The sequence below is a fragment of the Citrus sinensis genome, chromosome 6 (genome assembly GCF_022201045.2).
Source record: "Citrus sinensis cultivar Valencia sweet orange chromosome 6, DVS_A1.0, whole genome shotgun sequence".
NCBI classification, from domain to species: domain Eukaryota; kingdom Viridiplantae; phylum Streptophyta; class Magnoliopsida; order Sapindales; family Rutaceae; genus Citrus; species Citrus sinensis.
In genome coordinates, this window is record NC_068561.1 from 2,791,797 (window position 1) to 3,007,193 (window position 215,397).

General features: G+C 32.6%; 5 protein-coding genes, 3 long non-coding RNA genes, 1 other non-coding gene and 1 pseudogene across 22 annotated transcripts; 4 read left to right on the forward strand and 6 right to left on the reverse strand.

Annotated features, from left to right (window-relative positions):
* Positions 1-1,007: 1,007 nt before the first annotated feature.
* LOC102619410 (60S ribosomal protein L38) lies at positions 1,008-3,072 on the reverse strand. Its single transcript, XM_006480431.4, has 3 exons — positions 2,911-3,072; positions 1,782-1,965; positions 1,008-1,264 (listed from the first exon to the last, which is right to left on the reverse strand). The coding sequence occupies exons 1-3, from the start codon at positions 2,911-2,913 to the stop codon at positions 1,242-1,244; spliced, it is 210 nt and encodes a 69-aa protein (XP_006480494.1). The 5' UTR covers positions 2,914-3,072; the 3' UTR covers positions 1,008-1,241.
* Positions 3,073-14,453: 11,381 nt separating this feature from the next.
* On the forward strand, positions 14,454-85,823 carry LOC102617691 (endoribonuclease Dicer homolog 2). Of its 5 annotated transcripts, none has more exons than XM_052443031.1 (23): positions 14,454-14,701; positions 14,928-15,000; positions 15,173-15,350; positions 15,909-16,022; positions 74,941-75,075; positions 75,667-75,751; positions 75,841-75,905; positions 76,182-76,322; positions 77,276-77,404; positions 77,490-77,619; positions 77,716-77,815; positions 78,815-79,010; positions 79,081-79,241; positions 79,395-79,613; positions 79,750-79,976; positions 80,128-80,399; positions 80,508-80,923; positions 81,047-81,150; positions 82,023-82,219; positions 82,525-82,734; positions 83,776-84,186; positions 84,387-84,665; positions 85,298-85,823. In XM_052443031.1, the coding sequence occupies exons 2-23, from the start codon at positions 14,930-14,932 to the stop codon at positions 85,661-85,663; spliced, it is 4,206 nt and encodes a 1,401-aa protein (XP_052298991.1). In that variant the 5' UTR covers positions 14,454-14,701; positions 14,928-14,929; the 3' UTR covers positions 85,664-85,823. The 5 variants fall into 5 exon arrangements, with proteins under 5 accessions (XP_052298991.1, XP_006480490.1, XP_006480493.1 ...); XM_006480427.4 differs by lacking the exon at positions 15,909-16,022 and adding an exon at positions 74,267-74,380; XM_006480430.4 differs by lacking the exons at positions 74,941-75,075; positions 75,667-75,751; positions 75,841-75,905; ... (14 more) ...; positions 84,387-84,665; positions 85,298-85,823 and adding exons at positions 16,582-16,716; positions 17,330-17,414; positions 17,505-17,569; ... (14 more) ...; positions 26,097-26,375; positions 27,028-27,511 and having other exon boundaries at positions 14,455-14,701.
* On the forward strand, positions 40,197-42,584 carry LOC102618920 (uncharacterized). 2 transcript variants are annotated; one of them, XR_001508453.3, is made up of 3 exons: positions 40,197-40,517; positions 41,298-41,453; positions 42,434-42,584. It is a non-coding gene; the product is annotated as an uncharacterized LOC102618920 (long non-coding RNA). The 2 variants fall into 2 exon arrangements; XR_003065852.2 differs by having other exon boundaries at positions 41,324-41,453.
* Positions 43,087-43,640, forward strand: LOC107177342 (uncharacterized). Its single transcript, XR_001508454.3, has 2 exons — positions 43,087-43,154; positions 43,326-43,640. It is a non-coding gene; the product is annotated as an uncharacterized LOC107177342 (long non-coding RNA).
* A 1,567-nt stretch (positions 85,824-87,390) lies between the features above and the next one.
* On the reverse strand, positions 87,391-164,227 carry LOC102616593 (ATPase 11, plasma membrane-type-like). 6 transcript variants are annotated; one of them, XM_052443035.1, is made up of 23 exons: positions 164,080-164,199; positions 163,890-163,964; positions 98,403-98,522; positions 98,125-98,223; positions 97,834-97,971; positions 97,483-97,617; positions 97,217-97,396; positions 96,891-97,097; positions 96,685-96,804; positions 96,494-96,613; positions 96,158-96,280; positions 95,975-96,079; positions 95,715-95,859; positions 95,385-95,442; positions 90,266-90,339; positions 89,843-90,102; positions 89,357-89,389; positions 89,069-89,150; positions 88,781-88,944; positions 88,448-88,633; positions 88,188-88,370; positions 87,923-88,098; positions 87,391-87,806 (listed from the first exon to the last, which is right to left on the reverse strand). In XM_052443035.1, exons 2-23 carry the CDS (start codon positions 163,920-163,922, stop codon positions 87,710-87,712), a joined length of 2,838 nt encoding a protein of 945 aa, XP_052298995.1. In that variant the 5' UTR covers positions 163,923-163,964; positions 164,080-164,199; the 3' UTR covers positions 87,391-87,709. The 6 variants fall into 6 exon arrangements, 5 of the variants coding, with proteins under 5 accessions (XP_052298995.1, XP_024955527.2, XP_052298996.1 ...); XM_025099759.2 differs by lacking the exons at positions 163,890-163,964; positions 164,080-164,199 and adding exons at positions 98,899-98,982; positions 99,101-99,264; XM_052443036.1 differs by lacking the exons at positions 163,890-163,964; positions 164,080-164,199 and adding an exon at positions 98,878-98,980.
* On the reverse strand, positions 109,147-116,367 carry LOC102628545 (ATPase 4, plasma membrane-type-like; annotated as a pseudogene).
* LOC102616115 (uncharacterized) lies at positions 117,677-120,781 on the forward strand. Of its 2 annotated transcripts, none has more exons than XR_370920.4 (4): positions 117,677-118,510; positions 119,064-119,117; positions 119,814-119,968; positions 120,398-120,781. It is a non-coding gene; the product is annotated as an uncharacterized LOC102616115 (long non-coding RNA). The 2 variants fall into 2 exon arrangements; XR_008055602.1 differs by having other exon boundaries at positions 119,820-119,968.
* LOC112498738 (small nucleolar RNA R71) lies at positions 138,139-138,245 on the reverse strand. The gene has a single exon (XR_003066156.1). It is a non-coding gene; the product is annotated as a small nucleolar RNA R71 (small nucleolar RNA).
* Positions 164,228-174,308: 10,081 nt separating the features above from the next.
* Positions 174,309-175,076, reverse strand: LOC127903065 (uncharacterized). The gene has a single exon (XM_052443720.1). The coding sequence runs from the start codon at positions 175,074-175,076 to the stop codon at positions 174,309-174,311; it is 768 nt and encodes a 255-aa protein (XP_052299680.1).
* A 12,726-nt stretch (positions 175,077-187,802) lies between these two features.
* Positions 187,803-194,407, reverse strand: LOC102624115 (plasma membrane ATPase 1-like). Of its 3 annotated transcripts, XM_052443037.1 has the most exons (21): positions 194,245-194,406; positions 193,748-193,867; positions 193,472-193,570; positions 193,197-193,334; positions 192,846-192,980; positions 192,580-192,759; positions 192,277-192,483; positions 192,071-192,190; positions 191,880-191,999; positions 191,544-191,666; positions 191,356-191,460; positions 191,096-191,240; positions 190,659-190,823; positions 190,236-190,474; positions 189,750-189,782; positions 189,490-189,571; positions 189,202-189,365; positions 188,869-189,054; positions 188,609-188,791; positions 188,341-188,519; positions 187,803-188,224 (listed from the first exon to the last, which is right to left on the reverse strand). In XM_052443037.1, exons 1-21 carry the CDS (start codon positions 194,275-194,277, stop codon positions 188,128-188,130), a joined length of 2,853 nt encoding a protein of 950 aa, XP_052298997.1. In that variant the 5' UTR covers positions 194,278-194,406; the 3' UTR covers positions 187,803-188,127. The 3 variants fall into 3 exon arrangements, with proteins under 3 accessions (XP_052298997.1, XP_052298998.1, XP_052298999.1); XM_052443038.1 differs by lacking the exons at positions 187,803-188,224; positions 188,341-188,519; positions 188,609-188,791 and having other exon boundaries at positions 188,907-189,054; positions 189,152-189,365; positions 194,245-194,407; XM_052443039.1 differs by lacking the exons at positions 187,803-188,224; positions 188,341-188,519; positions 188,609-188,791 and having other exon boundaries at positions 188,936-189,084; positions 194,245-194,407.
* Positions 194,408-215,397: the final 20,990 nt, after the last annotated feature.

The window sequence follows — 215,397 nt, forward strand, 5'->3', positions numbered from 1 at the left end:
GTTAAAACAATATACATCCAGTTTCATTAGTTTTAGTTAATAAGACTCAATATACCGATAATGCCCTTGCTTACTAGATGAAAAGCCTAAAATGTGCCTGGGTCTTGATTAGAAAGACAAGGAAAAATGCTGTGTTTGGCTCGGGTGAAATGGTTGATTTGTCTTGTTAGTCAGAAAGTGAAAAGTGGATGCAGATACCGAAAGTACCCGAACACGGCATTGAGGCATCTAGAAGGATATTCTGGGGATCGTACTCGACGCGACAAATCAAATCGAAAAAGACTCGTGACAATAGACTTTTACAATTACAATACAAAATTTAGGGTAAAACTGTACCGTGCCACAGTTGCACCCAATCGTTGGATTTCTTATTTATTTAAATAGATCTCATTCGTTTGAGTGGATCTAATAATTGGTGCAACTGTAATACGGTACCACAGTTACACTGTAACCTGACCCCAAAATTTATAATAAATAATACAGTAACGTGGCAATTGAAAATAATTTTCCCGTTGAATATTTATTTTCAATTTTTTTCAGAATAATTAATTCTCTTTCAAGGAACTAGAAAAAAATATTTTTTAAGAGTTTTCAAGAATGAAAAATACTTATATTTTGAAGCTAAAAAAACGTCTCCAGACGATTTTAATGGTTCAAAATTTTTTCAAGATTTGCCGAAATTAGACAAAATGGATATGAACCCCAAAAGAAAATAATAAAATATATACACACACACACACCTTTTATTGCAGAGTTTAGAAACATAAATCATTTTGCAATTATAACATGATTGGTATACAAGTAATTATAAATTAAGAAGACACGTTGTAAAAAGAAAATTTAAAATAACTTATGATGAAGATTCTAAATTTGAAATTTTCCATCTATAAAATGTTCCTTTATACGATGATACTTGTACTTGTATCTGAAAAATACTCCTTTTTAAATGCGGGGGACTTGTGCTTAGATTACTAATAAATAAGAAATATAATAATTAGGCCACAAAATAAAAATAGACATGTTCCGACTTGATCGATAAAAAACCACTAAGGTGATATACAACTCAAACTCATTAGAACGAAATTTTTGGAGAAAATTCCCAAGAAAACTAATAAAAAAACAATAACATTTATCAAACTTGAGTCTTCATCAAAATTTGTAAGGCCTAACAATTTCGAGGTAGAAAGTGCGAAACAAATTTCATCAACTTCTGATCCCACCCAAGAGTTAGAAGATCTTCTTCACAGGTCCTGGACGCTCAAACCTGACATGAAAAAGAAAAAAACATTTAAGCAAACTGACATACACACACACCCAAACACGGCTAACATGCATGCCGGAATAGGCCCTTCTGCTTTCAACCATCTTACGGCCTCTTTGTTTCCGGCCAATGATCATTATTCAGTCTAGCAAATGCAAAAATATAGCTGCTCATGCATTCTCCCAATACTACAAGCAAAGAGCGGAGGGAAAGTTTTGGAATAAGCAGCACAATTACTTTTGCTTCAAGGGAACGAGTCACATGGGAATGGATCAAATCCACACTGACCAGATAATGAAGCACGCTAATGTTCCAATCAAATTAACTTGATTACCTTCGAGCATTTTAAGTAAAACAAGCACAACATATAAGAAACAATGTCACTTCTTGGGAACAGATCAATTTTAGAAATAATGTGAGTTCCACTCAACAGAAATAATCAGCACATGCAGAAAAATGACGACAATATACCAAAGAGGTATAACGTATTTAGTTTCAAAAAATCAAGAGATGCCTATACCTGGAGGAAGAGATTGCTTCAACTTGTCAGCTTTCTCAGAGTCAAAAACACAGAGTGTGTAAAGGTACTTTGAGCATCGAACCTTAAACTTAACAACATCCCTGCTCCTCTTGATTTTTACAGAACGGGCATCCTTCCTTCTTGCAGTAAGAAGGAAATCCTTGATCTCGTGGATCTGTTTAGGCTGTGGATCATAAATGATAAGTCAGAACTCTTAAGCATTCAAAAGCATTATACACAGATAACAGCAACAAAATGTCATGACATGCAAGTCAACTCAAGATCAATGGATAACGCAGCTAGCAGCATTATCAAGCATCCTAAACAGACGACAGATATGAAAAACTTATTAACCAAACTAGCTGTCCCTACATAGCAATCCACATTTAAGTCAATGGATCTGTTTAACTAACTAGACCAGTTCAGTGTCTTTGCCTAATTGCTAGGACCAAACAACAATTAGACCACATTCAGAAGCCTAAACAGAAACTAATGCAGCAAGTAACAAAATGTGTGACACAACACTACATACTCAAAGCCCAAACAAGAAGGAGAAAGACTTACGTGGTGCTGACACCACCACTTCATTGTAGCACCATATAATTAAAACCATGCATTACCCACATATACACGATTCAATTACATATAGTTACGAAATTTGAACAATAATTAAAACCATGCATCATTTAGTACAACAAACAATAAACCCTAGACCCACAAAGTGCTATAAAGTTAAAACAAACTTGTCCTGCCCAAATGGAGCAGATGCGAACTCAAATAGCATGAACACATCTGTAACGATGGACAGCATCAATTTCCCAGACGCGTAACTGTATCAAATACCACATATGAAGGTAGATACCTGACTTATGTCTGGTCATTAGCTACTTTAAGACAAAACCTACTGGAACCCGATAATTAATGATCGGTTAAATTTTCTCGGCAACTAAACAGAACCATATTATAAAATCATCTAAAGATCCAGTCTAACAAACCCCCCCAATCCAGAATCCTATAAGCAAATGATTTTCTTTTTTTTTTTTTTGTTATTCACAGAAAAGTTAAAGAAAATGAAATAACAGATAGAGAAGAAATAACAAATAATGCAAGCGCAGATGATGGCATTTACCATTTTGATTAAAGCAGCTTCTTCAAAAGAAAGGAGGAAGAGCAGCTTTGAGCTTCACGAGCTGCTTGAATGTGCGACCTGTGTCTTTATAGGCATGTTGGCTGGTAACCCTAGATTCTTGATTAAGTATGATTTTAAGATTTGGTTGATGGGTCTTGGGCTTTACAATAATGAGCCCAAGTTTATCCTATGATGGATGGTCACAGCTTTTAACACCCCACCACTAAACAATCCCCATTCACATGGCCTAATTGAAACACTTGTATAAACACCCACAGCAATTACAAAATTAGACCTTCGCTCTTCCTCCTTCCCCAAATGTAAACTCCTTAAGATGCCGTAATTACATCGATGAGCCAAACTCACCATTCCATTCATGTGGAATGGAAATTGGGTTAGAGAATGTGCACAACCAAATCACAAAATTTAGTCAAATAAATTAATTGTTGCAACTTGGGGAAATTAAAATTGATGCAAATGTTCAGTTTTTCAATTTTGTTTCTCGCAAATATAAACTATTAGAATTGTTTAATTGTCCAGAAATTTTTCTCTAATAAAAATTTTTTTGTTCAGGCAATTAAATTAATGAATTTGTTTGGAGATGAAATTGGGCCTTCAAGAAGACCAATTAAATTACGGTCTTTCTCTCATTTGTGTTTGAGTTACAAACTCCATTTTGTTGTTGTTATTATTGTAATACAAAGGGCAACCCAAATCTCTTTGGTCTCCCCACCCATGTAATCAGAGAGTTCAGCACAAGCCTCTTGTTTCTAACACAAGTAATTGTTTTAACCGAACAAGATCACACCCACTGACCCCCATGTTATAGAATATAAATGTTGGTAAATATTATTTTTATATAAAATGTCGTGGCATAATATAATTGACGGAATGAAAATATCATAGGCATGTTATAGATATAAATGTTTGTAAACATTATTTTTGTATAAAATGATGTGGGATAATATAATTAACCGAATGAAAACACAATAGGACACATGTTTATTTTTATTTTCAGTCAACAAATCATGATATGCCACATCAATTTACAAAAATGGTTTATACAAAATATTTTTAGCTATATCATTATAATGAGATCATCAAGGAGATACTTTTGCAGCTAAAAGTCAATGTAAAAAGGATAATTTTGAAATGAAATTAACACATTTTGAGTTGGAATTAATTTATAAGCTATATATATGTTGGAAAGATAATTGAGTCATCTTTTCAATGCATTTTACAAAGCTGGATTTGAATTTTTTAGAAGAAGCTATGGTCAATTCAATGCAACCTATGCAATTTTCAAGTCACAGAAACTAGTTCCAAATTTTGGAATTTCAACCTTATTTATGGTCTCTTTTACTGTATTTTAATTTTATCAACACTTTATTTAAGTCCAGTATTAATGTTGGCTGACCAGTCAAGAATTTAAAGCATCCCTTTTTACTAAACCTAGGTATGGAGTGTTGTTTCAATGTTTTCAAGTAAACCTCAGGATCTTGAATCTCTATTAGCATATAAAAATTCAACTAACATAGTTTGTAAAATCAATAATAAAGATAATTATTGTTATTTGAATTGAAAGATAATTCTTTCTTTGGTTCTATTCAAAACAAGTAAACTTATCAAATATTGTATTATTGTGGTAGTTTGAATCTAATTTATCACTCACCTTCTCGTCTATCTGGAGTGTGATGTCAGTATCATTTTTTTTATACCTCTAATTTATATTTAGTTAAAAAATGTTAGGTTGATAATTGTTTATCTGTGATTCGTGTCTTCTTAAACTTTGAATCAAGGTTTTCAAAATCTTTTTTAAAAAACAAAAATAAAGAAACTTATAAGTTACATCCATACTACTAATTTGAAATTTAGGGTTGGGAACTCCATGAGCACCTTTGTCTTGTATAAGAATAGATTTTACTATATTTAAGTGTAGACAACTAGACTTTGCTTTAAATGGGTCCACCTGGCTGGTTATGAAATTTAAGTTATGCAATAATGGAACTAATTTAGGTCAAGTTCTGATAATTGTTTATTTGTTTATACGAGATTCCTTTTAATTTTTAACAATAGTGTAGTGTCAGAAAGTTGATGGTGGCCTTGAGAGAGAGAATTATTGTTACTATTATTTTTTTCGATTTTCTTACCATTTTATTGTGAGTCTAATAAATTCACACGTATTTTGTTAAGCGTTGTGATTAGATTTCCTTGAAACTTTGCTTGCTCAAATCAACCTAAAGAAGAACTGAGAATATTTAGAACCTTATGTATTAATTCAATCTTTATTTTTTAACATGTAAAAAAAAAAAAAATTCTCTAAACGTAATTCCCATGTTAGAACTAACATTATTTTTTATGCAACATGCTAACTAGATGATCATTACTCCCTCTGAAAAAAAAAATGATCATTACTCAATATATACAGTTGAATCACGTAATATTGTGTTGCATCAAATATTTGATAAATACTAACAATTAAATATTTTTATTTTTAAAAGATAATGGGGTGAGCAAAATTGAAATCAAAATTTTAGCTACATACTTATCGAAAATTCAAATTTAAATGGCCAACAAAAAAGGGGAAAAAAAAATCTAAAAACCACTCGATCAAACTTCTGGGAACTAACTAGTAATTAAATATTTTATTAGTCAATCATAAGACGTTAGGCTATTATTAAAGAGTTAAACAGAAAGACAAAGTTATATACGTATTCTATGCTAATCTTAAATTTTTTTTGCTTATCTTATTTGTTACATTGGTTTTCTTATATCCCATTTTATCTATCAATTCAATTTCTATATCATGTCACTTGCGTTTCTAATCTATAACACTTTAATCTCCGTCCAAACACACTCATAATTATTTATTAAAAATTTTAATTTTATTATATCGTTAGACATTTTACTTACAATTTCTTTTTTCCATTCGGCCAATTGATTGAGGACTCAATTTGTTCTCTCTTTCTCTCAAAATGAAAAATAATAATCAAATACGTTATTTCATTTTTGGTTTTTGTAGAATTGGCAATCAGAAAGTCCCGATCAGGATTGGTCATTATCAGTCCCTATCGATTATTTAATTTGAATAAAAAATTGTAATGAATTCTATATCAATTTTTTAATCACGATAAAAAAAATGCATCGAGTCTCTACCGATCAAAATACAAATAATGTCATAATCGTTCACAATATAAATATACAAGATTTGAGCTTCTTGTCGAAATTCGGTTTCTTTTTACCAATCCTGGGTTCTTTGACCTTTTATAGAAAGGAAAATTGTGGTAAAAAAGCAAAGCGAGGGTCCACACGGAAACAATTTGTGATGAAAATAGATCACTTATGTACTCTCTTTTCCATTGATTGCAAAAAAAAAAAAAAAACTACTTTGGTAAATATTTTTGGCTCTTATTCATTCTTGTGGATATATTTCGAAGCCAAGATTGGAATGGACATGGTCACAAGATTTTTATAGCAAATAAATAAATAAAATTTTCTTTTATTTATTTGATTTCTTTTCTCCTTCTCTTTATCCTTTCACACGGATTAGACTTCAATGCACTTCAAAAAGTTGAAGGCAAATGGGCAATAGATACGAAACATCCTTTCACCATGATTTTTTTTTTAATATTGTATAAATAAATAAAAAAGTGACGTTACGTATCTCAAAATTCATCTTATTGTGTGTTCACTAATTGATAACTAAAATGCATTGAAATGGGAATAGACTGAAATCAAAATGAGCTTAAATTGAACTGTAGGAATCATAATCAAAATCAGAATAAACTGAATTCTCATTTATGCGTTTATTTAATCTTAAAATCATAATGAATTGTTATAAGTTATTAGAACACCTATTGTTAATTGTTGTACTTAGTATTATTTGTATCTATTATCATAATAACAATAATAAAGATGAAAATAATAATAATGACAATAATAATAAATAATAAATAAAATTAATAAATTTTAACAACAACAACAATAGTGACATTAATAAATAACAATAATAATTATTATAATTATAATATTATTATTATATTACTAATAATAAATAATGAAAGATCTATTTGTAAATATTACAAAACTTCTAGGTATTTTTGTATATTCAATAGAGATCAAAATGCAAAAGTGATTGGATTAAATTAAAAACAATTTAGAGATTATGACAATAGTCCAATCAAACTCTCATTCTCTAATCTCATTTTACTATAGACCACACTTAAATGATTCTCATTTCCACCCTTATTGTGTGAAGTCAACATTATCAATAATTTAGATTTCAGATTTCGATTTTTAAATCTAAAAAGTAGACACACCATTAAACTAGATGACACTTACAACGTGGATTATTAGTTAGAAAATAGTTATACATATTTTTCCGCACAAATTCCTATGGTCAGAATTTTATTGAAAGAAATTAAGAAAAAGAACATCTACATCCTTAAGTTTTAGGGAAATGATCTAGAAGGCTCCTAAGTCCTAAATCTTAAAAAAGGGACATCCTTTTGGCACTATTAACCTAGAAAAATTGATTCCAATGTTTTATAATAAATAAAATTATAATATATAAAATAAATGTGATAATATATACATTTTAGAATAATTTCGATATTTAAACATATTTTACAATGGATTTTTTTATTATATTAAAATAAATTTTATAATAAATAGAAACATTATTTATATTATATTTGTATTTATTAACATTCTTAAGTCAAATTTTTAGTTACTATATTCAAATTCAAAATTTGCTATGATTAAAAAGGGGTCTTGGTGTCTTTTTTTGAGAACTTGGGGTTTTGGTGACAATTTTTTCTACACCTTGAGAGTGTAAATGTCATTTTCTTGAGAAATTATTTATACCTTTAGTTATTTGAGTTATATACATAAAAAATTGAAATAAAAAAGACCATAGATATGATAATTTCAGGGACATAATAATCAAATCACTGTTTATTGCTTTTATTATTGCATGAGTATTAGTTGGTTCAACTAATAAAATCTTTTAAATTGATACAAGATTAATGTTGTTCGAATCCATTCTCAGGGATGGGGATGTGTTTGATTTTTATTCTTGCAATTCTTGAAATATCTATTGGATTTGTTATAAAATCAAATTTCACTTAAGAGAATAAATTGTAAATAATATGTTTCTTTGCAATTATACCGAAGATTGTGATAGCATAATTTTTCATTATTTAGTTACTATTCTTGCTGATTAGCCTGAAAGAAAGGACTTTAAATGTTGCAAAACAAATAATGGAATATTGAGCATTTAAAAGTGAGTTGGTAAATTAAAGAATAATAATGAGAGAATTGTGAGGTACATGTATTAGGGGTGGCCATGGGTTGGTTTGGGTTGGTTTTTAAGTCAATCCAAACCAAACCATAAAAATTTGGATCCAACCCAAACCAACCCAAATATTTTTAACCCAAACCAAACCAAACCATTTGGGTTTGGTTTGAATTTTATTATTAAAATAATTTTTATTTTAATAAAATTTAATTATATCAAAATTATAATAATTATTAATTGTTATTAATTATTAAATTGATATTAAAATATAAAAAAATATAGTGGATAAAAATTATAAATTTTACAATAACTTAATCCTTAAATTAAAGAATACTAGAAAATCAAAATAAAGTTTAATCACAAAAATTATTATTTCTCAATAAATAAGAACATACACTTTAATAATAAACTTTCACAAACATGACATTAACAATTTAATAATAAATTATTTTTAGCATATATTATTTTTCCCCCTTCTGCTTTTATAATGGCCAAAAACTCCTCTAATAGTATAAGTTTACAATATTACCCTTATTTTCAACTACTCTTTTATTTATATTTATTCTAAATTAAATAAATCATATGAATAGAAACTAAATAAAAAATAAAGCATTAAAAATAAGAAATATATGTTTTGATATGAACAAAAAAATTAATAATAAAATTTTTTTATACTTATTTATTTTGTGAAAATTTTCTTATAATAAATATATAAGAAAATTATTAGTCAAATGATAAAAAAATTTTATAAGAAAACTTGAATGACAAATAAAAATTTATTATAAGATAAATAATAAAATATTTTACCTATACTTTTTACATTTAATTTTAAAATATTACAAAATATTTATTGAAATACTAACTAGGCAACCCAAGAGGGGGGTGAATTGGGATTTTAAAAATTATCCTAGGCAAACCACACAACAATTTAATCTAATGCCTTAATAAATTCGAAAACAATAAATTCAATCAAGCACAATATTAAAAGAGTAAGGGAAGAGAAAACGAACACAAGGATTTTTACGTGGTTCGGCTATCCCCGCCTACGTCCACGCCTCCAAGCACACCGGGCTTGAGGATTTCACTAAGCTCGCCTCCCAAGGCTTCAACCGCTTACAATTGACTTCCAAGGTGTCAATGGACCTTTACAACAAGAGATTATCCCCAATCTCTTAACCCAAGTGTATCTCAACACTTACAATCTTTTAACTTGATTTTACAAAAAAAGATTACAAATGAATCTCTCACACACAATGTGTTTGATCACAAGTGAAAGCTCAATGTGTGAATGAATGAGATGAATACAAAGATTTAAAGCTCAATGAAAGTTGTATTCTCAATATTTTGCTCAATGATGATCATTGGAATTCTTCTTGTTTGAATTGGATTGAGCTTATTTATAGTTGGAGCTGAAAAACTAGCCGTTATAGATTGTCTGCACGAAAACGGTTCGCCGTTAACCATTAACGGTTAACCGTTTAGGCTGGTCAAAGTTACTGTTGGGCCAATTTTCAAATAAACGGTTAGCCGTTTAGGCTTACCCTTTCGCCGTTAATTTCCAGAGACCTGCGAAACAAATTTGGTTTAACCGTTCTTACTAAACGGTTCAAGGTTAGCAATATGGAAATAATCGGTTAACCGTTTTCAGTAAACGGTTCACCGTTAGTTTCCAGAATCATCATTTTAACAATACTTTGCAGAACATGCTTTCTGGAAATTATCGGTTAGCCGTTTTTAAATAAACGGTTAGCTGTTTGCTACAGTGATTGCTACAGTAACCTGCACAGTGCACTATTTTCCAAAATTACAGTTTGACCCTAAAACTTTACAAAACTATACTATAGCCCAAAACGTTATGAAACTTTGCAAATAGGTCCAATTTCAGAATTTCTAAGTAATGCTTTGTTAATCCCAAAACTTTCTGAAATTATGTTATAGCCCAAAATGCTATGACACTTTTCAAATAAGTCCTTCACCAAAATTTCAAGCAATACTTGTTTGTTTCAAAGTTTTCAAAATGCTTTCAATTAAACCATAAACTTTGAAAAACAACCAATTTCATAAAATCATTTTTCCATTAAATATGAAACATTTATAATATGAAAATAATGATTTATTATTTAAAAAGAATAAAAACAATCAATTTCATAAAATCATTTTTCCATTAAATACAAAACATTTATAATGTGAAAATAATGATTTATTTAAAAGAATATTAAATAATTTGAGCTTAAAAGATTAATCATTCTTAACTTTGTTTGTTATCATCAAAATCAATATTATGGAAACATATATGTTAACATTTATTATAAGAAAATGTTCACAAAATAAATAATTACAAGAAAAAATTTTATTATTAATTTTTCTGCTCATATCAAAACATATATTTCGTGTTTTAATACTTAATATGGGCATTACATTCAATTATTGACCAAAAATTAGCCGTCATCTAGCATATCGGACCCAGTCCAAGCCGAGTTATTATTGATCATTAGTAGAGTCTCCTGCTCTTTCTATGATGATCCTTCCATGTGGGAGGAATTATTTTTGTAAATAAGAAAAAAAATTATTTATGTTATTTACAATAATATTTATTTAATTTAAATTTATTTTTACTGTTATTTTCATTTTCTAACTGTTGACAATTGATCACGCCATAAAAAATTTAATGGTGGTCTTTCACTTATTTGTGTTCATTTATTTTGTTTTCATTTATTTCATTTGAAAAATTTGAGTGTTGGGGTTTTGTCAATAACCCATGGGTAAACCATACCCAAACCATAATGAAATGGTTTTCTACATAAAATTCATATCTACCCCATTTTCATAATTTACCCAACCCAAACCATTTAATTTGGTTTGAGTTTGGATAAACCCATGGGTTGTGGGTTTATGCCCACCCCTACATGTATATACACTCTTTTGTTGTCATGTTTATATTTATTTTTAATATCGAGTGGAAGTATATATTCACTTAGTTTGAGGCTTTAAAATTGAGATGCATACATGATAGAAATTCAGCAAGAGGAGGAATACGCATTGAAGTAATATGTATTTCTCTTAGCTTTCAGCTTGGATCCAGTAGTTTTTAAGCTTTAATAAAAAAAAATCCTCATGTAAAGTGTTGATTTTTCTTACTTTGTCATTGTGAGCGCACACATATTAAAAATCATTTGGTATCTTGAGCAAGTATTTTTAGTAATATCTAAGTGATGTGCAAGCCATCTATTCGTCCACAAAAAGGGTAATATGCAAGTGAAATTAGCAGACTTGAAAGCGGGAGTAAACTTATTTAGAATAAAAATGTAAAAATTAAAAAAAAAAAAAACATTTGGAGTTTTGTTAGATTTTTATGACATTTAAGCAATCTCCATGCGATCTATTCATGGTAAAGTAATATATAAGCAAGTTAGTATTCTATACTTTTTTTAAAAGCTGTGACATAATTTGTATATTCCTTAACTTGTTTCTCATTAGTTAGACGTTACATAATTGTTATGTTAATGATGATACATACATTATTAACAACTACTTAGTATTTGAAGTATTAGTTGGGATACAAAATTTATATGTTAAGATTATCCGGCTTCATAACTTAGATTGCGAGTTCCTTACCCCTGGACTTTCATAGATATCATGATCCCCATAAAGATCTTAATTTTTGGATTAGATATGACATGTACGAATCTATGACTCTCCGTTCTGTTATACCTTAACTTTGATTTAACTTGATGGGCACCCTAAGTATTAAAAAAAAAAAATTAAACCAATCATCATTAGATTTTCGATATTTACTATTTAATTTAGTTTCCATTTATGACTTGAGGAATGTTCGAATTTGGAGACAAGACTCAAGTTCCTTCCTTGATCCTTAAAATGAAATCTTTTCATGTTCCTTTCTTGTTACTTAAAATGCGAACCTTTGTTGTTCCTTTCTTAATCTTTAAAATGAAAATAATTAATTTATTGCATTCTTAATCTCATTGTTCCTTTCTTGATTTTTTAAATATCTATTTCTTTTTCAAGTATCTTTATGCATTTTTTAATTTTTAATTACATGAGATTATTGTTCATATTACAATTTATATTATATGAGAATATTACTAATATTTATAATCAAACAATTACTAGAACCAGTTCACATTAAATCTTATATATCTCTGTCCAAATTTTTATCATTTTTAATATTCGAGAGACGTTTACTCCACTCACATTTTGAAAGAGAGAATACTACCTTCACTCATAATTGAGAAAGAAACTAAATCTTCACAATATTTTTGTGAGAGTTCAAACTACTATTCTCACAATTACAAAAGAGTGGTTTTGGCCGAGTGATTCTTTATGCATTTCTTTTGCCTTAAGTTCTCTCTCATTATCATTTCTAAGCAACTTACTGGGTGAATAAAGAATAGAATAAAATTTTAGAGTCAACAATTTGATGATATTTCTTTTTTTTCGAGGAAAAATTGTTTTGTCCTTTTTATTTGTAAAAGCGGAATGCTATGTTTGAATCTTGATGTAAATCTCAATGACATTACATTCTAAAAAAATTATTATCATATTAGTAACACAGAAGTGGAAGTTGATAATATTTTTATTTTTTTTAAATTTAAATTTATATATCACACGTAGTTAAAATATACGTGACTCCTAGGGATGACAAAATCCTCCACGGTTTTGGGGCCCCATGGAGCCCGATCCCAAATGGGGAAAATTTTGAATAATTTTTAGGGAATGGGGTGGGGAGTGGGGGAAAAATAATCCCCAAATTCTTAATGGGGTGGGGTTTGGTTTTGTACTCCCCACCCCACCCCCACCCCAATCCCCATTAAATATAAATATGTTTTTAATTCTTGTTTAATAATTTTAATTTTATCAATTATAATGTCAATTAATATTTTTTTTAAATTTTTATGCAATATAAACAAGATATGAATGAAAGAAAATCTTATAATATTTTTCAACTCTGAAACATTGTTATATTTTCTTTTCTCTTTTAAGGTGATACGCTCTTTAAATATTTTTCACTTTTAATATTATTTTAAGATATTGTTTTAAACTTTTAGATTTTTTTAAAAATAATTTAAATACTTTATAATATGATGATGATTTTATTTTAAGTTTCTAATTTTTAACTTACTAAAATAATATATTTATACATATTATAAAATAGATAAATGGGGAATGGGGAAATCATTACCCACATGGGGATTCTCCACCCCCACCCCACCCCCACCCCACCCCCACCCCACCCCACCCCATTGCCATCCCTAGTGACTCCGAAAAATATATGTGACATTATCATCAAGTACTATAGAGTGACTTAAAAAAAAAAGAGGTTGATTTGTACTTGAAAGGGTGCGGATGTCACTTGGCCATTAATCAATGACATTTGTTTTTTTTTTTTTAATTCAAATCCATTACATCATTTTTAAAATTTTTTAATTATATTACTTCTTAAAGGTTTTCAAATTTAAAAAGTAAAAAAGATATTGTAGGTACAACAACTTAACTGAAGAGGGTTCAAATTTAATTTCTATTATTATGTGAGTAAAATAAAAAATAAAAAAATTGTTATTTACTTTTTTTTGTAAAAGCATAAACAAATGATATAAACTTTCATTTGTTTCATTTGAGTCCTTGTAGTGTTTTCGGATCCTGTTAAAAAACCTTTAATAAAAAGATCATGCTGTAGTTTAAGTGTTCGATGTAAATATTAGGTGCAAATATTAATTATTGAGTAAAAGTGATTAATTACTTTATTAAATATATATAATAACTGCTCTATCTTTTCCAAATTTAGTATATGCATATCCCACTTGTTAATATTAGTTATAAATCCTATTAAAAAAACCTTTCAATAAAAAAAAAAGCAACAATATTAAGTGTGCATTGTAAATATTAGTTGTGAATATTAGTTATTGAGTAAAAGTGATTATCTTACCAAATACATATCATAATTGCATATATACACAATTTACAGTAAGTCCTTGAATAAGTTGATTTCAGAGTTATCATAACTATAGAAGGACATTACTGATTGTATTTTATTAATTAACAAGTGACAATGAACTTTGACAAAGAGACTCACATAAGAACTTTCAAACTATACTTGCTATTGTGTTAAAAAATAGGGACTAAAATGTTATTATTCCCTAATTATGTAATTTTTTTTTTTAAAAAGTCCTACTTTTATGATCAATATTCCTCTATTTATGTCGCTGTCGCTCTTTACCAGTTTTTCGTCACTGTTCTGTCAAAGGCTTCCTTCACAAGTTCCTTCTCTTGCAAGTTCAAATAATTTTTTTCCACTGTTTCATGACTTCATCTGCTCTCTGTCACGCGCATACACTCTCTTATATATAGCAACGATCAGAGAGCAGTGATATTTGCTGCTTTACAAAAATACCAAAGCAAAACAACAGTACCCATTTGAGCTTTTACTGTCACTGTGTTCTTTGTTTCTCATTTTCACACTCATTGAATCTGTTAGTAAGTTCTTATTTGGATATTTGGGTTCTGGGTTAGTCTTGTGTTTTTCGCCCTTCTTTTGGTTAATATTTGATATTTAGTCGCTTATTAATTGAGTTTGATTTTGCTGCATTGTCTTGGTTTGGTCATAGATGGATATGTAAGTTTGTGTGTGAATGTAGTGCTAAGAAATAATTGTTTTTGTTGAATTTTGGTTGTAAAAGTGTTTGATGGATCACTTGAACAGCCATGGAGCCTGTTAGCATGGAATCGGACACAACTGAGGAAGTATCTGCTGACACCCTGCCCTTTGCCAGAAAGTGAGCTTGACAAAATGTTAATTTATTTAATGAAATTCTTGTTTTTTGATGATTTTTCTCACCGATCAACGAATGGATTGTTGATTATGCCATCAAACATTTGTTTTCCTTTTTTTTTTTTTTGATTTTTAGTTTGATGATTAGTGGGTTTCACTGTACTGTGTTGTTGCAGTTATCAGCTGGAAGCACTGGAGAATGCACTTAAGCAAAACACTATTGTGTTTCTGGAAACTGGGTCTGGCAAGACTCTAATTGCCATCATGCTGCTTCGAAGCTATGCTTATCTTCTGAGGAAGCCCTCGCCTTTCGTTGCTGTCTTCTTGGTTCCAAAAGTGGTTCTGGTACCTCAGGTATGCTCAGATATGTGTTTGTGGATTCATATCCAGTGGAACTCTTTTTTTCTTTTTTTCAAAATTCAGCCAGCAATTGCAGAGGGGGGAAAGATTGCCCCTTATTTAATAGAATTGAAAAGTTTTTTGCCATTAAGATTTTAAAATGCTTGATCTGGGTTAAAGATAAAAGAGATAAATATGACATTTCTTTGTATTTATACAAGTAGCTTCCAAACAAGCTTCATGAGTTTTAGATTTGTTTGTTGAAGCTTAAGTTTTTGAAATTCAGACTGGAACTAATGTGAAAATCATTATATTTCAAATTCAGATATTAGTTCTACCATCGAATTTCAGAACTTGTTAACACCAAAGAAGAAAATCTTACACATTTGACTTCTATTAATAACTCTTATTAAAACTTTTAGATTTGGTTTTTGTTTATGTCCAAAAGTTGTATATTGCCGACATTGTAGAATTAGTGGATGTTCCCTGGAGTTCAAATTCAAAAGTTTGACTTTTCATTGCTTTGATTTTGATTTTATATTTTATGCTTTAATTTTTTTTTTTTTAAACTAGCAAGCTGAAGCTATTAAAATGCACACCGACTTGAAAGTGGGTAAGTACTGGGGAGATATGGGAGTTGACTTCTGGGATGGTGCTACATGGAAGGAAGAAATGAGCAAACACGAGGTGAATTCTTACATATATAAAATAATAAAATCATTCATGAGTTATATGTACTCAATTCAAGTAATTACTTTGCTGACTTAATTCAATTAACTGGTTTGTTGACTCCATTATTTGAATTCAATGATCCCTTAGTTTTCTGTTCTTAAGGTTACTCATTGTCCTTGTTGCTTTCACTTTTTATTGACGACTGGCATGATTTTGTTTATTGCATTCTCTGTTGTTTGGTCTCGGTTTTCCTAAAGCTTTAGCCCACTTCCCAGAGAAAACTGCATCACAGCAGTCCTATAACGCATTTCATTATGTTTCTGAAAAATTATATGGAGTTTTAAATTCTTATCCTTTCTTAATGATTCATGGTAAAACTCACTTTTGAAGATGTCATGATGGGTTGTTAACATACGTATAATTGACTTTTGGAAGCTTTCTTCCATATCCATGAAAGGCTGCTACTTTTCTGTATAAGATCTCACATTCTTCTTCTTGTGACGGTGCTTTAACTTTATAAAATTTGAGGGACTTTGTACACAGTGAGTAGTAATTTCCAGTTGAATCCCTACAGGTACTTGTGATGACACCTCAGATTTTGCTTGATGGCTTGAGGCTCAGCTATTTTAAACTAAACATGATCAAGGTTTTAATACTTGATGAATGCCATCATGCCAGGGGTAAACACCAATATGCTTGTATCATGACGGTGAGTTTTCTTGACGTTTGTTGATATTGTTGTTTGCTTCTTTTATTTCTAGTTCAACCAATTGTTCCTTATGATAACATTTAAACGACAGACTAGAGTAAGAGAGATATCAGAATCTTATTAACAATTTCTAGTTTGACAGGTTGTTTCACAAATCATAGCTTCATCGTCATCATCTTCTTCTTATTCATTTTTTGATTACTACTACTAGTGCTGCTGCTGCTACTACTACTATTATTATCATTTTTAGCTTTTAATCTTTGTAACAATTGAGTGAAGTAGGAATTCTTAGGAAACTGTTGTTTGATAGAGCTAAGTTCATATTTCTTATGGAACTTTGCTTGTGACAGATTTGCAGAGTAACATGCTAGGGATTTTCTTTCTTTTTTTCCTTTTTTCTTTTGTCCGGCAACTGATCTACTGGAAAGTTTTGTGTATGTTAAAGTCTAAGATGTTGAAAGTCAGCTATAACCATGAATCTGCAAATGTGTAGTCACAATTATGTATCTGAAAGTTAATGTTTCTTGTTCATTTTGGTACATCATCATGAGGTATAACTGTTACATTGCTTGCCTTTTGCATTATATTACATTTTTTCCCCCCTCTTTTGCAGGAGTTCTATCACCGTCTATTAGAAACAGGTGACTCCAATCTTCCTAGGATTTTCGGGATGACCGCATCTCCCATAAAGTCAAAAGGTATTCAAAACTTGACAATATCTGATACAATGTTATTTCATTATGGGTATGGCATCTGAATCATTTTTGACTTATATCTTTTTGTTGTAGTTTCTAGTTCAGAACAAGACTATTGGCAAAAGATTCATGATCTTGAGACTCTTATGAATTCAAAGGTTTCTTCTTTTCTTTTATGTTTTAATATTTTCTTTTATTTTTTATGTTATGCCAACTATTTGGGAGAGACATAAATCAAGGTTAATTAGAAAATTTAAAAAGGTATCGTCTATTTTTTGAATAAAGAGGTATCACTGATTACGGCCTATAAATACGTACATACTTAATCTTGTAAGTCTGTATTCCAAATTTTTTGTAACGTTTGTTTCATTTTAGCATGGTCCAGCTTGGTGGTTCAGTTGATACTATTTAGTTGATTATTCTTACCTTCATTTTCTTGTACAATAGGTCTATACATGTGCCAGTGAATCCGTGCTCTCTAATTTCATACCATTTTCAACTGCAAAGTTCAAGTTTTACAAGTACGATGAGATTCCACATGCTTTGTATACCCACTTAGCTGATGAACTGGCAATGATAGAATTAAAGGTGAGTATTCTCAGAGTAAAAACTTAGATTGCAATGTTGAGATTATTGTTTTTCTGATCTTTGAAAAAATAATCATCTTATCCTGCTTGTAACATACAGACTGTCTGAACGAATGTAATACTTGACCCTTGAGATTCATATTTAGTATTAGAGTACTTCATTCTATGAAAAGAGAGTTATAGTAAGGGGAAAAGAAAGGGCTAAAGGGAAATGAGTTTTGCTGAAAATGATACAAATAATCTATGATTTAAGAATGTAATACGCTAATTTTTATTTTTTATTTAAAATTTGTATCTATCTAACTTCTGAATAGATGGTATTAAGAGGCAAACATATGTATGTGTGTGTGTGCGCAAAAAAAAGAAAAAAAAAAAAGAGAGAGAATATGGTAAGTCTAAATGAATGATTCTATACCATATGTTTGTCCATTTATTTTGATACATGAAAATAAGTGCTAACTTATTTTTGTATTATAGCAACTTTTCGAAAGAATTTGAAACCAAGAATTTGACATTTGTATCCTTATATTGTCAAATGTTAAAATGAGCAATAAACTATATTTGATGTCTAAAAAATTATGTTATACCAACAGTATCGGATAGCCATAAATCAAGTTCTTTAAATTGAGATAATAAGCTACAATTTCTATTGTTTTATCTAAATAATTTATTCTTCTAGGAATCCTGGAAACCTGCTGAGTCAACGCTATCAAGAGAGAATCAGAACTAAAAAAAGGGAAAAAGAAATCAAACTTTTGTTATCTGATCAAAATTTTTGAAAATCACCATTAACTCAGAACAGCAAACCATAAAAAAAATTTTTGAATAAGTTAAATGAAGATGTAGATGGACTTAAATCAGCAAAACAAACAACCCCTAAGTACGAAAATGGATGTACAAAATCTATTTAATGTGTTGACTGGCCTTTGCAACTTAGGATTTGATTTAATCTTACCCTTTTTTTAATTTGAAGAATGTATATTTCAGTACTTAATTTCTCTGAGAAATGTTGGAATTGATCATTAAATACAATAGTGATTGATGGCTGCTGACTAGATCTATTGTATTTCAGCATACTCGATCATTGGAAAATTTGGATCTGAATGAAGCTCAAGCGGAATTAATAAGGAAGAAAGTATCAAAAATAAATTCAACTTTGTTATATTGTTTAAGTGAGCTTGGTGTTTGGTTGGCATTGAAGGTATTTATCTAGCGTTTCTTCATTATTTTGCACTTCTATTCACCTGCATGTATTATTATAATTTACATGTGTGTTTCTGTAATAGGCTGCAGAGACCATATCATGCTATGAAAGTGACTTTTTTGCTTGGGAACAATTGGATGGGTTTGGTGAGACAATCATTAAAAAGTTCGGTTCAGATGCATCTCAGGCATTGGTGACTTATGTACCATCTGGTATTCTTCAATTTGCTGAGAGAATTGGAGACTTAATTGTGTTATCCTTACGCGCTAATGTTTGTCCTTTCTTTTTCTCCTTTTACTCTAAATTTAGGCGCAGAGTGGTCCATAGGTGATGATTCTAAATTTAACTTGGATTCTGGGCTTCTGACGGAGAAAATTGTTTGTCTTATCGAATCTCTTCTTGAGTACAGGTTGGCATGCCTGCATGATCATTGATTTTCATAAAATTAATTTTAAATAATTTATAAATTCCAATATGCTCTATAATTTTTAAGAATCGTTCTGTTAAGTAACAGCCCAACCTAAAAACTGAAGTTGACAGCTGTGGATCCAATAATAGTATTCAAACACAAAAATAATATCTAATATAACAACAAACATGAACTCAAATTTTTATAATATGACTAATAAAATAGGTTAGGATAACTGTACTTGATTAGACAAACTATGATATCATGTTAATTACCCAGTTAACTCAAAAGCTTGAACTGATAGACGCTGCCTAGTACTATTTCAGCTCTTAACACCTTGAATTTTGTTTCCAGGTCCCTTGAGAGTGAACACACCATATAGTGCATACAGTATTATTTTCAATAATATAGTTAAGACTCTTATAACTTTTCCACAGTATTTATTGTTTAGTTCAATCAATTATGCAGGTGGCTTACAGCAGCAAAATAGAACAGAAAAGGGGAAAGTATGTAGGAAAAAATAACTAGTTTGGAAGAATGTTGTAAATTAATTAGATTTTTGTTTTTTGTTTTTGTTTCTGTTTTTTATTTTTATTTTTAAACACTCACCCCTATTTCAAGTCAGGCCAGTTGTATTCAAAACTCTGATCAAGAACAATTAAGTTTAAATGCTTGATGAATTTACATAGGGGGATGAGTTCATCTTGAATTAAAAAATATAAATGGAGGTTCTTGCATGCAACCTTAACCTCAGGGAAAGCACCTGTTCTACATCTGTCCTAGTGTGAAGTGTTAACCACACACACACAATCACACAGAGGGAAGTGTTAGCCTTTTGGAAAATTGATGCCTGAAGAGGTGCTGAGTGTTTGCTTCATCGCATGATTAGATGGTTTCACCGGACAAACCATAATTCTAAAGTTGTATAATGTCGTGCATTTTGAATTATATTAGCCAGGTCCAGCTCATTCTGGATAATCAAAATAATTTGTATAAGATTTTTCTTTGTGTCAGTTTTAGATCGTAATATTTTTCTGATTTTTTTATTATTGTATAATGTCGTGCATTTTGAATTATATTAGCCAGGTCCAGCTCATTCTGGATAATCAAAATAATTTGTATAAGATTTTTCTTTGTGTCAGTTTTAGATTGTAATATTTTTCTGATTTTTTTATTATTGTGTAAACACAGGGGTGTGGAGGACATAAGATGTATAATTTTTGTAGAAAGGGTCATTACAGCCATTGTGCTTCAATCTCTGTTGAGTGAGCTGCTTCCAAGACACTGTACATGGAAGACTAAATATATTGCCGGAAATAACTCAGGGATACAATGCCAATCAAGGAAAAAACAGAATGAAATTGTGGAAGAATTTCGTAGAGGCTTGGTATGTTTATATGCGATTCCAGATTCCAAGTGATGTTCTTTTTTCTTTTGCTCCTAATTACCATCTGCAGGTGAACGTCATTGTTGCAACATCAATTCTGGAGGAGGGTTTAGATGTTCAAAGTTGCAACTTGGTTATTATGTTCGATCCTTCACGCACTGTTTGCAGTTTCATACAGTCTAGAGGTCGTGCTAGAATGCAGAATTCGGATTATTTACTAATGGTGAAGAGGTAATGCCTTTCGTTTCTCATAACAGTCAGATATTTATTACAGCCGTGGAATATTTTATATTGCATTTTTTTTATCTTCATTTGTTTAAAATTATTCAAATTGTTAAGTTTTCTGTGTCATTGCTAGAGTATTTTATTCTCTTTTTTGATAATTTATAGTGGGGATTCTACTACACAATCTCGGCTAGAGAACTATCTTGCTAGTGGGAACAAAATGAGAAAGGAAGTTCTTAGCCATGCATCTCTTCCCTGCTCCCCTCTTAATAATCATATGTATGGTGAGGATTTTTACCACGTTGAAAGCACAGGCACAATTGCAACTCTTAGCTCCAGCGTTAGTTTGATATACTTTTACTGCTCACGGCTCCCTTCTGATGGGTAAACCATTTTGGACTCATTCTTGCCGATAATGCTAAGCTCTTCGTTATGTATTTATTGTTTAACTCTTTTGTATTGTTTCCGTACTATGGCTTAATGCAGTGTTGCTTATTTCTGTTGGTTTTATTTTCTGTAGATATTTTAAGCCTACTCCAAAGTTTCATATAAACAAGGAGATGGGGATTTGCACACTGTATCTTCCCAACAACTGCCCTATACAAACTGTTATTGCACAGGGAAACATTAAAACTCTGAAGCAAGCTGCTTGTCTTGAAGCTTGCAAGAAGCTTCATCAGATTGGTGCTTTAACAGATAATCTTCTTCCTGATATTGTTGTCGAAAAACATGATGCACAAAAACGTGGTAACTTGCATAAGAAGCCTTTAGTTTTGTATAATATGAGTAGCTTGTAAAGTGTTGTTGTATTTTGAATGGTTGGAGAGCTATAACCATTCATTTTTTGGTTTCTTCTTTTAGATTTTTAAACCTTCTTTCGTGTTTCTTTAATGTGCAGGGAATGAACCTTATAATGCTGAACATCCCATTTACTTCCCTCCTGAACTCGTGAATCAGAGTCCACAAGATACGAAGATAACATACCATTGCTACTTAATCGAATTGAAGCAGCACTTTAACTATGATATTTCAGCTCGTAATATTGTGCTTGCTATGAGGACTGAACTTGAATCTGAAATTAAAAAAGTGAATTTTGATTTGGAAGTTGAAAGGGGTAGATTGACAGTCAATCTGAAACATCTTGGACGAATTCAGCTTATACCAAATCAGGTGTGATATCTGGTTTTTTGACTTCAACTTGATCAGAGGTGTGACATATACTTTTTAAGCTTTTTGTTTTGTAAACTTTATTTAATTTAAATTTTTCAACATGTTCCAGGTCCTTCTTTGTAGGAGGTTTCAGATAACTCTTTTCAGAGTTATTATGGATCATAATTTGGATAAATTGAATGAGATTTTGGATGGATTTGAGCTACGGGATAATCTTGAGATAGATTATCTTTTGCTTCCATCCACTGGACAGTTAATTGATTGGAAAACTGTCGCTACTGTGTTGTTTCCTCGTGACAATGGTTCAAAGCATAACATGAATTGTTCTACGATGTTTAATGCTCGTATTGTACATACCAAAAGCGGTCCGCTGTGCACATGCAAGATTCATAATTCTCTAGTCTGCACCCCTCACAATGGTCAGATATATTGTATCACGGGTGTTTTAGGCCATTTGAATGCAAATTCACTTTTTACGAGGAATAATGGAAGTGTTACCACATACAAGAAGCACTATGAAGAACGGTGTGTACTTAATACTACTTGTAGAATATATATAATTTTTTAAACCACATTTTAATGTGGATACGTCATATTTATGCTGTATATACATAACCTGAATGGCTGAATTTCATCTTGTACATTGCAGTTACGGTATCCAGTTGTGTTTTGATCGAGAACCATTGCTTAACGGGAGACGCATTTTCCATGTGCAAAATTACCTTAGTAAATGCAGACAACAAAAGCAGAAAGGTATCAATTACTCATTTAATTTGTTCTTTACAATTTGTTCTCTTTTGCGTGTGTTTGTGTGTGTGTGCGTGCTAATGTAAAGTTTTAGTGTTAGCGAAGCATGTTTGAGATGTCCCCCAAGTGTTTAGTTTATTTGAAGTGGTTAACTGTTTTCTGTTGCCCTGTTGGTTGTTATGCACTGTTTTCAAATCTGACAATTATGACACCAATTTTTTGATCTGTTATTGTTCTTGTGGGTAAGCAAGTCAGAAAATTTAAATAGTGGGTGCTAGTCAGTTCAACTAGTGAGATCTCTTGTGGTGGTACAAGAGGTTTGGGATTTGATCCTTGCTCGCATGGGTAGGGACGGGATTGGATTACCATCATGCACCTTAAATGGAAAAAAAGGCCAGAAAATTTGACCAAGTTTTTGACACAATTTCAATTTTTGCATTTTTTTTGGCAAATTATATCAGCAATGTTGGTATTTTCCAAATTATCTTTTGTCCAATTGTCAACTGAATTTTCACTTCTTGCAAAAGTTTACAAACATCAATTTCATGAAAATAATGGATGGACTGCAATGCATTGTTAAATGAGTCTATGTTTGAATTGCTTGTTAAGTGTTGTAATTATGTATATTTCCGAGATTTTGGTAGTCAGAATACTGAAGAGAAATGGTGTTATGACTGTAGAGTGAGTTTACAATCAATACATGGTTGGATCTATGCTCTTTTGGCATGTTGAGATTGGTTTATGAGTTTTGTGACTAACTGAATATCCTTTTGATCGACTTATTGCTAGGTCTAATCCTTTGAAGTATTACATTTATTTTGTGCGATTTGATCTTGTATCTGTTGTTTTCACAGAACTGTGAAAGCAATCATATATATTAGAAAGTTTTCAATCTATTCCTCATAATTTAAACCTGAGTCTTTTGTTGCAGAGCCGAGTAAGATATCTTTTGAACTGCCTCCTGAGTTGTGTTGGATAATCATGGCTCCTATATCACTCAGTACATTTTATTCTTTCACGTTCGTTCCATCAATTATGCATCGTCTTCAGTCTTTGCTTCTTGCTGTCAATTTGAAGAATATGCTTTTGGATCATTGCATGCAAAATGTTACCATTCCAACTATCAAGGTATTCTGCATGTAAATTTTATATGCATTATGTGCCAAAATAGTAGGATGTGCTTAATGATTTCAAGTTGCCCTAGGTACTTCACTTGTGAACAATTAAATGAATGGGATAATGCTTGTACGTACAATGTGATTAATGGATATATTATATCATGAAGTAAATACTTGACCCAACAGGTTAAACTTATAAGGGCCCTAGTGTTCAAAACTCTTAACATGCCCAACAAATGATATTACAACCAAAAGATATGAACTGAACAACTTAACATGATATAATTTAATTAATGCAATAAGAAGGTTTGAAACAAGAAATTGCTTGATCATAAAAAGTTCATAAATGAAGACTTTCTGCTCACTAATCAGTAAGTTGGTGAACAGGGCAGTCAAAACAAAATCATCACTACCTTTCTTGGTAGACCTCCTATAAGTATGTTGTTTATTGCGGGACTTATTTCATGCTGATGGCCTTTCCCATCCGTGCTCTGGTCCCCTTTGAACTTTTTGTTTGAATTTGCACTAACAGCGACTCTTCGTGTTAGGTGTTGGAAGCAATCACTACGAAGAAGTGCCAAGAGGATTTTCATCTAGAATCTCTAGAGACTCTTGGAGACTCCTTTCTTAAATATGCAGCTAGTCAGCAGCTATTTAAGACATATCAAAATAATCACGAAGGCCTTCTTAGTGTTAAGAAGGAACGAATAATATCAAATGCTGCACTTTGCAAGCTAGGGTGTGAGCAAAAACTCCCGGTAATTTTACTTTTCCAGCAATGGATCTAAATTTTTTTTCTGTCTTTTGTCCGTATGGATGTGTTCTTATGACTTTTTCTTCTATTTATATTTTATTCTTTTTTAAGCTGTAATGTATCTTCCATCTTGTGTCTGGAGTTGTATGTTTTTTCCTATAATTACTGGTTATTGATAACTATAACAGCATTGCCTCCTCTCTCATATAATGTTGGTTTTTAATTATATCGGACGAAATTCTTTGTATCAATTCTTCATTTGTTCCTCAAATTGATATCTTCGGTGCAATATTTCAGTCTTCTAGCTGTTTTTGAGTGCTAATCACAATTATTAGGCCAGAGAGGGGTTTCTGGAGATCCATTTCTTTTGCTCATAACATTGTTGATTGTCTTATTTATAATTATGTTGTTATACCAAGTAAATCAAATGAATGTCTTGTGACTTGCTTCTGTTACTTCTAAAATTGCAGGGATTTATCCGTACCGAGTCTTTTGATCCAAAAATGTGGATAATTCCTGGTGATAATTCAGGAAGCTATGAATTGAATGATGACTCACTTTTCAATGGAAGAAAAATTTATGTTACTGGAAGAAAGAAGGTTAAAAGTAAGACAGTTGCTGATGTAGTTGAGGCTCTAATTGGTGCATTCCTCAGCACAGGCGGGGAAAATGTGGGATTAATATTCCTGGATAGGATTGGTATAAAGGTGGATTTTGTGAATGTACCATATCAGCGGCAGTTCCAAGTACATGCAGAGAGGCTTGTTAACGTCCGCCATTTAGAGTCGCTCTTGAATTACTCATTTCGTGATCCATCTTTATTAGTCGAGGCCTTGACCCATGGTTCTTACATGCTTCCCGAGATTCCAAGATGTTATCAGGTAATTATAATAAAAATTCCAGTAAAGCATTTTTGTTTATGATAATAATTACAACAATAGATAGTTTCTGCCTCTCATACTATGTCCTAGTGATTTTACTGGCACTAAATGAGTACCATTATAGGATATATTTCCCTTTCCTTGAATGTTATGTTTTCTTAATGTTGGATAACTATAATGTGATACCTGCTTTGCAATTGCAGCGGCTGGAATTTCTTGGAGATGCAGTGTTAGATTATCTCATCACTGTTTACTTGTACAACAAGTATCCCGGACTTTCGCCAGGATACTTGACTGATATGAGATCTGCTTCTGTAAACAACGATTGTTATGCACTGTCTTCAGTCAAGCATGGGCTGCATAAGCATATTCTGCACGCTTCACATGAACTGTACAAGCGGATAAACATCACTGTTGACAGTTTTGAGAAATTATCTTTGGGATCTACTTTTGGATGGGAATCTGTGACATCTTTCCCTAAGGTTAGTTGTTTGTAAGACATGCAGTATAATTTTTATGCATGCTAAAATTTGGCTTATCATTGCTTTGTTGTATCCCTATTGGGGTTATCACTGCTTCATTTTCTGAAAGACACCTTCTGCCCAATGTTCATAAATCGAAGCATTTGTTAATTGAGGTTGAATGAGTTTCGGACGGGCAGTTTAATTCGATATGGCTAGCAGTTCAAGTGAGATTAGAGAACTACCGTAAAGTTGGAAATGATTCTTGACTTTAGTCCTTCACCAGTCACATTGTCAGTTTGCTATAATTTTGCAAGTAAAATGAAGAAATTTTATTTATTCTGTTCATCTACATACTAGTATGCATAAGACATTCATCTACTTTACTAGTATGCATAAGACATCCACAATACAAGAATGTTGGGCAATTTGTTGATGACTGAAGGAACAAGATCTTAAAACTCTTTGTTTGGTTTTTTTTCTTTTTCTGACATTGACTGAAAAAAAAAAAGGCCCAAATTCAAGTACATCATGATATCATTAGCGTTTAACCCATTTGTTGAATGTGTGCTTTCATTTTATTAACAACTGATTTGGCTGCTGAGTCACTTGTTTATTTCTCTTTTTATGATGTGCCTAAACATCCATTGAGCATCTTCCTAATTTTCTATAGGCACTGGGAGACATTATCGAATCCTTGGCTGGGGCAATATTCGTTGATTCTGGATGCAACAGGGAGGTAGTGTTTCAGAGTATAAGGCCACTTTTGGAGCCGATGATTACTCCTGAGACAATGAGATTCCACCCAGTAAGGGAGTTGACCGAGTACTGCCAAAAAAATCATTTCTCTATGAAAAAACCCGTGGCTTCACGGATCAGTGGTAAGGCTGCTGTTACCGTAGAAGTCCAGGCAAATGGTAGGTTGTTCGAACACACATTCTTAGATGCTGATAAGAAAACAGCTAAAAAAGTTGCATGCAAAGAAGTGTTGAAGTCCCTGAGGGCAAGCTTTCCTGGGACTTAGCTTCATTCGAGTTAAAAAGTTTTGGAAGATGTGAAGAGCTTGCATGTGCGGAGTTAAGGAAGAACAGCAGTTATTAAGCCATATGTATTAACATTTATATCAGAATTAAATGGAAATGAATCTATTGAGTCAAGCATGCTATTTTTTTTTCTTTAATTTCGTTCTTTTTCCTTTGAAACTATTCTCTTGATAACCCAAAAATTCTTAAAACCCACTTAGCGAACTTGAACTAGAAGGAAAAAAAAAATTGAGCAGTAATTGAAAACTATTTGAAGATAAAGAAATGACGTGTCCAATAATGATGATCTAGTTGTTTATTGGTATTTTTCAGAAAAGAAAATTAGCCAAAGCAATCAGACGAAACTGAACAATAAAAACTTTGGACTTGTTTAACATACTTAGTACAAAAGAAAAAAAATAAAAACAATTTAAAATACGACGAGTGTGTCAATTTATTCTTAAATGAGTCACATAAATAGATTGACAGATTATGATTATGTTTATGACACCACAAAAATAATTATCATATGGAGGTTTGCGAGTTGAGGTCTCATGAACATGAATGCGATATTGTTAATGAACAGAGTGATACGAATACGAAGACAACAAAATTATTAATGTCAATTTTTTGTCAATCCAACCATGACAAATTCTAGGAATATTTGTAGTATATTACCATCCCTAACTTTGCTCGAATTCTGGACCCATTTTGGTTAAGAATTCTAGGAAATTGGCAGAAATTTTTTTGTTTTTTTTTGGTATTGAATAGTTGTCATATTCTACACTTCTAGACCACTAAATTAGCAAAATTAACCTAAAAACTTAAAAATCAGTTTAGATGAACTATATTTATCCAAACACTAATCTTTCGTGCATATCATGTTCAAGTAAACAATAACATAATACTAAAAAAAAATTGATAAGTTTTTAGGAATATTGAGGACAATATACAACTTGTTATAAGTAGCTAGTAAGTTGAGGTTGACAAAATCTAAATTCGGATCAGGATGTAAGTGCACCCAGATTCAGATTCACATTTACATTTTTATATTCGGTTCCGCATCTAGATCCATAAAAAAATAAGCGGATCCAGATGTGAATAATATTCGCAATGGATGCAGGCGGATATTCCAGATATCCGGATATGCAAGTATTAGTATAAATAGGGAGGGGAAACACACCTCTACACTTTTTCTTCACTTCTTTCCCCTCAAATTTTTCTTCTCATCTCTCTTTATAATATATTTTCAATAAATAAAATTAATTTTCTTTCCAATTTTCAAATACCATTTTCTAATTATGTATTTTTCAATTTCAATAATTACTTTTATTTCAATTATGCAATTATGCTTAGCTAAATACCAATAGTTAGGGTAAGGTGAAACTCATAGTAGAGAAATATGATTTAATCAAAATTTATTTTTAATTATATAAATTAAATTATTTTCTATTTAATTTTATCCATACTTTGTATTTTAAAATTTTGATTTATTGTAAACAAACATGAGAGTTTGGCATGATGAATTCTTAATATTTTAGTATAAAGTATGGTAAAATGGTATTTTAACTTATTGTAGATAAGTTAAATTTTGGCATACTAAGTACTTAATCCATAATAAAATAAATGGGAAAATAATTGTAATTTATACAATGAATCTTTTAGGCAATAAAATAAAAGAAAAAGATTTGATTAAATTGTAATTACCACTAAGAGTGCATCCATAACCCTAACTAATTTAATTTCATAATTTTGCTTAAATTAAGTTGCATATATTTAAATTTTATTTTCATTTTTTTAGTAAACTAAAATAAAAAAATTAAACATTTTCTCTATAGATCGATCTCGGACTCAACGAGCTACAATATAACTAGGCACTCTTATATTTGAAAGTAAATTAAACACTTTTGAGTCGTGTCATGTATTATAACCTTTGTCGTGATAGTATGGCGGGTTAGTGTGTGTGTGTGGATGGTGGGTGGTGGGGCTTGCTTGTAGAAGGAGGCGACTAGGGTTAGCTATTATGGATAATTGGCAGGTGACGACAAAGGAGTTTAAGGCGGGCGAACTGACAATTATAGTTAGTATTTGTGAATGTTTGTAGTGGTGGCCAGGTTTTGTGAGTGGTACTGGTGGTGATTGTGATGGCGGTTGTGGTGATTGCTAGAGTTTGTAGATGGTGATAGTAAGGGGTTATGGATGGTGGCGGCGGCTGATGAAGGAAAAAATGTGGATATAAGTTAGAACATAATTGTATAATTTTTTTTAAGGAATTTACCACGGGCATGTTATGACACTTGGATATTAATTTAATTATCCCCTCATACTTAATAATTATCATGTTATGACTTTTGAGTTGAGTAATGTCCAAAATACCCTCAAATTAAAATTTGATTTCCAAATACACGACTATAATTGAGTATCTTTATAGATACACTACTACAGTCAAGTATCTTTATAAATACATGACTACTGTCGAGTATTTTTTTATATACACGGCTATAGTCGAGTAAATTAATATATACATGGTTGTAGTCGAAGTTCATAAATACACGATTGTAGTAGAGTAACTTTATATATATACGATTGTAGTAGAATAACTTCATAAATAGACGACTATAGTCGAGTAAGTAGACTGAGAATAAAAATTATCTAAAACACTCATTAGAATAATAACGCAATCAGCATAAGTTTCAATACATCAAACCTCAATACACCAAGTAACATAGATTTAATACATTCCAGAATCATAAATAAGTTTTAGGAGAATACGAGTTACCACTAAATTATCATAACTAATTTGGTTTACATGGATCCAACACAGAGGATAAAATGCCCAATCTGATACGACGTTTTGCTTCGTTGTGAACACTTTGTAATTTGGTTCTGAATACCCATTAATTTACTCTAAATACTCGGCAACCCCTGGTTCCTACCCTTTGAAAAGAACATAAGCCAGACAATCCAGCTTATCCAACTGTAAACAAAAAAAAAAAAACTTGTCAACTAACTATTACAAATATTAAAGAAATTAAGACAATTATATACTAAAACGGACAAGTATTATTTAGGCTTAAACCTTCGTATGCTCTACAGATTCTTACAGATAGACATATAGTCAAAAGCTAAGATAAATACAAAAAGAAAACCATCCAAGGGATATAATAGCATGTGGAATTGTTTGTCTAGTAACTTGCTAAAATACATGACTGCAATTCATTAATAGTTAGAGGACATATTTAATAAAACAATGCATTTTTTGTACTAGTAGCATGGAAGTGTGTCATAATAATTGGAACATTTTACTTACTTACCCGACAACAGTTACATAAATTTATGCATACACGACTGTAGTCATGTAAAACGGGTGCAGTACAACATTTTTTATTTTAAAATTTTGAGAGTAAAATAAGAGGTTTACAAATATTGTTTAAAAGTCCATTACCTACGGTGATATGATAAAAATGTAATGAAAATATAAATTGTTTTATTATTTATCACAAAGTAAACAAAACCTTTAAGAACAATATAATGTGAAGAAGATGAATAAATAACACATAAAATAAATGTAAAGTTTTAAAAACCCTTGTTAATTAGATGAATAATAATTGTAAACCAAAATCTCAACACATTGGTTGTCCATGAGTGATTTTGAGAGTGTCTTTGAGTGATTTTTTTGTAATGGAATGAGTGAAATAGTAAGAATGAAGGAAGTTTTAGTGTGGCTTTTATCTCTCTTAGGGGTATTTTAGTCAATACACAACCCAAAAATGCATATCTACATAATTATAAAGTATGGGATATAAGTAAATAAATATCCTTGTTTTGGGGTAATTTAATTAGAAACCCCCTTTTTTATACAAATTCCTATGGTTAGAATTTCATTAAAAGAAATTAGGAAAATATCATCTATACCCGAAGTTTAGGAAATTGATCACGAAGGCAATTGGATTTTCAAAAAATGGATATTGAGACTTCTCTTGACCACAATACCTTTGACTCTAATATTTTATAATAAATAGTAATATAATATTAAAATAAATAATGTATACATTTTAAAATATTTTATAATCTATTGGACATATTTTATTGTATTAAAATAATTTTTATAATAAATGGAACATAATATTAAAATAAATACGTTAAAATTTGAATGATATTGAATATTATGTAAAATAATAATTTCAACATTATTATTACGTGAGATTTTTGAATTGTAAAATGTATTTAGCCTAAATATTTATTTAAAATCTTTACAATAAATATAAATATATCACTGAAAATAAAAACTTGTTTTTAAAATAAATTTATTTATATGTTAAAATATTTTAATATTGTTAGAATTCTAGGCATATTATATTATTTATCTTATATTTGTAATTATTACTATATTTAAAATTAATTTTCTAGTTACTGTATACAAAAGACACTATAGTCAAAAAACGTTTTTGGGGTCTATTTTTGAGAACTTAAGAGCCTTTGTGATAATTTTTCCAAAAGTTGGCCCCATTAAATTATTGATAAAATTAGTTATTTGAGTAAAACCAAAAGTTGAAATAAAATGACCATGTATATGGTAATTTCAAGAGCATAATGATAAATGCTTATTTTTCATATAATTTGCTATTAATTTCTCCATTTTTTTCTTGTTTTGGTCTTAAATATTCTAGTTATTTTAGTTAATTTTTTATTTAGTAAATTATATTTTTATTTTTTTATTTTAGGTATTTTTTGGGATTAAAGAGATCGAAGCATTCAGGAAAGAAATCTGATTAAGAGAATCAGAACAGGAAAAGAATTGAAGATTGGAAGACAAAAGTGCACAAGAGATCAAGAATTGGAAAATGAAAGTAAAAAAGGAAGCCAAGCCAATTACAAGCTAAGCCATCACATGGAGCTAAAATTGGAAAAAGGAGATTGCCATCCAGAACGCGAGAGGAAGAAAAGAATAAAGCCTTTTGGCTTTAAGCATGGCCAATCAAAAGAGTTTGTGAATGAAGACGAAAAAGGAAGCAAATATTTTACATGACAATTTAAATGGCAAGCACGTTATGAAGTGGCGGTTTTGGCTTGGATTTAATTCTTTCCATGCAAGGATTTAAAAAGCCACAATTGAAGCATTATATAAGGGCCAAGCGGAAGCAACACAAGGGGGGATATTCGGCAACCACACATACAAAACAATTTGTAGCCGCAAAAGAGAAAAAAACATCAGCAGTCGAAGGGAATTAAAAAAAAAGGCATTCACTTGAATTAATTTCCATGATTGGTTTTATCAATTCTCTTATTCCCAATTTAATTATGTTAGGCTAGATTTTCTATTTGGTTGAGGGTGAATTCAAAACCCCAAACATGTTATATGATAGAATTGATATAGTATGTGTATGTTTGGTGGTGGCGAATGATCATTTAACCAATGTTTTTATCATTATTATTTCTTTCTCCTTTAATTAGAGTTTTTATTAAATTTTTGTTTTCATAGTTTAATTTCTTTATTTCTTGTTATTTAGTTAAAAATTCAAAAACTCCCATTTTATTTATAATTGACATTTTCTTTAGTTAGATTAATTTATATTAATTATTTCTATTATTATTTTATTTTAAGTCTTGCTTGAGAGTCGATAATAAATATAACTAGCATAATCTCTGTGGGATCGATCCTGACTCGTTCTGTACTAATTATTTATACTAGTAGTAAGGTTTTAAATTTGGTACACCCTAACGACACTACCAAATTTTTGGCACCGTTGCCAGGGATTAGCGTCTAGTTTTTTTTATTATCACTTGTTTTATTTTATTATTTTTATTTTTATTTTTATTTCTTTTCTCATTTTATTTATTTATTTTATTTTAATTAGTTATTTTTTGTTATATATTTAGATTTTCATGAGCATAGAGGACATTCGATTGAAACTTGAACAACTTAGAGCAACCTCATCATATTCAGAAGTCGATTTTGCCATCCACATTCCATTCTCGAAGACAGAGCCAGGCAGCCCAGAACCCGAACCAATGGCTCAGAACAACAACCGAACACTTTAAGACTTGGCAGCTCCTAACTTGGACCAGTAACCCTTATGTATTGAAAATCCAAACGCTCAGGTAAACTTTGAACTCAAGTCTGTGATGATTCATCTTCTTCCTACTTTTCATGGTCTTGCAGGAGAGGACCCAAATAAGCATTTGAAGGAGTTCCATGTGGTCTGCTCCACAATGAAACAAGCCAGAGTTTCTAAAGAGCAAGTTAAACTAATGACCTTCCCATTCTCTTTGGCAGATTCAACCAAGGAAGGTTGTACTATCTTCCCTCTGGTACTGTCACTACATGGAATGTGATGCGTCAGCTATTTTTGGAGAAATATTTCCCAGCATAAAAAACTGGCAGCATTTGAAAAGAAATTTGCGGAATCTAACAGTATAATGGAGAGTCGCTTTACGACTACTGGGAACGATTTAAAAAGTTATGTGCTAGTTGCCCCCACCATCAAATAAGTGAGCAGCTCCTTATTCAATACTTTTATGAGGCTGTACTCCCTATGGATAAGAGTATGATTGATGCCGCTAGTGGAGGAGCACTTATGGATAAGACACTAGAAGTAGCCCGAAATCTCATTGCTAACTTGGCTGCTAATTCTCAACAGTTCAACACCAGGAACGATCTACTGCCACCACCTAAGCGAGTCAATGAGGTAAGTATTACTTCCCTCGAATAACAAGTTTCAAATCTTACTTCTTTGGTGCAACAATTAGCCCTAGTGCAACAGGTGAGACCATGTGGCGTCTGTTCCATGGTCGGGCATGCGACTGATATCTGCCCTACTCTCCAAGAGAGTTCACATGAGCAGGCCAACGCAGTTGAGGGGTTCCTAGGCCAACCAAGACAAAGGTATGGCCCATATTCTAATTTTTACAATGAAGAGTGGAAGGATCACCCTAATTTTAGGTATGAGAACCAACAACAAGGCATTTCTAATATAGCACCGTCTCGACCACCGGGCTACCCCCAACAGCGGGTGCAACAACCTTACCAAGTTTGGCCACCTCCACCACCTCAAAATCAAGGTACGTTTTTGGAAGATCTTGTAAAAGCTCTCGCTACTAACTCTATGCAGTTCCAACAGACTACCCAGACACAACTCCAACATTTAGAGAATCAAATTGGCCAACTGGCCACATCTATGAGTATGATAGAGGCTAGAACTTCAGGAAAGTTATCTTCTCAACCAGAAATTAATCCAAAAGAGAATATTAGTACTATGTCTCTTAAAAACGAAAAGTAGTTGGAACCATTATTAGCTAAGCCATCAAAAGTGTCCACAATATCATCGCACTTTGTGACTAATCCCTCCTCCGAGCCTCTTCTTTTAACAAGGAAAGACGATTCCCACTCTACATTGCCAATCGACCCATCTGGCCAGGTAAATACCCCCTCACTTCAAATTAAGACTCTTTCCATTCCTCTACCATTTCCTAGCAGGTTTAAACAATCCAAGAAAGAGGAGTAAGAAAAGGAGATCCTTGAGACCTTTCGTAAAGTAGAGGTAAATATTCCTCTACTTGATGCTATTAAACAAGTGCTGCGTTATGCAAAGTTTTTGAAGGAATTATGCAACAACAAGTGAAAGTTAAGCGGTAACAAAAAGGTAAGTGTTGGAGAGAATGTTTCTGCTGTACTTCAAAGAAAACTTCCCCCTAAGTGCAAGGATCCAGGTACTTTCACTATCCCTTACACTATTGGCAATACCAGATTCGAAAGATGTATGCTAGATTTAGGGGCCGCAATTAATGTTATGCCATATTCGATTTATAACTCCTTGAATTTAGGTCCAATGGAAGAAACTAGTATAATTATTCAATTGACTGACAGATCTAATGCTTACCCAAAGGGGGTTGTGGAAGATGTTCTTGTGCAGGTCAACGAATTGGTCTTTCTAGCTGATTTTTATATCCTTGAAATGGAGGATAAGTCGTCGCCCAGTCCCACTCCTATTCTGTTGGGGCGACCTTTCCTTAAGACAGCCCGAACCAAGATTGATGTTCACGATGGAACTCTCACAATGGAATTCGATGGTGAAGTGATCCGTTTCAATATCTTTGAGGTAATGAGGTATCCCAGTGATGTTCATTATGTTTTTGCCATAGATGATATTAATACTTTGGTGCAAGATTTCTTTGAATTATTTGGTAATAACAATTTTGAAATTGCCATAAGCAAAAATCTTACGAAAGATGATTCTAAGGAACAAGCAAATTTGATAAAGTTGGATGATGAGGTAGAGGAAGCTATGGCGATCTTAGATGAAGCAGTCCCATTATGCACCAATGGGTATAATGTTTCTTACCTTGAATTGCCTTTATTAAACGAGAAACTTTTACCTTCAGTTATGCAAGCACCTACCTTAGAACTTAAGCCACTCCTAGAGCACCTACAATATATTTACTTGGGTGAGAATGAAACACTTTCAGTCATAATTGCTAAAACCCTCTGCCTAGTTCAACAAGAAAAGTTAATTAGGGTGCTTCGGGATCACAAGACGGCGATTGGCTGGACTATTGCCAACATTAAGGGAATTAGTCCTTCCATGTGTATGCATCGCATTTTGCTAGAGGAAGGGTCTAAACCAACGAGAAATGCACAATGCCGTCTTAATCCACCAATGATGGAAGTCGTAAAAAATGAGATACTGAAACTCCTTAATGTGAGGATTATTTATCCCATTTATGATAGTAAATGGGCGAGTCCCGTGCAGGTAGTTCCAAAAAAATCAGGCATCACAGTAGTCAAGAATGAAGTAAACGAGGCTGTGCCAACTCGAGTTCAAACTGGGTGGAGAGTTTGCATTGACTATCGTAAACTGAATGCAGCCACTCGCAAGGGTCATTTTCCTCTACCATTCATTGATCAAATGCTTGAAAGGTTAAATGGTCACTCTCATTATTGTTTTCTTGATGGTTACTCAGGTTGTAATCATATCGTTATCGCTCCGGAAGACCAAGAGAAAATGACCTTTACATGCCCCTTCAGAATATTTGCTTACCGACGCATGTCGTTTGGTCTCTGTAACGCTTCTGCCACTTTCATTTACTTTACCCACTTTATGTTGAATTTTGTTTGTGTGTCTCATCTCATTTCTCCATGTTTAATTCTGTCTTTTGTTAGCTTAGGCTTACATTGAAGACAATGTAAGAATTAAGTGTGGGGGGGTGGATTTCGAACTTAGTTTTTGTTGCTTTGTCTTTATCTTTTTACCCAAAAAAAAATATTGTTTTAAATATTAGCCAATGATAAGAATTTGATCGACAATGAATATGGTTCTTAGAAAGAGTTGAATATTACCTTAGTTTATACTTGATTCCTGTGTTGATTTCATCTTAATTGAGATTCTTTAAACCATGAGCACTAATATCAATTCTTTCATAGTTTTGACTTAGAATTTGAGATTGATGCAGCTTGAGTTGAGAATTTTAGATTGAGTAAATGACTATTTGTCTTGAATCTTATCTCCACAATATAGTGTCGTATACACAGGCACCATAGTCAGAAATAGCTACTTATAACCCTTAAGAGTGAAGCTATCCTTGAGTAATTTGGGCATATGTACCACTAGTATGTAGAGGATAATCTACCATGAGAAGAAGGTTACCTTAAGGGGTAGAGTGAAAGCTCTTGACTATGAAAAAAAAAACAAAAACAAAAAAAAAGAAAAAAAATCAAAAGAAAATGCACGCAAATGCCTGTGAGTGAAAAAAAAAATTTGGAGATCAAGATGATAAGATTAGTTTGACCTATTTTTTTCTTTGTCAAGGCAAAGGCTGTTGATATTGAAGATTTTGGGAATGAATTTTGATTGAATTGATTCACACACACACTAGGAGAATCAAAAGAGAGATGAGATTAACTATTGAATTGAAGTTAGAACTTCGATAATATTTGAAATTTTCTTTGAGCTATATGACTTATGCAATCTTTAAGGCTAGTTTTATTTTAAAGTCTTTTGTTTTTTTTTTCTACTATTAAAAAAATGATATTTGTGGGTATCATCGCTGAAGCCCTCACGAGACTATAACTCGTCCACTAGGGCCACCTAGGGGTTTAAAGGCTTGTTGCATACGCTAAATGCAATCGTGATTTCCTACGAAAGTGGACTAGTTTATGTTTTCTTTTTATTTTATTTTTATTCTAGGTTTGCTCGAGGACGAGCAAAGGGTAAGTGTGGGGGAATTTGATAAGTGCATATTTTTCATATATTTTACTATTAATTTCTCCATCTTTTTTTTGTTTTGGTCTTAAATACTCTAGTTATTTTAGTTATTTTAGTTAATTTTTAATTTAGTAAATTATATTTTTATTGTGTTAATTGTTATCTTAGTTTTTTTTTATTTTGTTATTTTAAGTATATTATGAGATTGAAGAGAAATTAAATCAGAGCATTCAAGAAATAAATCTAATTAAGAGAATCAGAATAGGAAAAGAATTGAAAATTGGGAGACAAAGTGCACAAGAGATCAAGAATTAGAAAATGAAAGTAAAAAAGGAAGCCAAGCCAATTACAAGCTAAGCCATCACATGGAGCTAAAATTGGAAAAAGGAGATTGCCATCCAGCACGTGAGAGGAAGAAAAAAATAAAGCCTTTTGGCTTTAAGCATGGCCAATCAAAAGAGTTTGTGAATGAAGACGAAAAAGGAAGCAAATATTTTGCATGACAATTTAAATGGCAAGCACGTTATGAAGTGGCGGTTTTGGCTTGGATTTAATTCTTTCCATGCAAGGATTTAAAAAGCCACAATTGAAGCATTATATAAGGGCCAAGCGGAAGCAACACAAGGGGGGATATTCGGCAGCCACACATACAAAACAATTTGGCTTGAATTAATTTCCATGACTGGTTTTATCAATTCTCTTATTCCCAATTTAATTATGTTAGGCTAGATTTTCTATTTGGTTGAGGGTGAATTCAAAACCCCAAACATGTCATATGATAGAATTGATATATTATGTGCATGTTTGGTGGTGGTGAATGATCCTTTAACCAAAGTTTTCATCATTATTATTTGTTTTTCCTTTAATTAGAGTTTTTATTAAATTTTTGTTTTCATAGTTTAATTTCTTTATTTCTTGCTATTTAGTTAAAAATTCAAAAACTCTCCTTTTATTTATAATTGGCATTTTCTTTAATTAGATTAATTTATATTAATTATTTCTATTATTATTATTTTATTTTAAGTCTTGCTTGAGAGTCGATAATAAATATAACTAACATAGTCTCTGTGGGATCGATCTTTACTCGTTCTGTACTAATTATTTATACTAGTAGTAAGATTTTAAATTTGGTGCACCCTAACGACACTACCACATAATAATCAAATCACTGGTTTTATTGATTTTATTATTGAATGATTATCAGTTGGTTCATCTAATAAAATTTTTTGAATTGATAAGATGAATGATATTTGAATCGATTCACATGGATGAGAATGTGTTTGATTCTCATTCTTACAATTCTTGAAATATATATTGGATTTGTTATAAAATCGTACTTCACAATAGGGACTCATATGAGGATAAATTTTAAATAATATATATTTTTTTTTCTATAATACCGGAGATTGTAGTAGTGTAATTTTTCATTATTTAGCTACTATTCTTGCTGATTAGCATGAAAGAAAGGACTTTAAATGCTGCAAAACTAATAATGGAATATTCGACATATAGAAGTGAGTTGGTAAATTCAAGAGCAGCTAACGAGAGATTTAGATTGTGAAATAAATACACATATGTACGCTCTCTTCTGTCGTATTCTTATCATGTTTATATCTATTTTTCATATCGAGTGGAAGTATATATATACATTCGCAGAGTTGAGGCTTTAAAATTGAGATGCACATATAACAAACTAAGCGATGTGCAAGCCATCTACTCGTTCACAAAAAAAAAAGTAATATGCAAGTGAAATCAGCAGACCTGAAAATGGGTGTGAACTTATCTAGAATAAAAATGTTAAAAAAAGAAGAAGATATCTAGAGTTTTGCTAGATTATTAATGTGACATTTAAGCAATATGCAAGTGATCTACTCATAGTAAAGTGCACAGTTAGTAATCTAAAATCTTTTGAAATTGCGATATAATTTGTACGATACTTAACGTGTCACTTATTAATTGATGTTACATAAGTATTATTAACAACTACTAAGCATTTAACGGTTCTTGATTGACGCTCTATTAATTAGGATAGAAATTCTGTATTTTAACTTTTTATGTCGACTGTCATTTGATTTTCGGTTTCCATTTAATTTGAATTTCATTTGTGACTTGAGGAATGTTTGAATTTGGAACCAAGACTTTTCATGCTCTTTGTTCGTGATCCTTAAAATGAAATCACTAATAATTTATTACATTCTTTATCTCATTGTCCCTTTCTTTCTTTATTATTTTTTTATCTCATGTCTTTGTTTTTTGACCTTTTGCTTCCAAGTATCTTTATGCATTTCTTTTGCCACCAAAATTTTATTCTTTTTTTTTTTTTTTTTTTCAGTTAGTCGGTTCTATTCTTTTCATCTTTTACTACTAAAAAATTGAGAAACGCTGATATTAAATTTTTGATACTAAATAAAAAAAATCGGCATTTGATAACCTAAATAATTTTTAACCCCTTTTATATATAAGTGTCAGTAATTGTTGATATTATAATATCATAATTAAGTATTGATACTAATTAAACAGGTATTTTAATTTTAATTTTAATTTTTTAATTTCCCTAAACCTAAACGGTGTCGTTCTTATTGCTAAAATGCTATCACGATAAATTAAACACTAGGAACTTTTTAGCTTCTCATTTCCCTCTCCTTCCAAAATCGATTTCCCCCTCTGTCTACTGAAACCCTAAATCTAAAATCAACTAACCAAACAAGACCCTCAATCCAAACCCACAGTTTCACCAAACCCTAAATCGAATTTGTTGAAGAACACAAAATTACACTCACTGCAGGTTCTGTCTGCGCCATTTGCTGCAGATTTCTTCTCCACCGCGCACTACAATCTCTCTTATCTGCAGCGCATTGAAGCTACTGTCCTTCGCTGTGCGCCGAAGTTTCTGTTTTCCACCAAGAATATATGGAAATGGTTTTTGATATGGTAAACAGGTAAAGCCAACCGCCTAATTTTGATTCCCAATTTCCTAATTATTCCAAGTAATACAAAAGCGGCCAAACAATACGTGTAAAATTTTTTTTTGACAAATATTTTGGATTCTTAAAAGAAAGATTTTGTACCTTCTAGATTTTGAGAGAGAGATTTTCCATTCTCAATTTTATTTCGATTTTTATCTCGAGATTTATGTAAATTTTCTTCCTTTCTAGGTTTATATAATGTTTAAGTCGCAGTTAAGTTCATATTCCAGCGCTTTAAATGGAAAATTATATACACTGGACTGCTCAAAATAATATCCAACTCTTTTAGTAAGCAATTATTAGTAGATTTAATAAAATTAATTTAGTTTTAGATTTCATAAACTATTTCTAATTTAAGAAGAAGTTTCAATTCTGCACTGGACCGAAGTCCTTCTCTCTAAAAGTTCTAATTGTTTCACTGTTCCTTAATTCTCCAAACCCTAAATCCTTCAATGCATGTAGATGATTTTCCATGATTATCCTATCGATCATATGTGGATTCAGTTTATTTCTAATTTAATAGGATAACTTATGTCCTTACTTATGTTTGGTACAATTTGATACATAATTGACATTTATAGTGGGCGCTCTTTTGTAAGCCATATTTGTCTTTTCATTTTTGTGTATTGTTTGGCTGTTGATTAGATGTTTCTCATGTAATTAGTTGCTCAAATTACAATTTTTTTCTTATGAAATTCAATTGCTTTTGTTCTGAATAGAATGAAAGACATTTGATGAACATTTTTGGTGCAGTTTAATTGAATTTTCTGGAAACACAGGGCTATTTTTCTGCAACCGAGCTACTGCTCATTGAATTGGGAAGTCACCTACTTCTATCAAAACTTTCCAGCTCATTCGATCTAGGTGTAGCTCCTGATTTTTGTGCACAATATTTTCAGCTTCTGTGGGGTAATTTTTTTTAAATATCTATAATTTCTAGTTTGAGTTCAATGCTTTAGGCTGATTTGAGAAAATTATTAATTAGTAAACAACAATTTGTTTTTTGGGTTTAAGAGTTTGATATAGATTTTGCATTATATGCTATGCATTGTTAAGTTAGCTTGTCAAGTAAGTTCTGGCTTCCTTGTTCAGAGTTTCTCTTCATATATTTACTTAAATTTTATAGTTCCTATCTATTCTTGCCTTTTTTTCTAGTGCTAGATAATTATTGTTAGTGGATGTTTGTACTTGATACTTGGATTTTTATTACTTTGCCTTTTATATAGCACTCAGTGATTGTATAAATGTTATATGGGTTAGCATTGGTGGGTGAATGCTAAGTTTTTGCTGAATGATTGTTGGAAAGGGATAAAGTAATGTTATTGATTCAAGACTGTATGTAGCGGGAACATAAAATGTTTGCTAATCTGGCTTCCACTTTTACGTGGTTGATATTAGAATTTTGTTCCCATTGTAGGATCTACAAATAGAATATATATGTAATCTATTTAGAATGGAAGCTAAACTGAACTTTCTTGGGGATAATCGACTTAGTTGATTGTGGATGAGTTTCAATTTCTAAAGCTTAAATCAGGATATAATATAAGCATAAGGAAACATATTTGTTTTACTTATCCTGTATTTAAAGTTAAGGGGTTTAGCTACCTGTCAGCTGGTGTTATATTTTGGCGTGAATGTTTAGGTATGAATTGGCAAAAGAATGTTATAATGATGATGATGCAATGTTATCTATCTTTCAGTTATGGAAGGGTGTAATGGAGGAGTTAAAAATTCATGATTTATTTGCAAAGTATAGTTTCGATTCTTGCCCAGTTAGGCCTTTTTGTTGAAAGTATGAAACTCATGGAATGTGTATGACACTGTATTATATATTTGTTATGCATTTACTTGATTTTCCAGTAACTTAATTGTCATTTTTTTCAATGCAGGTAGTAGCAACAACCACAATCTTGACTTGAGCCTTGGAATTTCTCTGTGTTCCAGTGCTAGTGGCCTTATTCATCACATTCATTGTGATGACTCTAAACTGCCCAACAAAGAAAGACCAGTGGCTAAATTACCTATGCTTTTCTCAGTGAGGCTAGTAACTACCCTTTTTGCTTATTCTTTATACACTTTCGATTTAACAAATTGATAGCTCTCAGTTTAAATTAATTTTTTTTTTCAGTTAATAATTATGCACAAATAATTTGTTAATTTAGTTTCATACCATTTAGATTTAGTAGTTGTGTACAAACTACAATTTTAAAGAAATTAGGAAATAATGTAGATTGCAGCATGTAAATTTTATAATTTTTTTCGTAAGCTTTTAGCTTGTTTGCTACTTGTCAATGCATTGTTTAATATATTCCTGGACCTTGTGGAGCATGCCATATGTTTTTCCATGCAATATATTGCACTTACAAGCTAGTTTAAGATATGCCTGCAACATGCTTAACTAAATAACTGAGAGAAATTCGGTTCAGCAGAGCATCTTCTTTTCTTGATATATTGATAAGGCTCTGTCTAAAGAATTGAATCATCCATGTTTTATTTCTAATTGCTTCATTCCTTCTACCCTTGGAATTGCACTTTCCATTCAATACAGTTACATCATGTGTGTGGACTATGGTGATGGGTTCAGTTCTCTAATGGTGAAGTTGTAATTGTGTAAGTAATACTTTAGTTAATTTTTTTTTTGTTTTAATTATATTTTCTAATAATTTTTTTTTATTATTATTATTAGTTAACAAAATATATTGTTATTGATTACTGGATCTAGTTCTACCAAGTATACAAATAACTATAGTTTTTTTATTGTTTATGTCTTGAATGGTGCAGGATGACTTGCAATAAACTAAAGCATGTATATGGGTCAAAACTAAATAATCAGAGCAAATGTCAAATTGGAACACGGAAACAATAATAGAAGACTTCATTTTGATTATCGAGAGAAAGAATCCGCAGAAGCAATAAACATGTGTTGGAAGATTGTGCTGTTACTATATCAGTTTATAAATTATTTGTAGTTGGTAAATGATGTAATAAGTTTCAAACAATGTAATAATTTTTAAATTGTTCATTGCAATGTAATAGTTTTCATGTGTGGGTGAATGTAAATTCCAATTCAAATGCCAATTGCAAATTTTCAATTTCTATTATATTGATTTTTATTTTTTTAAAAAAATTTTTCTCAAATAAGCATTGATACCAAAGTATCGTTATATTTGTTATGCCTTTGTATCAGTATTTGTTTGATGCCATAGACTCGTTGTTGATGTGACGTACAAGCATCAACATTTTTTTGATACTATGGTGACATAGATTTACTGACACAAAAAATTGTGGAAGTAAATTTGTTGCACCGTAATCAGTGACATTAAACTCGATGTCAGTTAAATGAGTTCCTAATATCAAAATAGTATCAGAGAATGTCATTTTTTGACTAGTGTTTATGCATTTCTTTTGCCTAAAGTTTCCTCTCATTATCTTTCCGTGAGCAACCGAATAACAGAGAAAAGAATAGAATAATATTTTAGAGTCAAGAATTTGATGAATTTTATTTTCTTTTTTAGGAAAAATTATTTTGATCTTTTTATTTGTAAAAGCGACATACTGAAAAAGGACACCTACACTCCCCAGGTTTAGATAAATGATTATAAAGATCCCCAAATTTTCAATAAGAGATACCATGACCCCTTTTTTGACCATAATGTCCTCTGACTTTATAAATAAAAAAACCTAAAATATAATAATAAATGGAAATATGGCATTAAAATAAATGTAATAATATTTACGTTTCAAAATAATTTTAATATTTAAAAATATTTTTATATTTTTCAATCTATTAGACCTATTTTATTATATTAAAGTAATTCTGAATAATAGATAGAAACATAATATTCAAATAATAAATTAAAATTATTTTGCATATTATGTAAAAGTTAATTTTAATTTTATTAATAGGGAGATTTTTTAATTGTAAAATCTATTTAATCCAAAGATTTATTTAAAATCTTTATAATATTACAAATATATTATTAAAATAAATATAATAATTTAAAATTTAAAAATTATTTTAAATGTCAAAAATAATTTAATATTATTAGTCTACTAGATAGATTATATTATTTATATTAAATTTTTTAATTAAAAATCTTTCAAATCAATTATCAAATTACTATATTCAAACGATATTATGGGCCAAAAAGGGTCTTGGTGTCCCTTTTTCAAAACTTGGGATTTTTATGAGTATTTTTCTAAACTTTGGGGGTGTAGGTGTCATTTATTCTATTATCATATTAGTAATATAAAAGTGGAAGTTGATAATATTTTTTTTTTACTTATTTAAGTATATATATCACCCGTTGTTGAAATTTATGTGATATTATCATCAGGTACTTTAGTGTGACGTAGCAAAATAAGGTTGTATTTGCACTCAAAAGGGTGCACGTGTCACTTGGACATTAATCAATGACATTTGTTTCTTAAAAAAGAAAATTATTCAAATTCATTATAGCGTTTTTTTTTTCTTTTAATTCGTCATTACTTTCCAAAGGATCACTAAGAATCTCTTCTTCCTACATTTTTTTCTTAAATTTCTTAAAGGTTTTCAAAATGAAAATATAAAAAGGACATTGTAGGTACCACAACTTAACTCTGGATGAGTCCCAATATTGTGGCAGTAAAAAGAAAAAAAAATTATACTTTACTTTTTTAGAAAATCATAAACAAAGGATATAATTTTGCATTTGTTTCATTTGAGTCCTTGTTGTGTTTTCAAGTTCTAGTAAAAAACATTTTAATGAAAAAAACCATGTTAAAATATGAAGTGCGCATTGTAAATATTAGTTGTACATATTACTTACTGAGTAAAACTGATTAACTATCTTACCAAATACATATAGTAATGACTATATCTTTTTCTAAATTTAATATAAAGGTATCGTGCATGTAAATGTTAGTTGTAAATCCTATTAAAATGTTATTATATTAAGTGTTTGTTGGAAATATTAGTTACGAAGTAAAAGTGATTATCCTACTAAATATTTATGCGTTCTTTCTCCAATTTAGTGTAGGTGCATCATGCACGCCGCGCGACAGACACACATGAAATGCAAATTATGCAACCCAAGAGGGGTGAATTGAGATTTTAAAACTTAAGATAAACAAACCACACAACAATTCAATCTATTGCCTTAATGAAATCAAAAACAATAATTTAATAAAGAATAATAATAAAAGAGTAAGAGAAGAGAGAGAAACATAATGATTTTTACGTGGTTCGACAATCCCCGCCTACGTCCACGCCTCCAAGCCAACCAAGCTAGATGATTTCACTATCCAAGCCTCCCAAAGCTTCAAGTTCTTTACAATTGACTTCCAAGGTATTAATAAACCTTTACAACTAAGAGATTATCTCACAATCTCTTCACTGAAGTGTTTCTCACACTTATACACTCACAAATTTGATGAGAAAATAAAGATTACAAAAAAGAAACTCTCTTTAAGAATGAAGTTTTACTATAACGACTAGTTTTTGGGATTTAGCTATAAAAACTCAACTCCAACTTCAATTTTAAGACTTTTGCAAGCATAAAAAAGTGCATACAACATATATTAAGCTTTAACTTTCTATAATTATACTACGGCCCAAATGTCATAAAACTTTACAAATAGGTCCAATTTTAGAATTTCTAAATAATACTTTTTGTTTCCAAAGCTTTATGAAATTGTGATATGACCCAATACATAATAATATTTTTCAAGGAAGTCCTTTTCAAAATTTAACAAAATACTTATAAATTTTGAAGTTCTCAAAACGTTTTCAATTTAGTGCAAAATTTGGAAATATGAAAATTTTCTCTGGCGGCTAGTTGCTAGTAGAGGTGGCAAAAATACCCGCTCGGTCCGGACCTGGACCGTACCCGGGTGTTGTGGGCCGAGTATTACTCGGCCCGGGTACGAAGCCAGGTCGGTCTTGGGCATCACTTGATAAACCCGGAACCCGGATTTTATTAAAAAAATATTATAAAATATATATTATTTTAAATATTTATATTTATTTGACTCATTTATTATACATATATAAAGTTTTAAACACTTAAAGTTTATATTTTCATGTCAAATTTTATTGAAATAAATTTAAAACTTATAAAATTACTAAAAAATAAAAAATATATATACATATAATATTAAAAAATATAAAATTCGGGTACCCGGATTAAAACCCGGACCGGACCCGAACCCGGACCGGTTGCATCTGGGCAGGGTCCGATCATTGCAATACCCGGACCCGGCCCGAGGTTTTGCCATCCCTAGTTGCTAGCCCCCAGGTAGTTAGTTGCTAACTCTCTGTTCGTTTCAATATTTATAGTCTGGCCCTCAAACTTTTAGAAATTATAGTATGACCCAAAATGTTTCAAATATTTGCAAATAAGTGCAACTCCAGAATTCAAAATAATACATATTAAAATCAAAGATTGCAAAACTTTTTCATTTTAGCCCACATCTTGAAAAATAACTAACTTCATAAAATACTTAGCTTATACTTGTAAAGCATTTGATTTATGAAAAAAAAAGATTTATTAAACAAAATTTTGAGTTTCTCAAATGCTAAACTATACATTTATTAAATCATACCGGTTTTACAAGAATTGTCGTAATAATGAGTCTGTTGATCTCTAAACTTTATTCTTGATCGTGCCGTTGTCCGTTGAGAGTCTTGAACTTAATTTCACATGATTCACTTCATCATAAATATTATCCTTTAAGAACTAGTGAAATGTGAAATACAGTATTTTTCAAATCACTTTAGACATATTTTTGTTATTATCAAAATTATATTATGTGTAGCCGTTTAGGTTAACAATCTCTCCCTTTTTGATGATGATAAACATCTCATGTATTTTGACATTTATACTCCCCCTTAATACATGACATATGTGACTCAACATGTAAAATAAATTTAAAACAAACTCCCCCTGAATATATGATTTATAAAAATTTGTAAGCTCCCTCTTAATGTTTCAAAACCATACACAAAGACTTCAAGATCAAAATATGTATTACCTGTCTCTAGGAATTCAAAATACACTACTTCTCCCCCTTCGTCATCAAAATTACTATAAATCCATACTTAGAAAAAAAAACCACTCAATGATTAATCAAGAAACATATAAAAATTATGCATGCAATTAACCAAAGAGTTATAACATCCTTAGAATCCAGAAAACATCATCTAAACATAAAATATCCAAATACCAAATAACAAGCATCCTCAATCCATAATCAAAACAACAATGCATATGAAAAATGTAGTGCAGAATAAAACTAAGAACTAAAATCAAGATGAAGATGGTGGATGTGGCAAATGGGTTAATATAAACTTCGGATTGTTTATATGATGCTCCTTGCACCTTTTGGCTACTTGTTTTCCCTTGGATTTTTCACCACCAACTATTATTGAAAACAAGAACAAGCTTAAATACCCAAATTCGGATTTTCAAGATTTTGTATGAAATGGAAGTGTTTGAGCCAATAAAATTGATACTAGAGATGATTTAATGCAATATATGGTATTAATTTGATCAAAGATGAGCTAAAAATGACTTGACATGGAGGAGAAAGAAATGAGCAAGCTTAGATTTTAATTTTGAGATTTGGAGAAACAAGTGATGATATGATGTTTGGAGGATGGATAATGATTTTGATGAGTGATTTTGGCATAAAAATGATTGAGAAATGAATAAAATTTGAGAAGAAATAGAGGTGAGGTGAACGGTTAAGAGAGAGAGTGAAGAAAGCATGAAAAAGAGGGGGGGGGGGGGGAATCCCTTAAACCCGTGACCAAGCGGTTAGCCGCCTATTTTCTGCCCTTCTGCATAATGTTTGCTTTCCGACTAATTTTGATCAATCCCAAGGTCATTTCGTGATCTCAAAACATCTGAAAGGCCATTTTAATGCTCGAATCATAATTATAAACATTCAAGAGATGATTAATTCAAACATATAATTCATCCATCATGCATATATTTTACACAATCATGAAACATATAAGCATTTAAAAATTAATAAATCAAACACATCACTCATCTATCATGCTTTAATACTTCATAAACATAAAAAAATCTCAATCAATTAATTTTTAATAGTCTCAATAACATGATTATAGATATTAATGTGAGAGTTTTATTATCCTAAGTTCATGTCGAATTTTTGAAAAATATTCTTCACAAAGAGGTTTTGTAAAAATATCGGCAAATTGTTTTTCCATAGAGATAAATTCTAATACAATATCTCCCTTTTGAACATGATCTCTCAAGAAATGATGTCTAATCTCTATATGTTTTGTTCTAGAGTGCTAAATGAGATTCTTTGATAGATTCATAGCACTCGTGTTATCACACTTGATAGGAATTTGTTCAAGATTAATGTCATAATCTCTAAGTGTTTGTTTCATCCAAAAGGCTTGTGCACAACAACTACCTGCAGCATTATATTCTGCCTCAGTGGTTGAGAGCGCAATCGAATTTTATTTCTTACTAAACCAGACCTAGGAAATGGCAAGTTCCACTAGTACTTTTCCTATCGACCTTGTAACCGACAAAATCGGCATATGAATAACAAGTTAAATCTATATGGGTTCCTCTAGGATACTAAAAGATAAGATCTATGGTTCCACTCAAATAATGAAAAATTCTTTTAATAGCAGGAAAATGAGATTCCTTTGGACATGATTGAAATCTTGCACACAAACATACACTAAACATGATATCGGGTCTACTTGCGGTTAAGTAAAGTAAAGAGCTGATCATACCTCGATACATTTTAATATCAACCTCTTTACCTTTTTAATCTTTGTCAATCTTGATTGTTGTACTCATTAGAGTGCTCTTGGTCTTTGAGTCATCAATGCCAAATCTCTTGAATAAATCTTTGACATATTTAGCTTGGTTGATGACGATTCTCTCATTGTTTTGTTTGATTTGAAGTCCAAGGAAATTCTCCTATCATGCTCATTTCAAATTCCTTACTCATTCAAGATGAAAACTCCTTGCACAAAGACTCATTAGTAGAACCAAAAATAATATCATCAACATAAATTTGAACAATAAGTATATCTTGGTTCTTATACTTAACAAAGAGAGTGATATCCGCTTTTCCCATTGAAAAACCGTTATCCAACAAGAAATTCTTAAGCCTATCATACCATGCTCTAGGTGCTTGTTTTAAGCCATACAATACTTTAGACAACTTATACACATGATTTGGAAACTTTTCATTTTCAAAACCAGGGGGTTGTTTCACATAAACTTCTTCTACAATATAACCATTTAGGAAAGCACTTTTGACATCCATGTGATATAAAATGAAATCTTTATGACATGCGAATGCTAACAACATTCTAATAGATTCTAATCTAGCTATAGGTGCAAATGGTTCATCAAAATCAATTCTTTCTTCTTGGTTGTATCCTTGAGCCACTAATCTATCTTTATTCCCTACAACCACACCGAATTCATCCATTTTATTTCTAAATACCTATTTAGTGCCTATAATGCATTGATGTTCCGGTTTAGGAACTAATTCCCATACTTTATTTCTCTCAAATTGATTTAACTTCTCTTGCATTGCCATAATCCAATATTCAACATTTTCCGCATCAGCAAAGGATTTTGGTTCAATTTGAGAAATAAATGCAGCATGCTCACAAGTATTTCTTAATGATGATCTAGTGGTAACACCTCTTGAAGGATCACCTAAAATTAAATCCTTAGGATGAAAGCAAACATACCTCCACTCCTTAGGGAGTGTTTGAGAAGTATCTTATTGTTGCTCCATATTTGTTTGTTCTTCTTGTCTATCCTCTTGATTTTCTTGTGGTGCATTCTCTTATTTATCTTTTGATGATTCTTCTTGTAACTCTCCATCTGCATCATCATTAACAATTACTTTCTCCACAGAGTAGGGGTTAGATTCATCAAACATAACATGCATTGACCCTTCAACAACCATAGTTCTTTTATTATACACTCTATAAGTTTTGCCTGTATTTGAATAACCATGAAAGATACCAACATCAGATTTTGAATCAAATTTACTAAGATTTTCTTTTGTGTTCAAAATAAAATATATGCATCCAAAAATTTTGAAATAACCAATGTTGGGTTTTCTGTCTTTCCAAAGCTCATAGAGAGCTTTATTGAGATGAGGTCTAATCAACACCCGATTTAAAACATAACAAGCGGTGTTGACGGCTTTGGCCCACAAATATTTTGGTAAAACATTCTCATTTAACATGGTCTTAACCATTTCTTGAATAGACCTATTCTTTCTCTTAACAACTCCATTTTGTTGTGGAGTCCTAGGTGATGGATATTGATGTTCAATGCCAAAATCATTACAAAAATTCTCAAATGCATGATTTTCAAATTCTCCGCCATGATCACTTCTAATACAAGAAATAACATATCCCTTTTCATTTTAAACCTTTTTACAGAAAACTCTAAATGCATCAAGGATATCATCCTTATTAGCTAAGAACAATACCCATGTGTATTTAGAATAATCATCCACAATTACAAATGCATAATATTTTCCATTTAAACTAGCATATCGAGAAGGTCCAAACAAATCAATGTGATGTAATTAAAGTGGTTTTGAAGTAAAGACATGATTCTTGTTTTTGAAAGAAGTTTTGATTTGTTTTCCAAATTGGCAAGCTTCACAAATTCTATCATTTTAAAAACTGGTTTTTAAAAGACATTTAACCAAATCATTTTTCGAAATTTTTGAAATCAAATCCATACTTGCATGACCTAGTCTTCTATGCCATAACCATCCATCATCATGCGATGCCGAGAAACATTTGTCAATAGTAGATGCACAATCTATATTAATGGTGTAAACATTAACACATCTATTTCCTACAAAAAAAATCTTGCCATCACATGCATTCTCAATAACACATTTTGATTTATCAAATATAACTCTATATCCTTTATCACATAATTGACTAATACTAATCAAGTTGTGTTTCAAATTTTCAACCAAACATACATTTTTAATTAGTGTTGAGGAAATTTTACTGACATTATCAATTCCGAGAATCTTTCCCTTTGAATTGTCTCCAAAGGAAACATCTCCACTGTTTTCGATTTTGGTGAAACTTGAAAATCATGTATAGTTTCCGGTTATATGCCTTGAACAACCACTGTCCAAGTACCATTTATTATTCTTCTTCTTCAAGCCCTGTAGAGAAAATCTCAAGTCGTAGGTGCCCAAACCTTTTTGAGTCCTTAAGTGTTAGCTATGGTTCCTTTTGGAACACAAATACATTTTATTCCATAATATGTGTTTCTTTTAACAGGACATCTAAACTTCATGTGACCATTTTGATTACAATAGTAGCATTCTACTTGATTGTTAATGGATGTACTCTTTACAAAGTAGTTCTTATAATACTTTTGTTTCAAATTAGGCTTATAACCAAGTCCTCCTTTATCAAACACACATTTTGTGAATTAAGCAAGTTATCCAACATCTTTTGCCCATTTGTAAATTTTAAGACAATATCATTAAGTTCAATATTCTTTTTCTTAAGCATTTCATTTTACTTTTTCAAATCATCTACATGTGGCTCTAAATGCCCATGTGAAGTGCTTGGTTTATCATTTGATAATGCAACTCTATTATGCAAAGTTTTATTTTCTAATTCTAAGCATGCAATCTTTACACTTAGAGATTCATTTTCATTTGTGAGCTCTACAACTTTCTTTTTAAGACATACAACTCATCATAAGTAAAAAGATCATTTACCTCATCAAGTTCATCATCATCTCCTATTGCCATAAGTGCTAGGTTTGACACTTCTTGCGAATCTTGTTCATTACTTGATTCTTCATCGCTATCATCCTAAATAGCCACCATGGCTTTCTTCTTGAGTTTGTTGAGAAGTTGGCACTCCGATCTTATATGGCCAGGCTTCTTGCATTCATAGCACATAATTATTTCATTCTTCTCCTTTTGGTTCTTGAGGTTTCTAAATTTTCCTCACTCATTGGTTTTCTTGAAAATTATTTTGAATCTCCTCGCTAGCATAGTCATCTCCTCATCATCCGGCTCACTTTTCCCACTACTCTCATATTTTAAAGCTTTGAGAGCAATGCTTTTCTTCTTCTCCTCATTGCCTTTTTTCGTTGCCAAGTCTTCCTCATAAGAAATAAGAGAACAATTAAATCATCAATAGGTAAGGTATTTAAATCTTTGGCTTCCTCAATGGCAGTTCTTTTAGGTCTCCATTCTTTTGGAAGTGACCTAATAATTTTCTTAACTTTCTCACTATTCGAAAAAGTTTTTCTTATGGCTCCTAGAGTGTTCACCATGTCCGTAAATCTTATATACATAGAATATACACTCATTTTTTTTTCCATTTGAAATAATTCATATTGTCGAGTGTATCTACTAATTTTAGACTCTTTAACTTGATTTGTTCCTTTATAGACAACTTCAAGTTTGTTCCATATTTCTTGAGCACTCTCACAACTCGACACTTTATGAAACTCTTTCTTATCTAGAGCAAAAAATAAAGCATTCATTGCCTTGGAGTTTAAAAATATCTTTTTCTTTTCTAACTCACTATATTGACTTGAAGGTTTTGGAATATCATCTCCTACTCCATTTTTAGTCATAGGTATGAATTGACCGTAAAAAAAAAAAAAACTTCCCAAATTTCATAATCTAAAGCTTGTAAATAAATTCTCATCCTAGTTTTTCAATATGGGTAGTCATTACCGTCAAAGAATGGTGGTCTAGTTGTGGATTGTCCTGCCCTAAAAGTTGAGTCATTTTGGGTTACCATGGATCTTCTACTCTAAATGGTAAAGTCCTAATAAGAGAATCAAGCTCTGATACCAAATGAAATGCAAGTTATGCAACCCAAAAAGGATGATGAATTGAGATTTTAAAACTTAAGCTAAACAAACCACATAACAATTCGATCTATTGCCTTATTGAAATAAAAAATAATAAATTTAATAAAGCACAATAATGAAAGAGTAAGGGAAGAGAGAGCAAACACAATGATTTTTACGTGGTTCGACAATCCCCACCTACGTCCATGCCTACAAGCCAACCAAGCTCGAAGATTTCACTATCCAAGCCTCCCTAGGCTTCAAGTTCTTTACAATTGACTTCTAAGGTGTTAATAAACCTTTACAACTAAGAGATTATCTCACAATCTCTTCACTCAAGTGTTTCTCACACTTATACACTCACAAATTTGATGAGAAAATAAAGATTACAAAAAAGAAACTCTCTTTAAGAGTGGAATTTTACTATAACGACTAGTTTTTGAGATTTAGCTATAAAACCTCAATTCCAACTTCAATTTTAAGACTTTTGCAAGTATAAAAAAGTGCATACAACATCTATTGAGCTTTAACTTTTTATAATTATATTACGGCCTAAAATGTCATAAAACTTTACAAACATGTCCAATTTTAGAATTTCTAAATAATACTTTTTTTTTCAAAACTTCATGAAATTGTGATATGACCCAATACATAATAATATTTTTCAAAGAAGTCCTTTTTAAAATTTAACAAAATACTTATAAATTTTAAAGTTCTCAAAATCTTTTCAATTTAGTCCAAAATTTGGAAATATGAAATTTTCCTCCGGTGGCTAGCCACTAGCCCTCAGACAGTTAGTTGCTAACTCTCTGTACATTTTAATATTTATAGTCTGGCCCTCAAACGTTCATAAATTATAGTATAGTCCAAAAGGTTTCAAATGTTTGCAAATAAGTCCAACTCTAGAATTCAAAACAATACATATTAAAATCAAAGATTGCAAAACTTTTTCATTTTAGTCCACATCTTGAAAAATAACTAATTTCATAAAATACTTAGCTTATACTTGTAAAACATTTGATTTATAAAAAAAATAATGATTTATTAAACAAAATTTTGAGTTTCTCAAATGCTAAACCATACATATATTAAATCATACCGGCTTTACAAGAATTGTCGCAATAATGAGTCCGTTGATCTCTAAACTTTATTCTTGATCGTGCCGTTGTCTGTTGAGAGTCTTGGACTTGATTTCACATGATTCACTTCATCATAAATATTATCTTTCAAGAACTAGTGAAATGTGAAATACAATATTTTTCAAATCACTTTAGACATATGTTTGTTATCATCAAAATTACATTATGTCTAACCCTTTTAGGCTAACGACACACACACGCACATATATAATATGCACTAATTCCTTGAATAAGTTGGTACTTATTGAGGAGTGGAGATGGGAATGAGTGCCAAATTCTAAATGGGGCAGGAAGCGAAGGAGGCCTCCCCACCCTATCTTGCCCATTGCTATCCCTAGGTGTATCACTTTTTAGAGCAAATATTCTCCAACCACATTATGTTTTTCATTTTGTCAAAAATAAACTAATATAAATTTCACATATATAGGTAAAATTACAGAGTGTATCACATAATTTAACTGAATACTCAAAAATTCAAATATAGGCTTTTCTGTTGTTAACTTAATGAAGTAGAACCTTGATTACTTAATAGCCTTGGACATGAAAATTCTATTAATTTAGCAAATATTATAATTTGATAAATCAATAATTATTAATTAATTTAACAATAATTAATTTAACAATAAATTAACAATTTATTAATTTCTCAAGATAATATCATGTTCGTAACAAGAACTTTTACAAAGTATAGAGGTAATAGAATTAGATAATGTAGTGAGTATATCAAGCTGTATGATACAATTTTGATTTGATCTTGATTGAGTGGATCAGTTAATTGATAATTCTTTGGATGGATTGCATGATGGTAACTCATTAGAGAAGAAGTTTAGGAGGCAGTGTACTAGGACAATCTCTCTCTTAGTTCTCTTAACATAGCACATGTAATACAACAATAGCTTCTCATTTGAAAGGTGTAAAAAAAGCAATAACGATCGATGAAATGCATAAAAAATTATGCCAGTACCACAAATAGAATCATAGACATATAATATGCATTTAGTTTCAAATTAGTTGATTATTAATGTGTGTATCAATTGGGACACATAGAAAAATAATTTTATTTAAAAATTTATTATCTATAAATTTATCAAGTTATTAATTTATCACGTTGGCCTCAAGTGAGGGCAAAAAAGCTATTATTTAATCGAGGTTATTATTTTATCAAGTATTAATTTATTGAGGTTCTTATGCATGTGAAATTTACATTTTGGCTCGTGGCTTTTAGGTCAAAACAAATGAAAGTGTGATTAAATAAGCATAAGGAATTTTACTGAAGAAAAAAGAAAAAAGAAAAAAAAATGATATGAACTTGTCAATGAATCCCACCACGAACCCGCCAAGTCTAATTTTTTGGACAAGTTTATCATTGATTTAAAAATTAGGAATATTTTGTTATTAATTCAACTTTTATATACTCACGTGTGACCCAACCAGAGTCAATGCTAGAATTTTGGAAAGGTTTAAAAAGTAAATTTATGAGATACTATTGTACTTTGTAAGTCTAGTATTTTTCTCATTAAAAAAATCTATTTCTTATTCAAATTTAAAAAAATTTCCATTTTGAGTCAAATTGTATTGGTTTGGGGACGCAAAACCTAAAAATAGGTTTTAAGTAGAAGGCACAAAACACAATCAGCGTAAAATTAATGGAGGCACAGAAGATTCCCCAGATTGAGATTTTAGACCTTGAAGAAGATGAAATGATTTTCTTGACTCCCACTTCACAAAATGGCAAAACAACGAGAATTGAAATTTCAGTAGAGCATTATTGCAATGAAGAGAGAGGCCCTATCAAGGCTTATCAAAACATTATTAATCTTGAAGACTACTACGATGACAATGAGGATCTGCACGAACGCAACTTTGTTCCTAACAACACTCCTTTTGGTAAAAGAAACAGACCCTTTCCAATTCATTCAATGACTAAAAATGGGCAGTCTACAAATTTTGAAAAAAACAACCCGATTTTTCTCCTCTAAGACTAAGACATTACTTGGGCCAACGGGATTGCTCCCAAGCAGTGCCCTTCCATCGCCGGGAGGCTCTGATAATTTTTTGGGAATTTATTAAAAAATTAAGCTGAAAAAACTGGTTTTTCTGAAAAATTTAAAAAAATCTCACCAAAAGTACTCCCCGGCTCCAAACGGACTCACATTTTTTCCGACGGCATCGAGTCGTTCGTGGGAAGGTGCGCACAAAATTTTGAAAAATGGGCAGTCTACAAATTTTGATAAATGGCGTGTAGTATCGTGATAATGCCATAAAAACTTCCTCTCTATTTCTATAAGCATGCATGTCCTTGATTACAACTTTCATTCTACTAAAAACAATACATCGAGGAATACTGTCAATGCCGCAAAAAGTAAAAATAAAAGTAAAAGGACCTTAATAAGATATAATTTTCATCATCATATATATATAAACATAGAAAATTGACGTTCTAACTATGAAATATTAAATGATATTTTTTTTATATAATGAGATAAAATATTACTTAAGGAAGAGGAGGGAAAGAAAAATAACATCACTGATAAAATATTATTTAAGGAAGAGAGGTGGTAGTGTCGTTAGGGTGCACCAAATTTAAAACCTTAATACTAGTATAAATATTTAGTACAAAGTGAGTAAAGATCGATCCCACGAAGACTATACTAGTTATATTTATTATGAACTTTAAAGCAAGATTTAAAATAAAATAATAGTAGTAATAATAATAGTAATAATAATATAAATTAATCTAACTAAAGAAAATGTCAATTATAAATAAAAAGGGGGGTTTTATGAATTTTTTAAAAAATAAAAAGAAATAAAGAAATTAAAACTAAGAAAACAATAATTTAATAAAAACTCTAATTAAAGGATAAAGAAATAATAATGATGAAAACTTTGGTTAAAAAATCATTCACCACCACCAAACATGCACATAATATAGCAATTCTATCATTAATTTATATTGAAACTATCAACCGTAGACAACAATAAGCTCTGTTAGTCTCAATCTTTCCTTAGTATGTCATTAGACAAAACAAGCTTTTCACCTAATCTCTAACCATTAGATAATTTAAAACAAGCTCTTTAAATTTAAGATCATGGAAGCATTAAGTAGAGAAAGATATTAGGTTGATCTAGGTAATAAACACACAAGCTCAGATTATTTGACCTAGGTTATGTTCTCCAATTGAAATAATTGATTCCAACCTACTATTGATGATTAAAATATCAAGACAATTATGGATCAAGAATTTAGTTCTAACAATAGAATTTATTCAAGTCCTATCTAATTAGCCACTCAAATAAGATAAGAATAAAATCATAACATTAATTATAGAAGAATATAAACAATCTCAATTAAATAAATTGAATAATAGAAATTGAACATTAATCATGTGAGATGTTTGGCGTTTTAAATTCACCCTCAACCAAATAGAAAATCTAGCCTAACATAATTGAATTAGAAATAAGAGAGATTTAATAAAACCAATCATGAAGATTAATTCAAGCGGCTAACTCTGCTTCAATTCTTATCAGGTTCTCCTTTTCTTTTTTTCCCTTCTTGCGGCTACTGGTTGTTGAGTATATGTGCCTGCCGATTCTTTTTTTTTTTTTTTATTAAGAGGGGCTCTTAACAGAGCTAAGAAATAACAAGGCGGGGATATACTACCCCATAAGTGTCTTGGGACAAACTGGAGCACTCCTTTAGGAGGAGAGTTCAAAACATGAAGTCCTAGCGGGAAGGAACAAGCTAAAGTAGCCAAATAATCCGCGGCAAAATTAGCCTCCCTGTACACATGAATAATATCTACCCGCCAGTTGCGTCTGATGAGGTCTTGAATATCACGAATGAGAGTAGAAAACTCATTGGGATTCACCATGTTATTCTTCACAAGTTGAGTAACGCAGCGACTACCAACCTCAACACAAAGCCAACGGATCCCTTTATTCCACGCAAGAATCAACCCTTGGTAAAGACCCTATAATTCCGCCGTAGTCACTGAACAATTCCCTATATTCATCCCAAATCCAGCAACCCAATGACCATTGTGCTCTCGAATCAGGCCCCTTGCAGCAGCTACACCATTCACTTTGCAGGCACCATCTGAATTCAACTAGCACCATGGCCAATTCAGAAGCGACCAACCAATCCATTTGTTGACTTTTTTATTTGTCAAGCTCAAAGAAGACCCTTGAAGTAAAATCACCTCCTCCGTGCGAGCCTTGACATCATTAACCATGGATAAACTATCCATAGCTAATCCATTCACCCAGAACTGGTTCCTCCAAAACCATAGTCTCCATATCGCTATACCAAAGAAGCAAACCCAATTTCGGACTCCAGAAATAGGCCATGCTTTCTGGAGATTATTCATCATCCATTCTTTAAAAGGAGCTTGGAAAAAACGCTGCCTCATTGCTACAGGAATCACTCGATACCAAAAACCTTTCGTACCCATGCAGTCTCTTAAAACATGCAAGATATCCTCAACCGGGGCCCCACATCTATCACACTCAGTATTTATCACCATGTGACGCCTTGCAATTTCAGCTTTGGTTTTCAACCGACCATGAAGAGCTAACCAAATGAAAACTTTAACACCATGAGGGCCTTGCCACTTCCAAACCATATTCCAACTAGTATCCTGTAAAGAATTATCTGGAGGACTGATAGCATTATAAGCTGAGGAGGCCGAGAAATTCCCTTTTTTAGAATGCGGCCAATAGAATTGATCCGGACCTAACAAAGCTGAGGGAGGATGAATGGACGCAATCTTCATGATGGCAGTGTGAGGGAGAAAATGATCAAATAATGCCCAGTTTCGTTGCCCATTCGCTGCCACACAATCAGCAACCATTAATCTAGTAAGGTGATCGGGAATAAGAGAAGTGACCTGGTTCGCAAGGGGCTTATCCTTATACACCCAACAGTCCCACCAAAAACGAATGCTTTTACCATCACCAACAGACCAGCTCCTACTTAACATCGTATCACTCCAAATCCTTCCAATAGCTTTCCACATATGAGATCCATAGCGAGTCGGCAAGGACAGAGGGGGGTTGGAATTATTAACCCCATATTTTGTACACAGGACCTGAACCCATAGGCTATCCTTAGCTGAGATGATTCCCCAACTGAGCTTCATTAATAACGCTTTATTCATCACGTTTAGCTCCTTAAGTCCTAAGCCTCCATAAGCCTTTGGTTTGCACAAAGTATCCCAGCTAACCATATTCATCCGCTGCTGATTTAAGTTTCCACTCCATATGAACTTCTTGCATGCTTTATCAATCTTCATATTAATTCCAGTGGGGAGGCTAGTTGTTTGCATTGCATAAACCAGGATAGCTTGTAAAACTGTCTAAGTAAGGGTTATTCTGCCAGCCAAAGACAACAGAGATGCATGCCAGCCTGACAGACACCTTTCCACTTTGTCAATAATGTTCTGATATGTATGCTGCGATACACGAGTATGCAGCAGCGGCATCCTAAGGTACGTGCCCAAGTCCTTGGTTACGGAGAAACCAAGTTCAGCCCCAATTTTCATGTCCCGAGCCAAAATATTTTTGGAAAAGAAAACTTGAGATTTAGTCTTATTTACTTTTGCTTCCGAGCTTTGGCAAAAATTATTCAAGACCATATTTATCACCCCAGCTTGTTCAATATCTGCTTCAGCCAAGAGTAAGAGGTCATCGGCAAAAAATAAATGAGTAAGAGGGGTACCACGACGAGCAAGTTGAATTGGCCACCAATCCCCAGCAGTGACAGCTCTATTAATCCCATGGCTGAGCCTCTCCACACAAAGAACAAAAATATATGGGGAAATAGGGTCTCCTTGCCATATACCACGGGAAGGGACGAACTCATCAGAAGCTTCACCATTCCATAATACTTTCATTGTAGCCGAAGTAATACATTCCATAATGATCTGGATCATATCTCTAGGCAGTCCCGTTTCCTGTAGCGTCTCATAAATAAAATCCCAGTTAAGTCTATCATACGCTTTTTCGAGATCCACTTTAATCGCCATGAATCCTTTCTTCCCCGCTTTCTTGCGCATGGAGTGAATAACTTCTTGGGTGCCTGCCAATTCTTTTTTAATTCGGTCCTGTGTTGCTTCCGCTTGGCCCTTCCCCTTTTCATCTTGTGGCTTCCAGCCGTGCCCTTTTATAATGCTTCAATTGTGGCCTTTAAATCCTTGCATGGAAATAATTAAATCCAAAGCCAAACCACCACTTTCTTGCATGCATGTGACTTGTTCAATTAATAAGCCAATAACAATTTGGCTGTTTGGCCAAAGCCCATCACCCACAAGAATGCCATCTAAATTGTCAGAATGCTCTCCACGTGAATAACTCGAAACTGAAAGCCAATTGACCTTTTCTTCTCTTCCTTTATTCTTCACGTGATTTGCCTTATTAACTAAATTATTTCCAATGCTAATTCTTCTCATCTTCACGTGATCTTCATTTAGGCCTTGGTTGCTTTGATTTTCTTGCATTTTAACTCCCATTACTATCCTAAAATTTCTAATTAATTTCTTCTTTAAGTTCTCCTTACTTGAATATTCTGATTTAACTCTTTTTTATTTCCAAAATACACCTAAAATAACAAAATATAAAAACTAAGATAGAGTTAACACAATACAATATAATTTTAACAAAATAACAAAATTAAAAATTAATTGAAATAATTAGAATATTTAAAATCAAAACAAAAGAAAATGGAGAAATTACTTAGTAAAATATAGGAAAAATATGCACTTATCAAGAGGGGAAAGAAAAATAACATCACCTCTCTCACTTCAATTTTAAATTACGGATAGGTGTTCAAGATTACATAAAATCATGAATGTGATAACAGTCATGAGTTCACACGTGAGTCACGTTAACATCCATTGCAACAATATTCACACATGAATCACGTTTCAAAGATACATCGCCTAAAGAAAAATTAAAGATAGTTAATGAGTTCAATTGAATAATGGTAATATTATTAAAATCCTATTTAAACAATTATTTATTTAATTAGCTATACAAATTCCAATTAATATATACATGGAAGCAGTAGCCGGCCGAGAATGTATTGTCAACTTCATCCTCATAGCAGGTATTGAAGAAGGCTTATATTCTAATGCTGAAAATTTATTAGTAGTTAAGTAAGACGTCCGTTAAATTTGCATCCTACCACCCTGTTCATTTTATCAATCAATACACCTGGTAAGCCCTTAAATTTGCAACTTAATAACAAGTAGCTACAATTAATTATTGTAATGCACGTGCAAGCTTAAAAGAGACACATATGGCTAATTTCAAAAGCAACAACAAGCTGCTTGCTTTGATTAAAGCACATTGTCACGAGATGAGAGTTTTGCATAGCAACCCTGTGCAATACTTACGCTACTTCTATCACGTAAGTTGCGAAGTAAGCCTAGAATACTTCTCAAACTAGCCAAGCACAGACACTTGCGGAAATGCTAGGAGAAGTAAGAGCGTAATGGCCAAATATAACTATATTATGCACAAATGAGAAAATTACAAGAGAGCTTTACAAGAGCTAGAGAGCTTGTGTGTGTTGTGTGTGTGTGTTGAGTGGCGTGGTGGGTGTGTGGTGGGTGTTGAGCAAATGAGGAGTGCTCACCTCTACAATTTGTAGAGAGTTCTAGATCTTGGGCCGGGCTAGTTCAATTACTAAGCGCACCACGGTTGGCTTGTTGTGTTGGCGGCCCATTTCTAAGCGGAATATGCTTCTAAGTACATCTCGCCTTGAGTTCTAAGCGCATCCCGCTTCTAAGCGCACTCCGCATGTAGGCGGACTTTTGGTAAGCGAGCCCGTGTGTGCCAAATTAACCTTCGATCACGAGAGATTTGAGCAGCTCGTGACATTCTTCCCCCACTTATGCTCACGACGTCCTCATCGCGATCTCGTCCTTGTGCCTTTGGACTTGTTCCGTAATTCGCCATAGGCCTTTTTCGCGTCCTTCGCCCTTGGGGAGGTTCTGCCACTTGCCTCGTTCTTTCGCTTGGTGTCGCGGTGTCCCTTGTTGTGCATCCACAACTTCTTAGAAAAAACCTAACCATAAAATAACTGAAGACTGTAAATTCTAAAATTGAAATGAGATTAATGAAATATTAATTAGGCAACCCAAGAGGGGGGTGAATTGAGATTTTAAAATTTAAACTAAGCAAACCACACAACAATTTAATCTAATGCCTTAATGGAATAAAAAACAATAAATTCAATAAAGCACAATAATAAGAGAGTAAGGGAAGAGAAAACAAACACAATGATTTTTACGTGGTTTGGTAATCCCCGCTTACGTCCACGCCTCCAAGCTCACCCGACTTGAGGATTTCACTATCCAAGCCTCCCAAGGTTTCAAGTTCTTTACAATTAACTTTCAAGGTGTCAATGAACCTTTACAATCAAGAGATTATCTCCTCAATCTCTACACCCCAAGTGTTTCTCACACTTGTACACACAATTTTATGAGAAATGAAAATTACAACAAACAACTCTCTTTTAAAGTGGATATGCTAATGATAGCTCAATGAAGATTTAATCTATGATGATTTGTGAAATTGAAGCTCAATATATGTTGTGTATACTTGTTTATACTTGCCAAGATTATCAAAAATGAATTGAATTTGAGTTTATATAGTTTGAGCCCAAATACTAACCGTTATAGACTTTTTGGTGATAACCGGCTTGCTACTTTATGAATCCGGTTAGCCACTTTTATGTTACCGTTACAACAAATATTTGAATTTTAGAACATTCAACATGCTACTTTCGGAATCCAGTTAGCCACTTTCATTCTAGTGAGCTACTGCCCATAATCCGACTTGCCGCTTTGTAAAATCCGGTTAGCCGCGTAGCTACAGCGACTGCTACAGTGAATTATTTTTTTAAATTATAGTTTTGACCCAAAACTTTATAGAATTATGATATAGCCCAAAACGTCATAAAACATTGCACAAAGTTTCAATTTCAGAATTTCTAAATAATACTTGTTATTCTCAAAACTATCTAAAAATTATGATATCGGCCAAAATGTTATGAAACTTTTCAAATAAGTCCTTCTCCAAAATTCCAAGCAATACTTGTTGATTTCAAAGTTTTCAAAACTCTCTCAATTAGACCATAAACTTGAAAAACAACCAATTTTATAAAATCATTTTTCCATTAAATATAGAACCTTTATAATGTGAAAATAATGATTTATTTAAAATGTATAAAAAATAATTTGAGCTTTTAAAAACTTAATCATTCTAATTTTGTTTGTTATCATCAAAATCAACATTATAAATACATAAATGTTAACAGTTAAATGACTTTACATACCAAAATCTTATGAAGCCCTAGAGGATTTTATAGTATTGGCCTAATGTACAACCTCAGCCACTATGGGTGAAAACCATAGTCTCAATTGGAACAACAACAAAAACAAAACAACACAAAAAAAAAACCAACAACAAAATATAAAGCCACCCTCGAAACCATTCACCGATACCTCTCCACGAGCCCTTGCTCTAGACCATCGAAATCTTGATGCACCACTATTGGAGCCATCCACCCCAATATAGGCATGCCTTTATCGATCCAGACACTTTAGCGACACCGCCCTTGTACTGTGAACAACCTCTGTATATAGCACCAAAACAATAACACCACCAACATTAGCAACACTAACACAAACTGCAACTCGACCGCCACCAGTAACAACGACAAAAAACAATTTAACAATAGAAACATAGAAACAATAAATGAAAAAAACAAAAATAACTAAAAACAACTAAAGTAACATAATAATTAAAAAAAGAAAGAAAATCCGACCAGAGAAGGAAAACATCCCTGCTTCCCTGAATCTTGATTGTATTATGGCCTTAGTCGTGATAGTATGGCGAGTTAGTGTGGATGTGTGTGTGTGTGGGTGGTGGGTGGTGGGTGGTGGGGCTTGCTTGTAGGAGGCAATGACTAGGGTTTGTTGGTGATGGTGGTCAGCTGTTGGGGATGATTGGCAGGGGTGGCAACAGAGATTAAGCCGGCTAAACTGACAGTGGTGGTTAGAGTTTGTGAATGTTTGTAATAGTGGCTAGGTTTTGTGAGTGGTGGAGGTGGTTGTTGAGATGGAAGTTGTGGTGATTGTTAGAGTTTGTGGATGGTGATAGTAAGGGGTTGTGGATGGCGGCGGCAGTCGATGAAAACGAAAATGTGGTCTAGGAATTTACCATGGGTATGCTATGAAACTTGGGGTATTAATCTAATTATTCCTTTATACTTCAAAATTATCATAATGCCTTTTGAGATGAGTAATGTCTAGAATACACTTAAATTAAATTTTGATTTGCAAATACATGACTATAGTCGAGTATCTTTATAAATACACAACTACAGTCAAATATCTTTGTAAATACATGACTACTATAGAGTATATTTATAAATACATAGCGATAATTGAGTAAATGGATGTATACACGACTGTAGTCAAGCTTCATAGATATACAACTGTTGTAGAGTAACTTTATACATACGATTATAGTAAAGTAACTTTATAAATATACAACTATAGTCGAGTGAGTGGACAGAGAATAAAAATTATATAAAACACTCATTAGAATAACAACACAATCAACATAAGCTTCAACAAATCAAACCTCAATACACTAACATAGGTTTAATACATTTCAGAATCATAAATAAGTTTTAAGAGAACACAAGTCACTACTCAATTATTATAACTAACTTGGCTTGCAAGAGTCCAACACCGAGGGTAAAATGCCTAATCTAACACGGTGTTTTGCTTCTTGTGAGCATTTTGTAATCTGATTTTGAATATTCATTAATCTGCTCCAAACACTCAGTCCAACACCTGGTTTCTACCCTTTGAAAAGAACATAAGCCAAACAATCCAACTTATTCAACTGCAAAATTATATATACAAATATTAAAGAAATTAAGACAATTACATACTAACATGGACAACTATTATTCGAGATTAAACCTTCGCCTCCAACATATGCTCTACAGATTCTTGTGGATAGGCATATGGTCGGAAGCTAGGGTAAATGCAAAAAGAAAACCATACAAGGCATATAATAGCATATGGAATTGTCTGTCTATTTATACATCAGTAGTTGTGTAACTTGCTAAAATACACAACTGCAATCCATTAAATAGTTAGATGACATATTTAATGAAACAATTCATTTTTTGCACTAATAGAATGGAAATGTGTCATAACAGCAGGAATATTTTACCTACTTACACGACAACAGTCAGGTAAATTTATACATACACAACTATAGTCACGTAAAACGGGTGCAATACAATTTTTTTTTTTAAATTTGAGAATAAAATAAAATTTCCACAAATATAGTTAGAATATCTATTACATACAGTAATATGATGTAAATATAATGAAAATGTGAGTTGTTTTATTATTTATCACAAAGTAAACAAAACCCTAAAAACAGTATAACATGAAGAAGATGCATAAATAACACATAAAATAAATGTAAAGTTTAAAAAACTTTGTTGATTAGATGAATAATATATCTAATTGCAAACTAAAATCTAACACATTGTCTGCTCACGAGTGATTTTAGAAGTATGTTGGAGTGAATCTTTTGTAATGGAATGAGTGAAATAGTAAGAATGAGTGAAGTTTTAGTCTGGGTTATATATCTCTCTTTTAGGGGTATTTTAGTCAATAAACACTCCAAAAAGGCATATATATTATATCTCATAGTATATAAGTAAATAAATATTATTGTTTTGGGGTATATTTAATCAAAAACCCTTTTTTCATAAAATTCCTAGGTCAGAATTTCATTAAAAGAAATTAGGAAAAGATCATCTATATCCCAAAGTTTAGGAAAATGATCATTAGGCAACTAAATTTTCAAAAAATGGATACCAAGACCCCTCTGGACCATAATACCTTTGGTGTTATTAACCCCAAAAAATTGACTCTGATATTTTATAATAAATAGCAATATGATATTAAAATAAATGAAATAATATATTCATTTTAAAATAATTTCAATATTTAAAAATATTTTAATATTTTACAATCTATTAGACATATCTTATTGTATTAAAGTAAATTTTATAATAAACAGAAATATAATATTAAAATAAATGTGCTAAATTTTAAATTATTTTGAATATTATTAAAATAATAATTTCAACATTATTAGTATGTGAGATATTTTTTAATTGTAAAATGTATTTAGCCCAAATATTTATTTAAAATCTCTGCAATAAATATAAATATATTACTAAAAATAAAAATATATTTTTAAAATAAATTTATTTATATGTTAAAATATTTAATATTGTTAGAACTCTAGGCATATTACATTATTTATATTATATTTGAACTTATTAAAAAATTTTAAATTAATTTTTTAGTTACTATATTCAAAAGATACTATAGTCAAATAGGGACTTGGTGTCCCCTTTTGAGAACTTGGGGTATTCAAGATAATTTTCCCAAAACTTGGCCCCAATTAATTATTAATAAACTTAATTATTTGAGTTAAACCCCTAAAAAGTTGAAATAAAAAAGACCATGTATATGGTAATTTCTAGGACATAATGATAAAATCAATGATTTTATTGATTTTATTATTGGATGATTATCAGTTGGTTCAACTAGTAAATTTTTTTTGAGTTGATACAAGATGAATGATGTTGGAATCCATTCACATGGATGAGAATGTGTTTGATTCTCATTCTTACAATTCTTGAAATATATATTAGATTTGTTACAAAATCAAATTTCACAATCGGGACTAATATGAGAATAAATTTTAAATAATATGTTTATTTGTTATTATACCGAAGATTGTAACAGAATATTTTTTTAATTATTTAGCTACTATTCTTACTGATTAGCATGAAAGAAAGGACTTTAAATGTTGCAAAACTAATAACGGAACATTGGACATTTATAAGTGAGTTGGTAAATTAAAGAATAGTAATGAAGAGACTTTAGATTGAGAAATACACATATCTAAAGGTGCCCAACGGGCTGGGCAGCATGTGGCACGGTAGGGTACGAGCATGTTTCAGTAAGGCATGCAGCACGGCACGACACGCACGTGGGCTGGGCCGAGCTCAGATTTTTAGGCACGTGGGCCTTAAAAGCACGACACGATTAGTGGTGGGCCAAAACACGGCACGCGAAAAGACACGTAATAACCACGCTTCATTGGTAGGGTAGCACGCGATTCGTGGGCTAAAGTATATCAAAATAAAATTTTTTTAATAAGAAGTAAAAATAAAATGTTATGATTTTACAAAGGACAAAACTATGTTGCAACTAAAATGTTATGATTTTACAAAGGACAAAACTATGTTGCAACGGTTGCAACATACCACAGTCTTTTGTCTTTTTGTGTCTTAATTATATAGTAGTCCCTGATATTTTGTAAAATTAAAGAAAGGTAAAAAATGTTTAAGATTCTTACATATAAGTCTCATTTTGGGATAAAATAACATTTGACTTAATTAATCACACTACAAGAAGTATAACCTTTAGCAACGGTAATTTAGGTTGGTTGGAATGGGCTCAAGCAGGGGCGGATGTATTAAAGGACAAGCATGGACTATTGCTCCTGTATAATATATATATATATATATATATATATATATATTCTATATTACATTAACCATTGCTTATTTACATTAAAAAAATTTATTGAATTTTTTTGAAAAAATTCTTTGACTTGCTTGCTTCGCCCTTGGGTTCAAGATAATGACACATAAAATCCCCATTGCGGAATGTTTTGCAATAGTTTATTATCCTTCACAACAAAAAAAAAAAAAAGCCACCAAAAATTAAAAGAAACTAATAAATTCATTATTTAATCACCTTTAATTAAGAATAAAATATTACTACAAGGATTCACAAGGGCAAAATTTAAAACAAACAAACAAAAATAATTCTTAGGAAAATAAAGCTCGGAAGCTTTTGAATTATTTTTTTAGAAAAATTTAAACTAACTTCCTTTTATATATTTTTATTGTAGTCTTTTTATATAAATTTTTTAGGCCACATTAAAATTTCAAAATGGCTCTTTTAAATTTTAAGGGCAATGTTGGTATTTTATGTATAGACAAAAATTCAGTTTATGGATAAATTAAATTGTCAGTTAATAGAGAAATGTGATAATAAAGTTTTGTAATAGTAAAATAATAAAGTGTTATAACGTAATATGTTTTTTTATTTCTACACTTATTTACTTCACATATTCCTTTAATAACTCATATTTTAATACATATTCAATTTATATTACATAATGAAAGAATTATTTACGTGAGATTACATTGTTGCTGTTATAACATCGCTCATTTTTATGGGCAGACAAAGTTAGTGGATGAAATTTCAAAAATTTAAAACAATGTGACTGATATATAAATATTATAAAACTTTTGGTATTTATGATTTTACAATAAAGAATAGGGATTATAATGTTATAAAGCAATTGAACAATCTCTAGCCGTTAAAGAACTTTCCCGGTAGATCCATCGGCTGACTCAGAAAAAGACAAAAGTTGTGGTACCTTGCAACTGTTGCAAGGTAGGTGGATCCTTTTACAAATATTTTAAAATTAAAAATTTTAATACATTTTATTAAATTAATATAAGTCTTAGTTTTTAAAAAATTTTAATTGTTTTATGTTTATCATTTATTAAATGAATCAATAAATATCATAATTTTAATAAATAAAATTATAAATATCATGATTTTATAAATGATATATCAAAATTTTACGATAATTAATATTTAATTTATGAAATCGTAACTTAGTTAACGGAGATCTATTTCATTTGTGATTTGTGAATAAAATATTTTTCATATTTATACACAAAAAATAAAATTATGCACGAAATATTTTTCCACTCGTGCCGGGCTTAAAAGAAAAGGGAATGACATGGCACTGGGGATAGCAAATTGGTCTATCCAAATTGGATATCCATATATTCAATCCAATTGGATTGGATAATATCCATCCAAAATCTTCTTGGATATGAATATGAATATTTTTAAAAATATCCAATTAGATATTGGATGGGTATGGATATTTAATGAATATCCAAAATCCAATTAATTTATCCATTTAAAGTTAAAAAAATTTATATTGTTAAATTAAAATGAAAAAAAAAATGTCCTAGATTCCAGATTTAGCAAACCCTAAGGTGGTGTTTGGTTGGGAGGAGATGATGTAGGAGAGGAAAGTAATTTAAATTCTCTTTTTATTTCCATTGTTTGGTTTGACAAAATGTATAAGAATTTAATTTCCATTAGAATTTAATATCCATCATAATATAGAATTTGAATTCCATATTAAGTAGTGAAGAATTTAAATTTCTCTTATATTAAAAACTAAAGTTTTCAAAATTACCCTTTAATTTTTTAACTTATTTAATGCCATTAATAATTATTATTTATAATTTTATTTTATTGATTTAATATTATAAATGGACCTCTACCGGAAATTCGCCGGACCTCGCCGGAAGGTCACCAGACCACCGTCGGCTTCCCTGGAAAGTCGTCGGACCTCTGCCGGACTTCACCGGACCTCCGCCACCAACCACCGGACCGCCATTTATATATATATATATATATATATATATATATATATATATATTTATTTATTTATATTATTACTAATATAAATAGTTTAATATTTAAGATAAAGGATAAATTTGTCTAAAGAAAAAAATTATAATTCATTTTCTTATCAAATTTTATATCAATCTAAACAACAAAATCTAATTTCACTACTCTGTATTTTTATAAAATTTATCTAATTAAATCCAGTCAAATTTGATATTAGAATTTTAACTATTTATATTATTATTTTTATATAATAAAAAGAAAATATCCATGGATCTCCATATCTATATGGATAAAATCCATATCCATGTCCAATATTAAATACTGGATATGGATTATTAAATACTGGATATGGATGTGGATATATCCATTATGGATAATTATGAATTTATATTTGGATGGATATTATTCATCCATAATTGGATATTTGCTATCCCTACATGGCACAGCCCGTGGGTCCTCAAGGGCCTTGGTTTGGCACGGCACAGCCCGTTGGCCACCCTTACACTGTTACACATATATGCGCTCTCTTCTGTTGTATTCTCATCATGTGTATATTTATTTTTTATATCGAGTGGAAGTATATATTCACAGAGTTGAGGCTTTATAATTGAGACGCACATATACTAAAAATTCAACAAGAGGAGGAATACGTAATGAATTAATATGTATTTCTCTTCCTTTCAATTTGTATCTAAAGCATTTTTTAAGCTTTAATAACAAACACTCATGTAAAGGGTTGATTTTTCTTACTTTGTGATTGTGAATCCAAACATATTAAAAGTCACTTGGTATCTTGAGCTAGTTTTTTTTTAGTAATATCTAAGCGATGTGCAAGCCATCTATTCGTCCACAGAAAAAGTAATATGCAAGTGAAATTAGCAGACCTGAAAATGGGTGTAAACTTATTTTAGAATAAAAATGTTAAAAAAAAAAATTGTACTGTTACAGCATTAGAATGTTAACACATTTGTACTGAACATTTGATTGTTCTTGATTGATGCTGTGTTAATTGGGACATAAATTTCTTTCTTAACTTTTTATTTATGTCCACTGTCATTGGATTTTCGGTTTCCATTTAATTTGAATTTCATTGATGACTTGAGGAATGTTTGGATTTGGGACCAAGATTTTTCACGCCCTTTTCCTGATCCTTAAAATGAAATCCTTTCTTGATTCTTAAAATGAAATCATTAATTTATTACATTCTTTATCTCTTTTTTTTCCTTTCTTTATTTTTTTTTAAATTTTTTAATCTAAAGTCTTTGTTTTTTTCACCTTTTCGATAGTCCAAGTATCTTTATGCATCTCTTTTGCCTCAAATTTCCACCGAATTGTAGACCCCAGAATTTTATTCTATTCTTTTTCTTTTTTCTCAGTTAGTCGGTTCTATTCTTTTCATCTTTATGAATTTCTTTTGCCTCAAGTTTCCTCTCATTATCTTTTCGTGAGCAACCGAGTAATTGAGAAAAGAATAGAATAAAATTTTAGAGCCACCAATTTGATGGAATTTTTTTCTTTTTTTCTTTTAGAGGAAAAATCATTTTGATCTTTTTTTTTTTGTGAAAGCGACATGCTATGCTTGATATAAATCTCAGTCACATTGTCTTTTAAAAATTTATTATCATATTAGTGATATTATCACACGTAGTTTAAATGTATGTGATATTATCATCAAGTACTATAAGGTGTGACACTGCCCAAAAAAAAAAAAGGGTTGTATTTGTACTCAAAAGGGTGTACATGTCACTTATCCATTAACCAGTGACATTTAAAAATATATATATATATATATATATTCAAATTCATTATATCGTTTTTTTTCTTTTAATTCGTCATTACTTTCTAAAGGATCACTAAAAATCTCTTCTTCTTACAATTTTTTTTTTTAAATTTCTTAAAGATTTTCAAAATTAATATAAAAAGGATATTGTAGGTACAACAACTTAACCGTAGAGGGCTGAGTCCCAATATTGTGGGAGTAAAATAAAAAAAAAACAAAAATTTATTTTTTACTTTTTTAGTAAATCACAAACAAAGGATATAATTTTGCATTTGTTTCGTTTGAGTCCATGTTGTGTTTTCAAATTCTGTTAAATGCATTCAGTAGCGACTTTATTTTTTCTAAATTCACTATAAGGGTATTGAGCATGTAAATATTAGTTGTAAATCCTATTAAAATGCTATAATAGTAAGTATACATTGTAAATATTAGTTGTAAATATTAATTACGAAATAAAAGTAATTATCCTACTAAATATATATAAACCATTTTTTAAATTTCGTATAGACGCATCATGCATGCCACACACATCACATGTATATACACAATATACACTAAACCCTTGAATAAGCTGATTTTAGGGTTATAATAATTACACAAAGACATTATTGATTTTATTTTATTGATTAATAAGTATTAATGAAATTTGACATAGAGACTTGCATAAGAACTTTCAAACTATACCCACACTTTCTATTTTGTTAAAAGCTAGGGACTAAAATGAATGTTATCATTCCCCCCATTTATGTAAATTTTTTTTTTCAAAATAGTCCTACTTTTATGATCATTATTTATTTCTCAATTTACGTCGCAGTCGCGCCTTTTTTTTTTTTTTTTTGGTTTTTGGGCACTGTTCTTGCGGAGCTTCCTTCGCAAGTTCCTTAGCCTGCAAGTTCAAATTCTTTTTCACTGTTTCATGACTTCGTCTGCTCTCTGACACGCGCATACACTTTTCCAATACATAGCAGCGATCAGAGAGCAAAGATATTTGCTGCTTTACAAAAATACCAAAGCAAAATAATAGTACCCATTTGAGCTTTTACTGTCACTGTGTTGTTTGTTGCTCATTTAATTTTCACACTCATTGAATTTGATAGTAAGTTCTTATTTTGATATTTGGGTTGTGGGTTAGTGTTGTTTTTGCGCCCTTCTTTTGGTTAATATTTGATATTCCTCGTTCATTAATTGAGTTTGATTTTTCTGCATTGTCTCGATTTGATCATTGATGGATATGTGAGCTTGTGAGTGAATGTAGTGTATAGAAATAATTGTTTTTGATAATTGCTTTTTGAATTTGGTTGATTAAAAGTGTTTGATGCATCGGTTGAACAGCCATGGAGCCTGTTAGCATGGAGTTGGACACAACAGAGCAAGTATCTGCCGACACCCTGCCCTTCGCCAGAAAGTGGGTTTGAAAATATTTTAATTACTTAGATGAAATAATTGTTCTTTGATGATTTTTCTCGCCAATCAATTAAATGGGCAGTTGATTATATCATCAATCATGTGTTTTTTTTTTTTTTTTAATAATTTTTAGTTTGAAGATTTGTTGGTTTCACAATACTGGGTTGTTGCAGCTATCAGCTAGAAGCACTAGAGAATGCACTTAAGCAAAACACTATTGTGTTTCTGGAAACAGGGTCTGGCAAGACTCTAATTGCCATCATGCTTCTTCGAAGCTATGCTTATCTTCTGCGGAAGCCTTCACCTTTTGTTGCTGTCTTCTTGGTTCCCAAAGTAGTTCTGGTACCTCAGGTATGCCCAGATATATGTTTGTGGATTCTCTCCAGTGGAACTCTGTATTTTTTTTTTTTCCAAAATTCAGTCAGCAATTGCAGAAGGGAAAAAAAAATTGCCCCTTTTTAATAGAATCTATTTTTTTTTTTTTTTTTGCAACTAGAACTTTAAAATTCTTGATCTGGGTTGAAGATAAAATAGATAAATATGACATTTCTTTGTATTTATACAAGTACCTTCGAAACAGGCTTCACGAGTTTTAGATTCGTTTGTTGAAGCTTAAAGTTTTTGAAATTCAGAGTGGAACTAATGTTGAGCTATGAAAAGCATTATATTTCAAATTCAAATATTAGTTCCACCATTCAATTTCAGAATCTGTTAACACTAAAGTAGAAAATCTTACACATTCGATTTCTATTCATAGCTCTTATTAAAACTTTTAGACTTGGTTATTGTTTATGTCCAAAAGTTGTATATTGCTGACATTGTAGAATTAGTGGCTATGTTCCTGGAGTTAAAATTCAAAAGTTTTACTTTTCATTGCTTTGGTTTTGATTTTATGTTTTATTTTTGTTTTTTAAATTAGCAAGCTGAAGCTATTAAAAAGCATACCGACTTGAAAGTGGGTATGTACTGGGGAGATATGGGAATTGACTACTGGGATGCTGCTACATGGAAGAAAGAAATGAACAAACATGAGGTGATTTCTTACATATAAAATAATAAAATCATGAATGAATTATATGTACTTAATTCAAGAAGCTGCTTTGTTGACTCAATTATATGAATTGAATGTTCCTATAGTTTTCTGTTCTTAAGGTTACTCATTGTGATCTTACCGGGGTTCTTATTGTCCTGGTTGCTTTCACTTTTTATCGAAAAGCTGGCATGATTTTGTTTTCATTGCATTCTCTATTATTTGGTCTCGGTTTTCCTAAAGCTTTAGGCCACTTCCCAGAAAAAACTGCATCACAGCAATCCTACAATGCATTTCATTATGTTTCTGAAAAATTATGAGGAGTTTTAAATTCTCATCCTTTCTTAATGATTCACGGTAAAATTCACGTTTGAAGATGTCATGATGGGTTCTTAATAGACTTATAATTAAATTTTGGAAGCTTTGTTCCATATCCATGAAATGGTCAGCTACTTTTCTGTTATAAGATCTCACATTCTTCTTTTTGTGACGGTGCTCTAGCTTTATAAAATTTGAGGGACTCTGTCCATGGTGAGTAGTAATTTTCAGTTGAATACCTACAGGTACTTGTGATGACACCTCAGATTTTGCTTGATGGCTTGCGGCTCAGCTATTTCAAACTAAACATGATCAAGGTTTTAATACTTGATGAATGCCATCATGCCAGGGGTAAACACCAATATGCTTGTATTATGACGGTGAGTTTTCTTGGTGTTTGTTGTTATTGTTGTTTTACTTCTTTTATTTCTAGTTCAACCAATTGTTCCTTATGATACCATTTATACGACAGACCAGAGTAAGAGAGATATCAGAATCTTATTATCAATTTCTAGTTTGACAGGTTGTTTCATAAATCATGGCTTCGTCGTCATTATCTTCTTCTTTTTTTCATTACTACTACTACTGCTACTGTTATTATTTTTAGCTTTTGATCTGTGTAACAATTGAGTGAGGTAGAAATTCTTAGGAAACTGTTGTGAGATAGAGCTAAGTTCACATTTCACATGGAACTTTGCTTGTGACAGATTTGCTGAGTGACATGCTAAGGAGCTTATTCTTATTTCTTTTTTTCTTTTTTTTTCCCCCGGCAACTCACATACTGGAAAGTTTTGGGTATGGTAAAGTTTAAGATGTTGAAAGTCAGCTATAACCTCAAATCTGCAAATGTGCAGTCACAATTATGTATCTGAGAGTTAATGTGTCTTGTTCATTTTGCTACTTCATCGTAAGGTATTATTGTTACATTGGTTGCCCTTTGCATTATATTATATTTTTCCCCTCTTTTGCAGGAGTTCTATCACCATCAATTAAAAGCTGGTGACTCCAATCTTCCTAGGATTTTTGGGATGACTGCATCTCCCATAAAGTCAAAAGGTATTCATGATTTGATAATATCTGAGACAATGTTATTTCATTATGGATATGGCATTTGAATCATTTTTCACTCATATCTTTGGTTGCAGTTGCTAGTTCAGAACAAGACTATTGGCAAAAGATTCATGGTCTTGAGACTCTTATGAATTCAAAGGTTCCTTCTTTTCTTTTGTGTTTTATTTTTTTATGTTATACCAACTGTTTGGGAAAGACATAAATCAAGGTTAATCAGAAATTTAAACAAGTACCATGTAATTTTTGAAGAAAGAGGTATCATTGATTAAGGCCTATAAATACATACATATTTAATCTTGTAAGTCTGTATTCCAAATTTTTTTTAATGTCTGTTCCATTTTAACGTGGTCCAGTTTGGTGGTTCCGTTGATACTTTTTAGTTGATTATTCATACCTTCATTTTCTTGTACAATAGGTCTATACATGTGCCAGTGAATCTGTGCTCTCTAATTGCATACCATTTTCAACTCCAAAGTTCAAGTTTTACGGGGACGATGAGATTCCACATGCTTTGTATACTCGCTTAGCCGATGATCTAGAGAAGATAGAATTAAAGGTGAGTATTCTCTGAGTGAAAACTTAGATTGTTATTCTCTGAGTGAAAACTTAGATTGTAATGCTGAAGATTTTTCTGATATTTGAAAAATAATCATCTTATCCTTTCATAGCTTGTATGGTACATACAGACTGTCTGAACAAATAATCATCTTATCCTTTCAATTTGTATTGATCTAAATTCTGAATAGACAGTATTAAGAATATATATAATTATATTCTTGCAAAAGAAGAAAAGAATGTATAAATATTTTGAAATTTGATAAGCTTAAATGAATGATTCTATACCATATGTTTGTCCCTTTGTTTTGATGCCTGAAAATAAGTGCTAACTTATTTTTATATTATTGTAACTTTTTAAAAGAATTTGAAACCAACAATTTGGCGTTTGTATTCTTATATTGTCAAATGTTAAAATGAGCAATAAACGATATTTGATGTGTTAAAATATTTTGTTATACCAACAGTTTGGGAAAGACATAAATCAAATTCTCTAAATCAAGATAACAAGCTACAATTTCTATTATTTTATGAAAATAATTTATTCTAATCGGAATCCTGGAAACCTGTTGTGTCAACGCTATGAAGAGAGAGTCAAAACAAAAAAAATGGAAAAAGGAAAAATCAAACTTTTGTTATCTGATCAAAATTTTTGAAAATCGCCATTAACTCAGAACAGCAAACCATTAAAAAATATTTGAATGAGTTAAATGAAGATGTAAATGAACTTAATTCAGCAAAACAAACAAATCCTAAGTATGAAAATAGATGTACAAATTTGACTTAATGTGTTGACTGGCCTCTGCAACTTAATATTAGAGTTAATCTTACCTTTTTTTCTTTTTCCAATTTGAGAATGTATATTTGAGTACTTGATTTCTTTGAGAAATGTTGGAATTGATAATCAAATATAATGGTGGTTGATGGCTGCTGAGTAGATCTATTGTATTTCAGCATAATCGATCATTGGAAAATTTGGATCTGAATGAAGCTCAAGCAGAGTCAATAAGGAAGAATATATCAAGAATAAAGTCAACTTTGTTATATTGTTTAAATGGGCTTGGTGTTTGGTTGGCTTTGAAGGTATTTATCTAGTGTTTCTTCATTGTTTTGCACTTCTATTCACCTGCATGTATTATTGTAATTTACATATGTGTTTCTGTAATAGGCTGCAGAGACCATATCATGCTATAAAAGTGATTTTTTTGCTTGGGAACAATTGGATGGGTTTGGCGAGACGATCATGAAAAAGTTCGGCTCAGATGCATTTCAGGCATTGGTGACTTATATACCATCTGGTATTCTTCAATTTTCTGAGAGAATTGGAGACTTACCGTGTTATCCTTACATGCTAATGTTTGTCCTTTCTTTTTCTCTTTTTACCCTAAATTCAGGCGCAGGGTGGTCCATAGGTGATGATTCTAAATTTAACATGGATTCTGGGCTTCTGACGGAGAAAATTGTTTGTCTGGTCGAATCGCTTCTTGAGTACAGGTCGGAATGCATGCATGATCATTGATTTTCATAAAATTAATTTCATATAATTTGTAAATTCCAATATGCTCTATAATTTATAAGAATCCTTCTGTTAAGTAACAACCCAACCTAAAAACTGAAGTGGACAATACTAGTATTCAAACACAAAAATAATCTCTAATATAACAACAAACATGAACTCAAATTTTTATAATATTACTAATATAATAGGTTAGGATAATGCTACTTGATCAGACAAACTATGATATCATGTTAATTAACCAGTCAACTCAAAAGCTTAAACTGATAGTTGATGCCACTCTAACACCTTGAATTTTGTTTCCAGGTCCCTTGAGAGTAAACACGCATATAGTGCATACAGCATTATTTTCTATAATATAGTTAAGATTCTTATAAGTTTTCCACATTATTTATTGTTTAGTTCAATCAATTATACACGTGGTTTGTAGCCGCAAAATAGAAAAGAAAAGGGAAAAATAAGTAGGAAAAAATAACTAGCTAGGAAGAATGTTGTATATTAATTAGATTTTTGTGTCTTTTTCTTTTTCCCCTCTCCCTATTTCAAGTCAATCCAATTTTATTCAAAACGCTGATAAAGAACAATTAAGTTTAAATGCTTGATGAATTTACTCAGGGGGGTAAGTTCATCATAAAGTGAAAAATAAAGTGGAGGTTCTTGCATTCAACCTTAACCTAAGGGAAAGCACCTGTACTACATCTGTCATAGTGAATTGTTAAGCACTCACACACATAGGGGGAAGTGTTAGCCTTTGGAAAATTGATGCCTAAAGAGGTGCTGAGTGTTTGCTTCACTGGATGGTTTGACCGGACATCCCATAATTCCAAAGTTGTATTATGTCTTTCTTGAATTTTGAATTGTATTAGCCAGGTCCAACTCATTCTGGATAATCAAAATAATTTATTTAAGATTTTTCTTTGTGTCAGTTGTAGATCGTAACATTTTTTCTGATTTTTCTGACTGTTGCGTAAACACAGGGGCTTGGAGGACATAAGATGTATAATTTTTGTAGAAAGGGTCGTTACAGCCATTGTGCTTCAATCTCTGTTGAGTGAGCTGCTTCCAAGACACTGTACATGGAAGACTGAATATGTTGCGGGAAATAACTCAGGGATACAATGTCAATCAAGGAACAAACAGAATGAAATTGTGGAAGAATTTCGTAGAGGCTTGGTATGTTTATATGTGATCTCAGATTCCAAATGATGTTCTTTTTTTTTTTGCTCCTAATTACCATCTACAGGTGAATGTCATTGTTGCAACATCAATTCTTGAGGAGGGTTTAGATGTTCAAAGTTGCAACCTGGTTATTATGTTCGATCCTTCACACACTGTTTGCAGTTTCATACAGTCTAGAGGTCGTGCTAGAATGCAGAATTCGGATTATTTATTAATGTTGAAGAGGTAATGCCTTTCGTTTCTCATGACATGCAGATATTTAGTACAGCCGTGGAATATTTTTACACTGCATTTTTATGATTTTCATTTGTTTAAAATTATTCAAATTGTTAAATTTTCTGTGTGATTGATAGAGTATTTTATTCCATTTTTTGATAGTGGGGATTCTATTACACAATCTAGGCTAGAGAACTATCTTGTTAGTGGGGACACAATGAGAAAGGAAGCTCTTAGCCATGCATCGCTTCCCTGCTCCCCTCTTAATAATCATATGTATGGTGAGGATTTTTATCACGTTGAAAGCTCAGGAGCAATTGCAACTCTTAGTTCCAGCGTTCATTTGATACACTTTTACTGCTCACGGCTCCCTTCTGATGGGTATACCATTTTGGACTCATTCTTGCATATTACGCTAAGCTCTTCATTATGTAATTATTCTTTAAGACTTTTGTACTGTTTTCGTACTATGGGTTAATGCAATGTTGCATACTTATGTTGGTTTTATTTTCTATAGATATTTTAAGCCTACTCCAAAGTTTGATATAAACAAGGAGATGGGGATTTGCACACTGTATCTTCCCAACAACTGCCCTATACAAACTGTTATTGCACAGGGAAACATTAAAACTCTGAAGCAAACTGCTTGTCTTGAAGCTTGCAAGAAGCTTCACCAGATTGGTGCTTTAACAGATAATCTTCTTCCTGATATTGTTGTGGAAGAACATGATGCACAAAAACATGGTAACTTGCATACCAAGCCTTTAGTTTTCTATTATATGAGTAACTTGTAAAGTATTGTTGTATTTTGAATGGTTAGAGAACTATAACCATCCGTGATTCAGTTTCCTCATTTAGATTTTTAAACCTTCTTTCGTGTTTCTTTAATGTCCAGGGAATGAACCATATGATGCGGAACATCCCATTTACTTCCCTCCTGAGCTAGTGAATCAGTGTCCACAAGATACCAAGATAACATACCATTGCTACTTAATCGAATTGAAGCAGAACTTTAACTATGATATTCCAGCTCATGATATTGTGCTTGCTGTGAGGACTGAACTTGAATCTGAAATTAAAAAGGTGAATTTTGATTTGGAAGTTGATAGGGGTAGATTGACAGTCAACCTGAAGCATCTTGGAAAAATTCAGCTTACCCCAGATAAGGTATGATATCTGGTTTTCTGACTTCAATTTGGTCAGAGGTGTGACACATACTTTTAAATATTTTGGTTTGTATACTTTATTCATTTTAAAATTTTCAATGTGTTCCAGGTCCTTCTTTGTAGGAGGTTTCAGATAGCTCTTTTCAGAGTAATTATGGATCATAATTTGGATAAATTGAATGAGATTTTGAAGGGACTCCGGCTGCGGGATAATCTTGAGATAGATTATCTTTTGCTCCCAGCCAGTGAACAGTTGATTGATTGGGAACCTGTTGCTTCTCTGTCTTTTCCTTGTGACATTGGTTTGAAGCATCACAAGAATTGTTCTACAATGTCTAATGCTCGTGTTATACAGACCAAAAGCGGTCCGTTGTGCACATGCATGATTCATAATTCTGTAGTCTGCACCCCTCACAGTGGTCAGATATATTATATCACGGGCGTTTTAGGCCATTTGAATGCAAATTCACTTTTTACGAGGAATGATGGAAGTGCTATCACATACAAGAAGCACTATGAAGAACGGTGTATACTTTATACTATATATATATATATATAATTTTCTACTCCACATTTTAATGTGGATATATCATTTTTTTGTTGTATGTACATAGCCTGAATGGCTGAATTTCATCTTGTACATTGCAGGTATGGTATCCAGCTGTGTTTTGATCAAGAACTCTTGCTTAATGGGAGACGTATTTTTCATGCGCAAAATTACCTTAGTAAATGCCGGCAAGAAAAGCAGAGAGGTATAATTTAGTCATTTTAATTTGTTCTCTTTTGCGTGTGTTTGTGTGCATGTGTGCGCTCGTGCTAATGTAAAGTTTTAGTGTTAACAAAGCATGCTTGAGATTTCCTCTCAGCGTTTAATTTATTTGAGTCGGTTAACTGTTTTCTGCTACCCTGTTAGTTGTTATGCACTGTCTTCAAATCTGATAATTACGACACCAATTGTTTGTTCTGTTATTGTTCTTATGGATAAGTAAGTTAGGAATTTAAGTAGTGGGAGAGGTTTGGGATTTGATCCTTGCTCACATGTGTAGGGATGGGATTGGATTATCATCATGCGCCTTAAATGGGAAAAAAGCCAGAAAATTTGACAAAGTTTTTGTTACATTTCAATATTGATTTTTTTTTTGGGGGGGGGGGGGAATTGTCAGCATTGTTAGTATTTTTCCAAATTAGTTTTTATTCAATTCACGACTGAATTTTTCACTGCTTGTAAAAGTTTAGAAATATCAATCTCAAGAAAATAATGGATGCTGCATTGCTCTTTGAAATGAGCCGACGTCTGAATTGCTTGTTGGGAGTTGGAATTATGTTGATTTTAGAGCTTTTGGGAAACAGAAGTACTGAAGAAAAATGATGTTATGACTGTAGAGCGAGTTTACAAACAAAACATGGTTGGACCTATGCTCTTTTGGCATGTTGAGATTGGTTTATGAGTCGTGTAATTAACTGTATATCCTTTTGATCGACGGTCTAATCCTGTGAAGTATTATATTTATTTTGTGCAATTTGATCTTTTATCTGTTGTTTTCGCTGAACTGTAAAGTAATCATATATATTTGAAAGTTTTCCATCTGTTCCACATAATTTAAACCTGAGTATGCTGTTGCAGAGCCGAGTAAGATATCGTTTGAACTGCCTCCTGAGCTGTGTCGCATAATCATGGGTCCTATGTCACTCAGTACATTTTATTCTTTCACGTTCGTTCCATCAATTATGCATCGTCTTCAGTCTTTGCTCCTTGCTGTCAATTTGAAGAATATGCTTTTGGATCATTGCATGCAAAATGTTACCATTCCAACTAGCAAGGTACTCTGCTTGTAAATTATATATGCATTATGTGCCAACAAAGTTGTATGTGCATAATGACTGTCGAGTCACAATAGGTACTTCACTTGTGAACAATTAAATGAAATGGGATAATGCTTGTACATACAAAGTTGTTAATGAGATTTATTAAATGAAACGGGATAATGCTACCTTTCTTGGCAGACCTCATATATGTATGTCATTTATTGCAGGACCAATTTCATGCTGATTGCTTTTCCTATCATGCTTTAGTCTCCTTTGAACTTTTTGTTTGAATTTGCGCTAACAGCAACTCTTTGTGGTAGGTGTTGGAAGCAATCACTACAAAGAAGTGCCAAGAGGGTTTTCATCTAGAATCTCTAGAGACTCTTGGAGACTCTTTTCTTAAATATGCGGCTAGTCAGCAGCTGTTCAAGACATATCAAAATCATCACGAAGGCCTTCTTAGTGTTAAGAAGGACAGAATAATATCAAATGCTGCACTTTGCAAGCTAGGATGTGACCACAAGCTTCCGGTAATTTTTCTTTTCCAGAAATGGTTCTGAATTTTTTCTGAGTTTTGTTGGCATGGATGCGTACTTATGACTTGTTTCTTCCCTTTCTATTTGATTCTTTTTCAAAATTTAATATATCTCCTAACACATAAGCTGTTATGATGTTTCTTCCATCTTGTGTCTGAAGTTGTACGGGTTTTCCTATAACTACTGGTTATTGATAATTATAATAGCATTGCCTTCTCTCTCATATAATGTTGCATGAGGGTTTTAGTTATATCAGACGAAATTCTTTGTATAATTCTTCATTTGCTCCTCAACTTGATTTTTTGGATGCAATGGTCAGTATTGATCCGTTATTTGGTTGGGGTTCTTTAGTAGTTTTTTAGTTCTTTTTTTCTCTTTAAGTATTTTTATACTTTTTCTTTCTTTTCTTTGATTTAGTATGATATTTTTGGTATGCACTAATACTATAAATAAAATTTTAGAGTTTTATTTATTAAATTATTAATAAGAGTCGTATTTTCTAATTTTACAGTTAATTTCATAGCAAAGAAAAAAGACAATAGAAAGGTTGTAGTTTTCTGCTCTTCGATCTTCATTTGGCTCTTCATAAGTAAGATAAGATAAACAAAAATAATCAATGGTTGAATTTTAGATCTTTGTATTTCAAAATTGTGTAAATAGCGGAGGGGCGGATGTAGCCAAGTGGATCAAGGCAGTGGATTGTGAATCCACCATGCGCGGGTTCAATTCCCGTCGTTCGCCCATAGCTATGAATGGCTATAAACTTTCTTCACTGAAACCCAGATTGTGAATACCATTTTCTGCTGCAGAATAAACCAATCTTGAAATCGGATAACATGCTCAACAAGGCATGCTCGATAAGTCTTATAGCTGTTTTTGAGTGCTAAGTACAATTGTTAGGCTAGAGAGGGTCTTCTGGAAATCCATTTCTTTTGCTCATAATATTGTTGATTTTCTAGTTTATAATTAAGCTGTAATATCTAGTAAATCAAATGAAAGTCTTGTGACTTGCTTCTGTTACTTCTAAAATTGCAGGGGTTTATTCGCACCGAGCCTTTTGATCCTAAAATGTGGATGATTCCTGGTGATAATTCAGGAAGCTATGAATTGAATGACCACTCACTTTTCAATGAAAGAAAAATTTATGTGACTGGAAGAAAGAAGGTTAAAAGTAAGACAGTTGCTGATGTAGTTGAGGCACTAATTGGTGCATTCCTTAGCACAGGCGGGGAAAATGTGGGATTAATATTCCTGGATAGGATCGGCATAAAGGTGGATTTTGTGAATGTACCATATGAGCGGCAGTTCCAAGTGCAAGTAGAGAGGCTTGTCAATGTCCGCCATTTAGAGTCGCTCTTGAATTACTCATTTTGTGATCCATCTTTATTAGTGGAGGCCTTGACCCACGGTTCTTACATGCTTCCTGAGATTCCAAGATGTTATCAGGTAAGTTTAAAATTCTGGCAAAGCCATTTTTGTTTATGGTAATAATTGTAACATAGATAGTTTCTGCCTCTCATACTATATCCTAGTGATGTTAGTGCGACTAAATGAGTACAATTGTAGGATATAATTCTCTTTCCATGAATGCTATGTTTTCTTAATGTTGGATTAACTATAATGTGATGCCTGCTTTGCCATTGCAGCGGCTGGAATTTCTTGGAGATGCAGTGTTAGATTATCTCATCACTGTTTACTTGTACAACAAGTATCCCACACTTTCGCCAGGAGACTTGACTGATATGAGGTCTGCTTCCGTAAACAACGATTGTTATGCGCTGTCTTCAGTCAAGCATGGGTTGCATAAGCATATTCTGCACGCTTCACAGGAACTGTACAAGTGGATAAACATCACCGTTGACAGTTTTGAGAGATTATCCTTGGAATCTACTTTTGGATGGGAATCTGAGACATCTTTCCCGAAGGTAAGCTGTTTATAAGATATGCAATATAATTTTTATTCATGCTAGAATTTGGCTTATCATTTCTCTATTATATATCTGTTGGGTTTATCACTGCTGCATTTTTCTGAAAGACACCTTTCTGTCCCTTGTTCTTAAATCGAAGCATTTGTTAATTGAGGTTGAATGAGTTTTTGGGTGGGCAGTTTAATTTGGAATAGCTGAGAGGGTTGGATGCATTGTTGTTCAACTGAGGCTAGAGAAATACCGTAAACTTGGAAATGATTCTTAGCTTTAGCCTTTCACCATGTCACATTGTCAGTTCGCTATAATTTTGCAAGTAAAATGCAGATATTTTTATTTACTCCGTTCATGTACATACTAGTATGCATAAGACATCCACAATACAAGAATGTTAGGCAATTTGTTGATGACTGAAGGAACCAGATCTTATAACTCTTTGTTTGGCTTTTTTCCTTTTTTGACTTTCTCTGAAAAAAAAAAAAAAGCCAAATTCAAGTGCATGATGAGATCGTTAGTGTTCACTCCGTTTGTTGAATGTGTGCTTTCAAGATTTGGCTGATGAGTCACTCGTTTATTTCTCTTTTTCTGGTGTGCCTAAAACATCCATTGAGCATTTTCCTGAATTTCAATAGGCACTGGGAGACATTATCGAATCTCTGTCCGGGGCAATATTTGTTGATTCTGGATGCAACAAGGAGGTAGTGTTTGAGAGTATAAGGCCACTTTTGGAGCCGATGATTACTCCTGAGACAATGAGACTCCAACCAGCAAGGGAGTTGAACGAATACTGCCAAAAACATCATTTTGCTATGAAAAAAACCGTGGCTCCGCGGATCAATGGTAAGGCTGCTGTTACCGTAGAAGTCCACGCAAATGGTACATTGTTCAAACACACACATGCAGATGCTGATAAAGAAACAGCTAAAAAGGTTGCAAGCAAAGAAGTGTTGAAGTCCCTGAAGGCAAGTTTTCCTGGGACTTGGCTTCATTTGAGTTAAAAGTGTTTTGGAAGATGTGAAGAGCTTGCATGTGTGGAGTTTAGGAAGTACAGCGGTGGTTAAACCATATGTATTAACATTTACATCAGAATTAATTGTGAATGAATATATCGAGTCAAGTATGCTATCTTTCTTTAATTTCGTTCTTTTTGTTTTGAAACTTTTCTGTTGATAACCCAAAATTTCTTCAGGAAACCCGAGCCATAAAAAAATGGGGCTCGGTACTACGAAAAGGAGAACACTTAGGAGGCAAGTTTTCATACATAAACGTAAAAACAGAAAAACAATCATCAGGAAGCCTGAGGCCTTCTCCACGAGATTATTACACATTTCAATATTGATAATTAAAAAAATTGCCAAGATTAAGGCTGATTTATATATTAAAATAAAAAATTACCTATAGTTGTTCTCTACTTTATGGAGAGATGGCAATTCATGTTATCACGAAATATCCAATTTAACTCAAATACGGCTCTTTCATGAATACGACATGTTTGTTAAACATGTCTAATTGTGTTGACCTGCTTAACACATTTTAATAAAAAAAAATTAAAAATTAATTTAAAACACGACGACTATGTGAATTTATTCTTTGATAAGTCACGTATATAGGTTGACCTGCTATGATTATGTTTTATGACAACTCCCAAAAATAATTATCATAAATAGATTTGCGAGTTGAATTTTGTTGAATGTAAATACGATATGATTAATAAACATATTGATACGAAAACGAAAGTGTTATTAATTCGGTCAATTTTTGTCAATCCGAGCTTGACAAATTCATATAGGATATTACCACCTCTAGCTTTGCTCGAATTCTAGACCCAATGTGATTATTTTGTTATTTTTACTAAAAAATTGTTGTGCTTAGAGTTGTTCCTTTTGAACTGTGAAGCCATACTTAGTGAATTGCTGGGGAAGATTAATTTACTCAAAAGAATTTTTTTCTTTAATTAGGCCTATAATTACATTTAATCTTGTATATAATCTACTTATTTAAAGTAATTTATGTGATGAAAATGTAATTATTGTATTTTATTTAAAGCTCATAATGGGTGCAAATCAAAAGCTTTATTGAGGGGGCAAATAAAAAATTTTGCTTGAAATTTAAAATTAACATCTAGAAAAAAGAAGATTTTTTAGGACAGCTGCCGCCCTTGCTGGTCCCTATCTATGTATCAAATTTTTCAGTGCGCGTGCGGAAAACACTGGAAAGTAATTTAAGGCATAGGTTTGTTTTGTATATATATTAATCTCAAGAAAATGAGTAATTAATATGTCAGCAAATGTTTGATGATAACCACACAAGGATCTATATTTGACTTATTTTGATTCTTTTGTTATTTATTAATTAATTTATAATTTTTGGGATATTGTATGATATAGGAAACTAACTATATCATACAATATCTGTAACGCCTTTTTAATCAGATAAATGCAAGCAAATTCTATTTTAGCTTTCTTATAACTTTCAGAAATTGCAGGTTGCATTTTCCAAATTACTAAAAAGAAATGAAACACAGAAACTAAAAAGCTTCCATAAGTAGTTTTCAAATAATTTTATTTAATAGTCATCCAAATTTCGTAAGTAGTTTTATTTAAAGGTCATCCAAATTTCAATTCTGAGAAGGTATGAGGCTAAAAATTCAATCTGAATTTTATCCACCACCTCCCTAGCTCTTAGAAGATATATTAGAAAAAAAAAAAGGTTAAAAACTTTAATAAACAGGTGGGGAAATATATTACTCTTATTATGGTTTGTATCAGGAGTGTTAGCCGCATAGGCGCATAGTACTTAAACCCATCTCTTACTATGGTTTGTATCACAAATAGTGGCCGTGTAGTACTTAAACCCATCATATTGTTTCTTCAAACACCAAATGTAAAACTGAAAAACAGAACCCAGATGGGCAAATATGTACATCAGATATGCAATCATAACTCTTTCAGGATGAATTGCATAATTACTTGTGGACTAAGGGCTTATATCTGCAATCTCATCATATGTTCCATGCCCATGAATGTGTCATGTATGACCTGTAATCAGACGGAGTAGGATTGCTGAATTGCGTCGATATCCAGTCCTTTAAGCCTAATCAGTGATTCAATGTGCCCTTTCAGTGTATGCAGTTCTCTCAATCTACAAAAAATCAAAATAGTGAATGCATAAGAGTGTACACTCCAAGCATTAAATTTCGGCTTTTAAGAGTAGAAATTAAGTAATGTAGTTTGTTGGTGTTATATTTATATTTTTACCTCGCAATCTCAGCTCTTCTTCTTGCTTCTTCAGCCATCCGGCTAAGTTCTCGGTAACTGCTTCGTACACTGAACATACTGGTGTCAAGTGGGTGCAACCCATGGAGGGTTCTCTGCTCCTGTGCCCATCGCTCATGTTTTTCTTTTCGGAGATCTCTTTTAGTCGTGAAGGCAATCTGCAAAATAGCAATTACACCATGGAGAGTGAGCAAGAAATTAAGCTCCAGTACTTGAATAAAATTTGTTGAACTCAAGCCATCAATACCTTTTGTTCAATGACAAGATCCCAAAATTTTCTGCTAAGCACATACTGGATGAAGAACTTTATAAAATCAAGCGGAATGTAGAAGATGATATTATAAAGCCAAATCACACCAGCCCAACCCCATCCTATTCCTTCAATTGTAGCAAAGCTCCAGGTTGCATAGACGGCAATCAGTGTAGCAATCTGCTCACAGAATTAAAAAGGATCAACTCATCCTCTGTATGTCACAAAGGCCAAAGTAAACAGCATATATCACCCACCAGCTGAGCAACAAAGAAAGCCAGAGCAAGGAACAGGACGGGACACTCGACGTAAGACCAACTCCTTGCACGGGTCACGAATAGGTGGGCTTGACTAATGGAACTCACTTGCAGGTACACTGCCGAGACAAGTTTTCTCCAGTCATCCACATCCTTTTTGTTAAGACTTGAAACGCCAAATGTACGCTGAATGTTGCATACCAAGTTTCAGTCCAACTTATTGAAGACAATGTAAAGGCATATATTATTCTCTATATTATTAAATCAAGGAAAACGAGCATACATAACACCCGAATTGGGTGACATGATAACACAAAAGATAAATCACATTACTGGAAAGAAGTCTGTCCTGGATGCTGTCCAAAAGAAATTCACAGTCATCATTGCCAAGTAACCACCAAGAATGCTTCCAGTTACAAAGATCTGGATCAAATTCCACCTTTCTGGATGAGGAGATGGTCTCACTCTATCTTTTGATATTGTCATAATAATAGCACCTGGCAATCAATGTACCGGGTAAATATCAATAGATAAGTGTATTTCTTATTTGAAATCGATACACCTGGATGAAAAAGAACACAAACAGTTACGATATACATGCTGAGTCAAGGAAATACACACCATCATTAAGAATCGCAATTATCAGCACCATGAAGGGTGGAAAGTTAAACTGCCAGATGAGAGCTAGCAGCCTGAAAGCAAACTGTCACCAAGACAAATAGTTAAGACGTCAAGCTGAGATATTCAAGCTACTATTGTGAAGACTCTTTCATATTCATCAGTAGGGCAATAATTACCATAGAAGATTAAAGTTGCAATTACCAAATAAATTACACAAAGTTGCAATTACCAAATAAATTACACAATACTCTCCTACATAGTATTTGAAACAAGCAGTGAACAACTTACTCCAATATGGATGGTAATGGAGACTGCATATATCTGCGACAAGAAAGAAATTAATTAAGCAGCAAAAAGTGGGGACAGAGCAAGAGGGAATCAACTAATTCAAGTAAACAATGCTCGTGTCTTGTTTCAATTTTGCAAAAGTCTGAGACAGTGTAAAGAAGTTATCAATGCCCACCAAAATCAAGTTTTCATGAACAGCACCACCGCCAACGTCCTGGTTTATTATATTATTTATTATTTTCCACCTTGGGCTCTAAAAGTAATTTACAGAACAATGACATGTTATTTCAATCTCAGTGCTTTCTCCACCACCAGGCATTCAAGCAGTGTAAAATGTAAGCTTTAAAATTATTAGTTTATTTGTCGGTTCAGGAATGTGGAATATATAGAATTAGACAGGTTGTGAATTCCCTCACACAAATCCCATCCTTCACTACACTATCGACTATAGAACACCTTTTCCTTAGAATCAAAACCAACCCTCACCGTGTAATTTCTCATCCTCTGGAATATTGCTCGACTAATTAGAACAGAAGTAATGATAACATTAAGGCCAGGTTCTGTCAGGACAATGTCGGCAGCACTACGAGCTGCATCAGTTGCATCAGCAACAGCTATGCCAATGTCTGCTTTCTTTAGAGCAGGAGCATCATTGACGCCATTACCGATCATTCCACAGATATGGTTCCTAGCTTGCAAATGCTTCACAATCTCATATTTGTGCTCTATAAAGAAAATAAGGACAGCTGTGTAAACAAAGGTAAAAAAAAAGAAATATGTATGATTAAAATATAATGAAAAGGTTGTAGGATGTAGTGATGCATACATCAAGTTCAATAAAAGCTATACAACACTAACTTCAGTTTGTGGATGACTACTCAATGCAAATTAGGAGATCAAGCTTCGTACCAGGGAAAACACCAGCAAACCCATCAGCTTTCTCAATCAACTCGTCAACCGGTAAAGCAACTATCGACTCATGCCTGTCCTGTCCTGATAAGGCTGATGAAGGTGTAGAAAATATGGAAAGATTAGATTTGTTGACATTCCTGATTTCTAGGATTAGTTGTCTAATTTGTCTGATTTGTACAGCTATTACTAATTTGTATATTTCCAGAAATTAGGAAGTTAAATTAGGAATGTGTAGTCCTATAAATTAACCCTATTGTACTGACGGAAAGAGTATCTGAAAAATAAGAAAAGATATTTATTCTTCTCCTCTGTTAACATGGTATCAGAGCTATGGCAGAATTAAGCCTGGCTTAACTCCCATACGGATCTGTTCATTGTCTTGTTGTAATGGCGCAAAGCACCATGCCTGGGGTTACATTAACTGGTGATACCAATTCCACTGCTACATCTACTGGAATTGGCGCAGGGGAGTTTCTTCTGTCGGGATCTGGAAACTTGAACGGAAGTGAGAGTTTTCCCATGCAATTAACCGGTCACAAATTGAACGGTAAGAACTATCTAGAATGGGCGCAATCCATTAAGTTGGTGGTCGATGGCAAGGGTAGACTTGGCTACATCACCGGTGAGACGAAGGAGCCGGAAAAAACTGATCCAACATGGAAGACTTGGAAGTCGGAAAATTCCCTCGTTATGTCCTGGTTGATCAATTCCATGGAGGTTTCTATTGGGAGGACGTATTTGTTTCTTCCCACAGCAAAGGATGTATGGGATGCAGTCCGAGAAACGTATTCTGATCTAAAAAATTCATCACAGATTTTTGAATTGAAAACAAGACTATGGCAGACTAGGCAAGGTGATCGTGCTGTTTCTGAGTATTACAACGAGATGAAGGCCTTATGGCAGGAACTTGATCTCTGCTATGAAGATGATTGGGCCTGTATGACAGATAGTGTTCGTTATTTAAAACGAATTGAAGATGATCGTGTGTATGAATTTTTGGCAGGCTTGAATAAGAGCCTTGATGAAGTGAGAGGCCGGATTCTTGGCAGAATTCCTTTGCCATCAATCCGGGAAGTATTTTCAGAAGTACGACGAGAGGAAGGTCGACGCAAAGTGATGTTAGGAGAAAAAACTGTATCTGCTCCAGAAATTTCAGCCCTAATGACAGGGACTAATCACAATAATTCCCCATACCAGGCACGGCAGAACAAGAAAGGAGAAAAGGTGTGGTGTGATCACTGCCACAAACCACGTCACACTAGGGAGACTTGCTGGGATTTGCACGGAAAACCTCCTAATTGGAAGCCACGAAATTTTAGTCAGTCAAACCGTGACTCAAAGGCCTTCCACTCAGCCACTGAGGAGAATGGAAACACTGCAGCTACAGCTACGACACCTTCATTCAGTAAGGAACAATTAGAACAACTGTATAAACTTTTTCAGTCCACACAAGTGACCAATCCAGTATCTTCTTCTTGTTCCTTAGCCCAAAAAGGTACTTATCAATCTGCTGTCTTTAATGTGTCCACTATTCCTCTTTGTCCATGGATAATAGATTCAGGTGCCACCGATCATATGACTGGATGCTCTAAATTATTTTCTTTCTATAGTCCTTGTGCAGGCAATCAAAAAATTAAGATTGCTGATGGCTCACTCTCGGCAATTGCTGGGAAAGGGTCAATTGTTATCTCTAATACTCTCGTTCTTCACAATGTCCTTCATGTTCCCAATCTCTCTTGCAATCTTTTGTCTGTAAGTAAAATAACTCGTGATTTAAAGTGCTGTGCTAAATTTCTTCCAAATTGTTGTGAATTTCAGGAACTGGATACGGGGAGGATGATTGGCAATGCTAGAGAGTATGGCGGTCTCTATTACTTTGATGATGGGAACTCTATGTGTCAGCAACAGAAAATTTCGAATCTCGGAGCATGCTTTAGTTCTACTGATGATAACATAATGTTATGGCACCGTAGGTTAGGCCATCCTAGCTTTTTATATTTAAAACATTTGTTTCCAAACTTATTTCGTAATAAACTTTTATTGTCTTTTCAATGCGATATTTGTCAGTTAGCTAAACATCATCGTGCATCTTTTCCTATTCAACCATATAAAGCATCCCAGCCTTTTACCCTTATTCATAGTGATGTGTGGGGTCCCTCTAGGACATTCACCAATTCTGGAAAAAGATGGTTTATAACATTTATTGATGACCATACACGCCTAAGTTGGGTCTATCTACTCAAAGAAAAATCTGAAACAGAACATGTTTTTAAAAACTTTTATAATATGGTTGAAACACAATTTCAAACAAAAATTCAAGTGTTTCGAAGTGACAATGGGAAGGAATACTTTAATAAAATATTGGGGTCATTTTTCTTAGAAAAAGGAATTGTTCATCACAGCTCTTGTAATGACACTCCCCAACAAAACGGAATAGCAGAACGAAAAAATAAGCACCTCCTAGAAGTAGCTAGGTCTTTAATGTTCACCACTAAAGTTCCTAAATACTTATGGGGGGAAGCAATTCTTACTGCTACATATCTTATTAATAGGATGCCATCAAGAGTTTTGAACTTTCAGCCACCATTGACCGTTTTTAAAAAATTCTTTCCAATGACACATTTGACTTCAGATTTACCTTTAAAGGTCTTTGGATGTGTTGCCTTTGTACATATACACAATCATAATAGGGATAAACTAGATCCAAGGGCTGTAAAGTGTGTTTTTCTGGGCTATTCTCCTACTCAAAAAGGGTATAAATGTTTTGATCCTAACAAACAAAAATATTTTGTCACGATGGATGTTACCTTCTTTGAGTCTCAAAGTTTTTTTAATCCTCCTCTTCAGGGGGGAAAGGAAATGAAGACTCGGTGTTTGAGCTTGACATGAATACTAATGGTGAGGCAAATATTGAAACTGAAATTTTTAATCCTAATACCTTGAATAAGGAGGATAGGAGGATTACCATAGTGCCTGAACATAAAACTGACACTACGATAATAGACGAGACACGCTTCAATGATGAGAGATTGTTCGGGAAAACTTACACTAGGGAGAAACGGATTCAAAGTAAGAAAGATGCAGTGATACTTCCTCAACGCCATGAATCTGATCCAATTCCAGATCCGAAGAACATTGATTCTGAAAATCCAGGTACAATCTCTAAATTTATAGAGTCTGAGTCCTTATCTATCCCACAAGTACATTCTGACCCTCTAGATCTTCTCATTGCTCTTAGGAAAGGAATTAGATCATGTACTCAACATCCCCTTTCCAATTTTGTGTCTTATAAGAACCTGTCATCATCTTATCATACTTTTGTCTCACAATTGTCAAGTGTGGATATACCTAAGTCTATACAGGAAGCGCTAAAGGTTCCTGAATGGAAGAAGGCTGTTCGTGAAGAAATGGAGGCTCTAGAAAAAAACAGAACGCGGGAGATGGTTTATTTGCCTAAAGGAAAATTGATTGTTGGTTGTAAGTGGATTTTCACTGTGAAATACAACTCAGATGGATCCTTGGAACGCTATAAAGCAAGGTTAGTAGCAAAAGGATTCACACAAACCTACGGAGTTGATTATCAAGAGACATTTGCTCCCGTAGCCAAACTAAATACCATTCGAATACTACTCTCTGTAGCTGTTAATTTGGAGTGGCCATTGTTTCAATTGGATGTTAAAAATGCGTTTCTCAATGGAGAATTGGAAGAGGAAGTATATATGGGTGCGCCCCCTGGTTTTGAAGACAAGTTTGGAGGAAAGGTGTGTAAATTGAAGAAATCCCTTTATGGACTGAAGCAGTCTCCTCGTGCTTGGTTCGAGAGATTTACCAGGTTTGTTAGAAAAGAAGGATATAGTCAAGGACAATCTGATCATACAATGTTCGTGAAACACACAGATGGTGGAAAGATGGCTGTCTTGATTGTATACGTAGACGACATAATACTTACTGGAAGCGATGGTGATGAGATGAGTAGGTTGAAGAAGCACCTGGCATCGGAATTTGAAATTAAGGATTTGGGTCCCTTACGCTATTTCCTAGGTATGGAAGTTGCAAGATCTAGAATGGGAATTTCTGTGTCACAAAGAAAGTATGTTCTGGACTTGCTAGAGGAGACAGGAATGAGTGGTTGCAGACCAAGTGATACGCCCGTGGATCCTAATCAGAAGTTAGGAGAGGTTTCCGATGGAGTTCCAGTTGATAAAGGTAGATATCAACGTCTTGTAGGGAAACTCATTTATTTATCTCACACAAGACCTGATATTGCCTTTGCCGTTAGTGCTGTAAGTCAATATATGCACTCACCCTATGTGGAACATTTGGAGGCAGTTCACAAGATTCTCAGGTACTTAAAGAGTACACCTGGAAGAGGGTTATTATTTAAGAAGAGTGATCAAAGGAGTGTAGAAGTCTTCACAGATGCAGACTGGGCAGGCTCAATTTCAGATAGAAGATCAACATCTAGTTACTGTACGTTCTTATGGGGAAATTTAATTACTTGGCGAAGCAAAAAACAAAACGTGGTTGCCAGGAGTAGTACTGAAGCTGAGTTTAGGGCCATGGCAAATGGAGTTTGCGAGGTGTTATGGATTAAAAGAGTCCTTGGAGAACTGAAATTAGATATTGAAGCACCTATGAGACTGTTCTGTGACAATAAATCAGCAATAAGCATTGCAAATAATCCTGTTCAGCATGACCGTACAAAGCACATTGAGATTGATAGGCATTTTATTAAAGAAAAGCTGGAGAATGGAGTTATATGTATGCCGTTCATCCCTTCAGAGCAACAAACAGCAGATGTTCTTACCAAGGGACACTTCAGGCCAAAGTTTGAATCTTTCATTGACAAGTTGGGCATGATTAATATCTATGCACCAACTTGAGGGGTGGTGTAGAAAATATGGAAAGATTAGATTTGTTGACATTCCTGATTTCTAGGATTAGTTGTCTAATTTGTCTGATTTGTACAGCTATTACTAATTTGTATATTTCCAGAAATTAGGAAGTTAAATTAGGAATGTGTAGTCCTATAAATTAACCCTATTGTACTGAAGGAAAGAGTATCTGAAAAATAAGAAAAGATATTTATTCTTCTCCTCTGTTAACAGAAGGATACATGTTGGTTCCCATTCCAAGACGACGTCCTGTTTCTTTTGCTATTGCAAGTTGATCACCTGAGAAAGAGGAAAAGTCAAACAGATGGAATATCTATCTTAAGGTAAAGAAAACGCCAATTAAAACATTCTAAAAAAGTAAAACCATAAGAGCATTTAGATTCCACCAGCAATGCAAAAGAAAACTGACATATAAGCATTTTTTCAGATAGAAGGATTAAAATAAACCAGAACCAACAAAATTTCTCTATATATAAATGGTGCCTAAACAAAGACTAAATATTAAGATTACAAATTAGGAAGACATATAATACAATAAATGGGAGAAGCACCTGTGATCATTTTCACGCTCAGCCCAAGACTCAGTGCCCTTCTTATTGTTTCTGCACTATCATGTATCGGAGGATCAAACAAAGGAATGAGTCCAATAAATTGCCATGGGCTTCCTGAGCTCTCTTTTGATCCTTCAGGAACTTCCTGAAACAAAATTAATAAATATAGACTTTGTTAATACAAATTGCAATTGAAGTAATACACTGCTATGGTGATGCAAAGATAGGACCTAGAACAATGACATAGGTAATTCATATGCCTGATATGCCACTGCAAGAGATCGTAATCCTCGTTCTGCAAACTTATTAATCACGGCATTGACTCTGTGTCCTATCTCTGATTTGTTGTGTAAAAGGTTTAAAATCTGAAAATCAAAATAAAAGCATAAGTAAAATGGCATTTCAGAATCCTAGAACGTACTATTAGTTGTTGACAATCATACCTGCTCTGGAGCACCTTTGGTGACCCTATGCATTTTGCCTTCACTGTCGATATACGTCAGAGCTGTTCGCTTACCTGTGGGGTCAAATGGAAGGAAGTGAACTTCTTGGATATCAGCCCTAGCCTTGTTTATGGTCAAAAGCAAAGAAATCAATGTCAACAAAATGATAAGACGAAAATATAAGAAAATCTTCTACAAGTTGCCTTTGAGAAAACAAAATTTCAACAACAGTTAAGCTTAACTAGAATAAAATGCATACATGAAATTCTAGAATTCATAAATATACCTTCTTTGGATTAAAATAAATACATGAAATTCTAGAATTCATAAATATACCTCCTTTGGATCAGCCAACATTCCTACTATAGCAGCATCTATTACATCTAGGTTTTCCACTTGGGAGGCTCGAGCTGCCATCAGAACAACATCGTCTACGTCCACTCCTCTAGCAAAGATCTGAACAATGATCCAGGCCAAATGTTGAAATACACATTGCAATTCTAACAGCGAGCAAAATTTACACCAACCTCAATTAGATTCTTGTCAACTGTTAATTTGTTCAAAGTTAGAGTTCCAGTTTTGTCACAGCAAAGCACATCCATGCCGGCCATATCGACTATTGCACTCATTCTCTTTGTGATAACTCCCTGCAGTAATTAGCCCATATATGCTTGCAATCATCAACTAATGACCATATAAAGTAACATCATTATAAATAACAACTAAGACCAACCTTCAAAGACAATCGTTGGGAACCAATCGCCATTGTCACTGATAAAACAGTAGGCATGGCAATAGGAATTCCTCCAATAAGAAGCACAAGTAAATTTTTAAGTCCTGTGCGGTATTCCCTGTGTTGAATCGCGTACATGACAATGATCTCTGCTATTAACCCCAGTGCAATTGAGCAAATACAATATTCCCCAACTGCAGACAAGATCTGTAAACAAGCCCCCCCCCCCCCCCCCCAACAAAAAAGAAAAAACGTTTCGGTGAATGATAATGTGAAATTAAACATAAAAAAAGAGTCTTAAGGAATGTGAATTCGTGTTTTCTTACCTTTTGAAAGTGACCCACTTGATTTGTGGTATCCACAAGATGTACAGCTCTGCCAAGGAAGGTGCGAACACCAGTGGCTATGACCACAGCTTGAATCTCCCCTTGTTTGCACGTAGAGCCTGAATATACACAGTCACCAGGACCCTTACTTACGGTAAGAGACTCGCCTGTGAGAGCAGACTGCAACGTACAAATTGAAAGAAGTTAAATTAAACAGCTCAACTTTACCAAATCAATTCAAACATACAAAGTTTGCAAAAGCTCACCTGATCAATTGTCAATGGATCACCTTCGAAGAGACGAGCATCAGCAGGAATAATGTCACCAAGCTTAACACTGATGAGATCACCAGGGACAAGAATGGCTGCATCTTCCTCCTTCCAGTTTCCATCTCGAAGGACCTGAAATAATATCTCCAATTACAGGAATGCTAGAGCCTAGAGCCACAATCTCTTCTTACGGAGTATTATTTTACAAATTAATATGACATAACAGTTTCTGATTTCAATTCTCATTGAGTTAAGTTGATATGAACTTAATAATAAATTTATTAGATATGCATATGCACTAACTCACCAATAATCTTATCCTGACAACTATTCAAGCGTAGTCAGTACCTTAGCTTTAGGAGCAAGACGAGCCATGAGAGCTGCGCTGGCAGCACCAGCATTGTTCTCCTGAATGAAACAAACTGTTGAATTGATAAGAAGCAGGGTTGCTATCCCAGTAAAATCTTGCCATTCAGGAGGTTTACCCTGCAAAAATGAAATGGCCAACAGTAAGATGTTGTTTACAAAATGAGTTAATAAAGATATTTTCATTTCCAAAAACATCAAATAGAAAACACCATTTTTTTTTCTAAAACAAATTTTAAAAATATAATTTGAATAACAGTACTCAATACTCACTCCTCCATTTGCAAGTACGATTGCCATGATAGCTGCAGCTTCCATGACCCATGAGAGAGGGTTCCACATAAATCCTAAAAACTTCAAAATTTTACTTTCCTGCCAAAAATAAATAAATAAATAAGTAAAATAAAATGCAAATAATAATAATAAAAAAAATACAATCAACAAAAGCAAAATATCTTACAATCATGAAAAGGGTATCTTTTTTTTATTAATATAACTTTCCAATAAAATAGCTAGCAAGTAAAAAAAAAAAAGACAAAAAGTAAAATTACCCTTTTCTCCTGAAGCTTGTTGTAGCCAAATATGGAAAGTCTCTGCTCAGCAGCCTCCGTTGAAAGGCCCTCTTGACTGCACTTCAAAGTCTCAAAAACTTCTTCCATCGGCACGTTTTCCTGCAGACCAAAAACGTGAACTTCCTAACAAAACAAAATACCTAGAAGGCAAAAACACTTAATAACACTGAAGAAAACGTGACAAAATAGTCATAAACATACTCTTATTTTTGGAAATTATCACGTAGATAACTTTTTAGCCAACTTTTTTCCGATAAAATTTATTACAATCAAAAAACATAATTGTCATAAAAGAGATCTATCAGTCTATGTGACGATTTTTCCAAAAATAAAAAGATCACCATGACTATATCTTGCAAAGCCATAGGGGCGTCGGTGTCTTTTTCTTAATGGTAAACTAAAAACAAAAACGCAAAAAACAGTAATAAAGCAATCAAGAACCGAGATGACAAACTCTGTTTCAAACTTTCAATACCAAATCCACAGCTTCATTCGTTATGCTCTCCATTTCTTCTCAATAAACTCACTTTCTTCACTTTCGTTGCCTTCCTTCAAACCCCTTAAAAACCAAGTAATTAAACAAATCATGTTAAAACAAAATCACAGGAAAAAAAAAAAAAACGATGGAAAGACACAGAGAGAGACTCAAAAACAGAGTAATGTGTTTTGCTTTTCACCTTTTAATTTGAGAAAATTCTCTGTTTGTAGAGATAGAAGGAGAGAATAGTTTTAATCTCTCTCTCTCTCTCTCTCTCTCTCTCTAGAAGCTATAAGCGGCAGCTTTCTTTCAGTGCAAGATTTCTTTTTTTGTGTCTGTATGTTCTATCTTGCCTTCATTTTTTAAATTTTTTATTTTTATTTGTGCTGATCTGTTCTCATGTTCTGACTTTTCCTCTTATTTTCTTCCTTGTAGATTAATTTATAATTTCAGTGAAAACAACCCTTCTGTAAATGATTGTATCCACACTACTGTAGTAAGTAAAGTGTCTCTGCATGGCCAGGCCGTTTGTTTAGGGCTCCATATTATAAAAAGAAGATGACTTGTCTTACCAAAACACTCAGGACAAGTGTAAGGAAAACATAAACCCCAACATTCTAAGTCAATTTATGCAGCTGGCGCACTGTGGATTCATTTGTGATGACTTTTTATATGTATGATTGTGATAAGTAGTTATTAGATACAAAAATAACGTGTAAATTAATGTTAACTGTACATAAAACGCCTGCGGATTGGTATAAACTTGGATCCAAATTGCTAATAAGCTTAACCGGTCTAATCTTTTGGGATGACATAAAAAGCTTAAAGTTCAAACTATATTCACGTAAGTGAGGAAGAAACTAAATTATTGTCAAACTAATTAAATATAAAATCTACTACAAAATATGTACTTGAACTCACTACCCACTCGAAGAGTTAAAAAGCTTTAAGTGAGACTGTAGTTAGGAATTCAGCAATTCATAAGGTTATTAGAGGTTCCATAAAGTTATGTGGAGATGCCAATTTTGTTAGGTGTGGAGGGGTGGTAAAACGAATAAACGAATCGAATTTAAATCGAATCGTAAATGAATTAGGTTAACACTTTATGATTTATTAAATGAATTGAACTTTCGGGATTAGAATAATAAATTTAAATTTGAAAAAAAAAAAAAAGTAAGCTTAAATTCCTAATTTATTATCAATAATAAATTTAAAAAAACTTAAAATTATAATACTAAATTCTCTTTTAAGTGTTAATTAATTAAGAGAGTGCTTAAATTAGAGAATTCAATATTAAAAAATTAAATCTCTAAATTTTTATTTACTTTATTTATTATTTTATTTTGAAATATTTATTTTCTTTAATTTATTGTTAATTATAACAACTGGATTAGTATTAATTTATTTCAAGTTTACAACAATTTTTTAAAAAATTGAACCAAAAAGTAAAAGTTCAAGCTCGGCCTAAGCCCAACCCAGGCCCGTAGTGGGCTCGGCCCAGGTCCAACCCTTTCACTCTTATCTAATGGGAATGGGCTTGGGCTTGAGCTTGAAAAAGCCTGACCCAAGCCCTTAATTAACTAACCCCAATTAAAATTCAAATTATAAACCAAGGTGATTTCTTTAATTCTCTTCATTTTGTTTTTGTCACATTGAAAACAATAGTCCTACAAGAAAAAGGTAAATTGAATAATATTAACATGTTGCAACACTGATAAGAGTCATTGTAATATTTTAAAATATCAATTATATACTAATTTTTGTAGTATTGATAAGGAAATAATAATTAAGCTTACAAAGGCAAGAAAAGTCAGCAAGATAAAACTTTGCTTATCACACTCCCACATTGTCACTAGCATCATTGGCACTCTCTTCATCTCTTGAGATCGAGCACTATTACTACTCATGTTCATAATGTTTTCAGTAAGTTGGGCCACAATGACATCAAAATTTTCTACAATAAGGGTGTGTTTGACGCACTGTATTGTATTATATTAATACAAGTTTATTTATTACACTGTATTACATTAGAACTGTATTATAATAATACCATACAACATTTAGTACTACAATGTACTATATTAATTTTTAATTATATTATTTTTGGTGCTGTATGTATTGTATTAATCTTTTTTGGTGATTTTTTTAAATTATATATTGAGAAAATAATATTTATTAGTACAATACTTAGGAAAATACTAAATATAGAAAATTTGAACTTTAGAACTTTTGCATTAATTTTTTTAGTATAAATGTAAAAAAAAATTATAATTCTCCATATAACATATGTAAAACTAACAAATTTTAAAATTTCAACTGCATAACATTTTTTTTTTCTAAATATATAACTTGTGAAATAAAGATAAAAGCCGCTAGCTCATTCAAATAACGATAGGGAGATTTTTTTTAAAAAGCAATAAATAGAAAAGCTTTATTTATTCAAGAACATGGACGATGATGGTATAAAGACTGCATTTTAGAGTCTAAAATGGTAACGTATTTATCAAGCGTTGAAATCACTGCTTCAATTTTTTTTTCACTAAAATATTGATTGGTTATCAATCACAAGTTCCATTTCGTTTGCACATTCCAATTTACTTAAGTTGCTGAGTGGCTTCAATTTACTTAAGTTGCTGAGTGGCGTTTGATGCTTCTCTACTTCTGTTTTATTAACATGCGTAAATTTGATGATACCCTAGGCCCCAACTACTGAATTCCAAGCAATTTCATCGGCCAATCCATCCCAAATCGAAATGATGTGGCAAAAGTGTAAGTTTCTATTTTACTCTCACTTTAACATGTCGCCTTGTAACCTACGATGGCTCATTTTCATGACAATCCCACAGGGCTTGAACGATAATTTCACCACAACTTTCTCTTCGAACAGTATGAGGGTGACAATGGTTTCATATTTGAACTTGAACAAGGACAAATCATGGCTAGATTCTTTGAGGCTAATCTTGACGTGGTCTATCATTTTGGTCGTGGACTTTTTGGTGGAGATTTTAGCTAGGTTTTCAATTTTTATGGTCTTCAGTTTCTTGGAGGCTTTGTTGATGGAGGATTTGAGGAATTTGTAAGAATTGGTTTGGTAAATGAGTGGCTCAACAAGTATATTGAGTGCTTTATCTTGGCTTCTTCCTCTTTCCCTACCATGCCTTTGCAATAGCGATTGTTTCATCTGAGACGCAAACGATAGGGAGAACCTTGTCTCAAAATAATTGCAATTTACAAGCCCGCATAAACCCGATTCCCCCATAGATTTAGTATGTGTGGCTTTGACCGCATAAATTAGATATTTGACTACATTACAATACTATACATTAAAATTACAAAACATGGTATTATAATCCTTTAATACTTTGAGGGGTTTTAATACCATATAATGAGAAGTACCAAACATGCTCTAATTTTATAAAAATAAATCTTAATTAGAAACAATTGAATATAATATTATAAAAGAAAAATAAATTAGTTTCATGTGAAAGTCTTACAATCTCTCCAAATATCCAATCTCTTATAATAACAATTGCTTGGGCAAGCTTTGATTTCAATGCACTTTAAAACTGATCAAGAACTTGATTGGCAACACTAAAAGCTGATTTAGATGCAGCAGGGGATATAGGAATGCTTAAGATATCACGAGCCATGTAAGAAAGGTTAGGATAACGAAATCCGTTTCCTTTCAAAAAACTTAGAATGTTTAAATCAATCTTTCTATCCATTTTTGGTTTATCTAAATAAGACTCTAATTCAGATTTTCTAACATAGGCATGACAATCCATGCTATCAAGATCATCAAACTCCTACAAAATAATTAAGAAATAAGAATAGTCAAAATCCAAAACAAGTACAAATAAGGAAATAATAATTTTTACAATAAACATAAAAGAAAATTGTAAATGTACCTTAAATAGTTCCATGGTCCATTGATTAAGTGTATTTTAACTATTGTCATTATGTCCCACACTAGAACCGACATCACTCATTTAAGTGAGTGTGGATGTGGTGGAGGAAGATAGTGTGATAAAATTGTACTCACTAAAAGCTGAAAAAAACTTATCCTGAACAAGTTCTAACTCCTCTAAATTTTTATCACAGGTAATGTCTTAGGCAAATTTAATGAATGTCATCTTGTATCGAGGATGCAAGATGACCACTATTGACCAAATGGTACAAAAATCAAACCAATACTTCTCAAACTTTTCGATCATTTTCTATGCCATAGTTTTCAGAAATACATCCTCACTATGCAATAATGGATCCAAAACAACATTAGACGCAAACACCTTTGAAAATACAAACTTGAGCTGGGGTATTTTGACCTGGAAAGAATGCGTATGATCTCATAAAATATAGACAAGAATTTGTCAATTTTCTCTATTTTCCTCTACTCTTATTCAAAAAACAACTCTTGTAATTAGAATCACATAATTGTAAATGATAGCAAGCATTTTTGTAATACATAACATTATCAAGCATAAGAAAAGTTGAATTCTATCTTATAGGAACATCTTGTCTTAATCTTTTCTTGTCATCTAGAGATACTTACTTAACGCACTCTAAGAATTTTCTTTTTCTAATTTGTGACCCTTTGACATATTTTATACTCTCATGGGCTTTTTCTATTTCTTGCTCAATTTCTTTCAATCCTTTTTGAACAATCAATATAATAATATGAGAATAACATCAAATATAAAGAAATCCCCATCACACATCAAAGTATTCTTTAATCTCAGTTGACTTTTTAACAGTGCAACACAAACATCATTACTTGAAGCATCGTTTAGAGTTAATGAAAAAAAAAACACAATAATGATAATATTGCTCACAACAACATACTTAATGCCACATTTTTTACAAAATGCTCTTGGTTTATTGTCTGGATATTTATCTCATGAAACCTTATAGAACAATGTCCAAACTTCTGAAGTTAGTTTTCTTTGTTGTGGTCCCTTTGGTTCTGCTAATTTGAAACTTTTTTCAATCTTATCTTCCATTTTGATTATGTCATTTACATCAAATGATGGCCAATGGGCTATTCCAGCCCACCAAACATCGGCCCACACAGACCCGTGGGCCGGTATAAAAACCCACCAATCTTTTTTTTTCTTTTAAGCCCACATGTCCAGCGTGCCTTAAAAAGCCCACTAGTCTAATAATAATAATAATAATAATAATAATAATTTCATAGATCATAGTAATGATTAATGAAAAATAAAATTACAATCTTAAAATAATAATTACAAATAATTTTATTTGAACTACTAAAATTATAATTGCACTTGAACTCCATTGAATGAAAATGTAATTTTTAATTTATCATAAAAATATTTTTTTCATAATTTTATTTTTTTTGTTCATAAATATGAAAAATATTTAATTCACAAATGAAACATATCTTAATTAACTATTAACTAAGTTATGATTTCATAAATGAAATATTAATGTCGTAAAATTTTTTATTTATCATTTATAAAATCATGATATTTATTTATTCATTTAATAGATTATAAACATAAAAAATTAGAATATTTATTTAAACTAGGACTTAAATTAATTTTTAAAAGCCTATGCTAAAAAAATATATTAAAAAATTTAATTGCAAGATATTTGCAAATTCATGATATTTTATATTTATTTTTCATTAAAAAATTGTACTTTGATATACTATGGTCCACGTACTATTGATGGCTCACATGCCGCGTACTTAGCCCACTAATAAAGCGTGCTTATTATGTGACTTTTTGCGTGCCGTGCTTTAGCACATCTTTAATTGTACCGTACTTTTAAGGCCCGTGTGCCTAAAATTCTGGGTATGGCACGGCACGCACGTGCCCTACTGAAACGTGCTCGTGTCTTGCCATGCTGTACAGACACGTGCAGTGCCCGTGTCGTGCCTCGTGCCGCCCGACCCATTGGTCATCTCTATTTACATCATCATCTTCAACACTGGAATCATTAATTGTGTAGACTGAATTACTATAACTTATGTCCATTCTCCTAAGAAAAAAAAACAATTCAAAAATAGTTAGCAAGATGAATTTAACAATTTAACTTAAATAATTAAAACAAAAATCAAAATTAGAGGGAACCCATTTAAGATTAGATGCAAGTTCGGATAATAGAAGCTTGGGGGTGGTTATTGTAATGCCATTTTTCAGAGACTAAGATTTACTAGTGTCTTAATGAATTATTGAATTAAAGTGCTAGATTGATCAGGCTTATTTAATTATTAAATATAATCCTATTTCAAGTGAATCATCCAAATTGCTTATTTAATTACTAAACAGAATCATGTTTCGCGTGGCATTTTAACCCCTACTATTTCTAATTTATTAACTCTAACTATCATTTACTCTGGTTGTCTTTTATGGAATATAATGGATATTTAATCTTACCTACTAAACCTACAACCACAAATCCTATCTATCACCCAAGCTCACATAACTTAGAAAGTTCTATGAGACGAGCTAGACTGTGTTTTTTGGATTTGGATAAAAAACAAGTTTATGATCCAACACCCCCCTTAAGCTTATTTTATAACACCTAATAAAGTTCTTGATCTGAAGAAATCTTCTTGCTAGTACAGGATGGAGCTCAAGTATAAAGTATTTATTCATTTCTTAAGGGCAAGGATCTAGGGTTAATACCAATCAATAAGTAGGAAAAAGACGTAGAAATCGAAAGGATCTGATTCGAGCAATTTTGAAATCCAAAAGCAAGGGGAAAATTTGTTGGAATTGGGAAAACTTTTTCTACCAAAAGTGTATCCTGTAGGAATCAATTGTTCGTATGATTCTTTGATAGAAAGAAATCAAAAGGGGGTGTGTTGCTGCCATTTTTTAAAATAAAAAACGTTAAAGATCACCGAAGTAATGTCTAAACCTAATGATTCAAAGCAAAGATAAAGGATCCTGGAACAAGGAAATACCATTTCAACAATTTGATCATGTGATTTGACATACTTTGCTTGTATTTCCTTCTTTTAATATACTCCCATATGAAATGGTTGCGAGAGTCAATATGCTTACGTGGATAATAGAAGAGAGGATTCTTAGTTAAGGCAACTGTTGATTGTTATCAATGAAAATCTCTATAAGCTCTTCTTGTACAAACCCAACTCCTTCAATGAGCTCTTTAGCTAGATTGTATGACAAATACTTGATGTTGTAGTTACGGACTCAACTTCATAGGTAGAAAGTGTAACAATAAGTTGCTTTCCTAACATTCATGTGAAAGCAAAATCTCTCATAAAAAACACAAATCTTGTGGTGCTCTTTCAATCATCTTTTATCTCCACTCCAATTGTTGTATCTCAGTGCCATTCTTATTGTTTTTGCACTATCATTTATAGGAGGATCAAACAAAGGAATGAGTCCAATAAATTGCCATGGGCTTCCTGAGCTCTCTTTTAATCCTTCAGGAACTTCCAGAAACCAAATTAATAAATATAGACTTTGTTAATGCAAATTCCAATTGAAGTAATGCACCGCTATAGTGATGCGAAGATAGGACTTACAACGATGATATGCCACTGCAAGAGATCGTAATCCTCGTTCTGCAAACTTATTAATCACGGCATTCACTCTGCGTCATCTCTGCTTTGTTGTACACAAGGTTTAAAATCTGAAAGTCAAAATAAAAGCATAAATTACATCAAAGGGCATTTCAGGATCCTAGAACATACTATTAGTTGTTGACAATCATACTATTAGTTGGTGACTCTATGCATTTTACCTTCACTGTCGATATATGTCAGAGCTGTTCGCTTACCTGTGGGTTCAAATGGAAGGAAGAGAACTTCTCGGATATCAATCCTTGCCTTGTTTATGGTCAAAAGCAAAGGAATCAACGTCAACGAAATGATAAGACGAACAAAATAAGAAAATGTTCTCCAAGTTGCCTTCGAGAATACAAAAATTCATCACACATAACGCGGCTCATTTATTAATATGACATGTTTGTTCAACATGTCTAATTTTGTTGACCTTCTTAACACATTTAATTTTTTAAAAACTTAAAAATTAATTTAAAACATGACAGACAGACTATGTTAATTTATTCTCAAATGAGTCACATATATTGGTTGACCACCTATTATGATTATGTTTACGACAACTCCCAAGAATAATTGTCATAAGTAGATTATAATTATATTTTATCTTGTATATAATCTACTTATTTAAGGTAATATGTGTGATGAAAATATAATTATTATATTTTACCTAAAGCTCATCATGGGTGCGAATCAAAAGCTTTATTTAGGGGGCAAATAAAAAATTTGCTTGAAATTCAAAATTAATAATGTAAAAAAATAAGATTTATTAGGACAGCTGCCGCCTTTGCTGGTCCCTATCTTTGTATTAAATTTTTCAATGTGCGAGTAGAAAACACTGGAAAGTAATTGAAGGCATAGGTTGTATATATATTAATCTCAAGAAAATGAGTAATTAATATAGGAAACTGACTCTATGTGGACAGATGTTTAATGATAACCACTTGAGGATATGTATTTGACTTATTTTGGTTCTTATTTATTTATTAATTAATATAGGATGCTTTTTTAAGTTTCTATTCTAAATCAAAATAAATCATGATTATTCGTGTATCATGAAATTTTATAATTCACTATGTGTAAGTTCAAAATGAGTATGTTGGGTGGTAATTCATATCCAAGACTTACTATGGTTTAGCTTTTTCATTAGCTACAGCTCTGAAAACACTGGTAATTGTAATTCTGAAGTTGAGTTGATTTCACACTACTGGTGTTTTAATTTAAAATTCGTATTATTTTTTATTAAAATTGTTACTTAAAAGTTATATTTACCAAATATTTCCATTTTGTTCTAAGAATTCGTATTTTGACGACTAATAATTTGCAAAGTTCATTGGCTTTCTTATGTTACCAGCTTCCAGTATCCGCCAACGCAGCATTTCTTTAATTTCCTCGAAAAATTCAACACAAGATGCACACCTCTTAAACAACATATATTTGAGTCAAACTCACTTTTGATCTTCAGAGTCAGACATTAATCCTCAGCTGGTCTCGTATGTTTAAAAATAATCTAAAAATATTTAGATTAATTAAACAAATATCTCTGTAGCCCAAAAAGTAAATTTTTAAGCACTAATAAAAGTATCGATAGAGATATTTCGAATCATAAATACTGATCTAAGAATTAATGCCTAACTCCATAGACTAAAGGGAAATTTACCCAAACGATAAAGACTGACATTATATTAATGATCTTTCGTTGCAAATCAAATGCCTCTCAACTTCACCTTCATTTCTTTTCTTTTGGAGATTAGAATTTTGTAACTCTCACCAGTTTTTGAGAAATGGGCCACCACGGGGATAAAAAATATTTATTTGATCTGGAACTGCGGATGATAGTTAATTAATCGGTAAAACTTACTGTGAGTCGCACAAAAGTATGAAATTTAAACTTAATTTTCAAGGCAAATTCTATTATAGCTTTTTGATTACTTCCAAAAATAGCAGGTTGCATTTTTCAAATTGTCAAAAAGAAATGAAACAAAGAAGTTAAAAAGCTTTCGCTAGTAGTTTTCAAGTAGCTTTCTTTAAAGATCAATCAAATTCCAATTATGAGAAGATATGAGACTAAAAATTCAATCTGAATTTTATCCACCACCTCCCCAGTTTTTCGAAGGTATATGCATTGAAAAAAAGGTTAAAAATTTTAATAAACAGGTAGAGAAATATATTACTCTTATAATGGTTTGTATCACAAGTATTGGCCGTATAGTACTTAAACCCATCATACTATTTCTTCAAACACAGAATGTAAAACTGAAAAAACACAACCCAGATTAGCAAATATGTACATCAGAAATGCAACACTGAATGTAAAACTGAAAAAACACAACCCAGATAGGCAAATATATACATCAGAAATGCAACTATAACTCTTTTACGATGAATTGCATAATTACTTGTGGGCTAAGGTACTTATATCTGCAATCTCAGCAGATGTTCCATGTCCACGAATGTGTCACGTGTGATCTGTATCAGACGGAGTAGGATTGAGCAATTGGGTTGATATCCAGTCCTTTAAGCCTAATAAGTGATTCAACGTGCCCTTTCAGTGTATGCAGTTCTCTCAATCTGCAAAAAATCAAAATAGTGAATGCATAAGAGTGTATGCTTCAAGCAATAAATTTCGGCTTTTAAGAGTAGAAATTAAGTAAGTAATGTAGTTTGTTGGCGTTATATTTATATGTTTACCTAGCAATCTCAGCTCTTCTTTTTGCTTCTTCAGCTATCCGGCTAAGTTCTCCGTAACTGCTTTGTGCACTGAACATACTGGTGTCACACTGTGGCAACCCATCGGGGACTCTCTGCTCCTGTGCCCATCGGTGCTCACGCTCTTCCTTTCTGAAATCTCTTTTAGTTATGAAGGCAATCTGCAAAATAGCAATTACAGTATCGAGAGTGAGCAAGAAATTAAGGTACTTGAATAAAATGTGTTGAACTCAAGCCATCAATACCCTTTGTTCAGTGACAAGATCCCAAAATTTCCTGCTAAGCACATATCGGATGAAGAACTTTATAAAATCAAGCGGAATGTAGAAGATGATATTATATAGCCAAATCACACCAGCCCAACCCCATCCTATTCCTTCAATTGTAGCAAAGCTCCAGGTTGCATAGACGGCAATCAGTGTAGCAATCTGCTCACAGAATTAAAAAGGATCAACTCATCCCCTATATGTCGAAAAGGCCAAAAGGACACAGCATATATAACTCACCAGCTGAGCAACAAAGAAAGCCAGAGCAAGAAACGGGACAGGACACTCGACGTAAGACCAACTCCTTGCACGTGTTACGAATACGTTGGCCTGACTAATGGAACTCACTTGCAGGTATACTGCCGAGGCAAGTTTTCTCCAGTCGTCCACATCCTTTTCGTTAAGACTTGAAACGCCAAATGTACGTTGAATGTTGCATACTGAGTTTCAGTCCAACTTATTGAAGACAATGTAAAGGCATACATTATTCTCTATATTATTAAATCAAGGAAAACGAGCTTACATAACACCCGAATTGGGTGACATGATAACACAAAAGATAAATCACATTACTGGAAAGAAGTCTGTCCCATATGCTGTCCAAAAGAAAGTCACAGTCATCATTGCCAAGTAACCACCAAGAATGCTTCCAGTTACAAAGATCTCAGTCAAATTCCACCTTTCTGGATGAGGAGATGGTCTGACTCTTATCTTTTGATATTGTAATAATAATAGCACCTGGCAATCAATGTACCGGGTAAATATCAATAGACAAGTATATTTCTTATTTGAAATCAATACACCTGGATGAAAAGGAATACAAACAGTTACGATATACATGCTGAGTCAAGGAAATACACACCATCATTAAGAATAGCAATTATCAGCACCATGAAGGGTGGAAAGTTAAACTGCCAGATGAGAGCTAACAGCCTGAAAGCAAACTGTCACCAAGAGAAACAGCTAGGACGTCAAGCTGAGATATTCAAGCTACTTTTGTGAAGACTCTTTCATATTCATCAGCAGGGCAATAATTACTATAGAAGATTAAAGTTGCAATTACCAAATAAATTACACAATACTCTCCTACATGGTATTTGAAACAAGCAGCAAACAACTTACTCCAATATGGATGGTACTGGAGACTGCATATATCTGCGACAAGAAAGAAATTAATTAAGCATCAAAAAGTCGGGATAGAGCAAGAAGGAATCCAGTAATTCAAGTAAACAATGCTCATGTTCTTGTTTCAATTTTGCAAAAGTCTGAAGCACTGTGAAGAAGTTACCAATGCCCACAAAAATCAAGTTTTCATGAACCGCGCCACCGCCAACATCCTGGTTATTATATTATTTATTACTATTTTACCTCAGGCTCTAAAAGTAATTAACTGAGCAATGACATGTTATTTCAATCTCAGTGCTTTCTTCACCACCAGGCTCTAAAGCAGTGTAAAATGTAAGCTTTAAAATTATTAGTTTGTTTGTAGGTTAAGGAATGTGGAATAGATAGAGTTAGATAGGTTCAGGAATTCAGTTGCCTCACACAAAGCCCATCCTTCAGTACACTATCAACTATAGAACACCTTTTCCTTAGAATCAGAACCAACCCTCACCGTGTAATTTTTCATCCTCTGGAATATTGCTCGACTATTTAGAACAGCAGTAATGATAACATTAAGGCCAGGTTCTGTCAGGACAATGTCGGCAGCACTACGAGCTGCATCAATTGCATCAGCAACAGCTATGCCAATGTCTGCTTTCTTTAGAGCGGGAGCATCATTGATACCGTTACCAATCATTCCGCATATATGTTTCCTAGCTTGCAAACGCTTCACAATCTCATATTTGTGCTCTATAAAGGAAATAAGGACAGCCGTGTAAGCAAGGGTTAAAAAAAGAAATATGCTACGATTAAAATGTAACGAAAAGGTTGTAGGATGTAGTTATCCATACATCAAGTTCAGTAAAAGCTATACGACACTGACTTCAGTACGTGGACGACTAATTAATGCAAATTAGGAGATCAAGCTTTTTACCAGGGAAAACACCAGCAAACCCATCAGCTTTCTCAATCAACTCGTCAACTGGTAAAGCAACTATCGAGTCATCCCTGTCCTGCCCCAATAAGGCTGATGAAGGGTACATGTTGGTTCCCATTCCAAGACGACGTCCTGTTTCTTTCGCTATTGCAAGTTGATCACCTGACAAAGATGAAAAATCAAACAGATGGAATACCTATCTTAATATAAAGAAAACACCAATTAAAACATTTTGAAAAGGTAATACCATAAGAGTATTTAAACTCCACCAGCAATGCAAAAGAAAACTGACATTTAAGCATTTTTTCAGATAGACAGATTAGACAAAACAAGAAGCAACAAAATTTCTCTAGATATCAGCCCTTGCCTTGTTTATGGTCAAAATAAAAGAAATCAATGTCAACAAACTGCTATGATGAAAAAATAAGAAAATCTTCTACAAGTTGCCTTTGAAAATACAAAAATTTCAACAGCAGTTAAGCTTAACTAGATTAAAATACATCCATGAAATTCTAGAATTCATAAATATACCTTTTTTGGATCAGCCAACATTCCTACTACAGCAGCATCTATTACATCTAGGTTTTCCAGCTGGGAGGCTCGAGCTGCCATCAGAACAACAGTGTCTACATCCACTCCTTTAGCAAAGATCTGAACAATAATCCAGGCCAAATGTTGAAATACACATTGCAATTCTAGAAGGGAGCAAAATTTATACCAACCTCAATTAGATTCTTGTCAACTGTTAATTTGTTCAAAGTTAGAGTTCCAGTTTTGTCACAGCAAAGCACATCCATGCCTGCCATATGGACTATTGCAGTCATTCTCTTTGTGATAACTCCCTGCAGTGATTAGCCCATATATGCTTGCAATCATCAACTAATGACCACTTAAACTAATGTCATTATAAATAACAACTAAGACCAACCTGCAAAGACAATTGTTGGGAACCAATCGCCATTATCACTGATAAAACAGTAGGCAGGGCAATAGGAACTCCTCCAATAAGAGGCACAAGTAAATTATCAAGTCCTGTGCGGTATTCCCTGTGTTGAACCGCGTACATGACAATGATCTCTAATATTAACCCCAGTGCAATTGAACATATGCAGTATTTTCCAACTGCAGTCAAGATCTGTAAACAAGCCCGAGAGCAAGAGTTTCGGTGAATGATAATGTGAGATTGAATATAAAAACAAGTCTTAAGGAATGTGAATTCGCATTTTCTTGCCTTTTGAAAGTGACCCACATGATTTGTGGTATCCACAAGGTGTACAGCCCTGCCAAGGAAGGTATGGACACCAGTGGCAATGACCACAGCTTGAATCTCCCCTCGTTTGCATGTAGAGCCTGAATATACACAGTCACCAGGACCCTTACTTATGGTAAGAGACTCGCCTGTGAGAGCAGACTGCAAGGTACAAATTGAAAGCACTCAAATTAAACGGCCCAACTTTACCAAATCAGTTCAAACATACAAAGTTTGCAAAAGCTCACCTGATCAATTGTCAATGGATCACCTTCGAGGAGACGAGCATCAGCAGGAACAATGTCACCAAGCTTAACACTGATGACATCACCAGGGACAAGAATGGCTGCATCTTCCTCCTTCCACTTTCCATCTCGAAGGACCTGAAATAATATCTCCAATTACAGAAATACTAGAGCCTAGAGCCACAAACTCTTCTTACAAAGTATTATTTTACAAATTAATATGACATAACAGTTTCTGATTCCAATTCTCATTGAGTTAAGTTGATATGAAGTTCACAATAAACTTATTAGATATGCATATGCACTAACTTACCAATAATCTTAACCTGACAACTATACAAGTGTAGCCAGTACCTTAGCTTTAGGAGCAAGATGAGCCATGAGAGCTGTGCTGGCAGCACCTGCATTGTTCTCCTGAATGAAACAAACCGTTGAATTGATAAGAAGCAGGGTTGTTATCCCAATAAAATCTTGCCATTCTGGCGGTTTACCCTGCAACAATGAAGCTCCCAACAGTAAGGATTAAATTTAATGAAGCCTAAATTCCTTTGTTGAAATATATTTCCATTTTGCTATTTATACTTCTTCAAATTCCTTACTCGGAATATAGGTAAATAAGCTATTCCCATCTAATCTAAATTTTATGTAATTGACTCCATTATTCATTTATTAAATTTTTTTAAAATAAAATTATTAAGTTGTAAGGTTTGTTTGGTAACTAACTGAGAATAAGACAAAAAGAAAGGTATGAGATTGAATCAAATGAAATTTTTGATAATCTATTTTGCTTAATTTTTTGTTTACTAATTTTGGTTTGAGGATTAATTGTAGGTAAATGAATTTAAACGAATTCAACTTGGCTGCTAATTATGTTAAATCAATATCTACTTATTAAACGAATCTAACTCCAAATCTATCTAATAAATGGTCTAATTTAAATCCATCGAATGTTGATGAAATTCGTTTTGACACCCCAAAATGAATATGCTTTGAAAATTGTAATTGGCCGCAAGGAGATCCTATATCCTGTAAGAAGGTGGATTTGACATGGGGTAATTTCAAAAGATAAAAAAGATATTCTGGGAAGCATTTTCGAAAATTCTTAAGACCACAAGGCTGTTTCAATATTTTATATTGAAAAATTTCGTCAAAACCCAATTGAGCCTCGTGACCCACTTCGCCCCAGTGTTATCTGGTCAAAATTTCGCCAGAATTTCAGAGGTCTTTTTATCTATCTGGTCTACTCAAGTTTGTACTTTCTTTTCTCTGATCCTGTTGAACCAAAATGTTAAGGATTTGTATACGTAGGAACCGCTATGAATTCCAACACTCTTTCGTAACGACAAAATTAAAGTTATAACAAATTTTTTTTTATTTACCTCTTTACGTGTATGTTTATAATTTGTACTCTATCTTAAAATAGCTTTAAAACAACCATAGTTAAATATAGGAGTGGCAAAAAAACTCGGACTGGCCCAAGTCCAATCCGTAACGGGTGGACTTAGATATGGGCCCAAAATTACAAAGTCTACATGTGTTGGTCCTGGATAAGGGCTTAGTAAAAAAATCTGAACTTGGCTTGAGTTTTTTTAATTTATGAATAAAAAAATACATTTAATTTAAATAAAAAAGAAAAAAAATTAAAATATTAAAATAGTTTATTTTTTTATAATATTTATTATTTTATTAGGTTGTATTACGAATATTTTATGTATTGGACTATTATTCTTTTATATATTAGATGATTATCTTTAATTTAAAAAAAATTTAATTAAAAAATTTTTATTATTAATTTTAAAAAATCCATGTCCAAGCCCAGCCCGACCCGCCCAAATTTAGACGGGCTTATAATTTGTTTAAATGATGTGGGCTTAGGCCTGGGCTTTGAAAAGCCCAGCCCAAATCCACAAATTGCCATCCCTAGTCAAATGTTAATTCTGGAACTGGTTCTTGTATTACTAAGTAATCTTGTCCAATAAAACTTAAATTCTTAGCCTGGCGTACATAATGAAAAATGGAAATTTTGTGTGTTCATGATACAATGGCTACTTGATTATTACAAATGACCTAATTATCTTCTTCTTCTTCTTCTTCTCTTTCTTCTAAAAATAATAATTAAAAAATTAAAAAAATGATAATTCACTCGTCTCCTAGCTACCACTGGTTTACAATAATAATAAAAATTACAAGCTTTAGAATGAATAATATCTCTAAATTTAATTATTGCATGTAATTATTTTGGGCAATAGCGCATTAATATGTTATAGGAACACATTATGAAATTAGTAAATACGCAACCCAAAAAATAAAAAATAAAAAAATCAACAAAATTGATGCCAAATTTATATTTGTATGATGCTATTATTGAAAAACAACTTTATCCCTAACACGTTTTCAAAGCTTTTCATATCCTTGCATAAATTATCAAATGCGTTTTTAGCTAAATTTCATTTTTAGATATTGTTTACAAAATGAGCTATTAGATATATTTTCATTTCCGAAAACATCAAATAGAAAACACCATTTTTTTTTTCTAAAACAAATTTTAAAAATATAATTTGAAAACCAGTACTTAATACTCACTCCTCCATTTGCAAGTACGATTGCCATGATAGCTGCAGCTTCCATGACCCATGAGAGAGGGTTCCACATAAATCCCAAAAACTTCAAAATTTTACTTTCCTGCCGAATAATAATAATAAATAAGTAAAATAAAAATAAAAATACAATCAACAAAAGCAAAATGTCTTAAAATCATTAAAAAGGCATCTTATTTATTTATTTATTAATAGAACTTTCCAATAAGAAAGCTAACAAGGAAAAAAATGACAAAAGTAAAAATACCCTTTTCTCCTCAAGCTTGTTGTAGCCAATTACGGAAAGTCTCTGCTCGGCTACCTCCGTTGAAAGGCCCTTTTGATCGCACTTCAAAGTCTCAAAAACCTCTTGCATCGCTGAGTTTTCCTGCAGACCAAAACTTGAACTCCCTTACAAAACAAAATACCTAGAAAGCAAAAACACTTAACAACACTGAAGAAAATGGCAACACTCTCATGATTTGACGAAATAGTTATAGTCATAGACATACCCTTATGTTTAGAAACTGTCACATAGATAATTTTTTAGATAATTTTTTTTCGGATAAAATTTAGTCTGGTTATTATAATCAAATAACAATAATTGTCGTAAAAGAGATCTATGAGTCTATGTGACGATTTTTCAAAATAAAAAGATCACCGTGACTATATCCTGCCAAGCCATAGGTGTGTTGGTGTCTTTTTTTCCTTAATTTGTAAACTCAACATAAAAACGCAAAAAACAGTAATAAAAACAATCAAGAACAGAGAGGACAATCTCTGTTTCAATACCAAATCCACAGCTTCATGCATTCTATCCATCTCTTCTCAATAAAATCACTTGCTTCCTTCAAACCCTTAAAAACCAAGTAATTAAACAAATCATGTTAAAACAAAACCACAGAAAAAAAAATGATGAAAAGAGAGACAGACTCAAAAACAGAGTAATGTGTTTTGCTTTTCACCTTTTAATTTGAGAAATTCTTTGTTTGTAGAGAGAGAAGGAGGGAATAGTTTTAATCTCTCTCTCTCTCTAGAATCTATAAGCGGCAGCTTCTTTAAGTGCAAGATTTCTTTTTATGTGTCTGTATGTTCTCTCTTTCCTTCATTTTTATAATTTTTTTTATTTTTATTTGTCTAGTTCAGTACGTAAGGAGTTTGATGTTGATAAATTGTTAGCATGTTCTGTCTTTTCCTTTTATTTTGTTTAAGTAAAGTATCTCTGCATGGCAAGGCCGGCTTTGTTGCCCTGAGGCCAATGCAATAAGGAATTATTTAGGGCTCCATTTTGTAATAAGAAGATAATTTTTCTTACGTGTGAAACAAAAAATTCAGGACAAGTGTGAGGAAAACATAAATCACAACATTCTAACTCAATTTATGCAGCGGGTGCACTGTGGATTCAGTTCTGATATTTGTGATGGCTTTTTATATATATATTATTGTGATAAGTAGTTATTAGATAAAAAAAAATAACATGTAAGTTAATGTTAACTCTACATAAAACGCATGCGATCCGATTCGGTAATAAGCTTAACTGGTATAATCTTTTGGGATGACATAAAAAGCCTAAAGTTCAAACTCTATTCATGTAGGTGAGGAAGAAACTAAACTATCGTTAAACCTATAAAAATAGACAATCTACTAGAAAATATGCACTTGAAGTCACTACCCATTCTAAAGAGTTAAAAAGCTTTACGTGAGATTGTAGTTAGAAGTTCAGCAATTCATGAGGTTATTAGAGGCTATATAAAGTTATGTGAAGATTGTGCAGGGGTAGCAAAACGGATAAAAAAATCAAATTTAAATAGAATTATAAATGAATTGAGTCAACATTGTACTGATTTAAATTCGATTTATTTATTAAACAAATTGAAATTACTACTAGAAAAATGACATTCACTGATACTAAGTTCCTAAGATTAAATAAAAAAAATATCAATATTTGATGACCTAAGCATCTTTTAAGCATCTTTTAATGTGTTTTACATATTATTGCCAGTGGTTATTGATAATATAGTACCATAAACTTTTACTGATACTAAGATATATATTTTTAATTTTTCTTATTCTAAACGACGTAGTTTTATTTTTAAAATTAGGGTATCTTAAATTCTAACGCTTGTGAAATTTTTTGGCCCTTAACGAAAGTACTATTCCCTCTTCATCTTCCCTCTCTCCTAAATCCTTCCCACTCATTTCAAGAAACCCTAAATTGAAACAAAACAAGTCACCCAGCCTTTTCAGTCTTAACAAAACAATTACTCTCAGTCTCCCAACAAAATAAAATCATCCTCCTCCTCACCAACATTTCCATTTCCTGCTTTTCTCTAGTTTTACTTTATGAAGCGTATGGGTCTTCATTCTTCGGTCACCACCGAAGAAAACCAAAGGATGAAAAAGTCAAACAAGATGAGGAGGAATAAGAAAGAGGAAGAGCAAGTCAAAGAAACTGGCTTCACAAATCTAGATGAGAACTCCCTGTTCGAGGTGTTGAAACACGCAGACACCAGGACTTTGTTGCGGGCGGCTTGCGTCAACAAGCTATGGCACAAGACACTCAAAATGAGCACCTTTGGGAGTTAATTTGCACCCACCACTTCGCTAACGTTGGGTGCACTACCCAACAACTCAGATCTGTTGTCCTGGCTCTCGGTTGCTTCCGTCGCCTTCACTCCCTCTATCTCGGCGGCTCCCATCGCATTCCCTCTCTGCCGTTCTTTCTCTCACAGTCGAAACCAAAACTCAAATCCCTAACTCCCCAGCCACAAAACCTCTCATTTGCCTCAAAACAAAACAAAATCCATCCGTGCTCCTTCTCTCTGGTTATTCGAAAGTTAGAAGCACCCTAAATAGTTCTCTCTGAAAAGCCATTCACCCAAACCCTAACCTCACTAATAAAATTTTTATTGATAGTGATTTTTTCAATTAATTAAGATATGGGTTCATTGGTAGAGAAACAAAGGTTGGTGTTTGCTCTATTTCTTTCATCGATTTTCTTTCTCTTTTTGAAAATTTTCTAATTTTCTTTTAATTTCGACTGTGATTTTATTGTTTCTATAGCTGCAGTTTGATTAATTTTGATTAATTTTGCTTAATTTGATGGAAAGCATGATTTATTACATGTCTGCTTGAGATAAGCCGGTTAGTAATTTTTTTTTTAAAAAATAATTATATGTAATATCTTTTTTGATTCGCATATCGTAAACATGATGTTATTGTCTACTAACTAATTATAGCCTTCGATTTACATTCACTTAAATAGGATATGATTATGTATCCTTTTTTTTTTTTTGGTTTGCTGTTTGCTGATTGTGTTATTTATAGTGTTGTTATTGGCGGTTTATATGGTGAGTAGGGCAGTATTTTAATTGAAACAATTAAAGATATGGGGAATTATTAGGTAGAAAGTGGCTGCTGGAGGAGGTTCTCCTATTGCAGTATGCCTAAATAGTATTCATTTTGCCCTTTTTTTTTACCGCTGACTGTTGTTTCTTGTGAATGCATTTCTAATCCAGAGACTTCGCCCTGTGGTATCCACTTTGAGAAACTACTCATCTGTAGCTAAACAGGTAATTGTGCCTTTTATAACCTATTACTTGCAATGCACTGATTTTAGCTGTATGGTGCTTGTATTTTACTTTTTCTAAGTTCATAATAGTTTTTTTCTTTTGAGATAGTTAATGATATGAGAAATTACAAATTTAATATTTATTCAAGGTTGCAATTTCATGTTTAGGGCATATGTATTACTTTCGTCGTATATGGTGTGTGATTATTGTCTTAAAAGTAAATTCTGGTGCTTGATTTTGATATAGTCCTAAAATAATTTATGAGGTTTTTTGTGAACATTGACCTTGTGAAACCTCAAAACAGAAAATTCAGTAGAATGTTCATGTGTGCTCTGTTGAACATGAGATTTGACTAACTGAGATTGTAATCCAGTTAGTCATATGATCTTGTGGTGATGAGTTTAACCCATAAGTCTCATAACCATACAAGTAATGTCAATTATAATAGAAGGACCTCTCTGTAATCAACTTCAGTCATTGGCTAATTGTGGAATTCATTGTGCTAGTGTTCAATTTCACCATTTGCTTCTGATCATTAACAAATTTTCTTCACCCGCTTTTTCTTGCTTACAATAAACAAAAGGGATGAAATGACTTTTATCTTGTTATAATTTTTGCAGCTCAAGTTTTGAACTTTTATTTATTTTGGCTGATAGTTAGTATGTTGATTTGTGTTTGTGATTGCTTTCTTTGTAGGGAAAGTTGGCATCTGTTGAGGAGTTGGAACCATTTGTCAATCATGCATCTCAAATGGCCGCACTTGACTACATTGTATCTATTGAAAGTGATGTGTTTATTCCATCATACTCAGGAAACATGGCAAGGGCAGTTGAAGTTCATCTGATGTTGAGGTAACTAACATAACTGCTTAAATCAGGAAACATATTTGTTTGTGGATGAGTTTCAATTTCTAAAGCATAAATCAGGATATAATATAAGCAACAGGAAACATATTTGTTTTTCTTATCCTATATTTAGAGTTGAGGGGTGTAGCTACCTGTCAGCTGGTGTTACATTTTGGTGTGAATGTTTAGGCATGAATTGGCAGAAGAATGTTATAATGATGATGATGCAATGTTATCTATCTTTCAGTTATGGAAGGGAGTAATGGAGGAGTTAAAAATTCATTATTTATTTGCAAAGTATAGTTTTGATTCTTGTCCAGTTAGGCCTTTTTGTTGAAAGTATGAAACTTGTCGAATGTGTATGGCGCCGTATTATCTATTTGTAATGCATTTACTTGAGTTTCTAGTAACTTAATTGTCATTTTTTTAATGCAGGTAGTAGCAACAACCACAATCTTGACTTAAGCCTTGGAATTTCTCAGTGTTCCAGTGCTAATGGTCTTATTCATCACATTCATTGTGATGATTCTAAACTGCCCAACAAAGAAAGACCAGCGGCTAAATTACCTATAATTTTCTCAATGAGGCTAGTAACCACCCTTTTTGCTTATTCTTAATACACTTTCGATTTAACAAATTGATAGCTCTAAGTTTAATTAATTTTTATTTTTTTCTGCAGTTAATAACTATGCACAAACAATATGTTAATTTAGTTTCATACCATTTAGATTCAGTAGTTGTGTGTGTACAAACTACAATTTTGAAGAAATTAGGAAACTGTGTAGATTGCAGCATGTAAATTTTATCAGTTTTTTTTTATTGTGCATGTCTTGAATGGTGCAAGATGACTTACAATAAACTAAAGCATGTATATGGGTCAAAACTAAATAATCAGAGCAATGTCAAATTGGAACATGGAAACAATAATAGAAGACTTCATTTCGATTACCGAAAGAAAGAATCAGCAGAAGCAATAAACCTGTGTTGGAAGATTGTGCTGTTACTATATATCATTTTATAAATTATTTGTAGTTGGTAAACAATGTAATAAGTTTCAAACAATGTAATAATTTTTAAATTATTCATTGCAATGTAATAGTTTTCATATTGTTGAATGTAAATTTCAATTCAAATGCCAATTGCAAATTTTCAATTTCTAATTATATCGATTTCTTTTTTTAAAATTTTTCTCAAATAAACATAGATACCAAAGTATCATTATATTTATTATGCCTTCGTATCATTATTTGTTTGATACCTTAGTCTCGTTATATATGTGATGTTCAAGCATCAACATTTTTTTGATACTATGGTGACATTGATTCGCTGATGCAAAAAACTTGTGTCAGTAAATTTCTTGCACCGTATTCAATGACACTAAATTCGGTGTCAGTAAAACAAGTTCCTGATACCAAAATAGTATCAGAGAAAGCTATTTTTTTACTAGTGAATTATAGGATTTAGATTTGATTTATTTATTAAATAAATATTTGGCTTGATTCGTTTAACTTATTTAGTAAAATTAATAAATGAAGCAAATCAAATATGAATCCATTTACTATTGTTTACAAAAATATAATTAATAAACAAAAATTAGGCAAAATAAAATAAAAAAGACCACAAATTTAACATTCTACAAAATATAAATAATCTAAACTATATTCTTAGATTAAATATTTAGTCATCCAAACACCAAATTATAATTTTTTAATAATCCAAATGATATCAATTAAAATTCAAATTATAAACTAAGGTGATTTCTTTAATTCTCTTCATTTTGTCATTGTCACACTGAAAACAAGAATCCTACAAGAAAAAAGTAAATAGAATAGTATTGTAATATTTCAAAATATCAAAAATATTTCAAAATATTATAAACATTCTACACGTTGCAACATTGATAAGAGTCATTATAATATTTCAAAATATTAATTATATACCAAATTTTGTAGTATTGATAAGGAAATAATAATTAAATCTACAAAGGCAAGAAAAATCAGCAAGATAAAACTTTGCCTATCACACTCCTGCATTGTCTCTAGCATCATTGGCACTCTCTTGAGATCGAGCACTATTAATGCTCATGTTCATAATGTTTTCAGTAAGTTGGGCCAAAATGACATCAAAATTTTCAACAGTAAGGGTGCATTTGACGTACTGTATTGTATTATATTCTATTATATTGTATTATTTTAATACAAAATTATTTATTATATTGTATTACATTAGAATTGTATTATAATAATATCATACAATATTTGATACTACATTGTACTATATTAATTTTTAATTATATTATGTTTAGTGTTGCACTGTATTGTATTAATTTTTTTTTGTGATTATTCTAAATTATATATTTAGAATATAATATTTATTAGTACAATACTTAGGAAATACTAAATACAGAAAAATTAGATTTTAGAACTTTTACATTATTTTTTTATCATAGATGTAAAAAGAATTATAATTCTCCATAAAACATATCTAAAACTAACAAATTTTAAAATTTCAGCTGCACAACATTTATTTTTTTTTTTGCTTTTCCTAAATATATAACTTGTGAAATAAAGATGAAAGCCACTAATTCATTCAAATAACGACAAGGAGATTATTTTTTAAGTAATAAATAGAAAAGCTTTATTTATTCAAGAACGTGGACGATGATGGTACAAAGACTGCATTTTAGAGTCTGAAATGGCAACGTATTTATCAAGCATTGAAATCACTGCTTCAATATTTTTTTCACTAAAATATTGATTGATTATCGATCACAAGTTCCATTTTGTTTGCACATTCCAATTTACTTGAGTCGCTAAGTGACGATTGAAGCTTCTCTGCATCTGTTTTTTTTACGTGCATAAATTTGATGCTACCTCAGGCCCCAACTACTAAATTCCAAGCAATTTCATCAAGCAATCCAACCCAGATCAAAATGATGCGGCACAACTGTAAGTTTCTATTGTACTCTCACTTTAACATGTGGCCTTGCAGCCTACGATGGCTCATCTTCATGACAATCCCAAAGGGCTTGAATAATAATTTCACTACAACTTTCCCTTCGAACAGAACAAGGGTGACAATGGTGTTGGAGTTGAACTTGAACGAGGACAAATAGTGGCTAGATTCTTTGAGGCTGGTCTTGACGCGGTCTATCGTTTTGGTCCTGGACTTTTGGGTAGAGATTTTAGCTAGGTTTTCAATTTTTGTGGTCGTGAGTTTCTTGGAGGCTTTGTTGATGGAGGATTTGAGGAATTTGTAAGAGTTGGTTTGGTAAATGAGTGGCTCAGCAAGTTCATAAAGTGCCTCTATCTTACCTTCTTCCTCTTTCCCTCCCATGCCTCTGCAATAGTGATTGTTTCATCTAAGACACAAACGATAGGGAGAACTTTGTCTCAAAAGAATTACAATTTACAAATCCGGATAAACCCGATTTCCTCGTGAGTTTAGTCCGTGTGGGTTTGATAGCATAAATTAGATATTTGACTACATTACAATACTATGCATTAAAATTACAAAACATGGGATTATAATCCTTTAGTACTATGAGGGTTTTAGTACTATATAACGAGAAGTACCAAAATGTCATAATTTTATAAAAATAAATCTTAATTAGAAACAATTGAATATAATATTATAAAAGTAAAATAAATTAATTTCATGAGAAAGTCTTACAATCTCTCCGAACATCCAATCTCTTATAGTAATAGTTGCTTGGACAATCTTTGATTTCAATACACTTTAAAATTGATCAAGAACTTGACTGCCAACATTAAAAGTTGATTCAGACGCAACATGAAATATAGGAATGCTTAAGATATCACGAGCCATGGAAAAAAGGTTAAGATAACGAAATTTGTTTCCTTTCAAAAAACTTAGAATGTTTAAATTAATCTTTCTATCTATTCTTGGTTAATCCAAATAAAACTTTAATTCAGATTTTCTAACATAGGCATGACAATCCATGCTATTAAGATCATCAAACTCCTACAAAATAATTAAAAAAATAAGAATAGTCAAAATCCAAAACAAGTACAAATAAGACAATAATATAATTTTTATAGTGAGCAGAAAAGAAAATTGTAAATGTACCTTAAATAGTTCCACGGTCCATTTGTTAAGTGTATTCTAACTATTGTCATTATGTCCTAATCTTGAACCAACATCACTCATTTGAGTGAGTGTGGATGTGGTGGAGAAAGATAGTTTGATAAAATTATACTCACTAAAAACTGAAAACAACTTATCCTGATCATGTTCTAATTGCTTTGAATTTTGATTATAAGTATTGTCGTAGGCAAACTTAATGAATGCCATCTTGTATCGAGGATGCAAGATGACCACTATCGCCAAAATGGTACAAAAATCAAACCAAAACTCATTTGAGTGATCCAAAATGCCATATTCTCAAACTTTTCGATCATTTTCTATGCCATAATTTTTATATATACATCCTCACTATGCAATAATTGATCCAAAACAACATTGTCACTAGCATCATTGTAACATTTCAAAATATTAACCATTTACCAAATGTTGTAGTATTGATAAGGAAATAATGATTAAATCTACAAAGGCAAGAAAAATCAGCAAGATAAAACTTTCCCTATCACACTCCCACATTGTCACTAGCATCATTGGCACTCTCTTGAGATCGAGCACTATTAGTTCTCATGTTCATAATGTTTTCAGTAAATTGGGCCAAAATGACATCAAAATTTTCTACAGTAAGAGTGCGTTTGGCGTACTGTATAGTATTATATTATATTATATTACATTATTTTAATACAAAATTATTTATTACACTGTATTACATTATAACCGTATTATAATAATATTGTACAGTGTTTGATACTCCATTATACTGTATTAATTTATAATTTAATTTATGTTTCGTGTTGCACTGTAATGTATTAATCGTTTTTGGTGATTATTCTAAATTATATATTTAGAAAATAATATTTATTAGTACGATACTTAAGAAAATACTAACTATAGAAAATTTAGATTTTAGAACTTTTACATTATGTTTTTAGTATAAATGTGAAAAAATTATAATTCTCCCTAAAACATACGTAAAACTAACAAAATTTAAAATTTCAGTTGCATAACATTTATCTTTTTTGGCTTTTCCTAAATATATAACTTGTGAAATGAAGATAAAAGCCATTAGTTCATTTAAATAATGATAGGGAGATTTGTTTTAAAGCAATAAATAAAAAAGATTTATTTATTCAAGAACATGGATGATAATGGTACAAAGACTGCATTTTAGAGTATGAAATGGTAACGTATTTATCAAGCATTGAAATCTTTGCTTCAATTTTTTTTTTCACTAAAATATTGATTGATTATCAATCACAAGTTCCATTTTGTTTGTACATTCGAATTTACTTGAGTTGCTGAGTGCCGGTCGAACCTTCTTTGCTTCTGTTTTTTTTTTTTTTACGTGTGTAAATTTGATGATACCCCACGCCCCAACTACTAAATTCCAAGCAATTTCATCGCCTAATCCATCCCAAGTCTAAATGACACGGCACAAGTGTAAGTTTCTGTTGTACTCTCACTTTAACGTGTCACCTTGCAGCCTACGATGGCACATCTTCATGACAATCCCAAAGGGCTTGAACAGTAATTTTGCTATAACTTTCCCTTTGAACAGAATGAGGACGATAATGTCGTCGAATTTGAACTTGAACAAGAACAAATTGTGGCTTGATTCTTTGAGGCTGGTCTCGACGCGGTCTATCATTTTGGTGGAGATTTTAGCTGGATTTTTTGATTTTTATGGTCTTGAGTTACTTAGAGGCTTTGTTTGCAGAGGATTTGAGGAATTTTAAAGAGTTGGTTTGTTAAATGAGTGGCTCAGCAAGTTCATCGAGTGCCTCCGTCTTAGCTTATTTCTTTTTCCCTGTCATCCCTTTACAATAGTGATTGTTTCATCTGAGACAGAAACGATAAGGAGAACTTTGCCTCAAAATAATTACAATTTACAAATCCGCATAAACCCAAAACATTACAATACTATGCATTAAGGGCGTGTTTGGTAGCCTACATTATATGGGATAAAAACACTATTTTGTATTCAATTTATACAAGCTCATGATTGGCGCTAAAAGCTGCTACAGCTACACTGCGTTAATGGGATATGCTAATGAGGCAGTTGCAACATTAGTTTGCCTCTTATTAAGTTTTTTCAATTTTCTTAATAATAATAAAAATAAAAATGAATAAATATAACTTTTGAATTTGAATATTATATTATATAATATTAATATTAATTTTTTTACATTATAATTATTGATATAAATTAATAAATTAATAATTTATTAGTCAATAATATTTTTTATATTTTTATTTTTACATTATAATTTATTATTAAATTTATAATTTAATATAATTAATAATATTATTAATTTAAATAATAATATAAAATATTATTGCATATACTACAGAAATTTTACTTGGATTATTTAGCACAATTCATTTGTTAGTGAATATGTTATAGCAATTATATCACTTTATTAATTTGTTATCATCTTGTGGTGTGTATAAATTTTTATTTCATTATCCTAAGATAACTTTTGAACTAATCTTCTAGGTTTTAATTATTTATTTATGTTGTTATATTATTAGAGATTATTTGATTAAGTTATTTGTTTTGATCTTTATCTCACAGGTCATATATTTAGAAAATTGTGAAAAATAAATGTAATGCTTCTGAAAATTTAAGGTTATAAGCTTCGATAGTTATGAAGAATTATGATATTTTTTAACATTTACACTAAAAAAATTGTTAAATTTATAAAATTTAAAACTTCTATATTTAGTATTTTTCTAAATATTAATAAATAATATTTTCTAAATATATAATATAAATTACTCAAAAAAATTATTACATTATTTTCTAAATATATAATATAAATTACTCAAAAAAATTATTACAGTACAATATAATACAAAATATAGTCTAATTGAAAATTAATACAATACAATGTAGCACCAAACATTGTATAACATATGATAATATAGTGCTAATACAATACAACAAAATACAGTATACCTACATTACAATACAATATAATACAATACGGTGTGCCAAACGCACCATAAAATTACAAAACATGGCGTTATAATCCTTTAATACTTTGAGTGGTTTTAATACCATATAATGAGGAGTACCAAACATGCCCTAATTGTATAAAAATAAATCTTAATTAGAAAAAATTGATATAATTTTATAAAAAAAATTAATTAATTTCATTAGCAAGTCTTACCAATCTCTCATAACATCCCAGTCTCTTATAGTAATAATTGCTTGGAAAATCTTTGATTTCAATAAACTTTAAAATTGATCAAGAACTTGACTGCCAATACTAAAAACCGATTCAGATGCAACATGGATATAGGAATGCTTAAGATATCACGAGCCATGGAAGAAATGTTAGGATAACAAATTCTGTTTCCTTTCAAAAAACTTAGAATGTTTAAATCAATCAATCTATTCTTGGTTCATCCAAATAAAGCTCTGATTTAGATTTTCTAACATAGGCATAACAATCCATGTTAATAAGATCATCAAACTCCTATAAAATAATTAAGAAATAAGAATTGTCAAAATCCAAAACAAGTACAAATAAGGCAATAATAATTGTCACAATAACAAAAAAGAAAATTGTAAATGTACCATGAATAGTTCCATGGTCCATTGGTTAAGTGTATTCTGACTATTGTCATTATGTCCCACACTTGAACCAATATCACTCATTTAAGTAAGTGTGGATGTGGTGGAGAAAGATAGTGTGATAAAATTTTACTCACTAAAAACTGAAAACAACTTATCATGAACAAGTTCTAACTACTTTGAATTTTGATCATAAGCGTTGTCGTAGGCAAACTTAATGAATGCCAACTTGTATCGAGGATGCAAGATGACCGCAATCGCCAAAATGGTACAAAAATCAAACCAATACTTTTCAAACTTTTCGATCATTTTCTATGCCATAATTTTCATATATACATCCTCAGTATGCAATAATTGATCCAAAACAGCATTAGATACAAACACCTTAGGAAAATATAAACTTGAACTGGGGTATTTTTGTTGGGATTATGTGCTCTTTAAAACATATTGATTTATTTATTTTTTAATTAATAAAATATTTGAGATATTTTTCAAAAATCTTAATTGCATAAATATTTTGAATAAGGTCCATTTAATCATATTATATGTATTTATGTGATCATCATATGGATTCACAGAAAAGATAAATACAAGTTATCTTATGATTAAATAAATTAAGTTCACAATTGATAAATAGAGTTGGGCGCTCTATTTATGTTTAGACTATAGTAAATTCATTAAATGATTTATTTTAATCATGTATGAATTTACTGATTTAATTTGACTATATTGAACTGAATCACATATGAGAATTTATTTTTTTACACAAAAGGAACCTAGCCAGTGCTTAGGTTAAACAAAAACAAGGGAAAGCAGTCCCCAAACCATCATTGAACAGCCAATGGGTCATGCCTGGGGGAGGTTGATGAAATAAATGGAAACCAAGTGGGAGGGTGAGCGCCATGCCTGCAAAGAAGTCAGCAGCAAAATTCGCTTCCCTATACACATGATGCACTGAAATCAATCAATCTCGGCTTAGCAGAACCTTTATTCCCCAAATCAATGAAGAATTAGCATTACTGTGATAGTTACGATCAGCTAAAATTTGAGTAATGCTCAAGTTGTCAACTTCTACCCTTAGGAAACGGATGCCATGATCCCAAGCCATTTGTAACCCTTTAAAAAGGCCCCACAATTCAGCCCCCATTATAGAGCAACTTCTCAAGTTCATATTGAAACCACATACCCACTCACCACATCAATTCCTCACTAAACCACCAGCACTGGCCAAACCAGACCGTTTCAAAGCCCCATCAGTATTGAGTTTGAAATATGGCCACGTTGGGGGTTGCCAATGAATCAATTTCTCAATTTTATTGGATTGCTGCTTCTTCAAAAAATCATGGGTCAAAGTAATTTCCTCAGTGCGGTTATGAACATCCATTAGCACATTACCAATACTACATGATATGTTAGTATAAGTAAATTGATTACACCAAAACCATAATTAACCTCCACACACTGACTCCAAAAAGCACTGACCAATCCCTGAAGTTCGCAATTTGAAAGCTATTCTTCATATTACAGATTACTCATGATCGAAAATCCAATATGAAAAAGGTAAAATGTAAGTGGTTAGGAATTAAAGCGAGCCAAACACGTTTGGAATCAATGTAATCCTTTACTGCATGTAAGGTGTCCTCCACGTGAAACCCACATCTCATGCAAGCACAATCATCTATCGAGTGTTTGCGAAGGAGCTCAGCCCTCGTTTTCAACCTGTTATGCATTAACAGCCAAAGGAAACAACGAACACTTTGGGGACCATTCCATCGCCAAATCGAACTCCAAAGAGAATTATTCCACTTGGCACGGCTTAAACAAGTAGAAGTAAGCAGATTTTACAGTGAAACAACTAGACTTTGATGTACCCCAAAAACAACAGTCCTCAACTCCACGCTCACAAGGTCGCATTGTACCCGCAATCTTGAAAAGAATATAATTTGGTAAAAGGGAAGCAAACAGACCCCAATTCCAAGCACCCTCTTGATCCACAAACCTGGCTACATATTGATTAACCAAGCTGTCAGGGATTGGGCCAATAGCATACTTCTGAAGGCAGTGGTTGTCCATCATCCAACAATCTTTCCAGAACCTCGCAGTCTTGCCGTTGCCTAGAGCCCAACGAACCCCTTAAAGGACTTCCTTCCATATGTTTCCCACTGCCTTCCATAGAGGTGACCCGTGTTTAGTTGGGAGCGAAGAAGGATGATCATTGCTGTTAACACCATACTTAGATATCAAGACTTTAATCCAGAGACTGTTTGGTGAGTCGAGAATGCCCCAGCCAATTTTCATAAGTAATGCCTTGTTCATAAGGTTAAGATCCTATAAACCAAGGCCTCCACGGGATTTGGGAAGTTGAATACTCTCCCACCTAATAAGGCTTATACGGTAGTTTTCTTCCTTCCCACTTTATATAAAGTGTCTGCATATGTGGTCGATCTTATTTCGAATACTCGCAGGGAGCATTATGGTTTGCATAGAGTAGATGGAAGTGACTGGATAACTGATTGCGTGAGAGTAATCCGACCTGCTAAGGAAAGATGCTTTGCTGACCACCCGGAAAGTTTTTGTTGAACCCAATCGATGATGGTCTGGTAAGTATACTTGGTTATCCGCTTGTGAGTAGAGGCGTGCCTAGATAAGTGCCAAGGTCCTTTGTAGTGGTGAACCCAAGTTGGCTCCAATTCGTTAGGCATCGCTAGTGTGCACATTATGGGAGAAAATGTGAGTGTTTTATTTTTGCTCACTTTTTCTCCTGAACTCCCACAAAAAGTATCGAGCACCTCCATGATAACTTCTGCTTGGTCTAGTGAAGCTTCTGCCAAAAGTAAAAGATCATCAGCAAAAAAGATATGAGAAATGGGAATACCTTGTCTTGAAAGTAGTTGCATGGTGGCAGACGAAATGCATTCCATAATAACTCGAATGAAGCCCTAGGGTAACCCAACTATGCACAAAGTTTCAAAGATGAAATCCCAGTTTAATCTATCATAGGCTTTTTCAAGATCAACCTTGATAACCATTTAACCAGATTTCCCCTTCTTCTTTCGCATAAAATGAATTACTTCTTGTGCAATAACGATATTTTCTGTAATATGTCTCCCTGGAATAAAGCTTGTCTGGTTGGGGCCAATAAACCTCGGCAACACCTCCTTGAGTCTATTAGTCACTATTTTGGTGATTGTTTTATACACCACGGAGGACAGACTAATAGGCCGAAACATTTTCAAGCTAGTATGATTGTTGGTTTTAGGTATGAGCACAAGCAAAGTCCCGTTGAGCTCTTTAGGAATTGGCGTGCCACCAAAGACCTCTTTTACCACTTTACAAACCGAGGGCCCCACAACCTGCCATTGAGATTGATAGAAGATAACATGAAAGCCATCCACACCAGGGGCCTTCAAGGGGGGCATACTAAAAATCGTCTACTGAATTTCCTCATCATGCACTGGTTTAAACAAGTTGCCCATGGTATTGCTATCCATCCTTAGAAAGTGATTTAGAACCGGGTACATATGATATTTTCTCTCCTCGTTGAAGTGAAGTTTGACAAAAAAAGAAATAGCATGTGCCTTAATCTCTTCACTATCGTATAGCCAGACACCGGAATCATCCTGTATAGCCACCACTTTATTCGCTCTTCGTTGTTGGATGGTTTTTTGGTGGAAAAATCTTGTATTCCGATCTCCACTTTTAATCCATTCTCTTCTAGATTTTTAGTATCAAATAATCTCTTCTTGGGTCAGAACCTCTTCTAATTCCTGCCTTAAATCTGCTTTCAACCAAGTAAGATGGTTAGATTGACGAACTTCTAAAGCTTTTTGAATACCACCGATTCTCGCCAAGATTCTTCTTTTCCGTTTAAAAATATTCCCAAACACTTCTTTGTTCCAAGTCCAGAGATTGGTCTTAAACTCTTCAATCATCTGCATATAGTTTTTAGAGCCATCCGAAGCACTTTTTACAAAATTAGCAAATCTATGGTCTCTAAGCCAAGAAACAAGGAAACGAAAAGGTCTATGCCCTAGCTGATGAGCACCAATACGATAATGAAGGGCTAAAAGAGGGCGGTGATTTGAATGGATTCTAGGAAAATGGTAAACAACAGTTTCAGGGGCTAAACGTAGCCAATCCTCATTACACAAGCATTTGTCTAGCTGTTTATAAAGGGATCCTCTAGACCAAGTAAAAGAAGGACCGGTAAAACCAAGATCACATAACTGATTCCTGTGAAACCAATCTCTGAACAAATTGAACATCAATCGTATTCCCACATCCTCCTCTTCTTTCCGTAGAATTCATAATTGTATTAAAATCTCCCCTAATAATCCAGGGGCCGTGAGTATTTATTGCAATATTGTCTAATAATGGCCAAAGGTGTTGTCTCACTATACGCACTGGACTTGCATATACCACCGTTACCCAACAGGAAAACAACCCGAGTCTGGAAACCCGGCAATGAATAAATTGTCTATTATTCACAACCACGTCCACTTGGATACCATCATTCAATAGAAGCCAAATACCATCAGCAAAGCCAGTTGCCCCAACCCTGTGCGAATTAGAAAAGCCACATTCCTTAATGAAGACATCAGCCCTATTGCCACTGATGTGAGGCTAAAAAAGAGCCACCAGGTCTGGCTTATAACACATTACAAGCGTTTTGAAATACTGAAGGAAGCCTTTTGATGCTGTCCCTTGACAGCTCCAGAACATATGAGTACACATCAGGAAATAAAAAAGGAGTAGAAAGGTATAAACCTTACCCATCAGGGGTATCAATCATCAGCATAAGATCTAGGCTATCCTAAAATTCAAGAGAGCCAGCAGATTCCAACTCTTCTTCATTTTCCTGACTATTTCCTGTATAGTCACTATCATTAGAATCATCATCCGAAACTCTCATATTTAGTTCTCTCCCACTAGTTGGGTCACTAGAGTGAACTACTACTTTTTCTAACTTGTCCTCAATTCCAGTAGCTTTGGAATAGAAATGCAACTTATGCATCCCATCAAAACTCTCCCCTTTCAAACTCGTAAATGCAACAACAGTATGGTTCTGTGGGTTTACGCTAGTTGTCACAGGTACAAGGGAGTCCTGGGGCGTGACTAATTGGCTAAGGTTTTGTTGTGTACGTGGTGAAGGCGTTTGCATGGCTTACGGGTTACGTGTGTATAGGCATGCAAAAGGGCATTTTTTGTTCTGGTGGTGGGGCCTTTTAATGACAGTGTATGTTTCTTATTCCCAGAGGGTAAAATCATAAGGGACTTGGCCTTTTGGGTTTGAAAAATGTTATTTTTAGGAATTGGTGCTTGTGTATCGGGAAAACGTGCAGGTTGACTTTCAGGCATGGGCATGGTATTATTGGAAGTAAAGTTATCTTCAAGGTTGTCAGCATTCATAAGGGGACCAAATCTTGAACCGTTATCAATCATTCCATTTTCAGTGAGATTCTGTCTAGAAACCTTGGCATTTTCCTTTCGAAAACGATTGTTGCCTTTTTTGGTCACCGCCATCCAAGGGCCAAACCTAGGGTTTGCTGGTTGCAGTGGAGGTTCCACCTCTACAGATTGATCAGTAGGCACATTTATGCCCCTCTCCGTTGCTTCATTTCCTCTTTCATCAAAGCAGGAAGCACTAAGATGACCATATTTTCCACATACAAAGCATATAGTGGGTAACCTTTCATACTCGACTTTTTGGATCTTGTCGTCAAGAAGGAACTAGGAGCACAATGGTTTATCCAATGCAACTTCAACAGCAATTCGAGCAAGCTTACTCCGAGTAGTTGACTCAGTGTTGTAGTCAATGCGAACAACGTTTCTGATTACCTGTCCCAGCAAGCGTAGCACTTTCTTATGGTAATAATGTAGTGGCATTCTTGGGAGACGAATCCAGGCTACGATGGAAGAAATCTTCTCATTTGCGCTATCAAAATGAGGTGACCATGCTTGAATCGTTAAATAGTGGCCAAGCACAATCCATGGTCCTTACGTTAACACATGCTGAGCATTTAAAACTGTTTTAAACCGGACTAGGAAATAGTTATTCTCCAGGTCTATCACAGAAAAACCATTAGACATACCCCATAAGGCCTCCAGGCGGCTACACAGAACTTTATAAACAATATTCCTTCCCAGTAATTTCACAATCACCGTTGATTGCCAGGGTTTCACTAATTGTGAGAGGATCTTCTGAGAAAAAGATATGGATGGCAGAACCCCTTCCTTTTCGACGACGACGACGTCTCCTATGTCAAATTCCATATCCTCGTCCTTGCCCATTAGTTCCTCCTTCATAGCCCGCTGCTCCATTAATTTGTCTTTGAACGAAACGGGAGGTGGGTTATCCCCATCTACACCATTCTCCTTAAACTTGGCCCTTTTCATAGATCGGTTGGCTTCAAGCGGTGGTGAAGAACTTTTCTTCATACTAGAGTCCATTCTTGAGACGTTTATTATACTAATATTCTTCTTATTAATGGATCACATAGGTATTGATTTTATTGCAATATGAATCTTGAGTTAATTATAGTTTCATATTTTTTTATTGTCATTTCATTTGAGTTACTAATGGACGGGACATACATTTATGGTCAAGATTACCCAATATCTTGGTGGAAGCAATTATGAGCAGTGAGATTATAAATTAACAATATAAAATTTATACAATACATCTCTTGACGGGTTTTCAGTACTTGATCATAGAATTCTCTGGCCAGAGTGTGTCAACATAATTAATATGTTGAAAATGGTCAGTAGATAAAACCAATAAGTGTTAAGGAACAAGATGTAATTAAATTGATTGAACAGTTGAGATATCAATTTAATTAGCGATGTGGTACAAAAGATTGTTTAGTAAGGAAATCAATGTGGCATGGGTCGAATTATTATTTGAGAACACTATCCTAGATAGCATACAATTATGGAAGTCAATTCCAAATTTTTAGTGGAGTAGATTTGAAATTAAATAATTGGGCTAGTTTAATTACATGCTTAATTATTGTAGCCACTATTGTATGTTCCCATATGATTCCCGAGTTAGCTCATTTAATTGACTGCACCACTATTGAATTAATAAACAAGATAACTAACTATTTGGGTTAAAAGCTTAAATATATTATTTAGTGGGAGACTCCATTTAATATGCTTGTGTGTAAAAGGTCTTGTGTTATTTTATAAGGTGGGCTCCTATAACAAGAACAAGTAACGCGACTTTTGGTTTTATTATTTTTTTAATTTAAATCAAATTTGATTTAATAGAATTTAATATATATATATATATATATATATAGAGCCTATGGTTTCCACCAAATAGAGATATAAAAAGACTTGTTTTCTCTAAAAGGAGACAGTAGCCACAATATACAAATTAGAGAAAAAAATATTTTTTCTCTCTATCTTTGAGAGAAATTTTTTTTCTCTTTCTAATTATTTTTAGTAGTGATAAAGGCGTCCGCACGTCAAGTGCATATCAAACTTAAGTCATAACCTAGAAGATCATTGGTGACGAATTGTAATCTAACAAGATTAGTGGTGACAAATCGTGATCTGAAAGCCTAAATTACTTCAGCAAAAAAGCAAAGGTACGATTTTTAGATTATGATAATTTTATATATTGTATGAGAATTGTGATCCAAATATTTCTGTTGAAAAATATTTTTCAAACCAACAATTTTGACCTAGAAAAAATGCATATGATCTCATGAAACATAGACAAGAATTTGCCAGTTTTCTCTATTTTCCTCTAGTCTTTCTTCAGAAGACAACTCTTGTAATTAGAATAACTCAATTGTAAATGACAACGAGCATTTTTTTTATACATAAAACTATCAAGCATAAGAAAAGTTGTCATAATTTTTTCTTGTCATCTAGAGATACTTAACACACTTGAAGAATTTTTTTTTCTCTCATTTTTGACCCCTTGACATATTTTATACTCTCATGGGCTTTTTCTATTTCTTACTCAACTTATTTTAATCCTTTTTGAACAATCAATATAATAATATGAGCACAACTTCAAATATAAAAGTAAATCTCCATCACACATCAAAGCATTTTTTAATTGCAGTTGACTTTTTAACATTGCAACACAAATATCATTACTTGTTTAGAGTTATTGAAAAAAAAATCTTTTTTTCTCGATATCCCATTCACACAATAATGATAATATTTTCTCAGCCAAGGCAACCATAGTGTGTGTGGAGTTAGCATTTCACAAAAATTAAACATTCTTTTTTATAAATTCTATCATTTATCAACGAAAGTGTTATTAATTCAGTCAATTTTTGTCAATCCGAACTTGACAAATTCATATAGGATATTACCACTCTAGCTTTGCTCGAATTCTAGACCCAATGTGATTGAGAAGTGTATGAAATTGGCTGAAAATTCTTTCTTTCTTTCTTTTTTTAATAATTTTGAATAGTTGTCATATTCTACACTTCTTGACCACTAGTTTAACAAAATTAACCAAAAAATTGCCAAATCACTTTAGATGACCTATATTTATCCATGCACTAATCTATCATAATTCATGGATAACATGTGATGTGCTCATAATTTATCTATTATTTTAATGCTTCCATAACTTAATTTTATGTTAAAGTATATTTTATTATATTAATTTTTATCTTAATTTTATATTTTGTCATTGTAGGAATATTGAGAATATTTAAGTGAAAGAAAGCAAAAAGGGGAAACAAATTGGAGCTTAATGGAAATAATTGCGGATTGTGGAAGAAAAAAGGGAAAGAAATAAAAATTATAAATCAATGAAGATTTAATTAACCAATTTTAAGCATGCATGCACGTGGGGAGCATTATAGAACTAATTGGCAATTCAAATGGCAAGTTAAACGTGCATGGGCTTAAAAGTGGGCTGGATTTGTTTTGTTTTGAAATCCTTTTCATTTAAGGATTTGGAAGTGGCGCAACAATATAAAAAGAAAAGTGAAGAGGGCAGCTGCACAATTGGCAAAAATATAGAAAAACTGGGAGCAAGAAAAGAACAAGAGAAGCTGCTGTAAATTCGGGAGCAACAATTTGGAGGAGTCAATTGCAGAAATTAAAGAGAGATAACTTCTTGAGTTTTTCTTTCCCTCTTCTCTATTATCTTGTTTGAATGTTTCCAATTAAATTAATAGATTCTCTTTATATTCTCATGAACTAATTTATTTACTAGGGCTACGATGTAGCCTAATTATGAAGATTTAATTCCATAAATTTATGTTATTTTTAATTTATTATTCCATGGTTGAGTGTTCATTATTGTGCTTAATGCTTTTAAATATCTGGTCAATATTTGAATGATTTGAGGATACATAATGAGACGAAGAGGAGATTTATGTATTTTAGCTCTGTGTAATGGATGCCATGAATTGAACGAAAGACAGAGATGTGCCAACGTGATTCGTGCAGTTTTTCTAAGAATTTCCATGGAGCTTAATGAATCTTTGCATATTTAAATTCACATAGAGATATAGTGGGTTAATGTGTGAAGGTATTTTTAATATTACTCGAGAGAGGATATTGAATGGATTAAGGAAATTCACTATCAACATGGGTAGTAAATTTTAATAGCATAGATGGAGGATTAAATTGGATTGGTTATGGTGAAATCGGATGTCCTAATATCTTAATCTCTTGGTGATTTCTATTACTGCCTGTGTCTTTATTTAATTTTTAATTATTTTATTTTATTTTATTTTAATCTAAATTCGCTTATTCGATTGTTCAAATAAATTAGGGTTAGAATAATTTCGGTAACTAATAGGATATACAATCTCTGTGGGACGATACTCTACTCTTCATTATATTACTTGTGCCGACTAGTACACTTGCTAATTTATGCATCAAGTTTTTGGCGCCGTCGCTGGGGATTGTTTGGATTAGTATCGATACCAACTAACCTTAGTTTAATTTGAATTTTATTTTTATTGTTTTTATTTTAATTTTCATTTTCTTGTCGAATTTTATGAGACGTTCAAGAAGTTTTGATTTATTGCCTTTTGATCCAGAGATTGAACGCACTTGTAGAAGGCTCAATAGAGAAAGGAGAGAAGCTTTACAGGAGCAACAACTAATCATGGCTGACGAACCATTACACGGAAATGAGGATGCGAGACCTTTAAGAGATTATGTTGTGCCTACAATTAATGGAGCTTGTTCAAGCATTGCACGCCCTACCGTTCAAGCCAATAATTTTGAAATTAAGCCAGCCATAATCCAGATTATTCAGGCGTTAGTACAGTTTGCTAGGATGCCAAATGATGATCCAAATGCTCATATTGCAAATTTCTTAGAAATTTGTGACATATTTAAGCAAAATGGTGTTTCAGACAATACTATCAGGCTAAGGCTTTTTCCGTTCTCACTGAGGGATAAAGCAAAAGAGTGGTTGAACTCACTCTTTGCTGGAACAATCACTACATGGGATGGTTTAGCACAGAAGTTTTTAGCAAAATACTTTCCTCTAGCAAAAACAGCCAAGTTGAGAAATGACATCACAACCTTTGCTCAGTTCGAGATGGAATCATTATATGAAACGTGGGAAAGATACAAAGACCTACTAAGAAAATGCCCACATCATGGTCTACCAGTTTGGCTTCAGGTACAAACATTTTATAATGGTTTGGGATCCAATACCAGAACAATGATTGATGCTGCAGCAGGAGGAGTGTTAATGGGAAAAACACCAGAAGCAGCTTATGAATTATTGGAGGAGATGGCATCCAACAATTACCAGTGGACTTCAGAGCGATCAATGCCAAAAAATTGTAGGAGCCCATAATATTGATGTTGTCACTGCTTTATCTGCACAGATGACTGCTTTATCTAATAAGTTAGAGCACTTGAATGTCAGTGCTATTCAAACTCAAGTGTGTGAATTGTGCGGAGGGAACCATACTAATGTCAACTGCCAAGTTGGAAGTCCTTTTGCGTCGTCATCTGCTGAATAAGCTCATTATGTGTCAAACTTCCAGAGAAAACAACATAACCCATATTCTAATACCTACAATCCTGACTGGAGAAACCACCCGAATTTGTCATGAAACAACACTCAGAATACATTGGCACCACCTCCAGGGTTCCAACCACAAGAAAAGAAGTCAAACCTAGAAGATGCTCTTACCCAGCTTACAACAAACATGTCTCAATTCATGACCAAAACAGAGACAACTTTTCAAAATCAAGCTGCATCAATTCGAAACCTTGAGGTACAAGTGGGTCAGATTACAAACTTGCTATCCAGTAGACAACATGGCTCTCTGCCAAGCAACACCGAGACAAATCTAAAGGAGCAAGTTAATGCAATTATACTTCGAAGTAGTAAACAACTTGATGAGCTGCGAAAAGAAGCAAAAAAAGTTGATGAAGAACAAACTGAAGACACCCCTAAGGTTTCAAAGGCAGCAAGTTCAGAAATACCACAAACTAAACTAGCAACACCAGTCAAGGCCTATGTTCCTCCAATCCGTTTTCCTCAGCGTCTCCGGAAAAATAACATAGATAAGCAATTTTTAAAATTTCTTGATGTGTTTAAGAAATTGCATATTAACATTCCTTTTGCAGATGCTTTGGAACAAATGTCGCTTTATGCCAAATTTATCAAAGAAATGTTGTCCAACAAGAGGAAACTTGAGGAGCATGAAACTGTAATGCTGACTGAAGACTGCACCGCCATCTTACAAAATAAATTGCCACCAAAGCTGAAAGATCCAAGGAGTTTTAATATTCCATGCACTATTGGAAAATGTTATTTTGATAAAGCTTTGTGTGATTTAGGTGCAAGCATTAATTTGATGCCTTTTTCTGTTTTCAAGAAATTAGGTTTGGGTGAACATAAGGCAACAACTGTTACCCTACAATTGGCAGATAGATCTATAAAGTACCTGTTGAGTGTTAGAAATGTATATTTATAAAGGAGAAAACCGTCATTTTATATTTCAAGTTTTACTACCAACCCTTACTTTTATGTATTTAACCTTTTTGTGATTTAATTACATGTGTTTTATTTTAATTAAGTATTTTATGTATTTTAGGGGCATTATAGTCATTTCACAATAAAGGAGAGATCGGACGGCAAAACGGACATCACTTTTGAACTTAGGACGGTCGAAAACCTTAGGAGGAGCATAAAAGGAAAAATGGCACTATTCACATGTACGGTACTATTAACGTATACGGTACTGTATACGTTACTGTTCACAGCACTGTTCACATAGACGGATGATGACGTGGCATTGACCGATGATGTGTCACGATCCTGTTGGGCTAAAATTCTTATGCACTGTTGATGGTGACGTGGCAGCATATCAGTGGACGAAAAATCTTGCGTACGGTACATGCATCACACAGGATTATTTTCAACCAAACCGCATTACTGTTCATCCGGGTCGAACCGTGTTACTGTTCATCCACGTGGTCAAACCGTGGACTGTTGACTGATGACGTGACGCAATCCTGAGCGTCCAAACTGTTGTTAATCCGATGGCCATTATTTACTCCATGTATCTATAAAAAGGGGGCCTCCCCCCCTAATTTGATATCTCTGAATCCATTTTTGGACTCCATTTTCTGTAATTTCCTCTCCATCTTGTATTTTCTTCGTATTTTAATAAATTTCCATTTTGCCCCTAGTTCAATTATGAGTGGCTAATTTTCTTTCAAGCTTGGGTTGAAGGTGAAGTCTCAACATGTGTCATGGGCTTTATTTGGTAAATTTATTTTCTCTTCCCCTCTAGTTTTTGTGGATGTTTTGACTTCTCGTCGATAAATAATACTAATCTTGTCTAGTACCGCCTTGGTTTCACCGGCTCTCTAGTATAAGGTTATTATTATTTGGCACGATAAGCCCTTAGCACCATATTGATTAGAGCGTGGTTCATGAGGTGTGGATTCCCCTCTCATGATTTAATTGGCATTAATACGGATTATTTAGCCCATGATGCATGTTGATACGGATCCAGATACCCAAGTACGTCATTTCAATAGATTTCGCTTCAATTTATTCTCGCCATTACAATTCCAATTTTAGAATTTATTATTGCCATTTCAATTCCAATTTTAGGATAATTTAAATCACTTCCACCACAATTCCAACCACCCATTTACAAAATTAATTCTACATATAATTAAAATCTACCTCCTCGTGGGATCGACATTCGTCACCATTAGTCTATATTACAATAGATTCGTGCGCTTGCGAGTACATTAAAATTTGCACAATAAGTTTTTGGCGTCGTTGCCGGGGAGGTAAGTAATTTTAATTCATAGAATTAATTTTTGTGAATAATTTCTTTTATTTGTTTTCTTGTATTTTTTATTGAAAAAAAAAGTGAATCCGCATTTAGAGGTTAGTAATTTCTTTTCTTTTTCTCTTCTTCAAATTTCTGTAATTTAATTTTCAAGTTATTTTTTTTCTTTGTAATTTTTGTTTATCTTACTAATTCTTTTTAGTTAATTTATTTCACGTATTTATTTTTGTGTATTTTTATAGAAAGTTTGTAATAGCGCAATAAGGTTAGTATCGTAATTTCTCCCTTTTCTTTATTTTTATTTATTTTGTTCCCATCTTTATTTTTTATTTTATTTGTTTTGCATGTATGGTCGAAGGTCATTATTACCCAATCTTGAACCTATAGACCTTGAACTTGAGAAAACACTTCGCACACACAAACAAATTAAAAATAAAATGGATTTGCAACCACAGGAGAGGCCATTTAAGGACTATTTCAGTCCTTTAGCTAATTTGAGCACATCATGCATAAGATACCCAAATGTAGCTGCTAGGAGCTTTGAATTAAAACCTAGTGTGCTAAATTGTCTCCCCACATTTTATGGCCTAGAAAATGAGGACCCATATAATCATCTGAATGATTTTCATGCCATTTGTCAAACTTTTAAATATGAAAATTTTTCAGACGATGATGTTAAACTCAGATTATTCCCATTTTCTTTAAAGGATAGAGCTCGTTCATGGTTAAATACTTTGCCTGCTATAGCATTTCATCATGGGAACAAATGGTAACGAAATTTTTGAATAAATATTTTCCAGTGCATAAAACCAATGCTATTCACAGGGAAATCTCGGAGTTTACCCAGAGAGAGGATGAGCAATTTTTCGAAACGTGGGAGCGATTCAATGGGCTACTCTTGAAGTGTCCACTTCATGGGTACGAGAAATGGCACCAATGCCAATACTTTTTGGAGGGATTATTGCCGAATGTGCAAGAATGGCTAATGGCAACAAGTGGATGAGAGCTAATGTCAAAAAGTGCATCAGAGATTTGGGAATTCTTTCAGCGACAAGTGGATAATTCCCAACAACGGAGTCGATCACTCCGGAATACTAGAAGAATTAAGGGAGTAAATGAGGTTCAAATTGGCGAGTCAACTTCGGGAATCAAAGAAGTCAAGGAGATGGTTGAAGGTCTTGCTCGACAAATAGCATCGTTATCGACTGCTAAATCAACAGAACCACATGACCATGACTCATACTCAGATCAAGCCAATGCCATAGGTGTAATGAGAAAGCCATCAAATTACAACCCATACTCCAACACATATAACCCTGGATGGAGAGATCACCCCAATTTTTCATGGTCTCAAGGATTCCAACAGAACGGACCAGCAGCTCCAGCTCCACCAATTCCACAAAATCCTCAAGCCTCTCAGCCCCCATTTAGACCATTCAATCAGAACCAGAACTACTCTCAACCCAGACCATGGGAGGATTCATTCCAAAATCTCAAGAATCTTACTCACTCTACGATTGAGCAACAGAACCGCACCATTGATGGACTACGAAATGAGTTAAGAGCAGGCTTCAACTCACAAGCTCAATCAGTTTCAAGCCTCGAGAAGATGGTGGGACAACTTGCTTCTTCAATTCAGACCTTGGCAATGACTGTTGAGAAAGGTAAATTTCCAAGTCAACCAGTGCCTAATCCTAAAGGAGTACATGAAGCAAGTACTAGTTCACCACAGCAGCATGGAGAGGTCAAAGCAGTCATGACCTTGCGAAAAGGAAAAGAAGTCAACAACAAAGTGGAGATGCCGGTGACAAAAGAATATCAAATTGTACCTGTGAATGTTGAGGAATCATCACCGGAGGAGAAAGAAGAAACCAACCCACGAGAATACGTTCCGAAAGCTCCATTTCCTCAGAGGTTAGCTAAAGGCAAAAAGGGAAAATTCACAGGTGAGATTCTTGAAATCTTCAAACAGGTAAGTGTTAATATCCCTTTGCTTGATGCTATTAAGCAAGTTCCATCTTATGCCAAGTTTCTTAAAGACCTTTGTACTAAAAAGAGAAATATGCATGTTCAAAAGAAGGCATTTTTAACAGAAAACATTAGTTCTATACTCCAACACAAAATTCCTTTAAAATGCAAAGACCCAAGCTCCCCCACTATCTCATGTAGCATAGGGAACCACACAATTGAGAATGCTTTGTTGGATTTAGGAGCTAGTGTAAATTTGTTACCTTATTAAGTGTTTGTGAAACTTGGACTTGGAGAATTACACCCAACTCCAGTGGTGTTACAACTTGCAGATCGGTCCACAAAAATACCTCGTGGTATTGTGGAGGACGTGCTTATCCAGGTAGACAAGTTTTATTTTCCTGTTGATTTCATTGTAATTGACACTCAACCAATACAGGACTCGAGGAAGCACATCCCCATTATTCTAGGCCGACCTTTCTTGGCAACTGCGGATGCTCACATTCAATGCAGGACCGAAAATATGCAGTTGTCCTTCGGTAACATGACTATGGAGCTGAACATCTTCAACATTGCCAAACAACCTCACAATGCAGACGATGAAATTGTTGATGTGGATTTAATAGAAGCATTAGTTGATGATACTTTTGTTTCAAACCTTAGTGATGATCCTTTACAAACATGTTTAACTCACTTTGGTTTGGATTTTGATATTGACAGATCGGTCGATGAGGTCAACGCCCTACTTGACTCAGCACCATCCATGAACACTAATAAATGGAAGTCAATAGTTGAACAACTAGCACCATCAGAGAAGAAACTCATCCCATCATTAGAATCACCACCGAAACTCGAGCTCAAACCATTGCCAAACACTTTGGAATATGCATTTTTGGGAGAAGAAAGTACTATGCCGGTAATCATCTCATCATCCCTTAATGATGAACAAAAAGGTAAGTTGTTGGATGTTTTAAAAGAGCACAAAAGAGCATTAGGATGGACCATAGCAGACATAAAAGGTATAAACCCAGTAGACTGCATGCATTACATTCACCTTGATGAAAATGCTAAATCTATTAGGGAAATGCAACGTCGGTTAAATCCTAACATGAAAGAATTTGTTAGAACTGAAGTCCTTAAGCTATTAGATGCATGTATCATTTACCCCATTTCTGATAGTTCATGGGTCAGTCCTGTGCAAGTTGTCCCCAAAAAGTCAGGAGTCACTGTAGTTACCAATGCCGATAATGAATTGATACCCACTAGAGTGACTACAGGATGACGTGTATGCATTGATTATAGGAAGTTGAATTCTGTCACACATAAAGACCATTTTCCTTTACCATTTATTGATCAAATGCTTGATAGATTAGCAGGTCATGAATTTTATTGCTTTCTAGATGGCTACTCAGGATACAATCAGATCCCCATAGCACCAAAAGATCAGGAGAAAACTACTTTCACTTGCCCTTTTGACACATTTACATATAGGAGAATGCCATTTGGATTATGCAATGCACCTGCTACATTTCAACGATGCATGTTGAGCATTTTTTCTGATATGGTTGAACGATTCGTTGAAGTCTTTATGGATGATTTTTCTGTCTTTGGTGACTCGTTTGATCAATGTTTACATCATCTAACACTAGTTCTGCAAAGATGTATCGAGAAGAACTTGGTCTTAAATTGGGAGAAATGTCATTTCATGGTAAAACAAGGTATTGTTCTCGGTCACATCATTTCGGGCAAAGGGATTGAGGTTGACAAAGCCAAGGTGGATCTCATTTCTAATCTTCCTCCACCCAAAACAGTCAGAGAAGTAAGATCTTTCCTTGGGCATGCTGGTTTCTATAGACGTTTCATTAAAGATTTTAACAAAGTTTCTAGACCCTTATGCAATTTACTTGCTAAGGATCTACCTTTTATCTTTAATGAGTCATGTCTTATGGCATTTGAAAAATTAAAACAGTTGTTGACATCATCACCCATCATTCAGCCCCCAAATTGGAGCTTACCATTTGAGCTAATGTGTGATGCATCTGATTATGCTATAGGAGCAGTATTAGGACAAAGAGTTGATCGAATTCCCCACGTTATTTACTATGCTAGTATGACATTGAATGATGCACAGTTGAACTATTCAACTACTGAAAAAGAAATGCTAGCAGTAGTGTTTGCATTGGAGAAATTTCGATCTTATCTCATTGGTTGTAAAATAATTATATTCACAGATCATGCTGCTCTTAAATATCTTCTCACAAAGAAAGATGCAAAAGCTAGACTAATTCGTTGGGTGTTACTTTTGCAGGAATTTGACTTGGAATTCAAAGATAAAAAAGGCACAGAAAATGTTGTGGCGGATCACCTCTCTCTTCTCCATTTTGACACATCTACAAAGCCATTACCATTAAATAAGTCATTCCCTGATGAACAATTGATGAATGTGGAAGTATTACCGTGGTATGCTGATATCGTGAATTATCTTGTTACAGGTCAACTTCCAGAGCATTAGACCAAGCAAGATAAGGCTAAATTCTTTGCAGAGATAAAGAATTTCTTTTGGGATGACTCGTATTTGTTTAAGTATTGTGCAGACCAAATTGTTAGACGATGTGTCCCAGAAAATGAAATTCAGAATATTCTTTCATTCTACCATGAACAAGCTTGTGGAGGCCATTTCAGTGCTAAGAAAACAGCAACTAAAGTTTTACAATGTGGTTTCTATTGGCCAACTATATTTTAAGATGCTTACACTTTCTGTTCTTCATGTGATAGGTGTCAATGAATGAGGAGCATTACACGAAGGAATATGATGCCACTAAATCCAATTTTAGTGGTTGAGATTTTTGACGTATGGGGTATCGACTTCATGAGACAATTTCCCCATTCTTTTGGCCATCAATACATATTGGTTGCTGTTGACTACGTATCGAAATGGGTAGAAGCAATTCCATGTAGAACCAATGATCACAAGGTGGTGATAGGATTTTTGAAAAGCAATATTGTTTCACGCTTTGGATTCCCTCGATCAATAATCAGTGATGGGGGTGCCCACTTTTGTAACAAAGCATTCAAAGCTCTTTTGACAAAGTATTCAATCACACACAAAGTGGCGACTCCGTATCATCCGCAAACCAGTGGCCAAGTTGAGATCTCCAATCGAGAAATAAAGCACATATTAGAAAAGACGGTGAGGCCAGACAGAAAAGATTGGTCATTAAGACTTGATGATGCCTTATGGGCATATAGAACGGCTTTCAAGACCCCGATTGGGATGTCACCCTACAGGCTAGTGTATGGAAAAGCTTGCCACCTACTTGTGGAACTCGAGCATCGTGCATATTGGGCCATCAAGAAATTCAATTTTGACATACAGCAAGCCAGCTCAGAAAGAAGATTACAGCTGGCAGAACTTGAAGAAATTCGCAATGATGCATACGAAAATGCCAAGATTTACAAGCAACGAATGAAAGTCTTCCATGATAAGCAAATTATGAGAAAATCGTTCACTGCAGGTCAGAAAGTGCTTTTATTCAATTCTCGTTTGCACCTATTCCTAGGTAAGTTACGCTCTCGTTGGTCTGGCCCATTTATTGTTCATACTGTTTTTCCACATGGGGCAATTGAAATTAAGGACCCAAAGAACGGTATCACGTTTAAAGTTAATGGTCAAAGATTAAAGCCATATCTAGAGTACCAACCACATGGAGAAGACACCGAAATAAATTTGAGTGACCCACCAGATTTGAATTGATTTTTTTCTTTTCTTTTCATTGATTTTATTTTTTTTCTTTCTTTATATTATTCTTCTGCTAATTGAAATTATTTTTGCATAAATGTGTTTGTTTAACTATTAAGTTTTCTTTTATCATTTTTAATCATGAGTACATTACTTAGACCGTTCCTCCTGAACATTCTTAAACCACTTCAACGTGTCAAAACTCATCTCAAAAGGCAGATTCAATTTTGTAAAACACATCGCATTTGGGCTCTACAACCACCAGAGTTAGTAGCCTATGTTGAGGGTTTAGAACGCCAACTCCGAGACATTGAGAGAAGTGTTTACGACATCCAGTTGGAGCTTGAGGTAAATTCAATAAGAGGACGATTTTAATTTTCTTTGTGTGTTTTAATTTGTTTTTCTGTTTGTGTGCTTTAGTTTGTTACCCCAGTGAAGTGGCGAATAACGGTACTCCGTGACAATCAAGTCAGTTATTTCAGTTTCCCATAATAACTGATATTCTGAGGCGAAGGTATTGACAGAAACGAGATTCTAGCGAAGCTTCACAAGCGATTCCCTTCACTTCCTCAGAATGCCCTCCTTACGATTTATAAAGCTCGGTCCGAACGCATGATATTACTCATGAGGAATAACATACCTGCTGACATCCGTTGGTTAATCGAAGCGAAAGTACGATCGGCATGTGAGTTACCTCCAAAATTTATTTCATACATGCCTGGTTGTGGTAAAGGAAATTATGCAAGAAAACGACGAGCTCGAAGAATTTCTGTTGCTTGTCATAAGTGTGCCAGAATGAGTTGCAATAAAAACCCATGTTCTTTAGGAATGATGTCTGATAACATGGAAGATAAGATTCAATTCATTATGGATGGCTTGAATAAGGAGTCATTGGATGATATCCTTTTGTCTCTTGAAACGCATCCCAGTGGATATGTGCAAGGAGCGATTCTCCAGTTATGGCCATTATTCCAGAAAGAGCATGCACGATATAGTCTCGAGAATCTGACTATAAACGACCCTGTTTGCCAGTTTATAAGAAAACTGGATAGGAAGCCTATCCTCGACCCATAGAGGGCGTTCAAGCCGTTTCTGGACGTAAAACTAGAGGAAGATGTGAGCCACAGTCGCAACTACCTGTAAATATCCTTTTACTTTACTGTTATTTTATTTCACTATTGTTTTATTGTGCGCATTATTGTCTTTAATAATTTTATTACTGTTTGCTTTTTCCTTATTACTGTTTGCTTTTTCCCTTTTACTGTTTCCTTTTTTACTAGCGAGCCACGTGCTTTACGCGCTATTTGAAACTGACATGTTACCTCATACACAACTGTGATCCACTGTCACCAAGATTCTTAAATGTTATTTCTTTTTTTGTCAAGCACTCACAAATTATTTTTGAGAAGTATCACAATGTCAGCTACTCCCAATAGACAATTCAAGAACATTTGTGTGCTTTCTGGATTTACATATGGCAAACATAAAGAGTTCGTTGAGGCAGCCATAGATCTTGGTCGAAGCATAGCAGCGAGAAAATTACACTTGGTGTATGGAGGAGGTAATCGAGGGTTATCAAAAATGGTCTCAGAAGCAGCTTTTATCAGAGGAAGTCAAGTGTTAGGCATCATCCCAAGAGTCTTAAAACCATTGGGCAGTTCGTCTGACTCATCAACTGGAGAAGAGTTAGTCGTCTCAGGTATGCAAGAAAGAATAACTGAAATGCTTAATCATGCTGATGCTTTTATTTTCCTTCCAGGAGATCTTGCAACACTAGAGGCACTTATCACGCTAGCATCTTGGGCCCATCTGCACATCCACCAAAAACCCATCGGCTTGTTAAATGTCAATAACTTTTATGATGGCTTTATCGCATTTCTTAACCATGCAATAAAAAACTATTTCATTCCTTCTAATGTGAAAAAACTTTTTATTTGTGCTCACACTGTTAATGAGCTACTTGATATGTTACAAGCTTATAAACCGGAGCCAGACCCCTGGACCTTTGTGTTGGAGTGCCCAAATAATGATGGTAACAGTAGCCGCAGTAAGAAGTACAAATTAGATTTAACTCTCCGCTTGTAAATATTGTTTTATGTGTTGCACCACCCAGGTGATGTTTTCTAAACTCTACTTCTTTCCTTTCAAACATTAAGGACAATGTTTCGTTCTAGTTGGGGGGAGGGAATAATCGACAATTGTGAAATTTTGGTTTAGTTTTTACTAATTTTTGTTGTAAAAACTAACTGTTGCTAACTTTTTATGTTGAAGATGGCTGAATATGGAGTGTAGTGACTCTAGAAACGCATTTTCATCGTTAAAAAAAAATTAAAAAACTAAAAAAAAAAATTTCAGACATTTTCTTTTTCTTTATTATGTTTTTATGTTTATTTTTCTTCTTTTTAATTTCTCCTCTATAAATATACATTTTCCAACTTGTGAGTCGAAGATGGCTGAATATGGAGTGTAGTTCCTCTAGAAACGCATCTTCTTTAAAAAAAAAAAATCATTTTGTTTTTCCATCATTTTAAGTGTAACTTTTCTAATTAGTTTTTCTGCATCATTTCACATTTCTGCATGCATATTTTCCTTTCTTGTTTAGAATAGGTTGGGGGGTAGAATGTTATTTTAAAAAAAAAAAAAAATTTGTGTGATTTGTTTTAACATTGGATGACATGATTAATTTCAAATTTTAGTATTTATATTATCTTTGGTCTTAAGTGATGTTACATTATGTTTGCTACTCTACATGTTGATGTCGGAGACAAATATGAGTTGCTTGAAGGAATGAACATGTCATAATAAGTACCAAGTGAGTTTTTGAGCCTATTATTTTTCTTAGAGAGTAACCCTTTTGCTCATTCTTTTTACAGCTTAACAGTTTATTATTGTATACACGATCTCTAGATTTCTTTTGAGTTAACCCTTAAAAAAAATTGCAAAATAAAAAAAAAAACAAACAAGAAAAAAAAGTGTGTTGCTACATTGGGAGGCCCATCTAACAAGTAGATATGGATGATTATTTAGAGCCCTAAAAGACGATGGAAATGCCATCTTTGTCCCGTTTGAGCCTTTCTAGCCATCCCTTTTGTGAAATATCCATAGTTAATCATTTTGAGCCTTTTTAAAAAAAAACCTTTTATTTGTTTAACTTATCTTGACCCACTCCGATTTGGAGTATTACCCAATGTCTTATAGTTCCATCACCTATTTATGTTTGAGAACAATGTAAATAAGTATTTTTGTTTAGTGAAGTTATGCCAAATAAAAGCAAAAAAAAAACAACAAAAAAAAATTGTTGTTTCAAAAGAAAAATAAAAAATAAAAAAATAAAAATAATAGGTGAAATCCACCTTGCAACTTCCAAAAAAAAATAAATAAATAAATTCTCTGCATTTTTCTCAAACATACATTTTGTTTTCCTTATTTCCCTTGTTTGTTAGCCATATCCCTAGCCTACGTTACGTCCTAATAAAAGTCCTTCTTGATTTTAGGGAACTATAGTTTGAAGTAGAAGCTAATTATATGGGCTAAAAAGATGTAGTGGTGCATAATAAAAAGAAATAAATAAATAAAAGAAAAAAAAAATAAATTGGGTTGACTAGCATTTTTATTTGACTTGAGATCGTATTATTTCTAAGCTGAAGGCATATTTATTTCATCTTGGTGAGAGCATGTGATATCACTTCTTTATTATTTTCTCTCTCAATTACCATTCATTGGAGTGACTATTTTTATTGGTTTTAATTTCTTTGTGAGAGTGTCACTATTTCCAGTGAGATTTTAGGGTTTGACATGTCATTCTTGAAAGTAGCTATAACAAAGTACACTGGGCTGATTCATGTGGATGGTTGATGTGGGTGTGATGTTGCTTTAGACTGGAGATAATGCTTATACTTTTATTTGATTGCTATCATTAATCTGATGGAATAAATACCGAGTGTTTCTATTAAAAAAAAATTTATTTTGAATTTGAATTTTGTTTTCGCTTTATTTGCTAGGGACTAGCAATAAGCTAGTTGGGGGGTGTGTTGAGTGTTAGAAAATGCATATTTATAAAGGAGAAAATCGTCATTTTACATTTCAAGTTTTACTACCAACCCTTACTTTTATGTATTTAACTTTCTTGTGATTTAATTACATGTGTTTTATTTTAATTAAGTATTTTATGTATTTTAGGGGCATTATAGTCATTTCACAATAAAGGAGAGATCGGACGGCAAAACGGACATCACTTTTGAACTCAGGACGGTCGAAAACCTTAAGAGGAGCATAAAAGGAAAAATGGCACTATTCACATGTACGGTACTATTCACGTATACGGTACTGTATACGTTACTGTTCACAGCACTGTTCACATAGACGGATGATGACGTGGCATTGACCGATGATGTGGCATTGACTGATGAGGTGTCACGATCCTATTGGGCTAAAATTCTTATGCACTGTTGATGATGACGTGGCAGCATATCAGTGGACGAAAAATCTTGCGTACGGTACATGCATCACACAGGATTATTTTCAACCAAACCGCATTACTGTTCATCCGGGTCGAACCGTGTTACTGTTCATCCACGTGGTCAAACCGTGGACTGTTGACTGATGACGTGACGCAATCCTGAGCGTCCAAACTGTTTTTAATCCGATAGCCATAATTTACTCCATGTATCTATAAAAAGGGGGCCTCCCCCCCCCTAATTTGATATCTCTAAATCCATTTTTTGACTCCATTTTTTGTAATTCCCTCTCTATCTTGTATTTTCTTCGTATTTTAATAAATTCCCATTTTGCCCCTAGTTCAATTATGAGTGGCTAATTTTCTTTCAAGCTTGGGTTGAAGGTGAAGTCTCAACATGTGTCATGGGCTTTATTTGGTAAATTTATTTTCTCTTCCCCTCTAGTTTTTGTGGATGTTTTGACTTCTCGTCGACAAATAATACTAATCTTGTCTAGTACCGCCTTGGTTTCACCGGCTCTCTAGTATAAGGTTATTATTATTTGGCACGATAAGCCCTTAGCACCATATTGATTAGAGCGTGGTTCATGAGGTGTGGATTCCCCTCTCATGATTTAATTGGCATTAATACGGATTATTTAGCCCATGATGCATGTTGATACGGATCCAGATACCCAAGTACGTCATTTTAATAGATTTCACTTCAATTTATTCTCGCCATTACAATTCCAATTTTAGAATTTATTATTGCCATTTCAATTCCAATTTTAGGATAATTTAAATCACTTCCACCACAATTCCAACCACCCATTTACAAAATTAATTCTACATATAATTAAAATCTACCTCCTCGTGGGATCGACATTCGTCACCATTAGTCTATACTACAATAGATTCGTGCGATTGCGAGTACATTAAAATTTGCACAACAGTACCCAAGAGGCATAGTTAAAGATGTGCTTGTGAAAGTTGACAAGTTTATATTCCCTGCAGATTTCATTGTCTTAGATATGGCCGAAAATATAGAGTTACCTCTCATTCCAGGCCGACCATTCTTAGCTACAGGAAGAGCTTTGATTGATGTTCAGGAAAGGAAATTGATTTTAAGAGTTCAAAATAAGCAAGTCATTTTCAATGTGTACACACCTATCAAGTATCCAACTGAACTCAAAGATTGTTTTCAAGAAGACACCATGGATAAAAAAATGGCCAAATCATTGAAGGATAAAGATCTATTTGACCCTCTTGACATTTATACAATACATAAGCAGTTTATTAATGAAGATCCATCTCCTCATTTTTGTGGGAAGAGGCATAATTGCAAGAAACTTGGGCAAGGTCCATCCATATCATCTCCTTGCATCCACGAGCCTCCTTGAATGATCTCTTCAAAGACAGTCAAGCTAATGACTATAAATTAAGCACTTCTTGGGAGGCAACCCAAGCTTTCTAAACTTTATTATTGTCATTTTTATCTTTTCTTATTTCTTTTATCTTTTCTTTTACTTATTTTGTTTTGTTTTATCTAGGTTTTTGCACAAGTTTGGGAGTTGATGAACATTGACTTTTCACATGCCTTTCAATGACTCAACTGCAAGGTCACATCTTCAAGTGCAAAACTGGGGGAGTTTTTCTTTTCCTTTTCTTTTCTTTTTTTACATTGAGGACAATGTTTATTTTAAGTTTGGGGGTAGGAATATTTGCTTTCATTTTTTTTCAAAAAAAAATTTTAAAAAGAAAAAAAGAAAATTAAAAAAAAAGATTTTAATGCCTATGATGAGTTTATGGTTGAAAATGAATATGGTTCTGAGAAAGAGATGAATATTGTCTTAGTTTATACTTGATTCTTATGTAAGTTTCGTCTTGATTGTGATTCTTTAAATATCTTGTGCACTTATATCGATTCTTTTAGAATTTTGACATGAGATTTGAGATTGAGACAACATGAGTTGAGAATTTTAGATTGAGTAAATGACTGTTTGCCTTGATTCTACATTACTTAAGTTTACCCAGGCACCATAGTCAGAAATAGCTACCTGCAGCCCTTAAGAGTGAAGCTATCCTTGAGTAATTTGGGCCTTTGTACCACCAGTATGTAGATGATAATCTACCATGGTAGAAGGCTACCTTAAGGGGTAGAGTGAAAGCTCCTGACTATGAAAAAAAAATGAAAAGAAAAGAAAAGAAAACATGTGCTTCAAGAAAAATAAAAAGAAAATGCAAATTTATTCTTGTGAAAAAAAAAAGATCAAAATGATGAGGTTAGTTTGACCTACTCTGTTTATTATTCGAGATAAGGGCTATTGATATTAGGGAATAAGTCACTCATACTTCCGTGATTTAGTAGATACAGACTATATGAATAAATCTTAAGGATTTATTTAAGTTTGTGATTATCTTTTAACACGAAAAAAAAATGTGTTATCTTTTAACACGAAAAAAAAATTTGTGTAAAAAAAGGAGTATTTGTATCTTGAAAATGGATTTGTGTGACTATTTATTAAAACAAAGAGATCTCTCTCGCCATTTCCTTAAACTGAGGAGTAAGAAAGTATTGTTATTCTTTTTCCTATATATTATTTTATTATTTTTACTAAAAAATGATGGTGCTTAGAGTTGTTCCTTTTAATCTGGGAAGCCATACTTAGTGAATTGCTGGGGAAGATTAATTTACTCAAAAGAATTTTTTCTTTAATTAGGCATATAATTGCATTTAATCTTGTATATAATCTACTTATTTAAAGTAATTTATGTGATGAAAATATAGTTATCGTATTTTATTTAAAGCTCATCATGGGGCAAATAAAAAATTTGCTTGAAATTTAAAATTAATATTTTAGAAAAATAAGATTTATTAGGACAGCTGCCGCCCTGGTTAGTCCCTATCTATGTCTCAAATATTTCATTGCGCGAGCATAAAACAATGGAAAGTAATTTAAGGCACAGGTTGTATATATATTAATCTCAAGAAAATGAGTAATTAATATGTGAATAGATGTTTAATGATAACCATTTAAGGATCTGTATTTGATTTATTTTGGTTCTTTTTTATTTATTAATTAATATAGGAAACTGATTGTGTCATACAGTATCTGTAATGCCTTTTTAAGTTTATTTCTAAATCAAAATAAATCGTGATTATTCATGTATCATGAAATTTTTATAATTCATTATGTGTTAGTTCAAAAAGAGTGTGTTGGGTGGTAATTCATATCAAGACCTAGTATGTATGGTTTAGCTTTTTCACTAGCTACAGCAGCTTTGAAAACACTTGTAATTATAATTTGGAAAATTATCAGTCATATACCCTTAAATGACACCCGTATTAAACGTGTGTGAACATTTTTCAAGTCTATCATTCGTATATCATAAGTTGATAAAACACATCTGCCGTCCACCAATCCATTAACTTCCGCTTGCAAGCTCTAACATCTTAAGGGTAATCTAGTCTTTTAAGATTGACAAAACTTTCATTTAAAAAAACGACATGTCATCCCATTTATCTAGTAACAAATGACATGTCACCCATTTATCGGATAATTGTTAATAATTGCTAAAAAAACTACTTTACAACCGAATCTACTCTTCCAAAATTTAACCTAAATTTTTGGAGATCTACTCCTCCAAGGTCCAATTGGAAATTTTTATGGTATAATATGTATAATTGCAAATAATATGTTGTTAATAATTTTTATGGTATAATATGGATATTTTTTTATGAATAATTGTTAATAATATGTACCATTAATAATTTATTTTTTAATAAAAAAATGCATTGTTAATAAAAAAATAAAAAAAATTGTGTATTGAAAATTTACGTTAATTTTTGGGGTAAATTTATCTTTTTACTTCATTTTGAGTTTTAAGGGCAAAATAGTTAATTTGCCACAATTATGTTAACTTTCTAACGGAAGTTAACAGATTGGTGGACGGCAGAGGTGTTTTGTCAACTTAGGGTATACGAGTGATACACTTGAAAAGTGTTCACACACGTTTGATACGAGTGTCATTTAAGGGTATATGGCTGATAATTTCCCTTATAATTTTGAAGTTGAGTTGATTTTACTCAACGGGTGTTTTAATTCAAAATTCATATTATTTTTATTATTTTTATCAAAATTGTTACTTAAAAGTTACATTTACAAAATACCACCAGCTCTTATTTCGTGCCTAACTGCTTCCTTTTCATAATAATTATGACTTTTAAGCCACAGCACCACAAACTACCAAAATTTCCATTTTGTTCTAAGAATTTGTATTTTGACGACTAATAAATTGCAAAGTTCATTGGCTTTCTTATATTACCAGCTTCCAGTGTCCGCCAATGCTGCTCTTCTTTAATTTTCTCAAAAAATCAACACAAGATGCACAACTTTTAAAATCATATATTTGAGCTAAACTTGCTTTCGATCTTCAAAGTCAGGCATTAATTCTCAGTTGGTTTCGTATATTTAAAACTAATAAAAAAAATTTAGATTAATGAAAAAAATTAACTTTTTAACCTAAAAAATAAATTTTTAAACACTAACAAAAGTAACGATAGAAATATTTCGAACTATATTTAGAAATGCAAGTACTGATCTAAGAATTGATGTCCAACCCTAAAGACTAAATGGTAATTTACCCAAACAGTAAAGATTTATATTACGTTAATGATGTTTCCTTGCTATTCAGATGCTTCTCAATTTTACCTTCATTTCTTTTCTATTGGATGGTTATGATTAGAATACCAATTTTTGAGAAATGGGCCATCAAGGGGATAAAAAAATATATGTTTGATGTTTGGAACTGCATATGATAGTTAATTAATTGGTCAAATTTATTATGAGTAGTACAAAAAGTGTGAAGTTTGAAAATCTTTTAAGGTGTGAAGTTTGAACTTAATCTTTTAAGGAATCAGATAAATGCAAGCAAATTCTATTGTAGCTTTCTGATTACTTTCAGAAATTACAGGTTACATTTTTCAAATTATTAAAAAGAAATGAAACTCAAAAATTAAAAAGTTTTTTATAAATTGTTTTCAAGTAATTTTATTTAAAGGTCATCCAAATTTCAATTCCGAGAAGGTATGAGGTTAAAAATTCAATCTAAATTTTATCCTTATCCACCACCTCCCTAGTTATTCGAAGATATATATATAAAAAAAATTACAAACTTAAATAAAGAGGTGGAGAAATATATTACTCTTGTTATGGTTTGTATCATGAGTATTGGCCGCATAGTACTTAAACCCATCTCTTACTATGGTTTATATCACAAGTAGTGGCCGTATGGTACTTAAACCCATCATATTGTTTCTTCAAACACAAACTGTAAAACTGAAAAAACACAACCCAGATTGGCAAATATATACTTCAGAAATGCAACTATAACTCATTCAGGATGAATTGCATAATTACTTGTGGACTAAGGTGCTTATATCTGCAATCTCCGCATATGTTCCACGTCCACGAATGTGTCGCATATGATCTGTATCAGACGGAGTAGGATTGCTGAATTGGGTCGATATCCAGTCCTTTAAGCCTAATCAGTGATTCGACGTGCCCTTTCAGTGTATGCAGTTCTCTCAATCTGAAAAAAATCAAAATATTGAATGCATAAGAGTGTACACTCCGAGCATTAAATTTCAGCTTTTAAGAGTAGAAATTAAGTAAGTAATGTAGTTTGTTAGCGTTATATTTATATGTTTTACCTAGCAATCTCAGCTCTTCTTCTTGCTTCTTCAGCCATCCGGCTAAGTTGTCCGTAACTGCTTCGTACACTGAACATATTGGAGTCATGTGGGTGCAACCCATGGAGGGTTCTCTGTGCCTGTGCCCATAGACGCTCACGTTCTTCTTTTCCGAAATCTCTTTTAGTTGTGAAGGCAATCTGCAAAATAGCAATTACACTATGGAGAGTGAGCAAGAAATTAAGCTCCAGTTCTTGAATAAAATATGTTGAACTCAAGCCATCAATACCCTTTGTTCAAAGACAAGATCCCAAAAATTCCTGCTAAGCACATATCGGATGAAGAACTTTATAAAATCAAGCGGAATGTAGAAGATGATATTATAAAGCCAAATCACACCAGCCCAACCCCATCCTATTCCTTCAATTGTAGCAAAGCTCCAGGTTGCATAGACGGCAATCAGTGTAGCAGTCTGCTCAAAGAATTAAAAAGGATCAACTCATCCACTATATGTAAGAAAGGCCAAAAGGAAACAGCATTTATCACTCACCAGCTGAGCAACAAAGAAAGCCAGAGCAAGAAACAGGACAGGACACTCGACGTAAGACCAACTCCTTGCACGTGTCACGAATAGGTGGGCCTGACTAATGGAACTCACTTGCAGGTATACTGCCGAGGCAAGTTTTCTCCAGTCGTCCACATCCTTTTTGTTAAGACTTGAAATGCCAAATGTACGCTGAATGTTGCATACTGAGTTTCAGTCCAAATTATTGAAGACAATGTAAAGGCAAATATTATTCTCTATATTATTAAATCAAGGAAAACGGGCATACATAACACCCAAATTGGGTGACATGATAACACAAAAGATAAATCACATTACTGGAAAGAAGTCTGTTCGGTATGCTGTCCAAAAGAAAATCACAGTCATCATTGCCAAGTAACCACCAAGAATGCTTCCAGTTACAAAGACCTCGGTCAAATTCCACCTTTCTGGATGAGGAGATGGTCTGACTCTATCTTTTGATATTGTAATAATAATAGCACCTGGCAATCAATGTACCGGATAAATATCAATAGACAAGTATATTTCTTATTTGAAATCGATGCACCTGGATGAAAAAGAATACAAACAGTTACGATATACATGCTGAGTCAAGGAAATACAAACCATCATTGAGAATAGCAATTATCAGCACCATGAAGGGTGGAAAGTTAAACTGCCAGATAAGAGCTAGCAGCCTGAAACCAAACTGTCACCAAGAGAAACAGGTAAGACGTCAAGCTGAGATATTCAAGCTACTTTTGTGAAGACTCTTTCATATTCATCAGTAGGGCAATAATTACTATAGAAGATCAAAGTTGCAAATACCAAATAAATTACACCATAATCTCCTACATAGTATTTGAAACAAGCAGCAAACAACTTACTCCAATATGGATGGTAATGGAGACTGCATATATCTGCGACAAGAAAGAAATTAATTAAGCATCAAAAAAGTGAGGACAGAGCAAGAAGGAATCAACTAATTCAAGTAAACAATGCTCGTGTTCTTGTTTCAATTTTGCAAAAGTCTGAGACAGTGTAAAGAAGTTACCAGTGCCCACAAAAATCAAGTTTTCATGAACAGCACCACCGCCAACGTCTTGGTTTATTATATTATTTATTATTATTTTACCTCAGGCTCTAAAAGTAGTTTACAGAACAGTGACATGTTATTTCAGTCTCAGTGCTTTCTTGACCACCAGGCACTCAAGCAGGGTAAAATGCAAGCTTTAAATTATTAGTTTGTTTGTAGGTTAAGGAATGTGGAATAGATAGAATTAGATAGGTTGTGAATTCCCTCACACAAATCCCATCCATCTCTACACTATCGACTATAGAACACCTTTTCCTTAGAATTGAAACAAATCCTCACCGTGTAATTTCTCATCCTCTGGAATATTGCGCGACTATTTAGAACGGCAGTAATGATAACATTAAGGCCAGGTTCTGTCAGGACAATGTCGGCAGCACTACGAGCTGCATCAGTTGCATCAGCAACAGCTATGCCAATGTCTGCTTTCTTTAGAGCGGGAGCATCATTGACACCGTTACCAATCATTCCACAGATATGGTTCCTAGTTTGCAAATGCTTCACAATCTCATATTTGTGCTCTATAAAGAAAATAAGGACAGCCGTGTAAACAAGGGTAAAAAATAGAAATATGCTATGATTAAAATATAATGAAAAGGTTGTAGGATGTAGTCATCCATACATCAAGTTCAATAAAAGCTATACAACACTAACTTCAGTATGTGATCGACTACTTAATGCAAATTAGGAGATCAAGCTTCGTACCAGGGAAAACACCAGCAAACCCATCAGCTTTCTCAATCAACTCGTCCACCGGTAAAGCAACTATCGACTCATCCCTGTCCTGCCCTAATAAGGCTGATGAAGGATACATGTTGGTTCCCATTCCAAGACGACGTCCTGTTTCTTTTGCTATTGCAAGTTGATCACCTGAGAAAGAGGAAAAGTCAAACAGATTGAATATCCATGAAAACGCCAATTAAAACATTCTGAAAAGGTAAAACCATAAGAGTATTTAAATTCCACCAGGAATGCAAAAGAAAACTGACATATAAGCATTTTTGCAGATAGAACGATTAAACAAAACCAGAAACAACAAAATTTCTCTAGATATAAATGGTGCCTAAACAAAGACTAAATATTAAGATTACAAATTAGGAAGACATAATACAGTAAATGGGAGAAGCACCTGTAGTCATTTTCACGCTCAACTAGGAACACATAATACAATAAATGGGAGAAGCACCTGTGATCATTTTCACGCTCAACCCAAGACTCAGTGCCCTTCTTATTGTTTCTGCACTATCATGCCTAGGAGGATCAAACAAAGGAATGAGTCCAATAAATTGCCATGGGCTTCCTGAGCTCTCTTTTGATCCATCAGGAACTTCCTGAAACCAAATTAATAAATATAGACTTTGTTAATACAAATTGCAATTGAAGTAATGCACCGCTATAGTGATGTGAAGATACGACCTAGAACAATGACTTAGGTAACTCATATACCTGATATGCCACTGCAAGAGACCGTAATCCTCGTTCTGCAAACTTATCAATCACAGCATTGATTCTGCGTCCTATCTCTGATTTGTTGTGTACAAGATTTAAAATCTGAAAGTCAAAATAAAAGCATAAATTATATCAAATGGCATTTCAGAATCCTAGAACATACTATTAGTTGTTGACAATCATACCTGCTCTGGAGCACCTTTGGTGACCCTATGCATTTTACCTTCACTGTCGATATATGTCAGAGCTGTTCGTTTACCTGTGGGGTCAAATGGAAGGAAGTGAACTTCTTGGATATCAGCCCTTGCCTTGTTTATGGTCAAAAGCAAAGAAATCAGTGTCAACAAAATGATAAGACGAAAAAATAAGAAAATCTTCTACAAGTTGCCTTTGAGAATACAAAATTTCAACAACAGTTAAGCTTAGCTAGAGTAAAATACATACATGAAATTCTAGAATTCATAAATATACCTTCTTTGGATCAGCCAACATTCCTACTATAGCAGCATCTATTACATCTAGGTTTTCCACTTGGGAGGCTCGAGCTGCCATCAGAACAACAGTGTCTGCATCCACTCCTTTAGCAAAGATCTGAACAATGATCCAGGCCAAATGTTGAAATACAAATTGCAATTCTAAAAGTGAGCAAAATTTACACCAACCTCAATTAGATTCTTGTCAACTGTTAATTTGTTCAAAGTTAGAGTTCCAGTTTTGTCACAGCAAAGCACATCCATGCCTGCCATATCGACTATCGCACTGATTCTCTTTGTGATAACACCCTGCAGTAATTAGCCCATATATGCTTGCAACTATCAACTAATGACCACTAAAAGTAACATCATTATAAATAACAACTAAGACCAACCTGCCGAGACAATCGTTTGGAACCAATTGCCATTGTCACTGATAAAACAGTAGGCATGGCGATAGGAATTCCTCCAATAAGAAGCACAAGTAAATTATCAAGTCCTGTGCGGTATTCCCTGTGTTGAACCGCGTACATGACAATGATCTCTAATATTAACCCCAGTGCAATTGAACATATGCAGTATTTTCCAACTGCAGTCAAGATCTGTAAACAAGCCCGAGAGCAAGAGTTTCGGTGAATGATAATGTGAGATTGAAAATAAAAACAAGTCTTAAGGAATGTGAATTCACATTTTCTTGCCTTTTGAAAGTGACCCACATGATTTGTGGTATCCACAAGGTGTACAGCCCTGCCAAGGAAGGTATGAACACCAGTGGCAATGACCACAGCTTGAATCTCCCCTTGTTTGCACGTAGAGCCTGAATGTACACAGTCACCAGGGCCCTTACTTACAGGAATAGACTCGCCTGTGAGAGCAGACTGCAACGTACAAATTGAAAGAATTTAAATTAAATAGACCAACTTTACCAAATCAATTCAAGCATACAAAGATTGCAAAAGCTCACCTGATCAATTGTCAATGGATCACCTTCGAGGAGACGAGCATCAGCAGGAACAATGTCACCAAGCTTAACACTAATGACATCACCAGGAACAAGAATGGCTGCATCTTCCTCCTTCCACTTTCCATCTCGAAGGACCTGAAATAATATCTCCAATTACAGAAATAATAGAGCCTAGAGCCACAAACTCTTCTTACAAAGTATTATTTTACAAATTAATATGACATAACAGTTTCTGATTCCAATTCTCATTGAGTTAAGTTGACATGAAGTTCATAATAAACTTATTAGATATGCATATGCACTAATCTTAACCTGACAACTATTCAAGTGCAGTCAGTACCTTAGCTTGGGGAGCAAGATGAGCCATGAGAGCTGCGCTGGCAGCACCTGCATTGTTTTCTAAAACGTAACAGACTGTTGAATTGGTAAGAAGCAGGGTTGTTATCCCAATAAAATCTTGCCATTCAGGAGGTTTACCCTGCAACAATGAAATTCCCAACAGTAAGATTAAATTTAATGAAGCCTAAATTCCTTGTTGAAATATATTTCCATTTTGCTATTTATGCTTCTTTAAATTCCTTATTTAGAATATGGGTCGGGATCCGTTTATTTATATTTGGAAAAATTTATTCATTTCATAACCGGTCGAATTCGATTTGTTTTGGTAAATAAGCTATTTCCATCTAATCTAAATTTTATATCTCTAACTCATTTATTCATTTAAGATTTATTTAATTAAATTACTTAGCTACATTTATTAAATTTTTTAAAAATAAAATTATTAAGTTGAAAGGTTTGTTTCGTAACGAACTGGGAATAAGACAAAAAGAAAAGTATGAGATGAATCAAATGAAATTTTTGATAATTTTTTTCGCTTAATTTTTTTGTTTATTAATTTTTATTTGAGGATCAATTGTAGGTAAATAAATTTAAAAGAGTTCAACTTGACTGCTAATTATATTAAATAAATATTTATTTATTAAATGAATCTAACTCCAAATCTATTTATCTAATAAATGGTCTAATTTAAATCCATCAAATTTTAATAAAATTTGCTTAGAAATAGAGCAAAATTCGTTTTGATACCCCTAAATGAATATGCGTTGAAAATTGTTAGTCGCCGCTAGGGTTGGTTTTGGGCCCGAGTATCGCAATGTCTAGATCTGGCCTGGATGAATTTTTAGACATCCAGACCACTTAGTCTAGGTTTTTAATATGAATTTTATATTTTTTAATATTATATATTATATATTTTTATTTTTTTGTAATTTTATAAGTTTAAATTTATTTTAATAAAATTTGACATGAAAATATAAACTTTAAGTGTTTAAAACTTTACATATGCGTAATAGATGAGTAAAATAAATATAAATATTTATATATTTTATAATATTTTATTAATAAAATTCAGATTTTGTCCCGAGTCATGGGTTTATCAAATGATGCCCAGAATCGGCTCATCTTCATGAATACCCAACCACATCACCTAAGTGCAGTTCGTGTTTAGACCGAACGGATATTTTTACCACCCCTAATCGCGGCACGGCAAGGCAAGGACATCCTATATCCTATAAGAAGGTGAATTTGACATGAGGTAATTTCAAAAGAAAAAAAAAATTCTGCGAAGCAATTTCGAAAATTCTTAAGACCCCCAAGTCTGTTTCAAAAATTTATATTGAAAAATTTCGTAAAAACCCAATTGAGCCACGTGACCCACTTCACCCCAGTGTTATCTGGTCAAAATTTCATTTTTGATGTTGCTTACAAAATGAGTTAATAAACATATTTTCATTTCCAAAAACATCAAGTAGAAAACACCATTTTTTTTTTCTAAAACAAATTATAAAAATGTAATTTGAAAAACAGTACTCAATACTCACTCCTCCATTTGCCAGTACGATTGCCATGACAGCTGCAGCTTCCATGACCCATGAGAGAGGGTTCCACATAAATCCCAAAAACTTCAAAATTTTACTTTCCTGGAAGACCCACCCAAAAAAAAAAAAAAAAAAATTACAATCTGCAAAAAAATAATATCTTACAATGATTAAAAAAGTATCTTTTTTCATTAATAGAACTTTCCAATAGGAAAGCTAACAAGGAAAAGAATGATAAAAGTAAAAATTACCCGTTTCTCCTCAAGCTTGTTGTAGCCGAATATGGAAAGTCTCTGCTCAGCAGCCTCCGTCGAAAGGCCCCCTTGACGGCACTTCAAAGACTCAAAAACCTCTTCCATCGGCACCTTTTCCTGCAGACCAAAAACCTGAACTTCCTCACAAAACAAAAACACTTTATAACACTGAAGAAAACGACGACACCCTCATGATTTGATGAAATAGTCATAGACATACTCTTATTTTTGGAAATTGTCACATAGATAACTTTTTAGACAACTTTTTTCAGATAAAATTTAGTCTGGTTATTATAATAAAAAAAATATAATTGTCATAAAAGAGATCCATGAGTCTGTGTGACGATTTTTCAAAATAAAAAGATCACCGCGGCCATCTATTGCCAGGCCACAGGAGCGTCGGTGTCTTTTTCTTAATGGTAAACTAAAAACAAAACGCAAAAAACAGTAATAAAGCAATCAAGAACTGAGATGACAAACTCTGTTTCAATACCAAATCCATAGCTTCATTCATTATGCTCTCCATTTCTTCTCAATGAACTCACTGTCGTTACCTTCCTTCAAACCCCTTAAAAACCAAGTAATTAAACAAATCATGTTAAAACAAAATCACAGGAAAAAAAAACGATGGAAAGAGAGAGAGAGAGAGACTCAAAAACAGAGTAATGTGTTTTGCTTTTCACCTTTTAATTTGAGAAAATTCTTTGTCTGTAGAGAGAGAAGGAGAGAATAGTTTTAATCTCTCTCTCTAGAATCTATAAGCGGCAGCTTCTTCAAGTGCAAGATTCTTTTTATGTGTCTGTACATTCTCTCTTTCCTACATTTTTTAAAATTTTTTTTTTCATTTGGGCAGTTCAGTACGTAAGTAGCTTGATGTTGATAAATTGTTCGCATGTTCTGTCTTTTCCTTTTATTTTCTTCCTTGTAAACTAATCTAGAATTTCAGTGAAAACAACCCTATTGTAAATAATTGTATCTACACTACTGCATTAACTGAAGTATCTCTGCATGGCAAGGCCGGCTCTTTTGCCCTGAAGCCAATGCAATGAGGAATTGTTTAGGGCTCCATTTTGTAATAAAGAAGATGATTTTTCTTACGTGTGAAACAAAATATTCAGGACGAGTGTGAGGAAAACATAAATCACAACATTCTAATTCAATTTGTGCAGCGGGTGCACAGTGGATTCAGTTCTGATATTTGTGATGACTTTTTATATGTATTATTGTGATGGGTGGTTATTAGATAAAAAAATAATATTTAAATACGCACGGAATGGTATAAACTTGGATCCAAATTACTAATAAGCTTAATCGGTATAATCTTTTGGGATGACATAAAAAGCCTAAAGTTCAAACTCTATTCATGTAGGTGAGGAAGAAACTAAATTATTGTCAAACCAATTAAATATACAATCTACTACAAAATATGTACTTGAACTTACTACCCACTCGAAGAGTTAAAAAGCTTTACGTGAGATTGTAGTTAGAAATTCAGCAACTCATAAGGTTAGTAGAGGTTACATAAAGTTATGTGAAGATGCTAATTTGGTTAGGTGTGCAGGGGTGGCAAAACGAACAAATGAATCCAATTCAAATCAAATTGTAAATGAATTGGATCAACATTCTACTGATTCATATTTGATTTGCTTATTAAATGAATTGAAATTTTAGGATTCAAATTCGATTTGTTTATTAAACAAATGTTTGGTTTGATTCGTTTAATTTATTTAGTAAAATTAATAAATGAATTGAATCAAATGTGGATCCGTTTACTATTGTTTACAAAAATATAATTAATGAATAAAAATTAGGTAAAATAAAATAAAAAAGATCACAAATTTAACATTCGACAAAAATATAAATAATCCAAACCATATTCTAAGATTAAATATATAGTCATCCAAACACCAAATTACAAATTCTTAATAATACAAATAATATTAATTAAAATTCAAAATATAAACTTAGGTGATTTCTTTAATTCTCTTTGTTTTGTCTTTGTCACCTGAAAACAAGAGTCCTACAAGAAAAAATTAAATAGAATGATATTAACATGTTGCAACACTGATAAGAGTCATTGTAAAATTTTAAAATATCAATCATATACCAAATTTTGTAGTATTGATAAGGAAATAATAATTAAATCTACAAAGGCAAGAAAAATCAGCAAGATAAAACTTTTCCTTTCACACTCCCACATTGTCACGAGCATCATTGGCACTCTCTTGAGATCGAGCACTATTAGTGCTCATGTTCATAATGTTTTCAGTAAGTTGGGCCAAAATGACATCAAAATTTTCTACAGTAAGGGTGCATTTGGCGTATTGTATTGTATTATATTATATTGTATTATTTTAATACATAATTATTTATTATACTGTATTACATTAGAATTATATTATAATAATATCGTACATCGTTTGATACTCCATTGTACTTATTAATTTTTAATTATATTATGTTTGGTGTTGCACTGTATTGTATTAATCTTTTTTGGTGATTATTCTAAATTAGATATTTAGAAAATAATATTTATTAGTACAATACTTAGGAAAATACTAAATATAAAAAAATTAGATTTTAGAATTTTTACATTTTAAAAAATTTTGATTTTTATGATCTCGAGTTTCTTGGAGGCTTTGTCTGTGGAGGATTTGAGGAATTTGAAAGAGTTGGTTTGGTAAAGGAGTGGCTCAGTAAGTTCATCGAGAGCCTCTGTCTTAGCTTCTTCCTCTTGCCCTGCCATGCCTCTGCAATAGCGATTGTTTCATCTGAGCCACAAATGATAGGGAGAACTTTGCCTCAAAATAATTACAATTTACAAATCCGCATAAACCCGACTCCCCTGTGGGTTTAGTCTATGCGGGTTTGACCGCAAAAATTAGATATTTGACTACATTACAATACTATGCATTAAGGGTGTGTTTGGTAGCCTGCATTATATTGGATAAAAACACTATTTGTATTCAATTTAAACAAGCTCACGTTTGGTGCTAAAAGTAGCTACAGCTACACTGTATTAATGGGCTATGCTAATGCAGCAGTTGTAGCATTAGCTTGCCTCTTATTATTATTTTTTTCAATTTTCTTAATAATAATAAAAATAAAAATAATAAATAAATAAATATAACATTTGAATTTTAATATTATATTATATAATATTTATTTTTATTTTTATTTTTACATTTTAATTTATTAGTAAATTTATAATTTAATATAATTAATATTATTATTACTTTGAATAATAATATAAAATATTATTGCTTATACGATAGAACTTTTACTTGGATTATTTAGCATAATTCATTTTGTTAGTGAATATGTTATAACAATTATATCACTTTATTATTTTGTTATCATCTTGTGGTGTGTATAAATTTTTATTTCATTATCCTAAGATGACTTTTGAACTAATCTTCCAGGTTTTAACTATTTATTTATGTTGTTATATTACTAGAGATTATTTGATTAAATTATTTGCTTCAATCTTTATCTCACAAGTCATATATTTAGAAAATACTGAAAAATAAATGTAATACTTCCGAAAATTTAAGGTTATAAGCTTTGATCTTTATGAAAAATTATGATATTTTTTAACATTTACACTAAAAAAATTGTTAAATTTATAAAATTTAAGACTTCTGTATTTAGTATTTTTCCAAATACTAATAAATATTATTTTCTAAATATATAATTTAAATTACTTACAAAAAATTATTACAGTACAATATAACACAAAATATAGTCTAATTGAAAATTAATACAATACATGTAGCATCAAACATTGTACAACATTATGGTAATACAGTACTAATGCAATACAACATAATATAATACACCAACATTAAAATAATGCAATACAACATAATATAATACAGTGTGCCAAACGCACCCTAAAATTACAAAACATGGCATAATAATCCTTTAATACTTTGAGGGGTTTTAATACCATATAATGAAGAGTACCAAACATGCCCGAATTTTATAAAAATAAATCTTAATTAGAAACAATTGAATATAATATTATAAAAGAAAAATAAATTAATTTCATTAGCAACTCTTACCAATCTCTCCTAACATCTCAATCTCTGATAGTAATAATTGCTTGGACAATATTTGATTTCAATAAACTTTAAAATTGATCAAGAACTTGACTGCCAGCACTGAAAACCGATTAAGATGCAACATGGATATACGAATGCTTAAGATATCACGAGCCATGGAAGAAAGGTTAGGATAACAAAATTTGTTTCCTTTAAAAAAATTTAGAATGTTTAAATCAATCTTTCTATCTATTCTTGGTTCATCCAAATAAAACTCTAATTCAGATTTTCTAACATAAGCATAACAATCCATGCTATTAAGATCATCAAACCCCTACAAAATAATTAGGAGATAAGAATTGTCAAAATCCAAAACAAGTACAAATAAGGAAATAATAATTTTTACAATGAACAGAAAAGAAAATTGTAAATGTACCTTGAATAGTTTCATGGTCCATTGGTTAAGTGTATTCTGACTATTGTCATTATGTTCCACACTTAACCAATATCACTCATTTGAATGAGTATGAATGTGGTGGAGAAAGATAGTGTGATAAAATTTTACTCACTAAAAAATGAAAACAACTTATCATGAACATGTTCTAACTGCTTTGAATTTTGATCATAAGCATTGTCGTAGGCAAACTTAATGAATGCCATCCTGTATCGAGGATGCAAGATGACCACAATTGCCAAAATGGTACAAAAATCAAACCAATACTTCTCAAACTTTTCGATAATTTTGTATGCCATAATTTTCATATATACATCCTAACTATGCAATAATTTATCCAAAACAACATTACATGCAAACACTTTAGGAAAATACAAACTTGAACTGGGGTATTTTGACCTGGAAAAAATGCATATGATCTCATAAAACATAGACAAGAATTTGCCAGTTTTCATTTTTCTCTAGTCTTCTTCGGAAGATAACTCTTATAATTAGAATCACTCAATTGTCAATGACAGCAAGCATTTTTGTTATACATAACACTATCAATTATAAGAAAAGTTGAATTCCATCTTATAGGAACATCTTGTCTTAATCTTTTCTGTCAAAAGATTTGGCTGCAGCATCTAGAAGCTGCATCTAGAAGGTTTGAAGAAGCAAAATGGTTGGCATCGGATGTTTGAAAAAGAAAAAGAAAAATTCAAAGCTCAAAATTTCAAAGTTTGAAAACTTGAAATTTGCAGCTATATTGCTTGAAAATCAAAGCCATCTTTTTTACTTTCTTGGCAAAGGTTTGCCTATAAAGACAAGCTCTTAATTTAAAAGCTTGCATCCAATTTTGTAGAGAGAGTCGAGAGTTGTGAGAAGTAATTCTTGCAGAGCAGAGAGTTTTGTGTGTTTAGTGATTTGAGAGTTTAGGTGTATTGAGGTTTTGGGTAGTGAGCCAAAATACTACAATACTTGTAACTCCTTTTCACTAGTATAATATTTTTCTTTTGTTTTCGCCCGTGGACATAGGCTAAAAGCCGAACCACGTAATTTCTGGTGTCCTTTTTTGTGCTTGTTCTTTATTTTTCTTCCAATTTCATTTTAGCTGCGTGTCTGCTTCACCCACCAATTTCTTAACAGTGGTATTAGAGCTATTGGTTGTATTTTTGGAGTCGGATACTATTCACATAAGGGTACTATTCACATATACGGTACTGTTCACGTATACGGTATTATTCACGTGAAACGGTGAGAGCGATCCAAGAATTTTACGGTCCAAAGCAGGGAATAGTGGTGTAAGTAAAACAACTGTGGTTTTGTACATGTCTAGGAAAGTTCTGTCATAAAGGTGATAAGAGCTTAAGGAGTCTGGGTTTTAAGTGGGACCATTGTGACCCCTTCAGTCTTTCCTGGGAACTTCCCCGGTGTGCATTCTCACACACACTTACAATTATTCAAGGTGGTACACTAGCTTGTGTGCGGTATTTATTAACAAAATGGCGGCAAAGTATGAAATTGAGAAATTTAACGGAAACAATTTTTTGTTGTGGAAAATGAAGATGAAAGTTGTATTGAGAAAAAATAATTGCTTAGCAGCAATTGGAGAAACGCCCATGGAGATAACTGATGACAAGTGGAACGAGATAGATGGCAACGCCATTTCTGATCTACACTTGGCACTTGCTGATGGAGTATTATCCAGTGTGGCAGAGAAAAATACAACGAATGAAATAGGGGATACTCTCACAAAATTGTACGAGGCCAAGTCACTACACAACAAAATCTTCTTGAAGAGGAAACTCTATACTCTTCGAATGGCGGAATCTACAATAGTGACCGATCACATCAACACCTTGAAAACTCTATTTTCACAACTCACAACGTTGGGTCATAATATAGAGGAGAATGAACGTGCCGAGCTTCTACTTCAAAGTCTACCAGATTCATATGATCAACTCATCATCAACCTGATGAACAACAATCCAGTGGACAGTCTAGTTTTCGATGATGTTGCAGCCTCCATATTAAATGAGGAGAGCAGACAGAAAAATAAGGAAAACAGACAAGCAAGTTCGCAGCAAGCGGAGGCGCTATCGGTGACGAGAGGGAGATCAATAGAACGTGGCTCCAGTGGGAGTCACAATCATGGTAGATCAAAATTCCAGAAGTAAGAAGAATGTTAAATGCTACAACTGTGGCAAGAAAGGGCACGTCAAGAAAAAGTGTTGGAGTAACCAGAAGAGAAGAGAGGGCAAAGAACTTGAGTCATCAAATGCTCAAGGTTGTGTAGCAAGTACCTCGGATGATGGCGAAATTCTTTACAGCGAGGCAACAACTGTTTCAGAAGACAGAAAACGACTGTCTGATGTCTGACTTATAGACTCAGGAACTACCTGGCATGTGACCTCTCGGAGAGAATGGTTCCACACATATGCACCTATCTCAGGAGGATCTATATATATGGGTAATGATCATGCCTTGGGGATCGCTGGTATTGGTACTATCAAAATAAAAATATTTGATGGGACAATTCGCACAATTGGGGAGGTAAGACAAGTCAACGGCCTGAAGAAAAATCTATTATCTTTGGGACAAATGGATAGTCATGGGTACAAAACTCATGTGAAAAATGGAATTATGAAGATTGTTAAAGGAGTGCTTGTATTGATGAAGACAGAAAAGATCGGTGCTAATCTATTCATGCTTAAAGGAGAAATACTACAAGAGATTGATGCGTGTGTCGCATCAAATGGAGACGAGTCAACGATGATGTGGCATCTCAAACTTGGCCACATGTCAGAACAAGGTTTGAAGATTCTCTCTGAGCGAAAATTACTTTCAGGGCTCAAATCGGTAAGTTTACCATTTTGCGAGCATTGTGTTACAAGTAAGCAGTACAAATTAAAATTCAATAGATCTATTACTAGAAGTAAATGCATTCTAGACTTGATTCATTCTGATGTTTAAGAATTACCGGATATATCAATGGGAGGTGCAAAGTACATGGTGACTTTCATTGATGATTATTCCAGAAGATATTGGGTGTATCCAATTAAGAAAAAGTCAGATATATTTCCAGTGTTTAAAGAATAAAAAGCACGGGTGGAACTTGAATCTGGTGAAAAGATCAAGTGCTTGAGGATAAATAATGGTGGAGAGTATACAGACGGTGATTTTCTTACTTTCTGTAAGCAAGAAGGTATTCAGAGGCAGTTCACGGTGGCATACACTCCTCAACAAAATCGAGTGGCAGAGCAGATGAATAGAACTCTTACAGAACGGATAAGAGCTATGTTGAGAACTGCTGGTCTACCCAATTCATTCTGGGCAGAAGCAGCCAAAACTGCCTGTTATATAGTAAATCGGTCGCCATCTACAGCTATTGGGTTGAAGACGACGATGAAGATGTGGACTGGAAAGCCAGCCGATTATTCCTACCTATATGTATTTGGATGTCCTGTGTACGTGATGTACAATGCCCAAGAAAGAATAAAGCTGGATCCAAAATCTAAAAAATGTATCTTCTTGGGATATGCTGATGGAGTAAAGGGGTATCGTCTGTAGGACCCTATTACCCACAAGATCGTCATCAGCAGCTATGTTATCTTTATAGAAGATCAACTGCAAAGGAGAGATGAAGATGATAGCAGGGTAAAAGAAAAGTTAGAGACTATACCGGTATATGTGGAAAATAATCCAGAAGATTTAGATTCTTCTGAACCAGCACCAGAGCACGAAGAACAAGAACCAGTCGAGTCCGAGGCTCCAGAAGTTCGTCGGTCAACTCATGAGAGACGACCGCCAACGTGGCACTCGGAGTATGTCACAGAGATCAACGTTGCATACTGTTGATTGATTTCTATAATCAATTATTATCAATACCAATGTGCAAGTATACACAATAAGTAATAAAGTGATGAGTATTCAAGATCGTCTCCACAAGGATTGATATTACTCAAAATGCTAAAGCAATCATAATAGTGCAAATCAACTAAAGACCAAAACAAACAATTGTCAAATAATTCTATCGTAACTAATAATTGTGAGAGATGGAAATAAAACAATACTGTAATGAAATAAACTAAGTTAAATGTGTCTAAAATTCAATTGAGAATATAGTAGTTGAATGATCAAACTCTCCTAATGGGGTGACTGTTGTTTACCAAATTAGCACCAGTTGTTACAATAAGTGCTGCAGCAATGGGTAGAATAAATTTGCATCTGCAGCTATCGCATGTTGGAAATCTCTTACCTTTAAATCTACTAACAATGACCAGTTGCTCATATATTTATAGTACGACATTATAACCTTTAATCTCTCCACCCTACAAGGTGAACACCTATGTCTAGAGTGTCACAAATCTTAACTTCAAGTATTGCCCTTATTGAATTCAAGGTAACCTAATCCAGGAAACTCGACTTAAGAATAAGTAATACTCTAATAATGACCGCTAAGACATGCCCTTTTGCTGCTCTATCTTAACTGAAACTATTAAATGAATGGTCAACCGAAATAACAGTTGTATTCATAAAAACTACTAGAGTATAATGCTACAACATTACCATAACAACATAAAAGAATAGTCAAGAACCCATTGGATTATTTGTCACTCAACCACAAGTAAATTTAGTTCATAATCTGGATGAGAAAAATAAATACAAATATATTGATCTCGGAATACATCCAAACAATTCAAGGAAGAAGAGAAAATATAAGTTGAGCACGACGAAAGACAAAATAAGTCTACACGGTTCTTTTCTTTGTTTCCGAATAGCACTCCTAAATCTTGATCTCCTTCTTCTTGCCTTTGTAATTATGTTTGATAATAATTCCTTGCCGCCTTTCTATTAGGTGCACGTATCCTTTTATATTGCAAATTAGGGTAAAAGACCCAAAGTCCATGCGTGTGCATGCGTTTAAATTAGGAAACATGCATATCGCGATTTTATGGCTGACCTACGCTTTAAGTTTTCTCCCGCATTGCTCTCTGATTGCTGCAGGACTGGTTGCTCTAGCATCCACAACAGCACTGCATTATTCCCAATTGTGCTTGTCTTCTTTTGTGGCCATCTTCTTTCCTCCTCTTGCTCATCTAATGTCTCAGCATTCCCTTATGAATTTAAAACCTACAATTATGCACAATTTTTTAGCACAAATTACTTGATTTAAACAAAACTTATTAAAACCCAACTAAAATGAATGTTTATGCAACATGTAACCAAAATGTAGTAAAAACACCTTATTTGCTCTCTAAATGATCTTGATTTAAGTCTAGAATTGATGTAATAACTCTCATTTCCTAGAGTTATCACACTCCTAAACTTAAACTATTACTTGTCCTCAAGTAATGACACATACTAACACTTCACACAAAAGAAATCATTCACACAAATTTAGCTCTTTTATCAACTTTGCAAGGATTCTTCCACCTTCAGATCATATTCTCAATCATGCAAGATGACCATAGTAAATTAGTCCTAGACTTAAGCTTCTTTCTATCCATAGTGTGTGTGTGCTCTTTCGGTTGAATTCTAGATATGTTATAGCATCACCAAGGGATTGCATGAATTTCAGCAATGAGAATACTTCATTCAGAAATGGGGTAATCATAACTTTCACATACTCAACTATGATTATTTTAGGAATGACAAACTAGGGAATATTTAACCTCCTCACTCTAATATTTATCTTTCATGTGAATGTCAATCAATTGTAATGATGACACCCAACTACTCAAACCATGCCCAGATTAGAGTTGCTGCAGCAGTAATTGTAATGTAATCTTATCTAGAAGTATCTTTTATTCAAGGCTGAACATGTGGCTCATGAACAGACCTGCCTACTCAATGCCTTAGACAGAGGATTTCTTTATTTTATTTTATTTTTTTTTTGAATGCTACAGCATTGCTCATAACTCTTGCTACCTTTGAACACAAGTCTGCATATAGGGTGCATACTCAGATCTGGTTACTCAGCAACTTGAGCCATTTGAATAGATTGTATTCCATAGATATCACAGTTATTCAAACTTGCTTCTTCCCCCCAAACTTGAGATCTTTTCTCTTCTTTTGGCTTTGCTCTAACAGTCTCATATAATTCAACCAAAGTCTACGTGTAGGGATATAATGTCACTTTCATATATAATTATCTCTACTTGGCATATATATATTGAATAACACTCAATTTATCTTCATTAGGCTTTCAAATCCATACACAAATATTAGATAATAGAGCTCCACACCACACAAACATAAACACATGCATACAAACCTAAACATATGCATTCGGGAACACAACCCCCCCCCCCCAAACTTGAGAGTTGTTGTGTCCTCACAAGCAAATATAACAAAGGCACATAAATTGAATGAACTAGTAAGGAAAGAGTACTCCCCTGTGGTGGGGACTACAGTACATGACAGGATGTTATCAGCGCTTCTTGGATGCACTGCGCAGTTTATCTTTTGGTGAAGCTTTTGGGGAAGTGGCTGGCAATGTCTTTGTCTTTTTCGCTACGGGGCTGGTGAGATGAGTTGTGGCTGGGGTTGCTGTAGCAGTACCTGTAGATGTACTGCCTTTTCGTTTGCTGGATCGTCTTAGATTGGTGCGAAGAGACTGACTAAGAGTGTGTTGTAGAGGCTTTTGAGTTAATGCATCGGTTACCTGGACCTCAGCTGTGATGGCAGCAATAACCGCAAGTAGTTGCTTGGCTTGCTCAAGTGTAGGCATAGCCCTGGCTGCTGCAGCAGCCAGCTCAGCATCAATTGACTCCATCTTATCTTCAGAGGCTGTTGGTGTTGCCATTTTTGCTTTACCCTTGTCCTTTCTCTTGCTCTCAAAGACTGGAATAGACGGCTCCTCTTCAAGGTCATCCTCATTCTCTTCTTGAATAATGTGCTTTTGTCTGGTTTTGAGTTGGGTTGGGATGGTTGGTCCCTCATGGTCTTTCTCCGAGTTGTCTTCTTCCTCTGTAGGTGAGTTATCAGTCTCGGACTTGTCACCTTCTTCCTCAGGCTGGTCAGATAGTTCAGTGTCTTCTGATTCTTCATCTGCTTGTGGTTCGGCTGCAACATCTTCTGCTGGTTTCTCTGTGGCAGTGGCTTCTGCACTAGCCTCCGCTGGAGCATTTGTGGTGTGGGTGTCAAAATTAAATTGCTGGAGCAGTGCATCAGGGAAGTTCCGGTGAGTGCGTTTCATGTACAGAGAAAATTGGTATAGTTGGTTGTCCAAGTGCTGTAGAGAACTCCAAAACCGACCATTTTCCCTCTACTGAGCTTCCACACATTGAGTTATACTGTTGCTGAGTGTCTGGATAGTCTGTTCTAAGCCAATAGCTCGTCTTGCTCTTGTGACAATAGCTGGTTCAGTGGTTGTTCCAGCACTCTCACCAGCAACTCGCTCAATGGTATGTGCCGTAAAGGCACCATCATTTTTTACATGTTCATCTCTGGCGTCAAGACAAACACCTGAAACTACACAAATGCTAGTGACGAGTGAGGGAAATAATAAGGCAGCAGTTCAGTGAGTTTTAACTGCACAATCTCGGATTTCTTTCGCAATAATGCTACCTACGTCTATAGGAAGCCCCCAAACTATGACATATGACAAGACCAACCGTTCTTGCGAAACTATAGTAGTGTGAGTGGTGGGCATAAGCCTAGATTTCAGAAATTTCACCCACACCTTAGCAATAGGTTTTAAATCTATCATATTAACTACACGACCCTTCCTCGTTAGCCCATGATGCCCTAAATTGGCGTAAAATTCTTTGACTACAGGCAGCACAAGATCTCGAGGGTGGTTGCAAAACTCTCGCCATCCTTCTTTTGCTACAGCATTATGAATTGTTTACACAATTCCCGTTAGTTGGTCTGGAAATTAAAATCCTTTTTCTTCTAGAATCCGATGCGGCTCTATGAATTCTTCATATTTTTCTTCAGCGTGGTAACTCTGGAATCGTGACGGATCTTTGAGGCGGCTTGCTGTTTTCTTGTATCTCGGCATTGCTGTAACAGTAACAAATTGCGGCTACTGTTCCTGAGAGTAAAAAAGAGAAGAAGAGGTGAAGAATTAGGAGAGTTGGATTTGTGAAAGAGATGGGGAATAGTGGCGTAGAGTACTAAACACAGTGACTCATTTTATAGTGGACTTGTAATTGGAGATAAATACGGTAACTTGAAATAATTGAGGGAATAAAATATTTTGAATTAAATGTGCATATCCCAAAATCATCGGCCAGTGAATTTAAAGCTTTAATTTCGGAGATTTGTTTCCGCAATTTCTATCCATATCCATGCGTCCATCTGTCACGATTTTATCTCCAACGGTAAGTGAAAGGCTCCAGCTTTTAATTTACTATAACGGTAAAATTAGCTGCTGTAGTATCCATTCACTTATTCTAACAACGAATACATACTCCCCACGAAAGCTTCTGACGCGTGGTTCACCTCTGCATTCTGCCACCATACACTCTCACGTGTCAATATGGAATTCAATTGTCACACTTACTAAAATTAAGTCTAAAATTATTAAAAGAGATAGATATATCAAATTAAAGTGAAACTAAAGTATGCAATAATGGAAAAGGATAAAAATAAATGGTTAATATGGAAAAACAGGATTAAATAAAATGTAAAAGAAGAAGAGCTGTCTACGAAACCAAAGGATATCAAAATTGGTTTGAAGTGGCTATCTCTTTAATGGGCTGCCTTCCATGAAGCGCTTGATTTAAGGTCCTTCAGCCTGACCTTCTTTCTTTGTTCAATAGTTGGATTCTTTAAGGAGTAACACTTCTTTGAACATTCTGATGCTGGATGTATGTAATGCTTAACCCTGTGTCCATTAACCTTGAACTTGTGGCCTGTTTGTTCATTTGGAAGATCAATAGCTCCATGAGGGTAAGATTTTAACAGCTTAAACGGGCCAGACCATCTTGACTTGAGCTTTCCTAGAAATAATCTTAGTCTTGTATTGTGAAGCAACACTAATTGACCAGGGGTGAATTTTCTGTGTTGAATATGCTTGTTGTGCCAGTGTTTTATTCTCTCTTTATAGATTCTCGCATTTTCATATGAAAATAGCTGTAATTCATCAAGCTCACAAAGTTGAAGTTTCCTTTGCTCTGCTGCAGCATGCATATCCCAATTTAATTTCTTCAGTACCCAATGTGCTTTATACTCGAGCTCTAGTGGCAAATGACACGCTTTGCTATAAATAATTCGGTAAGGAGACATGCCGAGTGGAGTTTTGTATGTTGTTTTGTAGGCCTATAGAGAGTCATACAAATGCAAAGACCAATCCTTCCTTGTTGGGTTCACCACTTTTTCTAAGATCTTTTTAATTTCTCTATTGGACACTTCAGCCTGACCATTGGATTGTGGGTGATATGTTGTTGTTATCTTGTGTCTGACTCCATATTTCATCTTTGCTGCAGCAAAGATTTTGTTGCAAAAATGTGTGCCTTCATCACTGATAATTGCTCTAGGAGTGCCAAACCTAGAAAAAATACTTTTCTGAAGAAAAGTCACCACGGTTTTAGCATCATTGGTAGGTAATGCTGCAGTTTCTATCCACTTGGAGACATAATCCACAGCAACAAGGATATATAAGTTCCCAAAGGATGGGGGAAAATGTCTCATGAAATCTATTCCCCAAACATAAAAAACTTTCACTTCCAGTATGTTAGTCAATGACATCTCATGTCTGCTAGTTATGTTCCCTGTCCTTTGACACATGTCACAACATTTAACAAATTTATAAGCATATTTAAAAATAATGGGCCAATAATAACCTGATTGCATAACTTTGGCAGCTGTTCTATGACCACCAAAATGTCCTCCATATGCTGCAGTATGACATGACTCCAGTATATGAGGTATTTCTTCTGCTGCAACACATCTTCTTATTACTTGATCTGAGCATAGCTTATATAAATGTGGGTTATCCCACTGATAACTTCTAACATCATGAAAAAATTTCTTTTTCTCTTGAAACTTCAGCTCAGATGGTAGAAACCCACTCATTAAGTAATTAGCAAAGTTTGCATACCATGGAGATTCTGACTGCTGCAGCATTTATGCTTACTGTACTACCAACAGCTGTTCATTAGGAAAAGTTTCGGTGATGCCCTTCCTTGTCAATGTACTAGTGTTTGCTTTCAGCCGTGACAAGTGGTTTGCCACTTGATTCTCAGTCCCCTTTCTATCTTTAATTTCCAAATCAAATTCTTGAAGCAATAAGATCCATCTGATTAATCTTGGTTTGGCATTCGTCTTTGAAATTAAATATTTGATGGCTGCATAGTCTGTGTAAACAGTTACTTTAGTACCCACAAGATAAGCTCTAAATTTGTCAAAAGCAAAAACTACTGCTAGCAACTCTTTCTTTGCAGTGGTGTAATTGATCTGAGTTGGAGTGAACGTTTTGCTTGCATAGTATATGAAATGAAAAACCTTATCCTTTCTTTGCCCTAATACTGCTCCCACAGAATGATCACTACATCACACATCAATTCAAATGGTAAAGTCCAATCTAGAGATATAACTATTAGAGTAGTGATCAGAGCTTTCTTTAATTCTCCAAATGCTTGAAGGCACTCATTGTCAAAGTGAAATGGTTTGTCATGCTCCAGTAATGAACACATAGGCTTAGCTACTTTGGAAAAATCCTTAATGAATCTTCTGTAGAATCCAGCATGATCCAAAAAACTCCTAATACCCTTTACTGAAGTTAGAGGTGGCAGTTTATCTATTACCTCTATCTTGGTTTTGTCTACATCAAAAATAGAATAAATCAAATCAAATCAAATTTGGCGCTATCAAGATTTACTTCACACTTAAAAAATAAACAATCAATCCCCGGCAATGGCGCCAAAAACTTGTTGATTGATTTCAATAATCAATTATTATCAATGCCAATGTGCAAGTATACACAACAAGTAATAAAGTGATAAGTATTCAAGATCGTCTCCACACGGATTGATGTTACTCAAAATACTAAAGCAATCACAATAGTGCAAATCAACTAAAGACCGAAACAAACAATTGTCAAATAATTCTATCGTAACTAATAATTGTGAGAGATAGAAATAAAACAATACTGTAATGAAATAAACTAAGTTAAATGTGTCTAAGATTCAATTGAGAATATAGTAGTTGAATGATCAAACTCTCTTAATGGGGTGACTGTTGTTTACTAAATTAGCACCAGTTGTTACAATAAGTGCTGCAGCAATGGGTAGAATAAATCAGCATCTGCAGCTATCGCATGTTGGAAATCTCTTACCTTTAAATCTACTAACAATGACCAGTTGCTCATATATTTATAGTACGACATTATAACCTTTAATCTCTCCACCATACAAGGTGAACACCTATGTCTAGAGTGTCACAAATCTTAACTTCAAGTATTGCCCTTATGGGATTCAAGGTAACCTAATCCAGGAAACTCGACTTAGGAACAAATAATACTCTAATAATGTCCGCTAGGACATGCCCTTTTTCTGCTCTATATTAACTGAAATTATTAAATGGGTGGTCAACCGAAATAACAGTTGTATTCATAAAAACTACTAGAGTATAATGCTACAGCATTACCATAACAACATAAAAGAACAGTCAAGAACCCACACTACTACAAAAATGACCTTTACTGACACTTAGTTTCTGACATTTTGTAAAAAGTATCAGTAATTGTATGCATATGCACCATTTTCTGCTTTTAACAAATATGTATCACAAATTACTGATATCAGTGTATCAGTAAATTAAGTATCAAAAACCACTGGCACTGAAGTATCAGAGGTTAAAAAAAAAATTACTATGATTTGTAAATCTTCCGACTCGAACTAAAGACTTTTAAAATTTAAAGTTTTTACATTTGAACCAAAGACCACATGACCTACAGATTCAAGATACAAGTATTTTTTAAAAGAATTAAAAACAAAAATATAATAGCAAAAGTAAAATCCCTAATCTCTTTCCCTCATTTCATCATATTGTCAATCGAAAACAAAACAAATCACTACCACGCCGCCGACATACCCAAAATCTCTTTCGCCACTTTCGTCACCACTCTCGACTAGCCACTGCCGTCACTACTTTCGACTAGCCACTGCCGTCATCTCCGATGCACCAAAGTCTGTTCTCTATATTTTTGTCTCTTTTGTTGTCGTCATCTCCTATCATATCTCGTGCACCAAAGTTGGAAACACACTGTCGTAACTTATGATTTTTGACCGTCACCAGTAACTAATCCACTGCGATCATCACCAATAGGCCGTAACTACTTCCAGTTATCATCAATACTCAGCCGTTCGTCACCGGTAATAACTTCTCAGCCTCTGTCAGCCGCTCCGTCACTGTCGCACTGCCTCAATCTCCGTCGTCGCTGCTATACCACCACAATATCTGTTCAGGGTAACCTTAAATGGATAAATAGAGCATGAAGAAAAGAGATAATGGACCTAAGTGTCCTGTGACCAGTAAGAGAAATCAACGGGTATCCATGCCTTTTTTGTTTTGTATAGAGAATTCTTTAAAATTGCTTTACTAAATGTCGTGTACTTCTTACTGAAACTAACTGCTTCTACATATGATTTTATAACAAACTTTTAAGATCAATTAACATTGTGGCTTTAGGTTCCTTAAAGCCACAATTGATTTTAGATCTATTGATTTTATTTTAAATTTTGTTTTTATCATAAATGAGCAGCTGATTTTTTTTTCTGGAATAGAAATTGCAAGAGAGTTGACAATACAAGGCAAACAACCTTTGTCAGATACCATACATTGAATCCTTTGGCCCCGAATAAATTGCTTATCTGGGTGGTATGTTAAGACTTTTTGTTCTTTCTTCATTTAAATTGATCCATTTTATCTCTTTGCATATGAAAGAAAACAGAGATGTTGTTTGGTTGCTGAGAAAATAGCTCAGAGAAAGAGATGTTTCTGGAATCTGTACATTACACTGGAAACTAAGCAGGGCAGTGCCCTTACCATTCGCTGTAATATAATTACTCTTCTTCATGATTCAATTAACTAGAATGAGATTCTCATAAAGTTAAGTGGAGTGCTATGGATAGCAGTAAAATTAGACTGCTTTTTTCTTCTTTTTTTCTCCTCACTGGATGAGAAGTTGGTTAAGCCAACTCTACTGCATATAAAATTATTTGAGAAATGAAATCTTCAGCCAGGATACTGCTAGGAGTATTAGGGAAACAACCTTTTGGGCAGCAAAGAAATAATTAACTATGCGATTAGTTTAATAATAATCATTGATTATCTTCAGAAATCAAACCTCATGTTTAAGTGGCTGGAAGAAGTATAATACACTTAATGCTTTTCTTTTCCCCTATGTAGCCGGAAGAGCATATCTTTATTTTTGATAACTATGATCATACCTCTAACTGCGTGCATTGGTATCATAATTTTGACTGAGGTTGCTGGTTTTGTCAACTTATAGACCTGCTTCTTCTGCGAATTTGGGCACTCAGTGGTTTGTGCTGACTATCTTACACTTTGAAAGTGGTTTGTGCTGACCAGCTTACACTTTGAAAGGGGTTCATCATGGTATGCAGTTTTCTTGTTTGTTTAAATGATATGCCTTTACAATTATTAAAGGATTTGCTTCTGCATCATTCTTTATTTGAGAAATATATGTCAAATAAACATGAGCTTACAAATTTTGCATGTTTGTATCTCTACTCCGACTAAATAGTTTTCACAGCCAAAATTTATTAGCGCGTGAGTGCTAAACTTGTGTTCATATAAAAAGTTGAATGGTTAAATACTTAAATGGAATTATTCAATTATTCTTTTTTTATTTGACATTATTCTCATTTCTTCATTTTAAAAGTTGTGTTTTGCATGCAAAACTTCGTTGATAGTTGTGTCAAATTGTCACTGTACTTAAGCCTAAATATTTGTTTGCTTCAACCTAATAGCCAAAAATTAGAACTCCATGATCGCCAGCATGGCAAATCTAGCGGCTCACACAACCACCAGAATCCCACTCTCTTCATTGACCAAACATGAAAAACAAAAAAACTTATAAGGCCATTAAAGAATATGAAGACATTTTTTTTATTTTAAGTCTTAATTTTTATTAGTTACTTCACTTATGAATTAGCTCGACTTATTAAAAGCCACTAAGGCCCGTCTTACTGCACATCACTCACTTACGATTTAAGAGAGGTTAATGATAGCGATCAAAAAAGTGGTAGCTAGATTCTTTTTAAAAATTTTTGTCTCTCTCTATATTAATTAACTGATGAACATTTAATGATTGGCACACTGCGTATTGTTGGAGAGATTATGTGAATAACCATGAGATGTACAAAACAATTATATGGATTAATTGCGAGGTTGTTATTAGTGGGGATATGTTACAATATTGTTGCTTGTACGTCATGAAAGAGCTCTTGCGACTTCATAATCAATGGGCTACATATGTTGCCAAGTTAATTATAGCCCAAAATCACAAGGTAATATATGAGTAATTTATGATGATTTTTTCTTCCAAATATCCAAGATTTATTATTTGTTGTGTACTAATTGATTTTATGTACTTGTAGGTGGGAAAAAAATGAAGCCACATATGGATATTTATTGACACTCTTGTGCTTCTTTTTGTCCGTTAATGTTTGTTGAAACTTAATTTAGTACTTTATTGTCTAGAACTTGTCGAAAGCTTAATTTGATAATTATGTTTTTCTTTTCCAAACAGTGGTGTAGTTGAATTACATTAATTTAAATTATGTATTTGGAATGTTTGTTATGTGAATTGTGTTGTGAGATTTGGTATATTTAATATATTTTGAGTTTTCTTTTGATTGTAGAAAAAAAATATAATTAAAATAAAAATATACTATTAACAAAAGCAGCATAACATCAATAAATACTGACACTAAATATTTTAAAATGACATGAATAATAATTTACGTTAATGAATCAATGTGCTCCTGATATTGTAGTCACATTAATCATTGACATGTAAATAATATCATTAAACACTGATACCATCGTGTCATTATTTTAGTGATATTATTGTGACAAAAATTATTGACACAAAAATCACTGACACTAATTTTCAGTATCAGTGTGTTCTGGCTGGAGCATTATTGACACAATTAACAAGTGTCAGGAAAAGTAATTACTGACACTAATTTAGTATCAGTAAAGCTCATTTTTCTAGTAGTGCCATTGGATTATTTGTCACTCAACCACAAGTAAATTTAGTTCATAATCTGGATGAGAAAAATAAACACAAATATATTGATCTCGGAATACATCCAAACAATTCAAGGAAGAAGAAAAAATATAAGTTGAGCACGATGAAAGACAAAATAATTCTGCACGGTCCTTTTTTTTGTTTCCGAATAGCACTCCTAAATCTTGATCTCCTTCTTCTTGCCTTTGTAATTATGTTTGATAATAATTCCTTGCCACCTTTCTATGTGGTGCACGCCTCCTTTTATATTGCAAATTAGGGTAAACGACCCAAAGTCCATGTGCGTGCATGCGTTTAAATTAGGAAACATGCAGATCGCAATTTTATGGCTGACCCACGCTTTAAGCTTTCTCTCGCATTGCTCTCTGATTGCTGCAGCACTGGTTGCTCTAGCATCCACAACAGCACTGCATTATTCCCGATTGTGCTTGTCTTTTTTTGTAGCCATCTTCTTTCCTCCTCTTACTCATCTAATGTCTCATCATCCTTTTATGAATTTAAAACCTATAATTATACACCTGTTTTTAGCACAAATTACTTGATTTAAACAAAACTTATTAAAACCCAACTAAAATGAATGTTTATGCAAAAGGTAACCGAAATGTAGTAAAAACATCTTATTTGCTCTCTAAATAATATTGATTTAAGTTTAGAATTGATGTAATAACTCTTATTTCTTAGATATACCATATACTGTCTTCTAACGAAGGATGGAGAGCCTTCAACTTTCTATGAAGCTTTAAACAGCTCAGATGTTGCTTTGTGGATGACAACAATGTAGGAAGAAGTTAAAGCTCTACACAAGAACAAGACATGGAAACTTATACCACTACCACATGGAAGAAAAGCCATTGGAAACAAATGGGTCTACAAGATCAAGCGTGATGGCAATGACCAAGTGGAGCGGTATCGTGCAAGATTGGTAGTGAAAGGATATACTAAGAAAGAAGGAATTGACTTCAATTAGATATTTTCTCTGGTGGTTCGACTCACAACAATTAGAGTAGTCTTGGCGATGTGTGCTACATTTGACTTACATCTTGAGCAGTTAGATGTGAAAACTGCATTTCTTCATGGAGAACTTGAAGAAGAAATATATATGCTCCAACTAGAAGGTTTTACAGAAATAGGAAAGGAGAAGTTGGTTTTCAGGTTGAACAAATCTCTATACGGTCTCAAACAGGCGTCGATGTGTTGGTATAAGAGATTTGATTCCTTCGTTATGAGCCTTGGATACAACAGATTCAGTTTAGACCATTGTGCATATTACAAGAGGTTTGAAGATAATGATTTCATTATTTTGCTGTTGTATGTGGATGATATGTTAGTAGTAGGCCCCAACAAAGATCGAATTTAAGAATTAAAGGCACAGTTGGCTAGGGAGTTTCAAATGAAGGATTTGGGACCAACAAACAAGATTCTAGGGATGGAAATTCACCGAGACAGAAATAATAGGAAGATTTGGCTTTCACAGAAGAACTACTTGAAGAAAATCTTGTGGCACTTCAACATGTAAGATTGTAAGTCAATTTCTACCCCACTTCCTGTTAATTTTAAATTATCCTCAAGTACGTGTCCTAGCAATAAAGCAGAGAGGAATAAGATGTCTCGAGTACCGTATGCATCAGTAGTGGGAAGTTTGATGTTCACTATGATATGTATTAGACCGGACATTGTACAAACAGTGGGAGTAGTCAGTCGATACATGACGAATCCTGGTGGAGAGCATTGGATAGCTGTGAAGAGGATTCTGAGATACATCAGAGGAACCTCTGATATTGCGTTATGTTATGGACGATCAGAGTTTACTGTCAGGTGATATGTGGATTCAGATTTTGCAGGAGATCTTGATAAAAGAAAATCCACTACTGGTTATATGTTTACACTTGCGGGAGCAGCTATAAGCTGGGTTTCAAAACTGCAGACCGTTGTGGCCTTATCTACAACAGAAGCAGAATACATGGCAGCTACACAAGCTTGCAAGGAAGCTATTGGATACAAAGGTTATTGGAGGAGCTCGGTCACAAACAAGAGAAAATTTCTGTGTTTTGTGACAGTCAGAGTGCCTTGCACATTGCAAGGAATCCAGCCTTTCATTCCAGGACAAAGCACATAGGAGTTCAGTATCACTTCGTTTGAGAAGTAGTGGAAGACGGAAGTGTGGATTTATAAAAAATCCATACGAAGGAGAACCTAGCAGATGTTTTGACCAAGCCAATCAATGCTGACAAGTTTATCTGGAGTAGATCCTCTTGTGGCCTAGCAGAAATGTAGGCAACATGATTATGGCGAAGCAGAAAGGATGGTGTGGAGATTGATTGATCCTCAATCAAATCTCCAAGTAGGAGAATGTCAAAAGATTTGGCTGCAGCATCTAGAAACTGCATCTAGAAGGTTTGAAGAAGCAAAATGGTTGGCACCGGATGTTTGAAAAAGAAAAAGAAAAATTCAAAGCTCAAAATTTCAAAGTTTGAAAACTTGAAATTTGCAGCTATATTGCTTGAAAATCAAAGCCATCTTTTTGACTTTCTTGGCAAAGTTTTGCCTATAAATACAAGTTCTTAATTTAAGAGCTTGAATCCAATTTTGTAGAGAGAGTCGAGAGTTGTGAGAAGTAATTCTTGCAGAGCAGAGAGTTTTGTGTGTTTAGTGATTTGAGAGTTTGGGTGTATTCGAGTTTTGGGTAATGAGCTAAAATACTACAATACTTGTAACTTCTTTTTACTAGTATAATATTTTCCTTCTGTTTTTGCCCATGGACGTAGGCTAAAAGCCGAACCACGTAATTTCTGGTGTTCTCTTTTGTGCTTGTTCTTTATTTTTCTTCTAATTTTATTTTAGCTGCGTGTCTGCTTCACCCACCAATTTCCTAACATTTTCTTGTCATCTAGAAATACTTAACACACTAGAAGAATTTTTTTTTTCTCATATTTGACCCTTTGACATATTTTATACTCTCATGGGCATTTTCTATTTCTTCTTCAACTTATTTCAATCCTTTTTTAACAATCAATATAATAATATGAGCATGACTTCGAATATAAAAGTAAATCTCCATCACACATTAAAGGATTCTTTAATCTCAGTTGACTTTTTAACATTACAACACTAATATCATTACTTGTTTAGAGTCATTGAAAAAAAAAATCTTTTTTTCTCAACATCCCATTCACACAATAATGATAATATTTTCGCAGCCAAGGCAACCACAGTGTGTGGAGTTAGCATTTCAGAAAAATTAAACATTATTTTTTATAAATTCTATCCTTTATCAACGAAAGTGTTATTAATTCGGTCAATTTTTGTCAATCAAAACTTGACAAATTCATATAGGATATTACCACCTCTAGCTTTGCTCGAATTCTAGACCCAATGTGATTGAGAAGTCTATGAAATTGGCTGAAAATTATTTCCTTCTTTTTTTAAAAAAATAATTTTGAATAGTTGTCATATTCTACACTTCTTGACCACGAGTTTAACAAAATTAACTAAAAAACTGCCAAATCACTTTAGATTATCAATATTTATCCATGCACTAATCTATCATGATTCGTGGATAGCATGTGCCAATAAATATTAGGGAGTTAGTCACTCTACTTCCGTGATATAGTAAATACAGACTCTATGAATAAATCTTAAGGATTTATGTAAGTCTGTGATTATTTTTTAACACGAAAAAAAGTTTGTGTTAAAAAAAGAGCATGTGTATCTTGAAAATGGATTCATATGACCATTTATTAAAACAAAGAGATATCTTTCGCCATTTCCTTAACCTAAGGAGTAAAGAGGTATTGTTATTCTTTTTCTTATATATTATTTTATTATTTTTACTAAAAATTTATAGTGCTTAGAGTTGTTCTTTTTGAACTGTGAAGCCATACTTAGTGAATTGCTGGGAAATATTAATTTACTCAAAAGAATTTTTTCTTTATTTAGGCATATAATGCATTTAATCTAGTAAATAATCTACTTATTTAAAGTAATTTATGTGATGAAAATATAATTATCGTATTTTATTTAAAGCTCATCATGGGTGCAAATCAAAAGCTTTATTGAGGGGGCAAATAAAAAATTTGCTTGAAATTTAAAATTAATATTCTAGAAAAATAATATTTATTAGGACAGCTGCCGCCCTTGCTGGTCCCTATCTATGTCTTAAATTTTTCATTGCGCGAGCAGAAAACATTGGAAAGTAATTTAAGGCATAGGTTTGTATATATATTAATCTCAAGAAAATGAGTAATTAATATGTGAACAAATGTTTAATGATGACCACTTAAGGATCTATATTTGACTTATTTTGGTTCTTTTTTTTATTAATTAATTTATAATTTCTGGGATATTATATGATATAAGAACTGACTGTATCATACAAAATCTGTAATGCCTTTTTAATCAGATAAATGCAAGCAAATTCTATTGTAGCTTTCTGATTACTTGCAGAAATTGCAGGTTACATTTTTTAAATTATTAAAAACAAAATGAAACACAGAAATTAAAAAGCTTTCGGAAGTAGTTTTCAAATAATTTTATTTAATGCTCATTCAAATTTCGTAAGTAGTTTGCAAGTAGTTTATTTAAAGGTCATCCAAATTCCAATTCTGAGAAGATATGAGGTTAAAAATTCAATCTGAATTTTATCCACCACCTCCCTAGTTCTTAGAAGATATATTAGAAAAAAAAAAGGTTAAAAACTTTAATAAACAGGTGGAGAAATATATTACTCTTATTATGGTTTGTATCAGGAGTGTTAGCCGCATAGGCGCATAGTACTTAAACCCATCTCTTACTATGGTTTGTATCACAAATAGTGGCCGTGTAGTACTTAAACCCATCATATTGTTTCTTCAAACACCAAATGTAAAACTGAAAAACAGAACCCAGATGGGCAAATATGTACATCAGATATGCAATCATAACTCTTTCAGGATGAATTGCATAATTACTTGTGGACTAAGGGCTTATATCTGCAATCTCAGCATATGTTCCATGTCCATGAATGTGTCATGTATGACTTGTATCAGACGGAGTAGGATTGCTGAATTGCGTCGATATCCAGTCCTTTAAGCCTAATCAGTGATTCGACGTGCCCTTTCAGTGTATGCAGTTCTCTCAATCTGCAAAAAATCAAAATATTGAATGCATAAGAGTGTACACTCCAAGCATTAAATTTCGGCTTTTAAGAGTAGAAATTAAGTAATGCAGTTTGTTGGCATTATATTTATATTTTTACCTAGCAATCTCAGCTCTTCTTCTTGCTTCTTCAGCCATCCAGCTAAGTTCTCCGTAACTGCTTCGTACACTGAACATACTGGTGTCAGGTGGTTGCAACCCATGTAGGGTTCTCTGCGCGTGTGCCCATAGAAGCTCACGTTCTTCCTTTCCGAAATCTTTCTTAGACGTGAAGGCAGTCTGCAAAATAGCAATTACAGTATCGAGGGTGAACAAGAAATTAAGCTCCAGTACTTGAATAAACTCTGTTGAACTCAAGCCATCAATACCCTTTGTTCAGTGACAAGATCCCAAAAATTCCTGCTAAGCACATATCGGATGAAGAACTTTATAAAATCAAGCGGAATGTAGAAGACGATATTATAAAGCCAAATCACGCCAGCCCAACCCCATCCTATTCCTTCAATTGTAGCAAAGCTCCAGGTTGCATAGACGGCAATCAGTGTAGCAGTCTGCTCACAGAATTAAAAAGGATCAACCCATCCTCTGTATGTCAGAAAGGCGAAAGAAAACAGCATATTTCACTCACCAGCTGAGCAACAAAGAAAGCCAGAGCAAGGAACAGGACAGGACACTCGATGTAAGACCAACTCCTTGCACGGGTCACGAATAGGTGAGCCTGACTAATGGAACTCACTTGCAGGTACACTGCCGAGACAAGTTTTCTCCAGTCGTCCACATCCTTTTCGTTAAGACTTGAAACGCCAAATGTACGCTGAATGTTGCATACTGAGTTTCAGTCCAACTTATTGAAGACAATGTAAAGGCATATATTATTCTCTATATTATTAAATCAAGGAAAACGGGCATACATAACACCCGAATTGGGTGACATGATAACACAAAAGATAAATCACGCTACTGGAAAGAAGTCTGTCTTGTATGCTGTCCAAAAGAAAATCACAGTCATCATTGCCAAGTAACCACCAAGAATGCTTCCAGTTACAAAGATCTTGATCAAATTCCACCTTTCTGGATGAGGAGATGGTCTGACTCTATCTTTTGATATTGTAATAATAATAGCACCTGGCAATCAATGTACCGGGCAAATATCAATAGACAAGTGTATTTCTTATTTGAAATCGATACACCTGGATGAAAAAGAATACAAACAGTTACAATATACATGCTGAGTCAAGGAAAAACACACCATCATTAAGAATAGCAATTATCAGCACCATGAGGGGTGGAAAGTTAAACTGCCAGATAAGAGCTAGCAGCCTGAAAGCAAACTGTCACCAGGAGAAATAGTTAAGACGTCAAGCTTAGATATTCAAGCTACTATTGTGAAGACTCTTTCATATTCATCAGTAGGGCAATAATTACCATAGAAGATTAAAGTTGCAATTACCAAATAAATTACACAATACTCTCCTACATAGTATTTGAAACAAGCAGCGAACAACTTACTCCAATATGGATGGTAATGGAGACTGCATATATCTGCGACAAGAAAGAAATTAATTAAGCACCAAAAAGTGGGGACAGAGCAAGAAGGAATCAACTAATTCAAGTAAACAAGGCTCGTGTCTTGTTTCAATTTTGCAAAAGTCTGAGACTGTGTAAAAAAGTTACCAATGCTCACAAAAATCAAGTTTTCATGAACAGCACCACCGCCAATATCTTGGTTTATTATATTATTTATTATTTTCGACCTCAGGCTCTAAAAGTAATTTACAGAACAATGACATGTTATTTCAATCTCAGTGCTTTCTTCACCACCAGGCACTCAAGCAGTGTAAAATGTAAGCTTTAAAATTATTAGTTTGTTTGTAGGTTAAGGAATGTGGAATATATAGAATTAGATAGGTTGTGAATTCCCTCACACAAATCCCATCCTTCACTACACTATCGACTGTAGAACACCTTTTCCTTAGAATCAAAACCAACCCTCACCATGTAATTTCTCATCCTCTGGAATATTGCTCGACTAATTAGAACGGCAGTAATGATAACATTAAGGCCAGGTTCTGTCAGGACAATGTCGGCAGCACTACGAGCTGCATCAGTTGCATCAGCAACAGCTATGCCAATGTCTGCTTTCTTTAGAGCAGGAGCATCATTGACACCGTTACCAATCATTCCACATATATGGTTCCTAGCTTGCAAATGCTTCACAATCTCATATTTGTGCTCTACAAAGAAAATAAGGACAGATGTGTAAACAAAGGTGAAAAAAAGAAATATGCTATGATTAAAATATAATGAAAAGGTTGTAGGACGTAGTCATGCATACATCAAGTTCAATAAAAGCTATACAACACTAACTTCAGTATGTGGACGATTACTTAATGCAAATTAGGAGATCAAGCTTCGTACCAGGGAAAACACCAGCAAACCCATCAGCTTTCTCAATCAACTCGTCAACCGGTAAAGCAACTATCGACTCATCCCTGTCCTGTCCTGATAAGGCTGATGAAGGATACATGTTGGTTCCCATTCCAAGACGACGTCCTGTTTCTTTTGCTATTGCAAGTTGATCACCTGAGAAAGAGGAAAAGTCAAACAGATGGAATATCTATCTTAATGTAAAGAAATTGCCAATTAAAACAATCTAAAAAGGTAAAACCATAGGAGTATTTAGATTCCACCAGCAATGCAAAAGAAAACTGACATATAAGCATTTTTTCAGATAGAAGGATTAAACAAAACCAGAAGCAACAAAATTTCTCTAGATATAAATGGTGCCTAAACAAAGACCAAATATTAAGATTACAAATTAGGAAGACATATAATACAATAAATGGGAGAAGTACCTGTGATCATTTTCACGCCCAGCCCAAGACTCAGTGCCCTTCTTATTGTTTCTGCGCTATCATGTATAGGAGGATCAAACAAAGGAATGAGTCCAATAAATTGCCATGGGCTTCCTGAGCTCTCTTTTGATCCTTCAGGAACTTCCTGAAACCAAATTAATAAATATAGACTTTGTTAATACAAATTGCAATTGAAGTAATGCACTGCTATAGTGATGTAAAGATAGGACCTAGAACAATGACATAGGTAATTCATATGCCTGATATGCCACTGCAAGAGATCGTAATCCTCGTTCTGCAAACTTATTAATCACGGCATTGACTTTGCGTCCTATCTTTGATTTGTTGTGTAAAAGGTTTAAAATCTGAAAGTCAAAATAAAAGCATAAGTTAAATCAAATGGCATTTCAGAATCCTAGAACGTACTATTAGTTGTTGACAATCATACCTGCTCTGGAGAACCTTTGGTGACCCTATGCATTTTGCCTTCACTGTCGATATATGTCAGAGCTGTTCGCTTACCTGTGGGGTCAAATGGAAGGAAGTGAACTTCTTGGATATCAGCCCTTGCCTTGTTTATGGTCAAAAGCAAAGAAATCAATGTCAACAAAATGATAAGAGGAAAAAATAAGAAAATCTTCTACAAGTTGCCTTTGAGAAAACAAAATTTCAACAACAGTCAAGCTTAATTAGATTACAATACACACACGAAATTCTAGAATTCATAAATATACCTTCTTTGGATTAAAATACATACATGAAATTCTAGAATTCATAAATATACCTCCTTTGGATCAGCCAACATTCCTACTATAGCAGCATCTATTACATCTAGGTTTTCCACTTGGGAGGCTCGAGCTGCCATCAGAACAACAGTGTCTGCGTCCACTCCTCCAGCAAAGATCTGAAGAATTATCCAGGCCAAATGTTGAAATACACATTGCAATTCTAAAAGTGAGCAAAATTTACACCAACCTCAATTAGATTCTTGTCAACTGTTAATTTGTTCAAAGTTAGAGTTCCAGTTTTGTCACAGCAAAGCACATCCATGCCTGCCATATCGACTATTGCACTCATTCTCTTTGTGATAACTCCCTGCAGTAATTAGCCCATATATGCTTGCAATCATCAACTAATGACCACATAAAGTAACATCATTATAAATAACAACTAAGACCAACCTGCAAAGACAATCGTTTGGAACCAATCGCCATTGTCACTGATAAAACAGTAGGCATGGCAATAGGAATTCCTCCAATAAGAAGCACAAGTAAATTATTAAGTCCTGTGCGGTATTCCCTATGTTGGATCGCGAACATCACAATGATCTCTGCTATTAACCCCAGTACAATTGAACAAATACAATATTCCCCAACTGCAGTCAAGATCTGTAAACAAGCCCAAGAGCAAAAGTTTCAGTGAATGATAATGTGAGATTAGACATAAAAACAAGTCTTAAGGAATGTGAATTCGCATTTTCTTACCTTTTGAAACTGACCCACTTGATTTGTGGTATCCACAAGATGTACAGCTCTGCCAAGGAAGGTGCGAACACCAGTGGCTATGACCACAGCTTGAGTCTCCCCTTGTTTGCACGTAGAGCCTGAATATACACAGTTACCAGGACCCTTACTTACGGTAAGAGACTCACCTGTGAGAGCAGACTGCAACGTACAAATTGAAAGAAGTTAAATTAAACAGCTCAACTTTACCAAATCAATTCAAACATACAAAGTTTGCAAAAGCTCACCTGATCAATTGTCAATGGATCACCTTCGAGGAGACGAGCATCCGCAGGAATAATGTCACCAAGCTTAACGCTGATGACATCACCAGGGACAAGATTGGCTGCATCTTCCTCCTTCCAGTTTCCATCTCGAAGGACCTGAAATAGTATCTCCAATTACAGGAATGATAGAGCCTAGAGCGACAAACTCTTCTTACAGAGTATTATTTTACAAATTAATATGACATAACAGTTTCTGATTTCAATTCTCATTGAGTTAAGTTGATATGAACTTAATAATAAATTTATTAGATATGCATATGCACTAACTCACCAATAATCTTATCCTGACAACTATTCAAGCGTAGTCAGTACCTTAGCTTTAGGAGCAAGACGAGCCATGAGAGCTGCGCTGGCAGCACCAGCATTGTTCTCCTGAATGAAACAAACTGTTGAGTTGATAAGAAGCAGGGTTGTTATCCCAATAAAATCTTGCCATTCAGGAGGTTTACCCTGCAAAAATGAAATTCCCAACAAAATGAGATAATAAATATGTTTTCATTTCCAGAAACATCAGATAGAAAACACCATTTTTTTTTTCTAAAACATATTATAAAAATATAATTTGAATAACAGTACTCAATACTCACTCCTCCATTTGCAAGTACGATTGCCATGATAGCTGCAGCTTCCATGACCCATGAGAGAGGGTTCCACATAAATCCCAAAAACTTCAAAATTTTACCTTCCTGCCAAAAAATAAATAAATAAATAAGTAAAATAAAATACAAATAATAATAAAAATAAAAATACAATCATCAAAAGCAAAATGTCTTACAATCATTAAACAGGTATCTCTTTTTATTAATAGAACTTTCCAAAAAGAAAGCTACCAAGGACAAAAAAAATGACAAAAGTAAAATTACCCTTTTCTCCTCAAGCTTGTTGTAGCCAAATGTGGAAAGTCTCTGTTCAGCAGCCTCCGTTGAAAGGCCCTCTTGACTGCACTTCAAAGTCTCAAAAACCTCTGGCATCGGCACGTTTTCCTGCACACCACAAATCCTGAACTTCCTCACAAAACAAAATACCTAGAAGGTAGAAACACTTAATAACACTGAAGAAAACGTGACAAAATAGTCATAAACATGCTCTTATTTTTGGAAATTATCACATAGATAACTTTTTGGACAACTTTTTTCCGATAAAATTTAGTCTGGTTATTACAATCAAAAAATATAATTGTCATAAAAGAGATCTATCAGTCTATGTGACGATTTTTCCAAAAATAAAAAGATCACCGTGACTATATCTTGCCAAGCCATAGGGGCGTCGGTGTCTTTTTCTTAATGGTAAACTAAAAACAAAAACGCAAAAACAGTAATAAAGTAATCAAGAACAGAGATGACAAACTCTTTTTCAATACCAAATCCACAGCTTCATTCATTATGCTCTCCATTTCTTCTCAACGAACTCACTTTCTCTAGAATCTATGAGTGGCAGCTTCTATAACTCAAGATTTCTTTTTATGTCTGTGTGTTCTCTCTCCTTCATTTTTTTTTTAAATTTTATTTTATTTGTCCAGCTCTGTTCTCACGTTCTGTCTTTTCCTTTTGTTTTCTTCCTTGTAAATTAATCTAGAAACTAGAATTTCTGTTGAAACAACCCTATTGTCAATAATTGTATCTACACTAGTGCATTAAGTAAAGTATCTCTGGAGTCTGCATGGCTTTTGCGCTGAAGTCAATGCAATGAGGAATTGTTGAGTGAGTTATCCTACCATGCAGATACGGCGCATGCATGCAACCAGTACAACCGGTTTATAACCGGTTAATATAATAACAATTACATTTTTATTTGTTTTTAATGTGAAAAAAAAAATCAAAAAGGAAAAAAAGGATAAAATTGTAATTAAATGAGGAAAAAGATTGTAATAATTTTAAATTTACAAATAGTAAAAAAAATTATAAATATGTCACAAAATGGTCATGTTCCTATTTATTTCATTATATTTCAATATTTATAATGCATGTTTCAAGATTACTTTTTAAATCCTTATTTTTCGTGACAATTTATCTAAATTTTGGTAAGTTGTTTCAACTCATTTTCCCACTAGTTTTTGATTCTATATTTCTATTCTTTTCATTAACTTCCGGATTTTTAGGTAGATATTTCAAGTTTATTTTTATATCTCTACAATTTGTTAAACTTTATCTAGTTTTTGGTAAATTGTTTCGATTTATTTTTCCACCGCTTTTTAGTTCTATATTCCTACTCTTTTTATTGAATTCCAATATTTTGAGTAAATATATCAACTTTAGTTTTTAGATCCCGATAAATTATTTCAACTTTTAGATTAACTTCTTCAACTCTTGTTCCCACCACTTTTTATTACTATATTCCTACTCGTTTTATTGAATTCTAACATTTTGTTTGGATATTTCAAGTTCAATATATAGATCCCTACTTTCCATTAGAATTCATTAAATTCTTGGTGAGTTGTTTCAACTCATTTTTCCACTAGTTATTGGTTCTATATTTCCACTCTTTTCATAAAATTCTAAATTTTTAGGTTGATATTTCAAGTTTTTTTTTATATCTCTATATTATGTTAGACTTTATCTAGTTATTGTTAAGTTGTTCCAACTTATTTTTCCACCACTTTTTGATTCAATATTCCTACTCTTTTTATTGAATTCCAAAATTTTGGGTAAATACATCAAATTTACTCTTTAGATCTCTGGTTCGTGTTTTAATATTTATCAAATTCTTGGTAAGTTATATCAAATTTTGGGTTAACTTCTTCTACTCTTGTTCTAACTATTTGGTTCCATATTCTAACTCTTTTCATTGAATTCTAAAATTTTGCTCAGATATTTCAAGTTTATTTTCTAGATCTCGGCTTATTGTTAAACTTTATCAGATTATTGTTAAGTCCTTCAAACTTTTAGGTTATACTCTTCAACTCTTATTTCCAGAATTCTTTAGTTATAATTTCTACTCTTTTTATTTAATTCTAATATTTTGCGTGAATGTTTCAAGTTTATTTTTTTATCCTTACTTATTGTTGGATTTATCAGATTCTTGGTAACTCTTTTTAAATTTTAGGTTAAGTTCTTTAACTTTTTTTCCACCACTTTCTGGTGTTATATTCTTACTCTTTTCATTGAATTCCAACATTTTACGTGGATGTTTCAAGTTTATTTTTCAAAACCCTATTTATTGTTGAAAATTATCAAATTATTGGTAAGTACTTACAACTTTTGGGTTAAGCTCTTCAACTCTTTTTTCCACCACTTTTTGGCTTTATATTTATACTATTTTCATTAAATTCCAACGTTTTACGTGGGTATTTCAAGTTTATTTTTTAGATCCCTATTTATTGTTGAAATTTATCAAATTATTGGTAAGTACTTACAACTTTTGGGTTAACCTCTTCAATTGTTGTTCCCACCATTTTGGGGTTTTATATTCCTTTTCTTTCAAGTTTATTTTTAAGATTCCTACTTCTTATTAGAATTTATCAAATTCTTTGTAAGTTGTTCCAACTTTTGGACTAACCTTTTCAACTCTTTTTCCCACTACATTTTGGTTCTATATTTCTACTTTTTTTTTTATTGAATTCCAATATTTTAGATTAATGTTTCAAGTTCATTTTTTAGATTCTTACGTTTCATTAGAATTTATCAAATTCTTGTGAAGTCGTTCCAACTTTTAGATTGAGCTCTTCCACTCTGTTTCCCACCATTTTTTAGTTTTATTTTCCCACTTTTTGAATTAAATTCCAATATTTTGGGTGGATGTTTCAAATTTATTTTTAGTATACCTACTTTCCATTAATCAATTCCCATTTTATTTCCATCATTTTTTTTGTTACTTATTCATACTCTTTTAAATGTATTCCAATATTTTGGGTGATGTTCCAAGTTCACTTTATAAATTCTTGCTTTCCTTTATAATTTTTCAAGTTTCTAGTAACTTGTTCTCATTTTTAGGTAAGTTGTTCCTACTCTTTTGCACCTTATAATGGTTTTATATTCCTATTATTTTCATTATATTCCAACACTATAGTCACAAGTTCAAAGTCCTTTTTTTTTATCTAATAATAGTGTTACTTTTTAAAATATCAATAATATCAAGAAGGTGAATTATTGATTAGTATTAAAAATTGTTTGATTATCAAGCGATAAAAATATTATTTTAGCCTCTCAGTATGTTCCCTTCTTCGGCAGTGAATCTAAGAGAGGTGAGCATTGTAGGCCAGCAATTACAGGTGATCAATAACGCGACAACAGTCAGGGCCAATATCAGCTTGGCTATTAAGGAAGAATATAACAATCTCATTTGAGCATGATTTCAGCTTCATTAATGTGTTCCAGCACTCCGTTAGACCTCCTCTAACGTCAAGTCTTGTTGCAAAATCGTAGCCTGGTTTCATACTGTTGTTGAGGCGATCATTTCTGGTGGTTGCATTTGCAATATTTGCCATGATCAGGCAAGTGAAGGTCAAAATGAAAAACACATGTTTTAGAGCCATTGCTATTTTCTGTTCTTTTATGTTGTGTTTATAGTTATGTGGGATATCATATTTTTAGTTTCTATTTATAAATTAAGGTAAGGCAGAGGAGAAGAGTGATTAAAAATATTTATAAATTATTGCTTAATTTATGATCAAGAAGGTTTCAATTAGAGAAGATAGTGGGTCTTTTGATGAACTGTTACATATTGATTGTATAATAACAGTCAAATTAATTATAAGAAGATGAAAAGCTAAATCTGAAAGAAAATTTCTCTATTTATTAGATAATAGAGAATATACAAATATGAGAAATGGTGATACCACATCACCTTGCTTAATTTATGATCAAGAAGGTTTCAATTAGAGAAGATAGTGAGTCTTTTGATGAACTGTTACGTATTGAAGATTGTGTAATAACAGTCAAATTAATTATAAGAAGATGAAAAGCCAAATTTGAAAGAAAAATTCTCTATTTATTAGATAATAGAGAATATACAAAGATGAGAAATGATGATACCACATCACCTCTTATAGTCCCAACTTTATATAAATATATAGATTTATATTTGTGTTTATGCAATATATTAGGAATTATTAATTATGTTTTAACTATATTTAATTTATGTATTTTTGTGTGTTTATTAGGTAAAATATTAAATTCACGTAATCCGAGACTCTAAACAGATAAACGGATGTCAAATTTGAATTCTAGAGGTTCGATAACCTTAAGATGAGTCAAGACCAGTTTAAAATTGAGCTTGTGCACAAAGTTGACTTTTTTCTATTAACCAAACACTGATTGGATGATAAAATGAGCTTACAATAGATATGAGTACATTGGATAGCTGTCAATTTTGACTAAATCTCAACCATTCATGATTCAATGGCCACGATTGTGCCATGTGGCAATGGTTGGTGAAGCAAGTTGTCGGATCCGAACTTTTGTACTCGGGTCGACCCGATCCACCCATTGACTCGCCAAATCTCATTGTTCTTTGACCAAATCGGATGCTTCACAAGATGCCACATATAATGTTGACTTTTAAAGTTTGACCAGCCGTTGGATCTTGATCTAATGGTTGTGTAGAACGCATGCATAAAACTTATGATGGATCGCAATACACTAGATTATGAATTTATTTTTCTATAAATAGAGCCTCATTTTTATATTTTGAGCATCTCTCTTCTTCTCAATTTCTCTCAATTTCCATGTAATTTTATTTTTCAGGTGTGTTTTAATATTTTGCATAATTATTTTTATAAATAAATTTAGTTTTATTTTCAATTTTAGTTATTTTTATTACTTTTAATTATGAGTAATTTAATTTTAATAATTATTTTTATTTCAATTATGCTTAGTAACATAATAATAGTTAGGGCAAGGTGAAACTCTTAGAAAATAAATATGATTTCATCAAATTCTATTTTTATTTATATAAATTAAATTATTTTTTATTTAATTTTATACATATTTTATATCTTGAAATTTTGATTTATTATAGACAAAAAAGGGAGTTTGACACAATAAATTCTTAATATCTTAATATAAGGTATGGTAAAATGGTACTTTGACTTATTGTAGACAAATTAAATTTTGACACAATAAATCCTTAATCCATAATAAAATTAATGGGAAAATAATAATAATTTATACAATTAATCTTTTGGGTAATAAAATTAAAAAAAGGTAAAAGAATTTATTAAATTTTATTTACTATTAAGAGTGGATCCATAAGCCTAATTAATTCAATTTCATAGTTTGCTGTAAATTAAGTTATTTATATTCAAGTTTTATTTTCATTTTTAGATAAAATAAAATAAACAAATTAAATATTTTCTCTGTGGATTGACTTTGGACTCACCAAAGTATAATATAAAAAGACGCTCTTATATTTCTTGGAGTTAAAAATCATTTTTAAGATGTGTAAATTATCTTTGACCGCTTACTATTTTAACAAATATCAATTTATCACATAATATTGAAAAAAAAAATTATTGCAACCCTTTATCAATTTCAACATTTTGGGTCCATAATCCAAGTCCTTTTTTTTTTAATTTCTTCATTACTTTATAAGATCTTTTGAACTTGATTGTGTGTATACTTGAGATTTAAATTTCTTTAATTTTTCATAACTCCAACAGTAAATATATAAATAACAAGTAAGAATGATTGCAATTGCTATGCTTCTAAAGTTATGATGGTATAAGTTACAAAAATATTTATGCTTACTTATTATTCAATAATTATAATTTATTAACATCATTTTTTAAATGAGTATCATTCTTGTTTAAATATGCATATAATTTTCAATTTACTAAATAAGTTCTTCAAATTTTCAGAACTTAACTAAAATGGTTTTCCAATGTTTGTGATGACTAATATGGCATTAAGAAAATATAAGACCACACTAATAACACAAGATTATTATTTTGGCTTTTTTTAAAATGGTATGTTGGCATTTGTTTGTAAATGAAATTACAATGCCCTGATAATTTATCTAGTGCACTAAAAAAATTAATCAAATAAAAAATTGCATTCATCCAAACAAGTTTATGAGAATTTTTTACAAGCTTGTGGGAAAATGATTTTAAAAACTTTTAGCATCAAACAAAACCAATACAAAACTAAATCAACCTACAACTTTCAAAAGCTAGACTTCAGATGCTGCTAGATTTTTCGGTCTCTGCATACAAAAATGAAAAACCAGATGATATTAGAAAACAATTCTCCAAAACAATAAATATATCTAGAATTTCAAATGCATGTCCTAAATTCTTGGGTAGGATCAAATAAACTTTGTTTTCAATAGAAAAAGCCAACTTTAATATGAAATAAACACAAACCTATATACATTAATTTTTAACCATATTTTTTTAAAGAAATTTTTTAACAGCAATAATCAAAATATAAAAATTAATCTCGACACCATACTTGTTCTATTCAAATTTTATGTTAATTTACATTTAACAACAAAGTCATCTTTGGAAGATAAATACATCTACAATAAACAAGAACAAAATTTCAAAACTAAATGCAATAGAAACTAAGCACCTAAAAATAACTGACAAAAATTTATCAGTACATAGATTTGTTCTTATAAGTAAAATGCAGTTAAAATCTAAGCTTGTTTATTTTGGATGTATTTTATTTTTTGTTTACTTATTTATTATAGTTTCCACAATTTTTATAATTTATTATACCCAAACACACTATTCAGGTAACTAGAGCACTTATAAATTACTAGATTACTAATTACCATAGCATTTGAAATTGTAGGAATATCAATATCACAGCAGGAAAAAAAATAAAACAAAACTCATATCAAATCAACATGATTTTTAGCCTTTTTTTTCCTTTTTTTTAGCATGAAACACCAGAAAGAAATGAAACTATTGCTAAGGTAAACAATACACTGCAATGTTTACTAGAATAACTTTTGAGAAATGACAACATTCATGCACATAAATCAAAACATCATAAAAGGCAAGAGACTTGAAATTCATTTGTTGCTCAGAAAGTGACATAATATAGAAATTACTCTCCACTTGCATACTTGCTCTATGAAATTTTTATATCTTCTTTAATTTAATGACAAAGTGATATTTGGAATAAACAGAAAGAGGAGAATACATCCAGAACTAACAAGATCAAAACTTTCAGGACTATAATTAATGATTGCATGAACAACACAAATCATGAAATCTAATATGAAAAACACAAAAATGACTTATTGGAGAATTTACCCCATAAAAAATTACTCTTTTTTTTTTAAAGTCAATCAATGCCAAAATCAAACCTTAGCCCTCAAAACTATATTCTAATCCTCCTTTATACTATTTTCAATATGTGAAACCAAAAATCCTTTTGTGTCACATTATTCAAGAAAAATCAAAATCAATTTTTGTTTCCTAGATATTGTTTCAATAAAGGGAGAAATGAAATATTCCAATACCTCAATGATTAAAAATTGGATCTATAATGTTTCTTTATTTTAATTCTCAAGCATTAACAAGAGTTCTTCAAACTATAATATAACTTACCTAGCAACTCAATAAAATTACCTATTAAAACTATAAACCATATTATGGATTCAAAAAATATATAACTCAAATAACAATTAGACTGAAAGAACATACTTGCGATCGTCATCTCATTATAGCACTCAGATAATCACTTTTGGTAGAACTTGCCCTATCAAGAATACATGCATACTATCACAATTTGATTCACCTCCAAAAGCCAATCAATCAATCAAAAATGGCAGTTGCAAATTTGCAATTCAAAAGAAAGACAATACGCAAATAACTAAATATTTTTAAAATGGAAACTTTTAGAAAAGAAAAAATACAAAATGTTATCTCAATGATACGGGAGACCAGTTTGAGCACAAGATGAGACTGAAACAAAACAATAAAGGATGTTAGTTTTAATAATCAATAGAATTGCAAGACTAAATTATTAGAAACAAAAACAATAAGTAGTTCAATTCAAAGAAATCTTTATTGAAAATGAAATAAATGAAATCAAGGTAACATATGAAATTAAAAGGTATATACATATCCTTCCCTCAATAAAATCTTAGGTCCCAACATTAATTAGGGTATACACAATGGCCTTAGCAGAGTTCAGTAAAAAGTATGGTTTATATATCTTTCCCATGGACTAAGCAACTCTTCCTATTAATAGCCCTTTCATCAATTGTACCAGGAACTATACATTGATGAGCTTACTATACACACACACACACACACACACACACACACCCGGATGGCATATCATACCCTCAAGAGAGCTCGAAATCAACCTCATCTTGTAGGACATTGCACAGTCTTGAATAGGGGTGGCCATTTTAGTTTTTTGTTCGGTGTTTTCGATTTTCAATTTGGATTGCAACCCGTTCGGGTTCAAGAATTCAACCTAAATGGGTTGAAAAATTATTTCGGTTTAGTTTGGTTTCAAATTCGGTTCGGTTTGGTTTGGATTCGTACACTTTCGGGTTGTTAGTTTCGGGTTGCAATACGGTTTGGGTTACAAAACGGTTTGGATTTCTAATTCGGGTCAGTCACTAATTCGCGTTGCAACAAGTATTGTAAAAAAATGAACAAAAAAAGTGCAAATGATGAAATATTCAGGTTACTAAAACACCAAATTCAAAATATTCAACTGTACATTACAACAATAAAGAAAAAAATACTTAAAAAAGCTTCAAACCAGAAAACTCTTTTTTCTGGCTCCATTTTGGATACATGTTGGATGCCTTTACCTACTTTTGAAGGTCGTGGTGTTTTCCTTTGGGTCTATAGTCTCCGACATTCCTTTCCCTCACAAAGAATTCCGTGGAAGATACATAACAAGATTCAGTAAATAAATCTTTTGGGACAAAAACATACATTCAACAATTATCTTTTATAAAAGGATTTAAAGCCACACTACCAAAACTGACACAGCTTCGCATTGGCCAAAAACGAAATGAGATTCAGAATTATGAACTAGCAAGTTTTCAAAATTTCAATTTAAATCCAAATGTTAAGATGTAAAAAATTCAGGTTGATTCCATTCCATCATCAGCCATGAACACTTTGCTCCACCAAAAAGAATTAAATAGATTATACAGAACGTCGCTCACTTGGCCCCCTACTAAAGCCAGGAAAAACAAGTTCATGGCTCAAATTTACTTTGGCCTGTATGTGTTGTATTATATTACTTGGTGATAAAATCTCTATAAACATAGTTCATCTACTAACCGAAACCTTTCCTCTTTGCATAATATTGGCTACAAAATACATGACCTCCGCACCATTAAAATTTTTTAAAAAATAAAATAAATTATCGAACTCCGCCGCGTTCACATTCTAGAGAATTGATAACTTATTTTGCGTTTAAATATGTAGCAGAAAATAAATAAATAAAGGTTTTCCTACCTGGCTTTGTTTTCTTTCTGGACTTGTCGTAGTTTTCATCTTGCTGCAATCCCTGCCCATATTTTTAATTCTGGTTAGTGAGAGTAAAATAATTTCAAGTAATAAAATTCTTATTTTTACACCTATGAATAAAGAGAAATAAAAACCGCATTTACTTGGCTGTTAATTCTTCGGGTATGTGGCTTTAGAAAATTGGGAATTTAGGAATCGGGTTTGAGTGTTTGGCTTTGAACCGTTTGTGAATTCGATCGGTTTTAGTGAATTCAATCTCCAGCCTTCTCTGTGCTTTGGCAGCGCAAGAGATGATGGCTCTTTCAAACAGTCAATGACGGCCTTTGATTGACCTCCACCGCTTGATTCACCTCGCAGGTCTACAATCTGCGTACAGAGAAAGTGAGATACGGTAACGACTAGTGGTTGATACACACGGACCGTAGTGGGCATAGGAATGAAGACGGCGACGACTGCTTGCTTGCTTGCTAGCTTGTGAGGTTTAACCTGAGCGAATGTGTTTGATGGTTTGAGGAGAGTAACTGGGGTTTCCAAAAAATGTCACAATGTGAGTATTTATATTTTCAGTGGAATTAGAAAAAAAATATGGAAGTTTTCAAATTAATAAAAAGGGAAATTATCATTACACCACTTTTATTTTGCCTTATGTGCATCTATCCAATACAAAATTCTAACATATACTTTGCACCACATTTCTTTTCACATTTGTATCAACTAGTCACTTTTGCATTAACACTATTAAATAATTTTAATAAAATAAAAATTTTACCCTCAAATAAATTAAAAGATCATTTTATTTTATAAAAACTTTAAAAATAAAAAAATATATAATGATAAAAATATCCCTAAATTTAATTAAAATAAATCCCAAAATTAGAATTTTTATATAAAATTATAATTATAAAAATAATTGTAAAATTTTGGGATTTACTAAAAATCCCCTAAATTATTAAAATTTTAGGATTTATTCTTTTAAGAAATAACTTCAGTTATTTTAATAAAATTTTACAAAATTATAATTTTTAATAAATAAATTCATTTATTTTTATTAAAATTTTGTAAAATTATAATTTTTAATAAAAATAATTATTAAAATTTTGTAAAATCAAATTTAGTAAAAATCAATTGAGCACCTCTATTTGCGATTTATTTTTTATTAATCAAATTGCAGGTATTTGTTAATTTAGTTGTAAATCATTTGAGTTAAAAACAAAATAGTTGATGTTTGAATCCACATGACTAAATTTAGTTGTTATTAAGTAAATTAAAAAAATTATATTCAAATTCAATTTCTTTTACCACTAGAATAAAATTAAATAAATTAAATTTAGTGAGAAGTACAATGAAAACATATTTCATTTCACATAAGATTATAACAAGGTTAAGACTCATTAATAAAAGTAAACTCAAAAGACTATATTTCTCTCCAGTGGCGTAGAAAGTTTTAAAAGTAAATTTAGTAAAACATATTGCTTAACATGAAAATGGATTTATATTTTTTATACTTTTATATATTTTAATTATTATTTTTAGTTGTCATATAGATTAACTTAATTTAAAAAAACCATAGATATGAATGTAAGATTGAACATATTTTGTAATAATTGCACATCATTTAGTAGACAAATCATGTAGGCATCTAGTGAGTGCAGTATTAATTTAGAAATATAATTGTCATGCTTAAATTATATAACCGTAAGTGTAATAGAATATAACATCATTCAATATTAGTTGGATTCATAATGTAATTACCCATGTTATGTACCATTATGAATTTGATTAATGTTTAACAAAAAAATTATTATAGCAAAAAAGATTAAATAAAGTAATTAATCTCACATAAGTTTGTATTAATTAATTTGCACAAAAGATTGTTTGTGAGTTTTATTTAAAAGTATCAAATATTAGATGCTTTATATTTTTCTAATATATGAATATTTTTTTGGAGGGTATACATAAAACATACTAATATTAGCCACTAGTAATAACAACAACAACTTTTGAGGGGTAATTACGATGTTTGCAATGACAATTATTCGATAGTTGGATCGACATTGCCTCATTTTAGTAGGTAGGGATTTAAGTCTCTATATCGTGAGATATTGGGATTGATTTCTTCTAAATATTTGGAAATAAATCGATTTCATTATATGTTTAGATACTTGGATTCTAATGTAATTAAAAGTTGATAAAACTGTTTTGATAGTTTTGTAAGCAAAATATCATTACATTTATTACATAATATTACAAATAGTTAATTAATAAATTAAAAATGGTTTAATTAATATATAATTTATTTTCACATTAGTACATAAGTTACATTTTTTAAAGCAAAATATCATTAAATTTATAACCTAATATTAAGGAAATAATATAATTATTTTTAATTAAATATTTTAGTGTTATTAATTTTATTTAATTGTATTTCTTTCATTAGTACAAAAGTTAAATATATTAACTATAGTTCCCATGAATTAAAAAAAAGTATTTTTTTGGGTAAAGTGGAGGGCGTCTTTGATAGTTTACTAGTTTTGAAATGATTATCTTAATATTTACCTAAAATGAGGAGCTGTATGATAGTTACCTTTTAATATTTGCCGCTTTAAGCAATTAAAATGAGGGTACCCGTGGCCGGTTATGTGTGGAATTAAAAAACAATAAAAAGAGAGTTATTGGTCCAAGCTCACTATATGGGTTATAAATATATTATTTGCTTATTTATTAAAGACCCGAGTAATTAAGTTCGTAGGATTGTTTCAACACTTAGTGCCTTAAGGCTAATTGGTCTGGGAGTCATTGGTTTAAAGCTCACAACATGGGTTAAAAATATAATATTTAAAAAAATGTTTGAATAATCTATTACCTGAAGATAAAATTTCTAATGAATTTTAAAACGAAAATGTTGTTTTCTTTTAATGAAGACCCATATGTATTGTGTTAATTACTTGAGGATAAAAGAGGATTTATGATATTCTGGATAATTAGTGGACGCAAAGAGTTAGAAAAAATTAGGAGAATTTATTTATTTGGTAGTTTAGAAGATAGATGAACAACTAATAAGTTGCATGTGAATTTCGTAAATTTTAATTTAATATAAAATTTTAATTGTCACCAACTAGTAATAAGCTGGTTGGGGATTGTGATTAGTGTTAAAAATTGTTCATTTATTAGGGGTAAAAATGTTATTTTATGCTGATAATATAATTTACATTTGTAATTATGTAACATATTATGAATTTCTAATTATTTTTCTAAATATTTGATTTTGTGTATTTTTGTGTGTTTATTAGGTAAAAATAATAATTTCACGCAATTTGAAGCTCTAAACAAATGGACGAATGTCAAATTTGGATTCTGAAAGTTTGAGAAATTAGGTCATTGTCGAGGAGAATCCGTGTTTTTTGTTGTAAATTTATAAGTTTTTTACCACGGTAAATGTGGTAATTGTGAAATTATAAATTTTTACTATGTTAGGTGTGGTAATTGTTAGTGGAATGTGTTGGATGTGCTTGAAGGGATTAAATTAGGTTTATGTGTTGTTAGTGGGACAAATATATGAGATGTAATTAGTTTTATTTATTTGTGTGGTGTGGATTAATCATGTATGAGTATAAATAGAGAGGTGGAAACACAACTCTATACACCTTTCTTTCTCTTCTTTTCCCTCAAATTCTTCTTTTCATTATCTCTCTTTATAATATATTTTTAATAAAAAAATTAGTTTTATTTTTAATTTTCAAATACTTTTTTAATTATTTTTTTAATAATTCCCTTTATTTCAAATATGTTTAGCCATATACTAATAATTAGAGGAATGTGAAATTCTTAGTAAAAAAATGTGATTTAAATAAATTTTATTTTTAATTATATAAATTAAATTATTTTCCATCTAATTTTATCCATATTTTATATTTTAAAATTTTGATTTATTGTAGGCAAATATGGGATTTGGCATAATAAATCCTTAATATCTTAATATGAAGCATGATAAAATGGTATTTTAAAGTATGAAAGGAATAATAGACTTTGCTGCATGTCAAGATCCCAAAAAACCAGTGAACTTTAATTAAAGTAATTACTATGGATGAGAGCGACTCATACCTACTCAATTCATGTACTTAGGGATGGCAAACAACGGGCTTGGGCCGGGGTTTTTCAAGCCCATGTCCAGGCCCTCTGTCTTCAAAGTGTATGGGCCCGGGCCGGGCCGGGCTTGGGCTTTATTTATTTATTTTATATTTTTTAAATTATTATAAATTTGAAATAAATTAATGATCAACAAGTTATTACAATCATAGATAAATTAAAGAAAATCAATATTTCAAATTAAAATAATAAATAAAGCAAATAAAAAATCATAACTTTAATTTTCTTTAATACTGAATTTTCTAATTCAAATGCTCTCTTAATTAATTGACATAAAAGAGAGAATTTAGTATCATAATTTTAATTTTTTTGAATCATAATTGATTTATAAGTTAAGAATTTAAGTTTTCTTTTTTATTTTTAAATTACCTTTCAATTTTAATTATATTATTCTAATTTATAAAATTATTTTTTAAAAAAATAGTGGGCTTGGGCTTTGTCCGGGCTTTTTTTCTTGGGCCCTTGTCTAGGCCCTCATGGGTGAGGGCCAGGCCTAAGCCCGCGGGCCTGGGCTGGGCCCGGGCGGGCTTGGGCCGGCCCGAGCTTTTTTGCCAACCCTACATGTACATCGTTTCAATACTGTGGAAGTATATGTTGACTTTAAATGAAATTTCATTGAAGCTCTTATAATCAAATCAACGACTAACGTCAAATATAAACAAATTTGATACCTACTCAATTCAATCAAGGGATCCACCTGTTTTGTTTCAAAAATAAACAAATTTCTAGCATGCTAGGCAACCCAGCAAAATGCAGTGACCAGTAAATTACTACCCAAATGGCAGAGTAAATAAGAAAAATAAGAGTGCCTAGTTATATAATAGTTCGGTGAGTCCGATGTCAATCTACAGAGAAAAGATTTAATTTGTTTATTTTTAAAAAAATAAAAATAAAAATTAAATATGTGCAACTTAATTTAAGCAAAACTATGAAATTAAATTAGTTAGGGTTATGGATCCACTCTTAGTAATAAATACAATTTAATAAATTTTTTTATTTTTATTTTATTGCCTAAATGATTAATTTTATAAATAAAAATTATTTTCCCAATAATTTTATTATGGATTAAATACTTAGTGTGCCGAAATTTAATTTGTCTACAATAAGTCAAAATACCATTTTACCATACTCTCTATTAAGATATTAAGTATTCATTGTGCCAAACCTCATGTTTGTCTATAATAAATCAAAATTTCAAAATATAAAATATGGATCAAATTAGATTGAAAATAATTTAATTTATATAATTAAAAATAAAAATTTGTTTAAATTATATTTTTTTACTAAGTGTTTCACCTTCCCCTAACTATTGGTATTTAGCTAAACATATTTGAAATAAAGGGAATTATTAAAAAAATAATAAAAAATATTTGAAAATTGAAAATAAAACTAATTTTATTTATTGAAAATATATTACAAAGAGAGATGAGAAGAAGAATTTGAGGGGAAAGAAGAGAAGGAAAGTGTGTAGAGGTGTGTTCCCCCTCTTTATTTATACCAATACATGATTAATCCATACCACACAAATAAATAAAACTAATTACATCTCAGCTATACATTTGTCCCACTAACAAAATATAAACCTAAATTAATCCACTCAAGCACATCCAACGCATTCTACTAACAACTATCACATCTAACATAGTAAAAACTTATAATTTCACAATTACCATATTTACCATGGTAAAAACTTTTAAATTTACAACAAAAGTTACGGATCCTTCTCGACAATGACTTAATTTCTCAGACTTCCGGAATCTAAATTTGACATCCGTACATTTGTTTGGAGCTTCAAATTGCGTGAAATTATTATTTTTACCTAATAAACACACAAAAATACACCAAATCAAATATGTAAAAAAAATAATTTCACGTAATTAACACACAAAAATTCAAAAAATCAAATATGTAAAAAAATAATTAGAAGTTAACAATATGTTACATAATTACAAATATAAATTATATTATAAACACAAAATAACATTTTTACCCCTAATAAACATACAATTTTTAACACTAATCAGATATATTACAGGCAGACCCTTGTTGAGTAATTGCATGAGACAACTAGCATGCAATTGTTGAGAGACAACTAGCTTTGACTACAGTTGGATAAGAAAGTTGGCACCGATTGCTAAGTTTGTCAATTTGGAAAATTGAAGCCAAATTGCAACCGTGTGGTAGGTGAGCAATACTCCCTATATATAGAGAAGCATTTGCCAATTGTTAACATTCCATCCAATTTGAGAGAGTTAAGAACAATTGCAAGAGAAGCAATTTGAGAGATTTGAAAGAGTTTCCACTTGGGTGTTTTAGTGATGATTCATTCGGGTTTATTGGGTATTGGGTTTTGAGAGTTTTTTCCAATTTTATAAATTCTTATTATTAATAAAATTATCTTCTAATCTTTGCCTAAGGACGTAAGCTTTAAGTCGAACCACGTAAAATTATTGTGTCCTTTTTCTTTGCATTTGTTTACACTACATTTATATTTCTCCAAAAGTCGCGGTCACTATAATATTAGTAATTGCTCAACCTGCGTTTCCCCAATAAAATTGTTGAGGGCTCCACTTCATAATAAGAAGATGGTTTTTCTTATATGTGAAACAAAACACTCAGGACAAGTACAAGGAAAACATAAATCACAAACATTCTTATTCAATTTATGCAGCGGGTGCATTGTGGATTCAGTTATGATATTTGTGATGACTTTTTATTTGTATTATTGTGATGGGTAGTTATTAGATAAAAAAATAATATGTAAATTAATGTTAACTGTACATTAAACACACACAGAATGGTATAAACTTGGATCCAAATTACTAATAAGCTTAATCGGTATAATCTTTTAGGATGACATAAAAAGCCCAAAGTTCAAACTCTATTCATGTAGGTGAAGAGGAAACTAAATTATTGTCAAACAAATTAAATATACAATCTACTAGAAAATATGTACTTGAACTTACTACCCACTAGAAGAGTTAAAAACCTTTACGTGCGATTTTAGTTAGAAATTCAGCAACTCATAAGGTTATTAGAGGTTACATAAAGTTATGTGAAGATGCTAATTTGGTTAGGTGTGCAGGGGTGGCAAAACGAACAAATGAATCCAATTCAAATCAAATTGTAAATGCATTGTATCAACATTCTACTAATTCAGATTTGATTTGCTTATTAAACGAATTGAAATCTTAGTATTCAAATTCGATTCGTTTATTAAATAAATATTTGGTTTAATTCATTTAATTTATTTAGAAAAATTAATAAATGAATTGAATCAAATCTGGATCTGTTTACTATTGTTTACAAAAATATAATTAATGAACAAAAATTAGGCAAAATAAAATAAAAAAGAACACAAATTTAACATTCTTCAAAATATAAATGATCCAAACCATATTCTAAGATTAAGTATATAGTTATCCAAACACCAAATTACAAATTCTTAATAATACAAATAATATTAATTAAAATTCAAATTATAAACTAAGGTGATTTCTTTAATTCTCTTCAGTTTGTCTTTATCACATTGAAAACAAGAGAGTCCTACAAAACAAAAGTAAATAGAATAGTATTAACACGTTGCAACACTTATAAGAGTCATTGTAATATTTCAAAATATCAATGATATACCAAATTTTGTAGTATTGATGAGGAAATAATAATTAAATCTACAAAGGCAAGAAGAACCAGCAAGATAAAACTTTGCCCATCATAATCCCACATTGTCACTAGCATCATTGGCACTTTCTTGAGGTCGAGCACTATTAGTGCTCATGCTCATAATGTTTTCAGTAAGTTGAGCCACAATGACATCAAACTTTTCTACAATATGGGTGTGTTTGGTGCATTGTATTGTATTACATTATTTTAATACATGTTTATTTATTATATTGTATTACATTATAACTGTATTATAATAATATCATACAATGTTTGATACTACATTGTACTCTATTAATTTTTAATTATATTATATTTGGTGCTGCACTGTATTGTATTAATCTTTTTTTATGATTATTTTAAATTATATATTTAGAAAATAATATTTTTTAGTACAATACTTAGGAAAATACTAATTATAGAAAATTTGGATTTTAGAATTTTACATTATTTTTTTAGTATAAATCTAATATATATATATATATAATTTTCCATAAAACATATGTAAAACTAACAAATTTTAAAATTTCAGCTGCACAACATTTATTTTTTTAACTTTTCCTAAGTATATAACTTGTAAAATAAAGATGAAAGCCACAAATTCCTTCAAGTAACGATAGGGAGATTGTTTTTTATGTAATAAATAGACAAGCTTTATTTATTCAAGAACGTGGATGATGATGGTACAAAGACTGCATTTTAGAGTCTGAAATGGTAACGTATTTATCAAGCATTGAAATCACTGCTTCAATTTGTTTCCCACTAAATATTGATTGATTATCAATCACAAGTTCCATTTTGTTTGCACATTCCAATTTACTTGAGTTGCTGAGTGTTGGTTGAAGCTTCTTTGCTTCTGTTTTTTTTTTTTTTTACGTGCGTAAATTTGATGATACCCCAAGCCCCAACTACTAAATTCCAAGCAGTTTCATTTGTTGGAGAAAAATCAATTTTTTAAATTTTTATAAAACTTTTTAAGATCGCTCTCATACAATATATAAGAATTTGTAATCTAGAAATCATACCTTGAAAATCCGATTTGGCTTTTTCTGCTGAAGTGATTTAGGCTCCTAGATCACGATCCGTCACCCCCACTCCTGTTAGATCACGATCCGTCACCACCATGCTTGTTAGATCACGAACTGTCACCAATGATCTTTCAGGTTATGACTCAGGTTTGATCTGCACTTGACGTGTGGACACTTTTATCACTACTAAAGCAACTAGCATGAGAAAATTTTTCTCTTAACAATAGAGAGAAAAATCTTTTTTTCTGATCTGTATAAAGTGGCTACTCTATCTCTTTTGGGAGAAAATAAGCCTTTTTATATTTCTCTCTAGTGGAAACCCTAGGCTCCATTTTTTATATTGTTTTATTCTATTAAATCAAGTTTGATTTAAATTAAAAATAATAAACCAAAAGTAACGTTACTTCTTTCTTGTCATAGGGGTCCACCTTGTAAAATTACACAAGACCCCTTAGACACAAGTACATTACATAGAGTCTCCCACTAAATAATATATTTAGGCTTTTAATGCAAATAGCTAGTTATCTTACTTATTAATCCAGCAGTGGCGCAGTAAATTAAATAAGCTAACCCGGGAATCATTTGAGAACATACAATAGTGGCTACAATAATTAGGCATGTAATTAAATTAGCCAAATTATTTAATTCCAAATATACTCCACTAAGAGATTGGAATTGACTTCCATAATAGTATGCTCAAATAATAATTCGTCCCAAGCCACATTGATTTCTTTACTGCACAATCATTTGTACCACATCATTAATTAAATCGATATCTCAACTATCCAATCAATTTAATTACATCTTGTTCTTTGATTCTTACTGGTTTTCTCTAATGATTATTTTCAACATACTAAATATGTAGACACACTCTGGCCAGAGAGTTCTATGATCAAGTACCGAAAACCCATTAAGAGATGTGTTGTACAAATTCTATATTGTCAATCTATAACTCCAATATTCATAATTGCTCCCACCAAGATATTGGGTAATCTTGACTGCAAGTACGTGTTGTGCCCATTGGTAACTCAAATGGAATAACAATTACAATTATGAAATCATAATTAACTCAAGATTAAGATTACAGTAAAATCAATGCCTACGAGATTTAATAAGTCTAACATTCATTTCAAGGTTAATTAAATCTCATATGTGATCCAGTTCAATGTAGTCAAACTACATCAGTAAATTCATACATGATTAAGACAAATCATTCAATGAATTTACTACAGTCTAAACATAAATAGAGCTTCCAACTTTATTTATCAACTGCGAACTTAATTTATTTAATCATAAGATAACTTATATTTATGTCTTTTGTGAATCCATATGATGACCACATAAATACATATAATATGATTAAACGGACCTTATTCAAAATATTTATGCAATTGAAAATATCTCCAATATTTTATTAATCAGAAAATAAATTAATATGCTTTAAAAGAGCATATAATCCCAAAGTCATCACCCAATCCATCCTAGATCAAAATGATGTAGTACAAGTGTAAGTTTCTGTTATACTCTCAGAAAATAAATTAACATGTCGCCTTGAAGCCTAAGATGGCACATCTTCATGACAATCCCAAAGGGCTTGAACAATAATTTTCCTATAACTTTCCCTTCGAACTGAACAAGGGTGACAATGTCATCGAATTCGAACCTGAACAAGGACAAATCGTGGCTACATTCTTTGCGGCTAGTCTTGCTGCGGACTATCGTTTTGGTGGAGATTTTATCTAGGTTTTCAATTTTTATGGTCTTTAGTTTCTTGGAGGCTTTGTCGATGGAGGATTTAAGGAATTTGTAAGAGTTGATTTGGTAAATGAGTGGCTCAGCAAGTTCATCAAGTGCCTCTGTCTCAGCTTCTTCCTCTTTCCATGCCATGCCTCTACAATAGCGATTGTTTCATCTGAGACACAAATGATAGGGAGAACTTTACCTCAAAATAATTACAATTTACAAATTTGCATAAACCCGACTCCTCCGTGGGTTTAGTTTATGCGGGGTTGACCACATAAATTAGATATTTGACTACATTACAATACTATGCATTAAGGGCGTGTTTGGTAGCCTGCATTATATAGGATAAAAACACTATTTTGTATTAAATTTATACAAGCTCACATTTGGCACTAAAAGCAACAACAACTACACTGCATTAATGGGTTGTGCTAATGCGGCAGTTGCCGTATTAGCTAAACCCGACTCACACTTGGGTTTAGCTAATGCGGCGACTGTCGCATTAGCTTGCCTCTTATTATTTTTTTCAATTTTCTTAATAATAATAATAAATATAAATATAAATATAACTTTTTAATTTTAATATTATACTATTTTTATTTTTACATTAGAATTTATTAGTAAATTTATAATTTAATATAATTAATAATAATATTAATTTAAATAATAATATAAAATATTATTACATATATTACAGAACTTTTACTTGGATTATTTAGCACAATTCATTTTGTTAGTGAATATGTTATAACAATTATATCACTTTATTATTTTGTTATTATCTTGTGGTGTGTATAAATTTTTATTCCATTATCCTAAGATGACTTTTGAACTAATCTTCTAGTTTTTGACTATTTATTTATGTTGTTATATTATTATAGATTATTTGATTAAATTATTTGCTTCGAACTTTATGAAGAATACTAAAAAATAAATGTTATGCTTCCGAAAATTTAAGATTATAAGTTTCGAACTTTATGAAAAATTATGATATTTTTTAACATTTGCACTAAAACAATTGTTAAATTTATAAAATTTAAGACTTCTATAGTTAGTATTTTTCTAAATACTAATAAATATTACTTTCTAAATATATAATTTCAAATTCTTGTAATGCCTTCATATTTAGCAAATTGAAGTGGCAAATCATGCAGGATAATAGCATAAGTCAATATGACAATAATTAACGAAACACATAAGATTTAAACTTTAGAACACGAGTTGGCAGTCTATCACTATGATCTAACATCATTTGTGTGGGATCATACTTTTAAAATTTTGCATAATTATCATAATGTCCTTTCAAAGTACTTGTACCAGGATTAGTCACAGCTACATACTTAATGCCGCATTTTTTACAAAATTCTCTTGGCTTATTGTTTCGATATTTACCCCGTGAAACCTTACGGAACAATGTCCAAACTTCTAAAGTTAGTTTCCTTTGTTGTGGTCCCTTTTATTCTACTCATCTGAAACTTTTTTCAATCTTATCTTCCATTATGATTATGTCATTTACATTATCATTTCCAACACTGGAATCATTAAT

Bases quoted from the DNA above. Each gene is read 5' to 3' on its own strand.
- LOC102619410 (XM_006480431.4), bottom strand. The intron at 1,265-1,781 runs GTATAGGCATCT...TTTTCATGTCAG, and splicing joins GAAGCAATCTCTTCCTCCAG to GTTTGAGCGTCCAGGACCTG.
- LOC102617691 (XM_052443031.1), top strand. From the start codon at position 14,930: ATGGAGCCTGTTAGCATGGAATCGGACACAACTGAGGAAGTATCTGCT. The intron at 16,023-74,940 runs GTGAATTCTTAC...GAATACCTACAG, and splicing joins AAGAAATGAGCAAACACGAG to GTACTTGTGATGACACCTCA. The intron at 79,011-79,080 runs GTATGTTTATAT...TACCATCTACAG, and splicing joins AAGAATTTCGTAGAGGCTTG to GTGAATGTCATTGTTGCAAC.
- LOC102616593 (XM_052443033.1), bottom strand. From the start codon at position 163,922: ATGGAGAGCATAATGAATGAAGCTATGGATTTG. The intron at 161,180-161,265 runs GTGAGCTTTTGC...TGTACGTTGCAG, and splicing joins ATCCATTGACAATTGATCAG to TCTGCTCTCACAGGCGAGTC. The intron at 156,643-156,763 runs GTAAAACATATA...GATTTTTTTCAG, and splicing joins AGAAGAGCTGAGATTGCTAG to ATTGAGAGAACTGCATACAC.
- LOC127903065 (XM_052443720.1), bottom strand. From the start codon at position 175,076: ATGAAACGCACTCACCGGAACTTCCCTGATGCACTGCTCCAGCAATTT.
- LOC102624115 (XM_052443037.1), bottom strand. From the start codon at position 194,277: ATGGAGAGCATAATGAATGAAGCTGTGGATTTG. The intron at 193,868-194,244 runs GTATTGAAAAAG...TGTGGTGTGCAG, and splicing joins TGAATGAAGCTGTGGATTTG to GAAAACGTGCCGATGCCAGA. The intron at 188,225-188,340 runs GTAAAAATATAA...GATTTTTTGCAG, and splicing joins AGAAGAGCTGAGATTGCTAG to ATTGAGAGAACTGCATACAC.